The 256,599-nt window shown below is 33.4% G+C and overlaps 9 protein-coding genes across 13 annotated transcripts; all 9 read right to left on the bottom strand.

The window, feature by feature from the left end:
• Positions 1 to 22,394: 22,394 nt before the first annotated feature.
• LOC145305471 (uncharacterized) lies at positions 22,395 to 43,852 on the bottom strand. The gene is made up of 20 exons (XM_080147089.1): positions 43,692 to 43,852; positions 42,204 to 42,263; positions 40,639 to 40,849; positions 40,482 to 40,544; positions 39,186 to 39,305; positions 37,970 to 38,226; positions 37,467 to 37,699; positions 36,334 to 36,742; positions 35,810 to 35,895; positions 32,377 to 32,484; positions 29,242 to 29,340; positions 28,837 to 28,932; positions 28,427 to 28,525; positions 28,008 to 28,106; positions 27,600 to 27,698; positions 26,603 to 26,701; positions 26,047 to 26,145; positions 25,382 to 25,480; positions 24,962 to 25,060; positions 22,395 to 23,827 (listed from the first exon to the last, which is right to left on the bottom strand). Exons 1-20 carry the CDS (start codon positions 43,820 to 43,822, stop codon positions 23,745 to 23,747), a joined length of 2,649 nt encoding a protein of 882 aa, XP_080003215.1. The 5' UTR covers positions 43,823 to 43,852; the 3' UTR covers positions 22,395 to 23,744.
• A 5,524-nt stretch (positions 43,853 to 49,376) lies between these two features.
• Positions 49,377 to 58,089, bottom strand: LOC145305782 (uncharacterized). The gene is made up of 8 exons (XM_080147586.1): positions 57,953 to 58,089; positions 56,877 to 56,957; positions 53,664 to 53,735; positions 53,021 to 53,063; positions 52,446 to 52,485; positions 51,340 to 51,622; positions 50,872 to 51,002; positions 49,377 to 49,979 (listed from the first exon to the last, which is right to left on the bottom strand). The coding sequence occupies exons 1-8, from the start codon at positions 58,082 to 58,084 to the stop codon at positions 49,922 to 49,924; spliced, it is 840 nt and encodes a 279-aa protein (XP_080003712.1). The 5' UTR covers positions 58,085 to 58,089; the 3' UTR covers positions 49,377 to 49,921.
• A 96-nt stretch (positions 58,090 to 58,185) lies between these two features.
• Positions 58,186 to 144,383, bottom strand: LOC145305780 (uncharacterized). 2 transcript variants are annotated; one of them, XM_080147581.1, is made up of 10 exons: positions 144,252 to 144,383; positions 143,028 to 143,150; positions 142,442 to 142,592; positions 141,201 to 141,308; positions 140,671 to 140,712; positions 139,850 to 139,924; positions 137,982 to 138,102; positions 136,850 to 137,123; positions 136,061 to 136,177; positions 58,186 to 58,338 (listed from the first exon to the last, which is right to left on the bottom strand). In XM_080147581.1, the coding sequence occupies exons 1-10, from the start codon at positions 144,375 to 144,377 to the stop codon at positions 58,210 to 58,212; spliced, it is 1,266 nt and encodes a 421-aa protein (XP_080003707.1). In that variant the 5' UTR covers positions 144,378 to 144,383; the 3' UTR covers positions 58,186 to 58,209. The 2 variants fall into 2 exon arrangements, with proteins under 2 accessions (XP_080003707.1, XP_080003706.1); XM_080147580.1 differs by lacking the exon at positions 58,186 to 58,338 and adding an exon at positions 134,605 to 134,862.
• On the bottom strand, positions 72,865 to 105,538 carry LOC145306257 (uncharacterized). The gene is made up of 13 exons (XM_080148327.1): positions 105,429 to 105,538; positions 99,078 to 99,176; positions 98,694 to 98,792; positions 96,407 to 96,505; positions 95,989 to 96,087; positions 95,580 to 95,678; positions 95,341 to 95,439; positions 95,046 to 95,144; positions 77,533 to 77,631; positions 75,778 to 75,891; positions 74,091 to 74,189; positions 73,694 to 73,792; positions 72,865 to 73,168 (listed from the first exon to the last, which is right to left on the bottom strand). The coding sequence occupies exons 1-13, from the start codon at positions 105,532 to 105,534 to the stop codon at positions 73,086 to 73,088; spliced, it is 1,293 nt and encodes a 430-aa protein (XP_080004453.1). The 5' UTR covers positions 105,535 to 105,538; the 3' UTR covers positions 72,865 to 73,085.
• On the bottom strand, positions 129,814 to 134,605 carry LOC145305783 (uncharacterized). Its single transcript, XM_080147587.1, has 8 exons — positions 134,465 to 134,605; positions 133,765 to 133,845; positions 132,919 to 132,990; positions 132,418 to 132,451; positions 131,928 to 131,976; positions 130,924 to 131,191; positions 130,119 to 130,249; positions 129,814 to 129,976 (listed from the first exon to the last, which is right to left on the bottom strand). Exons 1-8 carry the CDS (start codon positions 134,603 to 134,605, stop codon positions 129,919 to 129,921), a joined length of 834 nt encoding a protein of 277 aa, XP_080003713.1. The 3' UTR covers positions 129,814 to 129,918.
• A 2-nt stretch (positions 144,384 to 144,385) lies between the features above and the next one.
• Positions 144,386 to 158,132, bottom strand: LOC145305784 (protein lifeguard 4-like). Its single transcript, XM_080147588.1, has 5 exons — positions 158,061 to 158,132; positions 156,742 to 156,828; positions 154,980 to 155,083; positions 148,325 to 149,244; positions 144,386 to 147,927 (listed from the first exon to the last, which is right to left on the bottom strand). Exons 1-4 carry the CDS (start codon positions 158,098 to 158,100, stop codon positions 148,732 to 148,734), a joined length of 744 nt encoding a protein of 247 aa, XP_080003714.1. The 5' UTR covers positions 158,101 to 158,132; the 3' UTR covers positions 144,386 to 147,927; positions 148,325 to 148,731.
• LOC145305781 (integrator complex subunit 12-like) lies at positions 158,130 to 167,874 on the bottom strand. Of its 4 annotated transcripts, XR_013874710.1 has the most exons (12): positions 167,844 to 167,874; positions 166,010 to 166,090; positions 165,399 to 165,478; positions 164,714 to 164,798; positions 163,604 to 163,693; positions 162,837 to 162,903; positions 162,135 to 162,229; positions 161,598 to 161,749; positions 161,049 to 161,128; positions 159,878 to 159,935; positions 158,338 to 159,365; positions 158,130 to 158,213 (listed from the first exon to the last, which is right to left on the bottom strand). XR_013874710.1 is itself a non-coding variant. In XM_080147585.1 (11 exons), exons 2-11 carry the CDS (start codon positions 166,079 to 166,081, stop codon positions 159,257 to 159,259), a joined length of 888 nt encoding a protein of 295 aa, XP_080003711.1. In that variant the 5' UTR covers positions 166,082 to 166,090; positions 167,844 to 167,874; the 3' UTR covers positions 158,130 to 159,256. The 4 variants fall into 4 exon arrangements, 3 of the variants coding, with proteins under 3 accessions (XP_080003711.1, XP_080003708.1, XP_080003710.1); XM_080147585.1 differs by lacking the exon at positions 162,837 to 162,903 and adding an exon at positions 163,055 to 163,121 and having other exon boundaries at positions 158,130 to 159,365; XM_080147582.1 differs by having other exon boundaries at positions 158,130 to 159,365.
• On the bottom strand, positions 167,872 to 199,183 carry LOC145305470 (uncharacterized). Its single transcript, XM_080147088.1, has 33 exons — positions 199,172 to 199,183; positions 198,893 to 199,021; positions 198,217 to 198,301; positions 196,825 to 196,923; positions 196,199 to 196,407; positions 195,127 to 195,271; positions 194,842 to 194,886; positions 193,706 to 193,802; positions 193,402 to 193,459; positions 193,066 to 193,138; positions 192,302 to 192,424; positions 191,198 to 191,316; positions 190,586 to 190,690; positions 189,876 to 189,947; positions 189,449 to 189,568; positions 188,679 to 188,752; positions 187,853 to 188,017; positions 187,133 to 187,253; positions 186,533 to 186,652; positions 185,008 to 185,071; positions 184,298 to 184,434; positions 183,452 to 183,622; positions 182,975 to 183,109; positions 181,538 to 181,626; positions 180,466 to 180,604; positions 176,091 to 176,157; positions 175,613 to 175,706; positions 174,771 to 174,881; positions 173,491 to 174,210; positions 171,904 to 171,971; positions 170,261 to 170,313; positions 169,793 to 169,969; positions 167,872 to 169,068 (listed from the first exon to the last, which is right to left on the bottom strand). The coding sequence occupies exons 1-33, from the start codon at positions 199,181 to 199,183 to the stop codon at positions 168,838 to 168,840; spliced, it is 4,227 nt and encodes a 1,408-aa protein (XP_080003214.1). The 3' UTR covers positions 167,872 to 168,837.
• Positions 199,184 to 200,400: 1,217 nt separating this feature from the next.
• On the bottom strand, positions 200,401 to 209,405 carry LOC145305779 (uncharacterized). Its single transcript, XM_080147579.1, has 10 exons — positions 209,169 to 209,405; positions 207,333 to 208,886; positions 206,035 to 206,163; positions 205,690 to 205,860; positions 203,210 to 203,398; positions 202,862 to 202,950; positions 202,222 to 202,372; positions 201,660 to 201,779; positions 201,308 to 201,377; positions 200,401 to 200,534 (listed from the first exon to the last, which is right to left on the bottom strand). Exons 1-10 carry the CDS (start codon positions 209,338 to 209,340, stop codon positions 200,423 to 200,425), a joined length of 2,757 nt encoding a protein of 918 aa, XP_080003705.1. The 5' UTR covers positions 209,341 to 209,405; the 3' UTR covers positions 200,401 to 200,422.
• Positions 209,406 to 256,599: the final 47,194 nt, after the last annotated feature.

Here is a 256,599-nt window from a genome sequence, read left to right as displayed (position 1 = left end):
CTTCTCATAGGTCCTAGTAAGGTTTATAAATATGTGGGAGCGGGTATCGCCGCGCTCCCAAGAAAAATACCTCCTAAGAAAAAATTATCCCCCCCAGGAAAAAAATAGTTTTTTTAAACTAAAGTTTTAAATGGAGGGACTTTCACCCCCACCTCAAGTGCATCTAAAGGCCTTTAGGGGCTTAGCTACGTGTTCAATGATACTGGCGGAAAATCTGAAGGCATACAACAAATTTTGTAACACCACCTGTTGTTAAAAGAAAGAAAGAAAGGGGTTTGGGTGACTTAATAGATATAGTACATCTAGATAGTCAATCTGGCACAATAATTCATAAAAATTCTAGCAGACAAACCCTTTGGTTAGAAGCCTCTAGTGGCACTCTTAATGTTTGGTTTTAAAAAAAATAGTTCGATACTTTTCTACGTTGCTTTCAAGTTTCTACGATACCTACCTTGCGTAAATAAATTTTATTTTTTGTGATTTCTCTTGGGAGGGTGGTGGTAAAATAGTTATAAACCTTCCCGGGTCCTATGAGAAGCTACCCTGTTAAGGAGAACCCGATCGGTTCAGCGGTTAGCGAGATCCTTCGGTTCAGACAGACAAACACACATCCTGTTACTTTATTATACAGGATACAATACAATTTATTAAACAATACAAGGGACGAAACTTTTGACGATACAATTTCCCGAAAGCTAACTTTATTCTCAGAAATTAAATAATTTATTGATGGCTTATGATATATGTATTGTCACATTATACGAAAGAATGAAAAAATTGCCTATTCTTGCTGAAATCTGTACACTTTCTATCCAATTTTATGGCCAGATATTCCTACTGGCTGATTTAGAGGGTATGTATCTAGATTATATCTATTGGTGACTTGAAGACTTATTAGGATATTCCACGGATTAAGGGATATATCAATTGTTTATAAATAATTCTTCACACTAACTTTTTTTAATAACCGTCAGACAACAGGGATCTAAAGGGATAAGACAATGGCCGATAAATGCATTTCCAATGATGATACACAAAATTACCCTTTCTGTAGCGCAAAATTAAAACGTTTGAACACTTAACTTAATATACAAACCAATCAAAATTCCCTTTAGTCCCCAAAGTTGACAAGCCAATGGATAAGAAAACTTATAAAACTTTGGGGACTAGTTTAACAATTGTCCCCTCTCATTCTCTGGTCAGACAATTAATCGCATTGGAAAAAAACAGACAAAACAATGTTTAGAGAAGCTTTGATATTTAACAAGGATGACAATATCCAAAAAACCGAAGCTCTAAAACAGTAATGGTAACGAACATTAACACATGTAGAGTGTCAGAACTGAAAAATCAGAATATAAATGAACAAAAGTAGAAACAAATTTTTTTGTAAATTTTGTCAAAAACTGCTTAAATACAGGATAATTTCAAAGGACATACTAACACTTTTAGGACTTGATTATAGAGATGCTTCGCCTATAACATTGTACTTTGTTGTCCCAGGAATCATTTTTCCAAAAGTCAGAAAAATCGGATAATTTTATTACATAAAAATTAGCTGTTAAAAAACAACATTTTTGAAATGAACGTACAGACATTTTGGTAATGATTATAGAGCTGCTACGTTTCTAAATCTTACCTAACTACTACAGGAATCACCATGCAAAGTTTGAAATCGATAGAACAATTCTAACATGCCCATAAGGAAAAAGGATAAGAGGATGAATACTCACCCCTTTTTCATGGTAAAATACTACTTCCCCATCCCTAAATTTAGAAGCAGACGAAAATCAAAAGCCGCCCAGGGCTTTTTGTAAGTCAATCATAAATAATAATGTGAATAAAAAGAAAAGCGATATTTAGCAAACAGCCGTGGGCGGTCAGAATCAACTGAATGTTCATAATGAAAAAAATTTCCCCCTTTCTAGAAATAGAAGGATTTATCTTTCATGAACAAATTTTTTTAAATAAAAATAAAATTCTATGTAATTTTTAATTAAAACATTAAAACGAAAATATCTAATCTAATATTCTTGCCCTAAATATGGAAATAGGAAAAAGTAAAAAAATATTTTTTTTTTTATAATTTTTAATCCTCCCATTTGAAAAGTAGTGGAATAGCAATAAATTTTAGCGCGGCAACAGTGCTAAGTAGGCCTCTAGGCTCACTGCCTATTTTCGTCTTCTAGTTGCTTCGATTCCTCTCTTTTATATTTATGAACATGCCTAAATTAACAAATAAAGCTATCTGTCTTGGACGGACGGACGGACCGACTCTAATTATAGAAAGGCTTTTAAAAAGGTTGAGTATTTAGAATGACTTGTATTGAAAAGCTGTTTTGAAAAACAGAACAACTTTCAATTTTGGAATCAAAGCTCCTCTATCCAAAAAGGGCCCGTAAATTATTATGGTACCCAAAGTTTTATAAATACAGTCTTACATATGTCGGATAAAAACTTTGGGGTAAAGTTCCTTTCGTGGCAACGCCTCTTAAGGGGAGTTTCGTTGTATTTTTACATTATTTTTTATTGGTTATTTTTGGTTAGGTTAGGTTAAGTTGGGTTAGGTGATCGCCCCGCAGGTTTAGGCAATTGGCCCCGAAGGGTTAGAGACCCCCGCAGGGGCTATAAATAGGAGAAAAGCTACTGTGAAAATAAGACGAAACGCCCCTTAACGAGACGTTGCCACGAAAGGGACTATACCCAAACTTTTAAACTTTGGTTAAATCTAAACACCTTATCACATGAGTTTTTGGTACTTTTAAAATCCATTTGGTTCCCAAAGTTGTAAAAAATATTTTTGTTTAAAAAATTGGCAGTGTCCAATCTTTTGCACCAATAATTTAATTTCACAGTTTATACTATACTAATGAATGAATGTAGGTCCTTCTTTATAATTTATTTTGGATGTACTTGTCCTTTTTTTTACAAAATTGGGACATTAAAAGAGACAAATTTGCAGGTAGGGAGGGGATATTGGACAGTAAAAAAGAAACAGGTGCCCAAAATTTTATGAACACAATCTTTTATGGACTTTAAAGACTTTTATTAAATATTATTTGGGTTGTACAAATTAGTGTCTAAAAGTTTGGACCAATATTTTTTTAGGTAATTAATCATTCTTAATCATACTTTTAGATACAAAATTAAAACATTAAAAAAGAAAAATTTATATTGAGGGAGGGATCTTTGGAATGTAAATTACACTAGTACCCTAAGTTTTAGAACATATTCTTTGCTTAGTTTCTTAAAAACTTTGTGGACTTAACTAAATCCTGATTGGTTGCTAAAAATTTATCCATCTATCTATCTATTTATCTATAACTTTGTGGACTTTACTAAATCCTGATTGGTTGCCTTTAAAAAATTTTAAAGTTTTATCCCAAAGAATGAATAGAAGGTTTTAATTTTTTTTGGACCTAATTGTCTTTTATGTACTTTTAGATACAAAATTTAAATCAGGGATCTTTAGGGATAAGACAATGGTCTATTCATTGATATACATTACCATGATAATAAACTAAATTACCCCTTCTGTAGATTAAAATTGTTAGTTGAAAAATTTGAAAACTATTTGCTGGAAACCAACCATTCGAAATTCAATGAAATTACCCCAAGTTTTGTAAGCCAAAGAATAAGATAACGAAGTTATAAAACTTTGGGTACCAGTATAATTTACAGTCCAAAGTCCCCTCCCTCCCTGACATAAAAGAGACAAATTTGAGTAGAGCTAGAAATAAATTATATTATGACTAGAAAAATCTACACCAAAAATGCACTTTTAGAAAGACTGGTAACTTAGGGCTTTTTTACCCTTCAGTAGATTATGATTGGAGGTTGAAAAGTTTTGACACCGTACGTTTGAATAAAAAATCAAGATAACGAATTAGATATCGATCTTATAGAACTTTGGACACCAGTATAATTCACCCGTTCAAATGTCCCCCCCCCCCCACTCCCTGATTTAAAAGAAGGGTTTGGCAAGTTTAAGCAATTCCCACGAAGATTAGGTATTCAATATTTAGAGATTTGATTTTTTTCTCTCGAAAATTCTTCGAAAAAAAGAAAAAAACTGACTATACCCAATTCTGAATAATCCGAAATTGCTTGGGCTTGTCGTACATACTATGGTATAATGTACAGGTATAGTACCTTCAGTCTTTTATGGTTGGGTCAGCGATAAATAGATAGTTAATAGTTATATACTTATGTTAAAGTAACTGGATGTCTATGTGTGTGTGTGTGTGTGTGTGTGTGTGTGTATTTGTGTCTGTACTGTCAGTAACCGCTGAACCGATATGGTTCTTCTTTACAATGTAGCTTCCCATAGGTACTTGGAAGGTTTATAACTACTTTAGAAATTGTCAAAGGCCTTTTTAAATGCAATAGTGTTAAACAAGATCTCGTAAACGGCTAGACAAATTTTTAAACAATCAAATATATATAAGTTAAGTTAAGGATTAAGACAATAAACAATAAATTTACCTACATCCCCAATGATGATAATCAAAATTACCCCTTCTGTAGAATTAAATGACACTACTATAATCTACCTTACAAAATTCAACAAAAGTACCCAAAATTTGGGTACCAGTGTAATTTACAGTCCGATAATCCCTTCTTCCATTTAGCTATCCAATTCTCCCTGGAACTTTTGGTGTAATTCTTTTTAAGGCTTTGTCGCATTTATTTATTTGTTGTTATACAACAATACTCAACAAAACATTTTTAACTATTTATAATTAATTTTCAGCGGCATAGCTTGTCTTTAATTCACTTTGTCTGTCCATCCGTCTGTAATACTATGGAAAAAAAACTGTGATTTTCGTGAATACTATTTAAGATAGACTGCAGAAATTTTGGTTGATGATTCTCTAAAATAAAATAAAATTGGTCCGTCTGTCCGTCAGTCATGCTTTAAAAGTGCTTTTCTAAAAATTAAAGGCAGAAGGTCCTAGGACAAACGCAGAAGTCCCAACTGTCGGAGTGGCCACTTAACCTAACCTAACCTATTTTAGAACATCTTTTAGTTTTTTAAATGCCTAACCCCTGCGGGGGCTTATTTGTACATTCATATCTTAGCCTAACCTAATCTGTATAGAAATACTTAATTAAATTGATATTTTAACACTCCTGCGTTTGTCCACTCCGACGTTTGGGACTCGAGCGTCTGTCCTGTAACCAGACAGAATACTCAATGAACGACGGATAAATATTCAATATTCATTACCAATCATGAAAAAGTTAGTTCAAATAATCCAATTAATATTTAGGAAAATTACCTTAAATTAATTAAAGAGGACATTGAACTGTATATTATACTGGTACCCAAAGTTTTATAACTGTAGTATTTTATTCGTTATCTTAAGAATTTTGGGAACTATTAAATTTTGATAAGTTGTTTGATTTCAATCTGTTTCACCAATGAATTTAGTCTCCAAAAGGGGTAATTTTGTTAATCATCATTAGAGACGTAAATAAATTTATCGTCCATTGTCTTATCCCTTAAGATCCCCTGGGTATTGATTTAAATTAAAGGTGACAACAATGGTTTACAACTATGCAAGGAATTGGGAAAAATTTCCCCCAAAACTTTGATTGGACCCTTCCGACCCCCCCCCTCTCCCTCTATATTTTTCCAAAAATCTTAAGGGATAAGACAATGAACGATAAATTGATAAACTTCCCCAATTATTATAAACAAAATTACCCCTTCTGAGGATTAAAATTATTGGTTGAGTCTGAACACTGCTAGTTAGGTTACCAACCAATAAATAAGATAACGTGGTTATAAAACTTTGGGTACCAGTGTAATTTACAGCCCAATTTACCCTTCCTCCCTGCCAATTTCTTTTATTCGATTTATTTAAAAACAATGGGAGGGGGGGGGGTGGTAATGGACCAGTTGATGTTTAATGGAAATTTACGAAAGAATTTGATAGAAATCTTCTTTCAAAACACAAAACAAAATTTTTGGAACATTTTTTAGTTACTAGTAAAAGTTAATTCAAAATAGTGATTTTTAATAACTTTTACTTGTTTTAAAACTAAAAAATAAATTAAAATTGAAAATATATAGTTTTTTTATAGTTTTCAGGGAAGCTTCATATTAGTTATTTGCCTTGGGTAGAGTTTCATAATCTGTATAGTGGGTAGGGCTTCCCCAATGAGAGAAATTCCAACACCCCCCCTCAAACCCTTTTTAAAATTTATTTGGGGCAAGAGAGGGGTAGGTATAAGCAACCCCCATAAGATTAATGGCTTTTGAGTTAATATAAGTCCTCTAAAAGTATTAATTTTTGTTTATATTTTCTTGTGTTTTGTTAAAGATTAATGTATGTACTTTGAGAGTTTTTTTTATTTTTTTGTGAAGCTATCTTTAATACAAAGTAGCTTGATGTCTGTCCGTCTGTCTGTCCGTCCCTTAAGATCTCGGTAACCACTGAACCGATCGGATTCTACTCTTCAGGGAATATACCTACTGGTCCTGTGGTGGTTTTAGGCTATTTTCTTGAGGGGTGGGACACCCCCAACCCCCCCCCCAAAAAAAAAAAAATAAAAATATCTCCACTTCCAAATTTTTTTAATTTTTTTTAATTTTTGTAAACAAAACCCAGTAATTGAAACCCCACTGCAACATGGGGCGAAGCCCCCATGAATTCCCCCCCCAAAAAAAAATTTAAATATTTTTTTTAATAGTAATTTTTGTGTATGCGAACAACCTAGGTTTAATTTTTACGAATTGATATTTTGTGCATACGGCAAACAACCTGGGTTTAATTTGTACAAATTAAAATTTTTGTGCATAAAGCGCACAGCCTGGGTTTAATTTTACCACAGAGTAATTAAACAAAGAATAATTTTTTTGAATATTTCTTTTAAGCAGGGTTGACTTCCCATAACTATACAGGGCGAAGCCCCAAGAGGCTAGGGGCGAAGCCGCTAGTTCTTATAATAAAGTAATAGGATGTGTGTTTGTCTGTCTGTACCTAAGGATCTCGCTAACCGCTGAGCCGAGCTGGTTCTCATTAACAGGGTAGCTTCTCATAGGTCCCGTGAAGGTTTATACCTATTTTGAGGGAGGGTACCACCATCTCCCAAAAGAAATAAAAAAGAAATCGAAAAAAATTAAATATTTGATAGCAAAAAAAAACATTTAAAGTGCCACAAGAGGCCTCTAGTTTTAGTTTTCTTTACGCACTATTTTGAAATTATAGATTATATTTTTCTGTCCTGTCTCAAAAGTGTTTGTTTTTCTCTTTTTTTAAAATGAATGATGATTTTGTCAAGTTTTTTTGTTACAAAATTATCCACTTAAAAGCATCAAATTTGACATTACTCAATAGCTCTTTAAGCCAGGGCTCGGCAGCTGAGCGTCAACCACAAGTATGTACAGCCGCAACTAAATAAAAGTTTTATAACAAGGATGACAACATCCATAAGTTGTGAAGCAAAAAAATCTGTATTTCTGGGGTCATTAATGTCTTAATAGGGTCAACTTATGTATAATATCCAAATTAGATAAAAATCATGATCATGACTTATAGAAAGCTTTTCTGAAAAGCAAATCTTAATCGGTCAGACTTTTAAAGGATCTTAAGGGATAAGACAACGACAATTGATGTACATTCCCAATGATAACAAACATGCCCCTTCTGTACAAACCAATCAAAATTCAATAAAAGTATCCCAAATTAATGTAAAACTTCGGGCACTAGTGTAATTAACAGCCCAATGTCCTCTCCCTCCCTTTAAATATCTAAGACAATCATAACCATTTGAATAACTTGTAAACATATCTCCTCCTATTGTAACTAGATTCAATCAAGGGGCGGGTTCTATATGTTAATTCAAATCATAATATCACAGTAGAATACACACCAAAATATTCTCTTTTTGTATTGTTATGCTATTGTTAAAGAAACAGCCATAATAAAAATACTTTCCAACCATAGACAACACCTAACTTTTTATTATCATACATTTGTTTCACGAACTAGGGATCTAAAGGGATAAGACAATGGCCGATAAATTGTTGTTCACCCTCAATGATGATACACAAAATTACCCCATCTGATGGTTTATAATTATTGGTTAAAACGTTTGAAACTCAACATAATCAAAATTCACCGAAGTCCCCATAGTTGTTAAGCCAACGAATAAGGAACGTTATTATAAAACTTTGGGGACAAGTGTAATTTAACAGAAATATTTTTAATAAAAATTTGACATCCACATTGCGATTTTTGACACCCATCTCTAAATAAAATTTAGGGGGGGGGGGAGGGAGTAGTAATATAGACATCACGAGGGGTGTTATTTTCTTCAACTTTGGGTACCTTGAATACTTTGGGTACCTTGAATACTTTGGGTACCTTGAATACTTTGGGTACCTTGAATACTTTGGGTACCTTGAATACTTTGGGTACCTTGAATACTTTGGGTACCTTGAATACTTTGGGTACCTTGAATACTTTGGGTACCTTGAATACTTTGGGTACCTTGAATACTTTGGGTACCTTGAATACTTTGGGTACCTTGAATACTTTGGGTACCTTGAATACTTTGGGTACCTTGAATACTTTGGGTACCTTGAATACTTTGGGTACCTTGAATACTTTGGGTACCTTGAATACTTTGGGTACCTTGAATACTTTGGGTACCTTGAATACTTTGGGTACCTTAAATACTTTGGGTACCTTGAATACTTTGGGTACCTTAAATACTTTGGGTACCACCAGTACCTCCCTCCCTGAATGTAATATGAGTACAAGTTAGAAAACGCCTAGAACTTGTAATGTCATAAAAATCATTTTCTTCACAGATATTTATTTACGAAAACAAATTAAACTGTAAATTACACTGGTACCTAAAGGTTTATAACTAAATTATCTTTTTTGTTAGCTTAAAAACTTTGGGTACTTTTATTAGATTTTAATTGAATAGTTCTTAATTTGTAGTCTCCAATTTTTTCAACTAATAATTTAACAGAATAGTTATTTCTCGCATCGTACTATAAACGGCTTTCCGCGGATATAGAATGTACAATTATAAGATTAAAATTAGTTTTTTTTAGCCCCGAGGTGCCGAAGGCACCATATAAAAAACTGGTTTTAATCTAGTTTTTTTAGCCCTGTGCCGAAGTAAAAAAAAACTGGTTTTAATCTTATGATTGTACATTTTTATATTCGTAGAAAGCTGGATATAATACGATGCTAGACATAGTTTTTTCGTATGGATGAGAACTGGTTCCTATCCCCCGGATTCGAATGAATACTAGAAAGGATATTTTATTGTCATTGGGGAAGTACATTGTACATTAATGTATCGTCTGTTGTCTTATCCCTTTGATGATGTATAAAAAAGGCAAACATATAAAGATTAAGTCTTGGGCAGATACCCTTACCTTAAATATATACAGACAGATACACAGACAACCTGTTACTTTTATATAAGAAAATACATCTATGTCCTTGGTATGACTAACCACTGAACCTATAAAAACAGCATGGGGTTACACATATGTTATACTATGGTCAGTTGAATTTCAATTGCCAAATTTGTACACAGTTTTCTCGGTGTTTCCTCATCCTATCTCAATATTTACTACTAACTAAAAAAACTTCAAACTTCCAAAAAAATCTAAATTTGAATACATGTAGTGAGATAGGATGAGGAAACACCGATGAGACTGTGTACACATTCGGCAATTGAAATTCAACTGACTTAAATCATTGACAATAGATTTTCAATAAATATAGCATATCTAGATATCTAATCAGTAAATTGGAACAATAAAAAAAGTGTAAGAACAATCCTGCCTTATAATTGGTTAGAATTTGTATAAATTTTGATACAGAAAGGTAGTTAATATTTTATTATGTCGGTCAGCATTACTCGTTGGCTTTCTTAGAATAAAACCAGGTTTTTATGAATTAATTATTTGAAAAATTTCTTTTTTCGTGTGATTTAAAGACGAAGCCTAAGCTGTCCTACTTTTGATTCCTGTGACGTCATAAAAATGAGGGATTATCTTTTTTCTTTCCCACTTGTCCTCTTATCTCCCTCATTTTTATGACGTCTCAGGAATCAAAAGTAGGACAGACGGGGCTTTGTCGATTTGAATGAACCGTGTGTAATTGAGTTCAAAAAAAAATATTCGTCTACTAGAGATTCATATTCAAGTTTGACGGATTTTTGTGTTTGACAGTCCTTCTAGGGCAATACATCTATTAGATTTACAAGTTTTTATTGAGGTAAAATGGATATCTGATTTGATTGAAGCAGGGAGATATCAATGGCGTTAGATTAGATATAAATATTTATAAAGTATACTTTTTTAGGCGAACTAATTGCAGAACTGGTTTTAAATTTTGGAGAAAAGAAAGTTTTTTAGTCTATTCTTTTTCTCACTCTCCTTTTCTATTTTTTCATCTTTATCGCTCAATCTCTCTCTCTCTCTCTCTCTGTGGTGTTGCTTTCAAATTTTCGGTTCACTGGAAAAATTTCGGTTTCTAAAACTATGTACTTATATTTAAGAAATTCCAGGGTGGGGAGGGACATTCGACTGTAAATTATAACCACATTATCTTATTCGTTGTCTCACAAACTTTGGGAACTTTTATTGGCTGGTGATTGGTTGGTTCCAAACTAGTAGTGTCCAAACATTTAAACCAATAGTTTTAATCTACAGGAAGGAGTAATTTTGTTTATCATCATTAGGAATGTATATTAAATTATCTTCAATTGTCTTATCCCTTAAGATCCCTGGAAAAGAGAAATATTTGATAAATAATTGTTAAAAGCGAAGCTTTTCTATAATTAGGATCGGTCCGTACGTCCGTCCGTCCGTCCGAGATAGATAGCTTTTATTCGTTAATTTAAGCATGTTAGAATTGTCCTATCGATTTTAAACTTTGCATGGTGATTCCTGTAGTAGTTAGGTACGATTTAGAAAGCGTAGCAACTCTATAATCATTATTAGAATGTCCGTACGTCCATTTTAAACATGTTGTTTTTTATTTTTTTAACAACAAATGTGATCTAATTATCCGTTTGATCTGATTTTTGGTATATTGATTCCTGGGACAACAAAAAACAATTTTTTAAGCGAATCAACTCTATAATCAAGTCCTAAAAATGTAAGTATGTCCATAAACATTATCCTGTATCAAGCAGTTTTGCAAAAAATTTACTTAGACTTTTGCTTCGACTCTTATACTTTTATATTCTGATTATTCAGTTCAGACACTATACAAGTGTTAATGTCCGTTTGTCCTACCGTTTCAGTGCTTCGCTTTTATGGATGTTGTCATCCTTGTTTTGACAAAACAAAGCTGGGTGTATCCATAAGTAGCGCAGCAAGAATTAATGGTCAGGGACTGTAGGGGATAAGACAATGGATGATAACGTAAACACTATCCTAAATGATGATAAAGCCCGAAAAGTTACAAAAGACTAATTACACATATTATTATAAGGGGATATGGTTTTTTCAACCATTGTCCTATCCTTCGATGCTATAAGAATGTCAGGGAGGGAGGGGACAATGGGCTGTAAATTTCATACACTGGTACCCAAAGTTTTATTTGTAATGTGATCTTACTCGTTGGTTCAAAAACTTTTGATACTTTTATTGAATTTTGATTGGTTGTGTCCAAACAATTAAAATTTTGATCTACAGGAGGGGAAATTTTGTTGATCATGACTTGGGATGTACACCAATTTATCGTCCATTGTCTTATCCCCTAATGTCCCTGAAGAATGTGAATAAAAGCCAAAATATTTAAGAAACATTATTGTGTTTTTGGAATGGGGATTAGGATTCTCATAGATAGATAGAAAATTCGGCAGTTTTCCTCAAAGCGCCAAGTCGAGCACATAACCTCTCCTCCTCATTTAGAAATAAAAATTTGGGGTGGTGGTGGGGGGTTATTATTTGTGTGTTATTGTTTTATCTGTGGCTATGTTAGGTTATATTGGGTAAATGGGAGCTCCGCAGGGTTAAGGAACAACTTTAATATACGTGTTAAACTATTTTGTGCTTTGAATATTTCTCCTATTTAAAAATATTCTAAAATCTACGTCTACACGTTCTAAGTCATGGATCTTAAGGATAAGACAATGAACGATAAATACCAATAATGATAAACAAAATAACACCTTATGTAGATTATAACTAAAGGTTAAAATGTTTGAATACCACAATTTTTAAGTTCTCAAAGTTTTTGAGCAAACAAATAAGATAACGCAGTTGTAAAACTTTTGGTACCAGTGTAATTTACAGACTAATGTGCCCTATTCCCTGACTATTTATTTATCCTAAAACATATCACTCCCCGTGGGGTTATGCTTAGAAATTTGCGGTTTTATTATCGTTTATGCCCATAAAAGTTACATTCTTATTGGGTACATCTTCACAAGTTTCCCATTTAAACGTTTCGGCTCTCAAATTAATCCCCCCCCCCCCTCCCACTAATTTTGGAAATGTCTGAAAATTTGATAATCAAGTAATTTTTTCTTTGACTTTTTAAAAAAAATAAAATTTTGATTCATTGGTACAATTAAGATCTAAAATTTCTTTCTACAAAAGTTATTTATTTGACGGATATATACGTATGGATTATTTATTCACCGCATCGTATTATAGACAGCTTTCTGCGGACAGTAAAATAAAAAATTAAATACTTACGATACATGATTTTTTAGTAAGATGGATCAGAAACGGTTCTAATCAAGCGGGTATTAGTTGGTTTTGAAGACATATTGAAAAAGTATAGATTTTATAAGAAAAAAAAGGTTTTTTTTGGTCAATCTCAAATAAATTTGAAATTAAGTCAGTCCCTTTTCTTACTCCCCCTCCCCTTTAACCCCTAAAACCATACATTACAAAAGACTTAAATGAGATATAGAAGAAAGTAAAAAGTCCATAAAAAGAAACATCCCTAATGATGATAAACCAAACTACCCCTTCTGTAGATAAAAATTAATAGTTGAAAAGTTTCAACAGAACAAGTTTGGCAAAAATCGACGTCACCGAAACTGTCCCAATTTTGTATAACTTTTGCGGAACAAGTTCCAATTACGTCATATTTTTCTTTCCCGAAAAAGGGAGGGGGGGAAGAAAATCTCTTCAAAAGAGATGGGGAAAACCCCCTTTTCTCCCATCTCTTTTTTCTTCCCCCCTTCCCTTTTTTTTCTTTCCCCCTTCTCTTTTTCGGGAAAGAAAAATATGACGTAATTGGAACTTGTTCCGCAAAAGTTATACAAAATTGGGACAGTTTCGGTGACGTCCAAAATTCAATTAAAATTCAATAAAAGCACACAACGAGTTTTAGCCAACAAATAAGATAACAAGATTATAAAACTTTGGGTACCAGTGTAATTTAGAGCCCAATGTCCTCCCCCTCCTTGACTTTCTCAAACGATTCGGTAGTTTATAAATTATATGAAAATTATTCAAAATTATTTTATTTGTTTAAGATTCGAAAACAAATTTTTGTAAAAATTTAAAAACTCAATAAAATCCACGAATAATTTTTTTCTAAAAATCTACCAATTCCTTTATCCCTAACAAAAGCTGGCAGAAAGAAAAAATAATATAAAATTATCATTATCTTATCATAAAAGATGTATTAGGCTAGCTGGGTATAGTATTAGGTTTATGTTTATAAAACCACACTTTTAGGAGCGTAGCCACTCTATATATTATATAGTTATCGTTCAAACTTACTCAAATTTTTATTCTTATTCTCAAAAGCGAAGTTTTTTTTATTTAGGATCTTTCAGTACGTTAGTAACGGATATAATTGTTCTAACGATTTCAAACTTGATGATTCCTGTAATATTTCGGTCAAATTCAAATTTAGAAAGCGTATCAACTCTATAATAATTACCAGAAATTGATTTTAAAACTATTTTGATAATAATTTTTAATGTGATATACTTATTATATTCATCAATTTTGGTAATAATGATTCCTAGGTCAATAAGACATCTCTTAGTCCTAAAAATGAATGTAAGTCGATAAAAAGTATCTTGTACTTAAAAATTTTTAAAGTAAATTTTTAAGAATTTATAATTCATATTCTGTTCTGCCCTTCTACAAGTGATAATGTTCGTTTGTCCCACCCTCTTCACTTTTATGGATGTTGTCATCCTTGTTATACAAATTTCTTCAGCTATGCCCGTATAGTTTTATATGCCAAATTTGTTTAGAATTAATGCTTAATTTTGGAGATTTTTTATGAGAGGTGAAAGTAAATTTATCGTCCTATCGTGTTATTGATGATAATGTTTTTTAACATTTTCTAAAATATTCTAAAGGCGAAGTTTAACTTAAAATGTCCGCCCGTCTGTCCGTAATCTTAATATAAAATATAATTTTCACGGCAGCTATTTTAGAAAGCTGACAGCTGGTTTTTTTTTGTTTTTTTTGAGAAAATCTTAAGAGATAAGATAATGGATGAAAAATTTATATACAACCCCTTTTGTTGATTAAATTTATTGGTTAGAAAGTTTGGAAACCACAAGTACCCAAAGTTTTTTTAAGATATAAACTTTGGGTACCGTACCACTTTGATTTACAGTCCGATGTCCCCTCATCTCTATTTATAGTAATTTGCACTTTGGACCATTGAATTTCTTTAAAGAAAAATGTATTTACCTGGGTTCTATTTCAGATAGACGGCTAAATTTCTGGTGCTTTCACACTAAATACTATGTTAAGCACTAATAACTCTTATTGTTGAAAATGAATTGAAAATTTGGGGTATGGGATAGTTTTTGTTTTTTTCTTCAATACTTTAGGTCAGGTTAGGTTGGGATGATTTGAGGACTGGATGGCCTCGAAGGGTTAGAGCTTACGCATAAGGATAAAAATAACTCACCCCAAGAGGGTGTTTCAGCGCTCAATAGGCACTTTGTGTGAAACCACCAAATTTCTCAATGAATATTCAAACTAATATCTATCGGTGCGTTGATAATACTTTATAGAGCACTAGCGGCTACGCCTCCTAGAGGCCTCTAGGGGCACTTGATGAGGAGAGATTCGAATTTGATAACCCAATTTATTATTTTAGATTTTAAAAGAGAAAGTAAAAAACAAGGATGACAACATCCATAAGTAGCGAAGCATAAACAATTAAATAAGAATTTAGATATTAGTTGACAAAAGTATGCATATTAGGAAAAAATCACGAAACCTTTTCAACATTTGTTAATTTCTTAATATTTATTTATATTTCATCACTATGACTAACAGACTGACGGTCAAAGTAAATTACATACTGGATGCTCAGAACAACGGGAAATTTAATTTTGATATTTTTAACTCCAAAAATTTAAAAAAAAACTGACCATAAACACCAAAGATATGAAGAAAAATGTGAAAAATATAAAAATAGCCAAAAACCTGCAAAAAGGCAGTCTGACCGCCATTGATGTGTTCTTGAAACGAAAGGAAATTTAATTTTGATATCTATAACTGAAAAACTTTGGAAATTGGGCCATAAACACCAAGGGTATGGAGAAAAATGTGAAAAATAAAAAATAGCCTAAAACCTGCTTAAAGGCAGTCTGACCGTCATAGTTGTTTTCTTGAAACGAAAGGAAATTTAATTTTGATTCTACAACTGAAAAAATTTTGGAAATCGGACCATAAACACCAAAGATAGGGAGAAAAATGTGAAAAATACAAAAATAGCCTAAAACCTGCTAAAAAGCGGTCCTATCGACATTGATGTTTTATAGTTAATTGTGCTTCTTGATAATGGGAATGTTGTCAAAAAATTTCAGCCTTTTATCTTTTAAAGGAGCCGAGAAAATCACGTTTCCCCCAAACTAAGACGGACAGACGGACATACGGACAGACGGACAGACGGACATACGGACAGACGGACAGACGGACATACGGACAGACGGACATTTCAAATTATAGAGTAGCTTCGCTACTAAAAAATTGGGGGTTCAAAAACATTTTGGGTTTTTTTTTGGGGGGGGGGGTAATTTTTTTTCTAGGGGCGTTTTATCTTGAGAGGGTGGTGGTAGCCTCCCCCAAAATAGTAATAAACCTTCCCGGGACCTATGAGAATCTACCCTGTTGAGGAGAACCCGATCGGTTCACCGTTTAGCGAGATCATTCGTTACAAACAAACAGACAGGCACACATCCTGTTACTTTATTATAAGCATACATTCAAACATTGGATTCTTATCTAATAAGGATGACAGCATCCATAAAAGCGAAGCTCTAAAGTCAGACTCTTGGACAAACGAACATTAACACTTGTAAGATGTCAGGACTTAACAGTAAAATTGCGTAATTTCAGGATAAAGTTTTAGGAATTTCTTATAAATTATATTTTTATAGAGATGTCTTGCTTACAATATATATATAACTTGTTGTCCTAGGAATCGTTTTATAATCAGATGAATATTATGATTATACCATACAAAAAAATTTTTTTCAATTTTTTTCGTTTGTTTTTATAGGAATTATTATATAAATTGGACAATTCTTATCATAAAAAAAATTATCAAAAAAGTTAAAATTCAACACAGTTTTTAAATGGACTTACTGACTTTCTGGTAACGATTATAGAGTTGCTGCGTTCTTTAGATTCTAACCAAATAATAAAGAAATCAGCATGCAAAGTTTAAAATCGACATAAAATTTCAAACATGCCTTATTAATTAAAGAAATGCAATTAACGTTACATACGGACGGGAGGACTTACAGACCCAAATTATACAAAAGCTTCGCTTTTATAATATTAAACAATTTCTTAAAATAATCGCATCGATAATATTTGCACATTTATAATTTTAAACTATTCGTTATGTATTTTATATAATACTTTAAATATTCTTATTTATTCTTTTTCTAGCATGTATTATTTCACTTTTAGTCTTTTTTTTTTAAATCATAAAAATCACTAAATTATTAACAAAATATATTTTAGGCACTTATAAGTAACTACACTTTTGAGGCTTTAAAGCCGAACTGTTCGTAGCTTTTTGGATCAAAAACCAAACAGAAATTGAGGGGAAGCATTTTTGGGGGGTGAGTATGATGTCATACAATACCCCAAAAAATCTATTATAGCAAAAAATTAAAATTTGCTTGATGAATAAAAATAAAATTAAGGGGTATGAGTTCGAATCCTTTAAATAGATATTCTGCTACATGTCAGACGCGTGGTTTGAGAAAAGGGGCAGAAAAAGAAAAAAAACAGCAAAAGTACCCAAAGTTTTTGATGCATTAAAACTAAACTTCGGGTACCAGTGTAATTTAAAGTCCAATATCTTCTACCTTCTACTTTTTAAAAAGATTACTCTAGATTGATTCTTTGGTAGCTTATTAATCAAATAAAAAATGATTAAAACAGCTGCTTATAAGTCCTTCACAGGTTTTTAGCTATTTTCATGATGTAAATCAACTCCATAAAAAAAGTCAGAGGCAAGGGCCCCGTTTTGAAAAAGAATTTGAAAGGACTAAGTAAGGGTTATGTGAAGGAAATGAAGTTTCGGGTTTCGTCATATTTTCACTGTAGCTTTTAAAAGGTTATTTTAGTTTAGGTAAATTTTAATGATTGTCCCGCAGGGTTAGAGCCCCACGCAGGAGCTAGAAATAGGAGAAAAGCTATATCTAAAATACGACAAACCCCGCAACTTCGTTTCCTTCACATGGCCCAATATGATTAAATATTAAGAAATAAATTCATATTAAAAATATAGCAGTTTTTTAGATCTTATTGGGCGTACAAACTGAAACAAGCATTCAGCTACTTTTAAATTATCTGTTTAACATAAACACCCATTGGGGGAGGGTATGAGGGCATGGGAATGGTTAGAATGAGGGTGGGTGCACCATGAAGGGGGGTGGTGGGAGCTTCCCAAATTAGTTCTTTCCAATTTTGCGTAGGCGGATTCTATACATATACAACCATTCCTTTGATCCTTATTTTTTAAAAATCACAACACGTTTCAAGGCTCTCAATTGTTGAAATTCTGATGTGATAATAGAATAATTAAATCGCTGGAATCAGTAATACAATGGTTACTTCACAAAAATGCATGTATTGAGATTTAGCAAATTTAAATAAAAACGAGACGGTATGCAGGGAGGGAGGGGACATTGGACTAAAAATTACATTAGTACCCAAAGTTTCAGAAAGACATTATTTTATTCAATGGCTCTAAAACTTTGAGTACTTTTATTGAATTTTGATTTGTTGCCTCCAAGTAAAGAGTGTACAAACTTTTTAACTAATAACTTTAATCTACAGAATGGGTAATTTTGTTTAAGATCATTGGGAACGTATATTTATTTATCGTCCATTGTGTTATCTTTTAAGACCCATGCTATATACAGAAATCAGGTAGCTTTTACTGAAATTGCGCAAGTTTATAAACTGTTTTATAAAAACACTGTATATATACAAAAATAGGTTTCGTTGATTTTTTACATAGTTTTAAATCTTACAGTTGCTAATAAATCTTTTTCAGAAATATAAGAAATATCCTTATACTAAAGTAACAGGATGTCTATCTGTGTGTTTGTACCAAAGGATCCCGCTAACCGCTGAAACCGATCAGGTTCTCCATAACAGGATAGCTTCTCATAGGTCCCGGGAAGGCTTATAACTTTTTTTGGGGAGGGTACCACCATCCATCCCAAGAAAAATTGCCCCAAGAAAAAAATTACCCTCCAAAAAAAAATTTTTTTTCTTCTAAAATTAAAAATAATAAATTGGATTATCAAATTCGACTCTCCCCTCCTCAAGTACCCCCTAGAGGCCTCTAGGGGCGTAGCCGCTAGTAATAATCTATCTACAATTATGATAAGCAAAAGTATCTCTTTTGTAGATAATAAAATTATTGGTTTGGATTTTTAGACACTTTTGGCTCGAAACCAACCAAGAAAAATTTCTGGTTATAGTCCCTTTCGTGGCAACGCCTCTTAAGGGGCGTTTCTTCGAATTTTCACAGTAGCTATTGATAGGTTAATTTAGGTTGAGTTAGGTTAGGTGATTGGCCCCGCAGGATCTAGAAATAGGAGAAAAGCTACTATGAAAATACGACGAAACGCCCCTTAAGTGGCGTTGCCACGAAAGGGACTATACCCAAAGGATTTGAGTCACAAATAAGATTACTTTGTTATTAAACTTTGAGCCTCAGTGTAATTTAGAGTCTAATGTCCCCTCCCTCTGTGATAAATTATACATGTACCAAAAGACACAATCTCTCATTCATTGGCTTAAAAACTTGTATCAAAACCTAATTAAGTTGTAAAAACCTCTACAGTACCAATTCCATCAATAATTTTAATCTACAGATAGGGTAATTTTGTTTATTGTAATCGGGTAAGTAAATAAATTTATCGTCCTATAAATCTCTGTAAAAACCTCGATTAGCCAAATTTAGATTCCCTAAAAACCCGAAACCAAGTCGATCCAGTGGTTAGCCACATCTTTCAAAACAGACAGGTAGACTTATTATCATGAGGATAATTAGGAAATGGGAAATCAATTCTAAGTGTGGTATCCGCCTAGGGTAAGTGGCAGACACCAGAGTTCGAATAAAGACTACGGCAGTGTGAACAGACGTGGACACCTATACTATAGAGAAGCTACGCTTCTCTAGCAATCACTAAATAATAAACATAGTCTATTCAGTTGTTTCTTTATTGCTGGTCTAAGGATAACTAAACTTGTACAACATAATATAAATACATATGGATTAGGAATAAAGATAGTTAAAGATAAATCATACAGTAAAACATAGATAATTGCAATGGTTAGGTAGATGGCTATCCCTGTCTGGGGCAGGCAGGATAGCCCATGGAACAGCACAATAGGTAGATAAGCATAGAGGGGTTGAGTGGTAGGTCTGGGTACTGAAGAGGGAAGGTTTGATGATTACTTGTGACAACAACAGTCTGTGTGGGGGTGATTCTATCAGGTGAGGGAAGGCTTAAATCCTTTATCCTCAGGGTTGAGGTGGTGCTGATAACTTGGTGGTTGAAGGGGAAGGTTCCGGTGCTTAAGATGGGAGAGGGAGGGGTAACACCCCTCCCTCCATTTGCAGGACAACTGAGAGATGAAACCAATACCGTTATCTGACATATTTTCAGGTGGCTTTACAATTGTAGAATAACAGGATTTAGCTGGGTGCGTAGCATCACTATAATGTCTTGGTTTCTGCATGGTCCAGAGGTGCCGCATACCACATAAGGATGGGGTTTGAGGAAAGGTTTTAGGCTATTATCTAAACAAATAACTGACAGAAAAAGAAAATAACAAGAATGACGACATCCATAAGAAGCAAAGTATTATATTATAAGTATAAAGTATTATATTATATTATGCAAAGTAGAATAATGTCTCTCTGTCTGTCCGTCTGTGTGAAGCTTAAGATCTCGGTAACCGCTGAACCGATCAGGTTCTACTCTGGAAGGAATATACTGGTCATGTGGTGGTTTTAGGCTATTTTCCTGGGGACTGGAATACACCTACCCACCAAAAAAGCTAAACCACCGTCCTAATTTTTTTTTTAGGAAAATAAAACAAATAAGCGAAGCCAACGTGAAAAAAATCCCCCCCCCCCCTTTAACTTTTTTTCGTTTTATATTTACAAATTACAAACAAACGATTCTATAGGAGGGGGACTTTCCAATGCCTCTTGGGCAAAACCCCTAGAGGCTAGGGGTGAAACCTCTATTAACTTTAGAAGTAAGAACCTGAACAACCAAGCAAAAATACGAAAAAAATTGGCATGACAGACGTACAATGTTATTTATAGAATACATCGCATTGATATCATTTATTGGTCAGTTCATTCATCTAATAGGAGGGAAGGGGGTAAAGCGGGTGGATGGGAGGATTGGTATTTTAGCCAGCTTCAAGTTTTACTAACCATGATAATCTGGTGTTAGATCCAAGAAACAATAAATCTCTTTAACTCAATACCAATTTTTAAAAGCGAAGCTCTTCTATAATTAGTGTCGGTTCTTACCACTGTCCGTAATAGCTACCTTGCTTTTTAGTTAATTTAGACAGGTTAGAATTCTCCTACGATTTTAAAGTTTGCATATTGATTCCTACAACGAATTTAAAAGCGTAGCAACTCTATAATCGTTACTAGAATATCCGTACGTCCATTTTAAATATTTTGATTTTTCACCTTTTTGGCAACAATTTTTTATGTAATTTAATGATCCAATTCATCTGAATTTTTAATACTGATTCTTATTTCACAATGCAGTGGTGCAATGTTATATGCAAAGCAACTCTATAATTAAGTCCTAATAATGTAAGTATGTCCTTAAACAGTATCCTGTAATTATGAAGTTTTGAACAAATTTTCTTACAATATTGTTTAGACTTATATATTGACATATATAATATCTATTCAGTTCTGACATTCTTCAAGTGTTAATGTTTGTTTGTCTTACCTCATCAGAGCTTCGCATTTCTGGATGTTGTCATTCTTGTTTTGAATAGATTTCTTAGAACATAACATATATTATACATATTTAGGATGTTTCTATAATTAATTGCTGGCAAATAAAGTTTATCCAAAGGCTTAATATGAACTAATCAATTAAATCATCTATAAATGATCTTGTTATGTATTCAAACAAACATCCTGTTACTTTAGCACTAAGATGAACTAAATTTTCATGTCACTCTCATTCAACATTTTAATTATTTTCTGAAAAAATATGATAATAAATAACAATGATTTTTGCTAAATGATTTATTCAAAAACCTTGTTAGTAATAATCAAGTTTAATATATAAATATAATCATATAAGTTGTTAGTAAAATAGCTGTATAATATAATAATCAAGTTTAATATATAAATATAATCATATAAGTTGTTAGTAAAATAGCTGTATAATATAATAATCAAGTTTAATATATAAATATAATCATATAAGTTGTTAGTAAAATATAATATAATAATCAAATAAGGAACACAGTAATAGTGTCTGACTGATTATGACGTAACAAAAAAAATTAGCCAATGAGAGGCCACTATAAATTTTACCATTGGTCAATAACGGCCTCTCATTGGCTAATTTTTTTGTTACGTCATAATCAGTCAGACACTAATACGGTGTTCCAAATAAGCAACATAAAAAAATGTATTGACATCTTTTCACAAGAAAAAAAAAGTTATATTGAAAACTGTTAAGCAAAGGATAATAATGAAAGTATTATTAGTTTTGTTAAAATTGATAAGTTGTTAAAAAAAGATATGTTTAAAATTTTTAAGCAAATGTTAATAATTGAAGTATTATTAGTTTTGTTAAATTTTTATAAGTTGTATAAAAAAAATATTTTTGAAACTGTTAAGCAAATGATAATTATAGAAATATTATTAGTTTTATTAAATATTGATAAGTTGTCAAAATACACAAAATAGGTTGTATCTAATAAAATTAGGTATACCTATCTTACAATATGGTATGCCTTCCAATATATAGGTAAACCTTTTATTAGTGTTATTACAAAATAGGTTGTATCCAATAATATTTGGTATACCTATCTTACAATATGGTATGCCTTCCAATATATAGGTATACCTTTCATTAGTGCTATTACAAAATAGGTTGTATCTAATAAAATTAGGTATACCTATCTTACAATATGGTATGCCTTCCAATATATAGGTAAACCTTTCATTAGTGTTATTACAAAATAAAATAAAAATATTAAATATTTTCAAAACATAGAAAGATATCAAATTATAAAAGCAACAAGCATTATCCCTCAAAATTTACTTTTAAGAAAAATATAATTTAAAGACTTGCTTTAAAGTTAGGTAAGGAATAAAAATAAGAAAATTTGAAAAGGGAATTTAATTAGTTCACTAAAATATAATAGATTTTGCAAAAAAAATAAAACTAAACTTACTTTTTATATCTCAATTTAAAATTGAATTTAAAAATGAGCTTTTATAATTGCTTTGAATAGAATATAAATATCATTGTACAAGTGTAACTTTACTACATAAGGTTGAAATTAAGAATAAGAAATATAGTTTAGGCAACTGTTGAAATCATAATCAAAACATATCTAAAGTTTTTTTTTTAAAGGAGGGTTAAAGGAGTGGTACTCATCTTAAAATTTGGGGTTAGTAAGAGTGGGGGAGTTACCAAATAATTGGCTGCAGGTTTTTTTTATAAAACATCCCCTTGCTTTAAATCCCTCCTTTGGAAGTCCTTATCCTAAGTAACAAATTTAATCAAAGATAACATTTTTAAAAACTTTTGAAAAAGTAAAAACTGTAGTACGGATTTGTTTATCAGGGAAAAGAGAATGTGATTCTGACAAACAATTATAAAGGAAAATTTCCCCACAACCCCTTCCCCTTTTCCTCCCCTTCTTACCCACCCCTCTTCAGTTATATAAAGAAAAAAAACAAGATATACCCCCACCTTACTTCCAAAGGTTTCATGATTTTTTGAAAATTGATTGTTAGAATAGCTAGGCCAAGTTTTTATAATCTTTAAAGGAACAATATGATATTATAATGAAGCAGCTTTTAGTTTCTCTAAAAATTGAGATCATAAAATACAAATGACCAATGATAGGCCAGAAAACATTGTAATTGACCAATAGTAAAATGAATACTGGCCTACCATATATTGGTTATTTGTATTGTTTGAAATCATTTTTAGAGGCACTTTAAGCTGATTCTATTATAGTTGTTGGAAATGTATTCCCTGATTACTTTTTATATTTCACCACCTATGGATCTCAGGAATGCGGCAACTTCAGTGTGTCCTCTACCTATTGCATATCTCAGAGCAGTTTTACCTAAAATTATATATACTGTATAATAATAAACTCTGGTTTCCAAGATACCCAATTATACAAATTTTATACAAATTTTTGTTTTCTTTAAAACACTAGCCACTCCACACCTAGAAACCTCTATAAGAACAGGGAGGGGGGGGGGCGGGGGGGGGGTGCAGCCGACCATCCTTTTAAATTTTTGTCAAGAAAAGGTAAAAAAACTAAATAATTTAAAACCTGGACTAAAAAGCTTCACTGTGTCATATAAGTTAAGCTATCGACATACAGCAGACATCTTCTTACTTTTATATAAGGACACTATAAAAGTAGAAAGACATTTATGTAAGATGCAAAATATCCAGAAACTTAAAAAATAAGAACATACATATATCATAATTGAATAATATAAAGGTGTAAATACTAATTTTGATGATTATATTTTGTCATTTGTATCTTTAGTATGTGTGTATATTTATATTTAAAAACTTACCGAATTTATTCTTGTAATTTAAATTATAAAGTTTTATCAAAAGGAAAGAAATAATAGTCTGTAAACAATTAAATAGATAATTAAAAACTTACCTGATTTACTCTTGTCATTTACAGAAGCTCCATTGTTGGCCAGGTAGTTCACAAGCTCCAGATGTCCATACATGGCAGCAAACATCAATGGAGTCCATCCTTTAAATAAAAACATGATAATACAATACAGGATTTATAGTTATAGCTAGTCAGATCTGGTTGTGCTTTACAGAGAAACTTTATATTTGTTTTTGAGAGGTTATTAAAAGTTACTTTATGGAAATTAGATCTTTTAGAAGTATATATGTAGTAATAGCCTGAATAAAACTAAATTTGCAGATTCTGAAACACATTTTGATGAGTTTTTTTTGGCATTTACTTTATCATAGTTATCATACCTTAGCCTACAATAATAACATATTGGAAGATGATGCTTCTGGCTAACGTCCAATTTTTAATAGTATGAAACTTATTAGTATTAACCAGTAAGGAATTAAAAGACTATCAAATTGACTTTCTTGTGTAGTTTGGACCAAATTTTAGCTCTATTTGTATCTTGAGTATGTGTGTATATTTTTATTAAGGAAGAAACTAATAGTATGTAAACAATTGAAGAGAGAATTAAAAACTTACCTTTATTATCCTTGTCATTTACATTGGCTCCATTGTTGGCCAGGTAGTTCACAATCTCCAGATATCCTCCTTTGGCAGCTAACATCAATGGAGTTTCTCCTTTAAATAGAAACATGATATTACAATAAAGGATTTATAGTTATAGCTAGTCAGATCTGGTTGTGCTTTACAGAGAAGCTTTATATTTGCGTTTGAGAGGATAGTAAAAGTTACCTTATGGAAATTTGATATTCTAGAAGTATATATATTTGTATGTATTTGTGTATACATGTATGTATGAAATGGACAGTTATAAAAAAATTAAGCAGAGGGTTAAGTCAATTACCAAATATTTTGTCTTTCAATAGTTATATATATTGTTTTATCAAAAGGAAAGAGATAATATTCTGTTAAAAATTAAATAGAGAATTAAAAACTTACCATAAAAATTCTTTTCATTCACATTGGCTCCATTGTTGGCCAGGTACTTCACAACCTCCAGATGTTTTTTATTGGTAGCTTTCATCAATGGAGTCCATCCTTTAAATAGAAACATGATATTACAATACAGGATTTATAGATATAGCTAGTCAGATCGGGTTGTGCTTTACAGAGAAACTTTAAATTTGCGTTTGAGAGGGTAGTAATAGTTACTTTTTGGAAATTAGATCTTTTAGAAGTATATATGTAGTAATGGCCTGAGTAAAACTAAATTTTCAGATTTTGAACCATATTTTGACGGTTTTTATAGCATTCACTTTATTGGCAGCATACATCAACGGAGTTCTTTCTTTAAATAGAAACATGATAATACAATACAGGATTTATAGTTATAGCTAGTCAGATCTGGTTGTGCTTTACAGAGAAGCTTTATATTTAAGTTTGAGTGAGTAGTAATAGTTACTTTTTGAAAATTAGATCTTTTAGAAGTATATATGTTTGTATTCATTTGAGTATGCATGTATCTATGTACAATTATAGTTACAGTTTTGTTAAGCAGAGGGTTAAGTCAACCACCAAATATTTTGTCTTTCAATAGTTATATGTATTGTTTTATCAAAAGGAATTTTATTCTGTAAAAATTAAATAGTGAATTATAAAATTACCTCTATTATCCTTGTCATTCACATTGGCTCCATTATTGACCAGGTACTTCACAACCTCCAGATGTCCATACATGGCAGCATGCATCAATGGAGTCCATCCTTTAAATAGAAACATGATATTACAATACAGGATTTATAGTTATAGCTAGTCAGATTTAGCTGTGTTTTATAGAGAAACTTTATATTTGCGTTTGAGAGGGTATTTATTGTTTACTTTTTAAAAATTAGATCTTTTAGATGTATATTATATGCCTGTATTTATTTGAGTCTGCATGCATTTACGTACAGTTATAGTTACAGTTTTGTTAAACAGAGGGTTAAGTCAACCACCAAACATTTTGTTTTAATGTTATATGTATAGTTTTATCAAAAGGAAGAAATAATATTCTGTAAAAATTAAATGGTGAGTTATAAAATTACCCTTAATAGCCTTGTCATAAGCAGAGGGTTAAGTCAATTACCAAATATTTTGTCTTTCAATAGTTATATATATTGTTTTATCAAAAGGAAAGAGATAATATTCTGTTAAAAATTAAATAGAGAATTAAAAACTTACCATAAAAATTCTTTTCATTCACATTGGCTCCATTATTGGCCAGGTACTTCACAACCTCCAGATGTCCACCCTTGGCAGCTTCCGTCAATGGAGTGTCTCCTTTAAATAGAAACATGATAATACAATACAGGATTTATAGTTATAGCTAATCACATTTGGTTGTGTTTTCCAGAGAAACTCTAAATTTGCGTTTGAGAATGTGGTAATAGTTAGTTATACTCAACTTTAACGCTACCCTTTGACATGGAGGCTCTTACTTGGACCACAGTTGAGCTAGAACGACGTTCTATACCTTTTTGGAAATGGCATGTAGATTCAGCTAGGGTTGTCAGCGCAAACTATAGTCTAAAATGAGTTTTTAAGTTCCATATGGGTCTCTAACGTCGAGAACCGAGAAATTTTCACGATTTCACACATATTTAGACATCTTAAAATCTGCCACGTTTCACTTTGCCGAAGTACTACAGCCAGGCCATATTAGATAGAGAGCTCTAGTCTTTTCGAGTGTCTTATTTATGTATCTAACAGTATCCCCAGCAAGTTGCATAACTCTACCTCATCCACATATGGGCTGAGATCCGATTTAATGGGCCCTAGTCGAGGATCCAAATTATTCCACTGGCGCATTTGGAATCTGCCTTGTTGAACATAAGCGCGGCCAGCTCGGAGTACGAGCCCATTTTCGTCCAAAGATATTTTTTGTGCTAAAAGGTAATTACCTAGGCTTTTTATAGTGGGGTCAAACATCCTGATTGAGTAGTTTTGGCGCTATAGCCGTTTAAAGTTTGTCCGGTCTTATTTGCCCCACCCTGTATATGTATGTATTTATTTGTGTATGCATGTATATATGTATACTGTATAGTTATAGTTACAGTTTTGTTAAGCATAGGGTTAAGACAATTACTAAATATTTTCTCATTCAATAGTTATATTTATAGTTTTATCAAAAGGAAGAAATAATATTCTTTAAAAATCAAAGAGAGAATTAAAAACTTACCATCATCATCCTTATCATTCACATTGGCTCCATTATTGGCCAGGTACTTCACAATCTCCAGATGTCCCCACCTGGCAGCATAGAACAATGGAGTCCATCCTTTAAATAGAAACATGATGTTACTATACAGGATTTATAGTTATAGCTAGTCAGATCTGATTGTGCTTTACAGAGAAGCTTTATATTTGAGTTTTAGTGAGTAGTAATAGTTACATTTTGAAAATTAGATCTTTTAGAAATATAAATGTCTGTATTCATTTGTGTATGCATGCATTTATGTACTAGTTTTAGTTACAGTTTTATTAAGCACATATATATACAAATGTTTTGTCTTTCAATAGTTATATGTATAGTTTTATCAAAAGGAAAGAAATAATAGTATGTACTATGTATATGATCAAAAATTACCTGTATTATCCTTGTCATTCACATTGGCTCTATAATTGACCAGGTACTTCACAACCTCCAGATGTCCTTCATAGGCAGCCAACATCAATGGAGTTCTTCCTTTAAATAAAAACATGATAATACAATACAGGATTTATAGTTATAGCTAGTCAGATTTAGCTGTGTTTTATAGAGAAGCTTTATATTTGCATTTGAGTAAGTAGTAATAGTTACTTTTTGAAAATTAGATCTTTTAGAAGTATGTATGTCTGTATTTATTTAAGTATGCATGCATTTACATACAGTTATAGTTACAGTTTTGTTAAGCATAGGGTTAAGTCAACTACCAAATATTTTGTCTTTCAATAGTTATATGTATAGTTTTATCAAAAGGAAGAAATAATATTCTTTAAAAATTAAATAGTGAATTATAAAATTACCTTCATAACCCTTGTCATTCACATTGGCTCCATTATTGGCCAGGTACTTCACAACCTCCAGATGTCCCTTCCTGGCAGCATACCTCAATGGAGTCCCTCCTTTAAATAAAAACATGATATTACAATACATGATTTATAGTTATAGATAGTCAGATCTGGTTGTGCTTACAGAGAAGCTTTATATTTGCATTTGAGTGGGTAGTAATAGTTACATTTTTGGAAATTTGATATTTAGAAGTATATATGTCTGTATTTATTTGTGTATTCATGTACACTTATAGTTACAAGTTTTTGTTAAGCATAGGGTTAAGTCAACCAACAAATCTTTCGTCTTTTAATAGTTATATGTATAGTTTTATCAAAAGTAAGAGACTAATTGTAAACAATTGAATAGAGAATTAAAAACTTACCAAAATTCTTATCGTTTACATTGGCTCCATTGTTGGCCAGGTACTTCACAACCTCCAGATGTCCTTCTTCCGCAGCTTTCATCAATGGAGTCCATCCTTTAAATAAAAACATGATAATACAATACAGGATTTATAGTTATAGCTAGTCAGATCTGATTGTGCTTTACAGAGAAACTTTATATTTGTTTTTGAGAGGGAAGTAATAGTTACTTTTTGGAAATTTGATCTTTAGAAGTTTATGCATATGTCTCTACTAATTTGTATATGCATGTATTTATGTACAGTTATAAAATGTTAAGCAGAGGGTTAACAAATACTTTGTCTTTCAATAGTTATATATATTGTTTTATCAAAAGGAAAGAAATAATAGTATGTAAATGTTCAAATAGAGAATTAAAAACTTACCATTATCATCCTTGTCATTCACATTGGCTCCATTATTGGCCAGGTCGTTCACAACCTCAAGATGTCCTCCCCTGGCAGCCCACATCAATGGAGTCTTTCCTTTAAATAGAAACATAATATTACAATACATGATTTATAGTTATAGATTGTCAGATCTGGTTGTGCTTTAAAGAGAAGCTTTATATTTGCGTTTTAGTGAGCAGTAATAGTTACATTTTAAGATTAGATCTTTTAGAAGTATAAATGTCTGTATTTATTTGTGTATGCATGTATGTATATACAGTTATAGTTACAGTTTTATTAAGCACAGTCAACCAACAAATATTTTGTCTTTCAATAATAACATATTTCAGATGATGCTTCTGGCTAACGTCACATATTCAATATTCAATAGAAGAAACTTATTAGTATTAACCAATAAGGAATTAAAAAGACTATCAAATTGACTTTCTTGTGTAGTTTGGACCAAATTTTAGCTCTACAGGCATAAAAATAATATTTACATGTTCTTCCAAAGTAAAATTTAACAACAGTATAGTCCCAGGACATTCAAACACTTAAAATCAAATTTTTTGCATTAGGCTGGATATCCAAAACATACTTTTTATGGGACACCCAATAAAAGTGAAGTTTTGGCAAAATTAACACTTTATTGTATTGTTTATTTCTAAATGAATCAACAATAAATTAGTGTATATGCATGTAGGTGTTGCTAAAAAATAGAGATAAGGAAGCAAATAATAGGTCAATTTGTGTTATAAAGGGTGTTTAAAAAAACCAATTGCTTCACTCCTTTCAATATAAACCCTACAGTTTTGGTCAAAAACCAACAAAAATGACCCAAATCATGACCAAGCAAGGACAATGAGAAAACATTATTGAATTTTGATTTCTACTCACCTCTTTTAAGCACTACAGCTCAAATCCTAGCCCTTGTGGAAAATTTTTCTCAATGTGAAGAGTGCATATTTTATTACAAATGAAGACAGTTTTGTCTTTTTTTAAAAAAAGAATAAACTGTCTAAAGTGCTTGAAATCTTATAGATAGACCCCATAATATTTAGAATTTTTGATGGGGCATGTTTATATCTTTCTATAGACACCTTAACCAGGTTTCTAACACAATCTTAGCCATTTTGACATCAAAAAGAAAGATCTGTCAAACATCAAGAACTAGAGAGTCCCGTCATTTCTAAATGTTTGATGGGTCTATCATTTTAATGCCAAATTGGCTAGGATTGAGTTAGAAATCTTGTTACATAGACGTCCAAGGGGGGGGGGGTTAAGTGGGGATTACCCCCCCCCCCCCAATGAATTTGGGGGTTTTACCCCCCCCCATTTAAAATTGACCCCTACCCTGGGGCCAAACCATTTAGGAGGGGGTATTATCCCCCAAAATAAAAAATCTCTAACAAAAAAAAATTTCGCGCACTTTGCGCGCATTTTTAATACTTAATATTTAATAAAATTTATTTTACCCCTGCCAACAGATTTCAGAGGGGGTAATTACCCCCCCCCCCCCTTAAAAAAAATTTTACCCCTCCCCAAAAAAAAATCTTGGACGCCCCTGTCTGGTTAAGGTATCTATAGAAAGATCTTTACATGCTCCATCAAAAAATCTAAACATTATGGGGTCTATCTACAAGATTTTAAGTTGATTTTTAATCTCCATGTAAAGAAAAATTCTCCACAAGTGCTAGGACTCGAACTGTAGTGCTTAAGAGAGGTGAGTAGAAAGCAAAATTCAATAGTGTTTTCTCATTGTCATTGCTCGGACATGATTTGGGTCATTTTTTGTTAGTTTTTGACCAAAACTGTAGGGTTTATATTGAAAAATGTAAAGCGATTGATTTTTTTAAAACACCCTGTAATAGGAACTTTTATTTTAAAAATGAAAAATATGTAAGGAGACAAAAAATAGCATTAACCTTTCTAGTTGGAACTTTGATATTAAAAAGGAAACTACACAAAAAAACCAGCCCTCCAGTTAAACTTTAAATTTAATAATAGCTTTGATAGGGATCGCATATGGACATTACCCTCCCCCCACTCCCCTCTGGAACTAATAACACGTTAATGGCGTTATATTCAGGATTTTATAACTATGAATATAAATTTAGAGTTAATAATGAGACATAAGTCAAATAGTTATACCCTTTTAGTTTTTACACACAGAATAAAGGTTTTAGTTTTCAAGAATTAATTTAATTATGATAATAATAATGCTACAGGGTGTTTTTTTTAATAAGTTAATTTAATTTAACCCACTGCACTTGCCATTGACAGAAATTAATAATCTATATCATTTCTTCATTGATGTGGGACATTTTGTATGAGAAAAAAATATTTGGCGATTTTCAACAAATTATGCCTTAAAAACCAGTTTTTTGGAAGATTTTTGGATCATGACTTTAAAGAGTGTGCAAAAATGTGTACATTTAAAAAAATCATATTGCACGGCTTGTGTTAATAGTAGAAAAATGTTACGCATACCGTTAGAATCATCATAAACTCTAGTTTTTAGAAATATATGTAACACATACAGGCTATTTGTAGTATAGAAGCTAAATTGGAAAATATGAGAAATGTTGAAAATTTTAGGTAAGTTGGAACATTTTACCACGTAGATCCTAAACTATACATAGAAAGGGAATAGTTCTTAAACACTTAAAAACTAGAGTTTATGACGATTCTAACGATATGCATAACATTTTTCTACTATTAATACAAGCCGCGCTATTTGATTTTAAAAAATGTACATTTTGCAAACCCTTTAAATTAGTCATGATCCAAAAATCTTTAAAAATAGGTACTTTGGAAAAACCGTTTTTAAGGCAGAATTTGTTGAAAATCGCCAAATATTTTTTTCTTATACAAAATGTCCCACATCAATGAAGAAATTAAGATATAGATTATTAATTTCTGTCAATGGCAAGTGGGTTAAATTAAGCAATAATTTTAACTTATTAAAAAAAACACCCTGTATAAGCAATATTAATAAATATGTGATTTGAAGGCTTCTATTTAGGTAGGTAAGTATTGAAGTATTCATACGTATTTATGATTTTATTTTATAAATTTATCATCTCATTGGACAAAAAACAGAATGTAAATTGATTCTATATTAATACATACCATCTGAATCTTTCATATTTACTGGTGCTCCCTCACTCACAAGGTATTCTACTGTGTCAAGAAGACCTCTTTTTGCAGCTTCACACAGGTCCATCTTGAATTCTATCTCTGAATTAATAATTTCATCACTTAGTGGGAGAGAGAAACAATGTATTTCTTAATTAAAAGTTAAGAAAAAGGTTAAACTCAAAATAGCACAAATTATAAATTAGAGCATTCTGTTGTTTTTTTTACTTTTCTTCAATGTCATATGTTTTTAGTTAAGGCTGTATGTACCATTATAAATGTCTGAAGTTTGACTTAAACTGTTTTTAACCTATTTTTAATCATATATCAAAAATATACTATGACACCAGTAGAATCAGACTGCAGAGCCCAAATTTGAATTAAGTCCCCAATAAACTTTTTTGGGGGTATTAAAAAATTAATTTTATATGTTGCTGTGATCATTTTGACGGGAGCAAATGCAACTTTTAGTTTGGGGTTAAATTGTTTCTTACAGAACAATTTTATATGATTCAGTTTATATCAATACAATAATAAAAAAAACTCTACTCTGTTCGATGGAAATAATTTTTTTTCTAAAACAATTAATTTCAGTGAAAAATTTAACATAATACAATAAAACACATAATGCTGAAGTCAAACCAATAAGATTTCTTGTTTCATTTCAATTATTTATAATTTCCGAAAGAGTGTTTTCACAAAGTGACTTATTTACAATGTAGTTAAATAATTTTTATTTAATTAAAATGAAAAGAATGAAAACTATACACGTAAAAGATGCATACTTTTTAAAAATATTTTTAAAAAATAAGTTTGAATAATCTTATTTTATATCATATTTGTATATGTGTCAAAAATAATTTTGTTGTATTGCATAAACATTTGTTGACATCTTGTCATGTTGATATCAAATTTAACCCTTTGCAGCCAATTTTTATGTGTTTATAATAGGTGAAAGAACACAAACATGTTAATGTTAATTCATTGGTATATTGTAAAGATTTAACTTTTTAGTAAATTTTTATAGTAAAATCATAAGGCCTAATTTTACTCTATACCAGAATACAATATTTATGAAGCAAAACACTCTAAAAGCTACGAATTTTATCCAAATAAAAAAAGACCTTTTGCTCTCGTCAAAATGACCAAGGCAACAGTAAAAATTAATATTTGAATCCCCCCAAAAAAGTTCATTGGGGACTTTATTCAAATTTAGGCTCTGCAGTTTGATTCTACTGGTGTCATAGTATATTTTTTATATACGTTTTAAAAATAGGTTAAAAACAGTTTAAAACCAAAAACTAACTGATGACAATGAAGCACACTAATCTTTACTTCAAGCTTTAATATTGAGGATAAAAGATTCTATGACACTCGGTGGAATATAGTATATAATTTCCAGTATTGCTCTCAAACTGATTAATATCCAGTGGATTAGAACCAGTTCCCAGCCATACAGAAAAATGATGTTTACATCATATTATATCAAATTTTCTTTGGCATCTCAGAGCTAAAAAACTAGTTTTCATCATATAATTGTACATTTTATATCCACTGAAAGCTTTTTATAATAAGATCAAGAATAGTTATTTCTTTCATGGTATTATAGACAGCTTTCCGCGGATATAAAATGTACAATTATAAGATAAAAACCAGTTTTTATTAGCCCCAAGGTGCCAATCTTATGATTTTACATTTTTATATTCGTAAAATGCTGGATATAATATGAAGCTAGACATAGTGTTTTTTTTTGTATGGATGAGAATAGGTTCCTATCCACCGGATTCAAATGAATACAAGAAATAACTATTCCAATTACATAAAACCCTGACAATATCATAGAGATGGAATATACTATAATAAATATTGAGAAATAAGCTAAATCCAACATAAAAACTGAACAAAAGAAATGAGAAACTTATTTTATATATAAATTAGTGACTAGATATTCCACAAATTGTATAATTAAATCAATGGAATTTGTAGTAGAAAAGTAGACCCAATACCCCAAATTTGAACCCTTCAGCTTCAACAATTAAAAAGTTGTAGGCAATTTAAAATGATAGTTTAGGTATATGAAAATTCCAAAAGTTTCTCATTCCTCATGGTAGAAATTTAATTATATTAAACAATAAATAAATGCCTATAATTTTTTTTCTTGAAGCTTTTTTAGCAAGTAGTAATTATTGAGATAGGATGAAGATGCTATGTTACAATCGACAACTATAAATCAGCTGACCTTATATCCATATTTGGTAATATCTTTTTGATTATCCGTAAAAATCGTTTAATCTCCCCGTAAAAAGAAATTATAAACCTTTTTGGTTAGTTTGATATGTATGTAACAAAAGAATTTATTCTACTCTAAATTTGCAAGTAAACCTTAACAAAAAGATTGTTATTTGTCGATTTTGATAGGTTTTAAGATATGTATAATAAAACACAAAATACATCAATGTTTTCAAGGGAATAATTTCGTTTTTTTAAAGTTTGATTTATTTTAAAATGGGAAGTAATTAAGACTTAATTCTCAAAATAGTACTCTTAAAAAACATTAATCAGTGACATATATCAACTTTTTCCCAGCTTCGTGAACACTTTAACTTTCCCTATTACTGGTTTAGCACTTTTTTAATGGGTATATAAAATCAGTTAGCCTCCATACAACCCATCATACATTAAAGAGTATAGGAAGCCAATACAGATCTTTATAGAAACTCCATCTTAACCCATCAAGCAATTCAATTTACAATTTTGTAATACTTTTTTTCATTAAAAATTGCTATGTTAATATTTAGCACCCATGTATTTTAGGAAATATTGGTGATTAAGGATGCTTTATAGGATGAAATTTTCTCCTGAATTGAAGAAAAAATACCAAAATCAACTTTATCATTTGTTTAGGAGAAAAATTTTTAATTTGCTCATATGTTTTTTATGCAAGAAAAATAAAAAAATTAAACAAAAACTGCGTGAAATAATATATAGTCCTGAAGATATTCAAAAAAATATTTATCTCATTTTTTGATGTTCAGTGTATAAATTTCTTTTACCATAAAACAAAACAATATTAAAAAGAGGTGCCTTTTTTCTAGTAGAGCCATCTTTGTTTTCAATTTTGGAAATAAATATGTGCATTAATTCTTTGTGTACAATGTACAATATCATAAAAGTGTGTAAAAATAAAGGAAATGGTTCAATAAAAAAAGGATAAATCATGAAAACTAGAATTGTTTTACACTGTTTTTAATTTGTAACAAATGAGATGATAATATGATAATATTATCAGACTTGATTAAAAGTTTTCTTTTTTTTGATTGAAAATATTTTTTTAAGCTTTCTTAGTAAGTAATGGATTAAATTGCATATTGTCATATATTACTGAAATAGGAAATAGTGATAATACTAGAAATATTGTTTCATATACCTTTAAATGGAGCTTTCATCATAAAATATTCCTCAGGGGTATTTGCAAGTACTCCAAAATCACCAAAAAATAAGCTCTTCTCTGGTCTAAACAAAATTATTCTTAATAACATAAGATACTGTAGTTTATTAATCCATCTATCCTTCATTTAATTGAAAAAACAAAAATGATAACATCCAAATGTATCAATGAACAAAAAAAATCATGAAATACAAACGGACAAAGTGAGTTACAGTGCAGATGTTTCATTGCCATAACAAAGAAAAAAAAAGAGATAATATGCAACAAATATTTAAACCAGATGTACATATATTATAGAAACTTTTAGTAAAATTTTTAACTGTCACCAATAATAACAACTGAGAAAAAATGTATTTCTCCAATAGCATCACTGACTGACTGACTCATGGACAGACAGTCAAAATGTATTATAACGTAGCTTTGCTATTAAAAATATGTCAAAATCTATTTTTTGTAAAGAAAATTATGTATAGTATAAATACAAGCAAATAATATCTTACTACCTTTTATACCATTTCATGTGTTTGTTTAGTTTGTAAACAGTGTTGGTACCAACAAGTTGAGTCATCTTCTTGCCTGTTTCATTAGAAATCCACTCCATAAATTTAGCTTCTGTTTGATTGTTAGAAGTAGCACCAAATAACCTGGAATTATTAAGGTGAGCTCTGAATCCCCCATCAACAACAACTCCATTCTTGACAACAACAATCCTCTGATATGTTCCTTGACAATCCAAAAGTTTACATCTGATAAAAGTTGGCTTTTCAGATGCCATAGCAGTCTCAACCCCTCTTACATACACTTCATACTTAGTTTCTTCATCATATGGAGCCATGTTCAACTGTTTTTGCGTCATACATCCAACATAATTATCTCTCGTATCAGGAATGGAATCCATAGCAGGCACATAAACTAAAATATGAGAAATTAGAACAGAATACAACAATAACCGCCTACACATATAAGTTATTAGTAATTCTACAGGTTGAATGGATTTTGGGTTATGTAAGAATTAAAATGATAATATCATTTTGGTTTAGTGTAAGAGAGTAAATGTTAATCAACATAAAATTGATTGGTTTAATCTGTAGCTATAACTTTTCTAAAACATTTGCCTATATTTTATACAGGTCATTTGTATTAATGGAACAAAATACTCCTAAATTAAACCCTCTAATCATTGATATCTTCCTTTATTCATTAATTGGGGATTTTATCAGAAAAATATTTTTCAAATATCTGTTTTTTTCTCATGGAATATTATGGTGTTTTTGAAGTCTTTACTCTTGTTTCATTAAAACAATCTAAATTCTGTTCTTTTTATGTGTTGACAAATATAGAACTGTCAGCCATTTAGGAGCTGGCTCCATTAAAAGTTATTTAGTCAATACAATGAATTTGTAATTGTGTCCAGGTTCATTAACATTTTCATTAATATTTTCAAAAGTAAACATAATATGTTCTGTCAATGGCAAATTCCATGAAAAAAAATCACCCAAGATGTGTCAAAAATTCTATTATAGCAAACTATTGACCCTAAATACAAATCTTGGCACCTATGCTTTTATTACCACATCCTTTGCCTTAAATCATTTGATAAATATCAATATATTAATGTGTAAAAAAAAACACTCACCAAAGCTAACTTTCATTAGCGCATCTGCTGACATTGTGGCCAAAAAACTTCCATCCAATATTTCATCAGCTGCTTCAAGAATAACTTGAATGTCTTCTACACAGCTTCCCAACTCTTCTATTGATCGTTCAACAATATTCAGGTCTGGAAGTTTTTCATGGACAGAGTCTGGTAAATTTTCGTAGTAGGAAACAATAATCAGCAGAAATAAACTTCTTGCATGCACAAAATACCTGAAATGTGATTAACTAGACAAATTCATTAGGTACATATTTTCAAAATCTATTTTAAGTATTTTATAAAGTATAAAATTAAAAATAGATAAGGATAACATAAGTAAAAAAGCAAAAAATGATCAATTGTATAGGATATCCTTACACAAATAATCAGCCATATCCTTGAATAGCAGCTAAGAAAATATCTTATCTTCTATATTTTTCTTAAAGACAAAAAACAGATTTACATTTCTGATCATAGAGTAGTATTGATACTAAAATAATTACCCAAATGCACTGTAAAGAGGCTCAAGACTGGAAGTGCAGTGGTTTTCATACACATGTGTAAGATAAGATTTGACATTCTGCTTCTCGAAGTCTCCTAAGCTCAATCGGAAACTGTTAACATTATTGTGTAATTCATTTGCCCACTCAGTTAGGTCATTCTTTCTCTTCATCATATCTCTGTACTGTGTAGTGATTTTATTACATCCATCCAAGAGGAATTTTTTTGTCAGCAGATCTAGGATCTTGTCAATCTTTACCTAAATCATTTCATAATCAGAGGAGCTGAAAACTAAAGTTCTATTGTTGTAAAGATAGTTGTATGCATTTAAAGAGCTTGGGTACTTTGAATAGTGAAATTTTAAATGTATTTGTAGAATATGATAAATATATGTTTATATAAAAAAATAATTGTAAGCACAAGTTACAATAATACTATCTAACACATTTTAGTTTTTATTACAATAAATGAAAACAATTAAGCTAAATAGTATGTGAAAACAAAAAAGCCATATCACAAGAATGTGCTTTTCATGTCTATCTATACTACATGGTAGAAAACAAATGGTCTTTCAAATCTATACAGAGGCGTCCGTGCTTTTTTTTGGGTGGTGGGGTAAAAATTTTTAAGGGGGGGGGGTAAATCGTTTTTAGTTGGGGTAAAATGGCGTCCGAAGCGTGCTGCAAATTATTTTAACCCCCCCAAAAATTTTAACCCGGGGGGTAAAATTTGCTTGGAAGGGGGTAATTACCCCCCCTTAAAATCTGTTGGCAGGGGTAAGTTTTGTTTACCCACCCAGGTAATTTAAATTTTATTAAATATTTAGTATCCAAAATACATATTTTTTTTGTTAGAGATTTTTTATTTTTAGGGGGGGTAACTTGTTTGGGGGGGTAAATACCCCCTCCTAATTGTTTGGGGGTGCCTACGGCACCACCAGGGTAGGGGTAAATTTTAAAAGGGGGGGTGGGTAAAATGAAAAACATTTTGGGAGGGGTAATCGCCACTTTACTCCCCCCCTTGGACGTCTATGGACCTATAGCTGTATTTTAAACCATTGAACATGAAAAAATATGGTATTCATTACATTCAAGTTTAAATGTATTTTCTGCAATTACCCCTTCATCTTTTTAAATTAAAAATAATTGTTTTTTGTTTGTTGAATTACTATTTTAGGTCAGGTAAGGTAGTGTTACATTGTGTACTGAATTGTATTACCTGAACACTTTTCATTTCCAATTTCAATTCCTTTAGGTCATCTTGCTTCTGTATCTCCAGTTGTTTATGGGTAGTTCCAAGTTCAGCAAGTAATTCTTTATCATTAAGTTCCTCAAGTGCCTACAATTAAAAAGTATATTAAATTAAAAAATATGTAGTAATGGGGAACAGAATAACAATCCTTTGGATATCCGTATACTAAAGTAACAGGATGTTTGTCTGTGTATCTGTCTGTGTGTCTGTACTGAAGGATCTCGCTAATCGCTGAACCGATCGGGTTCTCCTTAACAGGATAGCTTATCAGAGGTCCCTGAAAGGTTTATAACTATTTTCTTGGGGGGTGGGACACCCCCAACCCCCCCAAAAAATGAACCCCCCCCCAAAAAAAAAAAAATTTTAATTTTTTTAACTAAAAATTTAAAATGAGGGGGAAGGGACAACCCCCCTCAAAAAAAAAAATTTTCGCCTCCCCAAAAATTTTTTTTTTACAGTTTCTTTTAAATCTAAAATAAGTAATTGAATTATTAAATTCGACTCTCTCCTCCTCAAGTGCCCCTAGAGGCATCTAGGGGCATAGCCACTAGTAGAATATACTACGCTTCCAAGTTAACTGTTTGTTCTTTGTGTAATAAAATGAAGCTTCCCTAAAAATAAAACCTTTGCACTATGGACCACCAACACCCCACATCCTTGGGCTGCATCTGCTGTTATTACTATTGTTATTGTAAAACTAATGACTTTACACCACTTCATCTCAACTATTCAGCCCAGGCTACTTCTTTACCACTTACCACAGTGAACCCCCATTACCATGGGACATTATCATGGGAGTCTCCACCCCTCACTCTACACCATGGTTACCTACTATTATTACACATTTTTTTAGCAATATATTTTGTATAAATATATTGACTTTATGTAATGTTAAGTGCAGTGAGAAATAATCGAACACTCTATCAACACCTCGAGACCTTTTTTAATTATGGAGCGATCCCGCTAGTAGGTTTATACACACACACTGCTCTATTGTCTAGAATGAACGTCCAGTAAGGGGCTGTCAGCCGCAGCTCTTTACTACACATACGGGCTGTCTTAAAAAAAAACTGCGCTTTTCATATTTGGAAAACAACCCTTAGGAGTACAAAAAAAATTATTATAGGGTCATATTCTCTATCAAAGTTACAAAGGTGTTTTTTTATTACTGTCAGCCGCAGCTCCTTAGTTTGGATTTGTTTCATGTAATAAAATTTATGCTTAATGCTCAATTGTATATTAAAATAAACAGTAATATATTACCTTATTTTCCTTTTTTGTTTTTCCTCCGACAAGCTTAAGCTTTCGTATCCCTTTCCTGAAGCTCTGAAATAAGAAATGTATCTATAAAAACAATGTCTTTTTCTCAACTATTTTAAGATAATTTTAAAATAGATAATTGCTTAATTTAAATTCTCACCCATCTTTCTAACATGGTAATCATGGCTGGAACTTTCTTGAATGCTGCACTTATAGTACCAAGAGTAGATATATCAGTTGCTGTCGACAACAATTCCAACACTGGACCCAAACCTTGTGACACATAGCCAAGAATTTTGAAATTCCTTTTTCTACTTATGTATTTGCTAATTACTTTGGCATCCTCAAAAGATTTCAGTTTTTCTTGCAACCTAGAATTATTTGAATTTTATTAGATTGCATTTGATTTCATATCTTATTTGTTATGCTTAAATGATATTATTTTAGAAAACTTTTATTTACTGCTGTGTAGAATAGTTATTTATTACATATTATCTTAAACAGCTTTCCAACAATATAAGTATGTACATAATCTTAAAATTAAATCCATATTGATATTCATACAAAACTGGATATAAAATGAATCTATTCTTAATTTTTCATTATTTCTGACAACTGGCTCTTTTAAACCAAATATTAATCAGTTTTGATACTGGAAAAATCATTCCTATACAAACACCATCTAAATTTGTATTAACCCTTACAGATCAGGAGGGGGGGGGGGCTCCAAGAGCCCCTCCCCTCTAATTTTTATATTTTAATTTTTTTTGTAGGTAAGATAGAGAGCTGTGACTTCATGACTTTTTAAGTTATGTAATTATACGTCGAAAGAGTTGATTTTATAAGGATATCTGGTCTGTGTCGGTCTTGGTTTACGGTCACAGTCGGTTGGGTGGCACCAAAATTCTAAAAAAAAAATAAATAAATCTTAATTTCTACATTATGACTTTTGTGTATAAGGTAGACACATAATTTTTTTTGGTGAATACTTAGATATCAATGACCATCTGAGAAATGTGGTGTTTCACCGTTTGACCGCTCCCTGACCAATTTTTTGTATGGCTTTTACTATAGACATAATTTTATAAATATCTTGGCTTCTATTACAGCTAGAGACCTATAATTTTTTTTGGTAAATCCTTGAGCAATAAGAAACATATAGAAATATTAATTGGCACCGCCAACCGCCATTTTACCGCCGCAACCACCAAAACTGGTAATTTTTTTAAAATTTCAACTAAAATTCTAAATCTGTGAGGGAAGAAAATGGTCACTAAAGGAATGGAAAGAAAAACATTTCGACCTAGAAAAAGGAGTTTTTGTTTCTATAGGTATGTTATTTCCAGCAATGATTCGAAACCGTTTAATATCCCTTGGATTATAACACATTTGGTATTCTTAGCCATGCTGACAAACACATATCCTTCTTTATTATAAGTACTAGCGGTTTCGCCCCTAGCCTCTAGGGGCTTTGCACCAAGAGGTAATTTAAAAAAAAATAAAATTAAGTACTACTGGTGCTGCCAGTAGTTTTATATGAACTAACTTATCCATAGGGGGGAATTTTTGTTTTTTTGGGGGGTTGGGAAAATAGCTTAAAACCACCACAGAACCAGAAGGTATATTCCCTGGTTGAGTGGTTACTGAGATCTTAAGCTTCAGACGGACGGACAGACAGACATTGTTCTACTTTGTATTTTAGATAGTGCTGGCAGGATGACTTACCTTTCGCTCTCACCTACAGCCTCCAGACCAGCAATTGCATTCTCATTACTCATTGCTAGTCTAATAATAACATAATCTTAGAACAAAACTTTTCCAGCATTGCTTCAAAACCAATTAATATTGGATTAGAAACGGTTCTCAGCAATACTCAAAAATCATATATAGCATCGTATTATATTCATTTTTCTACAAATATAAAAATGTACAATCATAACATTAGAAACAGTTTTTTTAAGCCTGTGTCTTTGGCATATCGGGACCAAAAAATTGATTTTAATCCTATAATTGTACATTTTTAAATCCGCGGAAAGCTGTTCATAATAATGATGCGATTAATAACTATCCTACATTTTGTGTTGCTTCAGATTTTTATACTGATCTTCGTTATAATTGTCCTATTGATTTCAAGCTTATTATGATGATTCCAGTTACAATTAGGAATTAGTACGATTTAGAAAGCATGGAATATTTTCACTTTTTGACCAAACTTTTTTTTATCGATGTAATTATCCCATTCATATGATTTGTGGAATGATTATTCCTAAGCAGACATGGTACAATGTTATAAGCAAAGCATCTATTTGATAAAGTTAAAAAAATGAAAGTTTATTTCATATTTTAACAGTCTTTCCGGTTTTTAGAGGGTATCTGTAAATCGATTCAGCTGGAGCAAAACCGGTTGGAGGTACAAAAAATTTTACTTTACATGAAATTTAGCCAATGCAATTGCCTACAAAAATGTACTTCATCATCAACTTGATTAGACAAACTTTCCCCTCCTCAATGTCCATTAAAACCTCGGAAACGGCAAAAATCGCCAAAAATCACGCCTTCTGCGGCGAATAACGGCTAAACGGTCAGCCGGAGGCGAATCAAACAAAAGAAAAGAAATGTACGTCTCAAAAAGTTGTTCAACATCAAAGAGATGCTTGAAGTCTCTAAAACGACTCCTTCCCCTCCTTTAAGGGGAAAAACTGAAAAAAAGTGATTTTCAAAAGTATGCCCACTTCGTGGGTGTGGGGGGCACTGAACCCGTCACCCCAGGGTCACCAAATATAAAGTCTAGGCGGCCCACAATGCTGAATTTTCACCAAGTGAAAGTCTTGTGTCATTATCTCTTATGAGAAAAAAGTTATTAATTAATTAAAATTTCAAATTGTGATTTTTTGATGGATTTCTTTGATGAAATGACAGGCTGGTCAATTTTTAATGCATTTTTGTAAAAAAAAATTGTAAGTAAATTTGTTGAAAAATTGATACAGGATATTGGTTTTAGGACATTTAAGGACTTGTTGTATAGATGCTTTGCTTATAAAATTGTACTTTGTTTTCCTAGGAATCAGTATTCCAAAAATCAAATCAATCGGATTATTGTATCATATAAAAGTTTGTTTTTAAAAGAGTTAAAAATCAAAATGTTTACATGGACGTAGAGGCATTCTGGTAATGATTATAGAGTTGCTACGCTTTAAAATGGCAGAATATTACTTTGAGTGAAAGTCCTCTGCTTGGACAGCAGCACCAATGGTTGTTTGGTCTATTCCAGCCACTGACAAACTAGTTCCAAGACTTGCAGCCAGAGCTCCAGTCAGAGAAAATGTATCATTGTTAGCAGTCATCCTAAAAAATTTCAAAAATATTACAAATAACATATTTACCCATAGGGCTTTGAACCTATTAATATCTTGTGGATTAGAACCGGTTCTCATCGGTAACAAAAAATATGTCTAGCATTGTATTATATCCAGTATTGTATGAATTAAAAAATGTGCAATAATAAGAATAAAACAAGTTATTTTGTATTTATTAAAATTAAGAATAATATATTTGAGAAAATAAACATATATTTTGTTTAATGATGACGGTCAAAGTAAATTACATAATAGATGCTCATAACAATGGAAAATTTATTTTGATACTGATATTCCAAAAAAGTTTTAAAATTGGACCAAAAATACCAAAGATATGTGGAAAGAGGTAAAACATTTAAAAATAGCCAAAAACCTGCTAAAAGGCAGTCTGACCGCCATGGTTGTTTTCTTAAAACGACAGGAAATTAAATTTTTATATCCTTAACTTAAAAAATTTGGAAAATCGGACTATATACAATATACATTAGATATATGGAAAAATACGAGAAAAATTTGAAAATAGCCAAAAAGAAATCTGCAAAAAGACAGTCTGACCGTCATAGTTGCTTTCTTTAAACAACAGGAAATTTAATTTTGATATCTATAACTTTAAAAATTTGGAAAATCTGACCTTAAACACCACAGATATGGAGAAAAATGTGAAAAATACAAAAATAGCCTAAAACCTGCTTTAAGGCAGTCGGACCGTCGTGGTTGTTTTCTTTAATCGACGGGAAATTTATTTTTGATATCTATAACTGAAAATTTTTTGAAAATCAGACCATAAACACCAAAGATATGGAGAAAAATTTTTAAAATATAAAAATAGCCTAAAACTTGCTAAAAAGGGGTCCGACTGGTATCCATAGTTTATACTTAATTATGCTCCATATTAATGGGAATGTTGACAAGAAATTTACGCCTTCTCTTTTAAACAGGAGCCGAGAAAATCACGTTTCCCTTATTCTGTCTCAGACGGACAGACATTTCGAATTATAGAGTAGCTTCGCTACTAATAAAAACTTTGCTGACTAGTGTAATAAACAGCCTTATTTTTTATAGGTCTAACTAATATTTCTAAGAGGATAACGCCCATATTTTGACAGTTTACAATTGAGTTAATGTTTGTTTGTTAATGGAACTATTTTTTTATGAAAGATGTTATCCTTGTTAATTTATGAGCTACTAGTGCCCCCCCCCCCCCCCCTCCCACAATGACCCATCCACAAAAATACTTATAAACCTTCCATGGACCTATAAAAAGCTAAACTGAAAAGGAGAACCATATCAGTTCAGTGGTTATTGAGTTCTTTGTGATACACACAGACAGACAGACAGATAGATATCCTATTACTTTTTTTAAATACACGGATATAAATGCATTCACATTCACAACATAAACAATAAAAATGATAACTAAGTTTAAAATGATAAGACTGACTAAAAGATGTTATCAACATTCTAGAAAACTAAAAGTGAACTTTGATACTAAACACAATATTACTCACTAAGCATTACACATTAAGAAACAAGGATGACAACATCCATTTAAGCGAAGCTCTGAAACGGTAGGACAAACGGACATCAACACTTGTATAGAACTGAACTGAATAAGCAGAATATTAATGCATGGTACTAAACAAAGTTGTAAGTAAATTTGTTGCAAAACAACTTAAATACATGTTTTTTTTGACATACTTACATTTTTAGGACTTGATTATAGAGATGCTTCGCTTACAAAACTTTACCTTGTTGTAACAGGAATCAGTATTCAAAAAATCAGATGAATCGGTTAATTCTAAAATAAAAAATCAGTATGTTTCAATTGGATTATAGAGTTGCTGCGCTTTTTAAGTCTTACCTAACTTCTACAGGAATCACCATGCAAAGTTTGAAATCGATAGGACAATTCTAAACTAACGAAAAGGGCTATCCGTTAAGTACAGACGTACGGACCGACCCTAATTATAGAAAAGCTTCGCTTTTAACAATAAGAGTTACATCCATAATTGCGCGATATCTGTTATGGACAAATGATAAATATCATTTAAAATCTACTTATGTATCCTTATAATAAAGTAACAGGATGTCTGTTCCAACTTTTTGTTTGATTTAGGGAAAAAAGACCTACCAAGGATTATTCACACAAAATTTCAGATTGAAATACGAATTCTAAGTTCCATTTTAATTTAATCATTGATTACGAGATGGTTGCATTAACCCGCCCCCCCTTATTGAATTTTTTCTTTATATGAAAAAAGCTTTGAAATTTAAATCATTTTTTTTTATGCAATATCTTCAAATGCTTTGTTGAGTTCAAAGAACAAAATTATATAACACGACAGAAAAGCAATTAATGCTGTAAATTGCAAAAGTACTTTAATTAAACTTTTGTGTCCAAGCTTTTAAAAACATTTTGAACTCAACAAAACATTTGATGATATTGAACCAAAATATACTTTGCTTTTCAAAGCTTTTTTCATATAAAACCATAGTGAAACATAACTTTTTAGTCGATAAACCAAATATTAAACATAAACATAGTATATTCACTAAAAAAATACTAGTCATCAATGCTGGAAGGTGCTTGAAAAAAGCTTTGAAATTTAAATCATTTTTTTTTATGCAATATCTTCAAATGCTTTGTTGAGTTCAAAGAACAAAATTATATAACACGACAGAAAAGCAATTAATGCTGTAAATTGCAAAAGTACTTTAATTAAAATTTTGTGTCCAAGCTTTTAAAAACATTTTGAACTCAACAAAACATTTGATGATATTGAACCAAAATATACTTTGCTTTTCAAAGCTTTTTTCAAATAAAACCATAGTGAAACATAACTTTTTAGTCGATAAACCAAATATTAAACATAAACATAGTATATTCACTAAAAAAATACTAGTCATCAATGCTGGAAGGTGCTTAGAATCACTTGCTCTCGTTCGTGGATAGTTCCCTTTTGTCGATCCCAAACGCTGATTCTTTTGGAATGTATAGGTGGTTTCACACTTCTCTACTCTCTCGATCAGTCCTTCCAATCTAAAGGCACTTCCAAGCTGAACCCGTCTTTTGTGTACCCAATATGTTAAATTTGAGAGAAGCAGTACTACTTTCAACTAAGCATCTTAGATTAACGGATACATATCCTGATTTTGTATCCCCTTTAGGATACAAATTTAGCTAGTTTTCCATAGCTATCTATTATTGTAAATTCTGGAGATACAAAGAATTTATTTTCTTCTTTTCTCCTACTCAGGAAGTCTGGAATTTTCCAAAAGATCTCTATTTACACTTTCCTCCCTTAAGTGCAGGGTTGTCAAATTGGGCACCTTTTTTTATATTGGGCGGCCCAATTGCCCAAAAGGGTTTTGGGCACCCTTTTTGGGCAAATGTCGTAAAAAGCATATGAAAAGGATATAAAATAGCCTAAAACCATACTTAGACTTATTATTAGAAATAAAATAGCCTAAAACCATCTCAGGACCTATAAAAGATCCACTGGAAAGGAGAACCATATCGGGTCAGCAGTTAGCGAAATCCTTCTCTAGATACAAAAAAGATTACTAATTTATATAGTTAACTAGCGGCTACGGCCCTAGAGGCCTCTAGGGGCACTTGATGAGGGGAGAGTCAAATTTGATAATCCAATTATTATATTAGATTTGAAAAGAAAAAGTAAAAAAAAATTGGGGGGGGGGGGAAGAATAATTTTTTTTTTTTTTTTTTTGGGGGGGGGGTTTCCTCACCCCATTTTTATTTTTAGTTTAAAAATTTCAAAAAAAGTTTTTGGCGGAGTGTAGGATTTTTTCTAGGGGCGATATCTCCCCCAAAATAGTTATAAACCTTCCCAGACCCTATGAGAAGCTACCCTGTTAAGGAGAACCCGATCGGTTCAGCGGTTAGCAAGATCCTTCGGTACAAACACACATACACACAAACAAACATACATTCATCCTGTTACTTTAGTATAAGGACTAGCGGCTACGCCCCTAGAGGCCTCATGGGGCACTTGAGGAGGAGAGAGTCGAATTTAATAGTTCAATTTCTTAGTTTAGATTTTAAAAGTAAAAGTAAAACAAAAATTTGGGGAGGCGAAATAATTTTTTTTGGGGGGGGAAGGGGATTTTTCATTTTTTGGGGGGGTTGGGGGTGTCCCACTCCCCAAGAAAATAGTTATTAACCTTCCCGGGACTTATGAGAAGCTACCCTGTTAAAGAGAACCCGATCGGTTCAGCGGTTAGCGAGATCCTTCGGTACAAACATACAAACACACAAACATCCTGTTACTTTATTATAAGGATATCACCCAAAAAATAGGCCCGCCCCCCCTCTTTTTTTAACCCCCTCCCCTTTTTCTCTCTCCCTAAAAGGGGGGGTGCCCAAAAATGCCCAAAAGGACCTTATATTGGGCGGCCCAAAACCGCCCGCCCAAAATGACAACCCTGCTTAAGTGCCGCTAAAAATCTCTATAAATGCTACACCTTTCAACTAGTTACTTCGCCCAAAACCTCTTAAAGAGCTAAGGTTAGGAAAATAGCCTAAAACCACCCAAAGACATATATAAAGCTTCATTAATAACTTACAATCAATGAGGACAAGCAGTATCCAAGATCTTAAGCTTCATAAGAAGAACATTATAAAAGATAATATTTAAAAAATATAATTATCAGAGCTGGATCTTTAAATCGTTTAGTGGTGCGCTGAATCTGTGCGATCCAGTTCGGCGCACCTAGATATTATTAGATTTCAATCTTCAAATCAAAATGGAATGGGCGAATCAGCGCGCCCAGTGGCGAGGTACTGGCGCGGCAATGGCACTCAACAAGTGACATTGCCGCGCCAAACCGGGGTGAACCGGATCGCCCTGATTCAGCGCACCACTAAACGATTTAAAGATCCAGCTCAGTGCTATCTAGTAGGGAGGAAGGTTACATTTGACCCAGCTTATACCAACAATGAAATTAAATCACAAAACCTATACGTGGTTTTCAGTTGTCGTTGGGGGGCAACATATCGTAAAATTGACGACATCTCCATTTGCCCCCCCAATATTATTTTAGATTTATTTCGCTTGTTGGTTATACCTTCTACCTGCATTTGACCACGTTATCTTACTTCAAATATAATCATAAGGTCGGAATGGTCCAACACCCTAGAGAAATCACCCCCCACCCCCCATTTGATGGGTTGTACCATCGCAAGGGCTACTTTCCTAGGAGGGGGTGAGGAGTGGGTAAAATTGTTGGCGCTTGTATTTTTTTAAAATTTCACAGTAAAAATATTGGATCATGGAGAGAAAACGAAGTAGCGTGTTTCGTCATAGTTTCACAGTAGCGTTTCCCATATTTCTAGCCTCTGCGGGGGGGGCTCTAAACCCACGGGGCCAATTGCATAACCCTAGCCTAAAATAAACTATAAAAACTAATGTGAAAATACGACGAAACGCCTCTTAAGAGGCGTTGCCACAAAAGGAACTATACCTGAACAATCAAATAAGTAAATATATAGAAGACATATAAACATTATATTAAATATGAATAATTCAGAAAAAAATATATATTTCATGTAACAATATAAAAAATAACAAAAAATCACAAATGGATAGTTTGACATTTGAAGTATTTCAGTAACATTAATAGTTTTCATAAAATTGATACCTTTTAATATAATTTTGCATGAAGACATAACCCATAAAATTTCTAACTAGAATTTATTTTCCAGTATGGCTTCGAAACCGATTAATATCCGCTGGATTTGAACCGGTTCCGAACCATACATAAAAAATCATATATCGTATAGTATTTTAGACAATTTTCCACAAATATTAACATAAAAACCATTATATTGATACCAGTTTTATTAGTCTGGGTCTTAAAACTGGCTTTAGTCTTAGAATTTTTCTTTGGAATATCCACGGAAAGCTGTCTAAAACACGATGTCATAAATGAGACTTTCAACAAAGTAAATACCTAATTAAGAAATAGACATCTGATTATTGAATAGAACCGAAAATATTAATATTATGAAAACTTATGACTGTGTATGTTCTTGTTCTTAACTGCCATTAATCACTCCCTGAGGCACGTCTACTCAACTTGACTTTTATTCTTCTTTTTTCCGCCTGGTCGCCCATCCATGTAGCCTGGCAATAACAATACAGGATAAATAGAACGGTCAACCAGAAGGGGAGAGAGAGAGAGAGAAAGAGAGAGAGAATTTCATGAATTTTGATTGGTTGGTTTCTTGAATTGAGTGCTAATACGATTCAACCACTAATTGTAATCTACAAAAGGGGTAATTTTGTGTATTAACAATGAGTATGAACATCAATTAGTCGGCCATTGCCTTATCCCTTTAGATCCCTGTAGGGTCAACCCTGTTAAAGCTAGGGAGTTAGGGAGTGGGAGACATTGGACTGTTAATTACACAAGGCCCCAAAGCTTTATAATGACGTTTTCTTATTAATTGGGTTAACAACTTTGGGGACTTTGAATGAATTTTGATTGGCTGGTTTCTTAAATTGAGTGTCCATACGATTCAACCACTAATTATAATCTACAAAATTGTGTAGATTTTGTGTATTAAGAATGGGAAAGAACATCAATTAGTCGGCCATTGTCTTATCCCTTTAGATCCCTGACGGTTAACCCTGTCAAACCAGGGAGGGATATTACACTTGTACCCAAAGTTTTAAAAACACATTATCTTATTTGGGGTAGGGAACTAAAGATATAAGACAATGGCCGAAAAAATGATGTACATCCCCAATGATGATACACAAAATTGCCCCTTCTGATGATTAAAATTAGTGGTTGAAACGTTTGAACAATCACCTTAATGAATTAAACAATCAATATTCCCTAAAGTCCCCAAAGTTGTTAGGCCAACTTATACGAAAACGTTATCATAAAACTTTGGGGACTACTACTAATGTAATAAACAAGTCATTGTCCCCTTTCTCTCTTGGATTTCGAAGGCTCAAAAACTTTGGGTACTAGGTATATTCTATTAAGAAAATATCTATTTATCCATTCCTTTGACGGTGAGAAGATTGCAAGTGCCGCCAAATAAAAGTTTGCCGCTGAAATCCGGTTTTGTGCCATTTGGCGCCATTTCGTTGTCAACATCACTGTCTTCACCATCAGATGTCGTCGTCTGCTTGTCAGTCTAAATTAATACATATATTATTGGGGGGAGGCGGATGTGCCCCTTTTTGAAACCAAAAATAAAACGTGCAGGATCTCCGCCCATAAAAGAGTTACAGCTCTAAAATTCTGCACAGCAGTTGCTTTTGGGGTGAACAATATTGAACTGTGAAGAAAGGGCGGCAGAACCGCCGCTCCCGCCGAAAATATTAAAACTATTAAATACAAATATTGTTCAATTTAGGACTCTTTATTTTTCATTTTTTTTCCATTTTTGGTTATTTTGGTAAGGAGGCTTTAAGTTATTTCAAAAATAAGGAGAGAAAGTGACTTTAAACTAATTTCTTAAATTGTTTTACCTCTTGATTCGTCTCTTGTGTTTCAGTTTTATCAGCCATGCCTTCTTCATTTTTTTGTGAACTTTTCTCGTTATTTTCCAACGAAATAAAGTCTTCTTTCCAAACTTTTTCTTTTATAGGCGCTTTCTTTTCCTCCCTGTACTTTTTTAGCTTTTCTTTGATACTTTTTTCGATACTAACAGGTTTAGCTTTAGTTTTGGCACCATTTATTTCTTTTTGTTTATAACTCTCATTGACTTGTTTCTCGTTTATAACATTGTCTTGACTTGATTTGTTTAATTCTACAATGGGATAGTTACATGAAGGGATTTTTATAAAAAGAAAAATCATTGGTCTATATTCTACAAATTTGACCCGGCTGAGGGGAAGGGAGGGGGGTAAAATAAAAAATATGTTGTTAGGGGAAAAAAATGTAAAAATTAAGAGAACTGTAAGCATTTTTTCCCCATTTTTCTCCACTCTTTGGAAAAAAAAACTAAAAGAATATGTGGGATGGGGGATAATATGAATAATATAAAGAGTTTTGAAAATATTTTTCTATTTTATCCCCTTCCTTGCTCGAAAAAACTAGGAGGGGAAAAAAAATTTAAAAATTTGCAGCAGGGGAAAAAATGAATCTTGTGCAGAATATACACCCCTGAAAAAATTTGATAACTTTAAAAAGTATCCAAAGGGTTTAATTTAACAAATATGATAATGATTATAACGTGATTATACACTTTTGGTACCAGTGTTATTTACAGTTAAATGTCCCCACCCTACCTGATGTAACTGTACAATGTTATTTCTATAATAACAAACCAGACATATCTATATATATAACTTTGTATATATTGGACTATAAAATAAAATAGTTAACAAAGTTTTAAAACCATAATATCTTAATATTCTTTGGCTCTCAAACTTTGTGTACTTTGTAAGTGTCAACTACCAAATTAGTAGTGTCCAAACTTTTCGACCAATGAGTTTAAATAATTGAAGAGTAAATTTTGTTTATTGTTATTGGGGATGTAAATCAATTTATTGTCCTTTGTCTTATCCCTTAATTCCCTGGGAATTAATGGGCAAAACTGCTTAAAACAAACATTAAACATGTAACTATTCCTGTGTCTTTCTTTTCCTCTGTCTCTCTTTCACATTCAGATGCTGGAGTAAAAAACAAGGGGTATAGTCCCTTTCTTGGCAACGCCCCTTAAGAGGCGATTCTTCGTATTTTTACAGTAGCATTTCTCCTATTTCCAGCCCCTGCGGGGCCAATTGCCTAAACCTTCGGGGCAATAACCTAACCCAATATAACCTAACCTAACATAACCTAAAATAACCCATCAAAAGCCATTTTCAAAAGACGACGAATCGCCCCTTAAGGGGCGTTGCCACGAAAGTGACTATACCCAAAACAAGGATGAGAACATTCATAAATAGTGAAGCACAAAAGAATCATGAAATGGTTAGTTATAGCAGATAATCAGTCATACCAAAGAAAGGAAAGAGAGATAAATATGCACACTTAAAACGAAAATCGCGTAACCTTGGAAAAATACCTGTTTATGTCTTTTGAAGCATGGCCGATAGACAGACGGACAAAACAATGTAAAGGCTAAAAAATGCGAATTTGTGTGCGCCCCGTAGGCACTATTTAATTATTAAGTAGATGCACCTTAATAAACTGTTATAAATTTACCTTCTGATTTTAAGGATTCTTCTTTCTTCTTCTTTTTCTTGGACTACAAAAATTTAAAATATTATATTAAATTATACTTGCAGCTACGCCCCTAGAGGCCTCTATGGGTCCTAAAGTTTTTATTTATTTATTTTTTTTTTTTTTGGGGGGGGGGGGCGGGTGGAAGGTCGACCACTCATTTTCAATTTTAAATTTAAAAAGATTTTTTTTGGTGGGGGGAAGGATAATTTTCTTCAGGATCGATTTTTCTTGATAGGGTAGTTGTAACCCCCCTTTAAATAGTTAAAAAGTTTCCCAGAACCTATTAGAAGCTACAATGTATCGGTTCAGCGGTTACAGAGGTCTATCGGAACAGACAGGCATAGATCCGGTTAAACTTTTATACAAGGATTATTTCGTATAATAATATTTCACAATCGTCCTTAAGGACACTTTAAAATTTCTAAATTGGTAATAGAAGCTGCGCCCCTAGCGGCTCTAAATTTAATCTATCCCAAGACAATATTTTTTTTTATAATTTTAAGCAACTTTCCTAGCACCTATAAAAAGCTTCACTTTAAAAGATTATATATCAATGATCAGTGGTTAGTGAGATTCTTTGGTACAGACAAATAGATAGACATCCTGTTACTTTTTCTATTACCTTTTTTGACTTTGGAGTTTTGCCTCCCGGCGTAATTGGTGCTCCCAAAGAATGCAAAGCTCGCGTCAATTCCTGATATAAAAGTTAGGGTTTATTTCATTAATTCATGGAATCGGACGAGAACTGGTGCATAAAATAAGAGATTAGAGAAACTTAAATCAGGAATCTAAAGGGATCAGGCAATGGCCGATAATTTTCATGGATAATGTGCATCCCCAATGATGATACACAAAATAATCTCTTCTGTAGGTTACAATTATTGGATGAGACGTTTGAACACTCAACTTAATCAAACAACCAATCAAAATTCAAAAAGTTGCTAAAGTTGTTAAGCAAAGTTATTATAAAACTTTGGGGACTAGTGTGATTAACAGCCAATTCTCCCTTCTCTATCTGATCAAATATAGTAGATAAATTATGGTTCCACGACAAACGTAGGAGTCCCAAAGGTAGGATTGGAAAAACATCTGAGTGGACAAACGCAGGAGTCCCAAACGTCGGAGTGGGACAAACGCAGGAGTGGGACAAACATCGGAGTGGACAAACGCAGGATTTTTGGGACAAACGTCGGAGTGATTTTTTTGATTTTTTTTTCCAATTTTGAATTTTTTTCTATTTTGAATTTTTTTTCAATTCTTAATTTTTCTATACAACCCCCCCCTAGATATACCACACTTTTCTGGGATCTTGCTGCGTCAAGTATCAACTGTTGGGAATATCAAAGGATGACTCCATGCAAAATTTGAGCCGGATCCGGCCAAAACCGGCCGTGAATTTTATAAAAAACCGGTTTTTTCCGGTTTTTAGGGGGTATCAGTAAATCGATTCAGCTGGAGCAAAACCGGTTGGAGGTACAAAAAATTTTACTTCACATGAAATTTAGCCAATGCAATTGCCTACAAAAATGTACTTCATCATCAACTTGATTGGACAACTCTTTCCCCTCCTAAATGTCCATTAAAACCTCGGAAACGGCAAAAATCGCCAAAAATCACGCCTTCGGCGGCGAATAACGGCTAAACGGTCAGTCGGAGGCGAATGAAACATAAATAAAGAAATGTCCGCCTCAAAGAGTTGTTCAATATCAAAGAGATGTTTGAAGTCTCTAAAACGACTCCTTCCCCTCCTTTAAGGGGAAAAACTGAAAAAACGCCATTTTCAAAAGTATGCCCACTTCGTGGGTGTGGGGGGCACTGAACCCGTCACCCCTGGGTCACCAAATATAAAGGCTAGGCGGCTCACATTGCTGAATTTTCACCAAGTGAAAGTCTTGTGTCATTATCTCTTATGAGAAAAAAGTTATTAATGAATTAAAATTTCAAATTGTGATTTTTTGATGGATTTCTTTGATGAAATGACAGGCCGGTCAATTTTTAGGCCATTTTTTGCGGTTTTTGGGCCGTCACGCCCAAACGGTTTGAGATAATCTCACGGGACCTTTTGCCCGACCTAAGTCTGGTGAGGTCTAAGAAAAAAAAATCCCGGATTGGATGAAGCACGACGTCGCAGCGCGCCGTCAAAAATCGCTGGTCGGCTCATTTTGCCCCCTCAAACCCTCACCTCGTGCCATTTTTCTGTGTAAAGATTATAATTATAATCTTTTGCGTAAGTCTGATTTTTTTTCCTAGACCTCACAAATAACCAGACTTAGGTTGGGCAAAAGGTCCCGTTAGATTATCTCAAACCGTTTGGGCGTGACAGCCCAAAAACCGGAAAAAATGGCCTAAAAATTGACCGGCCTGTCATTTCATCAAAGAAATCCATCAAAAAATCACAATTTAAAATTTTAATTCATTAATAACTTTTTTCTCATAAGAGATAATGACACAAGACTTTCACTTGGTGAAATTTCAGCAATGTGAGCCGCCTAGACTTTATATTTGGTGACCCAGGGGTGACGGGTTCAGTGCCCCCCACACCCACGAAGTGGGCATACTTTTGAAAATGGCGTTTTTTCAGTTTTTCCCCTTAAAGGAGGGGAAGGAGTCGTTTTAGAGACTTCAAGCATCTCTTTGATATTGAACAACTTTTTGAGGCGGACATTTCTTTATTTATGTTTCATTCGCCCCCGACTGACCGTTTAGCCGTTATTCGCCGCCGAAGGCGTGATTTTTGGCGATTTTTGCCGTTTCCGAGGTTTTAATGGACATTTAGGAGGGGAAAGAGTTGTCCAATCAAGTTGATGATGAAGTACATTTTTGTAGGCAATTGCATTGGCTAAATTTCATGTGAAGTAAAATTTTTTGTACCTCCAACCGGTTTTGCTCCAGCTGAATCGATTTACAGATACCCCCTAAAAACCGGAAAAAACCGGTTTTTTATAAAATTCACGGCCGGTTTTGGCCGGATCCGGCTCAAATTTTGCATGGAGTCATCCTTTGATATTCCCAACAGTTGATACTTGACGCAGCAAGATCCCAGAAAAGTGTGGTATATCTACCCCCCCCCCCCCTGCGTTTGTCCACTCCGACGTTTGGGACTCCTACGTTTGGCGTAGGACCTAAATTATGACTTTACTAAAAGTTTAATCGTTTTCCCTCTATTGCCGAAGCCATGATGAGCAAAGTTAATCCCCCCTCCCCTTATTTTAGAAAAAAAACCTGAAACTTAGAGGGTGTAATAGTTTTTTGTTTGTTTGTTAATTACTTTAGGTCCAGTTAGATTAGATTAAATGGAACACTGTGTGTACTGCAGGAATTATGCACAGGGAAAAGTAACCCCTCTTTTTTTCAATTTATTTTTAATAAGGGGTTGCGTTTCAGTGTTTGACTGGCTCTTTGTGGGAAAGTACCAATAAGTTTCCAATTAAAAATTTCATTAGGAAGTTAATTTGGAATTAGATTCGTATTCTTTTTACAGTTAAAATATCACAATTTTTCTATTTTTTCAACTTATTTTTTAAAAAATTGGGCAAATATTTAGCTAAGCAACTTTACTTATCCAATTTTTACCCTTACTGAAAAGGTTTCTGGTAGAATCCGTAAAGGTTATGTGTTATAAGTTAACTTTTTAAATTTGTTTTTGTCTATACCTACCTAGTTCTTTTAAATAAAAAATACACATATTTACTAATTTAGTGAATATTATCGTTATACTTCTATTTTTAAGCCTTAAAACACACACTTTACGGATTCTACCAGAAACCTACCCCTCTCTTTTTGCAGGAGGGAAAAAGAAATGAATCTTGTTCAGAATATAATCCCCTGGTTTTACCTGAATTTTTTCTTGTTGTTTTACTGCCAGTGAAAGCTCTTCAATTTGTCTCTGCTGCTGCTTTAACAGGAAGGAGGTGTTCTAAACAGAAAAATACCAATAAAATCCTTACTGACAGACTGACGGACAAAACAATGTTTGCCTGTACGCGATAGGGATAATATAAAAGCCGACAATAGTTAATTCTCGTATTCATTCGAATTCGGTGGATAGGAACCGATTCTCATATATCCATATGAAAAACTTAAGATTAAAACCAGTTTTTTGAGCCCATGCTTTCGGCACCTCGGGACTATATCCACGAAAAGCAGTTTATGATACGATGAAAGAAATAACTATTATCGTATCGTCTTATAGACAGCTTTCCGTGGATATTAAAATTAAGTTAAATTATGAGATCAACACCAATTTTGTTAGTCCCAAGAGGTTAATGGCCTGGCTTACAAAACTGGTAGGTATAGAATTGATTTTATGATTTTAAAAAAAATATTCGTGAAATATTGTCTGATGATTTTTCCGTATAACTGAGAACTGGTTCTAATCCAGCGGATATTAATAGGTTTCGAAGCCATACTGGAAAACAACTTTTCCCCTTGTCCGTACACACATACGGACAAAATGAACTAAAGAGTAGCTTCGCTACTATTTTTATTTTAGTTAGCTAAAGGAAAAAAGAGTTTTTATGTGACCCGCCAAGATAAGACATCTACATATAATATTTACAAAGTGGTAAGATTCCGTCTGAACCGATTAAGTTCTCCATTTTAAGGAGGCTTTACATAGGTCCCAAGATTGTTTCAGGTCATTATATTATTCCAAGAATAAAGGATGGTTTTATGCCATGTTATTTTTCGTCCTATCCCCTAGAAACTAGGTGTTTGGAGCGCAGCCGTCATTTTAGAAACAAAATAGAACGAAATCTGTCCGTCCATCTGAAGCTTAACGGTATCCGTCAATCAGAAAAGGTTGTGCTTTTCAGGGAATATACCTAATGGTCCTGTAGTGGTTTTAAGCTATTTTCCGAATTTAAACTACGTTTAGTAAGTAGATCTAAAAGTCTAAAAAAAAACACTTACCAATTGTGGAGAGTCTTCATTTTCAGACGAACTTTCAGAGTCGCTCGACTCCACTAATTCCTTTTTTTCATTTTTCTTCTTTTTACTTTTTACCTCCGAATCTACCAGGCTTTTACGCTTTTTCTCCGACATTACGACCATCTGAAAAAAATAATATAAAAAAGGTGGCAACCTTTATTTGTTTAAACAACCAAGCAAATGAACCAATAGGAAATCGACGAAATTATCATTACCTATGAAAAATCCGCGAAAATTTATCAGCTGTTTTGTTCCTCATTTTCATTGGAGGATTTTTCCCTCTTGTTTTTCTTTTTCCGTTTCTTCAGAGGTTCGTCGGTTTCTTCTTCTGTGTGGCTTCGCTTCTTTGCATGCTGTACATCCTCACACTAAAAAATATAATTTAGAAAGCAAACAAAATCAATGTTTTAATAAGATTAGGAATGATGATAAATAATTCCTTTTTTTATATTAAAATGACGAAAAAATCCATTAACATCTAGAAATTAATTACAATAGAAATATAAGAATAGAAGCATATTCTGAACCCTTTTTTCGTCAAATCTAAGAAGGAACATTTCTAGCAGACAAAAGTATTGTTTACTTTCGACTCAAGCTGATGTGGATTCTTAAAAATGATAGACTCGCTACTCGATAGCGAGGCAAAATTATTTTTGTGAAAAATCATCCAAAAGCACATTAAAAATCTACAAAAATTAAACAAAATCATATGTTAATAATTTTGCCTCACCAGCGAGTAGCCAGCCTAACTTTTTTTTAAGAATCCACCTCGTTTCGAAGCTTTCAAATTTAAACGAAATTTTTGGGCAATTAATTCTGATTCCGCAAAGCTTTCTACTAAGAAAATATACTGTTTACAGCTGACTTTTATCTATGTATGAAATGAAAAAAAACATGCATTCGTAACAAGATGTGTACAAAATTTCAACCAATGAAATTAAATGTATGTACCGATGCGATTCTCTTATTGGCTCAATCAGACATTCCCTCTCTTTCTTAGTACCTTTATTTTAATTACCTACTAAACTTAAAAGTTTGATATTCATACAGGGGCGTATATTCTGCACAAGATTAATTTTTCCCCTGCTACATTCATTCCCCCCCCCCCCCCCCCTAGGAGGATGAGGTTAACAGGATGCTCCTTCCTTTTGACGTGCAGTGCCATCAGGAGGCCAAAGGTCAGGAAAAATGCGGGCACCAACATCCAGGAGTTCAACTGAATAAAAACAATAATAAGCAATATAACAACAATAAATGTGTTGGAAATTATTGATAAATATTTAAAATCAATGGAGGAAAAGTTTGTAGTTTTTAACTATCATTAAGATTTAAGAAAAGTCACTAAAGCTTTTAAGGCAACATCTAATATCCCCTCTCTAATGACAATAGGCAATAAACTTCAAACATAAGTCTTAATCCTTCTAAAAAAGTAAGGATGTCTGTCTGTCTTAAGCTTATGATCTCGCTAACCGCTGGACAGATATGGTCCACCTCCACAATAAAGCTTCAGGAAAGTTAATACCTATTTTAGGTGAGGGTACCTTCACCCTCACAATAGAATTCTTTTTGTTTGATATGGAAAGTCTAGACTTAACTTAAACCCCCTACCCTCTCTCATTAAGTGCTACTAGAAGCCTCTAGGGGCGTAGACCTTAAATCAAACGTTACCTGGACCAGCTACTTGACACCTGGAGTGAGCAGGAGGGCGGCAGCAATCACGGTTGTCATAATCAGTTGAACTGCGAGCAGACCATACACCTTTCTCATAAATACTTCACAGAAAAGAAATACATTAAACTTAAGAAAGAACGCCAAATTTATAGATATATACCTAAGTAGAATAATATTGATTGAAAGGGATAAGAAATTGGACTATAAATTATACACTAATACCCAAAGAGGACTATCCACGAACAAGAGCAAGTGATTCTAAGCATCTTACAGCATTGACCCATAGTATTTTTTTAGTAAATATACTAGGTTTATGTTTAATATTTGCTTTATTGACTAAAAAGTTAGGTTTCACCATGGTTTTATATGAAAAAAAATTTGAAATGTTAAGCATTGTTCGGTGCAATATCATCGAATGTTTTGATGAGTTCAAACTGTTGTTTAAAAGCTATGACACAAAATAGATTATTGTGATTAAAAATGTATATTTATAAAAAGGAATGGTAACATGTAAACAGTTTAATTAATGTACTTTTGCAATTTAAAACATTTGATGCTTTTCTGCAGTGTTATTTTATTATATCTTTTGAACTCAACAAAGCATTTGATGATATTGCTTTAAAAATTGCTTTACATTTCAAAGTTTTTTTCATATAAAACCATGATGAAACCTAACTTTTTAGCCGATAAAGCAAATATTAAACATAACCCTAGTATAATCACTAAAAAAATACTATGGGTCAATGCTCACTTGCTCTTGTTCGTGGATAGTCCTCTTTTATATCCGCGTTATCTTATTCGTTGGCCTAAAAACTTTGGGTTTTCTTTAAAGTTTTCAATCAATAATTTGGTGATTAAAATACTACATCTCTATCTATCCCAAATTTTTAAATTTTATATAAAAAAAATCAATTTTACCTTTACAACCTCAAGTTAATCTACTAGACATGTTTCTATCTGTAATACCAATCAGCAGCTCTCTATCAAAGTTCCTAAAAGAAAAAAAAAATTCTTTAAATCAAAATATACTATACAAAAAAAAAACTTTATTTAAACTTATCTTTTTCTATAAAGACCGTTAGTAAACTAAATTGATCTTTGTGTTTTTTTTAGTCTAACTGTAGACCTATTAAAATTCCACACTCTTTTTTTACGCTTCAAAATATTAAAGGGCGAATATAGGTTGGATATGATATGAGCTTATATCAAAGGTGCAAGTATATACATTATGAATAACTCAAGCAAATAAAGATATTCCATTGGATAAGGCCGTTATAGCTAAAAACCTAGCCAATTGGGCTAATTTGTGACGTCAGAGGAGTGGTTCCCTAACATATTCAAATACCAATATTCACAACAGGATGCGTGTAGAGTTTGCCTAAATACTGTTGTTATTTTGCAGTACAAATAAATGAGAAAAAGGTTTCGGAAATTAATCAGGGGTAAATATACCCTCCTTCTACCTTCATACAAAATATATAAAGTAAAATATTTAAAAGTTAAAAAAACATCAAATAATGTAAAAAATAAAAAAAAATAATCAATAAAATTTTCTTGGAGGAAGAATGATTTCAAATCCCTGTTTTTTTGTGGCCGTGTGTGTGTGTGTTGAAAATGCGTAATTAAGGGTTGTTTATATCATCATGAATTAATCAAAGATCTCTGTACAGAAAATAAACTTTAATACGTATTATTTACCCTAGTCAATAGTCCTGACGCCAGTGGCGTGCTAACCGAAGGGGGCATTTGGGGCAATCGCCCCCCCCTAGCGACCAAAACGCCCCCCCCTGCCCCCCCCTAGCCACCGCCCCCCCTGCCCCCCCCTAAATGTAAAAAAATGCCCCATTTTGCCCCCCCTGGTCAACAAAAATGCCCCTTTTTGCCCCCTACCCTACAAAAAGCAAAACTATCCCAGTTTCCCAAAAAAAAGATCAAGAAATACTCAAAAAAAAAAATTTTGGCGCTTTGCGCCAAACAGACAGTTACTATTCATTTAACCTTACCAAATTTTTTAATTAGTGTAGAAATTAGGTTATAATCTTTTTTCACTGAACATAACAAACCAGGTAATAGGAAGTATTTTATTTTGTATAATATAAACTTATTACCAAAGAAATTTTGTACATCCCAAATGATGATACACAAAATTACCCCTCATATAGATTACAATTAGTGGATGAAATGTATGTAAACTCGACTTAATTAACCAACCAATCAAAATTCCATTTAAGTCCCCAAAGTTGTTGAGCCAACGAATAAGAAAATTTTATATGAAATATTGGGAACTAGTGTAATAAATAGCCCAAAAACCCCTCCCTCCCTGCATATTTGAAGAAAAAAATTTGTGCTTCGCGCCCTTCCAAATGGTTTCTGCTTTTTATCACATTGTATATTTTGTTTTTATTTCTATAAAAACATGTGTAAACAACAAATATTTAATCAAAAAGTTATTTTATATAAAAAAGAAACAGCGTTGATATTTATCTAAGCCTTTTTCTCAATAATGTATGTATGTCTGTCTAAATGAATAACTATATATGATGTCATATTATTTTCAGGATAAGTTTATCATTTTTTTGTGTACATACCCTTACAAAAAGACATGCTTTTTTTATGGCAATTTTCATTAAAAACCCTTAAAACTAACTACACTCTATATTCCTAACTTGATAAAATACGCCACTCTTGTTGTCTTTAATTGATTTTAGTTCAATGGGGGAGTAAATATTTTTAGGTGCGCTTCATGCACCGCCCTTATAAATCATTGGAAACACCACTTAATAAAAAATTAACAGAGTTTTAAAGTGCCATTTAAAGAGGGTAGGATATGTTGATATAACTTTTTAGCTTTTCTATAATTTACTATGGCTGTCAGTACGTAATGCTAAGGGGGAAATGTGATTTTTTCAACTGCAATTAAAGAAAGAAGGCTAAAACTTAATGTTAACATTCCCATCATTATGGAGTATAATTAACTATTAAAAATTCATGGAAGTCGGACTGCTTTTCAGGACGTTTTTGGCTATTTTTGTATCTTTTAAATTTTGGGTATAGTCCCTTAAGGTACATTTCGCCGTATTTTCACAGTATCTTTTCATCTATTTATAGCTCCTGCAGGGCCAATTGCCTAACCCTGCGGGGAAATTACCTGACCTAACTTAACCTAGAATAACCTATTAAAAGCTACTATGAAAATACAACGAAATGCCCCTTAAGAGGCGTTGCCACAAAAGAGACTATACCCCAAAGTTTTCCATATTTCTAAGAGATTTTTATATCTGTAGATGAAAGGACAAGTAATTTTTTTTATTTTTTACATAGTTCTTTATATCTTTGGTTTTTATGGTACGATAAATTTTTTTGTGGATTATAAGATAAAAAAAAAAAAAATTCTCGCTGTTTCGAGCATCCAGTATGTAATTTACTTTGACTGTCATCACACAACATACAGGAAAAAGGATTTGTGACTTTTTCTATCTAAAATATATATTTATTTCAACAGATGCTCTTTAAATCTACTTGTCTGTATTCTTATTAATGATTTTTTGTGCTTTGCTACTTAAAGATGTTGTCATCCTTGTTGTCATACAATAAAGAAATATTTAAAATCAGTTTTACTTATTAGGTTAATTTTTGGTAAATTATTTCTAAAATGAGTGTTTTTATCTCCCCCCCCCCCAAATTTTTTTAATGGGGTTATTCATCTTTCCTGCTGAGATTTTATAACATCCCCTTCCACCCATAAAAAATGTTTTGTGGTGGGGGGGGGGGGGGAAGGTTAAATTATCTTCTGTACTTTTTTTCATAAAGATGCTTTTTAGCTCCCTTCCCTTCGGTCATTGCAAGGTAGGGAGAAGGGATGGGGGAGAAGAGATGGGGGGTGGGGGAGAGATGGGGGATATAAATGGGAAATAGGGATGGGGGAAGGGATGAGGAAGATGGATAGGGACTAGAAGGCCCATAATCAAATAATCCCACCCCTTAAAACGCCCTTATTTAAAATTAATATATATAATCAAAATGCCCCCCCCTAAAGCAAAGTGCCCCCCCGGGGCACTTTGCTTTAGGGGGGGGCAAAATTTTACAAAATCTTCAAAATGCCCCCCCCTAGACAAAGTGCTTCGCACGCCACTGCCTGACGCCCTTCTACGCAAATTATTTTTATGCTTTTTAAAAATGAAATAAAATAGTATTTAATCTAAAATAATAAACATTTAAATTATCTTTTAAGGTGCGTGCCAATGTAATAGTCAATCAAACTTAAAGGGCGAATATAGGTTTGATATAATATGAGCTTATTTCAAAGGTGCCATTATATAGATTATAAATAACTTAAGGATATTGACATATCTAATTGTATAAGTCTGTTTATAGCTTAAAACCTTTCTAACTCAAGATAATATTATGTAATTAGTGTGGTTCCCTAAGAACTCAAACACCCTAGCATCACACAAGGCTTCGTGGCAAGGTTGAATTAAAAAGCTTTCGTTAAGGGATAGTCGTAATAACGTGGAAACCAATTAATCAGGGGTAAATATACCCATCTTCTACCTTAATACAAATTATATAAAGTAAAATATTTAAAAGTTTAAAAAAACATCAAATAATGTAAAAAGTAAAAAAAAAAATTGATAAAATTTTCTTGGAGGAAGGATGATTTCAAATCCCTGTTTTTTTAAGGTTCGTGTGTGTGTGTGTTAAAATTGCGTACATCGGGGTTTTTATATTTTCCAGAATTAACCAATGATCTTTGTACAGAAAATAAACTTTAAGACGTATTATTTACCCTAGTCAAAACTTTTACGCAAATTATTTCTACGCTTTTTAAAAATTGAATTAAAGAGTATATAATCTAAAATAATAAACATTTAAATTATCATTTAAGATGCGTGCCATTGTAATAGTCAATCAAACTTAAGCAAAATAGTCAAAAAAAAGTCTTGTAAAGGGCTAAAATAAACCGTTTGTCGTTAATCTCATTTATCATATGTTCAATTGAAACAGAAAATTGCAAAATCTACTTAAGGATTTTTTTGAATTTTTAAATTTGGCATAGATATTCTAAAAGTATGAAATGGCACCTTTTATATAAGCTCATATCATATCGAACCTATATTCGCCCTTTAAGCAAAATAGTCAAAAAAAAAGTCGTGTAAAGGGCTAAAATAAACGATTTTGTCGGCAATCTCATTTATTATATGTTCAATTGAATCAGAAAATTGCAAAATCTACTTAAGGATTTTTTTGAATTTTTAAATTTGGCATAGATATTCTAAAAGTATGTAATGGCACCTTTGATATAAGCTCATATCATATCGAACCTATATTCGCCCTTTAAGGCTTTTCCTTTATTTCAACAGCGCAATCCGTTAGTTGCACCCCCCCACCAGAATATTCTAAGGAAAACTTAGTCTCATATTAAATCCTTTTTATTCTTTTACAATGTCATAATTTACCTATAAAAAAATATGTATTTTTATAAACTTAACACTAGTATATAAAAGCCCTTAAGTAAAATATAACCATCACAAAAACCTTTCCCAAGCAAAATATGAATATGACTATAAAGCTTCACGGTAAAGCTTAAACTTCAATTTTAGCCCACAGATGTTTTAGAGAATACCTCCAAGCTTTTTACAGTTAACAAGTATCTTTTAGACAATAAGATATTCCAACAAAGAAATGAGTTACAGCCCCTATTAAAGCCAATACTTTTTCATACACCTTTTTACAAACTTCTATTTTTTAGTTAAATTTTCTTTATCTAATAATTAAAATAAACTTTTAGATTTTACTAAAATGCTCTTTATATATTATTAGAAAAAAACCATGTTTCCTACTTGTAAAAACAACAACTAAACCTTTTTGTTACTTATGAAATGTTGTTATTAAAATTCAGGAAAATTAGTTATATTATTGTTAGTAAAACAACCTATGTATGTAACCTTATAAAGCCATACCTATTTAAAACATAGCTATCCTTGTTAAACAGTTAACCAACAAAAAATACTTTTAGCTTTTAGACCCTTCTCTCTCTCCTTTTTTCTATAGCCAACACCTAATAATTTTTGTATAAAAAGGCAAAACTCCTTCTAAAAAATCAGTTCAGCTTAGCAGTAACAACTGCTAACAAGCCCTTGTGCTCACCCCCAGCCTCCCATAGGTATGGCGTTTGACAAGTGTCTTGACAAGCTCTGAATTAAGTATCTGTGACAGATATGCTATAAAAATCTGTCACAAATATTTATGAAGGATATTGTCAATTCATTAGTCGAGTTTAGTATTATTAAATGTGTATCTATGTCTACATGTATTTGATTATATAATAAGTACTTCTTTTCAATATACTTTTTCAACTTTTAACCTTTTTCCTTTTATAGTTTAGTCACATGCGTGGTAAAGATATATAAATAACTTTAGGACTTAACTATTCATCTATCTAACATTCTCCACTACAACTTTGCAATCTTAATATACCATCTATTCTGTTTGTCAGTCTACAAGTAAGTCCTTCTAACAGTCACTCTATTGTCATTAACTCTAATACAACTAAAAGTACAATTTTAGCTTCAAAATTTAATCTTAAACTCCAGGATAGGTATTTTTATTTATAATCATTGGGTGATTGTGTAAATCATCTTATTGTCCATTGTCTTATCCCCTTAGATCCCTACTGGGTCAGAATTAGTCCTTACCTAGCCTAACGGCCTTACTGGCCCCGAGGACATTGTTGTGGTACTCGAACTGGTTCTTGATGCCCTCATCTCCAGAATTATCTGCACCTAGAAGCAAGATTAATAACATTTGCATTAAAGCGAAACTGAAAAACTTAAATTATGCTTTTTAAATAAAGAACAGTTTACTCACTGTCCTTTTCTGTGCAGACTTTCAACCCCAATAAAAATGATTAGAATAACGTATGAGCTAGGATAAATTACCATAGAAAAGTTTATTCGCTGTTATTATGTAAAGTTACTTGATGTCTGCCCGTCCCTTAAGATCATGATAACCACTGAACCGATTGGGCTCTACTCTTCAGGCAATATATCTACTGGTCCTGTGGTTTAAGCTATTTTTTTGGGGGGTGGGACACCCTCAACCCATCAAAAGTGAAAATTTCCCTTCCCCCCCCCCAAAAAAAAAATTGTTTTTAGGCAGTTACTTCACATAAAATAGCAGCATCAGAAATACTTAATTTTATTTTTTTTCAAATTACCTCCTAGGCCAAAGCCCCTAGAGGCTAGGGGCGAAGTCGCTAGTTGTAATATATACCAATGAATAAACAAATGAGTTTGTTTGCTAAAAATTCCTTTTTAAAGAGCGAATATAGGTTGAATATGATATGGGCTTAAAATTTAGGTCCAATTCTATACTTTTAGAATATCTATGCCAAATTTTAAAAATCAAAAAAAACCTTAAGTAGATATTGCAATTTTCGTGTTCACTTCAACATATAACAAATCAGATAAACAACAAAATCGGCTTTTTATCCTTTTTAAGACTTTTTTTTGACTATTTTGCTTAAGTTTGATTGACTATTACATTGCAGGGAGTAAGGGAGGGGACAATGGATCGAATATTCAATTTTTAAGGAGTCTCAGACTTTGGGGACTGGCTTAACGGGAATGTGCACGAATACAGCAGATTCTTACTGATTTTGGGGACTTGCGCATTAATGCCCCGCTAACTAGCTGAGCTAGTTTTGAATATGCAGACAGAAAAGTTTGTTATTTATCGCTGGTTTTAACAAATATTTTTTCCCAAGAAAATGTCTTTTCATGTATAGAAACTCTACTGTGATATTTATGTATTAAATAATCTAAGAACCGCTTGAATTTAGGGTCAGTTATAAATATATCAGAAGGGTTGAGGTAGTTCTAAACAAGATTTTTCTAGTGATTAATTACAGAATGTTTACTACATTGTGATGTGTTGATAATTTAATTTTCAAGTAAATGATTTTTTTCTTAGAACTAATTTTGTTCTAAATTAGGTTACCATGATCCCTTCACAATTTTGGTAAAATTTTCTTGATAAATCTGGTTTTCATTGCTTTTCAGCAAACCCTCTTAAATTGAATTAATTGCCCATTGTCCCCTCCCTTACTCCCTGATTACATTGGCACGCATCTTAAATGATAATTTAAATGTTTATTTTTTTAGATTATATACTATTTTATTCAATTTTTAAAAAGCGTAAAAATAATTTGCGTATTTGTGCGTCAGGAGTATTGACTAAAGTAAATAATACGTTTTAAAGTTTATTTTCTGTACAGAGATCATTGATTAATTCTGGATGATATAAATACCCTTGAGTACGCATTTTTCAACACACACATACACGAATCGGTAGCAAAATTTTCTCCAGAAAAAAATATAAGAAAAAATGAAACAATGTTCAATTGTCCCCTTTAAATTAATTATACCTAACAATTACAATATAATTTTCATACTGACATGTAATAAAATTTTTCCTGTAAAGTTTTTTTTTTAAATTCATATACTTTATACTTTAGTGGAGAATATTGTTAAGGAAGTAAAAATCCAAGTTACAAAATAATACATTGATAACTGGTTTCAACATTTTATTTAACGAAAGCTTTTTAATTCAACCTTCCTAAGAATCCTTGTGTAATGCTAGGGTGTTTGGAGTTCTTAGGGAACCATACTAATTACATAAAATTATCTTCAGATGTCCAGGTTTTAAGCTATAACAGACTTATACAATTGAATATGTAAATATCTTTAAGTTATTTATAATCTATGGAATGGCACGGTTTTTTTGAGCCCATATCATATTCAACCTATATTCGCCCTTTAAGTTTGACAAATTAACGTGTCTGACTGACCTAAGGTTATATTCCACGGATATCAAAATAAAAAACTATAAGATTAAAATCAGTTTTGTTAGCCCGGGGGGCTAAAGGCCTGGACTGAAAAAGTATGTTATCATTTTTATTTTATTATTCTTGGAAAATTATCTGATGTACGATGCAACACATGATTTTTTAGTATGTCTAAGAAACGGTTCTAATCTACCGGATTTTATTCTGTTTTGAAGCCATGCTGAAAATCTATTCACCTTCTATATCCATCATCAAAGGAACTCCAGCTTACGCCATTTTAACTTCTGTATAAATTGTTTAATATATCTGAAAATGGATAGAAACATAAAAACTACATACAATTTTAGTATGGCATATAAGAAAAGTTAATTGAAAAATTTGGACACTGGCATTTTAAATACAAAGTTTTTGAGTCAAAGAATAAGAAAGCATGTTAATAAAACTTTGGGTACCATTTAATGATAATAATGGAAGTATTATTAGTTTTGTTTAATATTGATAAATTGTTAAAAAAAAGATATATTTAAAATTGTCAAGCAAATGGTAATTATAGAAGTAGGCACATTATTTACGAAAAAAAACATTTTTCTGCATGAGGTCTCAGATTTTGATAAAAACTTCCAGTCCCCTTCATTTGGTCATAAAACTAAGGGCTGGGTGATTTTTAACCTTCTTAATCCATTTAAAGTCCGATTTTTCGCGCATTTTCTCACTGTGGTGTTTTCACAATGAAAAAAAGGCATTTTTTCATGATTTTCAAGTTTAAAATTTTTAGGACCAGAGACTATTTCTTCATTTTTGTACAACTTTTCAAGGCACATAATTTGTTATTTATACATCAACCGCCTCCGGCGAACCGTTTTGCCGTTATTCACCGCCAAAGGCGGAATTTTGACCTTTTTTACCGTTCTTGAGGTTTTAACGAGCATTTTTGGTAAGAAGGCGTTGATTTATCAAGATCACTCTGAAATACTTTTATTTAGGCTATTTTATTTACTAAATTTCATGTGAAGTAAATTTTTTTGTGTATCCAACCCATTTTTGTCAAAAGGAATTTTAAATGGACGTGATTTATGTTTCTTTTATTACCAATGTTATATCAAGTATTAATATTATATTCACTTCATTCACTTGTTTTAACAATTGATATCCATCTTAACGAAAAACGGTTAGATGCACAAAAATTTTTATTTCACATGAAATTTAGTAAATAAAATAACCTAAATAAAAGTATTTCAGAGTGATCTTGATAAATCAACGCTTTCTTACCAAAAATGCTCATTAAAACCTTGAGAACGGTAAAAAAGGTCAAAATTCCGCCTTTGACGGTGAATAACGGCAAAACGGTTCGCCGGAGGCGGTTGATGTATAAATAACAAATTATGTGCCTTGAAAAGTTGTACAAAAATAAAGAAATAGTCTCTGGTCCTAAAACGACTCCTTCCCCCCAAAAAGGGGCAAAAACCACCATTTTTTAAAAACATTCACAGGGTGTCCCAAAAGTGTGTAAATTTGTAAAATAGGCAAATATTATTGTTATTAGTCAAAATCTGTATCTATATGACTGTTTTAGGTAACTAAAAAAAGAAAGAAAAAATTTTAAAAAACAAAAATTTTTTTTTCATTTTTTGAAAATACAGGGTGTCCAAAAAATATAAAAATTGTAATCTGGTCAGAAAACACTATGGCCTAACATACTTAGATACTTTGTATGCTAATTTGAAAAAAATAATCAATTTGGACCAATTTTTAGCTCTACAGACGCAAAAATCACTTTTACAGGGTGTTTCAAAAATTTCTCAGGTGTCCAAATTTGGAGTTACCACGCCAAATTTACTTCATATGTGTTTTAAAATGGATGATATTCACTCTCAATGCAAGAAATGGGCAAAATTCGTTTCCTGACAGTGTCAAAAGTTTAAAAAACCTGTTTTGACATTTTTCTTGGGACACCCTGTAATTCTTGATTTTTGTGATTTTAAAGACAAATTCTATATAGTACCCATTTGGGGGATTAATTTGATATATAAAACATGTATGTAAGTTGAAAATTAATGTAAAAATTTTAAACTTGAAAATCATGAAAAAATGCCTTTTTTTTCATTGTGAAAACACCACAGTGAGAAAATGCGCGAAAAATCGGACTTTAAATGGATTAAGAAGGTTAAAAATCACCCAGCCCTTAGTTTTATGACCAAATGAAGGGGACTGGAAGTTTTTATCAAAATCTGAGACCTCATGCAGAAAATGTTTTTTTCGTAAATAATTTGCCAGTAGTATTAGTTTTGTTGAATATTTATAAGTTGTTAAAAAAAGATATTTTTAAAATTGTTAAGCAAATGTTAATAATTGAAGTATTATTAGGTTTGTTAAAGATTGATAAGTTTTTAAAAAAAAGATATATTTAAAACTGTTAAGCAAATATTATACTATATATATAAGCAACATAAAAAATATATATATTGACATGTTTTCACAAGAAAAAAAAAGTTTTATTTAAAATTGTTAAGCAAATGATAATAATGGAAGTATTATTAGTTTTGTTAAATATTGATAAGTTGTCAAAAAAAGATATATTTAAAACTGTTAAGCAAATGATAATAATGGAAGTATTATTAGTGGTAAGTTGTCAAAATAGGTTGTATTCAATAAAATTAGGTATACCTATCTTACAACATGGTATACCTTCCAATATATAGGTAAACCTTTTATTAGTGTTATTACAAAATAGGTTGTATCCAATAATATTAGGTATACCTATCTTACAATATGGTATAGCTTCCAATATATAGGTAAACCTTTCATTAGTGTTATTACAAAATAGGTTGTATCCAATAATATTAGGTATACCTATCTTACAATATGGTATGCTTTCCAATATTTAGGTAAACCTTTTATTAGTGTTATTACAAAATAGGTTGTATCCAATAATATTAGGTATACCTATCTTACAACATGGTATACCTTCCAATATATAGGTAAACCTTTCATTAGTGTTATTACAAAATAGGTTGTATCCAATAATATTAGGTATACCTATCTTACAATATGGTATAGCTTCCAATATATAGGTAAACCTTTCATTAGTGTTATTACAAAATAGGTTGTATCCAATAATATTAGGTATACCTATCTTACAATATGGTATGCTTTCCAATATTTAGGTAAACCTTTTATTAGTGTTATTACAAAATAGGTTGTATCCAATAATATTAGGAAAACCTATCTTACAACATGGTATACCTTCCAATATATAGGTAAACCTTTCATTAGTGTTATTACAAAATAGGTTGTATCCAATAATATTAGGTATACCTATCTTACAATATGGTATAGCTTCCAATATATAGGTAAACCTTTCATTAGTGTTTTTACAAAATAGGTTGTATCCAATAATATTAGGTATACCTATCTTACAATATGGTATACCTTCCAATATTTAGGTAAACCTTTCATTAGTGTTAAAAAAAATAATATTACTTATTTTCAAAACATAGAAAGATATCAAATAATAAAAGCAATAAGTATTATCCCTCAAAATCTTACTTTTAAGAAAAATATATTGTAAAGACTTGCTTTAAAGTTAGGTAAGGAATAAAAATAAGAAAATTTGAAAAGGGGATTTGATTAGTTCACTAAAATATAAGAGATTTTACAAAAAAAAATTAAAACTAAACTTACTTTTAAATATCTCAATTTAAAATTGACTTTAAAAATGGGGTATTCCTGTCCAGTTTTTTGTTTAGGAATGAATATTTCTTACCCAAGGGAATAAATGATAGACCGATAAGGAATATCATTCTCATTTAAACAAAAACTCATTTTTATGCTAGTAAAATGTGGTTTAATTTTGGTTTTTAAATTTCATTTATTTCCCTGGTATAATTTTTCTTTCTTTTAGTAATTAATAAAAATTATAAAATCTTCCAAAAAAAATCAAAAATCTTCTAAAATCATACCAGGGATATAAATGAGATACCAGGGAAATAAATGAATATTTACATCCACTATTTAAGGGGTTGTTTATATGGGAATGAGCTTTTATAATTGTTTTGAATGTAATATAAATATCATTGTACAAGTGTAACTTAAGTACATAAAGGTTGAAATCAAGAAAAAAAATGTAGTTCAGGCAACTGTTTGAATCATAATCAAAACATATTTAAAGTTTATTTCAAGAGGAGGGGTATTTATCTTAAGATTTGGGGTTAGTAAGAGTGGGGGAGTTACCAAATAATTGGCTGCAGGTTTTATAAAATATCCCCTTGCTTTAAATCTCTCCTTTGGAAGTCCTTAGCCTAAATAACTTGAATCAAAATAAAAAAAAGTTTAAACTTTTTGAAAAAGTTAAAACTGTAGTACGGATTTGATTTTATAATCTTTTAAGGAACAATATGGCTTTATAATGAAGCAGTGCCTCTAAAAAAATGAGGTCATACAATACAAATGACCAATAATAGGCCAGTATACATTCAAATTGACCAATAGTAAAATGTATACTGGCTTATCATTGGTTATTTGTATTGCATGACATCATTTTTAGAGGCACTTTAATCTGATTCCATGATAGTTGTTGGAAATGTATACCCTGATTACTTTTTAATCTATAGCATCTTTGGATATCAGGAATGCAGCAACTTCAGTGTGTCCGTTAAATTCTGCATTCCATAAAGCAGTTCTACCTAAAATTATTTATACTGTATAATAATAAACTCTGGTTGCCAAGATACCTAATTATTATATTGTGCGAGACATTTTACACAAATTTAGGTTTTCTATAAAACACTAGCAACTCCACACCTAGAAACCTCTAGAGGAACAGGGAAAGGGTGGGGGGGGGGGGAGACAAGGCGACCTTCCACTTGATGAAAGGGTGAAAAAATCTTGATAATTTAAAACCTGAACTTAAGAAGCTTTACTGTATCATATCAGTTAAGCTATCGACATACAGCATCTTCTTACTTTTATATAAGGACACTATTATAAATGTAGATAGACATTGACATATATAGATGCAAAATATCTAGACACTAAAGAGATAAGAACATTTATATACATAATACATATATCATAATTGAATAATATAAAGGTGTAAATACTAATTTTAGATGATATTTTGTAATTTGTATCTTTAGTATGTGTGTACATTTATATTAAGGAAGAAAATGATTGTCTTTAAATAATCAAATAGAGAATTAAAAACTTACCATCTTCATCCTTGTCATTTAAATTAACTCCATTGTTGGCCAGGTACTTCACAACCTCCAGATGTCCTTCATGGGCAGCCCACATCAATGGAGTGTCTCCTTTAAAAAGAAACATGATAATACAATACAGGATATATAGTTATAGCTAGTCAGATTTAGTTGTGCTTTACAGAGAAGCTTTATATTTGCGTTTTAGTGAGTAGTAATAGTTACTTTTTAAAAATTAGATCTTTTAGAAGTATATATGTCTGTATTCATTTGAGTATGCATGCATTTAAGTACAGTTATAGTTACAGTTTTGTTAAGCATAGGGTTAACTTAACCAACAAATATTTTGTCTTTCAATAGGAAAGAAATAATAGTATGTAAACAATTGAATAGGGAATTAAAAACTTACCTTTTTCACTCTTGTCATTTAAAGTATCTCCATTGTTGGTTAGGAACTTCACAACCTCCAGATGTCCTCCATAGGCAGCAAACATCAATGGAGTCCATGCTTTAAATAAAATCATGATAATACAAAACAGGATTTATAGTTATAGCTAGTCAGATCTGGTTGTTTTTTATTTTGGTAAAATTTGTAGCTTTTAGAGTGTTTTGCCTCATAAATATTGTATTCTGGTATAGAGTAAAATTAGGCCTTATGATTTTACTATAAAAATTCACTAAAAAGTTAATTCTTTATAATATATGAATGATTTTACATTAACCCATTAGTGACGAACCGGGTTTTAAAACCCGGTTCCAGAAAATCACAAAAATAACCAGTTTCCAGCTTCATAATTGCATCATTCTCAGTATGAGTCCCCCCTCTACTACCCTGGTTTTCATTTCCCCCTGGAGCAGTCAATTTTGCTTACTTCCGTTTGCTGGTATAGCTCAACAAAATTTGAGAACCACGAAAATTTTGGTGAATTCAAAATACCCCTTCTAACTTTTTTGTTTTTATAGTAAAGTTGCTGATTTTTTTTTGAAATCTAAAGTTTATTGACAAGTACATCTATTTGTGAAAACGTAAACGTTTTATTCAAATTATTATTTTTTATCGTTTTTTACGCCCTATTATGACCCGGTTCGGCATGGCCATAAATACCCGGCAGTTTTAAAACCCGGCTCGGCTTTGGTTTTATTACCCGGTTTTAACTTTTCAACCATTAAATATTTGTTTATGATTTATTATTCTTGAGCCACCCTAATCAGTATACCCTAGTAATCTCTATATGTGTCCTCCAATAGTTTTATGCTCTTTTTCTGATATGTATCATCCAATTTTTATATGTTCTTTTTTTGTGTATGTCAGGTTTTAAAACTTCGACAAACGGGCTTTTTTACCCGAAACGGCAGCCGAAACACTAAATTTGAAATAAATTGATCGTATATTACTTGTAGCCCTATAGATTACATGAGGTTGTGTAGTTTTCAATTACGGATCGTATCAAAGTTCTAAAAAGTGTTCATCTCACTTTGGGCATTCAAAAATTACATTTTTAATTTTTTTGTGGAAATAACCGGGTATTTAGAAAAAAACGGGTTTTAATGCCGACAGAAACCGCCCAAAACGGGTCTCAATGCCTGTTGGGCATTTATGGCCATGCCGAACCGTTTTTTTTTGCAAATTTCCTCTGCACGCCACTAGAGCAAAACAAAAAAATTGGAATTCCGTTTTTACCATTATAAAGCTTCCCTGAGATTTTCAGCTCGATCGGCCCATAAAAGTGGTGCTCGGCACTAATGGGTTAACATGTTTGTGTTCTATCACTTATTTTAAAAACATAAAAAATGGCTGTAAAGGGTTAAATGACAACAAATGTTTATGCAATACAACAAATTTATTTTTGTCACATATACAAATGTGATATAAAATAAGATTATTCAAACTTATTTTTAAAAATAATTTTAAAAAGTATGTATCTTTTATGTGTTTTTATTCTTTTCATTTTAATTTTAAAAAATTATTTAACTACATTGGAAATAAGTCACTTTGTGAAAACACTCTTTTTTTGAATTGTAAAGAATTGAAATGTTTTTTATTGTATCAATATAAAGTGAATTATATAAAAATGTTCTGTAAGCCACAATATTACCTGAAGTAAAAAAAGAGCTTTTAGTCTTTTCATTCACATTAGCTCCATTATTGGTTAGGAACTTCACAACCTCCAAATGTCCTTCTTTAGCAGCCAACATCAATGGAGTCTTTTCTTTAAATAAAAACATGATGATATAATACAGGTATTCAGATCTGGTTGTGCTTTACAGAGAAGCTTTATATTTGCCTTTGAGTGAGTAGCAATAGTTACTTTTTGGAATTTAGATCTTTTAGATGTATATATGTCTGTATTCATTTGTGTATGTATGTATTTATGTACAGTTATAAAGGGTGTTTTAAAAAAAACCAATCGCTTCACTCATTTCAATATAAACCCTACAGTTTTAGTCAAAAACTAACAAAAAATGACCCAAATCATGTCCAAGCAATGACAATGAGAAATCGTTTTAAGTACTTAAAATCTTGTAGATAGACCCCATAATGTTTAGAATCTTTGATGGAGCATTTAAAGACCTTTCTATAGACACCTTAACCAGGTTTCTAACTCAATCCTAGCCAATTTGGCATAAAAAATACAGACCCATCAAACATTTAGACATGAAAAGTCTCTCTAGTTCTTGATGTTTGACAGATCTTTCTTTTTGATGTCAAAATGGCTCAGATTGTGTTAGAAACCTGATTAAGGTGTCTAGAAAGATATTTATATGTCCCATCAAAAATTCTAAACATTATGGGTTCTATTTACAAGATTTTAAGTACTTAAGAGAGTTTGTTCTTTTTTTTAAAGACAGAGCAGTCATGTCTAAATGTTTGATTGGTCTGTCTTTTTGATGCCAAATTGGCAAGGATTGAATCAGAAATCTGGTTAAGGCGTCTATAGAAAGGTCTTTATATGCCTCATCAAATACTCAAAACATTATGGGGTCTATCTGCAAGATTTCAAGTACTTTAGACAGTTTATTCTTTTTAAAAAAAGACAAAACTGTCTTGATTTGTAATAAAATATGCACTCTCCACCATAGACGTCCAAGGGGGGGGGGGGGTAATGGGGCAATTACCCCCCCAATTTAAAATTTACCCCTACCCTGGGGGTGCTGTAGGCACCCCCAACCATTTAGCAGGGGGTATTTACCCCCCCCAAATAATTTTTGGGGGGTAAATACCCCCCCCCCCAAAATAAAAAATCTTTAATAAAAAAATTTGTTGCGCGCTTCACGCGCATTTTTAATGCTATATATTTAATAAAATTTAAATTACCTCCCCCAAAAATTTTACCCCGGGGGTAAATTTTGGGGGGGTAAACTATATTTACCCCTGCCAACAGATTTCAGGTGGGGTAATTACCCCCCCCAAGCAAATTTTACCCCCGGGGTAAAAAGTTTGGGGGGGGTAAAAAAATTTGAGGCACGCTTCGCGTGCCATTTTACTCCCTCCAAAAAGCATTACCCCCCCCCTAAAAATTTTTTACCCCTACCAAAATAAAAAGCCTGGACGCCCCTGCTCTCCACGTAGGGAAAAAATTCCACAAGGGCTAGGACTCGAGCATTAGTGCTCAGTACAGGTTAGTAGAAATCAAAATTCAATAGTGTTTTCTCATTAGCATTGCTTGGACATGATTTGGGTCATTTTTGTTAGTTTTTGACTAAAACTGTAGGGTTTATATTGAAAAGAGTGAAGTGATAGGTTTTTTTTTAAACACCCTTTAGAATGTTAAGCAAAGGGTTAAGTCAACCAACAAATATTTTGTCTCTTAAGTTATATGTAAAAAAATAAAATAAGATTAAAAACTTACTTGTATTATCCATTTCATTTACATTAGATCCTTTGATAATTAGGAACTTCACAATCTCCAGATTTCCTCCACTGGCAGCATACATCAATAGAGTTCCTCCTTTTAATAGAAACATGATATTACAATACAGGATTTATAGTTATAGCTAGTCAGAACTGGTTGTGCTTTACAGAGAAACTTTATATTTGCATTTAGAAGCTAGTTATAGTTAATTTTTAAATTTTAAATTAAATCTTTTAGAAGTACATATGTCTGTATTCATTTGTGTATATTTATGTAAAGTTATTAGAGCTAATCACAAACAATTCATAAGGGACCCCTTAAAAATAGGGTATCTTTAGCTTTACTTTAGTTTAGGGGAGATAGGCTACCCTTAAATTTAGTAATGTCAAGCTTAAAGTGGCTGCGAATTTGCAAATAACGTTATATATATAGGTAGATAACTGACAAATGAAGATAAATCTTTAAAAATATTGCCTAAAAAAATGACAAATATCTAATTAGATGAAAAAGAATTTTCAAATTTTCTAAACTGAAGGATACCGCGCTTATCATTATTATGAAAACTGAATAATAAATGCATTAAATATGAACAACTACAATGATTTATAGAAAATTGCATTCAAAATAGATAAAGCATTGTGTATTTTTTTAAATGTCATTTAAAAGTAACACGACATGACAATAATGTTAATGATAAAAAATGCAAAAAAGAAAAATACTCACAGTTCGAACAGTAAAATGTTTTTTACCAGCATGACATTTAACTACCTTTCTCTCTCTCTCTATCTATCTGTCTCTCTCTCCATCTCTCTCTCTCTCTCTCTCTCTCTCTCTCTCTCTCTCTCTCTCTCTCTCTCTCTCTCTCTCTCTCTCTCTCTCTCTCTCTCTCTCTCTCTCTCTCTCTCTCAATCTCTCTCTCTATCTCTCTCTTTCTAAATATATAGTTTACAAAAGAGGTAATATTTTCTACCTAACTCTACCTAGGTTAGTTTTGAATTAAATATTATTTAAAGTATAAAAAGATTATCATTCTGATCTTGTAATTTTATATTTAATTTTATTTAATTCACTAGCAACTTTTTTAATAAAAATAAAATAGCCTAAAACCATCGCTACACACAAAAAAGCTTACCACTTTATAAAATAGGATAATGTTAAATCTTTTCATTAAAAACTATACCTTCTTTCTATTCTGTATTCAGGGAGGAAATGGATATTTAGCTGTTTATTACATTAGTTCCCAAAGTTAATGACATTTTATTCGTTGAATAAATAACTTTGGGGACTTTCATTTAATTTTTTATTGGTTGGTTCATTACTATGAGTATAAACCAAATGTTTAAATCACTAAATATAGTTTACAAAAGAGGTAATTTTGTGTATATTTTCATTGTGGATATCCATTAATTTATCGACCATTGTCTTATGCCTCTAGTTCCCTGGTAATTTAGGTGTGTGTGTGTGTTAGTGTTACTAACACGCACCACGACAGTTAATGAGTGTGTGTGTGCGTGTGTGTGGCAAGATAGGTGGGGTATGTGTGTGTGTGTGTGTGTGTGAGAGAGATTACAATAACTATTCATTGGAATAAAAAAAATAATGTTTATTTTTATGGAAAAACTTTAGTAAAATGATTGAATTTTTTGCTGAAGTATATAGCAAATATAATAAAATTTTACTTTTTAAACAATTAAATTCTAAAATATCATTCCTTCTAGAGATTTGAACAATTTTTCTATTGTCTTTATACTGACTCAAACATACCGAAATTTAGTTAATGATTAAATAAACCAAACTTTTTCATTACATTTTAAAGAAAGTTTGAAGACAAATATTAATAGAGGTTTATTACAAAATTATTTCCTAAGTATTGATTTTTTTGTTTTTATCTGCAAGCAAAAAAATGGCTTTTTTTCTTATAGTTTAATTATTGCTCAAATTTTAACGTTAACTTCGTGTGGAATTGAACTTGGCATTTTAATCAAATTTTTTTCTAACTTCTTGGAGCTTTTAAGAAATTATTGTAAGAAAATTATTTAAAAAATAAGGAAAGGTAAATAAAAATGAATTCTGAAAAAACTAATTCGTGATCTCTTTAAGTAAAGATTTTGATAGGCATACTTTAGCCTTACATAAACCTCTCATAAACAAGTGTACATAAGCCTGTACTAATCCTTCCTTATTACATCAACTTGCAATAAAAAAAAGGAATATTTTAAAATCTTTCTTAACTTATCCTTTATGTATTTGTTTATGTAAAATAACATGGATTTGAAAAAAAAGTATTTCATAAATAAATTACAGTTCTCTTCATTATTTGTAAGAATGGATTTGTAACAAATCAAGGGAATTTAAGAATGGACAAAATCAGTAGACCTGGCCATTATTGCTGTGCTAAATCATATTGTTGTTGCACCTCTTACCAAACTAAAAGAATTTAAAGAAGATTAATTAACTTTTGTTAAAAAAAATTTTGATATTTAATTGTTAAAAAAATATTTTAAACCTTTTTCTAATAATATCGTGGATTTAAAAGATTTTTATTAGCAAAGTTACTCTATAATATGAATTTATGTCTGTCCATCTGAAACATTTAGGGGAAATTTAATATTTGAGAAAGCCATTTTGGTTAATAGAAAAGGTTCTGATTGATTTGAAAACAATTTATTTTATCTTTATTTTAATTTCAACATTAAATGAAAATATGCTTAAAAATGATATTGGAAAAGATGTTGTCTTAACTCTTACTAGTTTTCCTCATGACATTAAAGGTTGCACCACCAATGTATTTTCCCCTCTCTCTTTTACTTTACTTACTGCTTCTCTTTTAAATCCCTTTCCCCAAATAATCTTAACATTGTCAGCCCTCCCCCGTCCCCTTTCATGTGTTCATATATACCCTTTTCCAACCCTTTACCCCATTTATGTATGCTTTTAAGATACCTAGGCCCCTCCTCCCTCCACCCCCCCCCCCCCCAGTTAGTGTTCTTTATTTTGGGTTTTATGAGCGTTTTGCAATAGCAAAGACTTAAGAGCGTTTAAAAGTTATCATGAATGAGGCTGTACATTTTTATCTTACATTTTTTTTCCTTTTTCCCCTTAATCTTAATCGTGTTTTTAATACGTTAAAGATAATATTTGTTTAGCTGATTTATAAAAACTCTTCCTATCTTTTCTGTAAAAGATATGATACCCTAAGAAAAAATAAGGCTTTCCTTATTTTATTTAAATAATAATGAATGAAATTCTTTCTTAGCTAGACAATTTGATTAATTTTTTTAACAAATCATATTGTAGATTAAATTTAACTTTACTACAGAAAAAAAATTAACAATCTATTTGCATGAATTTGTCTATTGGATGTACTCTTTGCATTTTTCCTTTCTTATTAGAGAGTTGCTAAACAAGAATGACAACATCAATAAAAGCGAAGCTCTAAATTTGTTTCATAAGATGAAGATGAATAGGATAACTAAATAATTAAAGTTTTTATAAAAAAAAAGTTTTACAAATCAGTATGTTTAAAATGAACATGTGGGCATTTGGATAACAATTATAGAGTTGCTAAATCGTATCTAACTATTACAGGAAACATTATTTGAAATTGATAGGATAATTCTTATATGCCTGAATTAATAATAGGAGCTATCAGATACAGATGGACGGACCTACCCTTATTATAGAAAAGCTTCGCTTTTAAAAAGAGTACAAAGTTGCATTATCTCAATAAAATTTGTTATGTAATTACATTTATGTTCCCAATCTTATTAGTATTGTTATTTTTAAAATTTTAGATTTTAGGAACCTGCCTAATTGAATAGATATAGGACATTTAGATACACATTTTCTAATGCAGCCAATAGGTAAACAATGTAGCAATAATTCGGCCATATTATTGGTTAAAAATCGTGCAGATTTTTGTACAAAAGTGAGGACGTCAAAATATGTGGGGAAGGGGGGGGGGGGAGCTATGGTTGTTTATCTTCCTAAAAATGCTTGAAAAAAAATTTGTTTTTTATTACCCTCACAATAAAATCTTTACCAACATTTGATGAAGGGGTAAATAATTTTTAGTAGTGAAGCTACTCTTTAGATCCAAATGTTTGTCTATCAGTCAGTTTGTCCTTCAAAGACAAAAATGTAGAGAATATGATTATCTCGTCTCCTATTGTACTGCTTTTTAGCAGGTTTTAAATTTTTTCACATTTCCCCCCATATCTTTGGTATTTTTGGTCCGAATTTTAAATTTTTTGTATATAATTATACCAAAATTTAATCCTTACAGATCGGGCCCTAATTCCCAACTTAATAGATTAGGGGGTTAATGTAGCCCTCCCTTTTATCTTGGCTCCTGTTACAGATAGAGACATAAAAAAAATTTCTGGTGGTTCATGTGCATTTTTAGAGAAAACTTTTTCTAGTCATAGCCGTCAGACCGCTTCTTAGCCACTTTTGGGCGGCCAGCCACTAAATATTAAAACAGCTGTAAGGCTGCCAATTTTTAAGCTAGGATCACCAAATTTTACGTGGAAATTTTTTTTATATAAAAAAAATACTTTTCATGACCATCATCCAAAAAACAGCAAATAATGGAAACAGCAATTTTTGGCGGTTACGGCGGTAAAATGGGAGTTGGCGGTGCCAATACATATTTTTATCTGTTTCTTATCACAATAAAAGACAAAATTACAGGTAGGAAATAGAAAATTGGTCAAAAATCGGCCAAGAAAAGGTCAAACTATCATGACCTTACTATACAAGGAAGTTTATTATTGCTCAAGGATTGATATTCATGATACATGTCCATAGTAAGCCAGGCAAAAAATCAGTCATAAAATCCGTCACAGAGTGATAAAATGGTAAAATGGTCATTACACCACTTTTCTCAGATGTTTATTGATATCTAAGTATTCACCAAAAAATAATTAGGTCTCTATTTATTTAGAATTTTATCTAATTTTGATGCCACCTAACCAACTTTGACCGGACACCACAACTGACACAGACCAAATAGCCTTATAAAATCAACTCTAGCCGACGTATAATTACTAAACTTAAAAAGTCATGAAGTAATGAAGGCAAGTGACGTTGAAAAAACTAGAGGGGGGGGGGCTAATTTAGCCCCCTTCCCCCCCCCCCAAATCTGTAAGGGTTAATTTCCCATTGCTCTAAGGGAAACATCCATGGTAATTGGACTGCTTGTTAGCAGGTTTTTGGCTATAGGACTACTTCCTAGAGTATTTAAAGCTAAAGAATCAGGAAAAAATATATCATCAAAAATTTTGTTGCCCAAATTATTTAACTTAAACAAATATGTCTAAATAATGAAAAGCATTTCAGAAATTTATATCATCTAAACATTTTGTTGCTGAAATTATCAAAATCTATTCGTTGGATGTCAAACCTGTTTAAAACAAATTAGAGAAGAAAGAAAAATTAAGTGCTTTAAGAATACCTTAATTTAATCTATCCCTAACTTTTCAAGCTAGGTATACATTATAAGAATTTATGTATCCCTTACCCTCATTGGCCCTTCCCACCTCTACCTGCTTTCTTTTGAATTAAGAACTCTTAGGCATCGCTAACTTTAATGCAAGCCTACCTTAAAGTTGTACTAAAAAAGCTTACATAAATTTGAAACCAACCCTTATCAAAAAAATATTGCACGTTACTTTATTATTATTATTTTTAATTTATATGAGAAAATTAAGACTACAATATTATCTTTAAAAAATACCAAATAATTGTTCTTTAAAACTGGTATATCATATGTTAACTACCTGAGTATAAACTGTATTCCTTTAGTTTACAGAAGATACTTCTAAAAAATTAAATAGATTGTGCGTGGTATGTACTTTAAGATCTAGTCAACATTTAGAACAATTAATGCCTAATATTCGGATACAGGGTTTTGATTTTATTAGAGGGTATTATTGCTTCAACACCTTAAAATATATGAACCGATGAAATAAAAAAATGCATCGTATTTGTGACAATTAATTTCAAAATAAGAATTGCACTTATAAAAATGGAAAGGGAATATACTCGTATTTTATTATCTAAGTTTAATAGTATTTTTCCATTTTTTTAAAATTATTTACATGTATATGAATCTATAAAAAGTTAAGGAGTATTGTTAGTAGCACCCGTCCGAACGAAATTTGAAAGCTATGGAAACTAATTGATCTATGGGTTTTAATTAAGAAATTCTACCGTTTTTAGCCGACTTTTTTAATGGGAAGAAATTAAAAAAATAAGGCCTTTTATACCAAAATGTGTACGGTTTCTACCCAATAGCAGGTCTGCCGAGTTCTCCTAGGATATTTTTATTGGTGGAGCCTGGTGAACCTCTCTTTCTTAGTACCTTTATTATTATATGTAATGTGTTTTACCTATATTTTACATGGTGCCTTTACCAAGTTAAGAAATCACTCTCTACAAAACGTTTTTTTTGACCTTTCTTTATAAATCTAACAAACTTAAAGCTTAGAGGGGTTGTAGCTATTATGTATAACAAAGACAGGATGTGTGTGTGGAACTTGAATAGAAACTACTTAAAAACTAATGAAAGCTATACAATTTTTATGATTTTTAAGCTAAAAGAACCATTAGCTGTTTTAAATAATAACCTTTAAAAAAATATTCTACAAAGAAAGTACAAAAGCATAGTATATTGAACCAATAGATATAGTAGATCTAGATGGTTAATCGGGCCCAATAATTTGTGAAACTTAATAAGGAATTTCCAAAGAGGTAACATTATCCCAAGAAAGTTAACTATTTAAAGATGACTTCTTATATATGTTATGCCATATGCTTTACATCATGCGAGGAAAGAAATTTTTTAACCATATGATTAACCAAAGCAAAGGCTTATCCTATGAAAGACTATTTATAGCTGATTAATTTTGCGAATGATATGAAAGGATAATTGCTCTTTCTAACCAAATTCTGTTTACTTTCTAACCAATATATGGTAGATTGATCCTCCCCTGTATTCCTATTGGCTGAATTTGGGAGTATGTATCTAGATTATATCTTTTAATAATTCTTACTTGATAATAATTTCTTTATTGGTGGAGTCTAAAAGGGTCCTGAATGTCCTGCTTGTACTGTCAGATATCTTGAATTTTTTACGTGTTCCTTTTTTGACGACTTTTTATACAGTTTTGTACTATGAGAGGTGTACATGGAATTTATAGTTGGGTGGGGAACACGAATATAATAGTGTGTTAACACTTTATGGACGAAATGGGCAAACTTTCTATTAAAAAGTTATGAGCTATTTTTTTAAAGAAAATTTAATAATAAAGGGAATAAGATATTTAAGAATATCGCATTAATATTGAAAGAGGACAATGAATAGAAAAATTAATATCATTATGAATCTTTTGAAGCGAAGCTTTTCTAAAATTATGGTTACTTTGTCCGCCCTAAGCCCGCAGCGCTCGGCTCCCTAGTCTGCCTAGCTGCAGCGCTCGGCCCTCTTGCCTGCCTAGCCGCAGCACTCTGCCCCCTTGCCTGCCTAGCCGCAGCGCTCGGCCCCCTTGCCTGCCTAGCTAGAAAAAAACGCCGATAATTAATTTAGGCATGCTAGAATTACCCTATGAATTTCAAAATTTGTATTGTCATTCTTAATCTTAATGCATTATTTATAGGTCGTAGCAACTCTAAAAAACTCTATATAATCTTTAACAAATGTCTGTATGTCACTTTCAAACAAGTTTTTTAAAACGTTGATTTTTAGGACGTTTAGGAACAATGTAATAATTAATGCAAATTGATAATCAAGTATAAAAATGTTGAAAAAAAGTTTCAGCCTTTTATTTTTTATAGGAGCCGAGAAAATCACGTTTTCCTTAAACTAATACATACAGACAGACGGACATAAGGACAGACGGACATTTTAAATTATAGAGTAGCTTCGCTACTAATAATCAAGTATAAGAATGTTGACAAGAAGTTTCAGCCTTTTATCTTTTATAGGAGCCGAGAAAATCATGTTTCCCCCAAACTAAGACATACGGACAGATGGACAGACGGACATTTCAAATTATAGAGTAGCTTCGCTACTAAAAATGTTAATTCACAATTAACAAAGATGACAACATCCGTTATTAGCGAAGCACAGATATATCCTATTGTATAAAGTAGTAAAGTAGTTTGTCTGTAGCTTCTTATTAGTCCAGGGAAGGTTTTAACTATTTAAAACAATAACTCTTATAGAGTTTCAGAAGCAGAACATTAATTTTTAAGTCTAAACAAAATTATACATAAATGTGTTGCAAAATTGCACATATATAGGATCAAATAAAAGGGCATACTTTCATTTTTAGGATTTTATTGTAGAGTTGCCTTGCTTATAATACTTTACCTTGTTGTCCTAAGAATCAATATTCCAAAAATCAGATGAATAGGAGAAGTATATTATACAACAACATGTTGTCAAAATGCTAAGCTTTATAAATTGTACCTAACTGTCATGGGAATCATCATGCAAAGTTTGATATCGATGGGACAATTCTAACATGCCGAAATCAACGAAAAGAGCTAACCATTACGGACGGACCGACCCTAATTTTACAAAACTCTCTCTTATTTGACAAAAAGGCGGGGTAGTTTATTGTTTGTTTTAAAAGCGAAGCTTTTCTATAATTAAAGCCAGTCTGTCCGTCAGTCCATCCGTAACGGTTAGCTCTTTTTGTTAATTTAGACATGTTAGAATTGTCCTAGCGATTTCAAACTTTGCATGATAATTCCTATAACAGTTAAGTAAAGATTTATAAAGCGTAGCAACTCTATAATACTTACTAGAAAGTCCGCACGTCCAACCTTTTTAATGTTTTTTTTATATCTTATAATCAATCTTTATATCTGATTTTTAAAAGCGAAGCTTTTCTATAATTAGGGTCAGTCTGTCCGTACGTCCGTCCATAACGGATAGCTTTTTTCGTTAATTTAGGCAAGTTAGAATTGTCCTATTGATTTCAAATTTTGCATGGTGATTCCTTTAGTAGTTAGGTACGATTTAGAAAGCGTAGCAACTCTATAATCATTACCAAAATTTCCGTACGTCCATTTTAAACATAATGATTTTTCTACTTTTTTAACAACAAATTTTACTTTTTAAAAGCGAAGCTTTTCTATAATTAGGGTCGGTCCGTTTGTCCGTAAGGGATGGTTTTTTTTGTTAATTTAGGCATGTTAGAATTGACCTATCGATTTTAAATTTTGCATGGTGATTCCTTTAATAGTTAGGTACGATTTAGAAAGCGTAGCAACTCTATTATTGTAACTCTATCACAAAAATGTCCGTACGTCCATTTTAAACATAAAGATTTTTTTACTTTTTTAACAACTAATTTTTATGTGATCTAATCATCCGATTGATCTGATTTTTGGTATATTGATTCCTGGGACAACAAAGTATAATGTAATAAGCGAAGCAACTCTATAATCAAGTTCTAAAAATGTATGTATGTCCTGACATTATCCTGAATCAAGCAGTTTTTCAACAAATTTACTTACAATTTTGCTTTGACTCTTATACATTTATATTATGATTATTCAGTTCTGACACTATACAAGTGTTCACGTCCGTTTGTCCTACCGTTTAAGTGCTTCACTTTTATGGATGTTGTCATCCTTGTTTTAATACCGTTTCCTATTACATCTAGGTATAATGTTATAAGCGAAGCATCTCCAAAATCAAGTCCTAAAAATGTAAGTATGTCCTTAAACAGTGTCTGTATTTTAGCAGTTTTGCCTACAATTTTGTTGACAAATATACATTTATATTCTTCTGCTTATTTAGTTCTGACACTCAAGGGTTTATGTTCGTTTGTCCTACTATTATGGAGCTTCTCTTTTATGGATGTTGTCATAATTGTTTTACTGTAGGTCAGGCATTATGTTATAATACAAAGAATTTCTATTATCAAGCTTTATAATATAAGATAAAATCCTAAAACCTAATTGGACAACAATTAATTTAGGTTAGGTTAGATTTAGTCATATTAGAATAGGTATTTTAAAGAGGTACTAGCTAGGAGCATGAACTTAAGTCAAAATATATCTATTTTTCTCAACAATATTCCTAGTTTTAAAGAGTTCGCTTATCAGGCAGTCTAATTTAATACGCTTCACATGTTTAAATATGAAATCCTTGTTATAATCGAAGCTTTTCTACAATTAACATTGCTCCGTCTGTCCATTATTGTTCTATCTATTTCAAAATATGCATGTAGAAAAGTGGGAAAAGAAGAAAAGGTGTTTTAATTGAAATGAAAAAATCAATCAAAACATTTTTAATTATTAATTTATTACCTATTCTTTTTCAATTAAACTGTAGGTAATTTTGATGAAATAAAATCTTAATTTAGAAAAGCTTAAATTGAAAATTTTTTTTTATAATTTTCCCAACAAGAAATAACGTAAATTTTTCATAAATAAAGAGATGAAAAAAGGAAGTATATGATAAAAAAAAACATTTTAAGTGACAAAATTATTTGTTTATTATGATACGGAATTTCGGTTACCTATTATTATGCAATAACATTTTTTATTAAAAATATTAATATGTACTTTATTACCTTTTCATGGAAACAAAGACAAGACTCGGGGCTCTACATATAGTCAAACAAAAAGGGGGTAATGAACCCACCATCTAATTTGTTATTTAATAGATACATTACTTACAATTTTATGATAAGAAAAGGTAAAATAGATAATTTTGAAAGCGAAGCCATTCTATAATTGGGATCAGTCCCTCCTTATGTCTGTATGTCAGTTTGTACGTTTGTACTTTTGTACGTTACAAGCAGCTCTTATTGTTAATCTAGACATGTTAAAATTTCCTATTAATTTTATTTTTTCAATATCTAAGCGATTTTAGTATTTTAGATTAAATCTTTAATAGGTTTTTTTTTGGCTATTTTTATATTTTTCACATTTCCCGATTGTATCTTTTGTGGTCTGATTTTAAAAACTTCAGTAAATAAGGGTATTAAAATTAAATTTTCCATCATTGTAAGGTATCTGTAGATGACAGGGCAAGTAACTTTTTCTTATTTCACATATTTCTTCATTTCTTGATAATGATAACCCTTTGTTCTTATCATCCTGAACCCTTAAAAGTAAGGCCCCTTGCTGCGCCTATTAGTCGGGGGGGGGGGGGGGTGCAACGCCCCCCCCCCTCTTATTATCTCAGCTCCTATTAGAGCTAGAAAGCTAAGAAAATTTGTGCATGTTCCCTGTTTAATAATAAATTTCCAACTAAAAGTGAGTCAAAGTCAATTTCAGCTTCCTTCACCCTTTTATTTAACAATCTTTGTTTTTAGGTCCTTTTTTATTAAACAATTTTAAAATGCTGCTATTTTCTAAATTTTGAAGCTAGAAAACAATTTTTTTTCTTCAGAAAATGTTATCTTCATGTAAATTTTGTATTACAAATCTCAAAACATAAATTTTGGCGGGCACAGCTGTACTTGGCAGCTGCCAGCTGCCGCAGTCATCAGGTAAACTACGGCAGATCATAATGAAATTTTATTATGTTATTAAATGCCCCCCCCCCCTTCAGTTTTTCATGTGTAAAAGATTGAAAACCATAAATAAGTGACTTATTACATATGGATATAACATATACCAGAGACTTAAACAAAGAATTTACCTTACAAAGATACTAAATATCCTCTTTTAGTAAATCCCTATATTAATTATAAGTATAATTAAGATAAACATTTTCTTAAATATTTGCTTTTCTACCTTAAAAATAAAAAAAATACTTTGACTGACTTATACTATAGTCTAAATTCATTATTAAACAGTGGCCTTGCATAATTCTTTTTAGGACTCTAGCTCTGAAAAGAGCTGAAATAAAAGCAAGGGTGTTCATGCCACCCCCCCTCCCTTCCTACAGATTAGGGTCTGAAAAGGGGCCCGACTGTTAACCCTTAACTTATAAGTATGACTTTTAAAAGTATGGGTATGACACATAACTGAGAGTTAAAACTTTTTGAATATCTCCATCCTGGCGGGAACAGGATGCCAGCAAACCTGGAAATTTCATCCAGGTAAAAAGCAAATGTATTTTTGTGACTTAAACATAGCATTTTATCTTACCAAAATACTGAATTATCCTCTAGTGATACATCCTCAGATTAAATACAGGTGTTCAAGTCAATTTCAGGTTCCAGGTATGATCCTTCAGGTCCTGATCCTCCAGGTCTCCAGAAATCTTTAAAAGACTCCTGTGACCGTAATTTTTGACTTAGAGACTTCAAATTGCTTTTCTTACATGTCTACATAATGTATTAAAATTTCATATAGATCCAACAACATTTTCCGCCGACTGCGGCGGCTTGCAGCTACCAAGTACAGCTGCGGCCGCTAGAATTTATGTTTTGATATGTCTAATATAAAATTTACTTAAAGATAAACATTTTCTGCAAAAAAATTGTTCTTCTTGCTACAAAAATAAAAAAATTACAGCTGTTTGAAATTTTTAAGTAGAAAAGGACTTAAAAACAAAGGTTGGTTAATAAAAGGTTGAAGGAAGCGAAAATTGACTTTGATTCACTTGAGGTCAGAAATTCATTATCAAACAGGGGACCTGCAGAATTTTTTTTTAGCCCTCTAGCTCTAATAGGAAATGAGATAATAGAGGGTAGCATTGAACGCAACCCCACCCCCACCCCAACCCCAATCATAAAATCATAAAAAATGTTGTCAAAAAGAAAAAAATTGCATTTTATAATGAACGTCTGGAATTTCTGGTTGACTTTTTATATCGTACAGGCACTCTACTACTACGTTGGAAATCAATAAGACAACTCTAAAATTCCTAATGACAATAAAAGCTATCCGTTATGAACAGATCAACCAGCGGTCCATTTATAAGCTTTTTTTATTTACACAAGTATCATAAAAAATGTTATAAAAAGTGTACATGGACGCAAGGATTTTTTATTAACAATAAACGATAATTGTTACCAACAGAAAGGCGGACCAACCTCAACTATACAAAAGCTAAACTTTTAGTGATTATAGAAAAGCTTTCTTTAAAAAAAAGTTGATTAATTTAATTCACTAAAAATGTCGCACGTTAATGAGTTTGCGTTTTTTGAGATAGACCAAATTACATTCAGGACCCTTTTAGACTCCACCTCTTTATTGGTGTTCCTTTATTTCTTCAAAAATTGAATGACAGCTTTAAATGACTTATTTTTGATTACATTTTTTTACGGCAATGCTTCGCCTACCATTATGAAGTGTTGATTTAGGGAAAAGAGAACACTAAAAACATTTTTTACTGTGCTAAGAAAATTGCTAATAAAACATCACATGTTTTATTTTAATAGAGAAAGAGGGGACAATGGGCTATTTATTAGATCAGCTCCAAATGGATTTCCTATTCTAGCCCTAGTTTCCTAAAGTGTACAGCAGATAACCCAATTATTGCAGACCCTTTTTTCAGCTACTCCGGAAATTTGTGAAAACAAAGCGATTTATACATTATACATTCAAAATTTTAATGTTTAAAATTTTAATTTTTTTTGGAAGTTTAAAGCTTTTTTTAGCTAATAGCAAATTTCGAGATAGGTCGCGGACGCTAGGTACACTTTCGGAAACTAAATTGGAGTTCATCATTTATTACCAGCTTATACGAATAACGAAATTAATTCAAAAAAATCACGAACATTAACACTTGTATAGTGTCAGAACTGAATAATCAGAATATAAATGTATAAGAGTCGAAGCAAAATTGTAAGTAAATTTGTTGAAAAACTGCTTGATACAGAATAATGTTTATGGACATACTTACATTTTAAGGACTTGGTTATAGAGTTGCTTTGCTTATAATATTGTTCTTTGTTGTCCCAGAAATCAATATATCAAAAAGCAGATCAAAGGGATAATTAGATCACTTAAAAAATTGTTGTTAAAATAGTAAAAAAATCAACATGTTTAAAATGGACGTTCGGACATTCTGGTGATGATTATGGAGTTGCTATGCTTTCTAAATCGTACCTAACTACTACAGGAATCATCATGTAAAGTTTGAAATCAATAGGACAATTCTAACATGCCTAAATTAACGAATAAAAACTATCTACCTTGGACGGACTGACCCTAATTATAGAAAAGCCTCGCTTTTAAAAAGCATCCTGTACAAAATATTTTGAAGCAATTCATATAAATCTAATATCTTTAGAGGGGTAGCCAAAAGGGGTAGGGTGTATGTCTGTCTGTGTGTGTAGGACTGGACTAAGAACTGCACATGAAAACAGTTTCTATTATCTTTCAAAGTTTTTTAAAGCAAGAATAAGTTTCCTTTTTATTAAATATAACTAATAAAGAAACCTTTTCATTCTAGAAGCTAGCAAGATATTTTAAACTCCCTTGATTATATCTCTTTTTTTGTTACCATTGTATTTACCTTCACTTTTACTTTATTTATAAACTAGCGGCTACGCCCCCTAGAGGCCTCTAGTGGCACTTTAGATGTTTTTATTTCTCTACATTACTTCTTTATTTTACGATAATTCTCTTTATGTTACGTTGAAGTCTTCCATATATTTTTAAAAATTTCGATTTTTTGGTCATTTCTCTTGGGAGGGTGGTTGTACCCTCCCCCAAAATAGTTATAAACCTTCCCAGAAACCATGAGAATCTACCCTGTTAAGGAGAACTCAATCGGTACAGACACACAGACAAACAAACATCCTGTTACTTTAGTATAAGGATTTTAGCGCATATGAAGGAACACAAATGAATACATCAATCAATTAAATGTAGATGAAATCAGGGATCTAAAGGGATAAGACAATAGTAGATAAATGGATACCACGCCCAAATTAATTTTTGGATGCCTAGGCAAAACTTTTGAGTTTTGATCTCCCCCCCCCCAATAAAAGAAAGCTTGGACGTCCTTGTCCTGTACAATTAGTGGTTAAAACAGATGGATATTAAGATTAATGAGCATACCAATTAAATTTCGAAAAAAGTCCCAAAAGTTATCAAGCTATTGAATAAGAAAATGTTTTAAAACAAATTTAAGGACTAATGTAATATTTTAGAAAGCCCAATGACCCCTCCCTCCCTGGATTGAATGAGAATTTGTACTTGCTTTCTACCTGACTTAACTAGATAAGATACCCTTAATATGTTAAGTATAGCTAAGTAATTTTATGTAACCCTAATTAAATAATTAAGAAATAAATTAAAAAATATGAAAGATAAGTCTTAATTAGAGGAAAGTTTTTTTCGTCTACATAAATAGAAAAAAAGAAACATTATAAATAACTAAAAGTGTACTCATTGTAATAAATTTTGAATTATGACTCTTTAAATGTAGAATGAAATGATTACATCTATTTTGTTGTTCATTCATTTTAACGAAAAAAAATAATTTGCAAATGTTTAGGACACCTGCCCATTTCCAATATTTGAATATGATTTGTGTTTTTTATAAATATATTGAGGGGGTTTAATTTTCTATTAAAAAAATCACCCTATAAAAAATATTTTTAAGTAACCATTCTTTATAATTAGAAAAATCAAAAAATATCTTTAAAGAGGCCTTAGATGGTTACTTGCTATTATGTATAACACAGATAGGATGTATGTGGCCGAATTTACAAGGGACCGTGCTCAAAAACGTAAAAAAGATAGGAATATTTTTTAAAAAATTTTAGTTAAAAAAACAACTGGCTGTTTTAAGACATAACCAAAAATGTACTCGTGTATCAAACCTGCTTTTTCTTGACATAACTTAATGTAACTAAGAACAAAATAGGAATCCCTAGTAAACTTCATAAGGTAACTTAAAGCTTCCCTAAGTCTTACTTAACATTACTACATTTAGGAATACTTAACAATAACTTAGAAACTTCATAGGGATACTTAACTAAAAGCTTACATAAGCCTGACATAAGAAAATACCATTAGGGACACTTATCTTCGTTCGTGATTCCCACTATTGAATGTTAAGCAGAGGGTTAAGTCAACCACCAAATATTTTGTCCTTCAATAGTTATATGTACAGGTTTATTTTGTCATTTGTATCATTTATATTAAAGGGAGTGTGAACGTAAAAATTTCTCATCTGATTATTAAATCTTAACATTTTCTAAGCATATTTCACTACACTGATCAACCAAAAACGTCCTATTAACAAAAATATCCAGGAATAATGCCTTGATTTTATGGTATTTTGGGAGGGAAAAAGGAAAAAACAGTGAAAATCTGAACGTTTTTGTTTCTTAAAATGTTTGTAGGGATATTTAACTTGTCATATATAGTTCAAACAATTAACTTACTGTTAATGATTTATTTTATGATATAAAATTGCCAATTAGTTTTTTTATAACGTAGTAATTAGGTAATAAAGACCTATTTTAAATTTGTATCATTGACAAAAAAATACCTCACTGTCTACAAAGGGTTGAATCTCATAGGTTATTTAAAATGATAATATCCTTTTTTATTGTGTTGGACAATAAATAACCCACTTTCAAGAATCACTTTATCAGACTGTTTATAAAGAAATATTGCGTCTTTATTATTTACAAATTTTTAATTAAGGGTGGGCGAGAGATGGGCCATCTAAAGTTAATTGAATACTAATAAAAACCAGTTTCTAGCTTTGTTATTGTATTTGGTTTTCAATAAAAAAAATTGCTTATTTTATCAATTTCTAAGTAACTATACATTGGTTTAAAGCAAGGATTATGTTAAAAGTCAGCTTAACCGTTAGGAAAAATCAAGAACTATGTGAAAAGGTTTAAGTTTAGCTATAATGGGAGAAGAAAGCAATTAAATGCACATTTTATATAATACGGAAAATTTCTTCCTTTCCCTGTACCTTGTAAAAATCGTCGGAAAAAGCCGTTTTTTAGGCAAACAAAAGAGCGTTTTGCTCTATCTGTGAGATATTATGAATGAGATAATGTTAAGATTTGATATTAAGATGAGAAAAATTTACGTTCACAGTCCCTTTAAGGAAGAACAAAATTGTCTGTACACAAAAAAAATAGAGGATTAAGAACTTACCTACATTATCCTTGTCATAGACATCTAAGGAGTGGGGGGGTAAAGTGGCGATTACCCCCCCCCCCCCCCCAAACGAATTTGGGGGTGCCGTGTGCACCCCCAACATTTTTTTCATTTTACCCCCCCCCCCCATTTAAAATTTACCCCTACCCTACCCCCTCAAAAATAAAAAGTCTCTAACACATTTTTAATACTAAATATTCAAAAAATTTTACCCCGGGGGTAAATTTTGGAGGGGGTAAACAAAATTTACCCCTGCCATCAGATTTCAGGGGGGGTAATTACCCCCCCCAAGCAAACTTTACCCCCCGGTTAAAAATTTTGGGGTGGGTAAAAAAAATTAGCTGCGAGCTTCACGCGCCATTTTATCCCCCCCCCCCCCAAAAAAAAAAAAAAAAAATTTTACTCCCCCCCCAAAAACAAAATATTACCCCCCCCCCCAAAAAAAAAGCTTGTACGTCTATGATTCTTGTCATTCACATTGGCTCCATAGTTGGCCAGGTACTTCACAACCTCCAGATTTCCTCCACTGGCAGCACACATCAATGGAGTCGATCCTTTAAATAAAAACATGATAATACAATACAGGATTTATAGTTATAGCTAGTCAAATTTGGTTCTGCTTTACAGAGAAGCCTTATTTTTGCGTTGGAGTATAGTGAGTCAGATCTGGTTGTGCTTTACAGAGAAGCTTCATTTTTAAACAAGAAAATAATTGTCTGTAAATAATCAAATAGAGAATTAAAAACTTACCATCTTCATCCTTGTCATTTACAGCGGCTCCATTGTTGGCCAGGTACTTCACAACCTCCAGACGTCCCCAAATGGCAGCATTCATCAATGGAGTTCTTCCTTTAAATAAAAACATGATAATACAATACGGGATTTATAGTTATAGTGAGTCAGATCTGGTTGTGCTTTACAGAGAAGCTTCATATTTAAACAAGAAAATAGTTGTCTGTAAATAATCAAATAGAGAATTAAAAACTTACCATCTTCATCCTTGTCATTTACAGCGGCTCCATTGTTGGCCAGGTACTTCACAACCTTCAGACGTCCCCAAATGGCAGCATTCATCAATGGAGTTATTCCTTTAAATAAAAAACATGATAATACAATACGGGATTTATAGTTATAGCTAGTCAAATTTGGTTCTGCTTTACAGAGAAGCCTTATTTTTGCGTTTGAGTGAGTAGTATTAGTTACTTTTGAAAATTAGATATTTTAAAAGTATATTTGTCTGTATTCATTTGTGTATGCATGTATTTATGTACAATTTTGTTAAGCAGAGGTTTAAGTCAACCAACAAATATTTTGTCTCTCAATAGTTATATGTATAGTTTTATCAAAAGGAAGAAACTAATTGTCTGTAAATAATCAAATAGAGAATTAAAAACTTACCTGCTTTACTCTTCTCATTTACAGTAGCTACATTGTTGGCCAGGTACTTTACAACCTCCAGATGTCCCCACTTGGCAGCACACATCAATGGAGTGTATCCTTTAAATAGAAACATGATGTTACATTACAGGATTTATAGTTATAGCTAGTCAGATCTGGTTGTGCTTTACAGAGAAGCTTTATATTTGCGTTTGAGAGGGTAGTAATAGTTACTTTTTGAAAATTTGATCTTTTAGATGTAAATTATATGCCTGTATTTATTTGAGTAAGCATGCATTTACGTACAGTTATAGTTACAGTTTTGTTAAACAGAGGGTTAAGTCAACCACCAAACATTTTGTTTTTAATAGTTATATGTATAGTTTTATCAAAAGGAAGAAATAATATTTTGTAAAAATTAAATAGTGAATTCAATTACCTGTATTATCCTTGTTATTCACATTGGCTCCATTATTGGCCAGGTACTTCACAACCTCCAGATTTCCTCCATTGGCAGCATACATCAATGGAGTCCATTCTTTAAACAAAAACTTGATAATACAATACAGGATTTATAGTTATAGCTAGTCAGATTTAGCTGTGTTTTATAGAGAAGATTTATATTTGTGTTTGAGTAAGTAGTAATAGTTACTTTTTGAAAATTAGATCATTTAAAAGTATGTATGTCTGTATTTATTTGAGTATGCATGCATTTACATACAGTTATAGTTACAGTTTTGTTAAGCAAAGGGTTAAAGGGACTGTGAACGTAAATTTTTCTCATCTTAATATCAAATCTCAACATTATCTCATTCATGATATCTCACAGATAGAGCAAAACGCGCTTTTGTTTGCTTAAAAAACGGCTTTTTCCGACGATTTTTATAAGGTACAGGGAAAGGAAGAAATTTTCCGTATTATATGAAATGTGCATTAAATTGCTTTTTTCTCCCATTATAGCTAAAATTAAACTTTTTCACATAGTTCTAGATTTTTCCTAACAGTTAAGCTGACTTTTAACATAATCCTTGCTTTAATCCAATGTATAGTTACTTAGAAATTGATAAAATAAGCAATATTTTTTTATTGAAAACCAAATACAATAACAAAGCCAGAAACAGGTTTTTTATTAGTATCCAATTAACTTTAAATGGCCCATCTCTCGCCCACCTTTAATTACAAATTTGTAAACTAATTCTCCAAAGTGGGTTATTTATTGTTCAACACAATAAAAAAGGATATTATTATTTTAAATAACCTATGAGATTCAACCCTTTGTAGACAGTGAGGTATTTTTTTGTCAATAATACGAATTTAAAATATGTATTTATTACCTCATTACTACGTTATAAAAAAACGAATTGGCAATTTTATAGCATAAAATAAATCCTTAAACTGTTTTCAACCTATTTTTAAAACATATATCAAAACTATACTATGACACCAGTAGAATTAAACTGCAGAGCCTAAATTTGAATTAAGTCCCCAATAAACTTTTTTGAGGGGATTTAAAAATTAATTTTACTGTTGCTGTGGTCTTTTTTGATCAGAGCAAAAGGTCTTTTTTTATTTGGGTAAAATTCGTAGCTTTTAGAGTGTTTTGCTTCATATATATAGTATTCTGGTATAGAGTAAAATTAGGCCTTTTGATTTCATCTAAATTAATTCATTAAAAACTTAATTCTTTACAATATATCAATGAATTAACTTTATCATGCTTGTTTTCTATCACTTATTTAAAACTCAAAAAAATTGGCTGTAAAGGGTTAAATAGTGAAAGATGACAACAAACGTTTACGCAATACAACAAAATTTTTTTTGTCACATATATAAATATGATAAAATATAAGATTATTCAAACTTATTTTTTTTAATATTTTTAAAAAGCATGTATCTTTTATGTGTATAGTTTTCATTCTTTTCATTTCAATTAAACAAAAATTATTTAACTACATTGGAAATAAGTTACTTTGTGAAAACACTCTTTTTTGAATTGTAAAAAACTGAAATGAAACAAGACTTTTAATTGGTTCAGACTTCAGAATAATATGTTTTATTTTAATGTTAAATTTCTTCTATGTAAATTATTGTTTTAGAAAAAAATTATTTGCATCGAACAGAGTAGAGTTTTTATTATTGTATTGATATAATCTGAATCACATCAAATTGTTCTGTAAGAAACAATTTAACCCCAAACTAAAAAATGCTTTTGCTTCCATCAAAATGATCACAGCAACATATAAAATTGATTTTTAAATCCCCCAAAAAAAGTTTATTGGGGACTTAATTCAAATTTGGGCTCTGCAGTCTGATTCTACTGGTGTCATAGCATATTTTTGATATATGATAAAAAAATAGGTTAAAAACAGTTTAACAGTAAGTAAATTGTTTCAACTATATATGACAAGTTAAATATCCCTACAAACATTATAAGAAACAAAAACGTTCAGATTTTCCCTGTTTTTTCCTTTTTCCCTCTCAAAATACCATAGAATCAATGCATTATTTCTGGATATTTTTGTGAATAGGACATTTTTGGTTGATCAGTGTAGTGAAATGTGCTTAGTAAATGTTAAGATTTGATAATCAGATGAGAAATTATTACGTTCACACTCCCTTTAAGTCAACCACCAAATATTTTGTCTTTCTATAGTTATATTTATAGTTTTATCAAAAGGAAAGAAATAATAGTATGTAAATGATCAAATGGAGAATTAAAAACTTACCATCATCATCCTTGTCATTCACATTGGCTCCATTATATGCCAGGATCTTTACAACCTCCAGATGTCCTCCATCAGCAGCCCACATCAATGGAGTCCATCCTTTAAATAGAAACATGATATTACTATACATGATTTATTGTTATACCTAGCAAGATCGGGCTGTGCTTTACAGAGAAGCTTTATATTTGCGTTTGAGTGAGTAGTAAAAGTTACTTTTTGAAAATTAGATCTTTTAGAAGTATGTATGTCTGTATTTATTTTAGTATGCATGCATTTACATACAGTTATATTTACAGTTTTATTAAGCAGAGGGTTAAGTCAACCACCAAATATTTTGGAAGAAATAATATTCTGTAAAAATTAAATAGAGAATTTAAAACTAACCAAAATTACTCTTTTCATTCACATTGGCTCCATTTTTGATTAGGAACTTCACCATCTCTAGATGTCCATGCATGGCAGCAAACATCAATGGAGTCCATCCTTTAAATAGAAACATGATATTACAATACAGGATTTATAGTTATAGCTAGTCAGATCAGGTTGTGCATTACAAAGAAACTTTATATTTGTGTTTGAGAGGGAAGTAATAGTTACTTTTTGGAAATTAGATCTTTTAGAAGTATAAATGTAGTAATGGCCTGAATAAAACTAAATTTGCAGATTTTGAAACACATTTTGACGACATTTTTATAAGCAAAGGTCAATTTGTGTTATAACAGGTGTTAAAACAATTGCTTCACTCTTTTCAATATAAACCCTACAGTTTTGGTCAAAAATAACATAAAATGACCCAAATCATGTCCAATCAATGACAATGAGAAAACACTATTGAATTTGGATTTCTACTCACCTCTTCTAAGCACTACAGCGCGAATCCTAGCCCTTGTGAAAAATTGTTCTCTATGCGGAGAGTGCATAATCTATTTCAAATTAAGACAGTTTTGTCTTTTTTTTAAAAAGAATAAACTGTCTAAATAACTTGAAATCTTGTAGATAGACCCCATAATGTTAAGAGTTAATGATGGGGCATATTAAGACCTTTCTATGGACGCATTAACCAGATTTATAACACAATCAATGCCAATTTGGCATCAAAAAGACAGACCCATCAAACATTAAGACATGACTGCTCTGTCTTTAAAAAAAGAACAAACTTTCTTAAGTACTTAAAATCTTGTAGATAGACCCCATAATGTTTAAAATTTTTGATGGGTCATGTCAATATCTTTCTATAGACACCTTAACCAGGTTTCTAACACAATCTTAGCCATTTTGACATCAAAAAGAAAGATCTGTCAAACATCAAGAACTAGAGAGACCCGTCATTTCTAAATGTTTGATGGGTTTATCTTTTTAATGCCAAATTGGCTAGGATTGAGTTAGAAATCTTGTTACATAGACGTCCAAGGGGGGGGGGGTTAAGTGGGGATTACCCCCCCCCCCCCAAACGAATTTGGGGGTTTCCCCCCCCAATTTAAAATTTACCCCTACCCTGGGGCCAAACCATTTAGGAGGGGGTATATACCCCCCCAAACAATTTTGGGGGGGGGGGTTAACCCATTAGTGACGAACCGGGTATTAAAACCCAGTTCCGAAAAATGGAAAAAAACTGGTTTCCAGTCTTCAAATTTCATCATCCTTTTGTGAGCCTCCCCTTTAATCCGTTCTTTATCTATTGTCCCCGGAGAGAAGTCTCAGATATGGATCTACTAATGCTCTTGAGAGTATTAAATATCCGTACTGGAAAGGATATCCATACTAAAAATTATTTTAGCAGAAAATCTTACTTGAACTTTGTATGTCTGTCTGGTACAAAATCAGAATTATGATTTACTTAAGATTAAAAATGAAAAGCAAATTTGTCTGTGAGGATTTCGCTGACTAAAAAGCATCATATATATTTAATTAACTTTGTCAGTCAGTCCATTATGCTAAAGTTTTAGTAATTAGATTTTATGGTATTTTATGTTTTAAGTTTACTGTATATATTTCTATTGACATCTAATGTTTTAACCATATTGTCCGTCTACTTTATTAGATTTTTATAAACTTCACAAAGTTTATGGGTGTTATCATATGTTTCTTGGTACTCTAATTGAAATGTCTGTCTGTCTGTCTGAAAGAAACCGTAAAGAAGTAAACGTAAATTTCTCTTCAGTTATAAAAGATCAATGGCTGGAATTAAAAACATCCCCATACTGATGAACTTACTTTGTCCGTCCGACTGTTGGAATGCTTTGATATGCATCTACTATCAAAGATATTATATAAATTCTATTGTAAAGATTTCCATGTTTATTTATAAATGATGTCATCCTTGTTTAGCTTTAAAATTTCTAAGAAATTCTATATGTTCTATAATTAATATCTTATCAAGAGTAAGGGCATATCAAGGGTAAACCTTGGTGGGTTAGGGCCCCCTGCAAGAGTTAGGCTTATGCAAAAAAAAACTATCCCTTCTAATTTACAATTTATTTATAAAATATGGAAGTGTATTTTCAATGCTCGATATGCACTCGTTATGGGAAAGCATCTAATCCTCACTTTAACTGACCTTGCTTTTTTATTAAATATAATATTTTTTACGCGAAGCCCCTCTTTAATTAGAAATGTCTGTCTGAGGGTAAAACATAATTCACCATCTGCTATTAAAGAAAGACGGTTTTAATTTTTGAGAATATACCCTATACCTTTAAGCATCCAATATGTGATTTACTTATTCCATCAGCCTGTCGGAAATACCCTGCAAGGCATTTAATTTAAAATGTAAAAATTTTATTTATCAAATTATAAAGTAGATAGACGATCACGACTGATTTTTTCTAGAGAAGATTTTCCTGATAGATGAATATCTACTCTCTACTTTATTTAGTCGGTTAGTCTGTCTGTAACCCTCCAGATGACATCAATTTCTGAAGGGAAATGTGCCTTTTCTTCTATTGAAAATAGAAGTCTAGCCTATAGTCCTTAAAATAAAGTAAAATGATCTCGGTGTGTGTGTGTCTGTCTGTACTAAAAGATCTCTATAAACGCAGAATCGATATGGTTCTCCTTTACAAATAAGCATCCATTATATAATTTACCTGGTCTGTCAGTCTATCGGTAATGCTCTGATTGTCATTTGATTGATAAAAAGATGAATTTTTCCCTGGTAAAATTTTACAGGGTGATGAGCATCTACTCTGCATCTTAATTGGCCCGTCAGTCTGTCTGCAAAAATATGTTTTTCCACTTTTTTTTATAAAGGTTAAGATCTCAATAACTACTGAAGCAATTGGGTTCTCTATTTTAGATAAGCTTTAAATAGGTCCCATGATGGTATTAGGCTATTTCATTTTCAGATGGTTTTGAGCTATTTTTTCTGGCCTGTTTCTGCCTCTTTTAATTGAGAGCCCCTGGATGCTAGGTACACATCCGCTAGTTTAAAATATTCTTATGCATTTAGAATAGAAAGAGATAAATATATTAACTTACACATAAAGATTACTTCAAGTTCAACTACTTACGTTAGAATTTCTGTCCGGCTGATTTTAGTTATCTATTTTATAATAAAAGCCTTTGATACTATGAACGTATTAACATTCTGCCCTAGCGTTTTCTTGTTTTTAAAAAAACCTCTCTCTAACTTGCTTTTTCTTCCATTTTCTTTTGATTTCTTAGTTTAATCTTCAAATACGTATTTATATCAAAGCCGTTTTCATTCTTTCAAAAATGCAATTTAAATTACAGAATTTATTTTCCAATATATATTTTTTTATAACCGTCAGGAAAGGGTTAAAATTTTTTAATTTTTGTTTCAAAATTTGGACACATTAGGGAGGGGCGCTAGAATCAACTCATTTTAAAACTAAGTTTTCTTAAATTTACTATATTATGAATTTAAATTTTCTTTTTTAAGAATAGTAATAAAATACTTCAATATTATGTAAATAGCAAGATGAAATAAAAAAAATTAATTTATTCTTAATAAAGTAAAATATTGGGTTTTATTGTTCTGGGCAATGAGAGTTTATTATGGATTATTGGAGCACTATGAGTTTTAAACAATAATTCCTTGGAAAACTTGAGCTTGTTTATAGACATTTATTTCCTATATAGATCTGACATGGATCTTGAAGCAATAAAGCAGGCCCTTTTGTAAATGTTAAAAATTCGAAAAATCTATTAAATAAAAGTAATCGCAAATATACTTAGTAAATGATATGGATAATATGGATCTGCCGCGAAAAAACAGGTGCTTTCGCAAAAAGTTAATAACTTTTTTGTTTTTATAGTTCAGTTGCTGATTTTTTTTTGTGAAATCTAATGTTTATTGACAAGTACATCTATTTGTGAATTCGTTTTATTCAAATTATAATTTTTTATATGATTTTTATCGTTTTTTTACGCCCTATTAGGACCCGGTTCAGCATGGCCATAAATACCCGACAGTTTTAAAACCCGGCTCGGTTTTGGTTTTATTATCCGGTTTTAACTTTTCAACAATTAAATATTTTTTTTATGATTTATTATTCTTGAGCCACCCTAATCAGTATACCCTAGTAATCTCTATATGTGTCCTCCAATAGTTTTATGCTCTTTTTCTGATATGTATCATCCAATTTTTATATGTTCTTTTTTTGTGTATGTCAGGTTTTAAAACTTCGACAAACGGGCTTTTTTACCCGAAACGGCAGCCGAAACACTAAATTTGAAATAAATTGCTTCGTATATTACTTGTAGCCCTATAGATTACATGAGGTTGTGTAGTTTTCAATTACGGATCGTATCAAAGTTCTAAAAAGTGTTCATCTCACTTTGGGCGTTCAAAAATTACATTTTCATTTTTTTGTCGAAATAACCGGGTATTTAGGAAAAAATGGCTTTTGATGCCGGCAGAAAACCACCCAAAACGGGTCAAAATACCCGTTGTGCATTTATGGCCATGCCGAACTGGTTTTTTTTGCAACTTTCCTGTGCACGCCACTAGAGCAAAACAAAAAAATTGGAATTCCGTTTTGACCATTATAAAAGCTTCCCTGAAATTTTCAGCTCGATCGGCCCATAAAAGTGGCACTCGGCACTTATGGGTTAAACCCTCCCCAAAATAAAAAATCTCTAACAAAAAAATTTTGCCCCCTGGGGGTAAATTTTGGGGGTGGTAAACAAAATTTACCCCTGCCAACAGATTTCAGAGGGGGTAATTACCCCTCCCCCCTTCAAAAAATTTACCCCCCCCCCAAAATCGAATTACCCCCTTTTAAAAAAAATTTACCCCTCCCCAAAAAAAAAGCTTGGACGCCCTTGTCTGGTAAGGTGTCTATAGAAAGATCTTTACATGGTCCATAAAAAAATCTCAACATTATGGGGTCTATCTACAAGATTTTAAGTATTTAAGACAATTAGTTGATTTTTAATCTCTATGTAAAGAAAAATTCTCCACAAGGGCTAGGACTCGAACTGTAGTGTTTAAGAGAGGTGAGTAGAAATCAAAATTCAATACCTATTGTTTTTTCATTGTCATTGCTTGGACAAGATTTGGGTCATTTTTTGTTAGTTTTTGACCAAAACTGTAGGGTTTATATTGAAAAATGTAAAGCGATTGGTTTTTTTAAAACACCCTTTAATAGGAACTTTTATTTTAAAAATGAAAAATATGTAAGGAGACAAAAAATAGCATTAACCTTTTTAGTTGGAACTTTGATATTAAAAAGGAAACTACACAAAAAAAACAGCCCTCCAGTTAAACTTTAAATTAAATAATAGCTTTGATAGGGATCGCATATGGACATTACCCTCCCCCCACCCCCCTCTGGAACCAATAACACGTTAATGGCCCTATATTCAGGAGTTGATAACTATGAATATAAATTTAGAGTTAATAATGAGACATAAGTCAAATAGTTATACCCATTTAGTATTACACACAGAATAAAGGTTTTAGTTTTCAAGAATTAATTTAATTATGATAATAATAATGCTACAGTGTGTTTTTTTTAATAAGTTAAAAGTAATGCATAATTTAACCCACTTGCCATTGACAGAAATTAATAATCTATATCTTAATTTCTTCATTGATGTGGGACATTTTGTATGAGAAAAAAATATTTGGCGATTTTCAACAAATTATGCCTTAAAACTGTTTTTTTCAAAGTTCCTATTTTTGGAAGATTTTTGGATCATAACTAATTTAAAGAGTGTGCCAAAATGCGTACATTTTTAAAAATCATATTGCACGGCTTGTGTTAATAGTAGAAAATGTTAGGCATAACGTTAGAATCGTCATATAGAGTTTATGACGATTCTAACGATATGCATAACATTTTTCTACTATTAACACAAGCCGCGCTATTTGATTTTTTTAAATATACGCATTTTTGCAAACCCTTTAAATTAGTCATGATCCAAAAATCTTCAAAAATAGGTACTTTGGAAAAACCGGTTTTTAAGGCAGAATTTGTTGAAAATCGCCAAATATTTTTTTTCTTATACAAAATGTCCCACATCAATGAAGAAATTAAGATATAGATTATTAACTTCTGTCAATGGCAAGTGGGTTAAATTAAGAAATACTTTTAACTTATTAAAAAAAAACACCCTGTACAAGCAGTATTAATATATATGTGATTTGAAGGCTTCTATTTAGGTAAGTATTGAATGTTTTGTATTCATACCTCTTTATGATTTTCTTTTTAAAACATTTATCTCATTGGACAAAAAGAGAATGTAAATTGATTCTATATTAATACATACCATCTGAATTTTTCATATCTACTGATGCTCCCTTATTCACATTGTATTTTACTGTGTCAAGAAGACCTTTCTCTGCAGCTTCATGCAAGTTCACCGTATATTCCATCGCTATCTCTGAAAAAAAAATTTTATTACTTAGTGTACAAGCGGGGGAAAGAAACAATGTTTGATATTGGGCGGCCCAATTGCCCAAAAGGGTTTTGGGCTTCCAAAAGTGGTTTTGGGCGCCCAAAAGTGGTTTTGGGCACCCTTTTTGGGAAAATGTCACAAAAAGCATTTAAAAACGATATAAAATAGCCTAAAACCATACCTAGACTTATCATTAGAAATAAAATAGCCTAAAACCATTTCAGGACCTATAAAAGCTCCACTGGAAAGGAGAACCATATCGGTTCAGCAGTTAGAGAAATCCTTCTCTAGATACAAAAAAGCTTACTAATTTATATAGTTAACTAGCGGCTACGGCCCTAGAGGCCTCTACGGGCACTTGAGGAGGGGAGAGTCAAATTTGATAATCCAATTATTATATTAGATTTAAAAGAAAAAGTTAAAAAAATTTGGGGGGAGGGAAATAATTTTTTTTTTTGGGGGGGGGGAGGTTGGGTTTCCTCCACCCATTTTTATTTTTAGTTTAAAAAATTTTAAAAAAAGTTTTTGGGGGAGTGTAATTTTTTCTAGGGGCGCATTTCTCTTAGGAGGGTGATGGTACCCTCCCCCAAAATAGTTATAAACCTTCCCAGAACCTATGAGAAGCTACCCTGTTAAGGAGAACCCGATCGATTTAGCGGTTAGAGAGATCCTTTGGTACAAACACACATCCTGTTACTTTAGTATAAGGATATCACCCAAAAAATAGGCCCGCCCCCCCCTCTTTTTTTTAACCCCCTCCCCTTTTTCTCTCTCCCTAAAAGGGGGGTGCCCAAAACTGCCCAAAAGGACCTTATATTGGGCCGCCCAAAACCGCCCGCCCAAAATGACAACCCTGTCTGAGATTCAACCCTTTGTAGACATAAATTAAAATGAATCATTAACAGTTAGTAAATAGTTTCAACTAAATATGACTATATATCCCTAGAAACTCTGTAATAAACAAAAACGTTCAGATTTTATTTGTTTTCCATTTTTTTCTCCCAAATTGCCGCAAAATCAAGGCATAAATCATCGATATTTTTGTTAATAGGACGTTTTGGTTGATCAGTTTATTATAAAATGTTAAGATTTGATAATCAGGTGAGAAATTTTAACATTCACACTCCCTTTAAGAAATGTCTCTAATATGACTTAAAACCAAAAACTAACTGATGACAATAAAGCACAATAATCTTCAGCTTTACTCTTGAGGAAAAGAGATTCTATGACACTCAATAGAATATAGTATATAATTTCCAGTATTGCTCTCAAACTGATTATTATCTGGTGGATTAGAACCAGTTCCAAGCCATACAGAAAAATAATATTTGCATCATATTATGTCAAGTTTTCTTTGGCATCTCAGGGCTAAAAACTAGTTTTCATCCTATAATTGTACAATACATTTTATAACCACTTTTTAATATATGAGAATTAACTTTTCCAATTACATAAGGTATTAGGTATATGAAAATTTTAAAAGTTTCTTTTTCTTCATGGTAGAAATTTAAAAAATAAAATATGTTGCCTTCAAACAATATTATAAGCTTATTTAAGGCAAAAATTTCATTTTTACAATAAAAACAACAATTTTTATTGTCAAAATCATTAAATAAAATTCAATTTAACTTTGAGTTGTACTGAGAATACTGTTGAGTGAGGATTCCAGCTTTTCAAAAATCAAAAGGCTGAATAAGCTCAACAACCAATCACTACAAATCTTTTTCTGATACAATTTTACACTCACAAATGCAGTTTAACTGATTTTGAGAGATTGTGACTTTACAAAGGGATGTTTTTATTGTAAAAATGTAATCAGTTACAGGCAATCTAACTTTCTGCCAAAATTAATATTATATTTTATTTCTACGTAATTTAATATTCATATTTCTATCATTAGCAATGATAAGTTTAAAAATTTTCCTATACATAGAATGTCATTTTTTTGTTATTGGATCTGTCTGCCCAGTTCACAAACTACTTTTAGAGGTCGACCGATTTATTCTGTAGATCAACCTAAACAAGTACAATTAACAAATGACTTTATGAAATTTGTCAACCTAAAGCTTCTGAAGGTCAAAATAAAATTTACAGAGGTCTTTTGTGAACTAGGCTAAACACTTTCTTAAAGGTGCTTACTGTTGAAGGCTAAATATAATTTAAAATGCAATAATATTCTGATGTAGAAAGTTGGTGTAAGTTTAGCTTGTCTTTGCATTTAAAATTTGGGGTATAGTCCAGGGGCGTCCAAGCTTTTTTATTTAGGGGAAGGGTAAAATTTGAAAATAAAAATTTTGGGGGTGCCCCCAAGCTCATTTTGGGGGGGGAGGGGGGTAATCTTTATTTTATACAGGCATTTTTTTTATTTGGGGGGGGGTAATCACCCCTTTACCCCCCCCCCCCTTGGACGTCTATGGTATAGTCCCTTTCATGACACTGTGGGCTAGAATTGAATCAAGACAAGCCCTGGGACCTATGTATGGTGAAAATAGACATAAAACCATGATGATTCCAGGTAAAACCAAAATATTTCAGCGGGGTCTTTTTGTTTTATTTCAATTTTAAGTTCTGAAAAAAAAATTTAAAAAAATATGAAAATCTTTAATAAAAAACAAACAAAAACTGTTTTTCAAAATTTTTTTTCACTAAAAGATACAAACAACTTATATACATACTATAAGCTTTAAAAAAATCAAAATTTTCAAATTTAGGACTGCCTTTCCAAGGTTAGAAGAAAAATCCTAACAACGAATTCTAACATATTTCTGATCAACATAGCAATAAAACATCTTTTGCTAAATCTTTAACATCAAAATTAAATAGCACTTACTAAAGACTTTTTTTCATTTAAACTTATACTTTTTACATTATTTAACTTTTAAGATTGTGTTTTTTTTTAAAGAAAGGTTGCGTGATTTTTTTCCTCATAATTAATTTATCTTAATATGCTGCATTATAAGTGACTGACATTGTAGGCTGTGATGGCTTAGAAAACTCAATACCAGTTTTGTTAGCCCAGGCCATCGGCCCCTCGGGGCCTACAAAACTAGTTTTAATCTTTTTATTTTTATTTTACTATCTGCTAAAAGCTGTCTATAATCCCATACAATAAATAACTATTAAACATACCAATTAAAGTGAAACAGGGATCTTAAGGGATAAGACAAAGGATGATAAATTGATTACTCCTTCTGTAGATTAATATTATTGGTTAAAAAGTTTGGACTTTGCATGTTTGAACCATCAAATCATTAATCAATTCATAAATTATCAAAAGGATAAGAAAATGTGTTTATAAAACTTTGGATATGATTTACAATTCTATGTCCAGTTCACTCCCTCACTCCTTCGGTAAACATACACTTATATATAGACAGAAAGACATCCTGTTACTTTTTGTCTAGAGTTTTAGGATCTTTTGTTCTATCATACAAATTATTTAAATATCCTGTTTTGAAAAGCAGAATGCCGTTTTAAAATTTATTTTGCTAATTATAAGAGGGAGGGGACATTGGGATGTAAATCACACCAGTACCCACGTTAGCTCAAAAAAATTGTGTACTTTTACTAAAATTAATGGAATGGTTTCAAACTAATATTTTACAAACATATAATCAAACAATAATTTTACATAAGAAATGGTTAGTTTCCTTGTCATAATTTGTGGAAATCTACATGTATCACTTTATTGTCCTTTGTCTTATCCCTTAAGATCCCTGAAAGAAAGAAACAAGGATGACAACATCAATAACATGGATGAGATGGGAATATGGACAAGCAGTTTTAAAAAGAATTTCTTTAAATCCTGAAACCTTTCTTGCGTATTTTATAATTTTAATATTTATAGACCTTGACTGATATACAAAGTAAATTGTTTAGGGAATCTTCACAAAAAATGCAGCCGTCTGTCTTGAATAGCTGCTATACAAATTAAATTTCCCCTGAAAACAGACAAAAACAAAACTATTCAAAAGTACCCATAGTTGTTAAGTCAAAGAATAAGAAATGTCTTTATAAAGTTTAGAGACTAGTTTATTAAACAGTCAATTGTCCTCTCTATTTCTGGGACACATTCCATATAAGTTTCATTTTAAAAAAACCTAGAATAAACAAAACAAAATATTTTTAATAAAATATAAGCCAACGAATAATAAATTATTATTATAGAACTTTTTAGACTAGTGTTATAAACAGTCCAAAGCCCCCTACCTCCAATGTATGATAAATAATTGATTTTATACATGATAAATACATGCAAATCGGCAAGAAGGGAGGAAAAATGTGACTGTTTATTTGTTTGTGTAGCCATTGTTTCTTAGTGTTTGGACCTAAGTAGTAATGAAGAAGGATGAAACACTTTTGTTTAGCCACTAGGGCTATTAAGCTCCACGCTCAAGTATATTATACCTTGACCCGCTGTCACAAGTGAGCTACTCTTTATTACCTCACCCTCGCCGAGTATGGCATGTGACTATAAATTATACTGGTACCAAAAGTTTTTATAGACACGTTATCTAATTAGTTAACTGGTCTTTTATTAAATCTTAATTGGATGGTTCAAACTAGCAGTGTCCACACAAAAGAAAACTTTTCCTATTTCTAAGAATCTTTACAGTTCTTATGTCCCCTTCTTCCCTGTTGTTTTGTTGTTTACAATTAAATTATACTGATAAATAAATTCTTCAATTTATGAAATGGTAGATTTAATATGGATCAAGGGGACATTGGAATGTAAAATTTGCTGGTACCCAAAGTTCTTTATAAATATTTTCTCATTCATTGGTTCAAAAACTTTGGGAACTTTATTTTTCATCTTGATTGTTTGGTTTATACTATTAGTCTTGGTATGTTTTATTGATAATTTATGAATTGATTAATGATTTGATGGTTCAAACATGCAAAGTCCAAACTTTTTAACCAATAATATTAATCTACAGAAGGAGTAATCAATTTATCATCCTTTGTCTTATCCCTTAAGATCCCTGTTTCACTTTAATTGGTATGTTTAATAGTTATTTATTGTATGGGATTATAGACAGCTTTTAGCAGATAGTAAAATAAAAATAAAAAGATTAAAACTAGTTTTGTAGGCCCCGAGGGGCCGATGGCCTGGGCTAACAAAACTGGTATTGAGTTTTCTAAGCCATCACAGCCTACAATGTCAGTCACTTATAATGCAGCATATTAAGATAAATTAATTATGAGGAAAAAAATCACGCAACCTTTCTTTAAAAAAAAACACAATCTTAAAAGTTAAATAATGTAAAAAGTATAAGTTTAAATGAAAAAAAGTCTTTAGTAAGTGCTATTTAATTTTGATGTTAAAGATTTAGCAAAAGACGTTTTATTGCTATGTTGATCAGAAATATGTTAGAATTCGTTGTTAGGATTTTTCTTCTAACCTTGGAAAGGCAGTCCTAAATTTGAAAATTTTGATTTTTTTAAAGCTTATAGTATGTATATAAGTTGTTTGTATCTTTTAGTGAAAAAAAATTTTGAAAAACAGTTTTTGTTTGTTTTTTATTAAAGATTTTCATATTTTTTTAAATTTTTTTTTCAGAACTTAAAATTGAAATAAAACAAAAAGACCCCGCTGAAATATTTTGGTTTTACCTGGAATCATCATCGTCTTAAATTGTGATATTGTTTAAAGAAACCGGCCAAAGTTTTGTTTACTCATAAAAAAATATTCATTCATAGTTTAAATTTTTATCATTAAAATAATTTTTTAAAAGCAAAGCTTTTATATAATTTGGGATCGATCCCTGGAACATTTTACCATTAACTACAAAAATTAACTATTTAAAAATAAATATTATGCCGGAGACCAAATTAGCAGCATCATAATGATAATTTGAAATTTGAATGTAGACCATCATTTCCATCCACAGATCATCGGAAACCTAAACAAAAACAAGGATGACAACATCTATAAGTAGCGAAGCTCTAAAATCAGAATAAAGGACAAACGAACAATAACTTTTAGTCTCAACAAAATTGTATATAAAGGTGGAGGTAGGTTGTGCTAAAATTCCGTAAAGGTGTGAGTTTTAAGACTTAAAAACCAGTTGTAGAAAGAAAATATTCACTAAATATGTGTATTCCTAATTTAAGAAAACTATAGGTAGTCAAAAAAAATATTAACAAAATTTTATCGTTCTGCTCCTACTGGTTTTAAGCCTTATAGGAATCATCATGCAAAGTTTGAAATTGATAGGACAATTCGAACATGTCTAAATTAACCAAAAGAGCTAACCATTACGGAGGTTCGGACAGATCAATCCTAATTAAAGAAAAGCTTCGCTTTTAAAAACATGGATGACAACATCCATATGTAACGAAGCACAATAAAAATTATAGAAAGACCAACACACGTATTAAGTTATGGATCAGATGTTTGAGAGCTTTGTTTTTATGAATGGCATCATCCTTGTACTTTCAACAAAGTTATATCAACACACGTAAAGACAATATCGCTTCTATAAATACACATCTAAGAGCATTATGTTAGAAAAAAAGGATTTAAGAAAAAGGGAAAAGTAGGTTTCGGGTAAAATCCGTAAAGGTTTGTGTTTTAAGGCTTAAAAATAGTAGTAAAACGATAATATTCACTAAATATTATTTCTGATTAAAAAGAACTACCTATAGAAAAAATTTTTTTTAAAGTTAACATAAATTTTTATCGTTCTACTACTATTTTTAACATAAAACACACAACCTTTACGGATTTTACCTGCAACCTACATTTCTCTTTCATAAAAACCAAATTTGTTTTTTTATTAATTTAGGTCTGGAAAGGTTAGGTCTTAGTTGGTCTTAGGTAGCACTCCTAGGGTTAATGCACCACATGTACATACCCCTCAGGATGTAGACAAAGAAGAAAAAACTCCCACGCCCCCCTTTGGGAAAGCTCCAGAAATTGCCAATTATATTACCTTAATTGTTAGTCAACAGCAACAGTGGTTATGGCTCAATTTTGATACACAGACACAAACCGGTTTTGATTCAGCAAGATTTTCATTATTTGCATCAGTTGTCAGAGTAGATGCTGCTTTGGTAACAACTTTTGCCTTGGAAGATTTAGCAGAATTTTTATTGGTAGTAGCAGTGAATTCTTTTACTGGATCTTTGGTTGATAGAAGATTGTCACTGTTTTCAACAAGAGTAGATGCTTCTTTAGATATCACTTTCTCATTGGAACATTTTAAAATTCGTAGCAACCTTTAATCAAAATATCACAAATATAAATGGTTTATTTTTCTTGTTTGAAATAAAAGTATATTGTCCCTAATAAGTTGAGACAGTTTTCCGTGAATAGGAAAATTTAAAAATAGTGGATCATTTCCTGTTTTGATATAATGGCTGCATTTTTTGATTGAAGTCATAATGACCTATTTTACTTTTTCTTTGATAATACAGCTTAGAATTTCCATAACTAATAATGGATGCTGAGGTGCCAACTTCTTATAAGCAGCTGACTCCATGCATGTCTTCACATTCTCTGTAAAGTATTTCATTGCTTCATCTTTTAGTGCTTGTTCGCCATGCAAGTCAGCTAAGATGATGATATCCAACACATTCTCAACATTGATGTTCTTTCGCATGTGATCCTTACATATACCTAAATTAAATTTACAATCAGAGTCTGGTTTCCATTGATTTATAAATGTTTGGGGCAAGACATCAGCGACAGTTTATTCCCTGATTTATTATAATTCATATTATTCTAGATTAGCAATTAAATCTGAAGACATAAAATAGTAATAACACAATGGACTCTATAGAAGAATGAAAAGTAATACATAAATTTATACATTTGAAATCATTATTTAGTGCTAAATAACTAAAATTCATTTGGTATCTATGATTTGTTTGTAGCGAAGGATCTCGCTAACCGCTGAACCGATCGGGTTCACCTTTACAGGGTATCTTCTCATAGGTCCCGGGAAGGTTTATAACTATTTTCTTGTAGGGTGGAACACCCCCAACCCCCCCAAAAATGAAAATTCCCCACCCCCCCAAAAAAATAAAACTAAAATTGAAATAGTGGGGTCGACTTCCCCCCTCAAAAAAAAAGAAAATTTCCCCCCCCCCCAAAAAAAAAATTTTTAATTTTTTTTATTTTTATTTTAAATCTAAAATAAGAAAAATTGGTTTGATTAAACTTCTTGGGGCAAAGTCCCTAGAGGCTAGGAACGAACCCGCTAATATTTAATAAGAATCAACCATATATTCCGGAAAAAAGAGCTTCCAACGTGGTCACTACTAATATTAAACATGTCAAATAGCTGCATCAGAAACCTTTTTTAACTATTTTATTATATTGCTGTACTGAGATACGTTATTCAGTCGGAACAGACTTGTAGAGTAGCTTAGCATCCTAATAAAAAGAATCAGTCCTGGACCAATAATTCAATACTTATATTGAAGAGAATAATAATAAATTTGCAATTTGCATTTAAGGAATGCAAATTTACAATAGGTCACCAACAAACTATCAAAGCTAATATTATTTAAACTTTGTTGACTGGACGCTTATTTCAGGGATCTAAAGGGATAGGATAATGGCAAATAAATTCATGTACTTCCCCAATGATGAGACACACAATTACCCCTTTTGTAAATTACAATTAGTGGATAATACGTTTGTACACTTAACTTAATGAACAAACCAATAAAAATCAGTAAAGTCCCCAAAGTTGATAGGCCAACAATGAGAAAACTTTGGGTACAAGTGTTAATTTACAGTGCAATGTCCCCTCCCTCTTTAAATATCTAAACTTGTTGACTGGACGTTTATTCAGTCTTTTATCAAGTATTAAAAACAACATGAAATGTATTGTATTGTCAGTTATTGTGTTTTATTTTGTACTCAAACAATCTTGGAATATTTATTCCAGTATAGTTTAAAACCGATTAATATTCGTTAATTAGAACCGGTTCTCAGATATACTGAAAAATCATGTATAGCATGGAATTACAGACAGGTTTTTACGAATATAAAAATGAAAATCACAAAACTGGTTTTTATCTTATATTTTTTCATTTTTATATCCACGGAACGCTGTCTATAATAAATTGAATTCTAGTCATAATACAAAGTAGTACGATGTCTTTCTGTCTGAAGCTTAAGATCTCAGTAACTACTAAACCGATTGGGCTCTACTCCTTTGGGAATATACCTACTGGTCCTGTGATGGTTTTAAGCTATTTTCTTGAGGGGGGGGACACCCCCAACCCCCCAAAAAATGAAAAAAAAAGAAATTTTTTATTTTATTTTTCTTTTTATCTTCAAATAACACAAAAATAGGTTGAACAAACCTCTTGGGGCAAAACCCCTAGAGGCTAGGGGCGAAGCCGCTAGAATTATATAAAGTTGTATTTTTTTGTCTGAAGCTTAAGATTTCAATAACTACTGGTCTGATTGAGTTGTCCTTTCAAGAGAAGTTTCATATAGGACCTGGCATGGTTTTAGGCCAATTTGTTTTTAGATTTAAGCCTTTGGATAGTTTTAAGCTATTTTTTGCCAACCTTTGAATACAGAGCCCCTAGATGCTAGGAGCGCAGCCGCTAGTAAGATTTACAAAGTACTTTGAAGATAGACTTAATGCTAGATATTTACCAGTTAAACCATGAATTAGGAATCGGTCTGCAGCTTTATAAAGCTCAATTACATTTTCTTTAAGGCCATACAGCTCTCCACCATACATGTAGGATATCATGTCCTGAAAATTAAATATTACAATTTAAGATCACAATAGTTGCAGAAAGTGCAATTCAGAAAGATTAAGTCAAGCATATGTTAAAAGTATACCATCAAGCATATATAATTCTATATTACAATTTCAAAAAAAAATTTTGAAAGCAATTTTACCCCACTTATAGTTATCAGAATTTAATGATTAATGGCTTATTTTCTTTGTTTTTTAATACAATTAATATAAAACTACAAAAAAATATTAACTTTTTTATTTAAAAAGTGCAGTAAAATCTAAAATTTAAAACTTAAGTATCAACATCTGAAATAATTTTAGCGCATTTTTGTTATGCTCAAATCTTCTAGGGTAATTCTGTAATAAAAATCTCTGTGTCGGGGCGAATCCGGTAATTTTCAACACACTTTCATTAAATGACATTTTTTTCCATGTTCTAATCGACTGACAGAAAAAAAACATAAAACCAAAGTTGTTCGTTATTAAATTGCCTAAAAAAAGTATAAAAATTTTGTGAGATGATTTTTAAGGGTAATTTTATATAAAACAAGGATGACAACATCCATAAAAGCGAAGCTCTGAAACGGTAGGACAAACGGATACTGAACTGAATAATCAGAATGCGAATGTATAAGAGTCAAAGCAAAATTGTAAGTAAATTTGTTGAAAAACTGCTTGATACAGGATAATGATTATGGACATACTTACATTTTTAGGACTTGATTATAGAGTTGCTTCGCTTATAATATTATACTTTGTTGTCCCAGGAATCAGTATACCAAAAATCAGACCAATCGGATAATTAGGCCACATACAAATTTGTTGTTAAAAATGTAAAAAAAATCAACATGTTTAAAATGGACGTACGGACATTCTGGTAATAATTATAGAGTTACTACGCTTTCTAACTCGTACCTAACTATTACAGGAATCACCATGCAAAATTTGAAATCGATAGGACAATTCTAACATGCCTAAATTAACGAAAAAAGCTATTTAAAAAGGTAAAAAAGTCAACACGTTTTAAATGGACGTACGGACATTTTAGTAATGATTATAGAGTTGCTACGCTTTCTAAATCGTACCTAACTGCTAAAGGAAACACCATGCAAAATTTGAAATCGATAGGACAATTCTAACATGTCTAAATTAACGAAAAAAGCTATCCGTTACGGACGGACGGACGGACCGACCCTAATTATAGAAAAGCTTCGCTTTTAAAAAGGTGAAATTTCTCGTACTTTGAAATTTTTTTTTGTGAATGCTCTTTATTATATTTAGCAACTTTTACCTTTCGGGCATGCTGTAATAAAATCAATACGTCATAGATTTTTTAAGCTTGAAAATGGACTACCAGATTCGCCATTCAGATTCTAAATGCCATTTGCGCATTAATTATGAGATGGTTGCATTAAATCCCCCTCCAACCTTATATATGAAGTTCTAGGTTTTAAAAATGTTTACCTTTAGTATATCTAGTTTAACATCTTCTATTATAACAACTCCAGACATGCCCTCTTTAAAATTGTTCAAAAACATTGCTTTGAATACTGGAGATCTTGATGACAGTATTACTTTGTGGTGTTTAAGAGTAACTCCTTCACAGACTAGTTCAATGTCAGTAAACTCATTTTCATCCTTCAGTTTTCCTATGTCCTCAGCTAAACCCTTTTGACCTTGTCTTGTTTCATATATTTCTTTGGCAGAAGATACAGATATGGTACCACACATTGTTTGAGGTATCTTAGGAGTATGGACAATATTTCTTAAAACTTCTAACATTAGACTCGGATTATTCTTGGCAAAATCCTCCCAAAAACCAGAATCTATACTATATGTAATGTTAACCTTCAAATACTTCATTGCTTTTTTCTTCAGTTTTGTGTTTTGGAATTTGTCTGCTAGTTCCAGGTATTCAAGAATGTTCTCAGGTGACATATTCATCACCATATAATCATGGCATAGCTCTAAACATCGGTGATATTAGACTAATAGTATTATAAGGAGTTGTGTTAGTGAAAAAGTATTACTAAAATCCTATCTAACTTTAACATATTTTAGTATTTCTTATTAAAAAGATATTTTTTAAGTACCTCTAAGACTATCAATCAGATACAGATAAGCAGCCTGGTAGAGCTTGGTTACATTAACTTTGAGTGTCTCCAACTTTCCACAGTATAAGAATAACATCATATCCTGAGTAAAATAAGTTTAAACATATATAAACACATTACCCCGTCCCGTTTTAGAAAAATTTTGTTAAAATTTTTGCCCCCAGCCATAATATGGTTGATTTATGCAAAATAATGACCCATGCAAAATAGTTTTTCTGTAATGCAAAAATTGCGATGGTACAAGCACTGCAAAGTTTTTAAAAGAAGTTGTATCAACTTTTTTGCTTTTTATTTAAGATAGCTAGCCGGTCCTTTCAGTAAGTAGTAGATGTAAAATTTTTCATAGAATTCAGATATGCAATCGGTTTTTTTGTAGACCTCTTATTTTTTAAGTAATTTAAGTTTTTTAAAAAAATAATTAAGTCGGTTTTAAGGTACTAAAACGCAACAAAATAAAAGAAGAAAATAGCCAGTATAAACAAAAATAGTAAGATCTTTAATTTGACACCTTACTTTTAAAATTCTGTTGAGTAATTGTTGAAAAAATCTATTTTTTTAACCTCGGTTTAATCAAAACATTAAACCTAAATATTTTCTCATACAGACATAAAAAATATGGGTTCATATATACCATTAGAATGAGAAAAATAATATGAATCCATTGTAAGCAAAATTGAGAAAGTTTTAAAAAATTGTAATAAAAAATAGAAAAAATATAAAAGTTATTTTAAGAATTGTAACTACTAAACTAGCCAATCACAAATCGCAAAAATTGACGAATCGGGAAGCTTAATCTATAAAATTAACCTATAGAATTGCCAGAAAAAAAGGAGAATGTTCATACAATATATACAATAGATACTACAATAAATATAGTGGTATTAAAGAACATGTAAAGAATGAAAAATTATGAACAAATATGCATCAGTCTGTTTATAAACTTCAAAACAATGCAGTTAAAAATACATTATTGTTTCTTGTGTTTAAAAAATATCTGCTACATTGCATTGTCTTTTGTTTAGGTTTTGTTCAGGTTTGGTTCAAGCTAACCCTTTAAAGCCGAAAATTATGATTCTTAAAATAAACTTATTTTTTTTATTATAGTTTTATAAAACTTTTTCAATTTTGCTTAGAATAGATTCGTAATATTTTTCTGATTCTAAAGGTATATATGAACCCATGTTTTTTATGTCTGTTTGAGAAAATATTTAGGTCTAAAGTTTTTATTAAACCGAGGTTAAAAAAATAGATTTTTTCAATAATTACTCAACAGAATTTTAAAAGTAAGGTGTCAAATTAAAGATCTTACTATTTTTGTTCATACTGGCCATTTTCTTCTTTTATTTTGTTGCGTTTTAGTACCTTAAAACCGACTTAATTATTTTTTAAAAAACTTAAATTACTTAAAAAATAAGAGGTCTACAAAAAAACCGATTGCATATCTGAATTCTATGAAAAATTTTACATCTACTACTTACTGAAAGGACCGGCTAGCTATCTTAAATAAAAAGCAAAAAAGTTGATACAACTTCTTTGCAAAAAGACCTGTTTTTAAAGCTCTTGTACCATCTCAATTTAAAAGATTTTTACAAAATTTCAATTCTAGTGTGTCGATATAAACCTGAAATTTACCAAAAAAAATGGGGGCAGTCTCAATTATAACATATGAAGGACAAAGGTGCAGCAAATAATTTTCCAAAGTAAAAATTGCCAATTTGCATACACAAATAATAGGGTTGGGCCAGATTGGACGGATACAGATATCCGACTGATTTAAGATGCTGGATATCCAGAATTCAGGTTTATATTGGCACACTAGAATTGAAATTTTGTAAAAATCTTTAAAATTGAGATGGAACAAAAGCTTTAAAAACGGTCTTTTTGCAGATTTTAAAAAGATTGTACCATCTCAATTTTAAAGATTTTCACAAAATTTCAATTCTAGTGTGTCAATATAAACCTGAATACCGGATATCCAGCATTATGAATCAGTCGGATATCCGTATCCGTCCTATCTGACTTAACCCTATTATTAATGTATGAAATTTGGCAATTTTTACTTTGGAAAATTACTTGCTGCATCTTTGTCCTTCATTTACTAAGTATATTTGCGATAACTTTTATTTAATAGATTCTTCCAATTTTTAACATTTACAAAACAGCCTGCTCTATTGCTTCAAGATCCATGTCAGATCTATATAGGAAATAAATGTCTATATATGAGCTCATGTTTTCCAAGGAATAAATGTTTAAAACTCATAGTGCTCCAATAATCCATAATAAACTCCCATTGACCAGAACGATATGACCCATTATTTTACTGCTAAAGAATAAATTCTTTTTTTTTATTTCATGTTGCTATTTGAATTATATTGAAGTATTAAATTTATATTCATAAAACAGAAAATTTAAATTTATAATATAGTAAATAAAAGAAAACTTAGTTTTAAAATAATTTTATACTAGTGATACATGCGTAATGTGGTCAGATATTGAACTAAAATTTAACAGTTAACTAAACATTTTAACCCTTTCAGGACAATAATTTGAAATAAAAAATATTAGGATTCTAAAATATTTTAAAGAAAGAGGAAATACTTTAATACTTTAAACAGGGATAGGACAATGGAAGTAAAAGATTGATATCCAATCTAGCTAATAGCAGAATAATTTTAGAACGCCACCTCTAGTATGTTATAATTGAGACTGCCCCCATTTTTTTTGGTAAATTTCAGGTTTATATCAACATACTAGAATTGAAATTTTGTAAAAATTTTTTAATGGAGATGGTACAAGAGCTTTAAATACAGGTCTTTTTTGCAAATGTTAAAAACTTTGCAGTGCTTGTACCATCGCAATTTTTGCATTACAGAAAAACTATTTTGCATGGGTCATTATTTTGCATAAATCAACCATATTATGGCTGGGGGCAAAATTTTTAACAAAATTTTTCTAAAACGGGACGGGGTAAAACACATATACAATACAGTCAGGAGGTTGAAACTATTCTTATTGGAGAAGAAATATAATCTATGATTACTCAAGTGTCCCGCCCTCAAAAAATTATTACAAAATTTTGCCCCCAGCTTCAAAGTGGTTAATTTATGCAAAAACATGACCCATGCAAAATATCTTTTCTGTACTGCAAAAATTGTGACCACACAAGCACTGCAAAGTTTTTAAAATCTGCACAAAGACCTGAAATTTACTGAATCATAACTATGGCTTCTTGGCGCTCCCAGAAAAGGTCTTGAGGAGTAAAATCAGGAACTTTTGTCCATTTCAATATATCTGACGTTTCTAGCCTGAGAAAATCTCAAAAAAACCTCTAAAAATTGGACAATTCTCAATAAACCCTAAAAAATGGTGTTTTTTTTAGTCATTTCTAAGGCTAACGAGATATTTTAAAACAGACAAAAGTTTCTGATTCTACTTATCTAAAAAAGGTAATGTACAATTCCATTTTCCAATCCATTCATAATGAAATCCTAATTGCCGATATGGTTTTACACCATTTCACTTTCAATAGACAAAACTGGAATAATACAAATCATGTTTGCATATCAGTCAATACGCATATGAATTTTTTTTAATGGCATTCACTTATATCAAATGTGCCAAACAGATTACTCTATGTTATGCATTTAGCTAGAATTCAAGTATTTGAACCTACTTGTAGAACTTGGAGATCAATATCTTCAATAACAAGTTTTGAACTGTTGGGTGCAGAGCCTATTAGTTGTTTAAATTTTGTTGATCTTGTAGAGATAATTGCTCTGTGGCATTTCATTGTAGATCCTCCACACTCTACAGCAAGATCAGAGAAATCTGTTTCATTCAGGCACTTCTCCATTTCAGTTTGTAAAAGTTCCAGCCTTCCATCTTCCACATCATTTATCTCTGTATTGGATGGTTTATTTATTAGGTAATAATCATGAAATTAAATATTAACAAGGATGACAACATCCATAAGTAGCAAAGCACAAAAAATCATCGATTGGAATACGTACAGGTAGATTTAAAAGGTTTTTACTAAAATCAAGAATAGATTTATTGGATAAAATAAACATGAAACCTTGTTTTATTTTGCATGATGACGATGGTCAAAGTAAATTATATTAAAGATGCTCATAACAATGGGAAAAATTATTTTGATACAGATATCCCATAAAAGTTTGAAAATTGCATCAAAATAAACAAAGATATGGGGAAATACGTAAAGCATATAAAAATAGCCAAAAACCTGATAAAAGGCAGTCTGGCTGTCATGGTTGTTTTATTAAAACGACAAAAAATTTAATTTTTAAATCCTAAACTTAAAAAATTTGGAAAATCGGACCATATACACTGAAGATATGGAAAAAAGTGTGAAATATATAAAAATAGCCTAAAACCTGCTAAAAAGGCAGTCTGGCCGTCATGGTTATTTTGTTTAAAAGACGGGAAATTCAATTTTGATTTATATAACTGAAAAATTTTGAAAATTGGACTATAAACACTGAAGATATGGAGAAAAATGTTAAATATATAAAAAAACAGCCTAAAACCTGCTAAAAAGGCAGTCTGGCCGTCATGGTTATTTTCTTTAAAAGACGGAAAATTTATTTTGATATCTATAACTGAAAAAATTTTGAAAATCGGACCATAAACACTGAAGATATGGAGAAAAATGTGAAAAATATAAAAATAGCCTAAAACCTGCTGAAAAGGCAGTCTGGCCTTCATGGTTGTTCCTTTAAACGACGGGAAATTTAATTTTGATATCTGTAACTGAAAAAATTTTGAAAATCGGACCATAAACACTGAAGATATGGAGAAAAATGTGAAAAATATAAAAATAGCCTAAAACCTGCTAAAAATTGGTCCGAACGCCAATGATGTTTTAAAGTCAATTGTGCTCCTTAATAATGGGAATGTTGTCAAAAAATTTCAGCATTCTATCTTTTATAGGAGCTGAGTAAATCCCATTTCCCCCATAGCGTTACGGACTGACGGACTGACTGACGGACGGACGGACGGACAAAGTGAATTATAGAGTAGCTTCGCTACTAAAAACTTGGGGCATTAGCTTAAATTTATAATGTGCTGCTTATTGGAGAGGTAAAAATGGTACCAAATACTGTTGTCTGGTACATGGCACCTATAGTGAATAGTGAGAGTATGGAAATGCCTTGGCCATAGACGTCCAAGGGGGGGGGGGGTAATGGGGCGATTACCCCCCCCATTCAAAATTTACCCCTAACCTGGGCACCCCCAACCATTTAGGAGGGGGTATTTACCTCCCCCCCAATCAATTTTGGGGGGGGGGGTAAATAACCCCCCCAAAATAAAAATCTCCAATAAAAAATTTTTTGCGCACTTCGCGTGCATTTTTAATACTATGTATTTAATAAAATTTAAATTTCCCCCCCTAAAAAATTTTACCCCGGGGGTAAATTTTGGGGGGGGTAAACTAAATTTACCCCTGCCAACAGATTTAAGGGGGGGTAATTACCCCCCCCCCCCCAAGGAAATTTTACCCCCGGGGTAAAAATTTTGGGGGGGGGGGTAATTACCCCCCCTCCCCCCCCAAGGAAATTTTACCCCCGGGGTAAAAATTTTGGGGGGGGGTAAAAAAAATTTGCCGCGCCATTTTACCCCTCCAAAAACGAATTCCCCCCCCCCAAAAAAAAAGCTTGGACGCCCCTGGCCTTGGCCCATAAACAATCGCAACTCATAATCATGCACAGTTAGGACTTTAAGACAACGGTCGCGCAATCAATAATTGATTTATCATCAAGAAATGTTTTATATGCATAGCATACCATTAAAATATTGAGGGAGGTGTAAACATTCCTTACAAAGTAGCCTTGGACAAAGTAGCCCCGGAAAAAGTAGTCTCTAGGACAAAGTAGCCTCGGGACATTTACTAAAGAAAAGTAGCCTCCACTGTTAATAAAGGTCATGGCCGCAGCGCTCTGTTCCCTGGCCAGCCGCAGGCGCTCAGCCCCCTAGCCTATAACCTAACCTAACCAATGTATGAATGAAAGTAGCCTCCACTGTTAATTCATAGCTGGTTTAGAATTTCGTGGATTTTACAAAAAAAAAGGCTAGTAGATTTTTTTTTACAATTTTAATATAATGTTTTTACAATTTTTATGAAAGGTTAGGTTATAGGCTAGGGGGCTGAGCGCCCGCGGCTAGGCAGGCCAAAGGGCCGAGCGCTGCGGCCATGACATTTATTAACAGTGGAGGCTACTTTGTCCAAGATCCCTTAGTGTTAGCCTTTGTTGATAATTTATAACCATCCTCGTTTACTAGTTTTGAGCACAAGGGTCAGTGTTCCATCAGGTAAGAAGTTATCATGGTTCCTCTCTAGATCATCAGTATCAATTAATTTTAGCCATCTCCAAGACCCTTGCGCCAAAATTTTGGATGTACTGATTTCATATTCATTTTCTGTACCTAGTATGCTGAGTCTGTAAGTACTAATTTCAACTAAGCTATTTAGAAAAACTGATACGTATTTCGACTTTTCATATCCGTTAGGATTTAAATATATCTGAAATTTAGCTAATTTTCCATTGGTATCTATTATTGTAAATTCTGGAGATACAAAGAATTTATTTTCTGCTTTTCTCCTATTCAGGAAGTCTGGAATTTTCCAAAAGAACTCAGAACACTCTTCCATTGCCATTTTATGATTCTATAAAGTTTAAACATTAACTTCAAGTAGGCAGTTTTATATGAGTAGCAACTATTAGTATTCCTGTCCCTCATTGAATGTATGACTATTTACACTTTCCTCCCTTAAGTGCCCCTAGAGGCAGCATTTCGTAGCAGTTTAATTTTTATGCGGCTCCTACCTTAAAATTAATATATTAATTTTTGTTCATTATTGAATTTGATAAGATAAAATAAATAACATAAAATATTTTGCTTTCATTTGATTAAAGCTATATAAAAGTAGAAGAATGTGTGTCTATTTGTTAAGTAACAATAGTTTTTCATTTTATTATATAGAAATAGACCGTTGCCAGATTATAATATTACTTTAAAAAAATCATTTTATAGCTAATCTGGAGCCGCAGCCATTTCTAACGAAAAATACGGCTCCGGCTCCACCAAAAATGTTGCTGCTCCCGGCTCCGGCTCCGAAACGCTGCCTAGAGGTCTCTACAAATTCTACATAATTCGACTAGTTACTTCGCCCAAAACCTCTAAAAGAGCTAAGGTTAGGAAAATAGCCTAAAACCACCCATAGACATATGTTCATTAAAAATTACAATCAATTAGGACAAGCAGTATCCAAGATCTTAAGTTTCATACAAATTGACCTTTCTACCTTATCTTATAGGATAGCTTCTCTTCTGAAGAAACATTTACAAGATAATATTTTTAAAAAAATTATTTATTAAAAAATATACATTTACACCAGGGACCAGGGAAGGTCTGTCTGACCAACAATTCTATTAAGATGATGCAACCTCATCACAAAACCTATACAAGTATCAAATGTTAGGGATGGTACAACTATTATAAAAAAAACGGCTCTTAGTATAGTATGTTAGGGTATACATTCACAAAACCTCATCAAATAGTGTACACTATTAAATAAGAAAAAAACAGATGGATTAATAAAAACAAACACATATTTCCTACTAAACAAATCAGATGTAGGGAGATTAAAACATTTTTAAATACTGCCTGAAATTAAAATCTTTAATTTTTTTTCTTATCCATAAAATTTGTATCTGTATGAAGACAAAAAACAAAATATTATGACAAATTTGTACTCCAACGAATTTTCAAACACTTTTATTAACCCCTTAAAGAAAGTTAAGGCAAAATTTTTTAAATGATTAATCTATAACTAATAACATCTTACTTTAAAGCTCAAAAATAAAATTCATTGTTCATTACTTATTAAAAAGTGCCAATTGCATAACCCTGCAGGGCAATCATCTACCTAGCCTAAAATAACCTATAAAAACTAATGGGAAAATATGACGAAACGCCCCCTAAGAGGCTTTGCCACAAAAGGAACTATACCTGAACAATCAAATAAGTAAATATATAGAATACATATATAAACATAATATTAAATATGAACAATTCAGAAAAAAAATATATATTTCATGTAACAATATAAAAATAAAAAAATCACAAATGAATAGTTTAACATTTGACGTATTTCAGTAATATTAAAAGTTTTCATAAAATTGATGCCTTTTTAATCAATTCAATAACAAGGGAGAGGGCGGAAAGGACACTTTTTGAAACCAAAACTAAAAGTCAAAGGAACTAGACTAAATAAAGAGTTAAAGCTCTGAGATTTGGCATGGCAGTTGCTTTATATAGGTACAATATGGAACTATGAAGAAAACGTGGTGGAACCGCCGCTCCCGCCGAAAACCGCCGTTTCACGACGATATTTATTTTTGCCTTTTCTCGCCAAATTAGAGAATTTTCAATCATCTGAGATAAACATTTTATTTCATAAAAATTTCCCTTATATTTTCACTTGACACTTGACAAAATATTTAAAACATGTCAATATTAAATCGCAAGTGTCAAGTGCAAATAAATTAACCGGCATCATACTTATTACCCCGTCCCGGATTTGAAAAATTTTGTTAAAATTTTTGCCCCCAGCCAAAATATGGTTGATTTATGCATAAAAATGACCCATGCAAAATATTTATTCTGTAATGCAAAAATTGCGACGGTACAAGCACTGCAAAGTTTTTAAAATCTGCAAAAAACCCTGTTTTTATGGCTTTTTTGGGGCTTTTGTACCATCCCGATTTTAAAGATTTTTACAAAATTTCAATTCAAGTGTGTTGATATATACCTGAAATTTACCAAAAAAAATGGGGGCAGTCTCAATTATAACATATGAAGGTGTAGCAAGTAATCTTCTAAATACAAAATTGTCAAATTGCATACATATATAATAGGGTTGGGCCAGATACTTTTTTCGACGGATATTGGACATCTGGCTGATTTATAATGCCGGATATTCGACATCTGGCCAGATATCTAGCAAATATCTGGTAATTTGGCCGGATATCTGGTTATTCGACCGGATATCCGGTAATTTTCCAAATACCAAATATGTTGCATTTTAAATCATCCGGATATCCAATATCCGGCCAAAAAAGTATCCGGGCTACCTCTATTATATAAGTTTGATGCACAAAACAATCCCTTCTGTATATTAAACTTAGCGGTTGAAACGTTTATACACTTAACTTAATAAACCAACCAATCAAAATTTAATAAAGTTCTCAAAAGTTGTTAACCTAATAAATTAGAAAAACAATTATAAAACTTTGAGGACAAGTGAAATAAACAGTCAAATTTCCCCTCCCTCTCTGAATTATACCAGAGTGTACCAAAAGTCTAATAATAACTAGGGAGGCAGAGCACAATTGGCTGTTAATTACACTAGTCCCCGAAGTTTTAAAAACTTTTTCATTTGTTTGCTCAACAACTTTTTAGATTGTTTGAAATTTTAATTGGTTTAATAAGACGTTCCAACAACCTATTGTAATCAACAGAAAGGGTAAGTTTTTGTATAATCATGGGGTATATACGTCCATTTATCAGCCATTGTCTTCTCTATCTAGATCCCTGTACCCAAAGTCTAATAATAACTGAAATAATTTTATTTTTATTACATAACAAGAAATAACATGTTATTCAAGTATCTAAAGGGATAAGACAATATCTAATAAATTGATGTACATCCCCAATAATGATACAAAAAATTATCCCTTCTGTAGATTAAGACTAGAGGTTGAAACTTTTAAACACTCAACTTAATAAATCAACCAAATAAAATTTACTGAATTTCCCCAATGTTTTAACCCAAATGTAAGAAAACACCGTTATAACACTTTGGGGACTAATTTAATAAACAGCTCAATGTCCCCTCCCTCCCTGAACTCAAGAGTGTATCACAAGTCTAATAATAACTAGGGAGGGAGGTGACATTGGACTGTTTAATACACTAGTCCCGGAAGGTTTATAATAACATTTTTTTATTTCTTGGCTCAACAACTTTGGAGACTTTTATTGAATTTTAATTGGTTGGTTCATTAGGTTTAGTGATCAAACGTTTCAACCACTATGTAATCAACAAAAAAGGGTCAGTTTGTGTATCATCATGGGATATACAAATAAATTTATCAGCCATTGTCTTATCCCTCTAGATCCCTGTACCCAAAGTCTAATAATAACACTTTCATTTTTATTACATAACAAGAAATAACATGTTACTGAAGGATCTAAGGGATAAGACTATGGCTAATGAATGGATGTACATCCCCATTAATAATACACAAAATTAACCCTTCTGTAGATTAAAATTAGTTGTAGAAACGATTGAACACTCAAATTAATAAACCAATCCATCAAAATTTATTGAAAGTCCCCAAAGTTATTAAGTCAACGAATAAGAATTATTTTCAAACTTTTGGGACTAGTGTATTAAACGGCCTATTTTGTCCAATCTATTTCTGATACTTATTAAATGCAAATCTTTTCTATAATATGAGTCTGAACGAACTCCGTAAAGGTTAGCTCTTTTATTTAATCTAAGCAAGTTGAAATTTTTTGATTGAAAACTTTGGTTGATGATTCCTTTAACAATAAGGGTTTAGAAAGTGTAGCAACCCTGCAATCGGTACTTCTGCTTTATAGCTTTAGTTTTTGATATATTGAAGACGTAATTTTAATGCAAATTATTGCCAGTTTCCCAAGTGCCAAGTCGAGCACGTACCCCCCCCCCCCCCCATCTCCCGACCTTGAAAAAAGGAAGGGATACTTTCTAGTTTGTTTCTTAATTATAAAAGGTCAGGTTAAGATAGTTTATATTGGGTACCAGGGACCCTTGCAAGTTAATATAAGGAGGGAGGGGTTGTCAGTGATTAAAAGACACGTTGAGGAAAAGCACCGAACATCTTTTATAAGCTAAAAATTTTTTTTCCATTAAGTTAATACAAAATTAACAGAGATAAACAATGAATAATGAAACATAAAAAGATAATGTTAAAAATTATCTAATTTTCACAAGAAGAGCTTCTCCATAGTACTTTCTAGCGGTATCGCTCCTAAAGGACTCTTGGGCACCTGAGAGAAGGGTCGATCCTCTAATTTTATTTAAGTGGTAATAACTGAAACATTCCCTGGATCTATCAGAAACTTTACTGTAAAGAAGAAACAATTGCATACATATATAATAGGGTTGGGCCGATACTTTTTTGGCTGGATACCGGATATCCAGTTGATTTCTAATGACAGATAATCGTTATATGGCAAATTACCGGATATCTGGCCGAATAAAAGAACATCAGCCGAATAACCGGATATCTGGCCGAATAACCGGATATCCGGCCAAATAACCGGATATCCGGTCGAATAACTGGATATCAGGCCAAATAATATTTATTTGCCGGATATATGGCATTATAAATCAGCCAGATATCCAGTATCCGTCGAAAAAAGTTTCCGGCCCAATCCTATTATATAATATATATGTATGCAATTTGACAATTTTGTATTTGGAAGATTACTTGCTACACCTTCATATGTTATAATTGAGACTGCCCCCATTTTTTTTGGTAAATTTCAGGTATTTATCAACACACTTGAATTGAAATTTTGTAAAAATCTTTAAAATTGGGATGGTACAAAAGCCCCAAAAAAGTCATAAAAACAGGGTTTTTTTTGCAGATTTTAAAAACTTTGCAGTGCTTGTACCGTCGCAATTTTTGCATTACAGAAAAAATATTTTGCATGGGTCATTTTTATGCATAAATCAACCATATTTTGGCTGGGGGCAAAAATTTTAAAAAAAAATTTCAAATCCGGGACGGGGTAATACTTATAGTAAAACCACACTTCTCTTCTACTGCATTAGCAGCCTTCCACTTTCCTGTCGTTCCTTATACTTGCATTTGACGAGAAAAGGCGCAAAAAAAATTCAGCGGGAGCGGTGATTCCGCCGCCGTTTCTACACAGTTCCATTTTGTACCTCTGTAAAGCAACTTCCATGTCAAATCTTAGAGCTGTTACTCTTTATTTAGTTGAGTTCCTTTGACTTTTAGTTTTGGTTTTAAAAAGTGTCACTTCTGCCTCCCCCCCTTCAATAAGGTTCTGGTCTTAGCCCAATGCAACATCTATAAATTATTTTCCATTATGGCTTCGAAACCAATTAATATCCTCTGGTTCCGAGCCATACTGAAAAATCATTTATCGTAATGTGTTACAGACAATTTCCCACGAATATGATAATGAAAATCATAAAATTAATAACAGTTTTATTAGACCGGGTCTTAAACTAGTTTTAGTCTTAGAATTTTTCTTTGGAATATCCACGGAAAGCTGTCTAAAATACGATGTCATAAATGAGACTTTCAACAAAGTAAATACCTAATTAAGAAATAGACATTTGATTATTGAATAGAACCGAAAATATTAATATTAAGAAAACTTATGACTGTGTTTGTTCTTGTTCTTAACTGCCATTAATCACTCCCTGAGGCACGTCTACTCAACTTGACTTTTTTTCTTCTTTTTCCCGCCTGGTCGCCCATCCATGTAGCCTGGCAATAACAATACAGGATAAATAGGGCTGTTTGGGGACTAGTGTAATAAAAAGTTCATTGTCCCCTTTCTCTCTGTGTATTCGAAGGCTCAAAACTTTGGGTACTATATTTTATTAAGAAAGTATCTATTTATCCATTCCTTTGACGGTGAGAAGATTGCAAGTGCCGCCAAATAAAAGTTTGCCGCTGAAAACCGGTTTTGTGCCATTTGGCGCCATTTCACTGTCTACATCACTGTCTTCACCATCAGATGTCGTCGTCTGCTTGTCCGTCTAAATTAATACATATATTATTTGGGGGAGGCGGATGTGCCCCTTTTTGAAACCAAAAGTAAAACGTGCAGGATCTCAGCCCATAAAAGAGTTACAGCTCTAAAATTCTGCACAGCAGTTGCTTTTGGGGTGAACAATATTGAACTGTGAAGAAAGGGCGGCAGAACCGCCGCTCCCGCCGAAAACCGCCATTTCCCGCCGAATTTTATTTGTCTTTTCTCGCCATAATAGACATTGAATTTTCAATCATCTGAGATAAACTTGTTTTTTTTCGCCGCCGTTTCTTCACAGTTCCATATTGTTCTCCACAAAAGTAACTGCTGTGCCGAATTTCAGAGTTATAACTATTTTATTGGCTGAGATCATGTACGTTTTACTTTGGGTTTCAAAAAGTGGCACATCCGCCCCCCCCCCTTTATTAGGCAGGGGTGTATATTCTAACATTCTAATAATTTTTTTACCCTGCTAAAAAAATATTTTATCCCCCTCCCTCTAAATAAATTCAGTTATTTAAAGTTTTCTTGTCTATTTTATTAAATACAAATATTGTTCAATTTAGGACTCTTTATTTTTCATTTTTTTCCCATTTTTGGTTATTTTGGTAAGGAGGCTTTAATTTATTTCAAAAATAAGGAGAGAAAGGGACTTTAAACTAATTTCTTAAATTGTTTTACCTCTTGATTCGTCTCTTGTGTTTCAGTTTTATCAGCCATGCCTTCTTCATTTTTTTGTGAACTTTTCTCGTTATTTTCCAACGAAATAAAGTCTTCTTTCCAAACTTTTTCTTTTATGGGCGCTTTCTTTTCCTCCCTGTACTTTTTTAGCTTATCTTTAATACTTTTATCTAAGCTAACAGGTTTAGCTTTAGTTTTGGCACCATTTATTTCTTTTTGTTTATCACTCTCATTAACTTCTTGGTCTTGACTTGATTTGTTTTCTTCTACAAAGGGATAGTTACATGAAGAGATTTTTATGAAAAAAAATTGGGTAACTTATAAAAGTATCCAAAGGGTTTAATTAAACAAATAAGATAATGATTTGATTGATTTTTTTGATTGATTATCCATCTATAGTCTCTTAGGGTTTGGACCTAAGTAGTCAAGGAGTAGGCTGAGACACTTTTGTCTAGCCACTAGGGCTATCAAGCTCCACGTTCAAGATCATTATGACTTGACCCGCTATCTCATGAGAGCTACTCATTATTACCTCACCCTCGCCGGGTATGGCAGGTGTCCCAAATTATGTTACCGTAATAAATGACGCTCACCGCAGAGGAGCTTGGGATAAGTGTAGTACTGATATTATGTACGTGACTAATAAGTAACCAAACTTAACTCAATAATCCCCTTCTTACACAACCAGAGGACAATTATTACCTATAACGTGATTATAAACTGTTGGTACCAGTATTATTTACAGTCCAATGTCCCCTCCCTCCCTGATGTAACTGTACAATGTTATTTCCGTAATACCTAAATCTTTAAAACCCTGTGTGTATCCAAACTTTTCAACCAATGATAAATATTTGCATAAGAGGTAATTTTGTTTATGGTTATTGGGGATGTAACAACAAAAACATGTAAATCAATTTATTGTCCATTATCTTACTCCCTTAATATCCCTGGGAACTACCAGGAAAAAACTGCTTAAAACAAACATTAAACATGGAACTATTCCTGTTTCTTTATTTGTGTTCTTTTCCTCTGTCTCACTTTCAGATTCAGATGCTGGAATAAAAAACAAGGGGTATAGTCCCTTTCTTGGCAACGCCCCTTAAGGGGCTATTCTTCGTATTTTCACAATCTAACCTAACCTAAAATAACCCATCAAAAGCCATTTTCAAAATACGACGAATCGCCCCTTAAGGGGCGTTGCCACGAAAGTGACTATACCCAAAACAAGGATGACAACATTCATAAGTAGCGAAACACAATAAAAAAATCATAAAATGGTTAGTTATATAGCAGATAATCAGTCATACCAAAGAAAAGAAAGAAAATGCAAAAAAAAACTATTAAAAATTACGAAACCTTGGAAAAATACCTAGAGTTTAAGTCTTTCAAAGCATGACAGACGGACAAAACAATTTAACGGCTTAATGCGAATATGTGTGCGCCCCTAGAGGCTTCTAGAGGACGCTAGTTATTTATAAATTGATATAAATTTACCTTCGGATTCTTCTTTCTTCTTCTTTTTCTTGGACTACAAAATTTTAAATATTAAATTATACTTGCAGCTACGCCCCTAGAGGACCCCCTATTTTTTTGTGGGAGTGGGAAGGTCGTCGACTTCCCACTTGCAATTTAAATTTTAAATAGTTAAAAACCTTCCCAGAACCTATTAGAAACTATAATTTATGTATCGGTTCCGCAGTTACAGAGATTCTTCAGTACAGACAGACACAGATCCTGTTACACTTTTATATTATTTCGTATATTTCACAATCGTCCTTAAGGACACTTTAAAATTTCTTAATTGGTACTAGAAGCTGCGCCCCTAGCGGCTCTTTAATTTAATCTATCCCAAGACAATATATTTTTAAAATTTTAAGCAACCTTCCAAACACCTATAAAAAGCTTCACTATAAAGGATAAACATATCTGATCAGTGGTTAGTGAGATCCTTTGGTACAGACACACAGATAGACATCCTGTTACTTTTACTATTACCTTTTTTGACTTTGGGGTTTTGCCTCCCGGCGTAATTGGTGCTCCCAAAGAATGCAAAGCTCGCGTCAACTCCTGATAATCAAGTTAGGGTTTATTTCATTGATTCATGGAATCGGACGAGAACTGGTGCATCAAATAAGAGATTAGAGAAACTTAAATCAGGGATCTAAAGGGATCAGACAATGGCCGATAAATTGCATGGATTATGTGCATTCCCAATGATGATACACAAAATAATCTCTTCTGTAGGTTACAAGTATTGGTTGAAACGTTTGAACACTCAACTTAATCAAACAACCAATCAAAATTCAAAAAGTTCTGTGTGTACTGCAGGAATTATGCACAGGAAAAAGTAACCCCTCCTTTTTTCAATCTATTTTTAATATGTTGTGTTTCAGTGTTCGACAGGCACTTTGTAGGAAAGTACCCATAAAGTTTCCAATTAAAAATGTCATTAGGAAGTTAATTTGTAATTAGAATCGTATTCTTTTTACAGTTAAAATATCACAATTTCTATTTTTTCAACTTATTTTTAAAAACTTGGGCAAATGTTTAGCTAAGCAACTTTATTTATCCAATTTTTACCCTTACTGAAAAGGTTTCTGGTAGAATCCGTAAAGGTTATGTGTTATAAGTTAACTTTAAAAATTTTTTTTTTGTCTATACCTACCTAGTTCTTAAAAAAAAAATACACATATTTACTAATTTAGTGAATATTATCGTTATACTTCTATTTTTAAGCCTTAAAACACACACATTACGGATTCTACCAGAAACCTACCCCTCTCTTTTTGCAGGAAGGGAAAAGAAATGAATCTTGTTCAGAATATAATCCCCTGGTTTTACCTGAATTTTTTCTTGTTGTTTTACTGCCAGTGAAAGCTCTTCAATTTGTCTCTGCTGCTGCTTTAACAGGAACGAGGTGTTCTAAAATTACCAATAATAATCTTTACTGACAGACCGACGGACAAACAGTGTTTGCCTGGATGCGAATAGGCCATAGGGATTTTTTACAAAAAAAAATCTGCTTTAGATCTTAAATAGTAGCCGAGAAAAATTCGCTTTCTCTTGGCCGTACAGTACACACATACAGACAAGTAGTAAGATATTTTGTTTGTCTGTAGCGAAGGATCTCGCTAACCGACATGATTCTCTTTTACAATGTAGCTTCGCATAGGTCCTGGGAAGTTTATAACTATAAGGAGTAAAAAATATAACCATTCTCAAACAATTTATTTAACTTTTCTTTTAAAAACTAAAATTAAATTAAATAAGGTGAGGTCCAACCCCTCCACCCACCTAAAGCGCCACTATAGGCCTCTAGGGGCGTGGCCACTAGTTTTTTTTATATAAAGTAGAACTATATCTGTCTGTCTAAAGCTTAAGATCTCGTTAACAACTGAACCTATTGGGCTCTACTCTTCAGGGAATATGGCTATTGGTTCTGGGATAGTTTTAAGCTATTTTCCGAATTTAATCAATGTTTAGAAAGATCTAAAAGACTAGGTAAATTAAAAATATGAAAGCTAATATCATGAACACTTACTAGTTGTGGAGAATCTTCATTTTCAGACGAACTTTCAGAGTCGCTCGACTCCACCAATTTCTTTTTTTCATTTTTCTTCTTTTTACTTTTTACCTCCGAATCTACCAGGCTTTTACGCTTTTTCTCCGACATTACGACCATCTGAAAAAAATAATATAAAAAAAGGTGGCAACCTTTATTTGTTTAAACGACCAAGCAAATTGACCAATAGGAAATCGACGAAATTATTATTGACCAATGAAAAATCCGCAAAATATTTATCAGCTGTTTTGTTCCTCATTTTCATTGGAGGATTTTTCCTTCTTGTTTTTCTTTTTCCGTTTCTTCAGAGGTTCGTCGGTTTCGGCGATTTCATCTTCTGTGTGGCTTCGCTTCTTTGCATGCTGTACATCCTCACACTAAAATATATTACAAAATCAATGATTTTATAAGATTAGATACTTTTAATAATAGTTCTATAGTGTAGATGTATATACAGATAACCCCCCCCCCCTTTTTCAATGACATTTTTCGTCTGCTACCAAATTGTTTTCTGCTACTTGGCTGTGTTAATATTCACGTTACCATTGGTTGATTTTCAAAGGACAAGGTAGAATTGAGAGTCGGCACAAGGTCATTGCGATAAGGAAATGCTGTTATTTAACCCTCTCTCCCTCTAGTGTTTTATTCTAATGTTTTAATGATAACGAATTCCTTTTTAAAATGAAAATGACACAAAAACCCATAAAAATCTAGAAATTATTTACTAAACTTACAAATTTGATATTCCTATTTTAGGATCGATTAGGCTTGATTAGATGATTACAAAACTGTAACATACATTCTTCTAGCTCTACTACTAGAGTAAACCCGCCCCCTTTTTTTATGATAAACTCTTGACAAAAATTTGATAACTTATATTAAAAATTTCACATAATAGGTAGAAGTTGTGTATAAAGAATGTCATCTTGGGTTGTAGTCAAATGCGCTTATTAGGTCAACCTGTCCTTAATTTTGACCAAACGCATAATTAGGAACAATTTGACCTAATAAACGCATTTGACTGGAAGCTTCATACACGTCCAAGGGGGGGGGGGGGTAAAGTGGCGATTCCCCCCCCCCTTAAGCAAATTTTACCCCCGGGGTAATTTTTTTTTTTTGAGGGGGAGTAAAAAAATTTTCGGCGCGCCATTTTACCCCCCCTTAAAAAAAAAGCTTGGACGCCCCTGGCAAGCTTGCACCTAATTTTACGGAATTATGCAAAAAATGATGCTCTTAATTTAGCTTCTACTAGCGCCCACGCCCCCTAAAAGCCCCTAGTTGCACTATAAATGTTTGTTTTACAAAAAAAATAATACGATACATATGTTGCTTTCAAGTTTATACGAGTCTCAATACGTAAAACTTTTTACTGTGATTTCTATTTGTTGGGTGGTGGTACACTCCCCCCAAAATAGTTCCAGGACCTATGAGAAGCTACCCTGTTAAGGAGAACCCGATCGGTTCAGCGGTTAGCGAGATCCTTCGGTACAAAAAAAAACAGACACACAGTCAGACAGACCCACTTCCTGTTACTTTATTATAATGATTGTTCTATCCCTGAGAGAAAAAACTTACCTCTTCATTGTTTTGTTTGTCCTTTTTCTTTTTCTTTTTTTTGACTTCTGTAGACTCAACTTGAGGAGCAGCTTCGCTCTCTGCTTCAATTTCAGCCACTACTTCTCTGTCTTTATCCTACAATACAAGGATGATTATCCCATAATATAAACTAGTAAGGTTTTTTGTCTGGAGCTTATGAAGAATACTGATCCAAATTATTACAACTTTTAACTTTTTAAGGGAAGCTTGCTATATGTTTTGCGGTGGTTATGAGTTATTTTTCTGACTTCCTTCGCCCTCTTCTAGAGGCTAGGGGTACAGCAACTAGTTCCCTATAGTTTTAAGACTAGCGGCTACGCCCCTAAATACCTGTAGGGGCACTGAGTGAAAGGGAGCGTGGACTCAACTCTTTTTTTTTATTTAAATTGCGGGGGGGGGGGGTTGCGTTCTAGGTTTAAGTTACCCTTCCACAAAAAAAATAAATAAACCTTCCCTAGACCAATCAGGAAGCTTTATTGTAAAGGAGAACCATACAAGTTTAAAGCGTTAGCGTTATCTTAAGGTAGAGATACAAAGAAAGACAGACAGACATCCTGTTACTACGATAGTATTAGGATTAGTTTGCGCCCATTTTAGTTATTGGAATATATAAAAGTTTTAAAATTAAATTCTAGAAAAAAAATATTTAAACATATTTAAAATGGACTAACTGACTTTCAAGTAAAAAAGAGCATTACTCATTAAAAATATTCCTAACTGTTTAAGGAATCATTATGCAATGTTTAAACTTGGTTGGATGATTCTTACCTTTTTATTTTTCTTCTTTTTCTCAGATTTTTCAGCTTCAGTTTGAACATTTTCATCATCACAGGGAGTTTTATTTTCTGACTTCTTGGCAGCTTTTTCAATGTTTTCTTTTTCTATCTCTTCATTAGAGTTAACGTCGCCTTTTTCTTTTTTGGATTTTTTCTTTTTCTTTTTTGTAGGTAGCTCCTCATTATCGATGTTGTTGTCAGTAGTAGGTGGACTTTCTGATGGTTGATTTTCTTCAGAGGGTTTATTTTGATTTTCTCTCTGTTTTCTAAAATAGAGGGATAAGACAATGGCCGATAAATTTATGTACATCATTATATGTTTTGTTGAGATCAAAAAGACAAAAAAAAATAACACGACAAAAAATTTTCAAACGCTGTAAATTAATAATATTGTAATATTGTAAACAGTTTAATTAAAGTTACCATTCCTTTTTCTAAATAATAAGCTTATGAAACAACAGTTGACCTCAATAAAACATTTGATGATATTTCAAGTGCTTAAAATTTCAAATTTTTGTTGGATATAAAACCATTTTAAGTCTATATAACTATATTAAGCATAAACCTAGTATATTTACCAAAAATTACTCAGGTTTACTAAGGGTGGGGAAAAACCCAGGGTTTTTTTTAAAAAGCCAAGCCCAACCCAACCCAACCCAAAAACCCTTAAAAACCCAGGGTTTTAAGGGTTTTTATGGGGGTTTTATTGTTTTTTTTTTAAAAAAAACCTGGGTGGGTTTTTTTTGGGTCGGTTTTTTTGTATGCCCACCCTGGGTTTACTACTGGAAGATGCTTATAATCTTTTGCTATTATTCGTGCATAGTCCCCTTTCCTACAGATCTGCAAATGTACCCCTACATTAAGTCCGAGCAAATTCTACAGTCCCTGGTTTCCTACAAAGATATGCAAACGTATTCAGGGATCTAAAGGGATAGGACGATTTTTTTATGTACATTCCCAAGGATATACACAAAATTATCCCTTATGTAGATTACACTTAATGGTTGAAACGTTTGAAGACTCAACTTAAACCCCAAAATTGTTGAGCCAACAAATAAAACAATAAAATAGGACAGGTCATTGTCCCCCCCCTCTCTCTCTCTCTCTCTGAAACGTATCCCTACCTTAAAAGTCCGAGGGTGTAATCAACATTCTCAGTGCCGCTGAAGCCAACAAAATCAACCTTTTCATCTTCATCACTATTCTCCTCAGATGTATTCTTATCTTCAGTTGAATTAAACCTGTGTTGGCAATGTCATGGTGTTCAATTATCATTCACTAATAGTTATATCCAGCAGCATGGCTTTGAAACCGATTAATATCCGTTGGATTATAACCGGTTCTCAGCCATACTGAAAAAGCATGTATATCATTGTGTTATAGACAATTTTTCACGAATATTAAAATAAAAATCATAAAATTAACACCTGTTTTAATCAGGGATAAGGGATGGGAAACGTAGGAAAATATTATTTCAGGCCTATTACAAGCCTAGGCCTATTTCTAGCCTAATAAACCAGTTTTGGGATAGCGCAGTAGTTCGTATAAAATGCTAATGAAAAAGCTGTGTGTGTGTGTGTAGATAAAGTATAGAATCAAATTCAGGTAGCTAGTTTAAAGTAAAAAACATAACTTTTTATAAACCTATATATTAATGGCTTTTGTTAAAATGAAGTTTTTTCTCTCCCAAAATTTTTTATCTTTTACTTTGGTAATTTGAACTGTCAGAAAGCTATCGTTGGGTTTCTCTCAGACAGATTTTAGTTTGTATTATTTGCATTTTCATTAATGAGTAAAAATTTTATTTGAAAATTTCATTGCTAATTAAAATTCAAAGTAAATAAATAAATATGCACTTGGGTAACATTCTATCAAGTTCTTTGGATACTATACTGGATATAATGTAATGATATATCTGTACTGTGTTGTATTGTACAAAAATTAGGGTGAAGGTGTTGTATCAACTCCGTACTAAATTTTTAAAATTCAAAATACAACATCTAATTTATAAACTACCAAATGAAAATTCGTAGCTACCTTCTTTCCAAAAAAATAATCCCGTTATTTTTGTTTTTTCTATGTGGCCCTTTTTTAATGTTCAACTCTAAGCAGATTTAATAATTAAACTAATGTGATCTAACACCATTTATATTTATTTTTTCGTAGCAGACGAAATCATTATTTTTTCTAAAATTGTCTGCTTCTAAAATTTCCGCCATCTGTGATTTGGGCTTGTTTTGTATCAACCAATCACCAATTGGCGGAGCCAATTGGTGATTGGTTGATACAAAATAAGCCCAAATCACAGAACACTATTGGTTTAGAGCGGTAGCCAATATGAGCCGTCCGCCAGTAAGGTCATTAAATTAGGCAAATGGTAAAGGTTGCATGATCCCTTTCAAAACCAGGCCGAGACCTAATTAATGGCCAGGTTTCCGATCCCTTATCCCTGGTTTTAATCTTATAATTTTTCATAATGATATTTGCGAAAAGCTGTCTACAATTCGATGCGATTAATAACTCAAATGTACCATATTGAAAAATGCAATATTTATCCCAGACTAACAAAATTGGTATTAATACTATAATTTTTTTTATTATTCGTGGGAAATTGTCTGTAATACTATGCTATGCATGATTTTACAGTATAACTGAGAACCGGTTCAAATCTAGCGGATATTAATCGGTTTCGAGGCCATACTGGAAAACATTTTGGATATCATGTATAGCCAATATCTCGCTGGCTAATGTACCGATATGGTTCTCCTATACAATAAACGTTCTAAAGTTTAAGAGAATTTTTATTTAGAAAAGGTTTATAACTATAGTTGGGGACTGGGAGGGTACTTTCATAAAAAGTAGCAACCCCAAGAAAATTATCTTAACTTTAATTTTTTAGAGAAAGTAACCCCCTCCAATTAACTCAAGTGGTCCTAGAGGCCTCTAGGGGCACATTCACTAGCATAAATTAATTCCATGAACATCTCCCTGTCGGTGTATGTAGGTAGGCCCTTGGCTTTTAGTGCGGCCATTTTCTGCTGGAAATATTCTTGGTAATTTCCTTTCTACAATAGTAATCCTATCTTTATCAGGAATCTTAAGGGATAAGACAATGGATGATAAATTGATAAACATCCCCAATGATATATCATGTTAAACAAAATTATCCCTTCAATAAAATTATTGGTTAAAAAGTTCGGGACCAGACAAAAAAAATAAAGTACCCAATGTTTTTGAAATAAACAATAAGACAATTATAAAACTTTGCGTACCGTGTAGGTTACAGTCCATTGTCCCCTCCCTCCCGGAATTGTCATACATTCCCAGTATATCAAGAATGACTACACCCATAAAAAGCATATCTTGATAAATCATGTAAGACAATATAGTTCACCCAAAATTATCTTAATGTTTAGAACATGTCACAATTTAACAAACAAAAAACACGTGTCAAGTGAAAATATACGAGAAAGGGGGAGGTAGGTTGTGCTAAAATTCCATAAAGGTGTGAGTTTTAAGGCTTAAAAACAGTAGGTAGAATGATAATATTCACTAAAAATAAATATATTTTTTGTCTATGGTTCTATTAAATAAGGAATACACATATTTAGTGAATATTATCGTTCTTCTACTGTTTTTAGCCTTAAAACTCACACATTTATGGAATTTTAGCACAACCCACCTCCGCCTTTTTTTTAAACCCCTTTTTGAAAAGACACAACTTTATGGAAAATGAGAATAATTGTCTGCATGCCCCTTTAGTTAAATATTTCTTGGATAATATCTCTTGAAATAAAATTGGATTATTTTCCTGAATGGTAACGACTCCATGTTCCTTTTCTTCAATGACTTCACCTGAATCAAAACAATCATGACAACATCCATAAGTAGCGAATCACAAAAAATTTGAGATGGAAATACTGTCATATTTTTGTAGCCTGACTGAATGTCCGACGGACAAAGTAAATTATATACTAAATGCACTGGTTGCACACATGTATAAGGAATCTTGATACAAAAATTCAGCCGTCTATCTTAAAAAGCAGTCGAGAAAATCCCATTTCCCCACTTCGGACTATGGGACGGACACAGACACACAAAAATATTTGGATGTTAGCTATTTAAGATTATTACAGCCTAAGTGAATTAAAGAGTAGATTATCATCCAGCCATTAATAAATTTGAATAAAAAGCGCGGGACTAAAAAAACGCACTCGAAATTTTTTTTGGATCTTCCTTGGTTAAGATTACTACAACCGTCCCGCATCTTCCACCAAACGCACCCCCATAATTGGTTTTAATATCTTTTTTTTTAATATTCAGATAATATGTCAATATGTTACCTTTAGCTGCGGCAGCTGCCCTCGCAGCCGCCAACTCAGCCTCTTTCTTCTCCTTCTGCAGAGCCTGCATCTTTTCAGAACCTGTGCCCAAAATACATCCAAGATCCGCTGAAAAAAGGAAGTTTTATTTTGACTTTTATACCTAAGTATTCTAAAAACAGGAAGTTATCAGAAAACCATAGTATCAAATAGACATTCCAATTACTGAAGTAAGTTGATAATAGTTCTGGGCAGTTTTTAGTCCTTGTTGGTAGGGGGTTGTAAGGTCAACTCCCCAAAATTATTTTTAAAAAAAAACCTTATTTAAAGATTAACCTAGTCAAAACTTTTTCACAAATTCAAAATAAATTCAAAAGAAGATGGAACAGAGGGAGGGATGTCAGATTCTATTGCATTTCTTCCATTAAATATATAATGTATTGCATAATATCCGGTTTAAAACCTACGTTATCTTATTCGTTGGCTCAAATACTTACCGTGAAATTTTTATTGGGTGGTTCCAAACTAGTAGTGACCAAACTTATCAACCAATGACTATAGTCTACAGAAGGTGTAATTTTTTTTATTGTCACTGGCTATGTAAATCAATTGATGTTGTTGTGGTAGCCATTGTATCGCCCGTCTATCCATGATCATCGAAGGGTTGGCCTGTATCAAGGCTAAGGAATGTCGCAGCAGCCAGAGGGTCCATCCATAGTGATTCAGCAGTTAAGTTGGCTGGGTCAGCAGGACAATTGAAGAGATGGTTAATTGTATGTGATGGTTGGTTACATTTGGGACATTTATCTTCTATCAGTATAGTATTCTTTGTAACAGCTGACATGTACGAGTTGAGCATAGAAGAATATCCGGATCTTAGTTGGCATAGCATACTTCTTGTTTGTCTGGGAAAGTCTCTTTCAGCCTCATTAACAGGAGGGGGAGGGGCGTCTAGAACTTTATTGTCAGTAAGGTTGTTGATGGATTTTCTTACATACTCAGTATGGATTTGTTTAAGTAGTGTTTTATAATTTTGATTGTTTACACCACTTTCTGGAATCATGTCTCTAGTATCATTTCCAAATCTGGTTTGGAGAGTTCTACGTTGGCTGCATCTACGCTGCGAATCTACCACCAACAACATCGGTGCCAAGAGCCAACACCTACAACAGGGAACTACGCCCTGTTTCCAAAGTAAATCAATAGATCGTCTATTGTCTTATCCTTTAAGATCCCTGATAATACTTAAATTTTGTACTTACTTGAAGAGTAGTTGGCAAGATCTTTGCCGCGTGTAAATTTCTGATAGTGGACGCGCTTCTTAGATTTCTTGGAAAGTTTCTCTAAAGATTTTCTCCCCTCCTCCTGGGCGGCCTCGTTGCCATGCTCCACGTTCAAACTGGCAAGAACAGCCTGAAACAGTTACAATGCACAGTGAGGCAAGGGCGTCTAATTTTTTTGTTTGGGGGGGGGGGGGAGTGAGCGTTAATAGGCTAACTGAACCTAACCTAAACTGACCTAAAGTAATAATACAACCCTCCCCCCATCCCGGATTTATTATCAATAATTTTTTTTTCAAAGTAACTATACATCTATCTATTAAAATTAACAATGATAAGTTGATTTCTATTAATTTCTATCAATCTACCCTCTAGGGAGTTCCGACATTAGTTAGGGTACCCAATCCTTAAAAGTAACTAGATGTTCGTCTCTCTTTTGCTTAATATCTCGCTGAAGCTTCTTAGGGGTCAAGGGAATATTAACAACTATTTAGTGCGTGGGTACCTTCACTGCCCCTCCCCCCCACCCCAAGATAAATCGCCACCAAAACGTTTCACCACATAATACCTGGAAGTCATCCTGATGTGCCAGCCAAACATCATCATGTCCCTCGAAGCCCATCCCCTTGGAATCCTGCTTTTGTCTCAGCGTAATTGGGGCGATGATGCCATTCTTGTTCTTACCGAGGCCCTGAAACATGAAAATTTATGAGGAATTACATAACTATGTGTTACTAGCTCCTATAGGGTGCTCTAACCCAGCAGGGCATTTCTATCCTGACTTAGCATAACCTAACAGCATTTCTCTGGCTTCTATAGACAACAATATATTTTTTATGAGATAAAGCACACATATTTATTATTTTACTTTCTGCGGAAAGCTGTCTTTAGTACAATGCGATAAATAACTATTCCAGTATGGCTTCTAAAATCACTGATTAATATTCTATTTTAGAATCGTATTACAAAATTTTTTTCACTAGTAGTAGAAAAAAATAAGGGCCTAATTTCCAGGCTAACAATATTAGAATATTTTTTAAAAGCGAAGCTTTTCTATAATTAGGGTCGGTCCGTCCGTACGTCCGTACGTCCGTCCGTACGTCCGTAACGGATAGCTTTTTTCGTTAATTTAGACATGTTAGAATTGTCCTATCGATTTCAAATTTTGCATGGTGATTCCTTTAGTAGTTAGGTACGATTTAGAAAGCGTAGCAACTCTATAATCATTACCAAAATGTCCGTACGTCCATTTTAAACACGTTGATTTTTTTACTTTTTTAAATAGTTTTTTTTCGCTAATTTAGGCATGTCAGAATTGTCCTATCGATTTCAAATTTTGCATGGTGATTCCTGTAATAGTTAGGTACGAGTTAGAAAGCGTAGCAACTCTATAATCATTACCAGAATGTCCGTACGTCCATTTTAAACATGTTGATTTTTTTTACATTTTTAACAACAAATTTGTATGTGACTTAATTATTTGATTGGTCTGATTTTTGGTATACTGATTCCTGGGACATCAAAGTACAATATTATAAGCGAAGCAACTCTATAATCAAGTCCTAAAAATGTAAGTATGTCCATAATCATTATCCTGTATCAAGCAGTTTTTCAACAAATTTACTTACAATTTTGCTTTGACTCTTATACATTCGCATTCTGATTATTCAGTTCTGACATTACACAAGTGTTAATGTCCGTTTGTCCTACCGTTTCAGAGCTTCGCTTTTATGGATGTTGTCATCCTTGTTTAAATTTTACTATTTGCGAAAAGCTATCTAATCTATTATACCTTGCCCTTTTGGTAGCCCATTTTCTCCATGAGCTTGAGGCCAACTTTAGTTTCGTCGTTGGCCCACAGGTTGCCACGTGGGTTCAGCGTCAATTTTGTGCGCCTGCGCGGTTCTGCCAGCGCCATCTTGATTCTTCTGCAAAAAGTGGACAGTACACAAAATAGGTTTGTATTTTAATTTAAAAGGGAACGTTCCACGAAGAGTATCAGATTATCCTGATAAGAAAATATTAATTAATGTAGATATAGTTTTATGATGCTGTTAATGGAATATTCCCTTTATTTCCAAAAATTTATGGGTTATAATAAACAGAAGACTTTTGGTGAAAAGTCTTCTTTTAGTTTTTTAAAATTGTTAATGGGAAGCCGAATATTTGTTTACCACTTTAGATTAAGTTAGGTTAGGTCATTTTGGGTATTAGGTAGTGTCGCAGGTATAGGACTCCACGAAGTGGTTCAGCATGAGAAGAAAAATCTAATTCTTCTCCTTATTTGAATTTATTCAGAAAATATAGGGGGGGGGGGGGGTGTTATAAATGCTCCAAAATCACTTTGTGTGAAGGCACATAAAAGGAAAATCATTACCGATATGTAAATAAATTGGATAAAAAGTTGTTCAAAACTTTTTTTAACATCTGTAACTGTGCTTAAATATCTACTATCTAAATGGGTAGGTATACAAAATAAATTATAAGCCTGGTCGGCCCCCATGGCAACACCGGAACTTTCTGTTATCAAGGAGAGCTGGCAACTTTAAGGCCGCCCCTCACTCCCAGAACTACCATAGCTGCAGCCCCTATCTGTATTCAGTGGTGGACTATTGGGCGCTTTTTGCGATTTTGGGCAGCCCAATTGTCCAAATATTGTCTGTTGCTGGGTTGTACTGGGTATAGTCCATCTAAACTTGTATTGTCTAAATAACCATTCATGATGAGAAAGAGCTCAGCTGCTTGAACCTGCAGTGCCCTCTCCTTCAGTGCCGCAAATGTGGTGATTGATTCATACATTAGAACTCTTCTCATCTCACGGCGACACATGCCTAAGATGGTTTCCTGTATTAATACCTTCTCATCCGGGTTAATTGGAAATGCATCCAGAAATGCTTCCCTCTTATTCGCAATGTAGAGTAGCAAGGGCTCTTTGGCTGACTGCTTCATGTTGCGGAAAATGGGCTCAGCCACCGCAATATCTGGCATGAAGATAGAGTCTAACTGGGCCAACAACTGTTGGTACTCCCCATCAGCCCTAAAATCAACAACTTGGCTCGCCATTCTCAGGGCCTTTCCAGTCAAACTTTTCCATACAAGAGTCTTACGTCTTGCATGATCATTTCTGTCAATAAGCCAAAAAGCAAACCAAAGATCCAGATCGCCCTTATGATGGCGCCAATTCTGGCCTGGGGAGGCTTTATACTTTGGAAGTTTTGTCAGCTTCATCTTAATGCTTCTGCAAAAAGTGGACAGTACACAAAATAGGTTTGTATTTTAATCTAAAAGGGAACGTTCCACGAAGAGTATCAGATTATCCTGATAAATTGAAAATATTACTTAATATAGATGTAGTTTTATGATACTGTTAATGGATTATTCCCTTTATTTCCAAAAATTTATGGGTAATTAATAGGAGAGTTTTGGTGAAAAGTCTTCTTTTAGTTTTTTTTTTTTAAATTGCACATCTTTAGTTAAAATCACAATATACAAAAGGGAGGACAATTTTCACTAGGATCACAAAAATCATATTTTTTACATGGAGAGAGCAAAGTTGAAAAATTAATCAAAATGTTTCTAAATATGATTTTTTATTGAGATCTCCATACTTCATCAAAAAAATGTTAATTTTATTTCACATAATCTTTTTTCAACTTTGTGAAAATTAGGCTCCCATCTTTTATATTAAATGCAAAAAAAATAACTTTTTAAGTATGTTTACAATTTTTTATTATCATTAAGAATATATCAAATCCTAATATAAATGACAAATAAATAAGAAATAGAAAACAGGTTGAAAATTGATCTATGTTGTATTAATTTTCATCAGTCATATTCTAACCTAAGGATGTCCTGCGACTGTGTCCTAACACAAAGCTCATCTGTTTGTTGGAGAGAAGGTGATAAGTTTTAATCTGGGCCAAACACTAATGTCATAACCATAGAAATAATTCCTACTTTTGTTATGTCAGGTGCGCGACATAACTAGTTATAGTAGGGGGGAATGCCATGGCATAAAACATGCATAGCTCAGTTCAATACACAGTTACAACTTCCAGACAAAGGTCTTACAACAAATGGTGGATTGTTTGAAGGGCCTTTGACCATACAATCAATATCATGCACTTCATTAGTAAGATTTAGTTCAGAGGTACACCAATCCTTTTATATAAAGTAGTAAGCGTTTTTTGTCTGTACTGAAGGATCTCGCTAACTGCTGAACCAATTTTGTTCTCCTTCACAGTGAAGCTTCTTATAGGTCCTGGGAAGGTTTTAAACTTTTTAGGGAGGGTGTCTTCACCCCCTTCCCCCGAAAAAATATTTTTCTATCTTTTTGAAACTCAAATTTTAAATGTGATGAGGTCGACTTTTCTTCCTCCTACCTTAAGTAAAGTGCGCCTAGATGCTTCCAGGGGCGTAGCCGCTAGTTAAAGATAAAGTCCTCTATAGGTTATCTAGGTTAAAGATTGTCCTGTTTTTGTATATGCTTACACAAATACTATTTGTCCAAAATCAAGATACAATAAGTGCAACAGAAAAATACATTAATGCTAGATACTCAAGACACAGGGACAGATTTTTTAGCAAGTTTAATTGATTTAATTTTTGTGTTGAAATATTTGTTATAGGAGACAATACTCCAAAAAATGATTTAGAACAGAGGAAGGTGATTTTACACAAAGGCTCTTGTTGAGCTATGATAAACCCCCTTATTTTCAATTTATTAAGGGGGGTGTCATCAATGCTCAATATGCACTTTGAGTGAAGGCACCCAGAAGAAAATGATTTATATTAAATAAATTGGATAAAAACGTTGTTAAAAACGTTTTTTAAAAATCTGTAATTGTACTTGAATATCCACAATCTACATATACAATATTAAATCAAATTAATTTAGAAAGGGGGGGGGGGGAGGGGGACAGGATTTGTTAAACATTCTCGTAAGTATCTAGTTCACCTTACAACATTCTAAATAGCTAAAAAAAGGGGTAATTTTTTAGCATATTTTCCGTAAAGTTGGATGCAACCGTTTAGTCAAATGCTTTTATTAAGAACATGACAGTTTGAATAAACGGTTGCACACAACTTGACGGAAAATACGCGCAAAAATAACCCCCCTTTCTTAAACTTTTAGAAGCTACCTAGATATTTTTTTTGCTTTCTATAGAGTTTCTAAAATGTACTAGAAGATACAATAACCAAATCTTGCCCCCCCCCCCCCTATTCCAGAAACCAGGGATCTTAAGGGATAAGACATTGGACGATATATTGATATGCATCCCCAATGATGATAAATTAAATTGCCACTACTTTAGTTAAAATGAATGAAATACAGTAATTATAAAACCTTGGGTACCAGTATAATTTACAGTCCAATGTCCCCATCCACCCTGCTAAAAACAAAGATTAAAATAGACTAGGTCAATAATAATTAAGGTCATATGAAAACAACTATGTCAAAAATATACCTATTCAGAGAGTAGTTCCAATAAGAGTGTTTAATTGAATTTAGATAATTATTGATCACTAAAAAAGTGGATATTTATTTTCTCTTATTCATTGAATCCGGTGGATAGGAACCGGTTCTCATCCATACGGAAAAAACTATGTCTAGCATCGTATTATATCCAGCTTTCAAGTATATAAAAATGTACGAGTATAAGATTAAAACCAGTTTATTCGCCAGTGCCTTCGGCACCTCGGGGTTAAAAAAAACTGGTCTTAATCTTATAATCGTACATTCTATATCCGCGGAAAGCTGTTTATAATACGATGCGAGAAATAACTATTCTTGATTATCATAAGATATTTTAAAAACAATGAAGTAGAAGAAAACAAAAGTAAAGTACTCTTTATGGAACTAACTCTGCAAACAAACAAACAAACAGTCATCTAAAACTAAAATAATTTCTATAATAAAAAATCTAATGAAACTATTAATCTTAATTTTCAATTATAATCATCAATATAAATATATTAATTAAAATTTTCTTTTTTATCACAACAATATAAATTCAATCACACAAAATAATATTTAATTTTCTTTTCCATTGACATTTTAAATTTTTTTTAAGGGGGTGGGAAAACGTGTTTAAGAAATAAAAAAACTTGCCTTAAGTGAATAGATACAAAACACTTAAAATTACGAGAAAAAAACTGTTTGTGTCCTTTTCCCGCCAAATTTGAGGGGTCAAGGAACAGCTGACATTGGTTTTCCCGCCAAATTTTTGAAGTCATCAGCTGATTGTTGATTATTTTCCCGCGTGCCAAATCTAACGGTTGGACTTGTTGAGGATCTTGAGAATCTCCATGAACAGGTTGATGATGTCCAGATAGAGTTGGATGGTGGCCAAGATGTATTCCTCCTCGCTGACACGGCTCATGATCATCTGGGTGTCGTACACAATGAAAAAGCAGAACAGAATGGCGCCAAAAACGGCCATGCCAGTTTGGGCAATTTCCCCGCCAACAAAGAGATGAATAAACGAGGCGCCAATAAGGATCATGAGGCCGGAATACAGAGCCGCCCCAAAGCTGGAGAAGTCACGCTTGGTCTGAAAGGTGAAGGCTGTAAGTCCAGCCACAACAGCTGATGTCAGAATGAAGGCCTGCAGCACGACAAACTTGTCGAAGAAAGTGACCATGACGCCGACAGTGTAGGCCATGATGACAGTGAATGCGGCTAGGAGGATGAGGTTGATAGGGTGCTCCTTCCTTTTGACGTGGAGCGCCATCAGGAGGCCAAAGGTCAGGAAAAATGCGGGCACCAACATCCAGGAGTTCAACTGAAACAAAAAAAACAATAATAAGCACTATAACTAACAACTAGCAGCTTCACCCCTAGCCTCTAGTAGATTATAAAATTGAAAGAATTATTCTTCCAGCTCACCTATAGCCAACGTTAAAAACTTAAAACTAACCCCTGTTATAGGGTACCTTGACCCCATTGGAGACTACTAAAGAAATTTTTCAATTACTGTTCAATTGCTTTTAAAAAATCAAAAGGGGGCGTAAATAAAGCCTTTGGTTAGGGGGCAAGAGGTTCTTTGGCACCACTTGATGAACCGTGCAAATATTATAGAATTAAGCATTTGTGGGTACAAACAAACTTTTTGTTTAGAAATCATTAAAAAAATTAAGCAAAAGAAAATCAAATTTAATTCTCAAGGTTGCTAACCTTACACCAAGTGCGTTTTAATAAAGAAGATAAAACTTATTGAGAGAAAACTGATAGTACCTTTGATTTATAGACAAATGAGTATCGTTCTATCAGTGAAAATGCAGCGTTACGCTTCAGTGATTTTAAGTATATAAGCATTGTTTATTAACAGAGATTTAGAGGTTGGCTAAAAAAGCGAAGATTAAATATATTAGGTATTGATTATCATAGTTTTATTTACAGGAATTGTAATAACCGTCTGTCCGTCCGTAACGCTATGAGGGAAATTCGATTTTCTCGGCTGCTAATAGGGATAGATAGATAAATATTCCCTGTATCAATAAGCATTAAGTACTTTGTACGTCAGTCTGTCGGTCATGCATAAAAGACATTGAAAATATTTCAGAAAGATTTCGTGATTTCTAAGAATTATTTCACAGTTATCATCTATCTTATCTATAATTCATTTTGTCTGTTTGTCCTTAAAGAATTTTCAGTGATTCGCTACTTATGGATGTTGTCATGTATATCATTTTACGTTTACAGACATTTTAGATGTAGAAACTATTTTACATATCTCTATATCCCTTTACTCAAATTTTGCCGCTTCTCACACACACGCTAAGATTGTGGTGACGTCATTAAAAAGCGTCGCTTATTCATGAAAAAAAAAAATAATTTACTGTTTGTAATAAACAATAAGTAGGGGAATTACCAGAGATGGGTTTTCATAAAGCTATTGATTGATTTAAACACAGACAACAGCAAGAAAGAAAGCCCTCACCTCCCTTTCTTTCCTTCTGTTGTCTGCGTTTAAATCAATCAATAACCTTATGAAAACTCATCTTAGTATTATCGTTTAATATTATGTACCTAGGGATGGCAATCCGTGCAATTTTTGGACCTGATTCGGATTCTTAAAAGAATCCGTCTAAAAAAAGGCGGATTCCCGCGGACTCCGGATTCTAGCAATATTTCAAAAGGCTTTTTTTTAAATTAAAAAATTTAAGTGCTAAATATGTCCTAAAAATTAGTGGTCTTGGTGTTATCTATAATCCACTTCTGAAAATCGAACCAGATTTTAAAAGATATTATATATAATGATGATAATCTTTGCCTTCAAAAAGGCGGAGTTGAAAGAAAAAACTCAAGACGCTAATTTTAGCCTACCATTTAAGAATCCGAATCCGTTATTAAAAAACGGATTCCGGATTATGTCTATGTAGCATATATAAGTAGAAAATTTGAAAAATTATAACCCCATAAAAAGTAACTTGATATAAATCTGGTGATTTTAAATATTTATCTATAATACAAAGTAGCTTGATGTCTGTCCGTCTGACCGTCTGTCCGTCTGTCTGTCTGTCCCTTAAGATCTCGGTAACCACTGAACCGATCGGATTCTACTCTTCAGGGAATATACCTACTGGTCCTGTGGTGGTTTTAGGCTATTTTCTTGGGGGGTGGGACACCCCCAACCCCCCGAAAAATAAAAAAAATCCAACCCCCCAAATTTTTTTTTTACATTTTTTGTAAAATCTCAGTAACTGCTGATCAAATTGGGCTCTACCCTTCTGGGAATATACCTACTGGTCCTCTGGTGGTTTTAAGCTATTTTCTTGGGAGGTGGGACACTCCAACCCCCCCAAAAATAAAAAAATCCCCACTTCCAAAATTTTTTTTTTTTTTTAATTTTTTTAAACAAAAACCAGTAATTGGGGTGGGGGAACCCCACTGCAACATGGGGCAAAGCCCCCATGAATCCCCCCCCCCAAAAAAAAAATCAAAATATATTTTTTTTAATTTTAATTTTTGTGTATGCGAACAACCTAGGTCTAATTTTTACGAATTGAAATTTTTTTGTATACGGCAAACAACCTGGGTTTTATTTGTACAAATTAAAATTTTTGTGCATAAAGCGCACAACCTGGGTTTAATTTTATCACAGAGTAATTAAACAAAGAATATTTTTTTTGAATATTTCTATTAAGGAGGGTTGACTTCCCAAAACTATATAGGGCGAAGCCCCTAGAGGCTAGGGGCGAAGCCGCTAGTGTTCATTTAAAGTAAGTAGACTGAATTTCAATATTAGTTTAGACATTTTGGTTAGGGGGGAGAGAGAGATATAATGAAGAACTAAACATTGTTTTTGTTCATAAAAAAAAATAATATTTTTGGGGGGTTGGGGGGCGGCTTGGGGATGTCCCACCTCCAAAAGAAATAAGCTTAAAATAGCCACAGGACCAATAACTCTATTCAATTTTGGGAAGACCCAATATGTTCAACAGAGATCTAAAGTTTTAGACAGACAGACATCAGTCAACTTTGAAATATAGATGAATGAATGTGTTGGAAATTCTTAAAATTAACATTAATGAATAAGTTTGGTCAATAGCAGCAAGTTTTAAAGGGGGAGGCGGATGTGCCACTTTTTTAAAACCAAAAGTAAAACGCGCATGATCTCAGCCCATAAAAGAGTTACAGCTCTAAAATTCGGCTTCTTTTGTGGAGAACAATATGGAACTGAGAAGAAACGGCGGCGGAACCGCCGCTCCCGCCGAAAACCACCGTTTTCTGCCAATATTTTTTTTGCTTTATCTCGCGTTAATAAGACAATTTTTAATGATCTGAGATAAACTTTTTTTCATAAAAATTTCCCTCATATTTTCACTTGACACTTTTAAGATTTTAAACTTTTTTTAGTATTGACATGTTCCAAATATTACAAGTGTCACGTGAAAATTTTTAAGAGAAAAAAAAAGATTATCTCAGATGATTAAGAACTGTCTAGGGTAGTGCGGGGTTATTCCGGTCACTTTTTTGCTTCAACCTAAAAAAACATACTTCCCAAAAACTTTTTCCGTTTTTTTTATTGCAAATGAACGATATGGCAATAAGGAAGAAGTCTGTTTTTGTTCCATTAAAATCTCGCAACTAGAAGTCGGTCAAAAATCGGTCTAAAGGGCGGCGGGTGGCCTATACCGGAATTACCCCACGCGTGGGGTAATTCCGGTCATTTAAAAACTTGGAACACCCCCCTAAAATAGGTAATTTGTTTAACATCTTAAACTATGAGTAGAAAGCTGAGGTCATTAGCTTTCTAACGGTACTAGTCGCATGCAGATCGGACAATTTTTTGACCACTTTTTCCCCATTTGAAAAAAGTTGGTTGAATCGCAAAAAAAACATAATTTTTTTTCATGTAAACTTTATAAAAAAAATCATACTTTTTATTACATGATTGTGTTTTTTAAGCTTTATACATAAATTAGAGGCAATTTCTGATTCACAGGTCTTGGAATTTTTTTTAAAAAGTGATTTTTTCAATAAAAATTTTTAATTTTAAAAATCTTGCCAGTTTTGACAGCAGTTCTCGATACATTTTTTTTGTCTCAAATTGGCTAGGATTGACCTACAAGGGTGGTGAAGGTGTCTAAAGATGCAAAATTACATGCCTGACAATAAACTCGAAATGATATGGGGTCTAACTCTAATATTTCAACAAATTTTATGCAACAGGAATTTTGAAAAATACAAAATCTTGAATATGTAGGTACTTTAAATTTTGGAGATAGAACCCATATCCTGTAGAGTATTTGTTAGGGCATGCAAAGAGCTTTCTAAAGACACTTTAAACACCTTTCCAGCTCAATCCTAGCCGATTTGGCATAAAATTTAAACCGCGCAAAAATCGCAAACACCCTCTTATATGAAAAAAATGCTGACCGGAATATTCCCACTTTTTTTAAATGAAAAAAAAAAAATTATGAAAAATTCAAGTTGGAACAACACCTCCAATCGCAAACGATAACTGAAGGCCATAGTTTTCATTAACAAAAACCCTGAGGTCGCTAGGACTTACCATTTTTTCACAATTTTAGATTGAACACGGCCTATTTTGATAAATTTTTATAAAAAAAATCATACTTTTTATTACATGATTGTGTTTTTTAAGCTTTATACATAAATTAGAGGCAATTTCTGATTCACAGGTCTTGGAATTTTTTTTAAAAAGTGATTTTTTCAATAAAAATTTTTAATTTTAAAACTCTTGCCAGTTTTGACAGCAGTTCTCGATACATTTTTTTTGTCTCAAATTGGCTAGGATTGACCTACAAGGGTGGTGAAGGTGTCTAAAGATGCAAAATTACATGCCTGACAATAAACTCGAAATGATATGGGGTCTAACTCTAATATTTCAACAAATTTTATGCAACAGGAATTTTGAAAAATACAAAATCTTGAATATGTAGGTACTTTAAATTTTGGAGATAGAACCCATATCCTGTAGAGTATTTGTTAGGGCATGCAAAGAGCTTTCTAAAGACACTTTAAACACCTTTCCAGCTCAATCCTAGCCGATTTGGCATAAAATTTAAACCGCGCAAAAATCGCAAACACCCTCTTATATGAAAAAAATGCTGACCGGAATATTCCCACTTTTTTTAAATGAAAAAAAAAATTATGAAAAATTCAAGTTGGAACAACACCTCCAATCGCAAACGATAACTGAAGGCCATAGTTTTCATTAACAAAAACCCTGAGGTCGCTAGGACTTACCATTTTTTCACAATTTTAGATTGAACACGGCCTATTTTGAAATTTTTTTTTCTCAAATTTTTTCAAATTTTTGAGGGAAAAAAATCATAGAAGGAGTGATCTGACAATGAAAGTATGGGCAATAAACTACAACTTTGCTTTTCTGAAGATCTCTCGCAAACGTTTAGAACATCGTTAAAAAACAGTTTTAAAAAAGTTGGTGGGGTAACCGGAATTGGACCCCCCTACCGTAATTACCCCGCATGACCCTAATTTCGGCTGAAAATTGCGGTTTTCGGCGGGAGCGGCGGTTCCAACGCCGTTTCTTAACAGTTCCATATTGTTCACCAAAAAAGCAATTCATGTGCCAAATTTTAGAGCTGTAACTCTTTTATGGGCTTAGTTCATTCACGTTTACTTTTGGTTTCAAAAAATGGCACATCCGCCTCTCCCCTTTCAACCAAGATTTAATAATGTAACGAAACGTGTGGTGGAAGGTGTTTATAAAACTTTGGGACCAGAATAATTTACAGTCCAATGTCCTCCTTCTATCTGGGTTTCTCCCCAACCCATAAAATAATTGGCACTTAACTTCAAACTTCTAAAAAAAGTAACAGGTTGTCTGTATGTCTCTAGTTTAAGATCTCGCTAACCGATGGACCTATATGGTCCTCATTCACAATGAATCTTCGGGAAGGTTTATACCTATTTTGCGGAGGGTACCTTAATCATTACAATAGAAATCTTAACTTAAACCCCCTACCCACTCCCCTTAAGTGCTACTAAAGCCTCTAGGGGCGTAGACCGTAAATCAAACGTTACCTGGACCAGCTCCTTGACACCCGGAGTAAGGAGGAGGGCGGCAGCAATCACGGTTGTCATAATCAATTGTACTGCAAGCAGACCATACACCTTTCTCATAAATCCTTCACAGAAAAGAAATACGTTAATTGATATACGTCACCAATGATGATACACAAAATAACCCATCTGTAGATAACAATTAAAGACTTAATTAAACCTTAATGAATGAGTCAATAAGAATAAATTAAAGTACCCAAAGTTGTTGAGCCAACAAATAAAAAACGTTAATTTTAAACTTTGGGGATTTTATAATAAACAGTCCAATGTCCCCTCCCTCCCTAAATCATTCACTAATACCCAAATTTTATATCCGCGTAATACTTTAGGTAGGGTAAAGCGGGGCGATCTCGGTTTTGAGGTGAAGTCGGTATTTTTTTGACCACCTTCATTAAATGACATTTTTCTCCATGTTCTAATCGACTGACAGAAAAAAACATAAAATTAAATTTTTTCCTTATTAAATTGCCTACAAAAAAGTATAAAATGAAATTTTTGTGAGATGAATTTTTAGGGTACTTATTGGGTCTTAAAGTCGAACGACAAAAAATTTTTTTTTCGATTTTTTTGCTTCGGTCGGAAAAACGGTAAGTTGGACAAAAACTGGTAAGAGCTAGAGCTTAGACGTCTTCAGAACTTATTAAGAATCTAATAGGCTATCCATTTCCGTTTAAAACGTTAAAAAAGCTTGTATAGTTTTTTCTTAAATCGACTAAAAGTGAAGCGGGGCGAATTCGGTTTTTTCACTTTTTATACTAACTTTTTCAATTTTATATAAAAAAGTGAAATTTTCGAGAAAAAAAGTCAAATTTCTCGTACTTAGAAAAAATTTATTTCTTTTTTTGTAGAAAAAATTGTCCGATCTTCATAATTTTTTTTGTGAATGCTCTTTATTACATTTAGCAACTTTAACCTTTAGGGCATGCTGTAATTAAATCACTATGTCATAGGTTTTTTGAAGCTGGAAACAGATTTTGCCAAACTTTTCTCTTTTTTTCAACTTGATTTTTTTTAGGAAATTTTGCTAATAGAACTAATTTTTTTTGGCCAAATCTATTCAAAATTGCCTGAATTTTAAGGATCAGGCCTTTAAAGTCATAAAAAGTTATTTTTTCTAGTAGTATTTTTATGTTTTTTATCAAAAAAAATTTCGAAAAAAAAGTCAAATTTCGCGTACTTCGGAAAAATTATTTTTTTTTGGTAGAAAAAATTGACCTATCTTAATAAAATTTTTTGTGCATACTCTTTATTACATTTAGCAACTTTTACCTTTAGGGCATGCTGTAATAAAATCAATACGTCATCGATTTTTTGAAGCTTGAAAATGCCCTACCGACTTCACCTCAAGGCGGGGCGAAGTCGGTGCCGTTTTAGAGATCAATTTTGACAAACTTCCCAATGTCCTAGGTTTACGTCCCTTTAGGACCTGATCGACTTTTCCGAGATCTTTCTACTGGTCTTGGTCCCATTTAAAAAAAATAATTTTTACGATTTGCAGGTTCAAAAAACCGAAAAAAAGACCGAGTTCGCCCCGCTTTACCCTAGGTACTCTTATTCAATTTTGATTGATTGGTTTCAAACTAGAAATGTCCAACCTTTAGCTGATAACTTTAATCTCCAGGATAGGTATTTTATTTAATATCATTAGGTCATGTGTTTAAAACATTTTTTTGTCCATTGTCTTATCCCTTAAGATCCCTGCTGGGTCAGAATCATCCCTTACCTAGCCTAACGGCCTTGCTGGCCCCGAGAACGTTGTTGTGGTACTCAAACTGGTTCTTGATACCCTCATCTCCAGAATTATCTGCACCTAAGAACAAGGTAAAAAAATATTAGTACCTAACAAGGTAAAAAAATATTAGCAACACGGCAAAAATTTTGAGTTTAGATACTTGGAGTAGTGAACTATTTAATATTTTTAAAGGATATGATAAGAATAGTTTAGCCATAAACAATCAACTTTTGCACAGGCGGTTTTTGATTGACGTTCAAATTTTCATTTCTTGATGAGAATAGTCATATTTTCAGAAGACAGCCATATAAGTTGCATATATCACAAGAATATGATTTTCTAGTCATTAATATTTTTAAAACTACGTGGTAGAAAATTAAAATTCTTTCAAATATATGCCATATAAATATAGTTTAACCTATTAACTAGCAAAAAATATTAGGTTCACTAAATTAAGTTCAAATGCATTTCGTGAAACTACCCCTTTTTAAATAAAGAACAGTATACTCACTGTCCTTTTCATTCAGTGCAGACTTTCAACCCCAATAGAATGATTAGAATAACGTATGAGCCAGGGCAAATTACCATAGAAAAGTTTATTCGCTGGTATAGTGTAAAGCAAATGACAAACTATCTAAAATACGAAGTAACTTAATGTCTGTCCGTCCCTTAAGTTCTCTGTAACCAATGAACCAATTGGGCTCTACTCTTCAGGGAATATATCTACTGGTCCTGTGGTTTAAGCTATTTTCTTGGGGGGTGGGACACCCTCACCCCCCCCCCCCAAAAAAAAAAAATGAAAATTTCCCTCCACCCTCCCCCCCAAAAAAAATTGTTTTTGGGCAGTTACTTCACATAAAATGGCAGCATCAGAAATACTTAATCTTTTATTTTTCTAAAATTACCTCTTGGGCCAAAGCCCCTAGAGGCTAGGGGCGAAGTCGCTAGTTATAATATATACCAATAAATAAACAAATGTGTTTGTCTGCTAGAAATTTCTTTTTAAGTTTGACAAATTATCGTGTCTGACTGACCTAAGGTTATATTAGCTATTTATCGCATTATATTATAGACAGTTTTCCGCGGATATCAAAATAAAAAACTATAAGATTAAAACCAGTTTTGTTAGACCCGAGGGGCTAAAGTACAGGACTGAAAAAACCAAGTATCAATGATACGCTTTTAATTCGAATATTCATGGAAAATTGTTGGATATACGACGACATACATGATTTTTCAGTATAGCTGAGAACCGTTTCTTATCCAGCGGATATTAATCGGTTTCGAAGCCAAACTGGAAATCTGTTTACCTTCTATATCCATCATCAAAGGAACGCCAGCCGACGCCATTTTAACTTTTATATTATTTGTTTAAAATATCTGAAAAATGTATAGAAACATGAAAACTACAATTTTATTTCATCTAATACGGTAATGGTATGGTAATTAAAACAGAGCTGGATCTTTAAATAATTTTAGATGTGAGCCATATCGAGGTGCGCCGAATTTCCGCTAATCACAGCGCGGCATTTCATAAAATGCTGTGCTCTCATTAATGGAAAGTTGGCTAACCCCGATCTGGCTCACCACTAAAATGATTTAAAGATCCAGCTCAGGAATCATAAGGGATAAGCCAATGGACAATAAATTAAAGATCATCCCAAATGATACCTAATAATTGAATCATTGCATTGGTTGAAAAGTCTAAATACAAAGCTTTTAGATCAAGGAATAAAAAAACTTATTAATAAAACTTTGGGTACCAGTATAACTTATTGTCCAATGTCTCTTTCCTTCCGGATAAAAATGCTAAGAATTTATTAATGACTAACTTACTATTACTATCACATATCTATTAGCAAAGCTACTATATTATTAGTATAGTTCTATTTCTGTCCATATGTAAAAAATATCAAAATAGGAATACTTCTATAAGCATGATAGCCTAGACATCTGTATCTGTACCTAAGCATTATTTTATACATTGATCTGCAGAAAACATCTTGAATTCTAATTTATAGCCACTTCTTTTATTGTTGTAAACTTTTTTAAGTATCTTCGACTATACAGAGCATTTTGCTCAAAATAAAAGTATAATTTTTTTAAAAATCATGATCACATTTTATTCAGAGTAAGGGGGGAGGGTGATTCTCACCTATTTTTGGAAAAATAAAGAAAATTCATTTTTCAAATAACCTCATGCATATACAATCCAATGATCTAAAGGGATAAGACAATGACCGATAAAATGATGTACATTCTCAATAATGAACCTACCAATCAAAATTCAATAAAGTCCCCAAAGTTGTTAAGCCAACGAATAAGAAAACGTTATTTAAAAACTATGGGGACTAGTGTAATAAAAAGTCCAGTGTACTATCTCTCTCTGACATATCAAAGAATATTTAATCATAGATCCAAAATTTACAAATATGGCGATAAATGACCCACACCCTCCAAAATAACATCCTTTTACAACATCATCATATCGACACTTTGCCGACCTCTATTTTGACTTCTTCTTGCTGCCGGTTATTGAGTGAGAGGCGGCTGCCGCCTGCCGTTTCATCAGCTTTAGCCGTTTCTGCGCCTCTGTCATTTGCAAACTTCCAGAACTAAGAAAAAAAAGTTGCTTTAAATTTTTGTAAGTTGCTCGGACGGATATATAGATCCAGTTCACAAAATCTATCTGTCTAAATATCTAGGTATTCAACTGTTAATTTATAAATCCATTTGGTTAAGCACGTATACCTTTCCCTTCCCTATTTTTGAAATAAATATGCCTACCCCCGCGAATCTATCTATTACCCAATAACCTAAAGTAATAAACAAACAAACAAAAAAACTAACTGTATATGGTAATGAGCTGCTGTAATTTGCCACAATGCAATCGCGAGTATTTAAGGTGTGAAAAGTGGAAAGGGGGATCAATCATTTTTTTCTGGGGACGATATCATTTGGGAGGGTGGTGGTAACTTACCCAAAAATAGCTATAAACCTTCCCAGAACCCAAGAGAAGCTACATTGTAAAGTAGAATGATATCGATTCACCAGTTGGAGAGATATCTTTTATTTCAGACAAACAAGACATCCTGTTACTTTTTTATAAGGATTGATCCATCTATACCTGGAACTTGTAGTATGAGCTGCTCCAGTATTATGACTTGACTTGTGCTTGGAAGAACCTAAATTCAATAATACAATTGTAAAGAAATAGGGGAAAATGGCCTTTTCATCCTGATTCTTCTCGTCATGACGGATTTAGGAAGGCAAATAAAGATGGCTAAGCTATGACTAATGATGATACGAAACAAAGATACCAATACAGCTTAAACCCCATGAAAATCTGTTGAAAACGGGCTCTTTCGTGCAATTTTGAAATACTTTTTTTTGTTATCGTCTTAATTTTGGTACTACTACCTTCAGAAAATATTTTTACCAGATCTCATTTTTCTACATTTTGAGTGGGAGCCAAAAGGGGACTATACACAAACGAGAGCAAGTGATTTTAAGTACCTTCCAGCATTAATCTAAATATTTTTTTTTGTGAAAAATTGACGACCTCTCCATATGCCCCCCAAGTATTATTAAAGATTTATTTCACTTGTTGGTTGTACCTTATACCCGACTAAAAGAATTTGGTTTAAACATGGTTTTCTATGAATAAAACTTTGAATGGTAAAGCATTTTTTTGTTGATGAAATGATATAAAATGTTTTGATGAGTTCAAAGGTTCAAATAAAATAACACGCCAAAACATAATCAAATGCTGTAAATTAGAAAAGTACTCTAATAAAACTGTTAACAATATTACAAGTTACCATCCCTTTTTCTAAATTAACATTTTTCATTGACTAAGGTTACTTTCATGTCACAGCAGTTTGAACTCAACAAAACATTTGATGATATATAGTAAAAATGCCTAACATAGAAAATAGATTTATTCCACACACGCCTTAATTTTCAATTGGATGTGACTTTTTGTACTGGACACCCTATCACTCTCCCCCTTCTACAGGCCTCTGGCTTTAAAGTTTTAAAACTTGCAAACCGCAAAAAAACCTTACCTGGACTGGCTGCGCCGTGTTTGGCAGGTAAAGGACGGCCACCAAGACTGCTACCTGACTTAAATACCTGGAGGTTGAAAGTTCTAAACCTGGAAAACAACAAAAATAACCTTACCTGAACTGACTGCGCCGTGTTTGGCTGGTGAAAGACGCCCGTAATGGCTGCTACCTGACTTATGTACCTGGAGGTTGAAAGTTCTAAACCTGGCAAACCTCAAAAAAACACCTCACCTGAACTAGCTGCACCGTGTTTGGCAGGTGAAGGACGGCCCCCATGACTGCTACCTGACTTGCTACCACTGGATTTGTGACTGAAACAAGTGTAAATTATCTTATTATGCTTTCCAGGGAGGAAGGGGACAATGGGCCCGGGGTGTTAATTACACTAGTTCCTCAAAATCTTATTCTTATTCGTTGGCCTAACACCTTTGAGGACTATCAAATTTTGATGGGTTAGTTCAATAAAATTAGTGTCCAAACGTTTCGACCACAATTTGTAATCTTACTACAAAGGGGTTATGTTGTGTTTCATCATTAGAAATGAACATCAATTTGTCGCCCATTGTCTTATCCCTTTAGAACACAGGGTGCTTTCACACAAAGTCCCTGTTGAGTACTAATACCCCCGACTGACATACTGACAAAGTAAATTATATACTGGATGCTCATTGATCTTAGCATGATTACATGAATAATTCGTATTCAAAGCTGTATAATAAAGGGCCCACTCCACAGGCGCTAAATGAAAGGAACGGAAAGCGAATTTTGTGGGAAGCCTACCTGGATTTATCCTGAGATTTGCTGGTTTTCTCTACCGAGGTTGACCGACTGCTTGAGCTGGATGACCGGCTGGGCGAGGCTTTACGGGTGCAGCGGCTGCAGTTCCAGATTATCCGCGGGTCAAAATTAACAACTGGCGGATCGTGACACTCCTGCATAAACATTTGTCAGTGGGTCCTAACTAGTTGAACCCAGGGAGGGAGGGGACAATGGACTGTAAATTACAATGGTACCCAAAGTTTAAAGACTTTGGGAACTATAATTTAATTCTAATTTATAGGTTCTAAACTTTTCAACCAATTATTTTGATCTACAAAAGGGGTTATTTTGTTGTTTATCATCATTGGGGATGAATATCAATTTAGCGTCTATTGTCTTATCCTTTATCGTTATAGCATAGGTCACGAATTCTGTTTATAGCAACTATTTTAAACAAATACCTAAGCTTTGGGCATTGTAATCTTAATACTTCCCAATATATCGATATTGACGTACAGTTAAATAAAAGAGTAGCTTCGCTACTAAATTTAATAATACCTGGTGATAAAGGTTTTGACATGAAGAGCATTCCATTAGCTTGTTATTACTCTCTTGATTGAAGGATTTGCAGATTATACACGTACAATCAAGTTCTAAATAGATAGATAGATGAATAGATTGATAGATAGAAATATGGATGGATGGATAGATAGATTCAGTAATATATAAATGAACTTAACAAAAAGATAGATAAGCTTCTTATTACTCCCTTGATTAAAGGATTTGCAGATTATACACGTACAATCAAGTTCTAAATAGATAAATAGATAGATAGATAAATTGATAGATAAGCTTGTTAATACTCCCTTGAATAAAGGATAGATAGAAAGACAGATAGTGAGATAGATAGATAGACAGATAGATAGAAGACAGATATTACCTATATTCATTTGAAGATCACGAAACTCTCCCTGACTTCCCTCACTGCCTTGAGGACTTCCAACAGATAGATAGATAGACAGACAGATATTACCTATATTCATTTGAAGATCCCCAAACTCTGCCTGGCTTCCCTCACTGCCTTGATGACTTCCAACAGATAGACAGATAGATAGATAGTAAGATAGATGAATAGATAGATAGACAGACATATATTACCTATATTCATTTGAAGATCCCCAAACTCTCCCTGGCTTCCCTCACTGCCTTGAGGACTTCCAACAGATAGACAGATAGATAGATAGTAAGATAGATGGATACCTATATTCATTTGAAGGTCCCCAAACTCGCCTTGGCTTCCCTCACTTCCTTGCGGACTTCCAACAGATAGATAGATAGTTAGACAGTTAGATAGACAGATAGATAGACAGATATTACCTATATTCATTTGAAGATCTCCAAACTCTCCCTGACTTCCCTCACTACCTTGAGGACTTCCAACAGATAGATAGATAGATAGATAGACAGACAGATATTACCTATATTCATTTGAAGATCCCCAAACTCTCCCTGGCTTCCCTCACTACCTTGTGGACTACCAACAGATAGATAGATAGATAGATACATAGATATATAGGTAGACAGGTACTACCTATATTCATTTGAAGATCCCCAAACTCTCCCTGGCTTCCCTCACTGCCTTGAGGACTACCAACACTCTAAAAATAAATTAGATTAATTTAATTTTTTTCACCTAGTTAATCATCTCAGTGTGGCGGGATTCTCTTTCGATTTCAAGTAATCATTTAGAGAACCCAAGAGTATCTTTCGCTTATAATGGAATGCGATACCCTAACACCATATATAAGATATTAGGCTAAATAACATCCAACAGACAAGCAACCGTTTGTCTGGAAAACCTAACTGTGTATGGAAATGAATTGCGCCTGTTTACATGCCAAGGCATATTCAATCTACTCTTTTGGGTGGCACGCACCAGACATAGCAGCAGTAGGTATCATTATTAACGTCTCTAAGTATGAGTCAGACTCGAACCCGACACCTAATAGTTACTGCGCGCTACTCACCTCATGTGAACTGTTGGACAGGGCTGGAGATTCCAGCCTGGGTCTCTTTGGTTCCAGCTGACTTAGGTCTGTCTTTAATCTGTCAAGATCCTACAAAAATAACGTTAATTAGATTTCGATGATTTTCTGAAATTTTTCAAGGATTTTTAAACAAGCTTTCCAAAAATTGTGGATGATCTGTACATTAAGCTCCAGCAGTTTTTTTAGGCATTATAAAACCGCAAGAAGATTCCTTTACCAATTACAGTGTGTTTTTTTTATGAGCACTTTTTTGAAAGCAATTTTACCCCACTTATAGTTATCAGAATTTAATGATTAATGGCTTATTTTCTTCGTTTTTTAAGGGAAATTATGAAACAACAAAAAAAATTACAGTTTTTGTTGAAAAAGTACAGTAAAGTTGAAAATTAAAAACTTAGGTGTCAACATCTAAAAATGGTTTTAGCGCATTTTTCTTATGCTTAAATAATCAACCTTTTGCAAGAATGGCTGCTAAACACTTCAAAGTTGAGATATAGAGCTAAAAATGTATACAGATACTATTAGGGACATGTACTAGAACATATTAAAGTTTGAAGGTCATATCTCAACCAGGGAGGGAGTACTGGCCCCCCAAAGTCGACTACAGAAAATCCATTTTTTAAAGAAAAATGCGCTAAAACCATTTTTATATGTTGACACCTAAGTTTTTAATTTTCAACTTTACTGTACTTTTTCAACAAAAACTGTAATTTTTTTTGTTGTTTCATAATTTCCCTTAAAAAACGAAGAAAATAAGCCATTAATCATTAAATTCTGATAACTATAAGTGGGGTAAAATTGCTTTCAAAAAAGTGCTCATAAAAAAAACACACTGTAGAAATAATCTAACAAACGTTAACTAATAAAATTTTTATTTTGACATCATTGACGTTATTTAGGACTCAAATAATGGTAAAAAATGTCGATAGTTTTTACTTTAGAAAATAATCAAAAGCGAAAGTGAAGGGTCGACTACCCTCCCCCTTCCCCATGTCTTTAGGGACATAGCCGCTTGTTACAGATTTACCAACAAACCAACACATAATACCGAAATAAAACCATGCTTCGCTGCTACAATAAAATACTAACCTTCCGTTTGTCTGCTTCCTTGTCAAAAGAATCAACTCTATCCCGACTTTGAGATCTACCAGACTCTAATCTGCTGTTGGGAGACCTAAATTAAGTATAACAGATCTATAGTATAAATGTATATACAGACAACTACCTCCCTTCCTTTTTAAAAGATCTCTTTCGTCTGCTTTTAATATATTTTCTGCTACTAACTTGGCTGTGTTAATATAAGCGACACCATTGGTTGAATTTTCAATGACCCAATAGAAAGGTTGCACAAGGCGGTTGCGATGGGGAGATAGTTATTTAACCATTTCTCCTTCTAGTGTTTTACTCTAATTCAAGTATGAATGATGAAAGTATTTTATAAAAAAACAAGAAGGTCAGACAAACGAACATCTTTATATTAAAGTAACAGGATGCCTTTCTGTCTGTCTGTGTAAACCAAAAGATTTTGCTTTCCGCTGAACCGATATGGTTCTCCTTTCTTAAGTAGCTTTTCTATCTTTCATTGCAGCCGAGAAAATAAGTTGTAAAGTGTAAATGCAGCTAAAAGGCCCTTTTGTAGATTAAAATTATTGGTTGAAAAGTTTGGACAGTGACACTATGCCTATAACTAATAAGATAACGCAATGATAAAACTTTGGGTACCAGTGTAATTTATAGTCCAATGTCCCCTCCATCCCTATGAAATATTGCTTACCTCGGGGGTTTTGATGGAGCGTTCCCTTTCCGTATGGCTATAGCTTCATCTAACATTGCACGCAGTTGGGCTGTCGAATCCTAAAATAGAATAAATTGAAGTAATGGTTACATCAAAATATAAAACTTATCTTTTTCGTTGATAATTTCTAAAAAAAAATAATAAGGTAAGTACATCAATAGACGTCCAAGGGGGTGGGGGGATAAAGTAGTGTCCTCTCAAACTTTGAAACCCCAAAGTTTACCCCCCGTCAAATTTTTTTAAAATGCATCAGATTTTAAAACTTTGAAACCAATCGTAGAGGTTATTTATAAGAACTGTTGTGTAAAATTAATAGAAAATAATGCCTTTAGAGAAAAAAATATTTAAACAAGAAGACTTTAAAAAAATGATGTGTTTTTGAAATTAGAAAAAGGTTACCTACAGTTTTAAATAAGAAATTGAAAATCCGATAAAGTTATTCCATGTTAAAAGCGCAATGGAAATATTTCTTCGAAGACAAGTCCCATGGGCAAAATTTGACGAGAAAGCATCTAAAAACATTTTAATTAGTGGAAAATGTAAAAAATAGAAGCCTTTTTTCTGTTAAAAAGGTTAATAAAACTACAAACCTTTGATTTTGACTGTAAAAGTCTGAGAGCTTTGACAAAGGTAGGATCAAGCGCCGTTGTAGTGGTGGCCATTTTTCAAAACTTAAAAGGGAGCGTTCCATGATCTTTATGTAAAAGTAACAGGATGTCTAAGTGTGTGTCTGTCTGTACCGAAGGATCTTGCTTACCGCTGAACCTATATGGTTCTTCTTTACGATGTGGCTTCTGAAAGGTCCTGGTAAGGTTCATGACAATTTTGGGGAGGGTACCATCACCCTCCTTAGAAAAATCGTCCGAAGAAAGAAATTACCCCCCCCCCCCCCAAATAAAATAACATAAATAGCAAGGCTCTAAAACTTGAGCAGAATACTAATTCTGAACAAAATTGTTTGAAATTTTGTTAAAAGTCGCCGTAATAAAGGATATCTGGGTAATCAGGACTTGATTATAGAGATGCTTCGCCTTTAACATTGTACTTTCTTGTCCTGTTGTCCTAGGACTTAATGTTTAATTTTTAAAAATTTTAATAAAAAAATTTAAGGTAGGTATAAAAAATAAGAGTCAAAAAGTTAAATGGACTTTCTTGTAACAATTATGGAGTTGCCACGCTTTCTAAATCGTAGCCAACTGTTTTGATATAGAATTCAAACTTGTCTACATTAATGAAAAAAGCTTTACGCCACGCATAAGCGTCCAAGGGGGGGGGTAATGGGCCATTTGGCACCCCAAAATTTTTTGAACAATACCCCCCCCCAAAAAAAAATTACCCCTACCTTGGGGGTGCCGTAGGCACCCCAAACGATTTTGGGGGGGGTATTTACCCCCCCCAAACCATTTATGGAGGGGGTAATTACCCCCCCCCCAAAATAAATGTTCTTTAAAAATTTTTTTTTGGGGGGGGTATTTACCCCCCCCCCCCCCAAATTGAATGTTCTTAAAAAAAAAATTTTACTGAAAATTTTTTTTTTGGGGGGGGATCTATGATGTAATTGTAAAGCACTGAAGATTCCATAAAATAGATACCTAACTAGATTAAATATTTCATTAAATAATGAAAAAGAATTAAATTTCTATGGGCGATTTCTTTTGGGAGGATGTCAGGGTGTCTCAAAACTAGTTATAAAACTTACCAGGACCTATAAGACGCTTCACTTTAAAGTATAATCATATTGGTTCATTGGTGAGTTAATTATTGTATTTTTATGTTCTAAAGAATGAGATACTACTATATATTTGAATAGTAGTGGCGCCCTTAGCATCTAAGAACTCGTGTTTTCTAAAGGGTAAAAAGGGAGGAGAAAAATATCCTTAAACCACTCAAAGGATTGACCTATAATAGTGTGGAACCATCATGGGATCTATGTGAAGCTTTCCTAAAAAGGAGAACTCAGTATTAAAAGTAATGAAATCTGAAGCTATAGTCAAATAAACCTTACTTACTACTTTATGTTATAGGATAGTATTAACTTAATAGATTAGGTAGGTGCTTTTTTTACATAATTAAATTACCCCCCCCAAAAATTTTACCCCCGGGGTAAATTAGTTTGGGGGGGGTAATTACCCCCCCCAACAGATTTGGGGGGAGTATTTACCCCCCCCCCAACAGACTTTAGGGGGGGTAATTACCCCCCCCCCCAATCAAATTTTACCCCCGGGGTAAAAATTTTGGGGGGGGGTAAAAAAAAATTTAGGCGCGCTTCGCGCGCCATTTTACCCCCCCAAACACGAATTACCCCCCCCCAAAAAAAAAGCTTGGACGCCCCTGACGCCACGGACGTACGGACCGACCCTTACTATAGAAAAGATTCGCACTTTAAGTGATAAATTTTTTATAATTCTATCATGGAACACATACCTTGTTGTTATAAAACCAACTTAAATTATCTGGAATAAGTATGTTTAAGTTAATTAAAAAATTTACTAAACATTAAGATATATAAGTTTATATATCTTACTAAACATGTAATAATAATATGTACTAAACTAATCATAATAACAAAACATAACAAGAATGTGTAAATTACAAAGACTTATGTTATTCACGGATTTTAAATACAAGGGTTTATATATTATTTTTTGTTTGTAAATCCCCGAAAACAAGTTCTGTTTAATTTAAAGGGGGAGGTAGGTTGTGCTATAATTCCGTAAAGGTGTGAGTTTAAACTAGTAGAACGATAAAATTTATGTTTATGTTTTTTTTGGTCTATACCTAGTTCTTTTTAATAAGGAATACACATATTATCGTTCTACTTCTATTTTTAAGCCTTAAAACTCACACTTTTACGGAATTTTAGCACAACCTACCTCCCCCTTTATCATTGAAATATGAAGGTTTTTAATATACCCTAAGAATAACTATTATATCGTCATTTATCAATACCATTAAAAACAAATCACTGTTATTTCTGAATTAAGGTTTTTTGGAAGCTTTGTTAAAACTTTGTTAAAGTACAATATCCCTTCAAGCATTCATGGAAAATTAATTTTTTCAAAATGCAATGAACAAAAATATAATTAATTATTTTAGGTGGACAAAAATACATTATATAAATTACAATTAATACCTATGTAAGGTAACTAAAATTAATAACAGCAGTAAGGTTATAAATATCATGTAATTAGGTTTTAGGACTAATTTTAAATATGTTAATTAACTGAAATAAGAGTATTTTTGTTAAAAATATGTTTTTTTCCATAGAACTTATTTAAAAGGACAATCCAACAACCATTTTAAAAGATCAAAAATACATTTTTATCCTAACTTTAGAAAAAAAACTAATGTTTGTAACTTTTACGAACTTTTCGACACTTGTTAAAAAATTTTCTCCTTACAATAGCTGACACAATTTTCACCATCCCCCACGCCCCCTCTGCGATCCACCCCCTTGCTCTTCCCATGGCCTCCGGTCAAAACCGGTTCTTGCACCTCCAGTTCCGCCACGCCCTCTACCAAAGCCCCTGGATGATAGGGGTGCTGGCATGTCATCTCCCCCGCCTTCCTCAGAATTTCTGACTGCCACATTGTCCCAGGACTCCCAACTGCCGCCTCCCCCCTGGCTGTTACCCCACATGGCCTGGGCCTGGAAGTGAAATAATAATTTAATAGTAGCGAAGCTACTCAATTGTAACATTATGTACGTCCGAATAGACAATAAAAAAATTATTTTTTAACAATTATTACAAGTTACAACAATCAATGGATGTAAAATATACGTAGATATTATGACAGAAGAAAAATTGTCGTCAATTTAAGTTGCAATAACCTCTCACATTTATCGGTCAGGCCGTTTATCAAGTAGGAGGAAAGGGGGTGAGTGAGATAGTTAATTTAGCCCCCTACAGAGTTCACTTTATCATAGAATAGAAAAAATCTGGTGTAAGATCCAAGTAATAATAAATCCATTTTAACAATCATAAGGCAAAGCTCTAATCTGATTTTCATTATACTTTAACGTTACAAGAATCTTCGTTAGGGAGGAATAGGACATTAGGGTGTTAATTGCACTGGTACCCAAAGTGTTATAACACATCATCGTATTCGTTGACTCAAAAACTTTGGGTACTATTTACTGAATTTTGATTGGTTAGTTCAAAAAAGTAGTGTCCAAACGTTTAAACCAGTAATTATAATATAAAAGCAGGGGTAATTTTGTGTTTCATCATGAGCTGTATATTACACTAGTCCCCAATGTATTATAATAACGTTTTCTTCATTGTTGGCTTAACAACCTTGGGGACTTTTATACAATTTTGATTTGTTGGTTAATCTAGTTGAGTGTCCAAACTTGTCAACCAATTATTTACCTTCAACTGCATAGCATATTCCTCTCCGTATTGTTGGTATTCTTGGCTCTGAGTGTATTCGCCCCATGAGGCTTCCCCACGTTCGTGGTTGTTGCCCCACGAGGCCGAAGTGTCTGCACGCCCTTGCTCTTGGCTATTACCCCTCTGTTGGAACTGGTTGCCAAAGTCAGAAGCAGACTGAAAAACAAACGGACGTTTTCTCAAAAATGTTATTATTTATCGCATCTTATAATAGACAGCTTTTCGTGGATATTAAAATGAAAAATTATAAGATTAAAACCAGTTTTGTTAGCCCTGAAGTGCTGAAGTGTCGAGCTAACAAAAACTTGTATCAATATCATGATTTTTATTTTAATATTCATGGAAAATTGTCTTTAATACAATGCAATACATTTATGTTCAGTATGACTCTTCTAATATCTAACGGATATTGATCTGTTTTGAATCTATACTGGAAATTATCCTTACCTGGGTTGGAACTGGTTTTGGTAGGATTCCCTTATTCGGTGATTCTTTTGGTCCTAAAATTATAAAATGATTTGTGTTTTTTTTTGTAAAAATTATTATCAATTTATCATGGCTCTACTGTATATGACACATATATAAAATTATAATATATTAATAACGTTTTCTTGTAATTTATGGTAATAACTAATAATCCCTTTTTTCTAGAAAGTAACTTTTAAGGTGAAAGGGGTCATTGAACTATTAACAAAAAAATTGGGCATTTAAATTAAATTTTGAATGGTTTTAAACTAATAGTTCCCAAACATCATTGGGGATGTATATTTTGAATATAAATATTTTGTCCATTGCTTATACCTTAAGATTCCTAGTAACTTTTTCCACCACAAATTACTAATTTTTGTTCTACTCACAAACTTCAAGATGCACTTTGTGGCATGGAGTTATTAGTCTGTCTGTCTATCTATCAATAATATTATAAAGACAAGAAGCATAATGTATAGCAAAACAATTTGTTGTAATAAAAAAGGAACTTTTATATGGTTTTTAAAAGGATAAATCATCGTTTATTCAAGATTAACTAAAACTATTTTATTAAACTTTTTTAGTAATAAAATATTTTTTAAAAATTCTAAAAAAAAATATTGTACGTTACTTTATTATTATTTTTTTGTTTATATGAGAAAATTATCTTGTAAAAGATACCGAAAAATTGTTCTTTAAAACTGGCACAACATCAGTACAACTCTCTGAACAGACTGTATTCCTTAGTTTACAAAAATATTTTCAAAAGATTTAATTGGTTGTGCGTTGTATGTACTTTAAGATCTCATCAACCTTTAGAACAATTTATGCTTAATATTTGGATACAGGGCTTTGATTTTATTAAAGGATATTATTGCGTCAACCTCTTAAAATATTTGAACCGACGAAAGAAAAAAAACACACTATTATCATATGTCATATCTTTTTCAATCATAAATGTTAAGGGTTCATCCATCCCCCTTCTAAGCGAATGCACTCAGCACTTGGACAAAAACTAGTAGCTTTTTTAAAAAAATGCATCGTGACAATTAATTTCAAAATTAAAATTGCACTTATAAAAATGGAAAGGGAATAGACGACTTTTTTATTGGGAAGAAATTAAAAAAAAAAGGCATTTCATAACAAAATGTGTACAGTTTCTACCCAATAGCAGGTATGCCTGTTTCTCACAGGAAATTTCTATTGGCGGAGCCTAATCACCGACCTCTCTTGTCTTACTACCTCAGGGGTGTATATTCTGCATGGGATCCCCTGCTCAGGGGGGGGGGGGGGAATAAAAAATAAGTGGTTGGAGGGAAAAAAATATAAAAATTAAGAAAACTGAAAACATTTTTTCCATTTCTCCCCCCCTCCTTGGTTAAAAAAAACAAAAAAAATGTGTTGTAGGAGGGATAAAATAAATAAAATATAGAGTTCTTTAAATATTTTTCTATTTTCCCCCCTACTTTTTAAGAAAAATCTAGGGGAAAAAAAATAAAAAATTTTGTAGCAGGGGAAAAAAAATAAATCTTGTGCAGAATATACACCCCTGTACTACCTTTATTTATCTATCTATCTATCTATCTTAACTATCTCTATCTATCTATCTAGCAACTTATTACCAGAAGAGGGCGGTGGTGGTAGGGGAATATCATCTGCAGGTAAAATTGTTGTCTTTTCCTCCATTTTTCTAAAATAATAAGGATTTGTATTGTACATTTGCATTCTCATTTTAATGAATTTTAAAAGTTTGCCTGTTTGTATGTCTGTAGATTAATAAATCACTGTACGGCAATGGTTCTTCTTTACAATAGATCCAGGAAAGTTTAATTGTTATGACCCACTAAAATGGCTAGGTATTCACAACATGGATTTACTTCTAACAGGTCTTGCCAAACTAATTTAATTGAATTTATGGACCTTATAACTAAATTCATTGATGCTGGAGACCCTGTTGATGTTGTATACCTGGATTTTAGTAAAGCCTTTGACAAAATATCCCACCAAAAACTGTGTAGTAAATTAAAGGCTCATGGTATAAATGGAAATGTTTTGAAATGGATCAAGGATTGGCTAACAAATAGAAAACAATGGGTTACAGTTAATGGTTTTCTATCTGATGAGGCTGCTGTTAGCTCTGGTGTCCCACAGGGAAGTGTTTTAGGACCTATCCTGTTTATCATTTATATTAATGATATAGACGAAGCAGTGACAAATCTAATTGAAATGTTAAGAAAATTCGCTGATGATACAAAAATAGCTAAAAGAATTAAAAGTGACAATGATAAAGTGTTGCTACAAAAATGTCTGGACAATCTTTTTGAGTGGAGTTCAAAGTGGTCAATGGAATTTAATACTAAGAAATGTAAGGTAATGCATTTTGGCAAGAATAACCCAAATTATCAGTACAACATAAATGGAGATGTGTTGCAAAGTGTTGATACAGAAAAGGATATTGGTGTGAAGATTACTTCAAATTTAAAGCCATCTGAACATTGCCAAGAAGCTGCAGGCAGAGCAAGATCTGTTCTAGGTCAGATTTCACGTTGTTTCCACTACAGGGACAAATATGTATTTTTAAATCTTTTTAAACAATATGTTCGTCCACATCTCGAATTTTCTAGTGCTGCTTGGTCACCTTGGTTGCTTGGTGATATTAATATTCTGGAACAAGTTCAAATCAGAGCCCTTGGTATGATATCAGGCCTGCAGGCAAAAGATTATGTTGATCAGTTGAAGGAATTGAACATTTGGAGTTTACAGAAAAGAAGAATTATGTTTGACTTATTACAGGCCTATAAAATTATTCACGGCATTGGTAATATAAAATGTAATATAAAAATGGTTGGACAGAGATCTCAAAATTCTAGAACAACAAGGTTACAAGCAGATGAATTCAACCTTACTAAGGAGAGATGCAGAATTGATTGCAGAAAAAATTTCTTTACAAACAGAATAGTTGAAATTTGGAACAGTTTGCCTAGTGAATTAAAACATACAACGCCAGTGAAAAAATTCAGAAGCAAGTTAATAATATGGATGAACGAGCATAAGTTAACCGATATGGACTGACATCTTCTACAGAACTTCAGAATGGAGTCATTGAAGATTATACCATCAAGTAAACAAGTAAGTAAGGATAATCAATTTCCTTCCAACCCCACCCTAAATAGCCTAGAACCAACCCTAGAAAAAATTTAAAAACCTACCTTTTAATCCACTCCGACACAGAATTTTTAAGGTTCTCCATGTCAACCTTTTCACCTTTGTTGCCCTCTGCTGCTTTATCAGGCGTTTTACCCGCGGCTGCAGCTTTGTTAGTATTATTACTATCTTTAGTCCTTTGATCATCACTTGAGTTTAGCTTTGAGGGTCCACTTTCACTTTTTTGTAGTTTTTCCCCTGCAGGCGCTAGCCAGCTTGGATCTAAACTCATCAAGGGTTTAGGTCCAGCTGTGGAAGGTTTATTGCCCCAATTGGAGGATTGTGGTGCGTTTGGTCCCGAGGAGGAGCCACTCTGGCCCCATTGGTTAGAATTATTCCAATTATCGGGTCCATCGGCCCCATGCCAATTTCTACTATTAGCATCCCATTCAGGATGGTGTGGACCACCCCCTTCGTTACCCCACCCATCACCACCACCGCCCCAATTATTATCCCCATACCCCTCATTATACCCCCAATTGTCGCCATACCCCTCGTTGTACCCCCAATTATCACCACCGCCCCCCTCATTATACCCCCAACCCCCTTGGGGTCCCCCCTCCCACGTCTCCTCTCGCTCCATCCTCTTGTTGAACATCTGCATCATGTCCTGGAATCGGGCCGCCATTTCGCCGTTTTGCCGTCCGCCACCGCCGCCATTGCCCCAATCATTGGCGCCCCAGTTAGAGGCTTCGCCGCCGAAATTGTCTTGTTGTGACGCCTTGAGGAGCATTTATGCATTAAAATTAAAAAGTAGTAACGTTTTTTTTCTGTAGCTTAAGATATCGATATATACTGCACCGATCAAAAGTCCTCTATTTAAGGGAAACTCCACATAGTTCATTGGATGGTTTTAGACTATTTCGTATTCATATTCAAGTCTTGGTAGATATAGTTTTAGGCTATTTCTGTACCCCTTTCCTTATAAGAAGAACCTATACTGGGTCGCAGCCAATAGCAAATAGCCAAAACATAAAAAGTAACAGGATGTATGTGTGTGTGTCTGAAGTTACGATCTCCCTAACTACTTAACCGATATGGTTCTCCTTTACAGTGAATCTTCTTATAGGCCCTTTGAAGGTTTAAAACTATTTTTTGGGGGAGAGTATTCCCAGCCCCCCAAGAGAAATCACCCCTGAAAAATAAAACATTCCTAATTTTTTTACTTTTCTTTTAAAAACATACTAAAACTTTGGGTACCAGTGTAATTAACAGTCCAATGTCCCCTCCCTCCCTGAGTATCTACGTAGTTTCCCCCCCTAAATTTAAATGCATAAATTCCTTGGCGCCGAAACCGCGTTGTTTCACCCTCTCAATCTTCTCGAGGACAATTTTCTCAGCGGTTTTCACATTTCCAAATCTGTCAAAAGTCGTCGTTTTATCCTCATTCAAATACCTGGAAAGTTATAAAACCAAATAATATTAATCTTAAACGGTTTTGTCGATTAATCGCTCAATTGTAAAAGATTTTTTGAGAAATTAAAATGAGATAACAAAATCGTATAATATAAAGTAGTAAGGTATTTTGTCTTAAGCTAAAGATCTAAGAATTTGTTGTACTTTTCATGTATACTATTCAAATGTCTTGGTTGGTTTTATAAGCTGTTTCTCTGACCTTCCCTTTTCCTTCCTAGATAGATATACAGACAGACAACAGACAGACAAACATAGACAAACCGACAGACAAACAGACAACAGACCAACAGACAACAGACCGACAGACAAACAGACAACAGACAGACAAACAGACAGACAGACAGACAGACAAACAGACAGACAGACAGACAGACAGACGGACAGATTAGATAGATAGAGATAGAAAGATACCTGATGACATCTTTCCCCTTGGCCTTCCATGAGAACTTATTCTCCCTCTCCTACTCCTTCTTTCTCTTCTGACAGACAAACAAACAGACAGATAGATAGAGATATATAGATAGATACCTGATCACGTCCTTCCCCTTGGCCTTCCAGGAGAACTTATTCTCCCTCTTTTCCTCCTTTCTCTTCTGACAGACAGACAGACAGACAGATGTAGATAGATAGATACCTGATGACATCTTTCCCCTTGGCCTTCCCAGACAGATAAATAGACAGAAAGACAGACAGACAGATATAGATAGATACCTGATCACGTCCTTCCCCTTTGCCTTCCATGAGAACTTATTCTCCCTCTCCTCCTCCTCCTTTCTTTTCTGTATTAGCTCGTCTATCTCCTTTGACAATTGGATATATTATTACGTGGATGTTGCACCATATTTTAGCAGAGAGAGAGAGGACAATAGACTGTTTATTACACTAGTCCCCAAAGTTTTATAATAATGTTTTCTTGTTTGTTGGATTAACCACTTTGGGAAATTTATGAAATTTTGATTGGTTAATTTTGTGTATCAACATTGGGAGAGTACCATCAATTTATCCCAAATATTTTCGACTACTCTGAATAAAATAATCCTTCCATCTGGCTCATATAACGATCCTATTCACCCCTTTACCCCATCCCTTCTACTTCCACTGAGGAAAAATCTGACCAACAAAGAAAGACTAAATAAGCAACAAAATTTCCCCTGTCATAATATCCACGTATATTATATCCATTCCTTTGGAAATCCTTGTTCTTTTCTCAACTTCTGGTTGGTCAGGAACTTGGCAAGGATTTCATCCTTGTTGACCTAAATACAAATAAAGAAATAGATTTATTATCTTTGATGTTCAATCAAACACAAAAATTAGTCTAACCTCAAAAGGATTTAATAGAACAAAAGGATTGTTGCTTATTTTATGTCCGATTTGATTAAATTCCATCGTTATCTAACAAAATAATATTTACTAGCAATGTCTTCGCCAAAGAAACTCAAATGTTTAAGAGTTGACTAGGTATATATTGTATTTCTTTATTTATACCACAAAGGGAGAAAAAGGTTTCTGGTAAAATCCGTAAAGGTTATGTGTTATAAGTTATCATTGATCTCTCGTCTAGAAGGAAGGAAAAGTAGTTTTATTTGTTCTGTATTGTTCTACACTATCATCATGGGTAACAAGAAAGAAAGCTATCCATGTATTGATTGTAAAAAAGAGGTCCTGAATAATCAGTCTGCCCTTGAGTGCTCTATATGTGAAAGATGGCTCCACAAGGACTGTGGCATTGATGATGACGAGTTTAAGCTAGCTGACAAGATCAAACAAAAGAAAGGATTTCATTTCTGGTCATGTGATGGCTGCAATAGAGGCATGTCTAAACTACAGAAAATGGTCACCAAATATGAAACTGAAATCAACAGCATGAAACTTGCCATTAAAGACTTGGAAGATACCAGAGACACAGCTAAAACAGAAAGGCAAGCAACAAACAACAAGGTTGAATCTGTTTCTGCTGAGATTGCAAGTCTCAAAGCTGATAATGCTGATATTTATACAGAAATGTCCCTGAGAGAAAGAAAGAGGTACAATCTCGTACTATTCAATGTTCCTGAACCAAGTGCTGAAATTGAAAATAGAGAAAAACAAACTTTAGATGAAAATTACATCATCAAGTTGTTTAGGACTGTTGGAAAAGAGCTGATGATTAAAGATGATATCAAATTTGTTGCAAGAATAGGAAAAGCAGGAGACAAAATAAGGCCTCTTACTGTTGGTTTACGTTCACCTGAAACAAGAGACTCAATTCTAAACCATGCCTTTAAGCTCAAAGACTCCATCTATTCAGACATTTCCATCTCACCAGATCTCACTAAAATTCAATTGAAGGAAGATAAAGAGTTACAGAAACAAGCTGATGCCCAAAACAATGCACTTACTGGTGATGAAGCAAAAACTATATGTTCAAGCTGATAGGAATAAGAGGACAGAGAATAATAAAAAAAGTGAAACGGTCAGACAACAGCCAAACCCAGGACAAAAACCAGAACAAAGCAAAGAAAAACCCTCCAAAACGAACCAGGATTCACAGTCAGAGAAGGACAAGGCAGGAGATGGAGGAGGACGACACAGACAACGAGATGGAGGTTCCAACAGGAGCCAGACCCAAAAACAGTGTTAAATATTGTTTACTTAAATGCCAGGAGTATTGTCAACAAAATTGATGATCTTAACATTTTAGCACATGACAATAAACCAGAATTAATATTAGTAACTGAAACATGGTGCAATGAAAATATTCCTGATAGTCTTCTTAATATTCCTAACTATTATATTGAGCCAAAACTATGTTGTGATAGAAATGATACTGTGAATGGAATAGGTGGAGGCCTTTTAGTGTTTGTTAGAAATGGACTAACAGTTTTACCAATTGACGACAACAGTGATTTTAACCAATATTGTAAGTTTAAAGTTCTTGACCAAAAACTTGACACAAATTTTTTTATTACACTTGCCTACAGATCTCCAAATTCCACAACCGAAAACAATGACAAACTATGTGATGTTATTAATAATTTAAGTGATAATGACTTTGAACTTATAATTGGTGACTTTAACATGCCCCAAGTGGATTGGAATAATTACTCTTCCACCTCACGAAAATATGACAGGTTTGTTGATGTTGTTATTAATAAAGGATTGACCCAACTAATAGATTTTCCTACCCATATTAGAGGAAACATTCTTGATCTAGCCTTGACCAACCATCCTGAAAAAATCCTTAATATTGAAAGCCTTGGAAACCTCTCCAGTAGTGACCACTCTATTATTAGCATAGATGTACTTTGTAATTACAAAACTGATGATTGTGACCTTGTTCTTGATTGGAACAAAGCTGACAAACGTGGATTTTCAAATCATCTTTCTAAAGCTAATTTATGTGCAAAGTTTAAGAGCTTAGACGTGCAAGATAGCTATGAACTTTTAAAAAAAAACTATTAAAGAAGCAACAGAAATATTTGTTCCTAAGAAAAAGAGACGTCAGCTAAACAAACCTGTCTGGATGAATGCAGCTGTTATAAAACTTAGTCGTCAGAAACAAAGAAGATATGACATTTATATGAAGAACAAAACCGAGGAGAATCATAATATTTACAAAAAGTTGGAGAAAATATGCAAAAAGGCAGTCAGAAATGCCAAACGTAAATTTGAAAAGAAACTTGCTAACAATACAAATAAAAAACCCTTCAATGCTTATCTCAGAACAAAAACTAAAACCAGAACAAATGTTGGACCCTTAGTGGAAAATAACAATATTGTGACAGACAGTGTTGAAATGGCTAAAATTCTCAACAACTATTTTGCAAGTGTATTTACAAACAATTTTCTTCTGTGAATGTTGTGACTGATTCAAATTCTAATACTGATATTCCTGAGCTTAACCAAATGTTTGTAACAGTTAACCAAACAAAAGAACAAATATCAAAGTTGAAAAATACAAACTCCTGTGGCCCTGATGGAATTAGCACTTTTGTTCTTAAAACTTTTTGTGATGAGCTTGCCGAGCCCCTGGCTATGATATTTAACAAATCTCTGAAATCATCTGAAGTTCCTACTGACTGGTTGTTTGCTAATGTTACACCAATACACAAGAAAGGAAGTAAAGGCAAAGCTGAAAATTATAGACCCATCAGTCTTACCTGTGTTCCCTGCAAGTTGTTGGAATCAATGATTAAAATCAATATTGTAAACCACATTGAACGAAATATGCTGATGAAATTATCACAACATGGCTTCAGTAAAGGAAGATCCTGCACAACTAATCTCCTTGAATTTTTAGAAGATCTTGTCAATTATGTAGAAAATGGTAAACCAGTTGATGTTATCTACCTTGACTTTGCCAAAGCTTTTGACAAAGTGCCAATAAAAAAGCTCCTGCAAAAGCTTAAAGCTATGAAAATTGATGGAAAAATTTTAAAGTGGATCTCTAATTGGCTTAATTCTAGGAAGCAACGTGTTGTCATTAATGGAGAGGAGTCAGACTGGGTTGATGTTCTCTCTGGTGTACCTCAAGGAAGTGTCCTTGGTCCCCTGTTGTTCCTTATCTATATAAATGATATTGATGACGCAGCACCTTTCATTAAAGTCATGAAAAAATTTGCAGATGACACAAAACTTGGCCATCCTGTTACATCTGAAAACGACAGAAAACAATTACAAGAGCAGCTCAACTCTTTATGTGTCTGGGCCAACAAATGGGGCATGGAATTCAATGTGTCCAAATGTAAGGTAATGCATTTTGGTAAAAATAATCCTAAATTTGATTACTCAATGAAGAACTCAATTCTGGCCAAAGTAGACCATGAAAAAGACCTTGGTGTCCAAATTTCCTCCAACCTAAAACCTAGCCAACACTGCAGGGAAATAGCGAGAAAAGCCAAAGGATTTCTTAAGCAGATTACTAAGGCATTTCATTTCAGAGATAGATTTATTTTCCTTAATCTATATAAAAGGTATGTACGTGTCCACCTTGAATATTCATCTCCATCCTGGTGTCCCTGGCAAACTGGAGATATAGAAGAACTGGAGCAAGTTCAAAAAAAGGCTGTTGGAATGATATCTGGGCTCAGTGGCAATACCTATGAAGAAAAGCTGCGAGAATTGAAACTACCATCACTTATTTTGAGAAGGATGCGTGCAGATATGATTCAGACTTTCAAAATTATCAAAGGAATAGACAAAGTTGATAAGCATCACTGGTTTAAGGCTCCACAACCCGGCCGAAGAACAACCCGGAACATACCTAATATTGATGGCGAAAACAGTCTACAAGTATTATTCCATCACACAGAAATTGGTAAAAATTTCTTCAGCACAAGAGCCACTAAAGATTGGAACAATCTACCTGTGAATGTTAAATCTACAGACAAAATATCAGTGTTTAAAAAACTCTTGGACAAATATATTGAAACATTGATATAGTGAATCAACAACCTCCTCTTATGGTCCTATTTGGACTTCTTGGAGTTATTTAACCATAAACCATAAACCATAGAGTAGCTTCGCTGCTGAAAACTACAGATCTTAATAAAAACTGCTTTGTAAACAAGAATGACACTCACCTGTCCAGCTGGGGACATCAGCTGATACTTTCCATAACTGCCTTCGTTTACAAGTTTGTTTATGATGAATGTGCTGTCCAGTTTCTTTGAAACTATTAGGAAGATTTTCTTGTATCCCCCATAGGGCACTGTTTCAAGCCTAATAATATTTTAGTTTTAGTCAGGGATCTGAAGTGATGAGACAAGGGCCGTTAAATTGATGTACATTGTATATCCCCAATGATGATACACAAAATTATCCCTTCTTTAGATTACAATTAGTGGTTGAAAGGTTTGAACACTTAACTTAATGAACCAGCCAATCAAATTCCATTAAAGTCCCCAAGGTTTTAAGCCAAATTAAAATTAGTGGTTGAAACGTTTGGACACTTAACTTAGTAAACCAACCAATCAAAATTAACTTTAGTCTTTAGTTGTTATGATAACCAATAAGAAAACGTTATTATAAAACTTTGGGAACTAGTGTAATAAACAGCCCAATGCCCCCTCCCTCCCTGAGTTTTAATAGTGTTGTGTTGACCGTGATCATCTTAAGTCCAGCTACTTAAAGAGAGAGGGGACAATTGGCTGTTTAGTGTTTATTACACTAGTTCCCAAAGTTTTATAATAATGTTTTCTTATTGGTTTATTAAGTTTTCAAACGTTTCAACAACTAATTTTATGCTGCAGGTGGGGCTATTTTGCGTTTAATCATTTAGGATGTGCATCAATTTATCGGCCATTGTCTTATCCCTTTTAATCCCTGCCAGCAACTTCATTCTAATCGGAGTATTAAGGTATTTCTCATTATTAAACAACTAGCCGATACGCCTCTAGAGGCAAAGGAAAGGAAAGGGGGAGGGGAATCGATCCTTTAATTAAAATTTTAGCTTATAATGATTTCTGTGTGAAGTGTGAAGGAAGGTATAGAATCGTTCCTTCGCACCTTTCCGCGAATCATAAAATGAAACATTGGCCATCAAAACTGATTTTTATCTTATTATTCGTGAAAAAATTGTCTATAATACATTAAGATGAATGGTCTTACAGTACGGATAAGAACCGGTTCTAATCCAGCGGATATTAACTTTACCTTTCTTGAAGATTATATCTGCCACAAAGTCTTCTGATTTCTAATCTTTCGTCAAAGTTTAATTCACTTGAGAACACCAACTCATCAGTCTAAAATAATTAATCAATATAGAAAATAACGACAGACTAACGGACAAAGTAAATCATATTCCGGATGCTTATTAATAGAAGGAATCTTCACTAAAAATTTTGGTTGTACATAGAAATAAAATAGTAGCCGATTCACATTTCCCCCATAAAATTACGGACGGGCAGAGAGAAAAAAGTAAAAGGGGTAGTTTCACGAAATGCATTTGAACTTAATTTAGTGAACCGCACATTTTTTGCTAGTTAATGGGTTAAACTATATTTATATGGCATATATTTGAAAGAATTTTAATTTTTTACCACGTAGTATTGAAATTATTAAGACTTGAAAATCGTCTTTTTGTGATATATGCAATTTAAAAAGACGATTTTCAAGTCTTGATATTTTAAAAACTATTTGGTAGAAAATTAAAATTCTTTCAATTATATGCCATATACATGCAGTTTAACCAATTAACCAGGAAAAAATATGCAGTTCACTAAATTAAATTCAAATGCATTTCGTGAAACTACCCCTTTAGAGGAGCTTCGCTACTAAAGGTAGTAAACAATCCCATCCTCTGATAAAAAGGACCTATAGTCAAAAACTTTTTGCCGATTATTTAATATACACAGGGTTAATTTTGTTTAGAATTATTTGGGATGATTTATCGTCCTACGTCGTATTCCTATAGAACACTATGAACAATTTGACAACTTACGGACGTTTTTAACGTCTTGACATGGCACGTGCCCGACGTAACAACAGGAGTAACCTGACCGCTGCATACTTCTGCTAAAACAACGATAACCCAGCCCCTTATGATTTTACCCCATACCCCCTCCCCTAACCATGGAAAATGTAATGACCAATATCTGAGGACTATATTAGCAATCTAAATTAACAACAAAAATTCCCTGTCTCAATATCCCAGTATTCTGTATCCATTTCGAAAACCAACAGACGTTATTAACGTCACGTGTACGACATACCAGAATAGTTATTTATCGCATCGAATTACAAACAGCTTTCCGTGGATATAAGAATGTATAATTATGTAGAACCAGTTCTAATCCATCGGATATTAATCGGTTTTAAAGCCTTACTCGAAAAGACCTAACCTGACCGCTGGCGGCACACTTCTGCAGGACATAGTCCGCTTCCTGCATGGAGATATTGTTTAAGTCAGAACTGCGGTCATTTTAGTATGGCTTTCAAACCGATTAATATCCGGTGGATTAGAACGGTTTTCAGTAGCACTAGAAAATCATATATCCGCGGAAAGCTGTTTATAATACTATATGCGAGCAATAACTATTATTGTACAGGGATCTTAGGGGCTAAGACAATGGACGATATAATAGTACTAACCTGACCGCTGGCCGCATACTTCTGCAGGACATAATCCGCTTCCTCCCTGGATATGTTGTTTGAGTCTAAGCTGCGGGCGCCCAAACCTTCGCGGTTCACACTCTCATTCGTCACTTTGATCACCTCTTGTTTAGGCTGCAAGATAAAGGTTTTATAATTAAAGGACTTTATGAAATACTAGCGGCTTGGGACTCTCTAATGGGTAGGGGGATTAAACAGAAAAATAGCTTAAAGCCATCACAAGGATTACATCTAATAATTATATAGCATAAAACCATCATAAAACTTTTAAAAAGAACTCAATCGGTTCATTGGTTAATGTTATTGAAATCATAGCTACAGACACAAAAAAACACCTTATTACTTTTATACTTTTAAATATTATATGTCCAATAAGATCACAGTAACCTAAGAACTATTAGATTTATATTCAAAGATTTAATTTTGATATCTTTACAAGTTGAAAAAATATATCACCTTGTTTCTATCGCCGATGCCTTTTCCCTCCCGCCATCCCATACCCTTCAGCAGACTCTCGCCGATGCCGCCGATTGTTCCCTTCTCCACGTCAGATTTACGCTGTGACGGCGGTAACATACCGCCACGAACATCACGGGTTCGAGTTTGCGCGTTTTCAGGATACATGGCCTGTAATAATTTAAAGATTTTAATCAGTTATGTGAAAATGTATTTTTTTATTTTTACATAAAGAGTTTGTTTTTCCATACCTAATATGAACAAAACATGAAATATAAAGAACATCAAATGAAAAAGGGTAGTTTCACGAAAGGCATTTGAACTTAATTTAGTGAACCGCATCTTTTTCCTGGTTAATTGGTTAAACTAAATTTATATAGCTTATAGGTATTTGAAAGAATTTCAATTTTCTACCACATAGTTTTTAAAATAGCAAGACTACGTAATAGAAAATTGAAATTCTTTCAAATATATGCCATATAAATATAGTTTAACCCATTTACTAGCCAAAAATATGCGGTTCACTAAATTAAGTTCAAATGTATTTCGTGAAACTACCCCTTTAATGAAAATAGCCTTATCTCAGATATTCTAAGTATTAAGAAAATGGACGATATATTGATCATTCCCAATGATAAACAAAATTACCCCTCTGTAGATTGAAATTAGTGGTTGAAACGTTTGGTCAATCAACTTAATGAACCAACCAATCAAAATTTACTAAAATTTCCAAAGTTGTTAAGCAAACGCATAAGAAAACGTTATTATATAATTTTGGAGACTAGTGTAATAAACTGCCCTTAGTACCCTCTCTATAAATAATAGCAACGCTACTCTACCACTCACCTTAATATCCGCACGTCTTAGCACATCGTTGGCATTGACATAATTCTTGTTGGACAGAATGACGTGACATATTTGACTCAGGCATTGCAGGGCTTGCACAGAAACTTTGGTCTTTAGAATTCTTTTCTTTCCCCTAGTCAACAATTTAATTAAAGTCACAAAATCCTTGTAATTAAGTAACAGGATCTCTCTCTGGGTGTCTGTCTGTTTGTTTTTTACCGAAGGATATCGCTAACCGCTGAACCGATATGGTTCTCCTTTACAGGGTTGTTTCTCATAGGTCATGGAAAGGTACTACCACCCTCCCAAGAGAAATCAGGTATCTAAAGAAATAAGACAATGGCCGATAAATTGATGTACATCCATTCCCCAATCGTAATGCACAAAATTACCCTTTCTGTATAAAATTAAAACTAGTGGTTGAACCGTTTGAACACTCAATTTAATAAATCCATTAATAAAAATTCACAAAAGTCCCCAAAGTTGTTAAGCTAACGAATAAGAAAACATTATTATAAAACTTTGGGGACTAATGTAATAACAGTCCATTGTCCCCACTCTCTCTGATTATAAATACTTTTTTATGCAAGCCTTGACTTTAATTAAACCGTTCCTAGCGTCTGCTATTGGTATGCCTTCAATAAACAGAGTTACCATAAACTCCTCTCTCCCTCCACGAATCTGAAATATTAATATTAAATAGTTCCTAACATCTGCTATTGGAATGCCTTCAATAAACAGAGTTACCATAAACTCCTCTCTCCCTCCACGAATCTGAAATATTAATATTAAATAGTTCCTAGCGTCTGCTAATGGTATGCCTTCAATAAACAGAGTTACCATAAACTCTTCTCTCCCTCCACGAATCTAAAATATTAATGCCAAATAGTTCCTAGCATCTGCTATTGGTATGCCTTCAATAAACAGAGTTACCATAAACTCCTCTCTCCCTCCACGAATCTGAAATATTAATATTAAATAGTTCCTAGCGTCTGCTATTGGTATGCCTTCAATAAACAGAGTTACCATAAACTCTTCTCTCCCTCCACGAATCTGAAATATTAATGCCAAATAGTTCCTAGCATCTGCTATTGGTATGCCTTCAATAAACAGAGTTACCATAAACTCCTCTCTCCCTCCACGAATCTGAAATATTAATGCCAAATAGTTCCTAGCATCTGCTATTGGTATGCCTTCAATAAACAGAGTTACCATAAACTCCTCTCTCCCTCCACGAATCTGAAATATTAATATTAAATAGTTCCTAACATCTGCTATTGGTATGCCTTCAATAAACAGAGTTACCATAAACTCCTCTCTCCCTCCACGAATTTGAAATATTAATATTAAATAGTTCCTAGCATCTGCTATTGGTATGCCTTCAATAAATAGTGTTACCATAAACTCCTCTATCCCTCCACGAATCTGAAATTAAAATATAAAAGTAACAGGATGTCTCTCTGTCTGTAGCGAAGAATCTAGCTAACCGCTGTTCCAAAATGGTTCTCCTTTTAAGTGAAGCTTCTTAGAGGTCTAACTATTTTGTGGAAGCGTACTTCAACTTTCCCAAGAGAAATTGTCCCTATGAAAAAAGCAGCGTTTCGGAGCCGTTTAATGTTGATGCGGCTCCGGCTCCGCGGAACCGTATCTGGAAATACGGCTCCGGCTCCGGCTCCTACCTTAAAATTAATATATTAATTTTTGTTCATTATTGAATTTGATAAAATAAAATAAATAATATAAAATATTTTGCTTTTATTTGATTAAAGCTATATAAAAGTAGAAGGATGTGTGTCTATATGTTAAGTAACAATAGCTTTTCAGTTTATTATATGGAAATAGACCGTTGCCAAATTATAATACATATTACTTTGAAAAATCATTTTTAGCTAATCTGAAGCCGGAGCCGTTTTTAACGAAAAATACGGCTCCGGCTCTACCAAAAATGTTGCTGCTCCCGGCTCCCGGCTCCGAAACGCTGGAAAAAAAAGAGTACATGGCGTTTCAACAACCAGCAAAAATACAGCTAGACGTTTTTTTCTCAAAATGTAAAAACATCAGGAAAATTAACAGTCATACTTAAAGTAACTGCCATAAATACATCCAACAATGGCATTTATACATCCAAAATTGTTGAATATGATGTATTTCTTGTCAAATTTACAATTTACATCTAAATTTTTTAATAATTCAAATTCAAAAGCTAACCATACCCACAAAAGAACAAAATAATACCTTTTCAAAATAGAAGTCGACCGCCATCTTGTTAAACTGAGCCGACTTGTTGAGCAAGTTTGTTGGGTTGTCGGCACCATCATCTCCGTCGTCCATTATTACAGCAAAGTTATCCAGGGACTTTGGGGTTTATTTGGGTTCATTCATAAGTTTCGTCGCGAAGCTACTCTCTACTTTACTTTGTCCGTCTGCCGTTCGTCCATAGGGTGAAGTGATTTTTTTTCAACTGCTATTGCAATGAACAACTGAACTATAAAGTGAAGATTCTCTATACTGATTAACAGAATCCAGTGTATGAATAATCAGTCTATAGGTCATGATAGAAAAAGATGTAGTTTTTTCTCTTTTTAAAGGTTTCGTGATTTTCATTTATTGCATATTCTTTTTGTCTCTATATCTTTTCTTATGACAAATGAACATCTTCTATCAATATAGCACACTTTTTTTCTGTTTGCCTATCTATGATTTTTTTGTGATATGCTACTTTAGGATGTTAAAATGCTTGTTAAGTGTCTATTGAAGATACCTACCTTATAGATGGTTGTATCTGTCTGTCTGTCCGTCTGTCTGAGTTTATTATCATCTGAATGAACCCCCTACCTTGCCACTCTTGTGTGGGCCAAAATGACCGTAGTCATCCCTTTTCATTAGCAACTCCTTGATGGGTTCCTTTGGGGCCTCTTTCCCGCCCTTTTTGCCGTCTTTGGACGCTGCATTTTCTGCGCATTTTTTTTGTTTTTGTTAAGTTATGAATAGAAAAATGTCTTAAACAAAAAAATCTTTGGGCTAAATTAATATAAGAATGATGCCAAATAAAATTTTACCATGTTAAAATTAATGATTAAAACTTTGGGTACTTCTAGTTTGGAACTACTAATTCAATATCAATATCCAAAAAAATTTTTGCCAACACTAGTTTGGAACCAACCAATCAAAATTTATTAAAAGTACCCAAAGATTTTAATCCAGCAAATATGATGGCGTACCATTATAATCCACAGTCCAATGTCCCCTCCCTCCCATCCTGAGGAAAGGCCAGGTATGGTTTTAAAAACAGATCTATGGTATAGAGATGTATATACAGATAACTACCTCCCCCCGTTTCCAAGGACCTTTTTCGTCTGCTAGCATATTGTTTTCTGCTACTTTGCTGTGTTAATATTCCCGACACCATTGGTTGATTTTCAAAGACCCAATTGAGAGTAAGCACAAGATCACTGGAATAGGAAAACACATTTATTTCACCCCTTCCCCCTATAGTGTTTTTCTCTAATGTTTTAAGAACAAATATTTCTTGGCAAACAAAACAAAAACATCCCTTTATCTTTCTCATCCTCCTTTCTGACACTCTCAGGCGGACTATAGAACATGGGAACGTCATTACGTCCCTCCGGCGTTTTGGAAACAACGAGGTCGGCAAACTTCTTGCCGTTCCATTTGCGGGTCATTGGCACAACGTACAGTTTGTCGGCAGTGGTTAGATATCTAAACGAATATATCTATTACCATTATTAGTTATCTATAATACAAAGTAGAACGATGTCTGTCTGTTTGTTTGACTGTTTATCTGTTTGTTTGTTTGTAGCGAAGGATTTCGCTAACCGCTGAACCGATCGGGTTCTCCTTTACAGGGTAGCTTCTCATAGGTCCCGGGAAGGTTTATAACTATTTTCTTGGGGGGGGTGGGACACCCCCAACCCCCCAAAAAATAAAAAATACCTTCCAAAATTTTTTTTTGTCTTTTTAAACTAATAGGTATTAAAAATTTAAAACAGTGGGGTAGACTACTCTCCCCCCCAAAGAAAATTTTTTAAAAAAAATTTTCTTTCAAATCTAAAATACGTAAAATTGGTTTGATCAAACCTCTTGGGGCAAAGCCCCTAGAGGCTAGGGGCGAAGCTTCTAGTCATTATATAAAAGTAACAGAATATTTGTCTGTCTATCTGTATCTTAACTGCTGGACTGATATGAATCTCCTTTACTCTGTGAAGCTTTTTAAGAGTTCAAGGGGGAAGTTTTACAATTATTTGGGGGAAGTGTTAGGTAATCAATCCTGCCAAAAAAAATTCAGCAAACCTACCCCCCCTCCAAAAAATTTTTTTTTTTGTGAACTAAAATTCGCCACCAAACAAGAACAATAATTTACCTAAGAGCTGTTTCCGCCACCTTCTCCTTGACTCCAGTCTTGCTCAGGGAATAGTTTATACCCAAATATATATCCTAAATATTAATAATTATGAATTATATAATAGTTATTCATCGCATCGTATTATAAACAGGTTTCCGTGGACATTAAATGAAAAGATTAAAACCAGTTTATTTAACCGTGATTTGGTAATAATTTGATGATTTTTATCTATGATTCGTGGAAAATTATCTGTAATACTAATATGTTATTAATATTATACACTAATTTTTAGTAACAATGAGAACCGGTTCTAATCCAGCGGATGATAATCACCAACAAGATGTCAAGATTAAAAAATATTAGGGGGACATTGAAATGTTAATTAGACTAGTAAAGTACCCAAAGTTTTATAATAACTAACGTTATTTGTTGGCTTATAGTCGTTGAGTACTTTTTATTAACTATTGATTGATTGGTTCCAAACTAGAAATGTCCAAACCTTTCGGCCAGAAATTGTAATCTACAGAAGGGATAATTTTATTTCAGTATGGCTTCGAAACCTATTAATATCCACTGTATTTGAACCGGTTCTCAGCCATAGTGAAAAATTATATATAGCAACGTACTACACCCAATTTTACCACGAGTACTTAAATAAAAACCATATAATTAATTCCAGTTTTGTTAGACCAGGCCTTCGTCCTCTCTAACAAATCTGGTTTTAAAATTATAATTTTCCTTTTGATATCCGCGGAATGCTGTCTATGACTCTAGAAGAGCAACCCTACCTGGAATCTGACTTCACAGATGAATCCGGAGGTGATAGAATCCGCGCGTCGTCTCATAATTTCTGGATAATTCTGTTTGGGTACTGTTGACACATCAGTGAACAAAAACTTGGGGTTTTCCTGAAGAAAAATGACGAATCATGAGTGGCTTAAATTGATTTTAATCACTAAAAGATGCATTTTTTTATCATATTAAAAAAAAATTTGTTATTTTTTCTGCTTATCGATTTTAATGCTTTCTATCCCTTTTAAGAAAGAGTGAAGTCAAAAAAAGTGTCAATTGCAGTTAAAAAGTATTTATAGAGTTTGTCTCAAATGATTCACTTGGCCTAACGGCTGTAGAATCCATTTTTCACGTCTCTAGTATGCTTAGGGTCAAGACTCGATCCCAACACCTTCACAACCATTTACAATAAAAAGTATTAACCTGACATATTTGAGCTGCTTTGGACAGGAGTTCGTTCCATCCCTTACATTCAGACTGTCTCTCCTTTACAATCTGAAATAATCATATAAAAGTAACAGGATGTGTGAGTTTGTTTGTGTAAGCTGTCTGTCTGTCTGTTTGTACCCAATGATATCGCTAACCGCTGAACCGACATGGTTTTGATAGGTTATAGGAAGGTTTATAACTATTTTAGTAGAGTGTATCACAACCCTCCCAAGAGAAATCATAACTAGAAAAAAAAATTTCGAGGCCTCTAGGAGCGGGGCCACTAAAATAAAAGCCCATACCAATCAGTATCCAAGAAATTTGCAGCAATTTCAAGTAAAAATGTTAATTAAGTTCTCTATTTTATTCAATTTTTGATTTATGTATTACAAAAGCAAACTCTAATAAAACGAAATGACAAACGAACATTAATACTTGTAAAGTGTCAGAACTTTAAAAACAAATCAAGTCTAAACAAAATTGTATAAAATTTGTTGCAAAATTGTTGAAAAGGTACTTAGGTACCTACCTACTATTTTATATTTTTTAAATCTTTGTTTATATTCTACTCTGGGGTGTAAAATTTGATAGATAGATAGACACTGACCTCTAGAAAATGTTCAATAAATCTCTGTTTATATTCTACATACTCCGGGGTGTAAAATTTGATAGATAGATAGATAGATAGATAGATAGATACTGACCTCTAGAAAATGTTCAATAAATCTCTGTTTATACTCGACATATTCCGGGGTGTAAAATTTGATGGGGTCAAACTCATCTTCCTCTTTAGTTGGTGGCGCCTCCTGAGTTACAATACAATTTGTTTCGGGGATCTCAAGGGATAAGACAATGGACGATAACTTAATATACATTACCAATAATGATAAACAAAATTAAACCTTCGAAAGATAAATTGTGGGCTAAAAGGTTTTGACACTACTAGATAGGAGTAAAAACGGTGCACAACGTTTTCAAGTACATGTATAATATTTATAAACTTTGGGTACAATTGCAATTTAGAGAAAAAATACAACAAAAATGGTAAAAACTTTATTTCTAAGACATATATTCAAAAGAATATATAAGTTTTCTACCACGTAGTTTAAAGATGTTGCAACAAATTATAGATGTCCAGGGGAGGGTGGAGGGGTTCCCCTCAAAATTTAAAATTCTCTTAAGTTATTTTACCTCTCAAAAATACATTACATTATCCCTCTTAAAACTTTAAAACCTCTCATTTTACCCCCCCCCCCCCCCCTCCTTCCCTCCCTCAAATAAAAAGCTTGGGCGTCCTTGCAACAAATGTATTCCTGTGGATTGTAAGATTCTTGTCCGCCCGACTTTGTAAACATGATGAACTTGTGTTTATATTTATCCATGGTTGTCAGCTTCACAGTGCCAGAGGTCCGTGGACCCTCTATTTCCAGTTCTTTACCAAAATATTCCTTTCATACACAGAGAGAGAGGGGACAATGGGCTGTTCTGTTTATTACACAAGTCCCCAAAGTTTTGTAAAAACGTTTTCCTACTCGTTTTGGCTTAACAATTTTGAGGGCTTTTCATTGATTGCTTCAATTTCACTAATTTTAATAATAGCAGGGGGAATTTTGTGTATCGTCAATGGGAATGTACTTGAATTCATCGGCCATTGTCATATCCCTTTAGATCCCTGCCTTTCATAAAAGCAACAGGATGTCGTTGAGTTTGTCTGTGTGTCTGTCTGTTCTGTACCGAAGGATCTTGCTATCCACTGAACTGATATGGTTTACCTTTAAAAAGTAACCATTCACAAGTCCTTGAAATGCTTTATTGGATGGGGAGGGTACCACCATCCTAATAAAAAAAAACAACCCCCCCCCCCCAAAAAAAAAAATGTCACTTCTTTTAATAACTAGGTGTGACAAATTATCATTTGTTATGTTTTAGGTTATTTCCCTATATCAAACCAGTGGAGCATAGAACTATACCAAATAAGTGAGAAGGCGCAGCTATGAAACCATACATCCTTGTTAGACAAATACCAAATGCGTTATAGTGATTTAATAAAATATATTTATCATTTGTTATATTGTTGTTTATTTAATTAAAAGATTTATGACTGTAAGGGGCTTTTTCTATTGCAGAAAGTTAAACTGATTCTGGGCTAAAATATAAGTGTATGTCAAGTTCATTATTGTTTCAGAGAGAGATGCGAATGTGTTCGTTCTTGTTAAAGTGGGACAGCTGTCATATTTGCACTGCAGGCCGTTTTTAGGTAATCTTTCACTAGGAGGAAGGGGAAGAAAATAGCTCAATACCATCCAAAGATACCTATATAAAAAGCTAACCAAAAAATTACAACGAAATAATGAAAGTTAGGTATATTAAAGATAATTTAAAACTTATGCTTCTTTATATTTCAAAAGAATATTTTCCTTCAGTTTTTTCTTCTTTAACATCCTGATTAAAACCCTTGACACCAAACGTCAGAGAATCTTCTTCAAAATTTGTGTCGTCAGCCTTCTCTTGCAGTGGGTAGTCAATTTCAGAATTGGAATTCTATCAATTTTCGATCATTTTTCATTATTTTTTTCATAGATTTTTCGTAGCAAACCATGTTTGTAAAAATACTCATATTGTGAAGCAAAGAAACCCCTAATTGTTAGTATTTTAGGTTATAACACACCCATTAATTGCACGACCTTGGTTCGAGAAATACAATACATGAAATTATCTTTCTTAAGTCCGGTATGATTTTGAGTTTTAGCCCTTTCCACGCACCTTGAAACATACTCCGCGTCTTACAATTGCGTAACGCGTCTATGGACCCGATTGTTATTTGACTTACAAAAACAGATAACAACCCCTTTGATTGCACGATCTTTGTCTGGAAATTGTGCCTATTTATTGGCCAAGGCATTGCAGCCGTAGGTACCATTCTTAAAGTCACTGTATGACACAATTAGTTCTAAACTCGTACCCGACACCGCCTCCAAATTTTTCTATACATTTCTAGTTTAAGATTTCGATAACTACTAAACCGACCGAGTTCTCCATTCTATGGAAGCTTCACATAGATCCCAGAATGATTTAGGGCTATTTTTCTTCTTTTTTTAACCCTTTGAATATAAAGCTCCTATATGCTAGGGGCGCAGCTGCTAGTATTTGTATACAATAACAAATAATGAAAAATGTCTTTCCTTTGAATCCTTCTTCATAGCCATATGATATTCAGGTGTGCCTCGCGGAGGAAACAAAAAGGCGGGAGATTCAATCTTTAATTCGCAGATTTTTTAGAGCATAATTATAATATTTATAATATAAAAGTAACGGGATGTACAGAAGGATCTATCTATCCGCTGGACCAATATGGATCTCCTTTACAATAGGTTCTGGGAATATTTTGGGTTCAGTGGTACACACACAATCATACAAGCATCCTATTACTTTCATATTAAGATGAATTTTCATAAATATAGGTATACCAAATATTTTAAATCTACGAATATAAAAAATTAATTATGCACTAAATAAAAACCTTGACGTCTGGGTTTAATGTTAGAATTAAATCTTTATAAGTTTTATCCATACATTTTCTAAAATTTAAAACTTTAAGCTTTAAGTTTATTTCTAAAAGTTCTAAATTGATATACACATCACCAATTATGATGAACAACATTACCCCTTCTGAAGATTAAAATTATTGATAGAAAAGTCTGGACACCAATAGCTTGTAACCAACCATACAAAATTCAAAAAAGTACCCAAAGTTTTTGAGCCAACGAATAAGATTATTTTAAAACTTTAGGTACCAAATAATGCTTAAAGTTTTGAAGCCCTGCCTTACAGTAGGAACCAACGTGACTCCGTCTGTTAATAGCATAGCATTGACTTTTGCTATTGTAGACTCCTTTACTTTATGCTTCTTTACATGATAACCTGAAAGAAAGGGATTTTTTTAATGCAGCCATCTCGTAACAAATGGCACTAGTAATACCTATGAATTTCATTACAAACTTGGCATGAGTAATCTTTGCTAGATTTATTTTCCCTTAATCAAACAAAAAGTTGGAAAAGTAACGGTTAACAGCATTTACTTTTGCTTTTGTCGACTCTTTTACTTTATGCTTCTTTACATGATAACCTGAAAAATATAATATTAAAATTCGCTGTTAAGTCTGTAAGTCTATGTTTCTTTTAAAAGTGGGACTTTATTTTTTTTCTTACGTTCCATTTAAAACAAAAGAATTGAAATTGAATTTATGATACTAGGGAGATCTTTCTTTTTAAAAATAGCTTAAAACCTGTCGTAAACCTTTATTGAACTTCTTTGAAAAGGAGAACTTAATTAGTTCTTATTCTAGAGATCTTACAAAACTTATAAGTTTTCATTAAAGGATTGTCTTTTTTAAACTCTATGGTAAATTGAAGTTTATGATTACTTTTTAAGTAGGTATTATGTGTATTTAAAATAAGGGGGACATGTGTACTAGTGTAGTATTGCATTTGTTTGTTTATTTCTTTAGGTAAGATTCTTAACAAGGCCTTGCAAGGGTGGGTAACTCCTCCAGGCATAGTAATAAAGAAATTGGGGCCGGGGGGTTTAAGTGCTTGACAGGAACTTTATGTGAAGTCACCGAATGCTATATAAAGTTATTAGCGGCTGCGTCCCTAGTATCTAGGGATTTTCGAAAGGATATGAAAGGACAGAAAAATAGCTTAAAACCATACACCGACATTTTTTATATAGAAATAAAACAGCCTAAAACCATCCCGGGACCTATAAGAAGCTTCATTCTACAGGAGAACCATATCGGTTCAGCGGTTGGTAAGATCCTTCGCTACAGAAATAGCATAAAACCATCCCAACACATTGACAAAACTTCCCTGAAAAATACATCCTCTTTGGACGAGCAATTTCCAAGATCTTAAGCTTCAGATAAAAAACCATACTTCTTTATATTATTGGATTTCTTACCTATTCCCAGAGATGTTTCATTCATCCTTACTTCACACAGGAATCCTGTTATCATAGATAACCATATTATAGAGAACAAATTCTGGCAGCTGCTTTTATATTCTAGTATGGCTTCGAAACCGATTTATATCCGCTGGATTATAACCGAATCTGGTAAGCCAATATAAAAAAAATCAAATATAGTAGCCCCTCAGGGCCAACAAAACTGCAATTAACCCTATAATTTTTCATTTTATTATCCGCGAAAAGCTGTCCTTTTGTTATAAGTAAGATAGTTATCCATGCCTGCGATAGGTACAGGTCTTCCATCAAAGGCTGGCCTGATGTCCTCCTTGTTGAAGTCTGTGACCTCCTTGATGATGGTGGCCAGGTTGTCCTTGATGTTCTTCAACGCCTGGTACAGCTTGTGCGTCTCTGTCTTGGAATTGTCCTAGATTTATTTTAGGGATTCATGGATTGAGTTTATAGGCTTTTATGAATGGGGAAGCGAGTATGAAAACTATGGATTTAAAAAAAAACTTGTTACCTACATTAGATTACAACTTCCTGTAATGACATTAATCATTTCAGGAATCTGAATCAGATAATTAAACATCACTCCTGGATTCTCCTTCTACACCAGATCAGATTGCCATACCCTACTGCTGCTGATGTCCAAGACTGTCCCCGGGGTGTCCTAACTATATTCATGATAAATCCCTAATTGTGTTTTAGTGTATATAAATAAATAAATGATTTTAACTGTTTTTATCATGGAACTATGGATTGAGACATCCCGGAAGACAAAAGAAGTCAGAAAGTAAATGCTTTCAGACAACATGGCATTAGCGGGCTTTAGATGACTTCATTGCAATCTGTGCTGTATACGAACGTTGAGTCTAGGAGTAACAACTGTGTTATTGAGAAGAGTTATTTATTATCAACGTATATTAGGGTAGAGATCTTTCGAGATCTGACCCTAATTCAAATATCCTACTTAATTATCAAACTTGCTTATCTGGGTTGAGATCTTTCGAGATCTGACCATATAACAAATACTGTAATTAAGAACGGGTCTATTGGTTCAATACAATACTAGGTAAAGTTATCACTTTACTGTATAACGCTACCTATTTAGTTTACTTTTATTATTATTAATTATGATATAAACGTAACATGGTATCTCTCTGTGTGTCTGTAGCTAAGAATCTCAAAATGGTTCTCTGTAACAGTGAAGCTTTTATAAAGGTCTCGGAACAGTTTTTAAATGTTCTCAGGGGAGGTTATCCGCTTGTGTAGAATATTGTAAGATTATTATCATTGGGCTATAAAAAAGATATCCGTGTTTTATCCCCTTTTACATATCCATAACCCCTGCCTGAAGCTTAAGATTTGCCACGACTTGCTGCAGGATCGCGCGCCGGTGCTCCAGATACTCAACAGGAATCTCCGTAGCCACGTGAATATTCTTTATCTTAATTTTACTCTTGGTCATGGTCACCGCGGCCTTCTTGGCGGTTGCCGCGGATAAACGGACGTCCTCCGGCATCAGAAATTTGGGGATCTCGCGTGCAACTTCGATTTCACCTAAAAATATATTGCATGAATGTTTTTGTGAATCGGGGTGATCATTGTAATTATTGTAAGAATGTTCTTGTGTAAGTTCTTCTGTCATAATCTTTATAGTAAAAGTACCAGGATGTCCATCTGTCTTGTGTTTATGTGTAGCAAAGGATCTTTTTAACCGTTGAACCAATATTGTTCTTCTTCTCCTAATAAGCGACAAAAGAAGGGTGGTATTTGTAAGACTTCTTTTAGTATGTTAGCCGTTTATCATCCAATATTCATTTTTTCTTTGGATGCAAAACAAAAACTCATAAAATAATCAAATCTTAGAAATGTTTATTCGTAACACACAATCTTTCAATCAATATAAAATCTTAAGATTCATAAAGACAGACAGACATTGTAATACTTGTATTGTAATAAAATATCAATAATCACCTTTGTCATTTTCTGGACCAGTGGCCATAACCAAATCTGGGAAATGTTTATTGCCCACACACTCTCTCACAACTGCTACCACGTTGATTTGCTGTGCCTTCAGGTTTATGGTTCCAGTCATGTTATTAGTATTTAGAATCATGGAGGGGGATGACATTGGGCTGTTTATTACACTAGTCCCCAAAGTTTTATATTAACTTTTTCTAATTCGTTGAATTCCTAATATTATGTTCATTAAAATAAGTGACCCATATGTTTCAACAACTAAATGCAATCTACAGAAAGGCTAATTTATTGTAGCATCCTTGGGAAGGAGTTTATAAGACTAAATGACTGTAAATGTGTATTAGATGACAAAAAGGCCTACACTAATACCTAACTAAGCTAACAATTTACTATCTTCCTTACCCAAAAATTGGTCCCTCTGGGCTGTAATCATGTTCAGGAAGGCCTCCATAGCTTAGCTGATCAACATTTAGTGGCTCAAACATCCTTTTTCTCTTTAGTGAAGTGAATCAAGCAATTATAGCTATGGGGGCATAGGGGCGTCGTAGCTCAGTGGCAACGCACTGAGCTACGGTGATGAGAGTTCGAGTTCAAGTCCCCATGTGGCAACTCGAATTCTCAGTTGAACATATTCACACAACTTCCCCTGGTTGTGTAAGAAGGGAGATTATTAAATGGTTTGGATACTTAATAGTCACGTACATAATATCTGTACAACCCTTATCCCAAGCTCCTCTGCGGAGAGCGTCATTCATTACAGTGACTTAATTTGGGACACCTGCCATACTCGGCGAGGGTGAGGTAATAAAGAGTAGCTCCCTTGAGACAGCGGGTCAAGGCATAATGTACTTGGGCGTGGAGCTTGATAGCCCCCGTGGCTATACAAAAGTGTCTCGTTCTTCTCCATGACTACTTAGGTCCAAACACTAAGAAACTATGGCTACACACACACACACAGCATCCTTGGGGATGAATATCAATTTATTGGCCATTGTCTTATCCCTTTAGATCCCTGTTTAAGATTAGAAACATTTTGGAACTTTTACATACTGTACCTTGTTGAGCATTGATACCTCCCTCCTTTTTTTAATAAAATGAAAATAAGGGAAATTAATATTATTTTTTTTGTTGGTTTGTTTATTAGGTACCTAAGGTCAGGTTAGGTTAGGCTACAACGGATACTGGGTAGCCCGGGCCTACAGGGTTAGGGACCCGCAGTATAGTTTGAAATAAGGCACCAGGGAGGAAAGGAACATTGGATCGTAAAATTACACTGGTACCCAAAGTTCAATCGCTCCAAAATTTTTGGGTACCTAAATAAATTTAATTTTCAAACTAGCAGTGTCCAAACTTTTCAACCAATAACATGACTTTAGAACCCTTCCTCTTGCAGCAGTTTCATGCAAGCATTGCAGGCTTTCATTTTAGCCGCGGCCTTGTTGTTGCCAAACACCATGGTTATAAACACACCCTGAAATAGTAGATCTATTAATCAATGTAATAATGGATATATGATATACGTGGATATTGTGACAGGGGAACTTTTTTCGTCAATTTAGGTTGCTTAGATTGATCTCAGATATTGGTCAATACGTTCCTTCATGGTCAGTGTAGGAAAAGGGGTAAAGTCCCGAAATAACCCAGTAATCTAAATCCAATAATATAGCAGTATACATAGTTGTCCTATCTTATTATTAGACAGCTTTCCGCAGATAATAAACTGAAAAATGATAACATTAATTTGAGTTTTATTGACCCTGAGGAGCTAAAGTCCAGGGCCAACATAACATCGCCAAAATTTAATGATTTTTATTTTGTTATTCGTGGAAAATTGTCCGCAAAACGATATAATACATGATTTGTTTTGTGTGGCTTCGAAACGGTTCTTGTCCAGCGGAAATTAATCAGAGTAAAAGTTTAAAAACTTTGGGTGCATTTAACAAATCATGATTGGTTGGTTCAAACTAAACATGTCCAAACTTTTCAACTAATAATTTTAATATACAAATCCCTCTATAATCTCGATGAGTTACCTAGTTATAAAACGAAATTTAAAACTTACCCTTATTCTTAATTCACAAAATTGGCCGGACCCTGATGGAGCGTCTCCTTTGGTGAAAAATTTGGGATAGTTCATGAATCTGACACTTTTTAGATCTGTATAGTTGAACTGCGGCTGTTCTCCACATTGCTAGATGTTTAGTGAATATGTCTTTTAAGAATTTTAGTTAGTACCCAAAGTTTAATAACCAATTACCTTATTCAATAGCTAAAAACTTTGGGTGCTTTTATTAAATTTTCATTGGTTAATGTTATAGTTCCAGACTATTAGTTTACAAACTTTAACCAACATTTTTATTCTAAGCTACAGAAGGGTAAACCTTGTTTATCATCATTGGGGTAAATTTATCTTCCATTGTCTTATCCCTTAAGTTCCCTAATGTTAGATGTAATACATTTTCATCTAAATGAAGCAGAGTTTCGGATCTGGATCCGCAAGGATCCGCATATTTTTGAGTCTAAGGATCCGGATCCGCATTTTTTGCGGATCCGGATTCTTGGAATCAAAAAAATGCGGAAAAAATGGAAAAATCTACCTAAATTTATATAAAATCTCAGACATTCTCTTGATGAGAGCCAATCTTTAAGGTTTAGGTTCAGACTTGAAAATTAAAAGTATTTTTGACTTCGAATTAAAGATAAATATTTTTTGAAAAATTTGGTGATTTTATTTTTATTGTCAAGGATCCAGATCCGGATCCGGATCCGCACTGACCAAATTTTGAGGATCCGGATCCGCATACAATCAATGCGGATCCGAAACTCTGAATGAAAGAGTGAAAACTTTATACCTAGTAAATCATAAGACACATATCATATGACGAATAAGTCGTTTGTAGCATGACAGACAGACTGACGGACCAAGTAAGTTATATTTCTGGATGCTTTGCTCATTGGTGCAGGGAATCTTTACCAAAAATTTCAACTGTCTATCTTTAATTTTAGCTGAGAAATCAAAGTTTCCTTGTCTTCATATCTTTCAGACAAACAGACATTTTGAATTCTAGAGTAGATTCGCTACTAAAAAATCCTCTAAAATATTAAGAAACATATTAATCCCTGTACAGAGTTATTAAAATGTATACTCTCATTATATCCCTGATTGGCGTTCATAATAATTATGTCCTTTCATTAAAAACCAATGTTAATATATAAAAGTAACAGGATGTCTTTGTTTGTGTGTATATTAAGATCTCGCTGTTATGGCTTTCCTTAAATGTTAAAAACGTAGCTTTGAATAAATCTGGGAAAGGTTTATAACTATTTTCGGGGTACCTCCAACCTCTCAAAAGAAATCGCCCCCCCCCCCCCCCCCAAAAAAAAAAATAAAATATAATATAATTTCAATTTAAAACTAACATCAAAAGTTGTGGGATTATAGGGTCGACGTTATACCCCCCCCCCCCCCTCTTCCCTGAAGTATCCCTAGAGGCCTCTATGAACGTAGCTGCTAGTATTTATATTAAGAAACTATACAACTCCAGTATAACATTGAAATGTAAATCATACTGGTCCCCAAAGTCATATAAAATTAAACGCTGTCAATCATTTTAAACATTGGTATTTCCTTTAAGTGTTCTAGAAACATCCTCTTGTATTCAATAAGTTCAGGCTTGTAGTGTTTCGAGGGATCAATTTCCACACTGAAATAGAAACTAATAAGTTCTGGCTTGTAGTGTTTCGAGGGATCAATTTCCACACTGAAATAGAAACTAATAAGTTCTGGCTTGTAGTGTTTTGAGGGATCAATTTCCACACTGAAAGAAAAGCTATTAGAATAGTTTTCATACAAAGGGTGCTTTTCCTCCTGCAGGATCTATAATTATATCTATAGTGCTCTAACCCTGATTTTCATTTATTTAATAAAGGCGGTAGAGGGATCTGTGCTCGATTAGGCACTTTGAGGAAAACCGCCCATAAATTGAAAACAGTACCTTTGAGCAGGGTGTCGGAGCCGTTTAATTTTGATGCGGCTCCGGCTTCGCAGAGCCGTATCTGGAAATACGGCTCCGGCTCCTACCTTAAAATTAATATATCAATTTTTGTTCATTATTGAATTTGATAAAATAAAATTAATAATATAAAATATTTTGCTTTTATTTGATTAAAGCTATATAAAAGTAGAAGGATGTGTGTCTATTCGTTAAGTAACAATAGTTTTTCAGTTTATTATATGAAAATAGACCGTTGCCAAATTATATTACTTTAAAAAATCATTTTTAGCTAATCTGGAGCCGGAGCCGTTTTTAACGAAAAATACGGCTCCGGATCCGGCTCCACCAAAAATGTTGCTGTTCCCGGCTCCGGCTCCGAAACACTGCTTTGAGAGATAAAAAGCCGTTGAAATTTGAAAATCTTATAAATCATACTGCAAATATAAAATACGTACACAATGTCAGGCGAATAACTTGCTTACCTTTTATCAACAAGAATATTTTGTAGAAACTGCAGAGGATCACTGTCCAGTTCTGATGTGTCCATAGGTTCTAAATAAAAAATTATCTATAGAAAAAATGCGTGTCTAATAATTTCTACTATTTTTTAAAGCCCATAGCATCTAGGGGATATTAATTCGAAGGGGGTTAATAACATTTAGATCTTTTGTAACATAACTGACAGATCGACGTATTAATTTAATTATGCACATTGATACAAGAGATCATTGCCAAAATTTTAGCTGTTTATCTTAGCAGCCGAGAAAGTATTAAGCAGGCGGACCCAAAAAAGGTGAATTATAGAGTAGCTTCGCTAATAAAATATAAACATACCATTTTTAACCGGAGTGGTTTGTTCTGATTTAACAGGAGAAGAATTTTCGGATTTGTCTGCACTTTCTGTAGAGTTTTCGTCACCCTTCGCTTTAGCTTTTCGTTTTGTGTTTGCCTCCTGTGCGAGTTTTAGGATTAAAACATTTGTTAATTTGTTTAAATAAATAGGTACCTAGTGAAAATAAAAGATTGTAAGAGTTTTTTTTATGTTTTTACATCCTTTTATATAAAGTAGTACGGTGTTTTTGTCTGTAGCTTTATAAAATCTGAATCGATTAAGATATTCATTTTAGGGAAACTACACAAATATCTAAGGTTTATTTCTAATTTTAGATGGCGCGTATTGTAGACAACTTTCCGCGGATATTCAATGAAAAATTATAAGATAGAAACCAGTTTCGTTAACCTTGAGGGCCGATGGCCCGGGCTAACAAAACTAGTATTAATTCTATGATTCTAATACGTAATACGAGGCTATACATGATTTTTCAGTAAGACCAAGAACCTGCTCTGGAAAAAAATTCTTTTTTCTTAATAAATCAACATGCTTTAATTCATTCCTTGTTTTCATTAGTGTACTTCATATACTCCTTCGTTCCGGGGGGTGGTGTTAGGAAGCAGGGCATCAAACACTTGTCCACCTCGTCCTTACTGCTGATAACAACCAGATCCTTGTACACATTCTCCTCAACTTTTCTGTCGATAACCTTGACCAATGGAGTTATAAATACATGGATTTAACAACAGATAACTAATCATTTATTCCAAAAAAGTGAAAATTGTAGCTGGCTAAAATAACGACAGGGGTTTTATATTCTGCAAAATTAGCCCTGCTAAAGGAGGGTAAAAAAAAAATAAAAAATATATTGTTGGGGGAAAAAATGTAAAATTAAGAAAAAAAGGTGAAAAAACTAAAATAATGTGAGGGAGGGGGGAGAATATGAATAAAATAAAAAGTTCTGAAAATATTTTTCCTTTTTTTCCTGCCGGAAGAAAACCAGGAGGGGGAAAAAAATTAAAAATTTTGCAGCAGGGGAAAAAAAAGAATCTTGTGCAGAATATACACCCCTGAATAACGACCTCCACATCCATCCCCTTTACCCCCATCACCTACCCTCCTACTGGATGAACGAACTGGCCAGTAAATGATTTCCTCCCCCCCTGTCATAATATCCACGTATATAATAAATCCATTCCTTGACAGTGACACCATCCTCGTGTATTATTTTCTTAATAACTGTCAGCGCTAGACTCTCCTTGGCTTTGGCCTTGGTAACACTGTAACCTATACCTAATAATAAAGACAAGATTAAGATTAGTATTAATGAGAACTTGTGTCGTTTGAATTGAAAAAAAAGATTTCTGATGTAGAATCCTTATAGCCTTAGATACAAAAATATTAAAAATGTGAAACTTTAAACGCAAAATCAAGCATATTTAACTTTGTAGGTATGTTGTAATAATTGCACCAATATAGTTTTCATAAGCTTTTTTATGTCCATAAGTAAGTAGAGCAGCATTAAAAAATAAGTAATAAAAATGCGTCTTACCAAAAGACATTCCGCTACATCTAATTTCCGTCAAAAATCCGGCAATCGGTACGGGGCGATCGCCGAAAAACGGCGCCACCGCCTCCTTGGCGTAATCGCTGATGTTCTTGAGATACATGATAACTTGGCATTTGTTCTCTTGGCAGATTTTGCTCAAAAATTCTACGGGTTTCTTTAATGCATCCTCCTAGTTTTTTTTCAGATTATTGTTTGTTTTTAAATTGTTATCAGAAAGGGAGGGGACATTGGACTGTAAATTATACTGGTACCGACTGTTATAATAACCATGTTATCTTTTTCATTGGTTTAAAAACTTTGGGCACTGTTAAAAGAATTTGATTGCTTTGTTCAAACCTATTGACCAATAATTATAAAGGGTGTGCAAAAAAAATGCGGACATTTTTAAAATTGAAATTGCGCGGCTTGTGTTAATAGTAGAAAAATGTTACGCATATCGTTAGAACCGTTAGGAAGTCTATTTTTTGGAAATATAAAATCGATTCCTGTGCTACGTATAGCTTGGGAGCTACGTGTTAAAATGTCCCAACTGATGTAAAACGATATACATAGCATTTTTCTACTATTCACACAAGCCGAGCAGTTTGAATTTTAAAAATGTCCACATTTTTGTACGTACACCATTTTTTATCTTTAATGGTTTACTCGCAAGTCAAGTTTTAAGTCAGTTTGGATATTCTACTACGTAGCTCCTAAACTATAAGTAGTACAGTAATGGTTCGTATATTTCCATAAAATAGACTTCATAGCGGTTCTAACGGTATGCATAACGTTGTTCTACTATTAACACAAGCCGCGCAATTTGAATTTTAAAAAGGTACATATTTTTTTATATACTTTAATCTTTAATGATTTACTCGCAAGTCAAGTTTTAAGGCAGTTAGGACATTTTACCACATCGCTCCAAAACTATACGTATCACAGGAATCGTTTTTATATTTCCAAAAAATAGACTTCCTAACGGTTCTAACGATATGCGTAACATTTTTCTACTATTAACACAAGCCGCGCAATTTCAATTTTAAAAATGTACGTATTTTTATTTGCACACCCTTTAATCTTCGTAAGAGGTAATTTTGTACATCATCATTGGTATATCAATTTATAATCATTTACCCTTATCATAGAGAAAATAATAAAAGAGAGAAATCGAGGTAATTGAAGGACTAAAATAGGCAGTGGGCCTAGAGGCCTATATTGAGCAATTGCCGCGCTGAATTTTTAATGTTATTCCACCACTTTTCAAAATGGGAATATCTTAAAATTAAATATAATTTCAAGGCAATTATAGTTGCTGTTTGAAGCATAAATCTAATTTTTATAGGATGAAATAGAAATATTTTGAATTATCATCCATTCTGATGAAACCTAATGGAAGAATATAGAATTATCATTATTAATTTTTTATGACTTTGCTACTGACTTTAATCATAACACTCATTATTAGCTTATAAGATTTATATTGCAGTCTATCTAACTTATATTTTTTAATAAATAAACGTTTTAACAAATTTAATATGAACATTTGATTGTAAATTATAATAATCAGTTTTTCAGTGCCATCTAGCTTTGGATATAGAACTAGAATATCAAAGCGTTCATAAAATTTTATTTTGCCTGTATTTTTCTTGTTTTGGATTTTTGTCACTAAAGGGCCAAACCCTGAGGGGTAAATAACATCACTTGAAAATGTTAGAAATATTGTATAAACGAGTATTGTCTGAGAAAGAACAAAGATAGCATTACAGATTATTCACTTATTTAGATTATTCAGTTATGAAATTTTTTATTTAATATTTAGCCTTAGTTTTAATGTATGTCTTTGAAGTAGACAACTAGCGAACCTGGTGGCTGAGAGCTAAACTATTAATTTTTTATTAGTAAACATTTAAAAGTTTTATCATGTTAATTAGATTTAAATATTACATTTAGGCTAATTTGAAAAAAAAAATTTTTTTGATCATAAAAGGTGAACCCTCCTATTTTTAAACTAGGCGAAACATACTTTTCTGCTGCACTAAGACCGTCCGCGGCTGTTTGTTTTTTAAGATTCTAAATCAAATTGTATTTAAAATATTTTCTTTAATTTTTTTAAAAACATAATAAATTACAGAAAAATAATAATAATTAATAAGATAAAATTTTTTTTTATTTTTTTTTACATATATAGAATAGGTTATGATTAAGATGCAAAAAGCCGCGGACGGTTTAGATAAATAGCAGACAAATTATTTTAGTAGGGGGGAAGTAATATTTTACAATGAAATTGGGGTGAGTATTCATCCTCTTATCCTTTTTCCTTATGACCCTTATCCTAATTGTTATAAACCAGGGATAAGCCAATGGGCCAAAAATGAATCTTCCCTAAATGCCTTAATCAAACCTTGGGTACTTTCTGAATAAATATAATGTGAGTTGGTACAAATTGTTAAATAGAATTAAATCAAACAATAATCTTCCCTGTTTCGCCTTTAGACCATTTGTAATTTTAATCAAAGAATGAATTTTCGCATCCATAATTCTCTTGGGGACCTCCTTCATAGTGGCCACATGCTTACTAACACTAGTCGTAGACTTTGCTACACCGAATGCGCCCGTTCTTGTTTTTGTCGTTTTTTTCGTAACCCTATTACAATGGATATATAAGAACGTGGATATTGTGAGAGATTCTTCATACCCTGATAAAATGTTTCTCCCAGCTCCCCCTTCCCTTCCCTGGATATGGAGGAACGTATTGACCAATATATAAGGACTATATTAGCAACAATTGTCACAATATCCACGTATACTATATCCATTCCTATTACGTCCATTTCTCGGATTATTCCAGTTGTAGTAATCGTCTTCTGTGGCCGTTTGGAATTCGAAATTGTCGCAGTCAATGTCATAGCCGGCATAGGAGTTGGAATTACCGGACCAATGCCCAAAACCGCCACCTTTCATTTTGGGTATATATGGATAAGTGCATTTAACGAGTTGAGTACTTTATCTTGAAGTATTGTACCGAAAAATATTTTTTTTAGAATGTGATAATTTGGATTAGCAATAATAGTTATTTCTCGCATCGTATTATAAACGGCTTTTCGCGGATATAGAATGTACAATTATAAGATTAAAACTAGTTTTTTTAGCCCCGAGGTGCCGGAGGCACCGGCTAAAAAAATGGTTTTAATCTTATGATTGTACATTTCTATATTCGTAGAAAGCTGGATATAATACGATGCTAGACATAGTTTTTTCGTATGGATGAGAACCGGTTCCTATCCACCGGATTCGAATGAATACGAGAAAAATAAGTACCCACCTAGGTTTACCAAAGAAAAGGGGATTATCCACGAACGAGAGCAAGTGATTCTAAGCACCTTCCAGCATTGATCCACATCATTTTTTTAATGGATATACTAGGTTTAAGTTTAATATTTGGTTTATTTACTAAAAAGTTAGATTTCACCATGGTTTTATATGAAAAAAAAACGTTGAAATGTTAAGCATTATTTGGTGCAATATCATCAAATGTTTTGATGAGTTCAAACTGTTGCTTAAAAGCTTAATGCAAAAGAATATTATTTTAACTAAAAATGTATATTTAAAAAAAGGGCTGATTGTAATATTGTAAACAGTTTAATTTATGTACTTTTGCAATTTACAGCATTTGATGCTTTTCTGCCGTGTTATTTTATTTTGTCCTTTGAACTCAAGAAAGCGTTTGTTGATATTGCATCAAAAATGCTTTACATTTGAAAGTTTGTTTCATATAAAACAATGGTGAAGCCTAACTTTTTAGTCAATAAACCAAGTATTAAACATAAACCTATTATATTTACAAAAAAAATACTATTAATCAATGCTGGAAGGTGCTTAGAATCACTTGCTCTCGTTCGTGGATAGTTCCCTTTTGCTTTTACCAGACACTTTAAAAACTGATACATAATCTTGACAAAGTTAAATAGTTTTTTCAATCCCTATTAATATGTATAATGGAAAGAATAAAAGTTTTTTTTAAAACATGAGAAATAAAAATGGTAGACAAAATATATAAAGTGAAACATTAAATGTTATAAATTGTCTTTATTTATCATCCTTTAACTTATCCATATAACCCTGCCTTTAGCATTATTTTTGTTGGGACCACTTTTCTGAGGTTTTTTTGATGTATTAATAGACATTAGAGATGCAGGCTTGCTATTCGTCCAGCTGTTATGAACAGCTGGCACTCGATCAAATCCCTTCACGGGTCGGTCAAATCCTTTAGATTTATTTCGCGGTGCAATTGGCATCATATTGGGATTACCACAATCAAATCCTTTCACGGGTTCATCAGCTGTAAAACTTGAATTAGATTTATTCCGTGGTGTGATGGGCATTTTATTGGGATTTCTATCAAATCCCCTGTTCGCTGGTTTATTAACCATAGCAACACTTGGATCGACCATTTTAAATACTGGCTTGGATTTTGGGTCTTCCTTAACTGAATCAAATCCAATTGATTCATCGTTACAAAATCTATTATTTTGTGAGGCATGTTGCTCCGCTTCTCGCATCAATTCTTTTAAGGTTTTAGCTTTAGGTTTGTCTGCCTTGGGGGGAGGAGGTGGTTTAGCTGAAGATGTTTTATTATGTGATGCTGTTGGTTTGTTATCATTGGAATATTTATCCTCATCTTCCATAGGATAATCTACAAGAGGTTTTGGTTTGTTTATGGGATAATCCACTAAAGGTTTAGGTTTGTTGATGGGATAATTAACTAGAGGTTTTGCAGTGGAAGGTTTGGCAGGGGATGGAGGCCCGGGGGGTAGGGGCGGAGCCTTGCTCCAGCTTTGTGTTTTACCAGATGGAGTATTAGCTTTCCCGGATTTATTTTCATTGGAAGATTTATTTCCCTGATTTTTGGCATTGGAACCATTATCTTGATGACTGTTCAGCTGTTGTTTGTAAGCAGCCCATTTATCTGTGGAGCCATTAGCTTGACTTTCCCCATAATTATTACCATAACTAGCATTCGCATCTCCATAACCTGTTTGATTATTCCACTGGTTGGCATTGTCCCAATTGTTTCCTTGATCATAGCTGCCGCCATTTCCATAGTTTTGATGTTGTTGGTGGCCATAGTTGTTGTCCCATTGTTGGCCTCCGTAACTGTTTTGATCCCAAGCTGCTCCTTGATTGTTTCCATAGCTTGCTTGGCTGCTGGCATCCCATTGACCAGCAGGATTTGAATTACCACTGTTCCATTGGTTGCTAAAGTTGTTTTGTTGGCTACTAGTACTATCCCATTTATTCTTACTAGAGCTTGGTTTGCTACTGTCCCATTGGTTACCATAGTTGTTTTGTTGGCTAGTGGTACTATCCCATTTGTTTTTATTAGAGCTTGGTTTGCTATTATCCCATTGACTGCCGTAACTATTTTGTTGACTATTGGTAGAATTATCCCATTTATTCTTACTAGAGCTTGGTTTGCTATTATCCCATTGACTGCCATAATTATTTTGTTGACTATTGGTAGAATCCCATTTATTCTTACTAGAACTTGGTTTGCTACTATCCCATTGGCTTTGTTGATAAGAACTGTTATCCCATTGTCCCCCATAGTTGTTTTGCTGATTATATCCTCCCTTTTTGTTCTTTTGACTTCCGTAGCTTCCTTGCTTTTCATCGTAGCCTAAAAAAATTATCCATTTAATGAACTTTCAATTACTTTCCTGATTTTTAATTAAACCAAAAAAATTCCTATCTGTCGACAATTATAAGTAAAAACATAAAATCAAATCCTATCATATTATGAGTAATAAGGTTTTTTGTTTGAAGCTACAGATCTCGGAAAATACAGTTCCAAATTGGTTTTAATAGACAGGGAACTTTTATTAATGTCTTGGAGTGGTTTTAGAGACCTTTTATTATCTCTCTTATAGTCTAAGAACAACACAGCTAGCTGAACTAGTACCTTCATAAAGACTGGAGATTCCTTGGAACGCAGGGGCATAACCTTCATAGCCACCGCCGCTGTAACTTGCTACCGACGATCCTTGATCATCCAGCCGCGGCTTCTTGTTTGAATCCGCAGCCGTTAACTGGTCGGGAGTAACGTCCCACTTGCTGGCACGTTTTCTACTCATTTTGGATGTTTAATTTTTGCTCTACTGCATTTTAAATGTTTTCAATAAATTATTGTTACATATTCAAGTCTGAAAAAAATACAAATGACAAAAGTTTTATTTTATTTATACAGCAAAAATTCGTCTTTTCAATTTAAAATGTATTATTGTATATATAAATAAATCCCATTTTACCTATACATAAAAAGCTTCACTGTAAAGTAGAACCATAACAGTTCAGTGGTTAGCGAATTTTTGTTTCTTCTATAGTATAAAACAATTATATAGAAAGACATACAGCTAGACATCCTTTTACTTATATTTAAGATTAATTAAAACTTAAAATTCAGCTTTTCAATCACAAAATTAAGACAATATATTTCACAAGCGGGACATCACACATTCACATGTGTATGTAATTACAGTCAGGTAGGAAGGGGACATTGAATTGCAAATTACACTCAAACCCTTAGTTTTATAAACATGTTTTCTTTTTAGCTAGTTGCATCAAAACGTATAGTTAGGTACATAAATTGAATTTTAAATATTAATCGGTTCAAGCTAGACAGTAGACGTAGTGTGCGTCTAAACTTTTTAACCAATAATTCTAAATCTACAGAAGTAAAAATTTCATTTGGAATGAAGTTATAGCCCATTGTCTTATCCCTTAAGATCCCTGACTTACAAGTACGTATTTTAATATTTATATAATGTAAATCATTTACATTAATGTAATGTTTAACCGCAATTCAATTTTTAAAAAATGTAAATAAAACACTGTAAATGAACAAAAATAACTTATTTTTCACACAATTTACATATTTTTTACAAAATTTAATTAAAAACATGAAATAATAAAGAGAAATCGCATTGATTTTCTATTTTTCTGTTTTCAAGCGCAATAGCTCTTAATGAATGCCGCGTATTATGTTATTATTTTCATGGCTTATTGTAAATAATGATATTTATTGAGCAAAAAAATACTAAAATAAATCCTCTAACTAAAAGCCGTGTATATGGTAAGTCATTTTTTCTCTTGCCTTATTTTCATTTTATTATATTATATTAATTGTTAATTTTATTAATGTTTTATAACTTTTAAGTTTTACAAATTTAAAGTTTTAGTTATTTTAACCAAATCATGTAATAATGTGTATGTGTATATCTCGAAAGATCATTTAAACGACTGGACCAAAAAATAGTAAATTCACAGTGGGATCTTTTGCCAAAAAACGGGGCATTTAGAGTAGACAAAAGTAAACTTCAATAGATAAGCTTGTATTTGAAGAAATGATGTAATTTCTTTTGCTTTAACTCGGAAATAACTTAAATTTTGCCTCTGTTAACTTCTAATGTGCATTTGGTAAGTACGTCTTGCTGTTTTGGAGGTGCGAAGCTACCCTATTTTTAAAAAATCTATAAAACTTCATAACTTTAGTTAGGATAGGAATATTTTAACAAAATCAACGTCTATGTAAATATTTCTTCAATGCAAACAATGTTTGTGAACAAGAATATAGCGTCAGGTGCACCCATTTCGAGTCCCGGCATTTTTAGGTAGGTCCAGTATAAGTAAAATAGGACACTTATAAGGCATGTTTTCAAATATTTTTTTTACAGATATAAACAACAATAACATAATTTTCAAAACACTTTTGATTTTGTGTTAATACCTTTATTCTAGGTCTAGCTATCTTCATTTAAAGTTTGTATAAGAATATAAGCATAATTACTTAAATTATATTCTCTCTCAAGCGTATATTTCTCTCTCTCTCTCTGATGCGTATATAATGTTTTTGCAATATTATAATTAATCTCCAAATTTGAATTTCTGCTGGACCAAAACCAGTTAGAACTACAAATTTTTTTAGAACACATGAAATTTAGCAAATTTAATTGCTAAAATAAAAGTATTTTTAAGTCATCTTTATTTAACGACTCCTTTATCCCTTAAATATCCATTAAAACCGCGAGAACGACAAAAATCGTTAAAAATCACGCCAACGGCGGCAAATAACGGCGAAACTGTTCGCCAGAGGCAAATGATGCATAAGTCAAGAAAGATCCGCCTTAATAAGTTTGAAAATATTGCAGACATGACTTTGGGCTCTAAAATGACTCCTTCCCCCTCTAACGGGGGAAAATTTGAAATTAACAAGAACGAAATTGTTCAAACCATGCAATGTAAAATGCTCAATTACTCAAAAACGGACAAGAGGCCCCAGGTTGTGAAAACTGTTTTATACACAATACATGTTGTATATTGATATTATTATTGCAAAACCTGGGGCTTCTGTCCGTTTTTGGGTAAAATGGAGAAAACTGATTTTTTGGGGTTAAAAATCTTAATATTTTTGGTGAAATTTTCTCACAAAATGTCAATTTACACCACCAAAAAAATATTTTTTAAAATTTTTTCTTTAATTAGACATTGGTACAGGTATCTGAAAAGTACCTTAATAAATTTTTTTTTTATAAGATGAACATAAATGTATTTTTTGTTGCCTTGAAAAAATTGTGTAAAAAAATCTGGAAAATCATCAAAACTGAAAAGAAATTTTTCACTACCTTTTTTAAAAATGGCATAAACCCGCCAAAAATTAATATTTTTTAAAAATTTCTTTTCTAGCTGTCTACTTACAGCCATTATTAGGTCCTAGGATAGATAAAAGTCGATTTTAGATTTTTTGGATGTCCCGATTTTTTTCAAAAGATCCCACTGTGCAATTTTATGAAAGGTTAGTTTTTGTCTATGTAAGGTTTTTTGGGGCTGTTGGATCGACGAAGCGACAATAATCCCCCTCCCCCCAAACATTAAAAAAATAGATGCAACTATAAATACTGTTTAGGGGGTTGGGGGGAAGAATCGCCTTAACCACATGTATGTACACTGGTACAGTATAATATATCCTATTATATAAAGTAGTAAGCTTTTTTGCCTGTATCGAAGAATTTAGTTAACCGCCGAACTGATATGGTTCTTCTTTACAGGGAACCTTCTTATAGGTTCTGAGATGGTTTTAGGCTAATATTCTGCCATTCGATATCCATTCGAATATAGAGCCCATAGATGCTAGGGGCGCAGCCGCTAGTACCAATACAAAGCAATGTCTGTCCGTCCGTCATTCTGTCAGTCCAAAACTTATGAATTCTAGCGGTTACCGCTGAATTGACAAAGTTTTGCTTCTCAGGAACATGGAAATATACCTACTGGCCCTGTGGTGGTTTCAATTGATCTACAGGGCGAGACATGTAGAGGTTAGAGGCGAAACCACAAGTAGAATTTATATAGAGAACATCGTTTGCATAAAAATCCACAAATTATGAAAAATACTTAAAATTGGAAGCTATTGACATATTTTGTCTTAAGATACCGGAGATTATATTTTCCAAATTTATCGGAGATTGGTTGTCCAATCCTCCGTTCAAACTCAGGGATGTAAGGGATAAGACAATGGACGATAAATTGATATACATTCTCACAATTAATCCTTCTTAAGATAAAGATAATTGGTTGAGAATTTTGGATATTTGTTAACAACCAATCACAATTCAATAAAAGTACCCAAAGTTTATGAGCCCACGAATAAGATACCGTGGCTGTAAAACTTTGGGTACCAGTGTAATTTACAGCCCAATGTCCCCTCGTCCTGGCTGGAAACCATGTCTCAGTTTCTCTCCCACCCCCCTCCTAACTTATTTTATCCAAATACAAGAATAATTTTATTCTTAGGAAGCGTAAACAACAATAAATCCAACAGAACAGTAAATTGTATTCCAAAATACTTAAATGTATAGAAAATCAAATGGCAAAGATTTGCTATCTGTACCATATATCAGGAAGGGAGGAGACATTGAACTGTTTATGTCCCCAAAAGTTCTCTTATCGTTGGCTTAACAACTAAGGGGACTTTGATATTGAAATTTGATTTGTTGGTTCAATAAGTTGAGTGTCCATCGTTTCAAGCACTAACTGTGATGTGTAACAGGGTTAATTTTGTGTAACTTCATTGGGAATGTACATCAATTTATCGGCCATTATTTTACCCCTTTAGATTCCTGACTACATATATATACTCTAACTTGTACAGTCGGACGGACATACAATCAATTGTAAGTAGCGTTGCTACTCGATAACTATGAGTGTATATTTTATGGTGAATATCCCATAAAATATGTGCAGATTTTTTTCTCACTCTCAATTATTGAATTTTGCTTTTTTGGGAGATTTTTATTGGTCTTTGATAGTTTGTAATTAGCCAAAAATGAGTTAAATCCAAGGATTTTTTAAACGTTTATGTGGAATATTTCCTTGAAAGCAGATCCTTTTTATGGTATATATATAGCCGGTTTATATCCAGCGGAAAATATTTGTATCTGTGTTTGAAATAGTCTTGTTATGTTCTATGACCCAACTTATCATGCTCAATTCTTATTTTATTTCTTAATTTTCCTCTCTCTCTCTCTCTCTCTCTCTCTCTCTCTCTCCCTGTCTCCCCCCCTCTCTCTCTCTCTCTCTCTTTCTCTCTCTCTCTCTCTCTGTCTCTCTCTCTCACTCTCTCTCTCTCTCTAATTATCTAACTATCTTTATATCTGGATGTTTCTTGCCTCTTTACATATACTCTTATTTCTCTGAAGAGTTGTCATACAATAATGACAATAATTATGAATTATCTATAATTTAATATAGATTCTATTACATCAAACAGATAAGATTTTTAATTTGTTCTTTAAAATAGCTGCACTTAGGTCTTGGTATAGTTTTAGGCACGCACACTCTTTCTCTCTCTCTGCCTCTCTCTCTCTAATTATCTATTTCTTTCCCACACATTTTCTCTCTCTCTGTTACTGAGATCTTGAGCTTCAGACGGACGGACGGACTTTGTTACACTTTGTATTATAGATAGTAATATAGTCAGTATTGTATGAATACCATTTATTTAGTTCTCTGCTTTTCTTAAGGTTTTAAGGATCACTCATCCATAGTATTGTCACAGTAGAATTGTAGTACAATTACAGCCGATATCATACTGTTATTATGCATGAGGAACTGTCCGTACGTCCGTTCGTCCGTCCATGTGAAGCAGAGGAACCGTGTGTCAGAGTTTTAGGTAAGATGAGTAAATCTCGCTCATTCATCCGATAGACTCGCGGAGTGAGGCATATCAAAGATTTTAAAAAAAATACCAGAATGTTTTTTGAGTGTGTGTTAAAAGCGAAGCTGTTCATTAATTAGGGTCTGTACGTCCGTCTTTAATAGATAGCTTTTAATGTAAATTTTGGCACGTTAGAATTGTCCTATCACTTTTAAACTTCAAAGATTTATAAAGTAGCAGAATGTTTGTTAAATTGTGTGTTAATAGTTATGGTCGGTCTTATTGTTAATTCAGGCGTGTTAGAAAAGTCCTATAGATTTTAGGGTTTGCATTTAGATTCCTGTAACAATTGGATACGATTTTGCAAACATAGTAACATTATGATTGTTAATTTGTTACAACAATTTATTGTATGGTTTAATTATTTTTAAAAATAATTTTAGAATAATGATTCCTAGGACAACAAGGTGCCATATTATAAGCGAGGAATATATTTAATAGAGTACTAGAAATATAAAATGCCCTTAACAGTATCCTGTATTTACAAATTTATATAAACTTGTAAATTGATATTCCTCTATCAAGTTATGACATTCTACAAGTGTTAATGTTCGTTTGTCTGACCGTCTAACGTTAGGGTCTGGCTTCTATGCATGTTAAGTAAGATCTTAAAAATAAATATAATTTTTTTCGCCGTTCAAAATTTCGATTCATTTAGAAAAAGAAATGTTTTACATTTTCATTTAAACTAATTTGATAGTTAACAAGGAAGAAAACATCCATAAGTAGATGAATAAGTAAAGCAAATATGGATTTACAAACGGTCAAAGTGGATTCAAGAAGAAATGTTCAGTTGTCATAACGAGAGAGAAAGAAAGAGAAAGGACATAAGAATAGACATAAATATAAAATATGTGAAAAATAAACTTTAAGGCACTTGTCCTTTTCTTATTTATTGTTTTTGTTTAAAATACCTATACTATTATTGTTGTGTTACTTATTGACATAATTGTCCTTGTTCTATCGGTGCGAATTTCCTCGTTTCTACGAACCTTTTTTCTTGTGCTTTCCCTAAAGTGGCCAGTTGAGCTCTTCTCCCCACCCCATCCTTATTTCTTAACTAAACAAAAAATAAAAGGGAAGGAGGGTTAGTTTTTCATAAAGCCTAACCCTTGAACCTGCTGGGCTACCACCTAGCCTGATTTAAATTTAAAAACATATAGACGAAAACTTATTTTAAATTAATTTCAGTGCTCATGAGGGTACTTTGTGTGATAGCACCCTTTTCCCCAAGGAGGGAGGTGACAATGGGCTGTTTATTATTCTAGTCCCCTAAGTTTTATAATAACATTTTCTTACTCGTTGGCTTAACAACTTTGGAGACTTCTAAAGAATTTTGATTGGTTGGTTTATTAAGTTAGGTGTCTAAACGTTTCGATCAATAATTGTAATCATGCAATCTACAAAAGGGATAATTTAGTGCATCATCATTGGGGATGTACATTGTACATCAATTTATCGGCCATTGTCTTATCCCTTTAGATCCCTGCCTTTTTCGCTGTGTTCTCTCTAATCCTAAAATTCTTTATATTGTGCAATAAAAAACTAAATTGGTGTCAGTTTTTATTTTGTAAAGAATAAAAATAAGAAAATATATTTATAGTATTATATTTTTATTAAATTTATATTATGTTAGGTAACCGATAAATAATTTTTTTCCAGTATGGCTTCCAAACCGATGAATAACCGCTGGATTAGAACCGGTTTTCAGTCATAATGAAAAATCATGTATTAAATCATTGTATTACAGACAATTTTCCACAATTTATTAAAGTAAAAATCTTAAAATTGATACAAGTTTTGTTAGACCAGGCATTCGGACCCTTGGGGCCAACAAAACTAAAGACTATATTTAAAAACTAAGCGAAGCAAGTAAAGAATGTTACAGCTCTGTCATAGTATGGGGAATGCCTTTGCCCAAAACAGTCGCAGCTTATTACTATGCACAGTTAGGACTTTTAAGACAAAGGTCGTGCAATTAAAGAGTTGTTTGATTGGTGTTACCTAAACTAATAATCTGGGTTATCCTTGTTTGTTGGACCTGACAATAGCCTCGCTCGTATGAGGTACATCTCTGACATACTATCGTCAGCTACTTTTCTCTATTCTATTTTCTGGAATTTATTGTGAAAATTCTCCTGGTTAAAAAAATGCGTTGACTCTCCATTAGTCTTTGCATTGCACCTGGGGAAAAATTAGATTTCAATATTTTTTATTAATAAATGGTTTTAGGCTGTTTAATTTTTATATAAGCCTTGAGATGGTTTAAAGTTATTTTTCTGCTTTTCTGTCACTTCGAATACATAGCTACTTAGATGCTAGGGGCGCTACCGTTAGGGTTATATAGAATCTTTATATATATAATTATTTAGATATTGCACCAGATTTTTATCTACTAAAATAAAATGGTTCTTCCAGCTGGCTAATATAACCCCCTTTCCTCCTACTGAAGAAACGTACTAAGCAATTAATGTGAACTATAGTATCAATCTAAATTTTCCCTGTTATAATATATACGTATTCTATATGTGTTTTGTTTTAATTGAGTTTAATTTTTTAGTTGGAAAAAGAAAAAGTGTATAAAAATGTAAAAAAAGAAAACTTGTTATCCTAATTTACATGTTTACATCTTCTAGTTGTGCAGCTGAGATTATCATCTTTTCTTAGGCCTCTAGGGGCACTTGTAGGTGGGGGGGGGGTGGATTGAGTCGACCTTCCCCAAGATAGTTATCCTAATTTACATGTTTACATCTACTAGTTGTGCAGCTTAAATTATCACCCTCTCTTGAATAGGTCTCTAGGGGCACTTGGAGGTCGGGTGGGTTGATTCGACCCTTTCCAAAATATATATAACTATGAGAAGCTATGCTGTAAAGGAGAACCATATTGGTTAAGCATTTAGCGAGATCCTTCGGGACAGACAGTACATACAGACACAGATCCTGTTACTTTTATATGATAATATAAGACTATATGGACGGTAAATTTATATACATCTGCAATGATGATATACAAAATTACCCCTTCTGTAGATCAAAATCACAAGTTGAAATGTATGAACACTATTAGTTTTGAACCAACCAAAAAAATCAACATAAGTACCCAAAGTTGTTAGCCAACAAATAAGATAGAATAGTTACAAAACTTTGGGTACCAGTGTAATTAACAGCCCAATGTCCCTTCCCTTGCTGCGACAAATAAGCTGGTTTTTTTTTCAACTGCCCAACCTTGTACGGCGGGGTTAAATAAAATTAGAGAAAATTACATAATTTATCTTACAACTTTATATGTGTTTTTACTTCAATTTATTTTCAACATTAACATTTTCGTTGATTATAATAAGAATAAAAAATATTTAATAATTTAGGGTAGGTTTTGTCTGTCCTTATTGGATAATTTAGGCATGTTAGAATTGTCCTATCGATTTCAAACTTTGTTTAATAATAAATTGTTTCAGCGGTTACCCAGATCCTCTGGTATAAGGAGACAAACAATCAGACAGACATCCTGTTACTTTATTATAAGGATATGCAGTAAACTCTAACACATTTTTCATGTTTTCACTTTAAAAGAATTTTTAGATGGTGACAGAACTATGAATTTCAGAATTTATAACGTTGCCGCCAAAATGAACCAATCACATCTCTTCTTGGTAAATTACTAGTGTATTATTGGCTATCTTTTAACAAAGATGAAAGGTTATTGGTTCATTATGGCGACAAATTATAATCTAAGAAATTCAATGTTTTATGGTCTTTTTTAAAGATATAAAGATGAAAATGTATAGAATTATTTTCTGTTTAACTGTCCTACCCACTATGTCGAGGTAAGCCTTCATACTTTTTAGTACACTAGGTACTTTGCCCCTGGCCTCTAGGGAAGGGCGATAGATGTCAGGATTTTGCAAGCTAGCTTTCTCTCGGGAGGATAGAGGTACCTTCCCCCAAAATATTTATAAACCTTCCCTGGACCTTTATAGTAAATAAGAATCTCCATATAAGTCCTGCAGATGAAGGAATTCTTCGCTACGCTGACGGACGGACGGACACACATAATACACCCTATTACCTTTCTATAGAGAAAATATACCAACATTAATTTCTTAGCTACATGTTAAGAATATTTTATCCAATTTTAGTGTATTTAGTTTTATCTTTCAATATTTCCAGCGTCGTTTGTACATTAATTTACGCCTTATGGATTCAACTCCGCCCCCCCCCCCCTCCATTGGGTGAATCGCTGTGAACGCCACTCTTAGATGCCAAAACATTGAATATCATATATAATACGTGGATATTGTGGCAGGGAAATTTTTGTCGTCACTTAGGTCGTTGATAAATTGGTCAATACGTTCCTTCAGTTGAAGGTATGGAGTAAAGTCAAATAAAATGTGTTGTGGGGGGTATTATATGTATATTAGCCAGCTGGGAGAAACATATTACCAAGTATCCATGTATTATATATCCATTTTTAATGTCTGTATTTTTTTAGGAGTACGGACGAAGTTTCAACAACAGGAAAGAAACAATTTTTTATAAATCTATTTTGCTACTTTTAAATAATACCTTCCTTTTTTCTATTGTAACATTGGAGAAATACCGGACAGACAGACATACATACAGGTGCGCATCCTTTTACTTGTACCCAATATAACCTAACCAAACCTGGACTAAAGTAATAAATCAGGAATAAGGTATAACCAACAAGGGAATTAAATCTAAAATAATATTTGGGGGGCAAATGGAGAGGTCGTCAATTTTACGATGTGTTGCCCCCCAGCGACAGCTGAAAAACACGTATAGGTTTCGTGATTTTTTTCCGAATTAATTTCGTTATTGGTATGAGCTGGTAATAAATAAACAAACTAACTATTCTTAACCCTTTTTTTCAATTTATTTATTAAAGAGGAGTTGTGGGGGGGAGTGGGGTTAATATGTTAATGTAAATTGTGATTTCTATGATGATTAGGAACTACAACGTTATTAAGTTTTAATGTCTTCACAGCAGGAATCTTAAAGGATAATGCAATGGACGCCAAAAGATTATATAACCCTAAAAATGATAAACAAAATTATATATACCTCTTTTGCTAATTTGAATTTTTGACTGGCTGTTAATCAACCGACAAAAGTCAAAAAGATTTTGGAGGTATCTGGACAAAGTGTCTCAAAATCAGCCATGTGATGTCATAAAAATGAGAGATGAGGAGGAGAACTGGGAAAGAAAACCCCTAAAAAAAAAGATTTTCATTTTCATGTCGTCACAAGGCTGATTTTTTTGTCCAGCTAAATTTTTGAGTACCAGTATACTTTAATAGTCAAAAGCAACCATTAAACAGTTTTTATATATCTGTAAATGTTTTCCATGGATGTTGTCATTCTTGATTTCTTTGAAAATAGTTGCGTGCTCAGAAATCTTATTAATTCAGCAGTATTTTAGAATTTATATGTTCATTCATTTCAGTTATTTATCACATTTTGTTATAAACAGCTTTCCGCGGATATAAAAATATACAATTATTGGATAAAAAAGAGTTTTTCTTATGTTTGTATAATTTTATATTCTTAGAATACTGGATATAATGAGATGCTATACATATTTTTTCAGTATGGCTGAGAACCGTTTCAAATCTTATTAATTCAGCAGTATTTTAGAATTTATATGTTCATTCATTTCAGTTATTTATTGCATCGTATTATAAACTGCTTTCCGCGGATATAAAAATGTACAATTATAGGATTAAAAAGAGTTTTTATTATGTTTGTACATTTTTATATTCGTAGAAAATTTGATATAATGAGATGCTATACATAATTTTTCAGTATGGCTGAGAACCAGTTCTAATCCACCGGATATTATTCGGTTTGGAATCTATGCTGAAAAGGGGGTTACAATAAATTGAAAAAATTTAACATACATTGTGAGTGTCTGTTATTTTAATTATATGACAAAAAATATTCCAATTTTTGGGACTCTTGCGTTTTTCCACAATAACGTTTGGGACTCTTACGTTTGTCATTAAATCAAAATAAACAGTTTTGTGTAAACACCCTTTTCTAGACTTATCGGCAATTTCTTTTAAACTGAAAATGAATTACATATCACAAATATTTTTTGTGTGATTATATTATGTTAGGCTTGATTAAGTTATAATAAGAAGTGCCCTGCAGGGTTAACTCTCTATAGGGGGTGGGCCCTGGGAGGGGGGGGGGGGTTAGGGTAAGATATATTTTTAAATTTGAGGGGTGGGTGTTATTTGGTCCACTTGTTGGTTCCAGGGGTATTACCGACTTATCCTTAAGATTAAAGATAGGATATTATTTAAGATATTTAAAATAGTACAATATCTTCATTTTTCATTTTAGGTCAAAAAATCTTCTAATTTGACAAATATTTGTAATATTAAACTTAGTATAAACTTTTGGGTATTTATTTTGAATTAGTGGTTCAAACTGGTGGTTTCCAAAGTTTTAACCATTAATTGTAATCTTCAAAAGGTGTAATTTTGTTTATCATCAAAAGGGATTAATATCATTTTATCATTCATTGTCTTATCCTTTAAGATCTCTAAAAATTCCCTTGCTTAATTATGGTAGAGTGTAAGAACTGAATAAGCAGAATAAATTATGTAAAAGTCTAAATAAAATTGTGAGTATATTTTGCAAAACTGCTGTACTATAGGATATTGTTTAAAAAATACATTTTTAGGACTTAATATAGAAATGCTTCAAAAATGTTGTTAAAAAAGGTTAAAAATCAACATGTTTTAAATGGGCTACAGACTTTCTGGTAACGGTTACAGAGTTGCTACGCTCTCTAAATTGTACTCAACTGCTATAGGAATCATCATACAAAGTATGAATTCAATTGGACAATTCTAACGAATTCATTAATCTCTAAATTAACGAAAAGAGCTAATCTTTAGGATCGACCCTAGTTATAATTTTAAAAATTGTTTGTAATGTTATCAGAAGAGAAACATGTGGAGGAACCACCCAAAGATGATCAGCCTACAGGTAAGATAGATAGATAAATATATCTATGTATATATAGATGGATAGATAGATAGATAGATAGAAGAGAAACATGTGGAGGAACCACCCAAAGATGATCAGCCTACAGGTAAGATAGATAGATAGATAAATAGATAGATAGATAGGTAGATAAAAGAGAAACATGTGGAGTTTTTCTTTTTTAGTCAAACATGTTCCTTAAGTCAAACCTACATTAAAAAGGATTTTCTAATAGTTAATTTTTAATTTATATAAAAGAAACAGGATGTCTATGTTTCTGTCTATCTGTTTATTTTAATGAAAAATGTTAGGTGTGTTATTGCTGCACTACTAATAGAATGCTTTTCTTATTCTTTGGCTAAAAAACACTGGGTACTTTTATTTGATTAAGATTGATTCCAAACTGTTAGTTTCCAAACTTTTCAACCAAGGATTTTTATTGACAGAAGCATAATTATTTAGAGAATATATTACCCTTGTAAGCAGATAATTTAAGGATTAGATTTAAGATTATTGGTGGAAAAGTTTGGACACTGCTTGTTTAAAAAAGCTCTCATTGTTTTAAGCCCAATAAATGTAAATTATAAAAATTTGATTACCCATATAATTTACAGTCCAATTTCCCCTCCCTTCCGGCTTTTATGATTGGACCTTTATGAAGCGTCACTGAAAAATAAAACTTACTCTGTGGTTAGCGAGATCTTTTGATACAGACAGCCACAGAAAAAAAGGTATCTTCCCTCAAGGTTCCTTATTAAGCACAGAACCCGCCCCCTCCATATTTTCGAAATAATTTAAAAGGGGGGGGGGGGGGGTTAGTAATTCGTTTGTTTAGTTTTAACTGTAGTCAGTTTTGGTTAGGGTTTTTTTTTTGGGTACAGAGAAGCCTTTTGGGTTTAGGGCACCGCATGGGTTATTCATAGAAAAAACTACCACTTTTCAACCAATATTTTTTATTAAAACAATGGTAATTTTGTTAATTATCATTGGTAATGTACACTAATTTATCTTACATTGTCTTATCCATTAAAATCCCTGCTTCTTTTATCAGGATGTGTAAAAAGATAAAATGTGACTAAAAAAATATTTAATAAAAAATCAGGGATCCTAAGGGATAAGACAATTGGCAATAAATTGATATACATCCCTAATGATGATAAACAAAATAAACCCTTCTGTACTTTAAAACTATTTGGTAAAAATATTTAGTTTGGAACAAACTAACGATATTGAGTAAAAGTGCTTAAAATTTTTAGGCTAACAAATAAGATAAAGTGCTTATAAAACTTTGGGCCCTGGTGTAATTTTCAGTCCAATGTCCCCTCCCTCCCAGATAAAAACCCACAAGATATAATCCAATCAGAGAAGAAAGGAATGCACTTTAATTATTATCAGCGCAGCTGCTATATAATTTACTTTGTATGTCTGTCCGTAAAGTTATATATAAATATTATTTTCTCAGCTGCTATTCAATATAAACAGTTGAAATTTTTAGTGAAGATTCCCTGTTCCAATGAGCATCCATTATGTATTTTACTTGGTTAATAAGTCTGTCGGTCATGCTTTAAATGACATGATTGTAATTTTTATATAATTAAAATTAGGGTTGGGCCGGATATCCGGCCATTTTCAATATCCGGCCGGATATCGGATATTAAAACTATCCGGCCGGATATCTGGCTCTATAATTTTTTATACTTTACACCAAAAATCTCTGCTTTTTAAAATCTTAAATGGCTATAATTTTCTTATTATTGAAGCTAGAAGAACATTTTTTCTGAACAAGTTTAACTTTATGTAAATTTATATAAGATTTCTGAAGAAATTTTTTTTTTACTACTTTAATCCGGTAATTTGGCCGGATAACCGGATATTTGCCGGATATCCGGTCGGTTACCGGATATCCGGCATTTGAAATCAGCCGGATATCCGGTATCCGGTATCCGGCCAAAAAAGTATCCGGCCCAACCCTAAGTAAAATATATCGTGATTTTTTCCACTATCCAATATATATACACATATAATAATATTTTACGACACATTTACATATTCCAAAATTTTATTCTGTTATTTCATTAATATTACTAAAAGTCATTCTATATCAGTAAATGTTCGTTTGTACATCTGATTTGATGAGCTTTACTTTCATTGATGATGTCATCCTAATTTTTGAAAATAATTCTACATTTTTATATTTCTTGTTGAGTATTTTATTTCCAAAATAGTTCCTTATCGAATCGTATTAAAGACAGCTTTCCGCGGATAGTAAAATCAAAAAACTATAAGATTAATTCCATTTTGAAGGAACGAGCTCACAAAACTGGTATTAACTTAAGATTTTTCATATTATCCGCAGAAAATTGTCTGTATAACTATACGATGCATGATTTTTCAGTTTGGCTTAGAACTGGTTCTAATCCAGCGGATATTAATCGTTTTCGAAGCCTTACTTGAAAGATAATTATTAGATCTATTTTATTTTGATTTACTAAAGTCCTTCAGAATCTTTTTCTGTCACAAGAATGACAAACTTACATAATCAACATAAAGTTGCAGCGCATTTCAAGGACGTCCAAGCTTTTTTGGGGGGATTGTAAAATATCAGTTGGGGTATATAATTAACGTTTAGGGGGGTTGTAGTTTCTTATTGGTATATTAAAGGTTTTAGGCTACTTATAGGAGTGTGCAACACTTATAAGTACCCTCCTTAATTATTTTTTATCTTTCTTGAAGCAATAAGAAATGTAAAGGAAGACGCAACCCATCACCTAGAGGCTAGGGACGTAGCAACTACTGTTAAAATAAAGTGTCAAAATAAAATCAGACTTTCTGGAAAGTAGCTGGACAAAGTTTCTAAAAAAACTCAGCCTTGTGACGTCATAAAAATGACGGATTATCCATCCTTTTTTATGGGTTTTCTTTGCCACTTCTCCTCTCATCTTCCTCATTATTATGACGTCACATGGCTGATTTTTGAGACACTTAGTCCAACAATGATTATTATGTTTCGATACCATTTAGATTATAATTTATCACTATAGAAATCTTCATGCCAGGTTTGAAACTGATAGAACGATTCTAATTAAAATGGAATTGTAGAAAAGCTGGGCTTTTAAAAATGCTTTCAGATTATTTTTGTTTGTTTTGATGCATTCGTATAGAGATGAAAGAGCAGGGAGGGAGGGAACATTGGACCGTAAATTACACTGGTACTCAAAGTTTTATAAACTCTTTATCATTTCCGTTGGAGTAAAAACTTTGGGTACTTTTACTGAATTTTGATTGGTTGGTTTCAAACTAGTTTTATCCGAACATTTCGACCGATTATTTTAATATACAAAAGAGGTAATTTTGTTTATTACCATTGGGGATGTACAATGATTTACAGTCTTTTGTCTTATCCCTTAAGATTCCTGCGAAAAGGTTAAAATATAAACAAGAAAAAATTTGGCTCTTTTTCCTATTTTATTTTTAGACAATTAACCTTTTTTTGTCTGTCTGTGGGCCAAGGCATTCCCTTTCGTCATTAAATACTAATTTATTATCTTTATAATGACGCAGTTAGGTCAAAATTTGAGCACATATAATTGGCGTTGCTACAAAAGACCTTAATTAAAAAGAATTAATCAGAAAAAGACCTATAAATAAAAGACCTAATGCGAAAAAAGACAAAAGATCTAATCCTACATAAGAAGTAATCCGATGAAAGACCTAATTGAACAATTTTGAAATAAGTTAAAAGACAAAAGATCTATTCCTACATAAGACCTAATCCGATAAAAGACCTAATGGAACAATTTTGAAATTAGTTAAAAGTAGGTTAGGTTAGATTACTGGGTAGCCCCGCAGGGCTAGGGCAACTCAGGAGTTAGGCATAAGGAGAAAAATACTTTTTTTTTCAGTTTTAGGTGAATTTCAACTTTTTAAAGTTATGTCTTTTAGGTCTTTTGTAAGATTAGGTCTTATGTCCTTTAGATTTTTTGTATTTAGGCCTTTTGGCAGATTAGGCCTTTTTCTTATGGGTCTTTTATGGATTATGCCTTTATAGCTTAAAGAATATTCTAGTTGTATTGTAGGATAACTAAATGAAAAAGGTCCCAGAGGAATTATTCTAATCTTCCCTATATGTCAATATTTTTAGTAGCGAAGCTACTTTGTAAGAAAAAGGCCGTCCATTTTTTTGATAGTTTATAAAATTTCTATAATTCACCTTTAAAAAAATGGTTTATATGTTAAAATACTGTCGTCGATATTATGTCAATTATGACTTCATTTTATTAAAGTCATTTTTTGACGTAAATATTATTTAGGCATTAATTTAAAGCAGGGTCCAAACATTTCAATGAATAATTTTTACTAAAAATGGATAACCTTGTTTATAGTCATAGGGGATGCACAAAGAATGTTTTTAAATAAAAATTTGGAGTGTATAACATTAATTTATCGTCTATTGTCTTATCCCATAAAATCCCTAAGCATATAACATTTCCACTAATAAATTATATTTACAAAAGCAATATTTTAAATTAGGGATGTATATCAATTTATCGTCCATTGTCTTTTTCCTGAGATCCCTGAGTATTTAAAAACGATCAAAAAAAGTTGTAATAGTTATTTCTCGCATCGTATTATAAACAGCTTTCCGCTTCGGCACCTCGGGGCTAAAAAAACTGGCTTTTATCTTATGATCGTACATTTTTATATTCGTAGAAAGCTTGACATAATACGATGCTAGACATAGTTTTTTTTTCGTATGGATGAGAACTGGTTCCTATCCACCGGATTCGAATGAATACGAGAAATCATTTTTTCGTCCATATTTTATACCTTAAGGTCCCTGAATCTGATCATTTTGTTTATCAAAATTGGGGCCGTGCTGTACATAAATTTATCGTCCATTGTCGTATCCCTTAAGATTTATAAGAAAAGCTTTGCTCAAAATAGGTGTGTGGTCTATTTATCAGCCTTATCTAGATAAAATTATGATAAGGCTTTTTACTTAATTAAAAAGATAAATAATAAGTTAGGATAAGTGTTTCTTTTGATAAGTGATAACATATATTATATAAAGATTTTATTTTAATTATAACAATCAGTTTAAATTGAATAACACAGTCAAAATGGACCAAAACCAGCCGTTGTTAATCATGAAAGAAGTTACAATTCTAGAAAATGATAACACTTCTACTACAGTTAATGAAGAAGAAGCTACATTTACTGATCTTAAATATCAGTTCCCGATATTTTTTGTTTTGCTAACAATACTATTGATTCTTTCAATTGTCTACTGTCTCATGAACAGAAAATCATTCCTATCACGATACGGACTAGAAAAAGATCTAAAAATCAGCGAAAATAAAGCTGATGTCAAAATAGATATGACTGACAAAGATGATACTAAGAAGAATTTCAATGAAGTTGGACATGTTAACCAAAGCTTTCAAGACACTGAAACTGTTTTTGTTATAAGTGAAGCTTGTAATGCTAATGAAGTTTATATTAGCTATCCTGTATATATTTAACAATTTTAAATTATTTTAGTGTTATATTTGTTTTAAGTAAATAAATTTTGATTTAGATATTATTTTTTGTAATTATGAGGTACAATCTTCGAAACGTATCAATTTTATTTTCTTGTCAAAAGGTTCTAATTATTTGAAAGGATATAAATATAATCTGATTTTGCTTTTGAAATCGTGATTATTGGCTGGAGGCTAGGACTGAAGTCACTAGTATATATAGAGAGAGAAACAAACAAAAACAATCGTTAATAATTCTCTGTACTATAATGAATTAGATAAGAAAGTACAATTTGGTACGTCTAACTTTCGAGGTACAGTCAAAAGCCAAACTTTTCTAAATTCAACAAAATATCAATGGTACCTTATCAAATCCCCCCCCCCCCCTACTCACTATTTTAACAAGGATGACAACATCCATAAAAGCGAAGCTCTGAAACAGTAGGACAAACGAACATTAACACGTGTATAGTGTCAGAACTGAATAATCAGAATATAAATGTATAAAAGTCGAACGAAACAAAATTGTAAGTAAATCGGCTGAAAAAACTGCTTAAATACAGGATATTGTTAAAGAATATACATACATTTTTAGGACTTGATTATAGAGATGCTTCGCTTATAATAATGTACTTTGTTGTCCTAGGAATCAGTATTTTAAAAATCAGACCAATCGGATAATTTTATCACATAAAAATTTGATGTTAAAAAAGTTGAAAAGCAACATGTTTAAAATGGACGTACGGACTTTCTGGTAACGATCATAGAGTTGCTTCGCTTTCTAACTCGTATCTAACTGTTATAGGATTCATCATGCAAAGTTTGAAATCGATAGGACAATTCTAACATGCCTAAATTAACGAAAAGATCTATCCGTTACGTACGGACGGACCGACCCTAATTATAGAAAAGCTTTGCTTTTGAAAATAGATTGGCCTTTTCTAGGGGAAACTGAAAAGGAAGGGGGTTAAGTCTTTAATGTATGACCAATAATAGTTAACTTTTCCGTTTATCAATTTATTAGTTTTGTGTTTTCAATGTGTCATCCTTGTTAAAAGCGAGGCTTTTCTAGAATTAGGGTCGGCCCGTCTGTCAGAGACGGATAGCTTTTTTTCGTTAATATAGGCATGTTAGAATTGTCCTATCGATTTCAAACTTTGAATGGTGATTCCTGGAGTAGTTAGGTATGATTTAGAAAGCGTAGAAACTCTATACTCATTAACAGAATGTCCGCCCGTCCATTTTAAACATGTTGATTTTTTACTTTTTTAACAGCAAATTTTTATGTGATCTAATTATCCGGATGTTCTGATTTTTGGTATTCTGATTCGTGCTACAACAAAAAAATATCATAAGCAAAGCAACTCTATAATCAAGTCCTGAAATTTGTAAGTATGTCCATAAACATTACCCTGTATCAAACAGTTTTTCAACAAATTTACACAATTTTGCTTTGCACTCTTATTCATTTATATTCTGATTATTCAGTTCTGACACTCTTCAAGTGTTGATGTTCGTTTGTCCTACCGTTTCAGAGCTTCGCTTTTATGGATGTTGTCATCCTTGCTATATTTTGATTACCAAATGCACAAAACCTTAATTGGCTACATAAATGGATATAGAATATACGTGGATATATTGAAAGGGGAAAATTTGCCAGCAATTTACCTTGTTAATATTGACCTTACTTATTGATCAGTTCGTTCATCCAGTAGAAGGGGAGGGGATGGAATACAGTGGGAGGATGGGAGTTATTGTTATTTTAGCAAGCTGCAAAAACTACTTTATCAGAGTATATGAAAATTTGGTGCAACATCCAAGTAATAATAAATGGATTGGCTACATGTAGTCTCATGTGTTAAGAGAAATAAGATAGCTAATCTTTTACATTTCACTCAGGTATAGGACAATGAAGCATGAAAAATCTCTATTAGTAGATTATTTCTCTTCATGATTTTAGTTCCTGGGAGGAGCTGTATCACTACAGGAATCCCATATGCCATACCTAAACTAACAAAATATTAAAATGTATCATTCTTTATATCGAAACAATTAGATGGTTTTTATAGATGTGTAATGCAACTCCCTCACTGAAAAAATAGCAAATATAGTAAATTACTGATGGAAGGACATGTCATAGTTATAGAGTAGTTGTGCTACATAAATACTCTCTTCTTATTTTCGCGAATATGACGCACAAATGATTTAGCAAGGAGGGAAGGATTATTAAAGTATGGATTGTAAAATACACTGGTACCCAAAGTTTTATTAACTTTATTGAATTTTTATTGGTAATCTGCTCTAAACTAGTACAAAGTGTCCAAACTTTCAACCAATTGATGTTCAGAAGGGGTAACTTTATTTATCATCATTTTTCTTAAAATCCCTGTAATCTAATGATGCAGGTAGGGAGGGGACATTAGGCTGTATAACACATTAGTCTGCAATGTTTTCTTATCCGTAGGCTCATCAACTTTGGCAACTTTTATTGAATTTTGATTGATTAAGTCCTTAAGTTAAGTGTCCAAAAATTTAAACCACTAATTGTAATCTACAGAAGGGCTAATTTTGTGTATCATCTTTGGGGATGTACAACAATTTATCGTCCATTGTCCTATCCCTTTAGATCCCTGATTGAAAGGGGTGAATGATGATGTACTATGTCTTAGTGTGCATTCACGTCCTCTTATCATGATTACATGGGTAAAAAGCAGCGTTGCGGAGCCGTTTGATTTTGGTGCGGCTCCGGCTCCGACCTAAAATCAAGAAAAACTCGACATATTTTTTTTGCCCATGTCTATTTTTAATTTTAAAGGTTTTAAAAGTTCAATTTTTGATAAAAATGTACTTGAAAAACTTAAAAAAAGGGCATTTGCACATGACAAAACAGAGTTACCAAATTATAATTTATAAAAAATATCTTTATTTATCTAGTCCGGAGCCGAAGCCGTTTTTTAGCGAAAATTACGGCTCCGGCTCCAGCAAAATATGGCGGCTACACGGCTCCCGGCTCCGGCTCCGCAACACTGGTAAAAAGTGTTTAATTTTCGAACAAGAATGACAATTCCAATATGAGCGAAGCAAAAATAAATCATGGCTGGACAAAAGGAGTTATACAGCAGGTGTTCAGTGGTCATAAGAAAGAGAGAGATGCAATTACTGAATTACTAAATAATAAAAATTTATAAAAACTTTTTAAAATATCAACATATGTCTTTCGTAGCCTGACCGACAGACTGACAAATCAAGTGACTTTTCTGAGAGATCCTTTTTGATAAGGGAAATCTTCACCAAAAAGTCAGCAGTCTTAAATAGCAAACAAGAAATCACATTTCCCCATATCGTTACGTATAAACGGACGCACAGACAAAGTTAATCATAAATTAGCTTCGCCTTCAAGAAGAAAATATACTAAATACACTATATACACTACTAGCGGTTTCGCCCCTAGCCTCTAGGGGCTTAGCCCCAAGAGGTTTGATCAAACCAATTTTTCGTATTTTAGATTTTTTTTTTGGGGGGGGGGGTATTTTTCATTTTTTAGGGGGTTGGGGGTGTCCCGTCCCCCAAGAAAATAGTTATAAACCTTCCCGAGACATATGAGAAGCTACCCTGTAAAGGAGAACCCGATCGGTTCAGCGGTTAGCGAGATCCTTCGCTAAAAACAAACAGGCAGACAGACAAACAAACATCGTTCTACTTTGTATTATAGATTTAATGAAAGTGATAAAGGGGAATAGGGCGGTTTGTGCTGTTGTAATAATATGCGGTTCTGATGATTTGATAATGTAATACATGCGTGGAATGGGATTCACACCACTATTATTATGATTATGTTATGATTCTTAATAATTTAACAATAATGCGATAAGATAATAGACAAAATAATCAAAGAATTAAATTTGATGCTTTTGTTGATATAAAATGGGGGAGGTGAAATATAAACCCCAAACTTAATGACAAAAAATGTTATTATGTTTGTCATTAATAGGGATGTACATCAATTTATCGCCTTTTGTCTTATCCCTTAAGATCCCTGATAGTATATATACATATGATAATTAATTTGAACACTCTATGAATACTCTAGAGCATAAAAATAAAATATTATGATAACAATATAAAACCTATTTTAACCAGTCATAATTAGTACACATTGCTGATTTGTCTTGTAAAAGATAAGTTCTCCTTAAACTTTAAGACAGAATTGAAAAATATTTTAACACCTTTACTCTGAGTGAATTTTTAATAAAAAAGACATTTGATTCAAGCTTAAAATGAATAAATTCAAAATTGATGAAAACGTTATTAAGTTAGAAGAAGCATCGAATTATTCAACTGATACTGTAACAATAGAACCATCTTTTAATGACTTAAGGCAGGGTATATTTAACAAATATTTTATAGTTAAAAAAAAAATAATTATAATTTTTATATACTGGTCCAGGGGCGTCCAAGCTTTTTTTTTTGGGGGGGGTAAAAAATTTTAGGGGGGGGGGTAATTCGTGTTTGGGGGGGGTAAAATGGCGCGCGAAGCGCGCCAAAATTTTTTTTTACCCCCCCCAAAATTTTTACCCCGGGGGTAAAATTTGATTGGGGGGGGTAATTACACCCCCTAAAGTCTGTTGGGGGGGGTAAATACTCCCCCCAAATCTGTTGGGGGGGGTAATTACCCCCCCCAAACTAATTTACCCCGGGGGTAAAATTTTTTGGGGGGATAATTTAATTATGTAAAAAAAGCACCTACCTAATCTATTAAGTTAATAAGTACTATCCTATAACATAAAGTAGTAAGTAAGGTTTATTTGACTATAGCTTCAGATTTCATTACTTTTAATACTGAGTTCTCCTTTTTAGGAAAGCTTCACATAGATCCCATGATGGTTCCACACTATTATAGGTCAATCCTTTGAGTGGTTTTAGGCTATTTTTCTCCTCCCTTTTTACCCTTTAGAAAACACGAGTTCTTAGATGCTAAGGGCGCCACTACTATTCAAATATATAGTAGTATCTCATTCTTTAGAACATAAAAATACAATAATTAACTCACTAACCAATGAACCAATATGATTATACTTTAAAGTGAAGCGTCTTATAGGTCCTGGTAAGTTTTATAACTAGTTTTGAGACACCCTGACATCCTCCCAAAAGAAATCGCCTATAGAAATTCTTTTTCATTATTTAATGAAATATTTAATTTAGTTAGGTATTTATTTTATGGAATCTTCAGTGCTTTACAATTACATCATAGATCCCCGGGATGGTTTTAGCCCTTATAAAGGCCCAAGCAAACAAAACATGATCAAACTATTAAATTTTTTGTTATCATGGTGTTCAAGATCTGATTTAATTGAAACATTAGGATATACTTTTCATTAACTATTAGGAGACCAAACGAGGAACATAAAATATATTACACCTCAAGGCTCGAGTCACACTATGACTTTTTTTAGGGGGGGGGGGGCGGGGATTACTCCCTCCCCCCCCCCCAAAAAAAATTTTCAGTAAAATTTTTTTTTAAGAACATTCAATTTGGGGGGGGTAAATACCCCCCCCAAAAAATTTTTTTTAAAGAATATTTATTTTGGGGGGGGTAATTACCCCCCCCAAAATGGTTCGGGGGGGGTAAATACCCCCCCCAAAATCGTTGGGGGTGCCTACGGCACCCCCAAGGTAGGGGTAATTTTTTTTTGGGGGGTGTATTGTTCAAAAAATTTTGGGGGTGCCAAATGGCCCATTACCCCCCCCCTTGGACGCCTATGACTGGTACCCAAAGTTTTAAAAACACGTTATCTTAATCTTAAGGGATAAGACAATGGATGACAAATTGATGTACATCCCTAATAATGATAATCCAAATTACGGTTCCAGGACAAATGCAGGAGTCCCAAACGTCGGAGTGGACAAACGCAAGAGTGTTAAAATATTAATTTAATTAAGTATTTCTGTACATATTAGGTTAGGTTAAGATATGGATGTACAAATAAGCCCTGTAAGATGGTCTAAAATAGGTTAGGTTAGTTTAGGTGTCCACTCCGACGTTTGGGGCTCCTGCGTTTGTCCTAGTACCAAAATTAAAATTGGTTCAAAAGTTTACACACTACTAGTATTAATGAATCAACTAATATTCAATAAACGTTCCAATGTCCCCTCCCCCCTTGGCTATATTAAAAAAAGTAGATATTTAAATAAATATTAAAATGCAAAGTTTTATCCCATTCATTTATAAACTTATAAACTTTGGGTATTGAATTGTAAATGGTTAGTTCTAAGCTAGTAGTGTCCAGACTTTTCAGCCAATAACTTAAATGTACAAAGAATGTAAGTTGGTTTCATTTGGGATGTACGTCAATGTATCATCCATTGTTTTATCCCTTAAGATCCCTCACTAGCATTCCTTTGTTAAATATACCTACAACTTAAGATATCAGCTGCCCATATTCTTTGGACTCCTGGCTGTTTTTACAATAATCGCTGTTCTGTATGCTGTGCTCAAAGAATTTGACATCGGGAAGAGTGGCTTCAAAACTGCAAATATTCTAAACTTCATCACAAGAAAGCATAACTCTAACAAGAACGAAATTGAGCTAGATAAGAAAAATTCAGAATTTTGGATACACAGAAACTAAAGAAACTCATTTAAAGCATAATGTAAATCGTAATATTTTTAAATTGTAATTATACTTAACTTGTAATTTTGATTTGTACATATATATTTAATTAAATTTATATTGCTTTAATTTTTCTATATGTAATATAGCCTAAAACCTCTTTGACGGATATGGTTTAAAGTGGAGCTGCTTAAATGTCCAAGAAAGGTTAATAACTATTTTGAGGGAGGTTACCTCCTCCCTCCCAAATGAGATCACCCCTGGAAATTGTTCTTAAAAATTCTTTGATTTATCTAAATTAATAAAAATGGTGCTATAATAACATATTTAAATAGGGTAGCTACTTAAATGTATTACCTCCACAAATGAAAGACGTAAAAGGATTTGTATTCCTTGCTCGTTATAAACTGCGAACCAAAAAAATAGGCAAGTCTGAATTTTCAGAATATCAGCTTTATTATTCATTTAGGATGATTTTACTGTAAATATGAAATGTAGATGCATCTTTTGGTTACAAGTTTCCACTGTTAATTTTTTATTAATCAGCACCAATGAAGCACAAGATCTCAAAAACAGCATTTTGGGGTGAACCAAAAAGATATGCAAATATAAAAGAAAATTAATGGGAAAACTGTTTATTTTTGCACTTTTCTTCTCTTTTTTGGTGAGCCAACTGTTATCTAAGTACAAACCACCCTCCAAAGAGAAATCGCCGGAAAATTTAAAAAAAAATATCTAAATATATCTGCAAGGCGGAGCTATTATTATAGAAACAGCTGATCTTAACATAGATAAATATATTGAATTAGATATATAAAATATTGTGGCCTCTAGGGGCGTAGCCGCTAGTTCTGAATTTGTCCATTACTATGCCATCTTTGATTATAATTAACTATTTTTATTTTATTTCAGAAAATCTGGACCCACCGCTGAAATTTGAAGATATTGTCGACAGGAATATTTTTTTTTACATATTTCTCCAAATTTCAAGATGCGTAGCTACTCTGTAATTGTGAATTTCTATCTGTCTGTCCGTCAGGAACCTTTTATTGTAGACACATGTTAAAATTTTTGTTTAAAAAGTTCTTAGAGATGTGCATTTAGATAGTAACTTAATTGGTCTGTCGGCATGTAGGTAATGCTATCATCAACCATTAAATTTGATAACAGACAGGGTATTGTCTTATCCCGTATGATCCTTTTATTACCAGAAAAATAATCATTTGATTGCCCGACTCTCTTTCTGAAGTCCTAACTGTGTCTGCCTTATCTGAATTTGCAAATATGTACTTTTGACATTATAGAAAGAAATTTAATATTCAAAAAGAAAGTAATTTTTCTTATCAATTTTGAATTAAACTTTACATTATTGAAAATTAGAAAGTTTTAAAATCCAAATTACTTAAAAGAGGACCAATTATGAGCACTAGCAAATTGAAAGATTGAAAGAAACGGATTAATTATAATTTATTAAAGTAATGTTTTTTTAGTAGCGAAGCTACTCTGTAATTTAATTTGTATGCCCCTTAGTCAGTCCGTAACGCTATGGGAAAAATATTATTTTCTTGGCTGCAATTGAAAATAGACAGCTGAAAATATCATTAAAGATTCCTATGAATATACGCATCAAGTCTAAATATTATTTTGTCGGTCTGTTCGTCAGTCATGGTTCAAAAGACATAAGGGTTTTTGTAATTTTCTTTGAGTTTTTGCATATTTTTTTTAAAAATGAACATCTGCTCTATGACTAAATTTGTCCGTTTGTCCAAAAGTTTTTAGGTCTTCACTACTTCTGGATATTGCTATCTTTATTTCCATATTACATATAGTTAAACAAAACCCTAGTACCAAAAACTGATCCAAATCTAAATATGTACATTTTATATCCAAAAGAAAAAGTATTGAGTTATTACAAAACGTATCTCAAAATGCATAATCTACATTCTATTTAAATTAAAACATTTGGTTCAATCGCAATATAAGGAGCGACAAAATCTTTATAATTTCCTCAATCAAAGCTAAAATCTAAGAAATTCAACTATTTATTGCTGACTTTTAATACGAATGAAATGACAAAAAAAATGTAATATTGTACCAAAACTATGCACTTTCTAACGAATAATATGGTCTGAATATTACTATTGTGGTAATACGACACCCATACGGACAGGCCGAATACAGAGTTGCTTCGCTGTGACTTATGATAACAAACCCACCGCACTAATCCTATTATATCACTATCCATCTCATGACCGCTGTTAACCCCGCACCCGGCGGTCAAACTAAGCCTGCCTAAATGTGGGGAGGGGACTTGAACATGCAACTATCACGAGTCCATCATGCACTTATATAATCGGGAGGCACTGCCTCCCCTTTTACCACCGCTGCCCCCACAGCCTGTCTACCGTCGGGCGCTAAGCCCTAGCGCCCCACACCCCCTTCAAACCTAACTATTGTCATATTTTTGTTGTATATATATAGTAAACATAACTTGTAAATATTATTCAGTTTAAAATATATAATTCTGTATGATTGAATCCTGCTTGTTTGTTTGGTAGAATACTTAAAGGCTAGGGCCCGTTGAATCCGAACTCGTTACCCCGTGGGCCGAGTACGCTCGGCTTACCAGAACTTGGTGTCAGCGTGTTTCAATCGAGCCTTACAGAAACTAGCCTATTCTACCTCTGATTGGACCCTTTGGCAAGTAAGGGGACAATCAGCCGCCAACTGACCTGTGAGACGGCCTTTTTAGGTCGAATTTCCATCATTTTGAACGCAATATGTGGGCCTCTGGCCTACGGCAAGCAGATTTAGCCTGCTAAAAGCGCCAGTTAAGACGCTTTTTCCGTGTCGTGTAGGAGTAGCGCTAGGTGCGCAGCCACGGCAACCGGATAATTTAGCTCAGACGGCTACAAAACTGAGTCTAAATTGGCAAGTGTAGCTGGGACAAGCCCCAGGACACCCAGGCCAAACCTACGAGACAGACAGCGGTGTGCTGGTCTCCCTAAGAAGGCAATGTGTGGCTGCGAAGCTTCAGCACACAAGTAAGCCCTACCACTGCGACGGATAGCAGATTTTGAGCCACAGGCACGGCAGGACGGGACATTCCCTGCCGCTGCCTCCCAGGATTCGAACCCGAGGCGCTGTAGGACGGGCCATTCCCTGCCGCCATTTGTCGGGATTCGAACCAGCGGCGCTGTAGGACGGGTCATTCCCTACCGCCGTCACCTCTCTGAACCTTGCAGGACGGACATTCCCTGCTGCCAGTGCTTCCAGAATCACACCTAGAGCTCCTAGTGATAACAACACATCATTGTGTATAAAAAGTCAACCAAGTGATAAAAATAAATATAAAATTGTTGACCAAGTGATAATTAATAAGCTCTAGTGATTCGAAGCTACAGTCTAAGCCACCATGGTAAGCGATACCACCATAGCTGCGGTGCGGCCACCACCAAAGTTTCTGCCAACCCCAGCCGAACGAGAGGCCCCCTTGTCTCAAGGGCAGGACCTCCACTTCCCCTGCCATATCAGGGTGAGGTTTCCTACTCCTGACCCTGCCCAGCATGTACAGGTTGATGCCATGGTTGATTCTGGCAACCGTGTACCAGGGTCTGCTGTAATTTCTGAGCACCTCATGCACGCGATGGGCGTGCAACGCATGTTGATTCCGGACAACACCCAGATCCTGACTGCTAATGAGGAAGGCCAGCCCCTCCAGGTAATTGGAAAATTAAAAGAGTTATATATGGCAGTTTCACACACTCTTATACTCCATCTATACCACGTGACTGTGGTCCGAAATCTCTCCCACCCTCTGAACTTAGGAGGGTATTTTCTCAAGGAGTTCGGAACTAGGCTCTGTTTCGACATGCAACCACCTTGCTTGTGGGCGCGTGGGGAGTTTATCCCACTCCGTGGCGTCCCCATCGACCGGGAGACAGCCGAGAGAGAGCTAAGCTATGAGGGGCCTCTGCCAGGCCCCCTGCCTGAGCAGCCGCGTGTGGTTGAGCAAGGCACACACTGGGTGGACGCTGAGCTCAACGCACACAAGGGCGCTAACCTGCTAGCCATGGGGTTGCCCCCAGTGCCCAAGGTGCCAAGGGAGAGCCTGCCAACAACGTTTCCTGAGATTGCCAGCCCTCCAGAACCAATCTTCTCCTCCGACATTTTTATCAACGGCCAGCCGTGTCCACCTGGCCCCCTCTACCTGGGACCTCCAGCCAGTCCACCAGCCAAGCCCGAGTCCAGACCCGTCAAGTCGCGGTCTGATGTACCCGGAGCCACACTCAACTCTCAGGCCCCAGCCTCTCCCGGCGCCGTGCCCGTCAAGTCGCGGCCGGACGCCCACGGAGCCAAAGCTGGACCCAGCATTTTGGCCTCTCCCAGCGCCGAGCCCGTCAAATCGTGGCCGGACGCCCCCGGAGCCAAGCCTGGCTCCGACCCGTCAGCCTCTCCAGAAGCCGAGCCCGTCAAGTCGCGGCCGGTGGGTCCCGGAGCCAAGGCTGACCCCTCACCAGCCACGTATAGGCTGAGCGCTGTCACTCCAACTGACGGTCAACCACCCCAGCTCCGCACAGCCAAGCGGGTGGTCCTGCCTGGCCGCGGGGTTATGGCAGTCCCTGTCGAGCTAGTAGGCCATCGCACCAAGGATGCCATTCAACTAGCTGCCCCAGAACAGAGGTTTGGGGAGGACCTTGTTATCCCAGAGGGCCTGTATGCCCACAGGCCTGGCTCTGCCACTGTGTTTAGAGTACTGGTGGTCAATGAGGGGGAGGTGCCCCTCTTGCTGGATGCTGGCCTCCCAGTGGCAGGGGAGCTGGTCAAACCTGACATTCTGGAGGTCTCTGATACGCCTCCCCCGCGTCTCCATTCGGTCCAAGAACCTGCTGAGCCTATAGACATGCAAGAGTTGTGGGAGGCCTTGGAGATTGAAGACAATGAGTTCCTACGCAAGGACCCCTTGCTCAAGAAGGAGGTCTGGACTACGTTGTCAGAGTACAGGGACGTCTTCTCCAATTCTACCCCCGGCTGCACAGATGTGGTTGAATTGCAGCTGCGCCTCAAGCCAGGGACCCAGCCGATCCGCCAGAGATTTAGGGATCTGAACCCGCGGCAAGAGGCTGAACTGGAGAAACAACTGGACACTTGGCTGCAGGAAGGAGTCATAGAGCCGTCGGACTCCGCCTGGAGCAGCCCCCTGGTGCCCATCAAGAAGAAGGACGGGAGCACCCGCTGGGCCGTCGACTACAGGGCCCTCAACAAGTGTCTGGAGCTGGACAGCTACCCCCTGCCTAGGATCCAGCAATTGGTGGAACGAGCTGGCGGGCACCGTGTCTACAGTGCTCTAGACGCGGTGGCCGCATACTACACCATCCGTGTGTCTGAGGATAGCCGGCCCTGCACCGCCTTCACCACCCCCAGGGGCTTGTATCAATGGAAAAGGATGCCCTTTGGCCTGGCTACGGCACCGTCTGTCTATTCCAGGTTTATTGCAGGGGTCCTAAACCCACTAGGCACAGCTAACCTCCAGTCATACCTTGACGACGTCCTGACCTTCCACCAGGATACCTGGGCCCACCTGGCCAGGCTCCGAGAGGTCCTGGAAGCCCACCGCAGGGGAGGGATCCGCCTCAAGCCAGCCAAGACCAAGTTGTTCCGGTCCAAGGTGGATTATCTGGGTCACACCCTCAGCCGAGAGGGGATAGCCATGCAAGAGGACTATATTGACCGCATCTTGGACTGGCCAGCCCCTAGCACCCCCAAGGATTTGCTGGCGTTGCTGGGCTTTTTTGGATACTACCGCCTGTTCATCCCAGAGTATGCAGACCTCACCTACGAGATGAATCGGCAGAAGACGGCCAAGGCCCTAACCTGGACGCCTGAGATGGAAGCCCAGCTGCTGCAACTCAAGGACAAGTTCCGACAGGCCCCCATCCGAGCGCCGCCCAGGTTTGATTTACCAGCAGTGTTCCAGCTCACCACAGACTTCAGCAGCCGCGCCATCTCTGCCATCCTGAGTCAGTGCCAGGAGGGCAAGGAGAGGCTGATTGCCGCCGTGGGGCGCAAGACAACCGACCCTGAGACGCGCTACCCGTCCTGGAAGGGAGAGATGGCCGCCATTATCTATGGGATCCGAAAATTCCACGGCATCTTGTCCTACCGCAGCTTCCAGATCAACACTGATTCCTCTGCCCTGCTACAGATGAAATCACTGAACACATCCACAGGGATGGTGGCCCGCTGGCAGGAGGAGCTAGCGGCCTTAGACTTTACCGTCTGCCACAGGCCTGGCACCCAGAATACCAACGCCGACGCCCTCAGCCGTCGGGAAGATGCCAACATGCCAACGGCTAGCGCCGAAGAATTAGCAGAGCAGGCTGAGTATATCCACAACCTGGCCCAGCTAGGGGAGCCCGCAGCTAGCCGGCCTCCTGCCGCCCGACTGGATTCAGCTAGAGTATTGGAAGCCCAGACACAGGACCCCCTCCTGCTCCGTGTCCGCCAATGGGTGGCTGATGGCAAGGCCCCAACCAAGGCTGAGCTGCGAGGCAAGGACCGAGACGAGCAGCAGTACGCCAGCCGCTTCTCAGCCCTGGGGCTCGACGAGCATGGCTGCCTCACCACCACTGACCAGACTCTGACAGGAGAGAGGACAAGATACCTGCTGCCTTCGGCCCTCCAGCAGGATGCGTTCTTTCTAGCCCATGGGACCCCCATGGCTGGGCACTTTGGGATGGACGCAACCATCGCCCGCGTTGCCATGCACTTCTGGTGGCCCAACCTGGCCCGTGACGTCCGCCTGATGGTACAAACCTGCCCTGAGTGTGTCCAGAAAGTTACCAAGGAGAGGCTGAAGCAGGGGATCCACGTGCCCTCCCGCCAGGGGTATCCACAGCAAGTCCTATTCATCGACCTGGTGGGGCCACTGCCAGAGACCCCAGCTGGGAACCGCTACATCCTCACCTGCCAAGATGGATTCAGCCGGTTTGTCAGCCTCTACGCCATCCCCAACAAGCGCACCCTCACGGTGGCTGAAGCCCTGTTGCACCGCCACCTGGCCACGTTCGGATGCCCCCTGAAGATCCATTCCGACAATGGAATGGAATTTACCGGCCAGGTATTCCAGGAACTGGCCTCCCGGCTAGAGATTGGCCTGACACATCCACCACCCTACAATCCGCAGTCCAACCGAGTGGAGAGGTTTCATAGGACGCTCAACACAGGCATGCGCCTGTTCCTAGACAGAGACGATAACAACTGGGAGCCCCACCTGCCTGCCATCGCCTTTGCCTACAACACCAAGGCCTGTAGATCCACTGGTGTGACCCCGTTCCTGGCCTTCTTTGGGAGAGAGGCCAAACTTCCGGTGGACATGGTGCTACGGCTGCCAGAGACCGAATATGCTTCAGTTCCAGCCAACGTCCAAGCTCTGTTGCAGCGCTACTATGCAGTTTATGATGCCATCCAGCAGAAGGAGGAGGGAGCCATCAGGAGGAGCGCGGCAGCTTACGAAGGCACGGCCAAGTATGAGGTTGGAGACTTGGTCTGGTACCTGGCCCCTCGCCTGGTGCCAGGAAAGGCAGCCAAGATTACCAAGAGATGGACTGGCCCCTGGAAAGTAGTGAGGAAAGCTACAGAAGTCCATTATGTCATCAAACCTGCCTCTCCAGTAGCCAGGATCTCAGAAGTTACCGCGCATGTAGGCCGACTGCGCAAATACACTGGAGATGTGACTGCCCACCAGATCCCAGAAGACATCCAAGTTGACGTGGACGGCGACGAGGATGCCACCGAGCTGCCAGTTGGAGCGGCGGCGCCCGCAGCTAGCAACCCAGGAGAGTTCCCAGTGCACCAGCCAGCCGCAGCCGCCCCACAGCCTAGCGGCCAAGATCGTGACCCAGTGGAGGAAAACCTGCAGGAGCAACCCAACGAACCACCGCCGCCGCCGCCCGCTCCAGAGCCACTCAGAGATGCCATCTGGAACCCTGACGCAGACATGGAGAACCTGCCAGCCAGCAGCGGACCTGTAGGAGAAGAGCCAGCCACTGCGATGGAAGAAGCCGCCCCAGAAGAAGAAGAAGAAGCCATGTGCCCCCTGCTGATGACAGCCATCCCCATCCGGGTAGGAGCTAGGAGGCCAAGCAACCTGAATCAAGCAGGCGCCCCCATGGAATTCTATGCGCCCTTTGCCATCACCATTCCACCCTCAGGAACCACCAGAATCTGCCTAGGCCTCCGTGTCCAGTTACCAGCCGAGACAGAACTGATCCTGCAGACGAGGCAAAATTTCCAGCGGCGAGGCCTGGCCGTGGCCAACCCACGCCTAGAAGCCAACCAGGAGCTGACAATGCTGATCACCAACCACAGTCAGACCGAGCAACGAGTGTCCCGAGGAGCCTGTGTAGCCCGAGCTGTCCTCCATCGAGCTGTGCCCCAGGAACTGCCTGTCCGGCGCAGGAGCCGGCTGTCGTATCCCCAGGTTCAAGGCCTGGTGGCTCAGGAGCCACGCAACCCTTGAAGGGGAGGTTGTGGTAATACGACACCCATACGGACAGGCCGAATACAGAGTTGCTTCGCTGTGACTTATGATAACAAACCCACCGCACTAATCCTATTATATCACTATCCATCTCATGACCGCTGTTAACCCCGCACCCGGCGGTCAAACTAAGCCTGCCTAAATGTGGGGAGGGGACTTGAACATGCAACTATCACGAGTCCATCATGCACTTATATAATCGGGAGGCACTGCCTCCCCTTTTACCACCGCTGCCCCCACAGCCTGTCTACCGTCGGGCGCTAAGCCCTAGCGCCCCACACCCCCTTCAAACCTAACTATTGTCATATTTTTGTTGTATATATATAGTAAACATAACTTGTAAATATTATTCAGTTTAAAATATATAATTCTGTATGATTGAATCCTGCTTGTTTGTTTGGTAGAATACTTAAAGGCTAGGGCCCGTTGAATCCGAACTCGTTACCCCGTGGGCCGAGTACGCTCGGCTTACCAGACTATAATTTAACCCTATTGGTCCAACAAAGGAATTGAGGCTCTAGACTTTCTATATTTCGAATGAATACGAGAAACGACTTACATATACAACAACAAACTTTAATGTAGCTTCGCTTGTAAAAAACGTCCAACTTTCATAAAAAATGAACTATCTGTACTATTCAGCCAAAAAAACCTGTCTGCCTGTCACATGACTTTTTATAATTCGCCGTAATTTGGATGCTCCGAATTTCGGAAGGAATTTTGGTAATTTCCTTATTCATAGAAAATTGGCGACCTTCAAAGGTTGAGTTCCAGGATATGTACAGCAGACTTTTTTATTTACTTTTCGTATATAGGAATCGGAAATGATTTGGCGATCTCCCTTAAAGTGCCTGGTTGAGCACAGAAATCTTCTCTTTCTCATTTAAAAAAAAAATGAATAAACGTCAACAAAAGGGGTAATTTAGTCCATCATCATTAAATATTAATTTATAATTCATTGTCTTATCCCTTTAGATCCCTGAATATTTCGTTTGAATGATTTACATATTTGAAACAGACTTGCGAACTTTTCTGGAAATTATTATGTGCAATAACGATGGATCATTATTATAACAGGATTGCTGAAGCAAGGTTTGGAAAAGATAGGACAATTCTATCTAACTAAATTTTGAGTTCTAAATGTAAAATTCTTTGCATTTACAAATGTCAGTGCTTTCACACAAAGTGCTACTTAAGCATTAGTAACCCCCCTCTCTAATATTTGATATGTATTTGAAATAAATTGAGGGGGTCAGTTTTATAACAATAAAAAAAACGAAAAAATACCCCCCCCTCCTTTAATTCAAAATTATTATATACAAAGAACGATGGGAGGAAGGGGGGTTATCAATGCTCCTCTTTGGGTACTTTATGTGAAAGTCCCCAAACATATTCCTACAAATATGCAGGGAGGGAGGGGATATTAGACTCTTTATTAGACTAGTCCCCAAAGTCTTACAATAACGTTTTCTTATTCGTTGGCTTCACAACTTTTGGGACTTTCATTGAATATTGATTGGTTATTTCATTAAGATGAGTGTCCAAACGTTTCAACCACTAATTTTAAAGAAGGGGCAATTTTGTGTATATAAAAGGGTTGGGAGGAGGGGGGGGGGTATGTCAGTAGGGTATTTTGTGTGAAAGTACCCAAATATGGAGAAATATGTAAAACTGTGATGTGATGTGACAGGAAAACGTATGACAAAATGAGGCCACCCAAACCTGGAGGTAAGGTTGTTGTTTTATCAGCCAGGGAGGGGACATTGAACTGGAAATTACACTGGTACCCAAAGTTTTATAACCACGTTATCTTAACTTTTAGATAAAAAACTTAGGGTACTTTTAATTGAATTATGATTTGTTGGTTTCTATCTAGCAGTGTCCATACTTTTAAACCAATAATTTAGAGTGGAATAATTTTGTGGATTGTGGACGCATCATCCTTTGACTTTTCCCTGATTTTTATTTATGGACTAATCCATAGCATGAGTATGTATGTACGTCTGTAAATTAGTGAAAAGCTTAGGTTGCTTGCTGCACCTTTGGCCGCAAGGTAATGTCTAAACCCTCTGGCCAGAATGTTTATTCAACAGGAGGGGTAATTTGGTTTATCATAATTGGGAATGTATATTAATTTTTGTCTTATCCTCATTATTGGTGATGTATATCAATTTGTCGTCCATTGTCTTATATTAATTAAAATTAAATTTTTTGCAAATAATCTTACGACAGAAAAATGATTTTTAAAATAAATTTAAATTATTAGAAAATCCTATACAAATCTATAATACAAAGTAGAACGATGTCTGTCCGTCTGTCCGTCTGTCTGTCCGTCTGAAGCTTAAGATCTCAGTAACCGCTGAACCGATTGGGCTCTACTTTTCAGGGATTATACCTACTGGTCCTGTGATGGTTTTAAGCTATTTTCTAAGGGGGTGGGACACCCCTAACCCCCCCAAAACAAAATAATTCCCCCCCCCCAATTTTTTTTTATTGCAGAAGATTTCCTTGGTCCTTTTTTTTGCAGGAGATTTCCTTGGTCCTTTTACTATTTTAACCTTAATTTTTTTTATCACTTCTTGGGGCAAAGCCCTTAGAGGCTAGGGGCGAAGCCGCTAGTATTATATAAAGTAGTAAGCGTTTTTTGTCTGTCCCGAAGGATCTCGCTAAACGCTGAACCGATATTGTTCTCCTTTACAGTGAAGCTTCTTATAGGTCCTGGGAAGGTTTTAAACTATTTTTGGGGAGGGTGTCTTTACCCCCTCTTCCCCCCCCCCCCAAAAAAAATAATATTTTAAAACTCAAATTTAAAATGGGATGAGGTCAACTTTTCCCCTTCTACCTTAAGTATCCCTAGAGGCTTCTAGGGGCGTAGCCGCTAGTATTTATATATAGTCAGAAGTCAACCTCATATAAAGTAGTAAGTTTTTTTTTCTCGTAAAGCTTATGATTTCAATAACTGCTGAACCGATTAGGTTCTCTTTCTTTAGATAAACTTTCATATAGACCTTATAATGATTAGAGCTATTTTAATTTTAGATTTAAGTCTTGGAATGGTTTTAGATTTTTTTTCTAGTCCCTCTCTGGCCCTTTATCACGGTCTTAATATTTAGTAGCTTTCCTTTTAAACAAGGATGACAATATCCATAAAAGCGAAGCACTGAAACGGTAGGAAAAACGGACATTAACACTTGTAAAGACGGACGGACGTACGGACTGGTCGACCCTAATTATAGAAAAGCTTCGCTTTTGAAAAAATATAGAGAGAGGAGACACAGTTTTCGTTTCCTTTAAATATCCTAAAACTCGTTCAAAATAAAAACAACTATATCCAAAATATTTATAATCAACAGTTTACCTGTTTTTGAGATCGTATTAGACAGAAATAAACACATTAGCAATTTAGTTGGGAACGTTGGAGTTATCATAATAAGGATAAAGTTTTTTTTCTTTATAAACCAATAAAAAAGTAGTTTCACTTTAACCGATAGTGGACCACAAACAAACCAACCAAAATACATTCTTTATGCTTAATTTCGTTCAGGTTAGGTTTTGTAAGGGTTAGGATAGCCCTAGAGGTCTAATGCACAGAAGATTAAGGGTTTTTCGCAGGGGCAATAAATATTTTTTTTTTTTTTAAGTTGAAAATAAAGATTTTTAGCCCTTCTTATTTTGAAATCAATTGGTTACTGGGTAGACCCAAAGGGGTTAAGTATTTGAACAAAAAACTCTCCTCCCTCCTTATTTTCAATTTATTTTGAAAAAAAAATAAGGTGGGGAGGCTTTTTGGGCTTAAAAGGCACTTTCGGGGAAAATCATCCAATATATTTAATAAAACTTTATTAATTAGAAAACAATAAATGGAAATTTTTCTGTTTTCTTATATAATTTAACTACTATATAATTATGGTTTGAACACCCGTCTAACGGTTATGTATAATTAGTAATTTAATGATAATGGTTGTCATTAAAAACAAGGATGACATCATCCATAAGTAGTGAGTACAAAAATCATGTATGGGTAAACTGACAAAGTGTGTCTATAAGAACCTGGAAATTTTGTATAGGATTTTAGATTCATTTTTTTGACTAAAACCGTTTGAAAATAATTTTTAATCATTCTATGCAGTACTTATAAATCTGCTAAAGTAATAGGATGTACGTATGTGTGTTTTTATATAAGAAATTATCCGTATCTTTGCCTTTTTTATTCGGATTTAAATTTTTTCAGCTGGAAAATAACAGAATAGTTAATTGTCGCATTCCATTACAGACATCTTTATTCATATTGGGATTGATTCCAGTTTTGTTTGCCCCGAGGGGTTGTCAAAGTCCGTGTCCACCAAAACTGGTATATATTTTACGATTATGAAGCCACACTGGAAAATAATTGCTCGAAAGAAAGTTTTTTTTATTTTCAAAAGGCATCAGTTTTAAAAAGAACTAATATTGTTTTCTCGTATTCATTTGAATCCGGTGGATAGGAACCGGTTCTCATGAATACGAAAAAACTATGTCTAGCATCGTATTATATCCAGTTTTCTACGAATATAGAAATGTACAATCATAAGATTAAAACTAGTTTTTTTAGCCGGTGCCTTCGGCACCACGGGGCTAAAAAAACTAGTTTTAATCTTATAATTGTACATTCTATATCCGCGGAAAGCCGTTTATAATACGATACGAGAAATAACTATTATTAAATTTTGTGTGCTTCTTTATGAACATACTTTTCCTTGCTACAACTTTTATAACATTTGTAAAGATATATTTTTTGCTCTCTAGGTATAATTAAAATTTTCTATTTCATTACAAAACCCTCTTTCAGCAAATCCTATTTTCAATCCAATTTCGCAACAATTTATTTCCATTATTTTTTTTGATGGGAAAAATATATAAAAAATTATTATTGTGTTGAACTGACCAATCTCTTTTTATGGATGCGTAGATTTTCTATAAGTGGTATATCCCCACTTAAAGATGTAGCAAAATCTATACCAATTTTGCACCACTTTTGATTCCTGTGACGTAATAAAAATGAGGGATTCTCCATCTCTTTTTTAGGGGTTTTCTTTCCCACTTCCCCTTTCATCTCTCTCATTATATGACGTCACAGGAATCAAAAGTGGTACAGATTGGGCTTCGTCTCAATTTTAGAAAAAAAGTTACATAGTTAACGTAGATGTCTTAAAAGTGTATTTCAGCTTTTTTTTATACAATGAAATAGGATACGTGGATATTGCGAGAGATTCTCGCAAAGCTTGATTAAATGTTCTTCCCAACTGGCTAATATAACGATAACCCCTACCCCTCCCTCTTTATTGCTTTACCCCATCCCCTCCCCTGACTGACCATGGAGGAACGAATTGACCAATGCTACGTTAGTTTGTTTATTTATTACTTTAGATACGGTTAGGTTAGGTTATTTGGAGTAATGAGGAGCCCCGAAGGTAAAAAATACTAACATCTCCCCCCCCCTTACTTTCAATTTATTATCCTAGAGACCTGATCAAACCAAAAATGATTCCCTTTTTTATGCTTTTTATAATTTCTTTGCTCGTTAGAATATTTTTATTCCTGTTTTATTTTTCTACTCTTTTGTTATATTATCTATATGATAAAGAAGCGGTTTATTGCTATCAAGTAATAAAGGGAGTAATAATCCTTATATAAAAGTAACAGGATGTGTTTCTGTAGCTTAAGATATCGATAACAGCTGGACTACATGGTTGCTATCAAGTGATAAAGGGAGTCATAATAAGACATAAAGTTTAAAGCGATGCAATTTTTTATTGGTTTAAAATATCTTTACATACAAGTAACAGGATGTCTGTGAGTCTCTATAACTGCGTTGACCGATATGGTTCTCCTTTACAGTGTAGCTTCTAATTGGTCCTGGAAAGGTTTATAAGTATTTTGATAGAGGGTGCTTATACCCTCCCATGAGTTATTGCCTATAAAAATAATCCCCCCCTCCACAAAAAAATTATTTCTTACTTTTTGATATTGCTTATAAACAGACTTCGCTTTACAAATTCACCTGTTTGTTGGCATTGGCAAAGACATTCCGCATATCTTATTATTATTTCACTAATCTTTAATATCAGAAATATGTGAACATTCTGACAGGTATTGTCATCTAATCCTTGTCATGCCTGAAGATGGATGGTAAAAGTCGGGGAGGGAGGGGACATTGGACTGTAAATTACACTGGTTTCTATTAGTTAGTTCAAAAACATTGGGTTATTGAATTTTGTTTGGTTAGTAGTTATAAACTAGAAGTGTCTATACTATTCAACCATTGACTTTAATCTTCAAAAGAGATAAGTTATCATCATTGGGGAAGTTGTATATCAATTTATCGTCCATTGTCTTATCCCTTTATATCCCTGGGAAAATCAAATCTTGCACTCGAATAGAGAAATCATTTTCCCGTCCAAAAGATTTAATGCTCATGCAATACAGACAATTATTATATAAAAGTAACAAGAAGTAAGTCTATGTGTTTGTGTGCTGAACCGATATGGTTCTCCTTTACAGTGAAGATTCTCATAGGTAGATGGAAGGTTTGTAACTACTTTGTTGCAAGATGGATTTTTTTTCACCATTTTTAAAAGCGAAGCTTTTCTATAATTAGGGTCGGTCCGTCCGTCCGTCCGTACGTCCGTCCGTACGTCCGTCCGTACGTCCGTCCGTCCGAGATAGATAGCTTTTATCCGTTAATTTAGGCATGTTAGAATTGTCCTATCGATTTCAAACTTTGCATGATGATTTCTGTAGTAGTTGGGTACGATTTAGAAAGCGTAGCAACTCTATAATCATTACCAGAATGTCCGTATGTCCATTTTAAACATGTTGATTTTTCTACTTTTTTAACAACAAATTTTCAAGTGTTTTAATTATCCGTTTGATCTGATTTTTGGTATATTGATTCCTGGGACAACAAAGAACAATATTATAAGCGAAGCAACTCTATAATCAAGTTCAAAAATGTAAGTATGTCCATAAATATTATCCTGTTTTTAAGCAGTTTTTCAACAAATTTACCTACAATTTTGATTCGACATTTATACATTTATGTTCTGATTTTTCAGTTCAGATACTATACAAGTGTTAATGTCCGTTTGTCCTACCGTTTCAGTGCTTCGCTTTTATGGATGTTGTCATCCTTGTTTCTTCTAAAATTGACAGTGGAAAAAATTGCTTTCCTTTTTTCTTTTCAATAATCATCAAAAAGGAGTACAAGAGATGCTTAACGCCCCACCCCCTTTAAAAAAATTAAATTGAAGTCTTTAGTTGGTTTGTATGACAACCTAAAAAAATAAGTCGTATTTGTAAAAAAATGTTCGTTTTGTTGGACTATTCACTAAGATTGAGAAATGTGAAAAGTGAAACAATTTTTTGGTTGTTTTACGGGATCACCGACCCTAAGATTGAGAAATGTGAAAATTGGTGACACATTTTTGGTTGCTTCATGGGACCACCAACCACTAAGATTGAGAAATGTAAAATTGGTGAAACATTTTTTGTCGTTTTGTAAAACCACCACCCACTAAGATTGAGAAATGTGAAAATTGGTGACACATTTTTTGCTTGTTTTGTGGGACGCCCGCTAAGGTTATGAAATATGAAAATTGGTTACACATTTTATTAGTCGTTTTGTAAGACCACCACCCACTAAGATTGAGAAATGTGAAAATTGGTGACACATTTTATTGGTTGCTTTGTAAGACTCCCACCCACTAAGATTGAGAAATGTGAAAATTGGTGACACATTTTTTGACTCGGCACATTTTCATATCAGCCGCCTTCACTCTATTACACAGTTGGTCATTTCATAACAATTTTTAGATGCGTAGCATCTCTATAAGTATACACTTTCCTAACTGACTGATGATAATAGTAAATGCTATTAGAGTCAGGGATCTAAAGGGATAAGACATTGGCCGATAAATTAATGTACATCACCAACGATGATACACAAAATTACACATTCTGTAGATTAATCACTCAACTTTATGAAACAACCAATCAAAATTCACTAAAGTCCCCAAAGTCCCCAAAGTTGATAAGTTGTCTGGGGATGGATATACCACCCTGACAATACTCAATAATCTACATACTCGAAAGTCAAACAAGTATTTTTTGATTTTTTAATTGATGCACGAGCGCGCAAATTCTCGCACTCCCTTAAGTTTAAGGCGGTTGTGACTTTTATCTAGATAACTCCCTTTGTCGTAAATTTTGAAAGATTACCTAATCAATTACCTCATACAGGCGGGGATGCTGTCCATGACACTCAAATGCCATGGTCCAACAGCACAACCCAGAAAAACCTTTTCTATCGAAACTCCCGGGATATTAGGTTAAGTAATATCCATCAGACAACCAACTCTTTGATTGCACGACCTTTGTCTTAGAAGTCCTAACTGTGCATTGTAATGAGTTGCACCTGACATAGTAGTAGTAGGAACATTTTTAGCGTCTTTAGTTATGACGTGGTGTTAAACAGAGATTCGAACCTATCACCTTCCCGACTACGAGCGGATGCGCTACGTGTTGAGCCACGGTCGCTGGTTGAAATACCTCTGGTTTAGCATTACCTGTTATTATTAAACCTTTTAAAGGAAACCACTTGTAAGAAATAACAACTTTATTTCCTTCTGAGAATTACTTTACCCAGCTTTTACAATTTAATTTAAGCAGGGATTTTGAGGGATAAGACACTGGAGGATAATTTTATATGCATACCCAAAGTTTGGACAACACCAGTTAGGAACTAATCTAAATAGTACCTAACTGTTAAAGGAATTACCATGTAAAGTTTGGAATCGATAGTACAATTCTAACATGCCTACATTAACGATAGGAGTTACGGACGTTTGGACCGACCATAATTATAGAAAAGATTCGCTTTTACAAAGGTAATAATGTTCTATGTAAATTTTACCTTAAATTTAATGAAAATACTGCATCATCTCTCATCTACTTTAAAATTCCTGTAATAATAATTTGATTCAATGATGTAAAGAGAAAAGTTAAGCATAAAACTTATAAACTAATTTTTCTATATTCTATTACCAAATATTAATAAGTTTTTTTAGAGGCTACAATTACAAAAAAAGTGTTGATCAGCTATTTCTTTAGATTGTTATAATTTGACAATCATACTATGATGAAAAAAAGTTTGTAGCCCTTTAGGGGGGAGGGTGGGGGGAGGGTTGAGCTCTAAGCCTGCAGGGACCTATTCTTATAGATTTGTTTTTGAAAGATAATTTGGGAAATGCAAAAATGAACATTACATTACTAATCCTAGAAGTAAAGACGTAGCTAAAGATCTAGAAAATTGTTGGTCTATATGGGTTTTACTTTTCAGAGAAGCATGAGGTGGTTTTAATCTATTTTCTGTTCTCTCTCCGAGAGGCTGGGGGTGAAACAGCTAGTATTAAGTTAGGGAACATTCTTAATGAAATTATTTTCTATTTAATTAGAACTTGTACACATTTTATATGAACTATAAAGTTACGGGTGCTGCTACTTCTACCAATAGCAAAAATAAAGTTACTGTGTTTTTGATAAAAAGAGGGTGTTTTTTGTCAATTTCGTTTTTTGCTGTAATTTTGGCAATATTTTTTGTCTACTGTCAAAACTACACCTTTACCGCTGTCATAAACACAGTTTCATTGTCATTTTAACACCCATGAAATTCAATGAGGCTGTCAAATTCAAAATGACAGCAAAACTGTAAAAACTGCAGGCTTGTATTTGACAATAAACCAGAGTTTATGACAGTCGGTTGACCGTATGTTTGCTAGTCGTATATCCGCCATGTACCCTAAAGTTAAAGGAGTATTTATGTAGCTGAAAGTTACCTACCACAAATTAAAACAATTATCAGGGATCGTAAGGGATAAGACAATGAATCCCCAATGATGATAATCTAAATATGTAAATTATTGGTTTAAAAGTATTGACATTATTAGTTTGAAACCAACCTCTTAAAATTCAGTTAAAGTACCCAAAGTATTTGAGCTTACTAAAAAGATAATGTTGTTATTAAACTTTGGTTACCAGTGTAATTCACAGTATAAAGTCCCCTACCTCCCTGCAAATTAGCAATAGTAAATTAGAAGGTGTTCATTCAATACTTCATAACATCACATGTACAATTGGTGGTTCTCGTTCCATCCCTGCCTATTTTGAAATAAATATAAAATAAGAGGGGAATTAGCATTTCGTATGTTAGTTTTTTACCTTAGGCTATGTTAGGTTATATTGGATTATGGATAGCCAAACAAGGTTAAGTCCCGCAGGTAAAGGCAAAGGCAAGAAAAGAAAAAAAACTACACACCCTTATTTTCAATTTATTTTAAAAATAAAGTTTTCTGTGCTCGCCAGGTATTTTGAGGGAAAGCATCAATCCTCTATGCTTTTACAATATCAAAGGATTAAGAAAGGGTGCTTAAAGATTAAAGTGATGATTATTTGCCCCTCAAGTGCACCTAGAGGCCTCTAGGGGCGTAGCCGCTAGTCATTGATATAGCTGCTGATTTACTATTATACTTAAAGATTGTTTTTAATTATTTTTTTATTTCAGGAAAAGCGACGAAGGTTGGATTCCACATCACTGTTATGAGCTTAGGAATGATCACAAGTGTCAAACTTTTTAGCGTTGTAATTCTGCCTTTAGTAGCTTGATGTATATTGGTGGAACAACGGTGACAACACCCATAAAAGCGAAGCTCTGAAACAGTATGACAAAGAAACATACATACATTTGTATTGCTTCGCAAAGTACATTGTTTTTAAATGGACAAACGGAATTCTTGTAACGCTTATAGAGTTGCTACGCTTTCTAGCTACTGATCAAATCACCATATTGAGTTTGAAATCGATAGGAAAATTTTAACATTCATAAATTTATGATAAGAGCTATCTGTTACGGACCGACCATAATTCTAAAAATCACTCTTAAAAGGGATATAAAATTCCATATAATCTAAAGGTAAAGGTTTCAGCACATATATGGATACAAGAACGTTCAAGCTTTTTTTTGTTAAATTAGGAGGTAGGGGTATTAATATGTACTTCTAAATAATTATTGGGGGTGGGAAATCAACCCTTTTCAGCTACCCTTGGACGCCCTTGTATGGATAGATAGATAGTGTATAATATTCGCAAATATAACATGAACAAAACCTTTTTACCAAAAAATACGGGGTGTAAAGTCAGGTGATAATTTTGTTTATTGCAGATGGATATGTAAATAGATTTTTTTCGTCCATTGTGTTATCCCTGTGTATCTAATGTGCATAAAGCACTGAGCTATTGGAATAACTCTCTCTATCTGAAATTGTTTAACTTTCAAAACTTAATTCACTTTGGTATTCCCACAAATTAATAGGAAAGCCGCTAATTTGCAACGGTTATAATTTTAAAATCCACGAAAAAACGTAGTGTTCATACAAGGATAAGACATAGGAGGATTTACAATATACATACCCAATGATGATACACAAAATTACTCCTCTGTAGATTACAATTAGTGGTTGAAGCGTTTTGACCCCAACTTAATGAACCAACCAATCAAAATTCAATAAAAGCACCCAACGAAAACGAAAAGAAAACACTGGCGTGCACAGTAATTCACGAGGTGGGGGGGGGGGGGGCGTTGAAATCATTAGGGAGTGAAAAAAAGATGGGCAGTCCAATCTAATTTTAAAATTTAATGGGGCGTTGAAACGCCTTTAATTCCCCTCATGGCCCGCCACTGATATTAAATAAAATCGAATATAGAATTTGCTGTTTTTGAATTAACAAATTGCATAAACAACGTTTACTTTAGAATTAAGTTTATGTTGATAATCTATTCCAAATTTAGCCTATTTATACTAGAAATATTTTATAAATATATACAAATATTTATATGATAAAGGAGAATATTATCGGTCCAGTGGTAAGTTAAAGGGATCTAAAGTGATAACAAAATGACCGATACACTGATATATATCCTTAATGATGATACACAAAGTTACCCCTTCTGTATATTTCAATTATTGGTTGCGATACTCAACTTAATGAACCAACCAATAATGAAATTTCCCCTTGTTGTTAAGTCAACGAATAATAAAAAGGTATTATAAAACTTTGGGGACTATTGTGATAAAGCTTGATAAAATTGGAAACTTTTTAAAACTCTTTTTCGTAAAACATTATGGCATTAAATTTACGACAAGAGCTATTTAGTCACGAACGTATGGACCGACACTAATTATAAAGAAGCTTCGCTTTCTAAAAAGTACTGACATTTGATGACTACAGATATATAAAAAGTAAAGTGCTCTAGAATAATGACGTCTTAAAAAATAGAGATTTTTTTTATGAATATTTCTTACATATCTTTTCATTTCCTTTTATAAAACGTAACAAGATTAAAACGTCTGTTTGTACGGAAGGATCTCGCTAACAGCTTAACCGATATAGTTTTTCTTTACATTGTTGCTTTTAAAAGGTCCTGGGAAGGTTGTACCCAAAAACTAAAATTAGAATTATAAAACTAGCGGTCTCTTGGGGCGTTTCTATTTTATTTCATTATGTAAAAATTTATCTTATTGCATAAAGTAGTAAGGTTTTTATATTTTTGTCTGTAAAGAACTCGTTAATCAAACATTTCTCTATTTCAAACAAGCTTTATATTAATCTAAGGAGGGTTTTTAACTATTTTTATTACCCTAGAGCTTAGCGGCTCAGTCGATAAAATCCATAAAAATATGAAATTCTTCCAAAAAAGGATAACAAAAAAATAGGTCTTAATTATCATCCAAAAAATCACGTTTCTTACAGACAGACATACTCAAATTAATTATGATATTGTAGCTAATACATATTGATCGTATTATAGACAGCTTTCCGCCGATAGTAAAATTAAGATTTATTCCAGTTTTGTTAGCCCTGAGGGGTTGGAGGCTAAGGCTAACAAAACCGGTTTAAATTTTAGCATTTTTTACTTTATACTTGCAAGAAAATTGTCTATAATACGATGCGATACAAAAAGTTTTAGTATTTCTTATAACAACTTAAACCAGCGGATATAGGTCGGTTTCGAAGCCATACAGGAATAGTTATTTCTCGCATCGTATTATGAACGGCTTTCCGCGGATATAGAATGTACAATTATAACATTAAAACTAGTTTTTTTAGCCCCGAGGTGCCAAAGGCACCGGCTAAAAAAACTGGTTTTAATCTTATGATTGTACATTTTTATATTCGTAGAAAGCTGAATATAATACGATGCTAGACATAGTTTTTTCGTATGGATGAGAACCGGTTCCTATCCACCGGATTCGAATGAATACGAGAAAACAAAATACATATTTTTACTTGACCTACTAAAAGAAAAAGTTTTTACAGAAAAAACACGGAAATAATTATAATTAGCATACACCAGGGAGGGAGGGGACATTGGGCTGATTGTTACAGTACTACCCAAAGTTTTATAATAACGTCTTCTTATTCGTTGTCTTGAGAACTTTTGGAACTTTTACTAAGTTTTGATTGGTATGTTCATTAAGTTGAGTGTCCAAACGTTTCGACCACTAATTTTAATCTACAGAAAGGTAATTTTGTGTATTATCATTGGGGATGTACATAAATTTATCGGCCATTGTCTTATCCCTTTAGATCCCTGAGCATATACATATTAGTTTCTACTTTTGCCCTTGAACTTTGTTTTGCGACTATTTAAAAACAACAAGGCAAAGGCTAATTTATCAGACAGTTACGAACGTTAACAATGTAAAAATAGCCTATACACTAATATAGTTTTATGTGTAACGCATTACAGACAGACATACAGACAGACAGATTTACTGAAAGACATACAGAAAGGCATGCAGACAGACAGATTTACAGACAGGCATATAGACAGACGGACAAACAGACATAGAGACAGTGTTAGGGATCCTAAACTTTATAAAACAGCTTTACTGAAATTTCAAATTACTTTATCGTCAAATTGTTCCTTCTAATTGCATATGAAATAATTTTTGTATATACCAAACCCCTGCGGGGGGTTCTAATCCTATGGGGCCTTTATTGAGCCAATATAACTTAACCTTAGGTACAACCACTGTCCCCCTTTATTTTTAATTAAAATATGGGGAGTGGTATCGCTTCCTAAAAACAATTTAAACACATTTTATTTGGTGGTACGATTATTTTATCGTCTATTGTCCCATCTCTTCTGCAACCTAGTTAAGTTTGGAACTAAATAAACATTGCATAGCAAAAGAGTATGTTAAAATTTCTAGTTGTTCCCTGAACCTACAAAATTATTTTGCTTCAAAATAGCATAATTATTGATAGAATTATATAATTAAAGAAACATTAAGCTAACCCTGCGGGGATCTTTTAACATTTACCTAACTATATAATTTCTTT

This window comes from Acartia tonsa, chromosome 14, assembly GCF_053477335.1.
Source record: "Acartia tonsa isolate MP-2025a chromosome 14, ASM5347733v1, whole genome shotgun sequence".
Classification (NCBI taxonomy): domain Eukaryota; kingdom Metazoa; phylum Arthropoda; class Copepoda; order Calanoida; family Acartiidae; genus Acartia; species Acartia tonsa.
Note: the sequence above shows the minus strand (reverse complement) of the source record. Positions and strands in the feature narration are given on the sequence as shown.

Bases quoted from the DNA above. Each gene is read 5' to 3' on its own strand.
- LOC145305471 (XM_080147089.1), bottom strand. From the start codon at position 43,822: ATGACTGCTAACAATGATACATTTTCTCTGACTGGAGCTCTGGCTGCA. The intron at 28,107-28,426 runs GTAATTTTATAA...TTTTATTTAAAG, and splicing joins GAATGACAAGGGTTATGAAG to GAAGAACTCCATTGATGTTG. The intron at 26,702-27,599 runs GTAAGTTTTTAA...TTCTATTTAAAG, and splicing joins GAATGATAAGGATGATGATG to GAGACACTCCATTGACGGAA.
- LOC145305782 (XM_080147586.1), bottom strand. From the start codon at position 58,084: ATGTCGGAGAAAAAGCGTAAAAGCCTGGTAGATTCGGAGGTAAAAAGT. The intron at 56,958-57,952 runs GTAAGTGTTTTT...TTTTCTGTTTAG, and splicing joins ATGAAGACTCTCCACAATTG to AACACCTCCTTCCTGTTAAA. The intron at 51,623-52,445 runs AGGAATAGTTAC...CTATCCCATTGT, and splicing joins ACAGAGGAAAAGAAAGACAC to AGAATTAAACAAATCAAGTC.
- LOC145306257 (XM_080148327.1), bottom strand. From the start codon at position 105,534: ATGGAATATACGGTGAACTTGCATGAAGCTGCAGAGAAAGGTCTTCTT. The intron at 95,440-95,579 runs GTAAGTTTTTAA...TTTTATTTAAAG, and splicing joins AAATGACAAGGATGAAGATG to GAAGAACTCCATTGATGAAT. The intron at 77,632-95,045 runs GTACAAGCTTTT...TTCTATTAAAAG, and splicing joins GAATGACAAGAATCATAGAC to GAGGAACTCTATTGATGTAT.
- LOC145305783 (XM_080147587.1), bottom strand. From the start codon at position 134,605: ATGGTCGTAATGTCGGAGAAAAAGCGTAAAAGCCTGGTAGATTCGGAG. The intron at 132,452-132,918 runs GTAATAGTAAAA...AAAATTTTGTAG, and splicing joins AAACCCCAAAGTCAAAAAAG to TCCAAGAAAAAGAAGAAGAA. The intron at 129,977-130,118 runs AGGAATGGATAA...ATTGTTATTGCC, and splicing joins TGCAATCTTCTCACCGTCAA to AGGCTACATGGATGGGCGAC.
- LOC145305780 (XM_080147580.1), bottom strand. From the start codon at position 144,377: ATGGCGCTGGCAGAACCGCGCAGGCGCACAAAATTGACGCTGAACCCA. The intron at 141,309-142,441 runs GTAAGTACAAAA...TCCTTTTTTCAG, and splicing joins TCTTGCCAACTACTCTTCAA to CGGATCTTGGATGTATTTTG. The intron at 139,925-140,670 runs AGGAAAATAATC...GATTACTATTGT, and splicing joins ACATGGAGTCGTTACCATTC to AGAAAGGAAATTACCAAGAA.
- LOC145305784 (XM_080147588.1), bottom strand. From the start codon at position 158,100: ATGGCGTCGGCTGGCGTTCCTTTGATGATGGATATAGAAG. The intron at 155,084-156,741 runs GTAAGGGATGAT...TTTTCTGTGAAG, and splicing joins CAGCAAGGCCGTTAGGCTAG to GATTTATGAGAAAGGTGTAT. The intron at 149,245-154,979 runs GTAACGTTTGAT...TTTTTGTTTCAG, and splicing joins GTGTCAAGGAGCTGGTCCAG to TTGAACTCCTGGATGTTGGT.
- LOC145305781 (XM_080147585.1), bottom strand. From the start codon at position 166,081: ATGGCCACCACTACAACGGCGCTTGATCCTACCTTTGTCAAAGCTCTC. The intron at 159,936-161,048 runs GTGAGGTGTTTT...TATTGAATTTAG, and splicing joins ACACGGTGCAGCTAGTTCAG to GTTCTTCCAAGCACAAGTCA. The intron at 159,366-159,877 runs GTATAGATGGAT...TTTTTTTCTTAG, and splicing joins GCTCATACTACAAGTTCCAG to TTCTGGAAGTTTGCAAATGA.
- LOC145305470 (XM_080147088.1), bottom strand. The intron at 193,803-194,841 runs GTAAGAAATCCA...CCTTTCTTTCAG, and splicing joins TGAAACATCTCTGGGAATAG to GTTATCATGTAAAGAAGCAT. The intron at 189,569-189,875 runs GTTAATACTTTT...ATTTTTCTTCAG, and splicing joins AAGCAGCTCAAATATGTCAG to GAAAACCCCAAGTTTTTGTT.
- LOC145305779 (XM_080147579.1), bottom strand. From the start codon at position 209,340: ATGAGTAGAAAACGTGCCAGCAAGTGGGACGTTACTCCCGACCAGTTA. The intron at 205,861-206,034 runs GTAATAGGAATG...TATATATCCATT, and splicing joins GAATAATCCGAGAAATGGAC to GTAATAGGGTTACGAAAAAA. The intron at 201,378-201,659 runs GTATGTTTATAT...TTTTTTATTTAG, and splicing joins AACCACTCCGGTTAAAAATG to AACCTATGGACACATCAGAA.